Below are 288,358 nucleotides of genomic sequence, written 5' to 3'. Positions count from 1 at the left end.
AGACAGACACAGAAAACAGGAGGAAAAATGCCAGGAATGATCCTCATACTCAGCACGGCAGGTCTGTGCACGGCATGCTGAACTTCTGTTTGCGAGCAGAACTGGCCTCAGGCTCTAGCCATTTTTCTTAACAAAGGACTGGAAGTATAACTGATTAGTGTGTATCGAATCTACACTGACTGAGGGCCAAAGCCTCCACATCCAACAGGCTGACAAAATATTAATCCTAGTTGCACAAGACTGGAATTATTTTTTATTTGCATGCTCTGCTAATGCAATAATCTGATGCACTTCCTAGAACTAGTAAAAAAATGAAAGGAAGTAAATCTAATTTGATTTTGCTTTGTTCAATTGTGTTCGTCGGTTTGGTTTTTTTGTTTCGGAGGGTTTGATGTTTTAGTCATTTCAGTATCATGTCATAATTTCTAAATCAAACATACCTTTGGGAAACCACGTAGAGATGAATGGCCTATTCACTAGATCCCTATAATACCAACCTCTTGTTTGATGTTGCGTCAGGTGGCCACAAAAAGAGGAACATTCATTTGTATGCAAATACGGCATTTGACTGAAGGAACAAACATTTTCTCTCAAAGACAGCATTGCAGAGGAGTTTTGCATTTCGCCTCAGTGTTTGGTTGTCTTTCAAGTATTTTTGCTGCTGCAATGTGTGCATTTAAGATTAAAAGGCGATTTAACTGAGGCTGTATTGAGGTTATGCCAGTTCAGTCAAATGTTTGATAGATACAGGATTTGATTGAGCTTAAAGGGACAGTTTATAAAACTTTTTTAATGAAAATTCTGTCCTTAATTACTCACCCTCATGTCATCCCAAATGTGTAAAGACCTTTGTTTCACCCCAAAATTAAAATTCTGTCTTTTAATACTCACCTGTAAAACCTTCACTCATCTTCGGAACACAAATTAAGATATTTTTGATTAATGGTATAACCATATACGTCAGTATATTGCTTCATAACATTACGGTTGGCCACTGATGTCACATGGACTATTTTAACAATGTCCTTACTACCTTTCCGGGCCTTGAACGTGGCAGTTGCGTTGCTGTCTATGCAGGGTCAAAAAGGTTTTGGATTTCATTGAAAATATCTTAATTTGTGTTCCGAAGATGAGTGAAGGTCTTACAGGTGAGTAATTAATGACAGAATTTAATTTTTTGGGTGAACTAACCTTTTACATTTGATGGTTTTGTTCTTTCTTGTCTCCTTTCCTTGTTGTATCTCAGCCTTTGCCCTCCTAACTATCAATAAAATGACTCTCATCTATAATATAAGCATGGCTTGTGGCTTGTTTGGGTCAGTCACTGAAAAATGGACAGGGAGAGAATACAAGGAGAAGGAGGAGGAGAAAAAAAGAGAAACGTTTGTGGAGCTTAAGATTAAAGGGTAAGGTTGCGTCTACTTTTTATGTTATTAATGTTGGAATTGCTAATTATACTCTTTAGAAGTTTTGAAGGCTCGTTGATGAAGCAGCAATTTAACTCATTTAGTGCAGATAACTTTGATCAAAGCTGTAGAGCCCAGGGTCACTGCGAGAGGGTCGGAGCTTAGAGGTAAATCAAGGGCCATAGACAAGAGCACTTGATTTCCAGGATGACCATGCGTAAACATTTTAAAGACTGTATTTAAATATGTCAGAATGTGGTGAGATGGTGGGAGGCCCCCGTTATTTCAGCCGTCTGCATGCTAACCTCCAGATAGATGCATGGAAATATGTGATAAAGGCCTGTTTTCTGATATTAGGCCCTTTTGGCACATTAGTAGGTATTTGAGGTATTTTAGGCATTTTAGAGCAATCAAGAGTGAAATTGTTCAAAAATCTTTGAAAGGCTCTCCTGAAAAGAAACAAAGATAACCCTCCTTACCTTACACACTGGCATTACCTGTGTTTTTCTTTTTGCTTAGCTTGAAAATGAAAGAAAATAGATGCCTTTTTAGAACATTTTAAGCCACAACAGTAACAAGTACCTGATGTAACTCTTCATAAGGTCATTCACCTGTAAAAATGGAAGCAGATGATCTAAAACGAGTGTAGTAGTAAACTGGCAACCACATCTGCTGCATTATATAAAACAGAGCTGGGTAGGCTGTTAAAAGTATTTCTCCAGTCGAGGGACCCCAAAAATGTTCTTTTCTGCAAGAACATGGACCGCTTTTGATCTGGTCCTTTTAAGATGAGCATGTTCCATGTCATATGCTCATTGATATCCTGCTGTGTGGGCGTGATAAATATTTGGTCAATGAAAATAAAGCCTTTTGTTATAGTTCTTTCAGAAGAGGAAGTAAACACTTGCAAAAAAAACTTAATTGAACAAATGTGGTTTTGCCTCCGCTAAGTGAGATGTTATTGCGCTGTTACCAGTCGCCATTAAAACCCGCAGCTACCATTTTAACATCTCGGCACACTAGGCGACGTATTCAAAGTTCTGAGAAAGACACGAAATCTCTGGACCTGGAGGGAAAAAAACAGTTGTGTCTCTGTCAGATCGCAGCTCTCCCGCTGTGCGCCTGAAGAACGTGATGTTCTTTAAGACATGCAACAAGTGACTTAAGGAGCCCATGAGAAACAGAGCTCATGCAGTATTCACTGCAGCTCAATACAGAGGGCGCACTTAAATAAAGTCCAGATTTGCTGTAAGGACAGGCGGGGGAACCGAGGAACAGGAGTGGGTAGACTGTGAGCTAACGGTTTTCCGCATGGGGCCGGAAGCAGAGCGTCGCTCGCTGGCTCCGCTCCATTTATAGCACGAGCGACGGGGAAATATTTAACCCTGTTGATCAATATTTCAAAGAATGGCTTCCAGTGTCGTTCCCCATCTCCGCACTTGTGAGGCAGCTGTCACAGAGCCTAATCTGAGAGTAAAGTGGAGCAGTCGCTGGGGAAAGCGCCACTTCACATCTTCTCTTTCTGAAAATGGAAGTGAATTCGCTGGCAGTGCTGCCTAAGGTCACCCCAAACATGTTGCAAATGGTGTTAAAAGCATGTACTTGCTGGCCCAGTCTCAATATTTCATAAAAACTCTGCGCAAATTATCCCTCTCGCTGCCTCAAAAACCCTGCCACGCTGATGCGGCCTATTAAAATAATCATAAGGATCAAACTGTGATGTTAGCACAGATCAAGTATTTGTAAAGAAGCTGACAGAATGAGGTATGAAGCCTCTGGGGAAGAGGTGCATGCAGCACAGATGTATGTATTAAATTATAGTGTTAAGTTTCCTTCATAAGAATTTAACTTAAATCTGGAGTGACTAGTGTGGCCTTGAATGTCTTACACAATGAGTTGTTGTTGTGTTATTGTCCTGCAGTCAGAAGTAAAAGAGGCACCAAGAGAAGGAAAATCAGAAGTTGGGGCTTTTTGACTCCTTTTTTTTACGCTATTTTCTTTAAATGTGTAAGACATATTTATTAGCTGCTATACAGGAATAACAAAATGCTGTAAACTATATCCAGACCAGAGCTGGGTAGTAACTGATTACATGTAATCTGGATTACATAATCGGATTCCAAAAACTAAGTACTTGTAGTTAGATTAAATTGCGTTTTAAAATAATCAGACTACAGTTACTTTTTATGGAGTACGTGATTACATATTATTTGCACAATAGCAATAAATTGTTCATAATTTATTGATTCTCCCAATTTTTTTATCTTTTAAAATTTCCTTACTAAAATAGCGTACTACTTAAATACTTTCAGAACGTCTTCAAGTTTTTGGACATTCACACAAAGATCAGTCATTTGTCAGGTGGCTACACAGCATTTGACCATGTATTTTTTATGTCTTTGGAAGGTTTTTGTCTTTCAAACACATTAAAATGCACAAATTCACAAACTTTTTTTTGTCATATGATCCTCTTTAATATAATATATCTACTTGAAGTACCCCTGAGATTTTAAAATAAATATTTTAATAATTAAGTATCACATTTGCATGTTCACGGTTCTCTGATGTTGGTTATGGTCACATGCAGGTAAACAAATAAAATATTTAATTTTTTAGTATGTTTTTTGTTTTGATTGATTTCAAAATGATTTATTCATTTAAATGATTTAACATTTTTATGATTTAATTAATTATTCACACACTCATAAACCCCTTCACAAACACTAGTTTAGAAAACCTTGATGTAATATCATCTTTAATGCACTTCATGTTGTTAATAACATCAAATCGAATTTATTTTCTTACTCTTTGTATTTTTATGTCAATATGGTACAAGATTAAAAGTTAGGTCAAAAGTAATCTAAAAATAGTCTGATTATATTACCTAAAATGTGTAATGTAATGGATTATGTTACTAACTACAATTTTTGTCATGTAATTTGGAAGCAGTAACTGATTGCAATTAGTAAGTACCAAGACAAACACCACAATTTACAAATGTCTGCACCCAGTTTTACGTTAAAATTAAGGTGGATGAGCCAGACTTGTGGAGTGAGCGATATGAAAAACCTGGAAAGGAGCTGGATTGGACTAATTACAGAGCGGAGAAGAGAGAGATTTCGTGAAATAGGCAGGTGTCTTAGATTTGGAGAAGAAATGCGGATTACGTAGATGCTCCAGCAGAACTGGATAATCATACAGACTAGGATACTTAGAAAAAAGCACAATTCATGTCTTCAGGGTGCACTGAAGTGAGATATTACAATTTAATCTTGACGTATAAGTCAGGGCTTAAGATGATTAAGTCTGCTGGTGTGTGTGAGTTCTCTTCTGATCTTGCCATGCAGGCTCGATCGGTGCTGACTGTGGCTTATCTTAGAGCTCATCCACCAAACCTGAACTCTTCTAATCACCTTTAACTGGATCAGGTGCTTGTATTTGCTATAGTCTGTGACCCCCTAGACTCTGCCAGCTCTGCTTCTACTTTGAGTATCATTTCAGGGATCATTATTGCTGCATAGTATTTTATTGACTTATTTATTTCTTACCTAGAGTCCACGTAAATCGTTAGTCTTATACGTTTTTCTGCACCAAAACCATAATTATATGTTTAAATCATTTTTTACTTTGTCCACCACTTTAATAAAGTGAGGTGTTTGAACAGTCTATAATGGTAAAAATCCACCCACTAATTTTTTATAATCCAAATAAATCATAACAGTCTCTCTGAACGCGCGATTCCAGATTTCTCCCTACGTTGACGTCATCCTAGGGAGAACTCCCGCCCATTTGTGATGATCTCTGCCCTATTAGAAAACAGTTTTGAGTGAGAAGCAGCAGTCCGCCATTACTGTTTTCTTGCTGTAACTGCTTGAGATATACAATGTCAGTGCCAAAGAGCCATTACAAGTGTTGTGTTTTGGGATGCACCAACGAACATCGGAGTCTCCATAGACTCCATCCATCTGAGCCTCTGAGGACACTGCTTAAATTTAATTTTCGAAGGAAATGTCCTGGAAAAATTGGTAAAATCTGTAAGAGTGCCTCAAAAACGATGGTCAGTTTAACTGGATTTTCGTAAAGGTTGATTCTGAAAGACGGATCAATACCAACATGTTTTGTTTTCCAAATTGCCTATCTGAAAGAGCGTCTTGGCACTCTGTAAGACTAATATTGCTAAAGCTGGGATTGTCTGCCACTGTTTTCGCTGATGCTGCCTTTACGTGCTGGCAGAATGATCGTAAATAGGGATTTGGTAGTTAAAAATTGCATTTGAAAGAAGTGTGAAGTCGACCGCTTGAAATTCTCGAGCTCATTATCACAAATAGGACTTATAAAGTGTGTGATAGCACGCGATGGCACCATGACACCAGCTATGTTGTTATTTTCATTATCACATTGTGCTCCCCATTTGCGTAATTCATGAATGCACATTTATTATGCACAGTACAATCAGATGACTAACTTTGAAACCAAGTTCCAAGTTTGGACAATTTCAGTGCGTAAGATTGTCCTGTTTTGTTTTTGCCGGCTCTTGAAGCTCTGCTCTATTCTGAAAAGGGGACCAGAAGCAGCTAATTTGCATTTAAGGGACAAACACAATTTTTTTAACAAGCTATAAACATATCTGTGGGTTATTTTGAGCTAAAACTTCACAGACACACTCTGAGGACATCAGAGACTTATTTTACATCTTGTAAAAAGGGGCATAATACAGTAGGTCACCTTTAACCCTAATTTAAATAGGTAGTTTTCCCCCTACTGGATCTTTAAGACATATTACAATAAAAAAACAACTGGTGTAAAAACAAATTTCACTTATAACTGCATTTCAGGTACATGTGAAATTTTGAAGCTGAATGACTGTATTTGACTATACTTTTGCATTTATTTCCTTGCCGTTAATATGCAGTTACCTTTTGCCAGTTCAAGTAATATTTGAATCATTTTCAGGAAAACATTTTGTTCCTAAAACAAGAAATTATGTCATAGAAAGATCCTCTTTAGATCCTCATGACCGTGTGTCAGGGTCAGCATGTTTTTGACTAAACTATTTGAGAATGTCAAATGGTATTCATGATCCAAAAAATAATGTTAAAAATACCTGTATATTCAAAGTGTAAGACAAGTATTTATTTATGGTTACACTGATTACTGTTTTACTTTTTGCTTACAATTCTAGCAACTTTTTTAATGCATGAAACCAACATACATTTAAATGCAACATGAATACAAAATAAGCTTTTTTCTTCCTCATGCGCATATTATTTTCCATTTGACCCGGCTGTATAAATGTGGGTGGCCATTTGTAGGCAATTTGTGTTTATGCTTCTGACATCATAACTGTGACAATTTCTAAACTCCCCATTTTCAGCTTTTGTTTTTGTAAAGGGTTTGTTGGATGGGTGGCTTTGTGTTGTGAATGTAAGAACATAGATTCCACTCGAAGTTCATAAGAGCGAGGAAAATCCTGTTTTCCATGAAATGTCCTGTCTACGTAATAAGCAAAGTAAACATGGAATACATTGGAATAAATCTATGCAAATAAAACACATTAAATTTACTAAATTACTTGCAGTTCAGCGGTGGAAAAAATGGAAAGTCTTATTGAAATTTAAATGATCCGTATAGTTCTTCTTGCTGTTGCTTCATGTTTGCATCATGACCTTTCTGGTGCCTGACTGTGGAGAATTCCCTGCTTTTTGTCTTCCTGCTGTCTCGCTGTGCGTCATGCTCTAATCCTTGTGAGGCCTACTGCAAATCAAAGGACCTTCTCTCTGACTGAGTAATTTTTTTGCCTTTGTTTGTGGTTTTACTGTTTTACAGATTTCCAAAAATCTTTATGGGTGCAATCAGAGAGCTGAGGAATCTTTACTGGCATTAGGATGTGCTTTACGACTCTGAGATCGGTTGAAAAATGAAAGAACAAACTGATGACAAAAAGCAAATATTGTTGAGAACTGAATGAGTGTATAATAGACCAAAACTGGATAGTGGTGGGGTGGGCGTGCTATACAATAAGGAAAAATCTTAAACAAGCTCAATCCTGCCTGTTCATTTTGAACGTTCACAAAATCACACGCATCACAGAACCACAGAATTTCAGGGGGCAGCTGTTGCATGCAGAGTCTGACATTCAAACAAAGGGTGTTACCAAACATTATTACAATGCACGATCACAAAAAACTTTGATTGATAGCATCGATAAAAAAGGAATGTGGCTGATTTCCTCTGCATTATGACATCAGTATTTATTGTAGATAAAGCTATAATTATGTTGACAGCAACATAAAAGGACAATGACATATAAGAGTATCGGTGATGAAAAATCTTTAAAAAATCTAGATGGTAAACATACCAACTTTTTAGACATTCAGTTGTTTTCATTAATATAGTTTTGAATGTCATGTGGTGCAACTTTATTGTTCACATAATCACTCTTATTTATTTTGAAATATTTGAAAATATAGTTTTTAAACAAATGCTACTATGCAAAAGTATGGGGTCTGTAAGTTTGTTTTCAAAGTTATTGAAATAAGACTCGTCACATATGTGGTCATCCTGTCTTCATGAACTCTGGTACACACATTCTGGACTGCAATCCCCATAAGCCACTGCACCAATCACTGCACACACCTGCTCCTCATTTTCCACTGCACTGATTGCTGCACACACCTGTTTCACATTTACCCACATGCATTTAAGCCACTCACACACACAGCTCCTCGCGAAGTCTTGTATTGCCCCGGCTGCATTTCTAAGCGTTTTCCCAGTTTCCTAGTCTCCGTGTTTTCAGAGTTTCCTAGTTTATTCCTGGTTTTGTTTCCTGTTTTGCCTTGTTTTCTCTGTTTGTTTCTGTTGTTACTTTGGACTGCCCATTTGGTTTTTGACTCACGCTTGGTTACTGGTTTACTCTCTGGATTATCTTCGCTGTTGTTGTTTGCTGGTGTTGACCCTGTTTGCCCCGACTACGATCTTGACAATAAAATGCTGCAAATGGATCCGCACGTCTCAGTCTGACTCCGTGTGACAACTCTTATGCTCGTCAAAGCTGCATCTATTTAAAAAATAAATACAGTAAAAAAATTACAATAAAACAAATATATTGTGAAATATTATTGCAATTTAAAATAACGTTTTTCTATTTTAATGTCTTAAAATGTATTTTATTCATGTGATGGCAAAGCTATTACTTCAGTCTTCAGTGACACATGATCCTTCAGAAATCATTCTTTCTTATTTTTATTGATGTTGAAAATAGTTTTCAAATATTGCTTAATAATAATACTGCTTAACTGTGATGCATTTTTTTTTCTTTGATGAACAGAAAGAAAACAGTCTTCATTTGAAGTCTTTGGTAACAATGATTTTCGATCAATTTAATGTGTTCAACTTGCTTTTATCTCATAATTCATACTTTTTTCTCACAATTGCGAGTTTATATCTCATAATTCTGAGAAAAGAAGTCAGAATTGTGAGAAATAGTCCAATTCTGAGGGAAAAAAGAGACAATTTTCTTACAATTGCATGTTTATAACTCACAATTCTGACTATTGATAACATGCAGAATTAGACTTTCTAACTCAGAATTGTAAGTTTGTTTCTCACAATTTTAAGAAAAGAAGTCAAACTCACAATTGTGAGTTATAAAGTCCAATTCTGAGGAAAAAAGACAATTTTCTTACAATTGCGAGTTTATAACTCACAATTCTGACTATAAATAACATGCAATTGAGAGAATAAAGTCAGAATTTGATTTTCTAACTCTTGAATTGTAAGTTTGTTTATCACAATTTTGAGAAGTCAGAATTGTGAGAAATAAACTCCCAATTGTGTTATAAAGTCCAATTCTCAGAATCGTGTGTGATTGGTTATAATGTGCAATGCTGTAAAAACGCATAAAAAGCAATTTGATGCATAATTAACAGATCTGAATTTAATGCCACAGTCAACACTTGTCATTTAATTTTTACTTTATTTGCTACAACCTTTGATAGATTTAGTTGATGTACAGTGATATTTATCCAATTTGGTGGCATTTTTGCCCCAAGCCCTTGTTAATTTTAGACCTGTGCCTTGCCCAGCCTTACACACACTCTATATGACAGTAGAAAATTAACTTAACCTTCATTCGTAATTATTGTTAAACTTCTGAGGAGTTGCACCACATGAAATTTAAACTAATCTTGTCTTGTCATGAAAAGGTCACAATGTCTGACATTTTAAGAGACTTACTGACCTTGACACACAGCCATGGGGGTCTTCAGGATTACTATATGAGATATAGTAATAATAGATGATCCCAAACTACCTGTTTTAAAGAATCAATTTCCTTTTTTTTACCTTCATGACATCAGGACAGTTGTATCAGCCTGGCATCTTATTTTTAAGGACTGGATATTTGAGTTGAGTTTTCATTTACTGACATATATTTTAAAAGCACCAGTCGTTTTCTCTCTGGTGAAGCGCAGGTACACCACCATCCAGGGCCTGTTAGTGTGTTCATTTGCGTGCACAGGATCTTTTCAAGCTGAATTCCTCATGTATCTGCAAACCAATGCGTGCTCAAACATTCATGTGTGGTCTCTGAGCATGTAGGGAGGTCAAAGTTCACTTGTGTTTGCAAACAGATAATTAAATGAGCCTTTGACTCTCAAAATCATAATTCCTTTAGCATGGTGAAACAACCATGGCCAAATAGTGTACAGGTCTCAATACACACGGCATGGTCTCTGACTCTTGAATGTCATGCTTTTGATTCAGCTAACAAAATAATAATGACTTATCTCTGGCTGCAATAAAAACTGTGTCATTCTGAGCTTTGCGTGGTGTGTACAGTCTCTCTGTCTGTTCTGTCCTGTGCTTGTAGAGACTGGCCCATCACATCAGCTTGACGTGATCCACCCTTGGGGAAAAACGCAGAACATTTATTTCACATCAGGCATTGGCACTGAGGTGCTTGTTTTCCATCGGCTGCTTTCCCCAGCTGGCCTCTTTTTTTTCCTAAATGTCTTCTCAAACTTCTCTACGCGTCCCTAAATGTCAACTTCCTGCACAGAGTGCACGCATCAACTGCATAAAAACCAAAATGACACAATATATGCAAATGAGCCCTTCTTAGAAGTCACATGGGTATGAAAGTGTCAGCCAAGAATCTGACCGTCAGTGCAAAATATACAGTAAATACAGTACCACAAATCACTTTTTTTCCCCCCTTCAGCTTAGTTCAAAGTAAAGCGCAAAAATAAAACATCAATGTGTAGAAATTTGTTTTGCCTGTAACAAATCAGGGCATCAACTCTGATTGCATTCATCACTTGAGAATAATTTTTGTAAGCAAATTAATTTGCACACAGTAATATAATCAGAATTAAGGCACAATCTTTTTTTTTAGTGTTTGGGTTTTCAAAATACAAAACACACAGTTAATCTTAACAAAATTTAAGGATTTTGTTCTGTATTTTGTTTAATACAATCAGTTGAGCTGTATTATTTGACCAGATATTGTGTGGTTATCTGCCCTTTAGTTTATTCATACAGCATAGATTATTTTGTACTTTTTGTTTTCTCTATTATGGAGCTGGGCTTTAAGATGTTCTTTGGCTACGTTCACACTGTCAATTTTTGGGATTGACAGCCGCATTTACTTACATGTGTGAGTCTCGAAATATCCCGTTCACACAGGGTCTCGAATACTGTCTGTATGAACGTGCAAGGGAAGTCCAGTCGGCATTCCTTCTCATAACCAGCGCTATAGACCTTTTTCCTGAGTAAACGATGAGCGCCGCCATTACGAATTCTAACGTCAGATTGAATGCTTTTCTGTTCCAGTTTCCATAGGAACCCATTCAAATAGCGTCCATCTGTTTTTAATGTAGCTAACGTCCGCTGCTTCGTGTCATCTACACACTCATTAAAGTGAGGCACTGACAAATGACGGTCATTGCGACATTGCCAAGTGATGGCGCTATGGAGCCATGTGCTTTTTAAAAACATTTTAATAGGTTTAAAATTAGTTTATTAGCTCGGAATATACCCTAATTTGACTAGGAACAATGCAGACCGGAAATGCAAAGCATTCTTTCAGTTAAGAGTCGGACTTACTTCCGTGTTCAGGAAAAACGTCTATAGTAATATCAAAGATGGCGACATCCATAAAACTGAAGAGCCGCGCCACTTTTTGACATGACGAAAGTTCAGTCAAGCCGTGATTTCTGCCGCGCCCGCGAACTCAGCAGCTTTTATATTTGGGTTGAGAGCGGAGAAACTGAGTCGCAGGTAGAACGCAAAACTGACGGAAGAAATGACTGGATCTAAACCTGATGACATACAGCACATATCTGCGTCTCTGTAAGTTACCGAAACCACACATGACAACGGCAAAACACACGGTAGGCACGCGTTTGTGCAGCCATTAAAAACCAGGAAGCAACAGACAACTAGTTTTCCCGAGAATGTTGTGAGACATGAAAATTTGCTGGTGTGAGTTCGGTTATAGAATGCAGTTGGTTTTTTACTTCCATAAATAATTGTACTGTCTGTAAAGTAACCATAATAGGGACTGAAATAGTGTTTTCACACTCATTAATCGGCCATTTGGCAGCATGGAACGTAAACAATGCCACTGAACCTAATGAAACTGGCATGTTTCGCTGATTATTGCTGCTAAAAATGGTTACTGTCATGTTTTGGGCTGTACTAATTGGTCAGATCGGGAAAAACATTTGGAGTAGGGTAGAGCGGGGCACAAACTAACGGGGTTAAATGTAACACACATGGTTTAAATATTTCCACACATGCTAGCATAACAAAATTTACGGTATTTACTAGTTGCCATAGCAACACTATGCAAAGAAAAAAGAGCGCCAAAATTCAAAAGCCTTTTGAAGATATCGCTGAATATTTATGTTACCATAGTAAAAGTACATTTCTGGCTGAAGTAAACTTTTCATTTCAGTTTTTAGTATTCATTTAAAATTAGACAAATCAGCTATTGTTTTAATCTCCAATTTGTTATTTATCAGTTTAGATATCTTATTAATGCTTCGCAAACCAGCAGAAGACACTAACCTGTTTTAAACTCCAGTCGCGCAGATGGGGAACGCTGTAACACTGTGGTACAATATGCCCCGCTGTTATTAAACTATGCTATTCTATGACATTAGCGGTGCAATTTACACTATTTACTTCTAAGGATTTTGATAAGAAACCACAAGAAACAGGTGAATAAAGGCTGACAATCAATGTTTAATGTTCAGAAGTTATCATTTCAAGAAATGTAAAGCATTTTGGCTGGTTTATGTGTGTCGTGTTCTATGAGAGCTGTGTGTGGAGGGAGTGGAGTGTTTCGCTGAATGTCTAAATGTGTTTCATTTATTTGTCCACATTGTTTTGAACTACTGTACAGCTGTGTGTTGCGATCAGGGCTGTTCAAAGCATTGTTGCGATGTTCCAAAGTTAGATTATTTTTATTTAAAAAAAAAACGTCATTACTTTATTTGAAAAAGTTAACACATGTATTTTATTGACAAAATATTTTAGTTTGTGTATATTTTTTTTCATTCAATCAGATAACATTTTAAGCTGTCATATGGTCGTGTTACAAAGTGCCCCTCAGATGTTACAATGTACCCCACCTACGGGGCATGTTGTCACGTTTCACTTCCTTTCTTTTGAGGTAAATTTATGAAAAATGTATACACTGTAAATATGAAACAAAGTGACATATTTGTACTAGACAAGTGTGAAAATAATGTGGATAGAAATTGTACTCTGAACCCCACATGGATTTACATAAACCACAAAATTCAAAAAGTGTTAGGTTGTGCCCCGCTCTCTCCTACTATAGACTGGCAAAAGTTATAACAAATTAAGGAAAAGAGTGCAAAAAACTTAGGAACAAAAAGTTTTTGTGGTTGGCCAAACTGAAGATTTCCAGGGCAAGAATCTTGACAACATTCGTGTTTGTTCTTATCATCTCTGGTCAGGTATGTTAAATATTAGGCTAATATTTTAATTAATACTGCTTGTATGTATCGTTACCACCTGTTAACTTTAGTTTGTCAAAATATTGCACCCTTTCCTGCTTATTAAGTACTTGTCTATATGATTTATCAGTTTCCACATGTTTTTTCTGTGGGTTAGACAGCATATATATTAGCAGAACAACGTATTCAGTAGTACATTAACCATGCAATCCATGCTGTTGTTTAAGTCTGAGTATCTTCAATATGGCCGTGCATCCGGGTAACTGACCAAATCGCGATGTAAGTGGAACCCTCTATACAGGATTGTGGCCTTCATGAGTTATGACTTTACTATGTTCTTTATGACAATTAATGATTTTACTTGACTCATTTGTGCTGCAACATGTTTATATAAAGGCAGAGATGATCAGTTTTGCTACTCTATAAATGGTTGTCGACTGACTGAAGGCCTGAGGGCATCTCTCTGCAGGCTGCAACAACATACTTGTCCTCACTGTTCATGCAGTTCACAAATGAAAAATAGTTTACTTCTGCCAGCGAACAGAAAAACTTGATTTCTTTTTTCTTCTGCTCTCTCTTTCTCTTTCTCTCTCTGCTGCTTTCCATAAATAAAAAAAAAACATGCACAATAGGATATACCAACACATCAGTCCTGTATAATGTGTGGTTTTCTTTCTTCCTGCTGCACAAGCAAAACAGGTGAAATGTGAAAGCTAGTAAGAGGGAATGTCAACATCACTCTTCAACCATTTATAATTAAGTTCTTTATTGTTTTACAAATATTAAGTTATCCACAAAATAAAATAACTTATATACTCAAACTTAAAAAAATTATACAATTTAAAATAAAAAATGCATATTATCGCTCTCACCCCGCACAGTATTTCGTGTCAGTCATTTTCTCCAGAATAATTGGTCTAAATGTGCAAACAATCAAACTAAATTAACATTTACCGGAACTCAACTCTGACAACTCAAAATTCAACTGACTCGGTATATTTTTACAAATGCATTCTTGATGTTTTGGCTTATATTTTAACATGAGAAAAATCACACAAATAAATAAATACAACAACAAAGCAAAACAGAAGAACATAAAATTAGCAGATCGAAACAAACAAAAAATATTTTTTCTTCTTTCATTATGGGAAAAAGTTTAAAATTACTAAATGATAAATGATATCATTGTTCCCTTTAAAATGTATTGCGTAATTAGGATTTATTTTCAGAAGATAAAAAGCTTATTGTATGCGTAATTATTATTGATCAAAGAAATGATTTTTGCAGAAACTTTTTGCAGAACAGTTATTTTCATCAAATATCCAGTGATATTTTACTACTTTATATAAGACTACAAGCAATCTGAAAAGATGCTGAAACAACTTGCTGAATGTCTGAACAGTTGTGTCACCTGAAGAATGAGCTGGCAGAAATTGAGCTAATTTATTTTTATATAAAGTTTGGTGAGTCGAGGGGACCTATAGCTACCACATTATGGGTGTGGTGATCAGGATGTGATTATACATCTGTCTAAATATCTACTGACTGACATTAAAAGCTCTGGTGAATATGTTCCTGTTACGGTGAACAGAGGCACAGCCAACAGTTTGCAGGGAAACAACATACAAGCATCTGTAGAGGTTTAGTCCAGCTTCTTCCATAAATTTAGTCTCTTCAGATCCTTTTTACAATCCGTCTTTCATGAGATCAGTCCATATCCATGTAACAGTGTTGTCCTTTCCGCTGGTCACCAGGACTGATCCACAGCTTGCAATCCATTCATTTGACTGTGCTTCAAAAGCCTTTGAAGACCAGTCTACATTTTTACCAGCATTAAAGTGGTTATATGTACAATCACTGGAAATTTAAACAAGACATGCTGGCCTTTTTGGATTGATATTAACTGGTATATGATACCGCATTTTTACTCAGAGTTTATTTGTTAAACTCTTCTGATAAATGGCTCTGTGCAAAGGTATATGAAACATCATGGATGTACTATCTATCTATCTGTCTATCTATCTATCTATCTATCTATCTATCTATCTATCTATCTATCTATCTATCTATATATATATATATATATATATATATATATATATATATATATATATATATTAGTTATATATTTCTATACATATATATATATATATATTTCTCTTCTTTAAGTACCGGAATCCCATGCGTCTGCTTGGTGCTATATTACAGGACTAGGAGCCATTGATGTCTCTGAAAACTGAAATAAAACAAACACCACGTAGTGTCGATGAGTGCTCTGTTGGCAATATACTCAACAATATATTCATATTCTTAATTTATTTAAATTAAAAATACTTTCTGAAATAATATGCAGTGCAAGTCCAAAGTCAGTCTGAAATCTTGTGCTTGGACTCATGCAGTGTGCAAACACGAGCACACTTCTCTAGCACTCAATTCGTCTCAGTCTGCTTTTGTGCTTTCCATTCGAAACGAACGGAAATGGCAGTCCAATGCAAAAGGAAGGGATTTCTCAGTCTTTCCCTACGTTTAATGTCTCTTTTTGTACATAGATGATTGCTTATTTCATTTGCAGACACTGACCCACTCTGTTATCCTGCACTCCTCGCACACCACGTAACAGCACCAGTGGAACTTGCAATTGCAGCGTTCGCTGCGAGTCTGCTGTAAGATGTTGTGGCCCCGGCCACAGCACAAGCTCTCACAGTTGTCCATTCCCTGGCTGGTCTTGTTACAGATCCGGCCCTGCGTCCCGGCAGAGTCCGACCCAGGGTCCCTCTCGCAGAAATCCGGGGACTTCTCAAAGTAGACCAGATCGTTGGCGTTGGCTCTCCGGCGGTGTGTCGGGTGGGCGTGCTCCACCTGACCCGTGTTTCTGTTGTGGGCTTTGATTAGCGTGGCGATGTTGAAGCGTTCCTTCAGCAGCGAGCCCACCGTTCTGAACTCTGGAGTCACCTGCCAGCAGGTCTTGAGCTGACAGCTTCCTGATGTGCCATGGCATTTGCATTTCCTCCTCATGTGGTCCACCACAACCTGCACACAAGCAAAACAGATGAAGAAGATGTTAATATCTGGAAACCGCAGAATCTGGACCATAGTTGGCAATCTAGACCTTGCGATGCGATGACTAAAGCTCCTGCATTAGCGAAAAATCATCAGAGCCACTATTAGATGAATCACTGATTTGTGATGAATGGAAAATTATACAGATATTAATAGATGAGTCAATGACATTTAAGAGCGTACACATTAAGGAAAATTAGATTTAAAAGGTTATTTTAATGTATTTTTTAGAAGTCTTTTGATTTTCATAACATGGAAACATGATGGACCATGTTGCATATATTACATATGTGAAAAATGATTCCTCAATCATCTATTCCTGCCACCTTTAACTACAGAAACTTCAAAATTTTAACTCAGAAGGTATGAGTTGTACATGCCATTTTTAAAAATGACATCTATGAGAATTTAAAGGAACACTCCACTTTTTTTGGAAATAGGCTCATTCTCCAACTCCCCCCGAGTTAATAAATTGAGTTTTACCATTTTGAAATCCATTCAGCCGTTCTGTTCTGGCGATATCACTTTTAGCATAGCTTAGCATAGATCATTGAATCCTATGTGACCAACACAGCATCGCGTTCAAAAATGACCAACGAGTTTCGGTATTTGTCCTATTTAAAACTTGACTCTTCTGTAATTATATTGTGTACTAAGATTGGTGGAAAATGTAAAGCTGCAATTTTCTAGGCCGATAAGATTAGGAACTACACTCCCATTCCGGTGTAATCGTCAAAGAAGCTTGCTGCCATAATATGGACGCAGCAGGCACAGTAACGTCACGCAGCACCTGAAGTTCGGTCACAATTTCAAAAAGCCGGTCACATTGGCAGTTACCTAGCTGGGAACTAATTTCAGGCCTGCTGCGCGGTAAATAAATTTATTAAGCTTATTTAGTTTTCATGAGGTGCTGTAAGAGTCCTTTCTATATATTAGTTCCCGTTTGTTTTGTTTTGTTTACTGCATGTTGGTTGGACCGCATGACTTAACTTGCCAATGAGCTTGTTGCTTTACATTTAAATGGCTGGTTATCATTTCCTAGAGCATTTTGTAGTGCGCTTTTAGAGTTTCTTTGAATTCATCCACCTCCCCAGCTCCACCTGTGTAGATCTGCTACGGGTTATTATATATGCAATTAGTGCAGCAGCAGCATGTCTTAAATACTCAAAGCACCATATCGGCATATGTACGGGCAGTAGCAAGTTCCTGTACTTGCTTTGCAGCAGCAGCAATAATCAATCAACAGCAATCCAGCAGCATAGCAGATTTATTCCGCCAAGACCAAATGCATTAACATTGTCATATCCATTACCATGCTAAACTTTTACATTAGAAAATAATCATTATGCCAAAATATACTTAAAATGGTTTTAAAAAGTTTATTTGTGACCCTGGACCACAAAACCAGTCTTAAGTCACTGGGGTATATTTGTAGTAATAGCCAAAAATACATTGTATGGGTCAAAATTCTAGATTTTTCTTTTATGCCAAAAATCATTAGGATATTAAGTAAAGATCATGTTCCATGAAGATTTTTTGTAAAATTCCTACTATAAATATATCAAAATGTAATTTTTGATTAGTAATATGCATTGTTAAGAACTTAATTTGGAGAACTTTAAAGGTGATTTTCTCAGTATTTTGATTTTTTTTGCACCCTCAGATTCCAGATTTTCAAATAGATGTATCTCGGCCAAATATTGTCCTATCCTAACAACCATATATCAATAGAAAGCTTATTTATTGAGCTTTCATATGTTGTATACATCTCAGTTTTGTAAAATTTAACCTTATGACTGGTTTTGTGGTCCAGGGTCACATTTATAAAATCTGAGCAGTTATACCACGCTGACATTTTTGACTTTATGCACACCAAAAACGAAAAAAATCAAAACATCAAAATAAATTTTAATTCATAAACTAAAAACATGCACATCCTAGAAGAGATATATTCAAGTCAGTATACACAACATGCACTTTTATTGTAGTTTTAAACAAACTAATATATCCAGATGAAAAAATGGTTCTGTTATTGACAGAGATTTATTCAGTCTAGTATTACTCATGCACTTTTTCCATGTTCCACCACATGACATGTCAGAGTTGGAGATGAGGATGCCCTGCTCACAAGTTCAGACCTCCCATTCTCTCAACAATGCACTCATCTGTCATCACCAGCTATAAACTTTTAGATCCAATTACCAAGAGGAAGAGGGGCCACCCTCACTACTGACAGATGCCCCAGCACCCACCCATATCAACAACACAAGCGCAAACATTAAGGTTTAGCAATCCCACATTTCACACTGTCTCAGGCTTCCTAGCACTCACCGCGGGACAAAACACAGTTTGAACATCTTTAGAGATAAGTCGAGTTTTGTCTGTCAAAACTTGACGGATTAGGTTTCACTGTACAAAATGAAGCTGCGCTATTTCACGTCACTCAGCCATGGCTTGTGTTTTTCTTTCTTGAGTTTTGGAGTGGCGTCACCATCCAGTACATAGTTTTTGAGATGACTTAAAACAACTTTTCAATCCTCCAGGGCCACGGCCTGCTAAAACCAAATGTTCTGACATTCAGCGGACAACTGTTGCCATTCACCTTGAGTCGAAGGTCACTTTCAGCAGTTGTCAAAAGCAGACATCTCCCATCCCTGAAGATTGTGAATTCTTCAGGCTATACGGTTTGCATGCCAGAGGGTTCTATTTCAAGCTCTTAGCCACCATAGGTGCGCATGCAAATGGGGCAGGTCTGTTTTATATGAATGGGCTCAAAGAGTAAAGAGACAGATATGAAACAGATATCACACCCTTACTGAAGCCAAAGATAACAACGATCAATCACAACAGTACACCCACAATGGCAAATCAGGCACTACAAAACTGTTTTCACAAAACACCAGAATTTCAGGCTGATCTCGCTCCGTCTGAGGTGAACACCTCAGTGGCACTCAGATTAACCCTCGGTACGGCATAAACAAGGATTAACCCTGTATAGGCACCAGCATTTTCATAATTCCAAGGTCATTGTTTTGAGAGACTTCAGCCTTCCAAAAGGAAACCAAATCAGTTCCCTGAGGGCCGATGCAGTGCGGGTACAGACAAATAAGGATATTCAAATCCTATCGCTTTGAGTGCAGAGAACCTGACGGGAATTTAAATGTCTCACCTCCAGCAGTTAGGAAGTGGATCTGCCTGCTCTTGCCATGTGCAGCCCATGCTGAGGAAGCTACAGGGTTGGGATGGAAGATTGTATGGTCTGATTACTCTTCTTCCTCCTCTGCCTGGACTCGGCACCTAAGGGCAGGAGCGGCGTGGGTTCGCAACAGCGGAGGAAGCGAGGAAGAGACAGGAAGTGCTCTCTTGGAAGCTGCCGCCCTGCTTAAGTGACAACAGGATAATCTATCGGGTGTGTGGAGAGGTGGAGCGTCTGACTGAAGCCTGGCAGATCGTCTAGCCTGAGGAGCTACAGATGAAGTGCAGGAAGCGTAGCTCATTCTTACGTCTGCTATGAACAGATTAACAACCTTAAAGTAAAGCCTGTCAAGCCTCTGTACTGCCCTGCTGGCACAGAATGAAACTTGTGAAACTATAAGCTTTATCGAAACATTTGTTTTATTCAACGTATCTTACAGTTTCTATAGGGGTACAGGGCTTCCTATGCAAAGGAACCACAAGCAATCGCAGGATGTTTTGGAAATGTGAAGAGAGTGTCAGCCCAGAACAAACCTAAAGGCATATTTCAACCTTAAAGGGAGCAACAGCTGAACTGTCCTTGGCAGATTTGCAGAGGAAGAAGAGTTGCAGATATTCATCAGCATTTGATGTGTGCGGCAACATGTGCTTCTCCAAAAGCTACAGTAACACAGCAGAAGCCACTATAAATGAATCTTCAAGCAAAACACATTAGGGCCTATAAATTTGCACATTTTCTTTTCCGACATGCAGTGGATGTGAATGTTTTGAAGAGTGTGCTGTAATTTCATTGGTGCAGAGCAAATTGAGAGCCACATCTGGGCCACTTTAATTGAAGAAAAAGTGAGACAGGCTCGCCCATAAACTGGCACCAGACTGAGATCAAGTAAAACACATTGGTTGCACATTTGGACCACAGGCAGAATACAGCAAAACAGTTGCACAACCCCTTAAGTCGGATGCTTTTTTCTTCACAATAAATCAAAAAAGGAAGTAAGGACATTGTTGAAGGAGACTGCCACAGATATTGAGAAATTGTTGAATGCAGTTGTTATTTTTGTTTTCTTTGTGCACAAAAAGTGTTCTCATAGCTTCATAAAATTACGGTTGAACCACTAATGTTACATGGACTATTTTATCTATTTTATTTCTGGGTCTTGAATGTGGTAGCTTTGTTGCTGTCTGTGTAGGGTCAGAAAGCTCTCGAATTTCATCAAAAATGCCTTAATTTGTGTTCTCAAGATGAACAAAGGTCTTACGGTTTGGAACTTGGAAATGAGAGTGAGTTCTTAATGACAGAATTTCCATTTTTGAGTAAACTATCCCTTTAATACAATCCAGTATTTTCACGCACACTATTAAACTGAAACAGCATTTGCAACACATTTAACGTTCTTAATATGCTGCATTTCTGAGTGGGACTTTGTTTTTCACTCAGATTTCATTAGAGGGAAAAATGTTAGCAAAAATGTAAATTTTACAAGTGAGAAAGTTATTACATTTTGATAAAAAAAAAGGTCTCTTACTATTTTCCATTACAGAGTTACATATGGTAAAATTTCTCCAGATTTTCCTTATATAAATGAATATATAAAATCAAATGGGTATAATATTTAATTCTTACCACATACTTAACACAAGAACAAACTTCCCTCTTCTTTTACAATTAACCAGTGCATGTTATTTAAAAGAAACATTACTTTCAAATAGCTAATTAAATTAATGTTTCTTTAATCATTTAAAATGTTTATAAAGTACATTTCAAACACCAGTTGAATTTAGTGAATCATTCCTGTTTATTCCTCTTAAAAACATGCTCTGGGTTAGTCTCTTGTGCACTCTTCTTCTTTGTCTTTTCTGCAAAATATAAGTGCGCTTTTTCTCAACACATGAAACAAATCATGAAACAATGATTTGTTTCATGTGTTCAGAAAATGAACACTTATATTTTATTATTTCAAACAATAATGATTTGTTTCATGTGTTCAGAAAAGAGCACACACATTTTATTTGTGCATTTAATTAATTCAGTTCTAAATAAAATACACATTTAAATAAATAAATGCAGTAATATACTTGATGCCACTATCTATAGAAACTCCCAATGAGGAAATGCATTACAGCCTTCCAATGTAGTACAGAATTGCCATATGGCAATATGGCTGTTTTCCTTTCCGTTGAAGAGTTTCCACATGGCAGTGTTCATATTCCTTCAATTTTATGTAAAACTATTCCAGATAAAGTTGATCTGAGAACAAAAGCATCTATGTATGAAATCTAGATGTCCAGAGAACAGCACAGCCTGAGAAGCACTACAGCAAGCACCACTTTTTGGGTGATACAGGTACCGCTGTAGAGAAAATGGCTTAAAAACAATATTACTAGTTTCTGCAACATAGGCTCATTGGAAATGCATGCCTTTACATACATTTCTGCAAACCTAAAAAAAACGCAGGTATATTTAGGAATCACTGCAGTTTCCAGTTGAAATTAACACTAGAAGCAGTAAAACTTTTATTCCTTTTCACACAAAATATAATTTACACAGAGTTTTGATTAATAAATCCTAATTTTCACGATAGAGCATTAAAGGAGAAGTCCGGTGTGATATTGACCTAAAGTGTGTTGAATCATGATACCGAGTGTGAACTTACCCTTCATAGCTCATCTCGGCTTGTCCACTGCAGTCCGAAATCTGGCGCTAGTTAGCCGATGCTCACAACAGGTTGTCAATGAGGGTGAATAGGGCATCGGACTAGTCATGTAAATAAATCACTGTTTTACACCATTTACGAGGCACAAAGTAGCTCCACACTTCATTGGTAGACTTCCAAGGGCCCTGACATTTAAAACGAGACACTGAGAACTTTGAAAAAGCACTGGTAGTTTATTTACAAGAAGATTTATACAGACATTCCCCTTAGTAAAATTACCGGTCGCCGCCATCTTGAATTTAATCACGATAAGTCGAGTGACGAGCAGGAAGGAAACTACAACCTGATAAGTTGATAACCTGATAAGTTCCTTCCTGCTCGTCACTCGACTTATCGTGACTAAATTCAAGATGGCGGCAGCCGGTAATTTTACTAAGGGGAATGTCTGTATAAATCTTCTTGTAAATAAACTACCGGTGCTTTTTATGAGTTCTCAATGTCTCTTTTTAAATGTCAGGGCCCTTGGAAGTCTACCAATGAAGTGTGGAGCTACTTTGTGCCTCGTAAATGGTGTAAAACAGTGATTTATTTACATGACTAGTCCGATGCCCTATTCACCCTCATTGACAACCTGTTGTTAGCATCGGCTAACTGACCCCAGATTTCGGACTGCAGTGGACAAGCCGAGATGAGCTATGAAGGGTAAGTTCACACTCGGTATCATGATTCAATACACTTTAGGTCAATATCACACCGGACTTCTCCTTTAACCTTTAGCGACACACCCCAGATATTTGAAATCTGAACAGCTGCAATACGTATCTCAAGCAGTGTAATAAAAACGCAGCCTGTACCAACGTAATAAAAACGTGCCAAGGTCACGTATTGAACGTGTGTTTTAGCGCCACTCTCTGGACATTTCACTTTGAAACTGACCTGAAACGCGCAGTTAGGTACGTAATTACGGTGTTGCAGAAATCTATGTAGAGGCAGGTAATTCCAATGAGCCTGGGTTGCATTTCTTTAAAGTCTGTCCTTTAATTCTAACAATGCAATTTCTTCTCATTTTTGTGAATGAATAATGTAAAGGAAAAACTGAAAGGTCAATTTTATTGTAGTCTGTATGCCAGTCCAAAAATCAGGAACATATTAGTGTCACCACAGACAGAGACGATCGTGTGTGGAGCACTTTTTTGTTGAGGGCTTTGCAGTCGCAGTAAGACACCGTTAGGTACAAGATGTAGGACAAAATGATGACAGGGTGCCTGACAACATGATCCTCCATCTAATGGCTCGTGATGAATTGCTGAATGAGTATTGCTCGGTTCCTTTGATGTTTTAGAGGAGGCGTTCCACCAAAACCTCAATGTCCCAACACACGTCTTCATTAAAGTCTCGGATAGATGCGTGACCAGACTGTGATGCATTTGGTCAATTAAACAAGTTTACATTTAAATCATGTAAATCATGCATATTGTATACAGGAAAGAAATGTAGAGGAAATGTCACTAATACTTTAAGGTCAAAACATTGTTCTTACAAACTGTGTTTCTGTACCGTCTCCTGGCCTTTGCTTGCTTTGCTCTAAAAGTAGAAACACCGCCTGGCTTTCCAACCGGTCTTCATTGAGTGGAAGGAGCTCCAATGAAAACATGCAAAAAATAATTTACAACCCCACTAGACGTTGCCATGTAATCGGCAACTACTGCAAACATAAAAACATGCCCTGTTCTTTTTGCCCTGCCGGTCCACACGGTATTGCCAGAAGCAGTGAATGGCAAATACTAAAACAATACAATTAAATCGATTCTCTTCATGCAGTTTCCTTTTTTTTCTTCCCTCTGCGTTGCCCTGGCCAGTGACAGACTGTTTAAAAGTTGTATTTGGGGAAGGAAGGGCGAATGTCTTTCTACTTCCCGCTGTGTTTGATGTCTAAAATCTTTTGCTGGCTTTAAACATCTGTTTCCAAATAGCCAGCAGCCACTAATTAGAGCTTTTAACAAGACTGAACGTCGTGAGAACCAGAGGGTGGGCATGAGGCGACATGTACATCCCAGTAAAGTCACTACATTCCTCGACAAGCGACTACCTTTCCCGGGGAGGGAGGTGGGGAGGTGAGGGAATACTGGGTCGCAAACCTTGCAAATAAAAAAGCTCTGTAATACAGACCCTGTCCCGGACAGGACCCCTACGTCACATCCCCCATCTGCCAAAATGAAGGGACCCAACTGCCAAAGACAATGGGCTCAGCAGAGAAAAACATAAATATATCATGAAAAAATGAGTTGAATTAAAGATGGAAGGTTTTGTAATTGTTCTTTCTCATCTCGCTGACACTGCCTCGAGAAAACCTGCCAACAGTAACATATTTCGGTAGCAGCAAAGTTTCTGTCTATCTTCTTTCTGACAATCGGGTTCGATGCCAAATAGGCTTACTGGCAGAAGCAGAAGAAATATTCCTGAACAATGGCGTCTCTCTGTACATCACACCCTCGCTGGCAGCTTGATCAAACGCCACACCTCCTAATTGAGCTTCTCAGACAGAAATCCAGAACTTCCAGCATCCTTTATAGATCATCCAATATAAATAACAATTAATCAGTTTAGAAACTGATAACAATGAGGATCCTTTGAAGTGTCATCTCTGAGTCCAAGAATGGGTGACTTTTGCCAATGATCATGATAATTACAATAATTAATCATGGAAACTCTGACATAATACATCAGTAACAACAATTCTAGAAATACCAATTTTACAGTCTCTAGAACAATGTATTTGAGCTTACAGAGCAAGACAGAATTGGTCATGAGAATTAGTAGAAGTACTCTAGATGGCAAACACGGCTACTATCTGTTACTTTATTTGGGACTGACCAAGTATGTTTTGTCTGAATAATCAAGGGAGCCAGCAAACTGATGGGACGATACAGAGACAAATTATAGAAGAGGAAGCAGCAAACAATGAACAATCTGCAACTCTGTCTGTGTGAACCTGCCACTGAAGCCCATCTGAGCTTATCATGGTCATTTACACTTCAGCTCTGTACCGTCCTGATAAAGAGTGACAACAGATTAATCCATGATGATATCTTACCTCCCACGTCTAGAATGCACAGATGATGAGCTGTCATTGTGTGAGGAGCTGCCACACCAAAAGCACTTCTAATACTGAAGTTACAAGCAATAGTGCAACTCTTAAGATCAGTAGAGCATGTACCCAGGGCCATTGCTTTGATTCCCAGGGAATGCATAAACTTGTTAAAATGTATCTCTTGAATGCAATGAAAGCTTCTATGGATAAAAGTGCCTGCCAAATTTAAAATGTTTCCTCAGGATTACAAGACGTGGTGGTTTATAAGAGTAAAAATAGTACAAACACTTCTAATCCAAGTTGAAAATAAGTTTCAGCAAACACTGTCTAATTCCTACACTAAGTACTGACTGAAATGACATTTAAGTGTTGTGAAGTAATGCCAACAACCAAACTGAGTGCCCTCAACCACCGAATCAGCCAATAGTGGGCCTGCAAGAGTAATATGACAGGAATGACATTACACTATGCATGCAAGACTTGTTTCAACTAAGTTTATTCACTTAACTTTCATGATCTTATGGACTTTTGGACGTAAACTTATGCACACTCACATGCGCACTCTCTTATTTGAAGTTAAAGGATTATTTCACTTCCAAAATAAAAAAAATCCTGATAATTTACTCACCCCCATGTCATCCAAGATCTTCATGTCTTTCTTCAATCGTAAAGAATTTTTTTTTTTTTTAGAGAAACCATTCCAGAATTTTTCTCCATATTGTGGACTTCAATGGTGCTCAACAGATTGAAGGTTAAAAATGCAGCTTCAAAGGGCTCTACATGATCCCACAGAGGAATAAGGGTCTTATAAAGCGAAACAATTGGTTTTTTTCAAAAAAAATATTACAGTTTAAATACTTTTTACCCTGAAATGCTCATCTTGTGTAGCTTTGCGATGCACATGAGTACTCATGCACTGCGGTTAGGGCAAGTCAAAAAATTCCCATCTCATTTTCTCCGATTTTGAAGTTGGAGGAGAATATGAGATGGAAGTTTTTTGACATTTTAAGAAAATGACAGATTGTTTCGCTAGATAAGACCCTTAGTCCTCGTGTGGCATTATTTAGAGCTCTTTAAAGCTGCACTGAAACTGTATTTTTAACTTTAAATTTTTTTTTTTTAAACGGTCCAGGATTTTTCTCCATATAGTGGGCTTCAATGATGCTCAACGGATTGAAAGTTAAAAATGCGGTTTCAGTGGAGCTTCAAAGAACTCTAAACGATCCCAGCTGAGGAATATGTGTCATAGCAAACGATCATTCATTTTCTCAAAATGTCAAAAAACTTCCATTTCGTTTATTCCTACAACTTCAAAATCTGAGAAAATTATATTTTTCAACTGTATTGATGCACTCATGCGCATCGCAAAGCTACACAAAATGAGCATTTGAGGTTAAAAAGTATATAAATTGTAATTCTTTTTAATTAATTTTTTTTTAGAAAATGGCAGACCGTTTCTTTAGATAAGACCCTTATTCATCGGCTGGGATCATGTAGAGCTCTTTGAAGCTGCACTGAAATTGCATTTTTAACTTTCAATAAGTTGAGCACCATTGAAGTCCACTATGTGGAGAAAAATATTGGACAGTTTTTCTCAAAAAATAAATAAATAAATAATTTGCAACTGAAGAAAGAAAGACATGCATATCTTGGCATGGGGGTGAGTAAATTATCAGGAAATTTTTATTCTGGAAGTGGAGTAATCCTTTAACAATAACTACCGTTGCTGTTAGACTGTGCTATTTTGCAAAATAGTAACTCACATGAGTTAAATTTATAATATGTATATATATTTACAAAAGAACATTTCAGTAAAATGTAAGTTATGCATAATGGACGTTCAGGGGAAAAACATTTGCAGTAAAGCAACATTAAATAGCACAAGCGAACTATCTCTCCACATGAGATTCTTTGAGAAAATTATCTACCAGTGCAACAATGAAATAACTAACAGAGGCAGTGGAAAAAGTGCTAAACCCAAGCTGTCCACATGTGTACTTTTTCACCTCATCTGTTAGTTGTTGCACTGTTGTAGTGATAGCTCTGTAAACATTTTTTTCCCCAAATGCTTAGTAGTTGCTGTCACTCCAGTGAAAAAAAATAGTCTAATTCTGTCTGTGTCTGTGTTTGTCTACACAATGCAGTCATCTTACAACACCTAACTAGGTTAGGATACCCTTTCCAGCTCTCTTACATAATTTAAGAAAATAATTTAAGAAGTCTATGAACAATTGTGCAACATCTGCTGAGTGATCCTAAACGCGGATATACATAAAGAACCAGTGAAAAGTTTGGACATGTTTCTCACGAGCTTAATGCAACTGTGATCAATATGCTTATGTCTGAAACTAGTTTTGTAGAAAAAAATAGTAGTGCCTATATATAAGAAGTAAACATACAGAAGTAAACATATTTCTCGGATGGGGGACACTTAAATATAAAGGTTCTTTAAAGGGTTCTTTACAGCGAAGCCATAGAAGAAACATTTTTAGTTCCACAAAGAACCATTCAGTCAAAGGTTCTTTAAAGAACCATCTCTTTCTTACCTTTTTAAAATCTAAAGAACCTTCTTTTGCCACAAAGAACCTTTTGTGAAACAGAAAGGTTCTTCAGATGTTAAAGGTTCTTTATGGAACTATTTAGACAAAAAAGGTTCTTCTATGGCAACGTGAAGCCCCTGTATTTTTAAGAGTGGACTTGGACTGCAAAGTGAAGAAAAAGCAGCAAACAAGTGGCCAGATAACAGCTCTGGATGCTTCTCATGAAGTTGGAAAAATATCTAGAGTTTTTAAAGATGTTATCAAAGCAAAGAGTAATGAATCTAAAAGAAATAAATCTGTTCTGATGACTTTTGTTCTGTAACAACCTGCATGAATAAAAATAAATGCCATTTTTACTATAGCAGTGCCTATTTGTTTTCTTTATGAAACACAAATAACAAGTAATGACTCAGAGAGGCCATTAGGATCCATCAGTTTTTACCTTATCCACGTCTTGTTATTCATCTCAGTGCATTTAGCTTAACTGCTCTACAGTGCCACTAATCTTGCTCTTATTATCTAATTAGTACAACACAGGCAAAGAGACAACACCACGATCCCTTACATCACACATTGCCACCAGGAGGGACTCACTGATCAAAGGCAACACCAGGGAAGGCATATTTTGATAAAGCTTAAATGCCTTTTAAACATTCCCAAATCCAAAGATAACACGTTTCAGAGAAGCACATGTTTGCTTTTGCTCGAGTGGAGTTATTGCTCATTTAAGTGTTTTGCTGTTGGTAGGTGGTTCAGGGGGGTGCGTGGAGATTCATGAGAGCACCTAATTGAGCATAGACGGGGCACCGGCTCGTGCGTTTACACGAAGGCAGGAGCCCAGGCAAAAAGTTCAACAAGCCTCTCGCAATGCCAGGGCCTCGCTTTAGAAAAACCAACGATCGCACGACTCGGGGAACACACAAACACAAATGTTTCGCTTGGCAAAACGGACAGGGGTGAAGCTTTCAAGAGCACAGCTGCAACATGAGCGTCCCTTCATGTTTAACCGCCGCTCGGAGGAAATCTGTAGCTTCTAGGTACATCAAAAGGAGGAACTCAACCACTATTGTCTCCTATAGAACATGTGACACGGTTATAGTATCTCAGTAGAAAAGAAGCGCTCATCTTTGAACACCGCGTTTTAACGCACCTTAAAAGGGAGCGTAAGTTGATCCCTATGCACTCTTTGGAAATGCAATCCAACACTGCTGATTCATTCAGGCTTAGTGTCACACATCACACACACACACACACAGCCAACATAACGCCGTCTCTCACCTGCCTGCCAACTTTGTTGTTATGAAGTCTCATCCTGGAGTGAATGTCTCTGTATGTCTCACGGGAGTCTAGGAACTCCTTGGAAAAGCGTTCCCCAAACTCTACGTTGGGACTGCAGCCGCCCCATTCCCAGGAGTCCTGGGGGCCGAGAGCGTCGGCAGGAAAGTGTTCCATCACGCCGTGCACCATGCCTTTACCCCGGTTGATGGCCTCCAGCTGGAGACGGTTGAGTTTGATCCTAAACGCCTCCTCGTCTCCTCTGCGTTTCTCGTCACAGCCGCAGGCCTTCAGCTTGCCCATGGCGCAGGCATTGGACACAGCGTGGACCACACCGGCCGCTGCGATGGCATACGCAAACGCGCTTTCTCTGAAACCTGCCAAAGAGACAATACAAGGGATTATTCAAGCAAGCCTCGCTCAAACATTGTCTGTCCACTTCGCCCCTGGAATTGTTCTCTCTGTCCTTTGTGGAGAAGATCGCTATCGCATCCGAGGAGAAACCGCACGAGCCCTGATGTTTGACAGCAGTACCAGTATAGTCCTTCGCACAACAAGCAACAGAAAGACCTCACAGGGCAAAGCCAGTGAATGCAGAGCTGCGCTTAAGCATCCAAAGCATGCACATGCAGGAACAATGGAGAAGGTGTGGAGGGCTCTGGTTTGCGTGGCTAAGCACAGACATGCTCATCTGTGCACAGGCTCTACGTTGAGCTCAAAAACGTGGCTGCAATTAACCTGGCTACCGTTAGTGGCTGTTTGATCTGTGCTAATCACATGCCGCTCATCTGGATTTCAGCTCTCATCCGCTGCGCTCTTTATTGGACCTGAAGTGTGGCAGGCTTTAAGGCTTTCCAACAAGAGTTAAGAAATGCATTCGAGCACATGAGAGCCACATGTAGCAGTAGCAAGTTATGTTGTTGTTCTTGTATAAGAATATTTAATTACAGTGTTTTTTTGCTCTCCAGGGTTTCGGGAGTGAAGTAGGTGCTTGCACGTGCTAAAGGCTTGTTGAAAACTAATGGTCTCAAACAATAATAAACGGAGGTCTCATAAAAGCAGACTCTCCTGAATCACTTTCAGGGACAGATGGGGAATTAAAGAAGGCCATGCTCAGGAACATGAAAGAGCTCATAAAGACTAACTAGTTTATAGTTCCTCCTGCCTGCTAAAATCAAAGGGCACTCCTTCAGCATGAAAAATACCCACTTAAGTATACATATAAAATTCCTGTTTTATATATATAAAAATATAAGTCTGGGAAACGTCAAAGATCTGAAAAAAATATGAATATATGAAAACATTTAAAAATGAAAGTCTATTAAATTACTTGTGTGCCATTTAAATGAACAAAAATCTAAAAGCATATTAATCTCTCTCTAATTAGACAGATGTACAAAATTAGTATTTTTAATTATTAAATCTTTAAAAGAAAAAAGATTTATGTGCCTGGTTAATATCAAAGATCAGAAAGAAAGCTGAAATTTCTATATTATCATTTAAATATTACAAAAATGAAAGCTCAGCATGGTTAATGTGAAATATTTTGACATAATATGTATGTATAAAAAGAGTTCATTACTTTTGCGTCTTTCATATAAAATTGTAGCTGTTTAAATCGTTTTTTGTTCTAGTTAAATCATCAAAAGGAAAAAAAAAAAAAAACTCAGTCTGGTTAATGTCAAAGATCTGAAAGAAACTCTAAAAATATGAAAGCTTATTACTTCGGCATGACTGAATGTCTACATTCATATGCATTTGTGTGACCACTAAAGTTGGTTTATTGTAAATGATCATTCAAGAGCAACTGAAAATTCCAAGTTTGAACAAGTTTTAAACTGGTCATGACCCCATGTCTACCACTTAAAAAGCGTGTTTAATGCAGATTGGGGCTTGTCTTATTAGGCCTCTAAATGCAGCCCCGCCTCACCTCCGTGTCCCGTTTTGTCCATCTCTGGCGATTACAAATGACTAATGAGCCTTAAGACTTAAATCAGGTGTGAAGCAGTCAGTGTCTGGAATTCACAGTGTTTTCCAAAAACGCTTGCTGATGGCAGAGCTGCCCTTGGGGCTCACAGCAAAGATCTGAGATAGCTGAATGATGTTCAATTGATCATTTCAAAACACTCAGGAACTCACACCTATTAACCCACCCACCCACAGTGACATACACACTCACGCAGAGGAGACCTGCATGCTGAGATACACACTTGCGCGCACAAACACGACACCAGCCGGTGCTGCTTTTTTTTCCGTGCAATCCTCTCATGATTCTATGGGGGGCAAACGGCACTTAGGCGCAGCCAGAAGACACGGACATGGAAATGCTGTTTTAGATTTCCTTCCAAGCCAATGAAAGACCTGGAACAAATCAATCTAACAAATAATTTAAAGTGAGAGGCACGCCCGGCTGCGCTGATGGTGGAGGAAGTGGGAAAATGAATTAAAGATTGAAGGAAACTGTCACTTTGGGTTACAGAAACTAACTAAACAGGTTTATGCTTTTGCCACTGAGGGTTGGGAAAATGCTGAAAGCAAATTCACAGCACTTGCACTGGCACAGAGTAAAATGCATTAGCTGGCCAGGGAAGCCCTTTTGCAGGATATTTACATCCACTCTTTAAGTGATATAGGCCTATGACTGATAAAGCTTTCCTACTATCAGACTTCTATGTGTGTCTGCAATATACAAACTTCAAAGATTGATTTACCCAATATGGATCAGTTTCTAGCTCGCCAAATTTAGATGTTGTTTAGCATGTTACTAAAGTACAGATATCAAAGTTACTTGAAATTCAGTTTTTGTACGTCCACACATTGGTCCAATGAAAAGCACAGATTAAAAAACAAAAACAAATCAAAGTGTTCACAAACTAAAAAAGTCACTATGTTCATTTTGTTGCTTACCCCTGCTGAAAACAACACTCTCATAGGGGATCTTGTTTCTGGTCTCCAGACTTGAGCAGTTCCAGCGGTGTCCTCTGAACTGATGCTGGCACTCATGAATGGCGATCTGGATGCCCTGTATGGCTGAGGCTGTCACATCTGGATTTCTCATACATACGTCCAGCTGTTTCTTTGTCAGGCCGGGCAGGGTCAAACACACCGTGTTGGCATTGAGAATGGGGTCAAAGGGGATCTTTAGTCCTAGGATCTCATTTGAGTCTGCCCTAGAAGAGAGAATGAAACCTTATCATGTATCTAAATACATCTGCACAGAAAAAAAGTTTTTCATAAAGAGGTAATAAATAATAAATAACGTGTTCTTTTGCATTGTTTAAGTGTTTATTATATACAAAGATCCTTTATTACCAGGTCATACAAAACTGCGGTGGCACATATTAAAGTGACAAAAGTACCCCTGAGGAGCCTAATGCTCATGGCTAATACAAAATACACCATGTGCTTGAAATAGATACCCTATACAACAAATGAAGCTGGTTTGAGACAATTACAAATGAGTTTATATTACAAATAGCAGTACATGTAAGAAAAGTTATGTGAAAGTATATATAAGCAACTACAAACGTACTACTACACTGCAAACTACCTGTACAGTGTAATAACATTTAAGGGAAATGCAAATCAAGTAATAAACTGCAAACAAACTATAAGTGGTTCACTAATAGGTAAATGAAGCTCTGGTAAAGCCAAATATTTATTAGCAAAAATGTTCAAATCTATCAATAAACAAACAGTACAAATAGTTTAGTTACATTACAAAAGTGAAAACAAAACTACCCTAAAACACTTTTCTCAAAGATGCAAAACCAAAAACGGATGTACAAAACTTTAAAAACAAGTCTTAGGATGCGCGCAAGTATAGAATATCATGGCAGTTCATTTACTGTATGTTCCTGAGCAATAATAAATATTCACGTGCAGAAACGAATGCAGAAGTTTCAATTTGACACGAAACAACTGAGCAAGTTCTTACCTTTGAACTAGAAGCGACGCCAAAGCCAGAGAACAGAAGAGTCGAAATAAAAAGTAATCCATGCTGCTGCTGGTGCTCTTCTGCAAAACTCTTTCACAACAACTCTTCAGCCTGAGGAGAAGATCCGTCCAATACGCGCACAGCTTTCCAGCGATCAGCTTGAGATCGTCCAAATCTGACGAAAAATCAAATGATGCTGAAGAGTGCCAAGCGCTGTCGTGATACCTCATTCATGAAATCACTTCACAACTTTTCTGCCGGAGCTATCAGTTTGAGCTTTCAGAATGAATGAAAACGCGAGCCGACGCTGTGAGGATCCGCTGAGATATCATCTGACACAAGACACTCATGTACACATCAGTACTCAGACTGAGCTATCTACTGTCTTCAGGACTTCTGATGTTTGCCTTATCTTGATGGCACTCAGACTACACTTAACTCTCTGCCAGCCCACCTCTACGTCAGCGCACACACACACACACACACACACACACACACACACACACACACACACACACACACACACACACACACACACACGGAGCAGACTGCTGTACAGGACAAGTGCCTCATTAGACAAATCCCGATTGAACCGATAAACAGGGAAGTTACGACTCATTGAGATGTGAGGGATTGTTCGGGGACAGATAGAGAATGATATAATCGAATGAGCTATTTTCATGCTATGAAACATGGATAAAAATGAATGTTGAAGGATTTGATTGAGACAGAAAGAGAGAGGCAGAGATAAACATAACAGATATATGTCTATATTTTTAGTACTTAAAGGATCTTGAGTCAAAAGTTCCACTTACGTAGATGTTTTTCTTTAGCAGTGGTTTTGTATGTTTTGGTTTTAAAAAGTAGTTGTGAACCACTCATACTGAAATAAATACATGAAATATACAGTTGCAAACAAGTGAAAACGGCTTTTTAATAAATATCCAATTGTGCAAGTTGTCACAAAATGTATTCATCACAATATTCACCTTTTATTCAAACATTTTCTGAAGTTTTGCTGAAAAGCCAAGCTGTTTAAACTTTCCCATATGACACCTATTGGGGCATGCTGTCGCAGAAAGTCAACATGTTTAGTGAACTGTATCTTTTTCTATTAGGCTACATAATGAAAAGAATTCAATTCAGAAGTTTGGGGTCAGTAAGACTTGTAATAGTCTTTAAAGAAGTCTCTTATGCTCATCAAGGCTGCATTTATTTGATTAAAAATACAGAAAAAAACAGTAATATTGCAAAATGTTTTTTACAATATAAAATAATGTTTTTTATTTTAACATACTTTAAAATAGAATTTATTCCTGTGATGAAAAGCTGAATTTTTATCAGCAGTTACTCCAGTCTTAAGTGTCACATGATCCTTCAGAAATCATTCTAATATGCTGATTTATTATTAGAATGATCAATGTTGGATAATATCAACAGTTGTGCTGCCAAATATTTTTTGGAACCTGTGATTTTTTTTTTTTTCAGGATTCTTTCATGAATAACAAGTTTAAAAAGTACAGTGTTTATTCAAAATCAAAAAATGTTATAACAATGTAAATTATTTATTATTAACTTTTAATAGACTTTTAATTATTAACTTAATAGATCCTTGGTGAATAAAAGTATTAATTTCTTAAAAAAAAAAAAATAGTACTGACCCCAGACTTTTGAACGGTAGTGTATATCATCCTCTAGTCATTTGATAGAGAATAGTTTCCTGATAACTGAAAATACAATCTCTAATTTCTCTAAACATCCTGTCTATTTTTAATTTCTATCTTTTTTGTTTATGTTACCTGGAAACGCAATAGCGGACACTGAATTTATAGTAAACCCATGACAAATGCAAAATGCAACCACATCTTACATGCTGAGAAAGGAGCCAAAAGCCCATTAAAGCTGAAACCTTCCCGCAGCTTTTGTAATGTTTAAATTCCATATGCTCCTTTGTAATTCTTCATTTCAAGACTTAAATGAAGAGTGTGTGCATAGTGGTATCAATAAAGCGAACCGCAAAAAGTTACTTCAATGTGGCAGGGAGGTTTTAGTCACAGTGAAGTCACAAGGAGGGAGTCGGTACGGTTTAAAGCTTCAGTCTCGAACGAGAGTGAATGGCCCCCGCTGACTCCGAATGAATTGATAATGATCTCTGTCTTCAATTAGGCACCATCACAGCTTAGTTTTTTATTGCTAGTTCATGACAAGTTAAAAACATTACAACGGACACATTCCCACTCCAATGGTTACCAGTAAGATGTCGCAACGTTCAGAAAAACAAAATCCTGCTTCCATCTGCTGTGGATCCTTGCCAAGAGATCTGCGGTCAAGAATTTAACACATGCTGATTTTAATTGTGTCCTAGTGTCAACTGGGGAACCCCTTTCTCTATGATCTATTTAATTGTAAAGCATTAAGATAATTTAGTAACGACATTTATCCACGGCTGAACAACACTCACGCTCTTCTGATCATGAGTTAAATGGCTGAGAAAGACATAATTTAGTAAAAGGCAAAATCATTACGGTAATTTTACATTGATTAATCACATAATGATTTCTGTCTTGTGATGTAATGACTCATATGAGCAAAAAACTGTTTTGTTCAGTGATTGTAGCGATTACCAGCAGAGCCCCAAGGCAAAAGATAATGCTGAATTGGAATTTCCCACGATAAAGAGGTGTGCTGTGAGTTGCGTGCACTTTTCCTTGCCGAAATGCCATTGTGGATGGTAATAGCTCTTGTCCTTGTCCAAACGCTCCCACCAGGGACATTTCAAATATTTACAGTCTGTTAGGTTTCAGAAGTTCTCAAAGAAAGTCTTCACGGCCAATTCAGTATAGACTGAGAACACAGAGACATGAAAATGTCACAAAAGTGAAGAAAGAAAAGAAAAATGTGACCCTGGACAACAAAACCAGTCAATTTTTGGACATTTTTGGCCGAGACACAACTATTTGAAAATCCGGAATCTGAGGGTGCAAAAAAAAAAAAAAAAAAATCTAAAATGTTGAGAAAACTGCCACACAGAGACATAAAAATGTCACAAAAATGAAGGAAGAAAAGGAAAATGTGACCCTGGACAACAAAACCAGTCAACTTTTGGACATTTTTGGCCGAGACACAACTATTTGAAAATCCGGAATCTGAGGGTGCAAAAAAAAAAATCTAAAATGTTGAGAAAACTGCCACACAGAGACATAAAAATGTCACAAAAATGAAGGAAGAAAAGGAAAATGTGACCCTGGACAACAAAACCAGTCAATTTTTGGACATTTTTGGCCGAGACACAACTATTTGAAAATCCGGAATCTGAGGGTGCAAAAAAAAAAATCTAAAATGTTGAGAAAACTGCCACACAGAGACATAAAAATGTCACAAAAATGAAGGAAGAAAAGGAAAATGTGACCCTGGACAACAAAACCAGTCAATTTTTGGACATTTTTGGCCGAGACACAACTATTTGAAAATCCGGAATCTGAGGGTGCAAAAAAAAAAATCTAAAATGTTGAGAAAACTGCCACACAGAGACATAAAAATGTCACAAAAATGAAGGAAGAAAAGGAAAATGTGACCCTGGACAACAAAACCAGTCAATTTTTGGACATTTTTGGCCAAGACACAACTATTTGAAAATCCGGAATCTGAGGGTGCAAAAAAAAAAAAAATCTAAAATGTTGAGAAAACTGCCACACAGAGACATAAAAATGTCACAAAAATGAAGGAAGAAAAGGAAAATGTGACCCTGGACAACAAAACCAGTCAATTTTTGGACATTTTTGGCCGAGACACAACTATTTGAAAATCCAGAATCTGAGGGTGCAAAAAAAAAAAAAAAAAAAATTTCTAAAATATTGAGAAAACTGCCACACAGAGACATAAAATGTCACAAAAATGAAGGAAGAAAAGGAAAATGTGACCCTGGACAACAAACCAGTCAATTTTTGGACATGTTTGGCCGAGACACAACTATTTGAAAATCCAGAATCTGAGGGTGCAAAAAAAAAAAAATCTAAAATATTGAGAAAACTGCCACACAGAGACATAAAATTGTCACAAAAATGAAGGAAGAAAAGGAAAATGTGTCCCTGGACAACAAAACCAGTCAATTTTTGGACATTTTTGGCTGAGACACAACTATTTGAAAATCCGGAATCTGAGGGTGCAAAAAAAAAAAAATCTAAAATATTGAGAAAACTGCCACACAAAGACATAAAAATGTCACAAAAATGAAGGAAGAAAAGGAAAATGTGACCCTGGACAACAAAACCAGTCAATTTTTGGACATTTTTGGCTGAGACAACTATTTGAAAATCCGGAATCTGAGGGTGCAAAAAAAAAAAAAAAATCTAAAATATTGAGAAAACTGCCACACAAAGACATAAAAATGTCACAAAAATGAAGGAAGAAAAGGAAAATGTGTCCCTGGACAACAAAACCAGTCAATTTTTGGACATTTTTGGCTGAGACACAACTATTTGAAAATCCGGAATCTGAGGGTGCAAAAAAAAAAAAAAATCTAAAATATTGAGAAAACTGCCACACAGAGACATAAAATGTCACAAAAATGAAGGAAGAAAAGGAAAATGTGACCCTGGACAACAAAACCAGTCAATTTTTGGACATTTTTGGCTGAGACACAACTATTTGAAAATCCGGAATCTGAGGGTGCAAAAAAAAAAAAAAAATCTAAAATATTGAGAAAACTGCCACACAAAGACATAAAAATGTCACAAAAATGAAGGAAGAAAAGGAAAATGTGTCCCTGGACAACAAAACCAGTCAATTTTTGGACATTTTTGGCTGAGACACAACTATTTGAAAATCCGGAATCTGAGGGTGCAAAAAAAAAAAAAAAATCTAAAATATTGAGAAAACTGCCACACAGAGACATAAAATGTCACAAAAATGAAGGAAGAAAAGGAAAATGTGACCCTGGACAACAAAACCAGTCAATTTTTGGACATTTTTGGCCGAGACACAACTATTTGAAAATCCGGAATCTGAGGGTGCAAAAAAAAAAAAAAATCTAAAATATTGAGAAAACTGCCACACAGAGACATAAAATGTCACAAAAATGAAGGAAGAAAAGGAAAATGTGACCCTGGACAACAAACCAGTCAATTTTTGGACATTTTTGGCCGAGACACAACTATTTGAAAATCCGGAATCTGAGGGTGCAAAAAAAAAAAAAAATCTAAAATATTGAGAAAACTGCCACACAGAGACATAAAATGTCACAAAAATGAAGGAAGAAAAGGAAAATGTGACCCTGGACAACAAAACCAGTCAATTTTTGGACATTTTTGGCTGAGACACAACTATTTGAAAATCCGGAATCTGAGGGTGCAAAAAAAAAAAAAAAATCTAAAATATTGAGAAAACTGCCACACAAAGACATAAAAATGTCACAAAAATGAAGGAAGAAAAGGAAAATGTGTCCCTGGACAACAAAACCAGTCAATTTTTGGACATTTTTGGCTGAGACACAACTATTTGAAAATCCGGAATCTGAGGGTGCAAAAAAAAAAAAAAAATCTAAAATATTGAGAAAACTGCCACACAGAGACATAAAATGTCACAAAAATGAAGGAAGAAAAGGAAAATGTGACCCTGGACAACAAAACCAGTCAATTTTTGGACATTTTTGGCCGAGACACAACTATTTGAAAATCCGGAATCTGAGGGTGCAAAAAAAAAAAAAAATCTAAAATATTGAGAAAACTGCCACACAGAGACATAAAAATGTCACAAAAATGAAGGAAGAAAAGGAAAATGTGACCCTGGACAACAAACCAGTCAATTTTTGGACATTTTTGGCCGAGACACAACTATTTGAAAATCCGGAATCTGAGGGTGCAAAAAAAAAAAAAAAATCTAAAATATTGAGAAAACTGCCACACAAAGACATAAAAATGTCACAAAAATGAAGGAAGAAAAGGAAAATGTGACCCTGGACAACAAAACCAGTCAATTTTTGGACATTTTTGGCCGAGACACAACTATTTGAAAATCCGGAATCTGAGGGTGCAAAAAAAATAAATCTAAAATGTTGAGAAAACTGCCACACAGAGACATAAAATGTCACAAAAATGAAGGAAGAAAAGGAAAACGTGACCCTGGACAACAAAACCAGTCAATTTTTGGACAGTTTTGGCCGAGACACAACTATTTGAAAATCCAGAATCTGAGGGTGCAAAAAAATATATATATATATTGAGAAAACACCATTAAAGTTGTCCAAGTTCTTAGCAATGCATATTGCTAATCAAAAAATAAATTTTGATATATCTACGTACAGTAGGAAATTTATCAAATATTTTCATGGAACATGATCATTACTTAATAAAAATCCTGATGATTTTTGGCATAAAAGAAAATTTGATACTTTTGACACATACAATGCATTTTTGGCTATTGCTACAAATATTCCCGAGCTACTTAAGACTCACAAATATGCATCTAATAGATATCTAACTTTTTGGAGAGTCCCCCAATGTCTTCAGGCTTTATTTACCCAATTATGCTTATTTTAAGGAGGCTAAACAATTCCCAGTCGTCCTTTAAAGAGCATTTCCTCCTTTCATGAGTGGGCAAAAGATGTGACGCTACAGGAGAAACAGAACAGAGGGTAAAAAGATCAACACTGCAATTACTGCGGCTCCCGCAGGACGTCTCACTAAGAAGGTTTTTAAAAGAATTAGAAAGTTCAACCCCCCGCTGTGGAGCAATGACACATCTGTGGAGAAATGAGTTCTTGCAGCGAAACCTTCCCTTTTTTCAGGGGAGAATAAAGATGAGTACTAAGCTTCGGTTTTTCCCACAGGAATATTTGTCTCTTTTCTGTCGTTAAGCCATTAGCGCATGATGGGGAAAAGACTTTTTGATTGGCCTAATGGTGTAGGTATTGGCTCCTAAGACACAGAAAGTGAGGACGCTCAAAGAATAGAGGAAAATAAGCATTGTACGGTACGCTACAGCGCAGCGTGTGCAGCTCCCAGGAACCGTTGCCCTCTGATCTGCTTGTTGATATGTGGAATGGTTGCAATCAATTAAATGTTCATTGTGTTGGAGCAAAACAGTTGGGGGATTAGAGAAGTTTTGTTATTGACTGTCTTAGCAACCCAAACAAAGAGTGTCTTGTGCTGTTTAAGGGATGTCTTAAATTGGCCGCAAACGATCTTTATAGGCCATGGAATGATGCGGTCTGTTTTGATCATACTCACATCGTTTGTAAAACTGTTCACTGCAGTGTGGTATTAGCGGTTATTTATAACTTACACTAGTTGTTGGACTTAATAACATGCAAAGTCACTTGGAAAACAGCACAACAGGAAGTTTTCTCTTTGATGGAAACCTGCACTTAATTAAGACACTTAAATATTAATTTCAACAGCGGAACATAATTCCTTAAAAAATAAACATTTCCATCAAGAACTGCAGATTATTATGTAGATAAAATTGTATAGTTGCTGACGAATTAAATATTTATTTTAATGGATAAATACATTTTGCGTTCTATGTTTAATCATAATGAACTCCATACCACAATGTACAACTGCACTTGTCAAACTTGCAGTTAGGACACGGTATCTAAAGCTCCCCCTACTGGTCCAACATCTCCTATTAAATCATAAGAAAAGTTCAGTTTGTGCATCACAAACAATTTTCACCAGTACTGATATTCAGAGATTCCTCCTGTTGTGTACTTGCCCAGCTGCTGAGTTGGCTAAGCCATGGCTATTGTTTTCTTTACCGCTTGGGTTACTGCTCGCTATCACTAATTGAGCAGAATTACACCCGCTTGCTTGCTTTTCTTGGTACTGTGAAAATGTTTGGGTTACTGCAGCAGATGATATGACTATAAAGGTATGTGACGCAAGAAAATGTATTAGAGATAAGAAAGTCGTTCCCCGTTTGACAGAAATATGCTCGGGTTGATGGCAGAGTGCCACAATTTAGTACAGCGTTAACAAAGTACAGTACAGTAGGGTAAAAAGTCTGAGACCACCAGTGAAAATGCTTCTAGTTAGCATTTTTTTTTCAATGAATATGTATAGTATGCAGTAAAAGGAAATAATTCTTCTTATTATTAATACTGAAACAGTTATACTGATTAATATTTGTGACCCTGGACCACAAACCCAGTCTTAAGTAGCATGGGTATATTTGTAGCAATAGCCAAAAATACATGGTATGGGTCAAAATGATCGATTTTTCTTTTATGCCAAAAATCATTAGGATATTAAGTAAAGAGCATGTTCCATTAAGATATTTTGTATATTTCCTATCGTAAATATATGAAAACTTAATTTCTGATTAGTAATATGCATTGCTAAGAACTTCATTTGGACTTTAAAGGTGATTTTTTTCCAGATTTTCAAATAGTTGTGTCTCGGCCAAATGTTGTCCCATCCTAACAAACCATACATCAATGGAAAGCTTTTTTATTCAAATCTCAAATTCATAAAATTGAACCTTATGACTGATTTTGGGGTCCAGGGTCACATTTTTGTGGTAAACAGGAAGCTCAAAATAACAGAAATGATTTGAAAAAAGAAATATTTTTTAACATTATAAATGTCTTTACTGTCACTTTTGATCAATTTAATGCAACCTTGCTAAATAATTCCTTTTAAATTAAAACATGAATTTGAGAAATACTTAAAAATTAAATTGTTTGGTCTTAAAGTCCTAAAACATTATGTTTATATCCAGAATATAAATACATTTTAAATATTTTATGTGACCCTAGATCGCAAAACCAGTCTTAAGTAGCATTGGTATATTTGTATAGCAATAGTCAAAAATCCATTGTATGGCTCAAAATGATAGAATTTTCTTTTATGCCAAAAATCATTAGGATATTAAGTAAAGATCATGTTCTATGAAGATGTTTTGTAAACTTCCTACTGTAAATATGTTAAAACTTAATTTTTGATTAGTAATATGCATTGCTAAGAACTTCATTTTGACAACTTTAAAAGCGATTTTCTCAATATTTTGATTTTTTTGCACCCTCAGATTTCATATTTTCAAATAATTGTATCTCGGCCAAATATTGTCCTATCCTAACAAGCCATACATAAATGGAAAGCATTTTAAATTCAAATTCTCAGTTTCAGAAAATTTTGTGGCCCAGGGTCCATTTTTGTGGTAAACAGAAAGCTTAAAATAACAGCAGTTATTTGAAATAGAAATATTTTGTAACATTATAAATGCCTTTACTGTCACTTTTGATCAATTTAATGCAACCTTGATGAATAATTCCTTTTAAATTTAAATGTGAAATAAGAAATAATAAAATAAGAAATACTTAAAAAAGACTTTTTTTTAGTCCCAAAGTCCTAAAACATTTTGTTTATATCCAGAATATAATTACATTTCAATTCCTATATGTGACCCTGGGCCCTGGGTTTTAAGTAGCATGGATATGTAGCAATAGTCAAAAATCCATTGTATGGGTCAAAATGATCGAATTTTCTTTTATGCCAAAATCATTAGGACATTAATTAAAGATTTTGTTCTATGAAGATATTTTGTAAATTTTCTACTGTAAATATTTCAAAACGTAATTGTTGATTAGTAGTATGCATTGCTAAGAACTTAATTTTGACAACCTTAAAGCCTCAACCTAAAAACCTCAAATAGTCTCGGCCAAATATTGTCCTATCCTAACAAACCATACATCAATGGAAAGCTTATTTATTTGAAGAAAAAAAAATAATTACCCTTATGACTGGGTTTGTGGTCCAGGGTCACATTTTGTGGTCTCTGTCTTTTGAACCCCACATTATATACTTACCATATGCAGAAACAACTGTGTACAAAGTTTGTGGTGTGGGGTCATCACAGGGGATTTCCTCTTACGTTGAGGCACATATCCTTGATTCTGCACAGATCTGTGCTTCTGTTATTCATTCGTGAGCAAACCGTTTACCCAGAGAAGAATGAAAGCCCCATTCCAAAATGAATTCTGCATGCTGGTGGTTTCTGATCTGGAGAGAGGGAGAAAAAAAAAAGCAGAAAGAAATGGGACAATGGCAGACAGAGAATATAAAACTGAGGGAGACGTTTCACCTGTGAATTGTGGTCATTAAGATGATGGTGAAGATAACAGAAGCACAAGTTATTCAGAGGTCATTCTCTACGAACAGCTGGACACGCTGAACATTTCTGACCTTGCAGGATGTCTACATCAAGATTCTATGAGTAAACCTCCCACGATGCACTGCACTCACATACTAAATCTGTTTGAACAGATTTACAACAGAAAAGTCCAGCAAATGATGTGCCTATTTGATGAATTAAACAGCAGCTTCTGGTCAACTTTTTTTTTTATTTTTTAGAAATCACTCAAAGCACCCTTACATCACCTATAACTGAAGAGCAGATGCAGGCATTCCCTCTACTAACGAAAAACTGCACTCTGGGACACCAAAATAGTCTATGATCCCTTTTATCCCTCTGCGCATCAGTTCTTCCAGCTTTTCTCTTGGAATGTACAACAAATCCCTATCCGCAAAGACCGCCGGCTTTCAGAAAAGTATCTTCCCATTTCAGCCAAGCTCTTAACCCTCATAATAATCCCATACCACTGTCTGACAGGTGCTGCTGCTCTGCTACCAACTAACAACTGCATCCTCTTTGCACTTTATGCTCTCATTCATTGTATGATCTGTATTGATTGGAAAACATATTCTTTATAGATCATGTTTATTGTTCTGCTTGCTATACTAAAGGGCTCTGTGTGCTCACTCTGTAAAAACTGTACTTTGTGTTTTGCATTATGCATAACATTACAGTATTTTTATTTTTAAACCAAAATCAAATTTACTGAATCAACCTACAGTAACAGCAAAACAATAAACTAAAATAAATAAAACAATATATCACTTTTTAAGGTAATATTTGAAAGTTACCACTTAATTTATGTGAAAATTACTAGTACTATGTATATGCACAATATTTATTACAGAATTATCAAAATATTGTATAAAACAGTTTTTGATGGGCTATAATATATCACACCACTGAACATATCAACTTTTCCCAAAGTCCCTTGTGAAAATTCAGTGTGCTTAATTGTAAATGTGCCTAAATATGACCCTGGACCACAAAACCAGTGTTAAGTAGCACAGGTATATTTGTGGCAGTAGCCAAAAATACATTGTATGTGTCAAAATGATCGATTTGTCTTTTATGCCAAAAGATATTAAGATGTTCAATGAAGATACAGTATTTACCTAATTTCCTACTGTTAATATGATTAGTAATATGCATTGCTAACAACTTAATTTGGACAACTTTTAAGGCAATTTTCTCAATATTTTGATTATTTATTTATTTTTATTTTTTTGCACCCTCAGATTCCATATTTTCAAATAGTTGTATCTCAGCCAAATGTTGTCCTATCCTAATAAATCATACATCAATGGAAAGTGTATTTGACCTTTATGACTGGTTTTGTGGTTCAGGGTCACAATGTACTTAAAGGTCCCATATTGTACACATTTCTGGAAGTTTATTTTAGTTGTTGATGTCCTTAAGAATATATATTTGCGGTATAAGTGCCAAAATCCATCTCAGTATATTTTTACAGCTCCTTTTTTAGGAGCTCTGTCAAAAACAGGTCGATTTTGGCCCATCTAATTAATATTCATGAGCCTCTCTTCTGATTGGCCTGTTGTTTTCTGAGTGACGCACAGCCAGGCCAATCACAGGTAACTACGGTCATGTATCATTGTAGCCGAACCCAGAGCCATAGAGAGAGCCTTGCCTGCTGATACTCAACAGGATATTTCAGAATGATCATTAATGTTTTTTTCTTTTTCAAACACCGAATGCAGTAAGCTACATAACTGTTGCTTTAGTAAAGCCCCTTTCACAATGCGCGCTGATTCTGGAAAATTACGGGAACGAGTGCTGTGTGAACAAAAGCCAGAACCATAAAGGCAGTGTTGTAGTGATGATGCACGTTATCATGTGACTCTTCACGACGAAAAAATACGTGCAAAGTGGAATGAAGCGGCGATCAGGCAGAGCCAGCTCCTCACTCTCAGCGCTGAAGCACAGTTTGTTCAGGTTAGTTTCAGTTTAGTGAAACGTACACGTCGCATTACATCTCACATCCAAGCGTCACATGTCTTTATGGTTATGTGTAAAGCACGCACAGATTCTGGAAAACAACTGTGAATGAACCAAATCAAACAACTCCGGAACAAATCATGGGACACATTATCCGTGTATTTACCGGAATCGCTGTGTGAAAAAGGCTGACGTTGACGTGCCTCTGGTCTCTTATATTCACGTTGTTCTGAAGCCTGTGCAATGATGTAGTTTTGACATCTATCGACTGAACAGGGTTTTCTCGACTTGTTTTCGTGTTGTTGTTGCTTAGCAATGTTATGGACACGATATTGTCTGGGTTTGACAAAAGGAGGGTGGGACGTGATTGGTGCTCGGGGTGGTGACTGAAGGCGGTGACTGAGTAGATCGGACGTCACATCGTTACGGAAGTCACAGTGTCTCGTGAAAATGAACAGCTACTTTAAGCAGGCTGTGTGCAGTTTACTGTGGATTGACTGTTTTGAAACTCATATGGTAGTTACATAGCCCCTAGACCTCAGTTATCATGAAAAAAGCCAGGAAATTTCGATTTTGACAATATGGGACCTTTAAAATATTAAAAGTATATATACTCTCCCTGCAGATAATACAATATTAATGAAATAAAAGGTCAATTAAGTGTACTCGAAGAGAGTACATTTTCATCACTGTTGTCCCTTTTAAAAAAGTGCATTTTGTAAATGTCAAAAGTATGTTTTATGTTAAATGTTAAAAGTACATTTTAAATAATTATGTTTCATTAATCTTGTCATGCTTTAAACTATGCTTTTGATGTATTGGCTAATTACAGCACACAACCTACTTGATTATTTTAACTGTAGCATGTTACTTGATATTATATTTAGAGTTCATATATTTTAAATGTTAAATGGCAACTTAATCATTACAAATGTGTAACTGTAAATATATTTAATTACAAGGCATACACGTTTCAATAGCAGAACAGTTTCAAAGACACTATTAGTAATTATCAAATTGCATTAAGTGTGTAAAAAAAAAAAAAAACTCTAAAGTTCAACTAACTGCAAGTAATATACATTAATAATGTACATTAAATTAAGTACCAGAAAATATTACATTCAGTTCAAACTTAAGTATATTATTTCGGTAGGCCTACTCGTTTTAACCCAATGCTAAAGTGTACCTCTTTTCCATAAGTGGCATTTCATGCATCTTCTTATTATCGTTGTTTGCCCTGTTCTTAGGCTATACGCTATACTCACAGTTGTCTTTAATTTGGTTGTACTTATCTTTCTGCTACTAATGATCTAAATTACGCCGTGTTGTCTTTCATCGGTGTATTTCAAAGGCACACAATTATCTGTAGTTTCCTGTGAAGCATGCAGCCATGAAATGAGACAAATAGCTCCATCTTGTGTTAAGTGGCAGGAAGTGTGTTACGGAGAGAGCGTGTGTGTGTGCAGAGGTTGGCATCATCCTTTGAGACCGTATGCCTGCAAACCACAAATCCATAAACACTTCATTGCAGGTCCATTTTGGAAACAGCAAGCCTGATCTAACTGAGGACAGGGACTCAATTTCCATCTGGCGATTCCAGTGCGGAGAGCACGCAAACAACATTGTTTATTGACACTGACTTGCACGCTGGGGCTCTTTACGTTTTAGTCCGTCCAAAAAGAGACAAAAATGGTAAGTATGAGTAAGCTTTCTTCTGGAGATATTATCAGCACTTAAAATCCTGACATTGAAAGGTTAACAACCCAGTGAGAGCACTAAACTCCGTTTATCCACAAAAAGAAATGGTGCAGGTAATTGTGTTATTTACCGAGCGGAGTCGTTGCCATCAGGGGAGATGAGGCTGTTTCGGCCCTCCTCGAAACCGCTGAACTTCCATGCCCTGTAGCAGGACGTATAAATATCACTCTGTAGAAAACTCCAAGGTTTTACAAACTTTACAAGGTTTAGTAGTAGCCTAATTTATGCAATTCCTGTGAAAATAATCCAGGTTAGGTCACTTTTTGCGGTAACACAAATCATTACTGCATTATGTTGCATTGTGGGATAATAACAGCTGTATTAAATTTGAATTAAACTAACATTAAACTAGCGCAACAGTGGTAACACAGTTTGTGCTGTTATGCAGAAGGAAGTAGTGTAGTGACTGACTTCAAGACTGTAATTTAGTAAATTTACAACATCCACTTTTTTCTTTAAGTAAGAGTGGGTGCAGCCATTTGTACATTTTATGGGTCTGGCTTCCGGTATCATCGGCATCCAGCTGTTTTTAGATGTATGTTTAGCTCGTTTTGCTGCTTGATATTGCAAATTGGTGTGTCTTGTGTATTATTTTACCGTATTATCTTAATTATGAGCACTGGTTTGTAGTGCAAACAGTTTAACTGTTTACTCCACGTTATTCTCCTTATTTCTCATCCATACTTCCATGTGAAAGAAAAGGGTAGATGTGACTCTGGACCACAAAACCAGTTTTAAGGGTCAAGTTTTTCAAATCAAAAAATTTATACACAATCTGAAAGCTGAATAAATAAGCTTTTTGTTGATGTATGGTTTGTGTTATGGCTAAGATACTACTATTTGAAAATCTGGAATCTGAGGGTCCAACCAAAATCTAAATATTGAGAAAACCGCCTTTAAAGTTGTCCAAATGAAGTTGTTAGCAAAGGATATTACTAATAAAAAATTAAGTTTTGATATAGTAGGAAATTTACAAAGTATCTAATCACTACACTGTAAACAAAATCTGTAGAAATTACAGTATTACTGGCAGCTGGTTGCCAGTAACTTACTGTAGATTTAAATTTATGCTATTTACTGGCAACAGTTTGTTCAAAGTTAATTGAACATTAAACATTAACAAGTCTTTATCTTTACAGAATAAAACTAAAATAACAGCCTCATGCAAAGCATTCTGGGAACCAAAATCTGAAGGAAAAAAACAGAAAAAGGTTGATGAAGGTTTCTGGTTCCCAGAATGCTTTGCAGTAGGTTGTTATTTTATAGTTTTATTCTGTAAAGACAAAGACTTGTTAATGTTTAATGTTCATTTAACTTTGAACAAACTGTTGCCAGTAAATAACATAAATTAAAAATCTACAGTAAGTTACTGGCAACCAGCTGCAGAACTACAGCAAATTTTTTACAGTGTACTTAATATCCTAATGGTTTTTGGCATTAAAGAAAAATCAATAATTTTGACCCATACTATGTATTTTTGGCTATTGCTACAAATATACCTGTGGTACTTATGACTGGTTTTTGTCCAGGGTCACATATGTGGCCATGTTCTAGTAAAAAAAATCATATCTATTATTAAAAACAATCTTTGCAGAGCTGCCATCAGGGGGAACATTCTGGGGAAAAAACATAATTTTTAATGTAGGAATGTCCTTAAACAACTTAGGGTAGAAAAAACAGCAACTATAAACTACAACTACAATGTATTATTGCTGTGCATTCTGGTAATAAGTGTCAGTTATGGAAATCGCACTATTACTGTAATAAGTAAAGATTACTGTAATGCACTAAACCTGAACTGTTAAGTCAGTAATACATTTTACAGTACGCAGCTAGTAGCCATGGACATACCATAAGTACAGGTTAAATTTTGTACAGTGCACTCTTCCATCCCATCATGCACCTCACAGACTCACAGAATAGCGTCTGACAGGGCCTAAGTTGTAATTAGACTGATTACCTCCCGATAAAATCTCCCACAAGGTTTTAGTGCCTTTATTCACAGCTCGACTTTTATGAGTATGTCTTCCTAAAGCAAGCATCTCTATTTAGATAAAAGACTGGTTGTCAGAACAAGAGGGACGCATGGTGGTTTTACATTACAGTTTTATTCACTCAGGCTATCTGCCACACACATGCACCTGTGTACACATGCACATAAACCATTTCCTGTCTGCGCATTCCAAAACAAGACACTTTTTGCTCTGTGCTGATATAAATCCTAGAGCAAAATCTCCATTACTGCAAAAATGTTGAATCATAAATTCATTATTCAACAGCTTAAATGATGATTACCACCTTTACAATTGCAGCTGGAGTTCACGGCCTTTCGTCTGAACGTCTTTGCACCTCGTTGTCTGGGTGATCAGAGGAAATGAGTGTATCCCATCATGCCGTGTATCCACCCACAGTGGCAGGCTTTCATTAGTGCCTTGTGTGTTTTACTATCAGCAGGCAAAGACAGAACGATTGTCTCATGCTGAACATTCCTCAGCCATTGTGTGTGTGTGTGTGTGTGTTAAAGTACATTGAAACACAGCTTTATTAATACCAACACTTCTATAAATCTATTGGCTGTCTGCGGTATGACTCTACTGTCGTCCTGCTCTGGGCTGTCTAGCGTTGTGTGTGTCTCTCTCTGTCTCTCATTCCCTCACCAATGCTCCTGGCACATTCCCGGTCTCCATCTTCCCCTCTATCTTCAACACTGTTGGCTAAGCAGCCCAAATTCCTGGAAAATATGAACTTGTACCGTCTTGCAGGACTCATACTAATACAAAGAGAGTCTTTTCCAACTGCGTAAATAACTCAAAACAACACCTTTCTTCTGCTGAGTGGCAAAGCGATACACTTCAGGCTGAAATCTCTGAATTGCCGTAGCAAGAGATCGGGGTGGGAAGCATTGAGCCTTGACCCTGTGTGAAGTGAGCCAGTTAGAACAACATTTGTGCAATTTGCTTAACGTCAATGAAAGGAAAGTGTGACATAAGCTTCATTATGCTGTCTATATAAATATGAGAGACAAAGACAGATCATTGACGCAGACTTTTGGAAATGGATTGTCGCCAGGTTTTGTCTGTTAATTTGATTTGTGTTAGAGAATTGTAAACTCTATATAGATAGATAGATAACTAATAAATGCGACAGAATAACTAGGAAACAAGTTTTTGTGTATTTTATTCAGTGATGAGCAGCTATAAGTAGGATTCTCACTTCCAGTCTTCTGTTTTTTCAAATCTGAAATCTTCCTTTCAAATGCATTATGATTAAATATTAAAAATGTACAGTTCTGGTTTGAATTATTGCAAGATCACTTTATAAACAGTTGTTTCAAGGAGCAGTAGATAATCTTTTACATCTTTCCGCCACATTTTTTTTTTTTAGATATGAGGTTGCGCATGAGAGGAACTACAAATTCAAAAGAGTCTAGAGCCGAATGCAGTCATTCAAGCAACAGATTTCATCTTAATTTACATTTAGTGGATATGCCGCCACAACGAATGCATGTGAAAATTGTTGTGTGGGTCAAGCGCAAACTCCACATGATACCTTGCGAAGGTATTTTCCAAAAATGCAATACATTCCAAACAAAGGACGGGGTGCTTGAGATTACCACTTGATGAAAGTCTCATGGCTGACCCCTTAAGTAGCTTGCGAAGCTCTGGATTCTTTATGTCTGTTTCTATATTTCAAAACATAATGCATTTGGTTGACACTGAATTTAATGAAATGAAATTGTTGAAATGATGACCTGTTAACCCTCCAGTAAGTGATCAATTGAAAAAAAAAAAAAAAAAACAATAAGGAGATAAAACAATGACAATTTCTCATACATTCCAGTAATTATTGTCATTAATGATCGGTTTTGAGAACTGCTGAGCAGTGTTAGCATACTGAAAGGCTTTTCAGAGCATATATATGAGGTCAACAATACAAGAACTCTTAAAAACCAACACAAACTGAAAGGAACCATTGAAAATGCATTTCACTAAGGAGCAAACGGATGAAAAAAAATAGTGATCAGTATCAGTAAAAGTGCATTAAAAGCCCCATAGATTAAATATCTTACAAAGATAAAGTTTTTACATGTTGCTTCTGTTGCATTTGCTTTTTACCTTTGAGTTAAAGAGTAAAATGAGCTTTTACTCTTTCTGTTAAAAGTTCTCAAAGTGCTTTTGAAAGAAAATGACAGGGCATTAATCACAAGAAGTAGTCATGATGATTTTAAATGCTTATAAATAACAGTCTTTGTTCCATATCCAGCCCGCTTTACAGAGCAATATGCCAAATGTCCTTGTCTTGATGTTCTGTCGCTTCAGAGCATGAACACCCATTGCACCATGGGCTGCGGTGCTGATGTGGATGTGCGTCTACACTTATAATGTACTATACATAGGGCTGATCTAACAGAAAAAGCCTTCTGATGAGAAGATTTCTGAATGTCTTGACTTCACAGCTGAAGAACCCCTCCTAAATCTTGAGTCCTTGAGGGGTGAATCACAAGTCAGACACTCCTCTAGGCTTTCCCAAAGCCTCAGGGTTTGAAATGTGTATGCATGAATCTGGAACGTTCTAGATTCTTTTGTTCTGAGGCTGGCACCGCTTCCTTGTTCAGAATGGCTCTTCCCATTATCAAGGGTTCTCGGTTAGTGACACAAACTCAGTTCCTTCCTGACCGAGCACTTTTTACACTGGACCACGCAGCACCAGTGGAAACGGCAGAGACAGTTTTCCTCCAGGACCACCGTTTCGTCCCGGTGACCACGCTCGCAACACAGCAGGTCACATCCGCTCACGTCCAGCGCCGTGCTGTTGCACATTCGCCCGCGCGTGCCCAAAGAACCCGTCTTCCGATTGGGCAGACAGAAGTCCGGCGACTCAGCCGAGTAGATGAGATCTTGCTTGTCCGGAGGTTTGATGTTCTGGCCCACTGGAATGAGAGTCTTACCGTCATTTCCACCCATCACTTTGGATGCCCCGTTGAAGCGCTCAAGCAGGCGGTCGCCCACCTCGCGGAAGTGAGGCATTTTCTTCCAACAGGTCCTCAGAGTGCAAGAGCCAGACAGCCCGTGACATTTACATTCAGTTCTCATATAATTCTTCACCGCCTGCAGTTCAAGACACAAAGATAGTTCAGTGAGATAAAAGGAGAAGCTATTTAGAAGGAATTTACCCTCGTCTCTCCCCTCCCTCTTTAGCCTCCAGCCACTCGAAAGCCAATCCGAAAGCTTGAAAACAGATTCATACAGTTCTATACCTGTTGAAATTAACATCTGATAAATGCCGCATTACCATTTTTCCTCACTTTAATTCCAAACAAGTCCCTCCGGGGCATTTGAGTCCTCTTTGACATAGAAGAAAATCGCTATCTGACAAATATGTCTGTATGCCCCCTTAATGCCTATTTACCTGTGACTGACCCCATGCTAACGGAACCCGAGGCAGTGACCCCTGGAAGATGAAGCACTACTGACACTAGTGAATAACTAATTTGAGCATTTGGCCAGTGGCCGACTGATGATGGCTCGGAGAAAACCGTAAATCTGACTTCTTTAGCGTTCTGAATAATAATGAGCTATAGTAAACTGAGGTAAGAGTAGTTGTATACTTCAAAATAATCAAGCACACACATGCACAAGATGTTTCTATACTACAGTATTACACAATTAGCTACCATGCTGGCATCAAATGATTTTTTTTTTTTTGTTTAAATGCTTAAAGACACACTCACACTTAAATTAGTTTCTGCATACTATACTAACATATGAAAAAAGTTTGGGGTCAGTAGACTTTTTAATGTGTTTTTAAGACTCTTATGCTCACCAAGGGTCCATTTTTGTAATGAAAAAATTGTGAAATATTAACATTTTTATATTTTCAGCAGCCATTACTCCAGTCTTAAAGGATAATTCACTTTACAAAAATTCGACGTTCATGTCTTTTTTTTCTTCAGTTGTAAAGAAATAATGTTTCTTGAGGAAAACATCTCAGGAATTATCTCCATATAGTGGACTTCAATGGTGCCCCCAAGTTTGAACTTCCAAAATGCAGTTTAAATGCCGCTTCAAAGAGCTCTAAATCCCAGCTAAGTAAGAAGGGTCTTATTTAGCAAAACGATTGGTTATTTTTGAAACAAATTGACTATTTATATACTTTGTGACCTTAAATGCTCACCTTGTCTCATTTCTGCGATGTGCATGCGTGTAATCCAGGTCAATACAGTTAGGGTATTTTGAAAAACTCCCTTCTCGTTTTCCTCTGCAACTTCAAAATCGTCCAACATCGCTGTTTTACCTTTTTTTTTTTTTTTGTAAAGGGTGTTTGATCTTCTTTTCATGTTTACTTTGTAAACACTGGGTCAGGACTTCTGCAGCTATGTAGGGCGATTTCGAAGTTGGGGAAGAAAACGAGATGGGAGTTTTTCGACATACCCTAACTGTCTTAAACCGGAAAAAACAGAGTTCACGCAGACATAGACAAGACAAGTGTTCGAGGTTAGAAAGTACATAAATAGTCATTTTGTTTCAAAAATGACCAATCGTTTCGCTAGATAAGACCCTTCTTCCTCGGCTGGGATTATTTAGAGCCCTTTGAAGCTGCATTTAAACTGCATTTTGATGTTCAAACTTGGGAGCACCATTGAAGTCCATTATATGGAGAGAAATCCTGAAATGTTTTCCTCAAGAAACAATTTCTTATCGACTGAAGAAAGAAAGACATTAACATCTTGAATGACAAGGGGGTGAATAAATTGTCTGTAAATTTTTGTTCTGAAAGTGATCAATTTAATGCATTCTTGCTTACTAAACATATTAGTTCCCTACAAAAATCACACTGACCCCAAACATATTAAAGAAGTTCATTTCCAGAATGAATTTTTTTTCTGATAATTTATTCACCCTCGTATCATCCAGAATGTTCAAGCCTTTCTTTCTTCAGTTGCAAAGAAATTATGTTTTTTGAGGAAAACATTCCATGAATTTTCTCCATGTAATGGACGTCAATGGTAGCTATCAGGTTTAAAGTCCAAACTGCAGTTTCAATGCAGCTTCAAAGGGCTTTACCCGATCCCAGCCGAGGAATAAGTTTCTCTAGTGAAACAATCGGCAATATACTTTTGAACTGGAAATGCTCTTTGTGCACTAGCTTTGCGATGCGCATTGGAAAAGTAACGTGCGGTTAGTTCTTCGTTTGTGTACTCTGATTGAAAAAGTTAGGTTTTTTTTTTGTAAAGGGCATTTGACTTTCTTTGCACGTTTGCTTTGTAAAAACTAGGTTGGTACTTCTGTCTACATTACGAAATGCGTGAGGTCGAGCTTGTGCAAGATAAGCATTTGTGGTTAAAAAGTATATAAATTTGTATTTTTACTAGAAATGTTTTTACGACCGTTTCGCTAGATAAGACCCTTATTCCTCAGCTGGGATTGTATAGTGCCCTTTCAAGCTGCACTGAAACTGCAGTTTGGACCTTCAACCCGCTGATCCCCATTGAAGTCCTCTATATGGAGAAAAATCCTGGAATGTCTTCCTCAAAAACCTTAATTTCTTTAAGACTGAAGAATAAAAGACATGAACTTAGATGACGTTGGGGTGAGTAAATTATCAGGAAATTTTACTTCTGGAAGTCAACTTCTCTGTTAATGGCAGTGTAGGTATGTCATTAATTAAATTAATAAATTCATATTATGTTAAACAGTTAAATATTATTATGAGTTAATGCATCAAGTTTCTTTCAAAGTAGAAAAAAGTGAATATTTTTAATTTAATATAAGTTTTGTAATTATTATTATTGACACTTGCAAAATATATGTGTTGGTGTATATGATTTATTGGGATTCATTATAAAACAGCCTGCTCCGTTAGGGACTTTAGTGTGTGTATGTGCAGTAGTGGTGTACAAAATGGATACTTGCACTGGAGCTCTGATCACTTCCAGTCAGCTCTGAATGTTGTTTTAGTAATCACGCAGAACAGAACAAAACAGTTTCCATGTTAAATCAAATGCATTAATATATTAAATGCATGTTAATGTAACATTTAAAATGCATTCAAAATATTAATGCAAAATGTAGTTCGAAAGTAAAGTTTTAAAAAATGGCACTCCTTTAACTATTAAATGGTTCTAGACAGTTAATACGGGAACAGGGAGAGTGGTGATGTTATGAAACTAGTCTCAACTCAGTTCATAGTGTGTTCTCCAGCCTCTGCCAAGTATATTTCCATAACATTTCCGAGCTTTTCCATGCTTAGGCTTTTGAAGTGCACCATCTGCTCATTTAAGCTTGACTATCTCTGAAGGTTGTACAGGCAAAACAGCACACGACTGTGCTTGTATCATCTATGCATCGATGCAAAAAATCTATCCACATTGATATCGTACCAGGAACAAAAACAAAAAAACATCTACACCAAACCTGCATGAGGGCGACAGATCCTATATGAGGCTGCCTTTAACAACAAAAATTAAGTAAATACAAAATGCCTGGCTAGTCATCCGAATTTCTAATTTTGTTTATTGTCGATGTATAATAAGAGTTGCGTGAACTAAATACCAGGACAAAATTACATGGGTTGCATGTATCCTAGTACTTGCACTTGCATCCTAGTATGGAATATCATACGGAATACACCACTCTGATATAGTTTTATGCAATACCAATCTAACTTTTTCCAATTTTAGTATAACTTAAAATGTAGTTTGTGACCCTGGACCACAAAACCAGTCAAAAGGGTAATTTTTTTTTTTTTAAAATTGATGTAAGGTTTGTTAGGATGCGACCATATTTGGCCAATACAACTATTTGAAAATCTGGAATCTGAGGGTGCAAAAAATCTAAATATTGAGAAAATCGCCTTTAAATTTGTCCAGATGAAGTTCTTAGCAATGCATATTACTAATAAAAATGTAAGTTTTGATTTATTTACAATAGGAAATATACAAAATATCTTCATGGAAAACGATCTTTATACCCATACAATGTATTTTTGGCTTTTGCTACAAATAAACCCGAGTACTTAAGACAGGTTTTGTAGACGAGGGTCACATTTATGCCTTTAAAGTTTTCAGAATCATTACTCCAGTCTTTAGTGTCACAAGATCCTTCCGAAATCATTCCAATATGCTGATTTGGTGCTCAATAAACATTTATTATTATTATTATTATTATATAATTATGTTAAGAAATTGTGCAATTGTGCTGCTTAATGGAAATCATGATGGTTCTTTGATAAACAGAAAGGTCAAAATTGCACCATTTAGAAATCTTTACTGCCACTTTTGGTTAATTTAATGTGGCCTTACTAAATAAAAGTATTAAAAAACTTACTGACCCCAAACTTGTTATTAAACAAACTAAATATTATTTAATATGTATGTTTGATTAAGTTTATACTGCCACTTAAAGGCTGTAAAAAGCCTGAGTAAACAATGATTTATATATTTATTTATTCATTTTTAATTCATAGCTATATGTGTCAAGATAAAGATGAAATAACGTACCAGTCTTCCGGCCTCATTATTATGAAGGTCTATCAGTGTGCGGATGTCACTCTTGCCCTTCCTCCGCCTGGCATCCATAAACTGCTTGGACTTCTCATAGCCGAACTCCACGTCGTCTCCGCAGCCCCCCCACTCCCACTTGACCCCCTCGGTCGGGCCAATACTGGCTAAACGCGGAGGCGGCCCTCTGCTCCGTGTGGCCTCGCAGCCACATTGCAGCAGCTCCCCCATGCTGCAGGCCTGAGTCACTGCATGCGTCACACCCGCTGCCGTGATAGCATACACAAACGCCGTCTCTCGGATGTCTGTAGAGACACACACACACAAAGAGACATCAAAGAGAGCTTCTGATTGTTGGCCAGGCTGGGTTACATCGAACTCTGATAATTATGGCACTTTAGATATCCTAAAGCTACATGGGCTATTTCTGTGACAAGCTAGTCTCATCTACAGTGACTGCACTACTGTGGCACAATGAGCCATACAAGGTCATATCACACTAGAATAAGCTGCATTGTGAATCAGAGTGAGCTGAAGATTTTTGTTTCATAATGTTGCAATACGCAAGATCTCTTTTTTAAACAAACAACCCAAAATTAAACAAACCGCTGAAAATCAGGGTTCCCACGGTCAGAAAAAAAAAACTAGAAATACTACTTATCAAATGGAAAGATGGAAACTCTCAAAAGTATTAATAAACAAGGGCATTAAATGCCTTGTAGATTAAATAATAAAAAAAAAAAACTGGAAACATTTTTGTCACATACACTACAGCTAAAAAGTTTGGGGTCAGTATGATTTTTTTTTTTAGTTAGAAAACACCCATTAAATTGATCAAAAGTGACAGTGAAGACTTTTAGAATGCCACAAAATGTTTCGACACTGTAAGGAAAAAAGGGAAAATGTACTGTTTGTTTTCTGCCAGCACTGTAAAAAATGACTGTAAAAAGTGCTACAGTAAAAACCTATTAATTGGTTAATGGTAAGTTCCCTTACTATATATGGTATAAAAAAAACTGTAATGGACATTTCATGTTTACAGTAAAATACAGTTTTTGTAAGTAAAAAAGAATGTATAATTTACAGTGAAAATCTGTCAACTGACATTCCTAGATGTCCTTGTTATCCACATTTGATGTTTTTTCACTGAAATAATTCTTCGTAGTTTTATCTTACCAGTTATGTTTATTAGAGTTGTATGTTACATCTAATGTTGTTGATTTAACAATATTAGTGTATTAGAAAGTTGCTAAACAGATTTCAGTGCATCAATGGGTTGGTATATTAACATTATATGACTTAAGGAAATTGGTTTTTTAAATGTAAATGTGAGCTAAAACCATAAAAGCTAAAATTTTGCTACCGTATTTTTACGGTAAAATTTTGGCGACCACAGTTTCCAGTTTTTTACTGCAAATTTAACAATATATGTTTTATTTATTTATTTTTATAGTGAGGACATTATCTGAACATTTGTTTTGACCCAAAAACACAGCATATTGCAATGAGTGATTTAAAATACGGGTAAAGAAACTTTGGGAAAAAAAAAAGAAAACATAAATTCCTTCATATTAACAGTGGGGGCCATATGTTACAGACTTTTTAAACAGTGTATTTCATATTATGTTTTTAGAGCTTTATATTTATCAAAGAATGCTTTCAAACTCTCACAGTTTTCTTAAAATATATTAAGAAGCACAACTGTTTTTAGCGACAAGAGATGTTTCTTCAGCAGCAAATGATTTCTGAAGGATCATGTGACACTGAAGATGCTGCTAAAATCTCAGCTTTGCCATGACAGGAATAAATTACATTTTAAAATATATTCAAATAATAATAAAAAAGTTATTTTAAATGGTAATAATATTTAAAAAATTATGTCCTGTGTTTTTAGTAAACATTAGCGACTTAAAAAAAAAATTGTATAGTGTAGGTTGTCTTTCATTTGTTTCAAATTTCTTTTAATTACAAACAAGAAAATGACCTGCAACTCTTCCTGTCAAGTTATTTTGAAAGAAAATGACAGAGCCTAAGCCAGTTCACTAAATATTTATTAAAAGCTAACATTTAATAATGCTAATTGAAAACAAATTCTCTGCAATAACAGAAAAGAGACAAGAAAACAAGAAAAGATTGGAGAAGTTGGAAAGGACAGATGTGTTTAGCAACTCGTAGTAAGGGAGTTGAAAGGAATGACTTTTATCCTGTGTAAACGCTGGATGCAGTGAGCGTGCAGTCACTCTTCAGCCCTGTGCCAATTCTGCATCGCATGATTCAGTGAATGGGATTCATTAAAGCCAGTGAAATGGAATCAGAGCTCAGAGTGAACACACACACACACACACACACACACACACACACACACACACACACACACACACACACACACACACATACAGATATTAATCCCAGCTGTCCATTCACACGCCCACTGTCGTCTTCATACTGTGAAGCAATGTGTGTGTGTTCCTGTTTTGATACATGTATCATGGGCATTCTGACAGCACCCCACCTGAAAACACCTGTAGCTTTCTGGCGCACAAAACACCATCCAAGTCTGTATAAACTGAACACTGTTCACTACATTACTATCCAAACATGCAGTGTCCTAAAGAGAAGCAGCCCCTCAGTGACATACATAGCATATGCTCTGATTATGTGAATACTGGTATAGGCCTATATATGAGTCCCTCCAGGATTTCACAATGGCAGAATTTAATGCAAAATCAGGCAAGCAATATTTGAGCCAGCTTGCATTTATGTCTATGTAAAAAAAGGTTAACCTAAAAGGCGGAAAAGCATATTTGCTCTGATATGAGGCAAGACCATTTGTGACCCTGGACCACAAAACCAGTCTTAAGTAGCACAGGTATATTTATAGCAATAGGCAAAAAAAACATTGTATGGGTCAAAATTATTGATTTTTCTTTTATGTCAAAAATCATTAGGATATTAAGTACAGATCATGTTCCATGAAGATATTTTGTACATTTCCTACCATAAATATTTCAAAACTTAATTTTTCATTTGTAATATGCATTGCTAAGAACTTAGTTTGGACAACTTTAAAAGCGATTTTCTCTATTTAGTATTTTGATTTTTTTTTTTTTTTTTGCACCCTTAGATTCCAGATTTTGTAATAGTTGTATTTCACCCAAATATTGTCATATCCTAACAAACCACACATCAATGGAAAGCTTTTTTTATTCAGCTTTATTTAAAAAAATTAACCCTTATGACTGGTTTTATGGTCCATGGTCACATTTGAGCAATGGAAAGCATATTTAATACTAAACATTTAATATTTACAAATTATTTTTACAAACTCTTTTCTGTCTTTCCAACCATTTTGTTTTCAAGTGCGTGGGAAATTCCTAAAGGTTTAATGATACAATGAAACTACCAAGTATAATATTGAATATAATATGTATTAGTTATCATAATGACTTATTTCACTAGTAGATTTAAAGTGGACATAACACACACAGTTTCTGCCAATCTCATGTTAAATCTTAAATCTAAAAACTTATAGAGTAGTATTGTGTCCTTCATAGTCTTTAGTTTTGTTATATTTATAAAGGATTCAGCTGTACCAACCTGATGTCATGGCAATTCGTACGTATTTTACGGAATGGCTTATTCATAAAATACTCATATAATACATACAGTTCAGCAAAAATCGTACCAATTTGTACGAGTAAGGTATCATGACGAAAACGTACTTCTGGGAACTTTTTCGCAAGATGTGAAATACGTACCGCCATGTATGTTTCATGACATATTCAATGTTAAATGTCCAATGCGTGTTAGTTTTTTTCCCAGAAAAGATGAACGTATATATGGTATGTTTTATGTGAAATGTCCGTTGAGTGACACTATAAATCTAATGCTCCGTGGCGTTTTACAATAACGTACCATCTGCACATACCATGAACAAAAGCGAATGTGGCATAAAAACGCAATCGCAAGCATGCCGTTTGAGCTTGTTTTTTGATCTCTCATCTTTCAGCTCTTTCATTGTGAGTCATGTTTTTCACGGGATTCTTCCGTAAGGATTCTGCATTCTAAGTCCAGTTTCATGCCAGCTGAGCTACTGATCAAGCTTGGTATGTCTGGAAAGCAAAACATATGGTGTTTTGGCTATAAGATCCTATTAGATTGTTTTATAAATGTCTACACCTACCCCAAACCTAAACATACCCCTTACAGTAATGCAAAAGCAGTTATTATTGAGCTGTAATCATAACTGTGTATAAAAACGATTACAAGTGCTCACTGTTTTACCGCCTCCAGTAGCATTTCTCTTGGAAACTGCAATGATGTACTTACTGGTATGTATTTCACATCTTGCGAAAAAAGTTCCTACAGGTGCGTTTTCGTCATGAGACCAGGTAGGATTTTTGCTTAATCGTGTTCCCCAATTTGTATGAATTGTTACGAATGACCTAACCCCGCCCCTAAACCTACCCATCACTGGGGTCTAGACAAATTGTACAAAATCGTATGAGCAAGGTTGTACAAATTTGTAAGAATTAGCCACCTCATAAAATATGTACAAATTGGTCGTGAGATAGCGTTGGCTATATCGCTTCTCTTTGAAAACAGTCGAGCAGCTGTTTTATTGCACTGGAATTTAAGATGACAAAGCTTGAATTTTTTTTTCTATGTTTTCCAGACAAAGTCTGCAGACTGTGAAATCAATATAAATGAAACAAGAACAAAAACTTGACTGAATTAACTACTACCGCTCTGGTTGATGTGTGCTCGCGCTCTTCCGGGATAAAGGTCATTGCACAAAATTTTCGTATGCGTTTTTTTTTCCAGCATCCTTTCCTATCAAAATGCTTGCTACAAGTGCAGAAATGCAGAAAATTGAACATGATCTGAACTTTTTATGATGGATTGACACAACGTAAGGTAGTATTTTTTTTTTAACATGCAAAAATTTCGGACGAGAAATTCGGACTCAGTGTGCATTGACCTTAAGTGCCCATACAAGGAATTATTTGTCTCTTTATGATGTCTCGAAAAGAAAAATTCTGAAACTTACACGAACCATAAAGGAGTGTCTTTGGCACATAAATACCCTGTCATAAATCCAACTTGTTTTTTGAAACTTTGGCCATGTTTAGCATATGGATTTTTTTTTAACAGTGTAAATAAGTCAGAATGCATGAAATAGCATTAGACGTCCCTTTTAAACAAGTCGATTATTTTCCTGGATATGGATTTTTTGTAATAAGTGAATCCAATGACTGGAAATACTGTTATAAACTGTAAATAAAAAACAGATATATAAACCCCACATGACCCTGTTGGCATGGGTTGCAGGTCTGTTGTGCATTACTAGACAGTGCGGTATCTGGTTTCAGTTCAAGATGTCATGAACCACCTGCATGTGTGTGGCAGGAATCACTAATTCAGTTATAAATTGATCATTTTTGACGCATGCTGATAGTTCTGAATACATTAATTTAGATTACATAATGCCTACAAATGAACAGTCATCATAAACCACATAAGCGATTCATCTGTTGACAATATAGTGACGGTACTTTGCCATGCGCAAGCTCACGCTCATCTGTTGCACACTTTTGAATGCAACAGCTACATGTCAAAACATAATCAACAACTGACTGAAAGAACCAAGTTCCTGCCCTATTTTTTTTAACAATTCACTCTGTGTACATCACAATAGAGAAGAAGGATCTGCGCTACAGTGCTTATGTTGTATCGCAACATACAGATCAAGGTGTTAGCATGGTCCCCTTAACCCTAGTAAGCTAGTACATGTCCTCACCATTATGGAGCTTCACTGAAGTAGTTTAGACCAGCAGTTTTCAAAATCTGGGTCGTGACTCGTGAGTCACTCGTGGGTAATGTAAGAATGGTTATCCACCTTATTCTTTAACACAGAAGTAAGCCTATGGGTGAGACTTCTGGTACATTTGCCGCTATAGGGAAATGACGAGAAGAATAACAACATGCAACGTGGTCTGCAATACGTAAAATAATATGGTAAGACACACCAATTTGCAATATCAAGCCGCAAAATGAGCTGTGTTGTACAACTAAAAATAGCTGGAGGCAGAAGAGGCCAAAAGCCAGACCTATAAAACTTACAAATGGCTGCACCCACTCTTACGGGAAGAAAAAGGTGGATACTATGTTCATACAATGTCAGAATTATGAAAAAATACATTTTCTAATTCACTTAACCAGTTTGATGATGGCCTAACTGGCACAAATGTGATCCAGCATGTGTCACAGATTACAGCAGTGTTTCCTGCAGTGTATTTCAGTGTCGGTTCTGCTCATGTGCTATAGGCTCAAGCAACAACAAACATGCGGGCGACCTGTATTGCTCACTTTACGAACAAATGATTCTTATCAACTGGTTCTGTTATGAATGAGTCTGATGAATCCACCTGATGAACTCAACCTGAACTGAATCCATCAGAATGGCCACTGAATCATTATGTGACTCACTTACCGAACTGCCAGTTCAATGGATCATTACTAAGCCATTAGTCTGCTGTTACTTTCATGTTTATCCTTATTTTTATATTAGCACTGACATGATGGTGAAACTGCAGTGAAATTGCTAAGTAGGCCTAACAAACAGAAAACGACTTGTTACTCACCCTGTCAAAAGTTATTTTGAAAGAAAATGACAAGGTTTTTAGTCATTCACGAATATCGGATTCTTAGAAATGATTTAATTTAAAAGAAATATTGCTTTTTTGTCTATATATATTTGACTTATTACTGTGCAAATGTCTCTCAAGACCCCCAAAGCACAGACTGATGTCGTCATGCTGGCTTGTGGGCAAGTTTTACTCTAAAATAAGTATTGGCGGTGAAAATCCAGATTGCTTATAATCATTATTAAAATTACCAAATTTTCCATCCCCACGGGAAGCCTTATATTACCTCAGCCTTTTTGAAAGTCAGACATATCATGATCAAACTATATTTTGTAAACAGTGTAACATCCAGCATTTGAACTACTACAAAGGCAAAATTCGCCCATCTGGATCCACATTAATCTAATCCAATACATTCATAAGACAGAGGTTGTCATGACAGACAGAGGGTAAAAAGTCTCTTGATTTCACCTCCCTCTCTTATTTTTTCCTCCAAGACACAAATTCCAAACAAATTTTGTGCAGCTGTCTATGCCCAGGCCTGCCTAGAAAAGAGAGCGAGAACTTAATGCCAGAAGGGGCTTCTGTGAGAATTAGCAAATATTTTTTTAATACTCAATCTTTGAGTCAATGAAGCATGGGGCTGCAGGATGAAAAGAGATGAGAAGGCAGGGCCCCTCCAGCGGCTCCACCAGTGCTGACGGGCGGGAATCATTTTGATTGATTTATTTTGCCACCATGTGCTGCCTGTATGCAGCGAGGGTTGAGACAATCTCTAACACTGCGCAGATCTTGTTGCATACCTGGGATCCACTTTTATCAACTGCAGGCAACCGCAGCAACACACACAGACACACACACATATCCTCATGGATAATATGAGTAATTCTCAGGCTATTTGACCTCAATTTCTTGGTCTAAACCAGAATTTGGAGCATGACAAAGAAGTAAATTATGCCTTAATACCAACTGCAAACTATACCAGGGTCCACATGAAGCGTAACCTATAATAAGTGGATTTAGAAAATCAGATTCAGAGTTTGAAAATTTGCTTTCACACTAACAAACTGAAGTGAGGTCTGACGTCAAGTAGACTGTCTCAACTCTCAAAAATGTCCAATACAGTTACTCTTCTGTGCACAAGGGATCCATTACAACATATATATGTCACATATTCATGCAGTCCTTCATGCTGAGTACGCTGGCCTCTGACCTGTTCCAACAGTGGGGTTGAAATAAAGCGTTCTTGAACAGGACTGAAGAATGCCACGTGTGTTATGCGCTTTGCTTTGTAGCATACGTTAGGGGTTTGAAATAGGATTATATAGAAAAAAGGAGTCTTTCTAGTCTTAATGCTTGCAAAAATGGTCTGCCTCCGGGGGTTGGCGATGTACAGTAGAATTGTTTTCTGATATAAGCTTACCTTTTTATCTTTTTCCCTGCCTCTTCCTCTCTCTATCCCCTGCTCTTTTTTCAAGTGCACGCATGCTTTCGAGTTCAAATGCGAGTTCACGATCACCACTATCAGAATACTGAAGATACCGAACACATCTGCTGAACAAATGGCCGATGTGTGGAAACGAGGATGTCGTTTCAGATAGTAAAATTCGAGAGGGGGGATCATGCACCTACTATATGGCACTTCTGGCACACTTGGTATGCAAGATGTGACCAAATAAAGAAACACTTTTTGACTTATTATACTTTATATAAGTGTGAGACAAAGGAATCTATAAGACAAACTTTAGCCTATTTTCATATACACTACCATTCAAATGAAAATAATACTTTTATTTAGCAAGGATGGATGAAATTTATTAACATTTAAGACTTACAAAAAAATCTTTCAAATAAATGCTGTTCTTTTGAACTTTCTATTCATCATTTCATCAAGTATTCTGAAAAAAAGTATCATGATTTTCACAATAATATTAAGCAGCACAGCTGTTTTCAACATAATACATTTTCTTGAGCATCAAAATCAGCATTTAAAAATTCCATTATATGAAAAATTGTATTATTGAATCTTAAAATATATATAAAATAGGCAAGTTATTTTGAATGAATTTTAAATAATGCTGTATTACTTTTAAATTAATATATTACTGGTTTTACTTTATCAGATAGATGCAGTTTTGGTTTGCATAAGAGGCTTTCAAATGCATTAAAAAATCTTGCCAGCCTCGCATTTTTGAAAGTTAGTGTTTACTGAATATATTGAGTGCTAAAATGCCTAATTTGTATATATGTTTAATAAATGAACACATGTAAAACACCTGCCTCTCTCTCTCTCACTATTAATGGCATAGACTCAAATATAATTTAATATAATGTAAATTAAAAAATGTGAGTATAGGAGCATGCTCGTTGTCATTCCAAGACCTGAACCTGAGGTAAAATGTCAGTAACCTTTGTACATCAGACAATGCGTGATACCAAACACATTTATTGACACAGACAGAAACAAGAAGTCTTGACAGGAAAAATAATGAGGCACATTCCTGAGGTGACAGGGCAAATTACGCACACACGGCGTCCTTATCATTTCTTGGGTTTCTAATTGGAACCGCATATTGTCTGTGAGCGATTTTAACGACTTCATTACAACCTCAGAGACAACATGTAAGAGCAGCCGGCAGCATTTCCAGCAAATTCTGGCATTAGGAGGCCGCTCCCTTGGGCCAAGAAAACAAGCTCTGGTTTACATGTTTGAATAGGGGAAGAAAATAGCCCCCAGTTATTTAGCAATGGAAGAAATATGTGACACACTTTGTACAACCCTATCACTCGGTGCAGGAAGTGAACCTGCCTTAGCAGAGATCTCAGCTCTGACACGTGGTCATTAGAGCCAAGTCTCACGGTAATTGTGGTAAATGCATGAAAACAGAAGAGCACTTAAGCCTCACCTATAGACACAGAGGAATTTATGATTAATTTCCATTTTGTGAGGCAGTCTCCAGTGCTCAGTCTAAGATGGGCTGATGCAGACAGAGGAATCATGTTGCAATCCGTGTGTGAACACGTCCACACTGGAGGCCAAATCGTGAACTCTCAGCACCAGACCTGGATATGACAAGCCTGCATCTCTCTACATCACTGCGATATGGGCATGTCTAGAGAGAAATCTCACGTGAAATTAGGCAAAAAATTGTACTGACCATCTTAATCTCATACCCTGCTGGCTCAGGGCAGAGTATGCTGAGCCAAAATAGCACCCTCTACTGGCGACAACCAATTAGACTGTTTACAAACAGAAAAGGTGAGCAACATGCATATTGTAAAATGCACTACAGACATTATATCCTTTGATGATTTGCTCATGGATGCGCAGTAAGTAGAATGTCTGTTGGAGACCATAAAAATAAAGTGTTAGCGGACATTAAGCAGACAGTCTACTAATATTCTAATGATTGGCAGTGTTAGGGAGTAACTAGTTACATGTAATGGCAATATGTAATTACAAAGTAAATGTAACTGTAATCCATTCCAGTTACTGAAAAAAAAGTGCAATTAAATTACAGTTACTTATGAAAATGTTAGCATTACAAAGAGGGTTACATCTGAATATTTTCACACACACATACATAATTAATTGATTTTATTCCCAAATTGCATTGACTGTTCTAAAATATGAGACACCAATGTTTAAGGAGTGTAGAACACATGCTTTTTTAATAACTTAAGTTCATTGCACACAGAGTTTGAATAAATACCACCTCATGTTGTGTCAATCACATTTACACACTCTCTCCGAAACTTTTGTCCATCATAAAAAAAATTGGGTAACACTTTCTATGAAGCCCCTATTTATAATACATTATGAGGGTATTTCTAAGGCATTATAATGAATGCATAATGCATTATAATAAACCTTATAATATGTTGTATTATCTCATAAATACTCATAACAACAATTATAATACATTATAATACTTGGGTATTTGAGGTTATAACTTTTAAGATTATGATTATTTATAACACACATATTTATTCTACCTAATTTACAATGGACTATATCATATTACATTTATTTTTTTCATTTATATTATATTTTATTTTGATGGTCCCCTTAGTCTATTGACTATACGCAACTTTTCAACTACATGTCAACTAACACTCCTTAGAGTATTAGTAAACTTAGGTTAAGGTTAGGCTATAGGTAGTAGAAGGTTTACATGCTTGCAAGGTTACTTATAATCAGTTGTTATAGTATATACAGTGTTAGCATATATTTTGCATACTAATTTAAAAATTATTACATAAAAATTACTGTTAGCTGACATGCAGTTGCAGATTTACTTATAAAAAGCTGTCTAAAGGGTACCATCAAAATAATCAAACTGATAATACTAATGTGTCATATTACACATTTATCTCATCTAATACCTGATCTTATGGTTCTTTGAGAAATATTATTATAATTACTTATAAGTGGTCTTTGTATGCTTTAAGTAAAGTGACATGAGAAACATGGCAAGATATGAGACTTATAATATGTTATAACTATGGAGGAGGTAATCATACTGTTAAAAGCTATAACCACAAATAAGTAAAACATTATAATACATTAAGACTGTTCTTATGAATACTCATAAGATGATACAACATATTATAAGTTTTTTTATAATGTATTATTAATGTATTATAATGCCTTAAGAATACCCTTATAATGTATTATAAATACAGGCTTCATAGAAAGTGTTACCAAAAATTGGATCAGGTTTGATTTTCTGCGTTTTCAGCATTTGTAGCAAGCATTTGGATAGGAAAGGATGATGAATACGAAAAAAGGCATACGAAACTTAGTGTGCAATGACCTTAACTGTTAGATGTGTTCCCTATCATAGCTATGCAAAGATTTGAATATCATTAAACTATTTATTGTTAAGATTTTAAATCTGTATTTATTCTTAGAATAGCCTTAAAATCTCAAAAGGTGCTCAAATCTGTTTTTGTTCAAATAAAGATATTATTAATAAAGCAGCTCAGATGTCAGGAGTAAATGACAACTGCTATGTTCATTATGACATCCAACAACAGATATAAAAGGGAATATTACTTATAAAGATTAAAAGATGACCCCTTTAACAGATGAAAACATTTGTTAGAAATGTAGAAAAGTAATCAAATGTAATCTGTTACATCAATTTAATAAAGTAGTTGATATAGTTACACTACTTATTACAATTTAAATATGGTAACTTGTAATCTGTAACCTATTACATACAGTAATCTTACCAACACTGACGATTGTTAGCAGAGTGTGGACTATCAAAATAAAGTGTTACCAAAGTTCTCAAAGCCTAAACTACCAGATGCTTTTACACTATTATGTCTTAAACCTTCTCTTAAAAGGATCACTATCCATCAAGAATGCATCTTGGAGACCATTTATTCTTAGGGTTTTGTTGTTTGTCAGATCTTTAAAGGAAAACGTTTTCAAAATATTAGATAATGACAGACATTTTAGCATTGATGCCACTGTTGTAAGGAAGAATAATTGCCTCTACTGGGTTAATCCAACGTGAGAAGGGAGGGGTTGAACCCTGCGGATGGTCTAATAATTGTAGAGGCTACGTGCGTTTATTACTCTTCAAAGGGCTGAAAAATGTGGTGGATCAATGATTGTGCAATTTAGGGATGGTTTTTAGAGAGCAATTTAACACAGAAGAAAGGCACTGAGGTAAACTGGACACAACAGCTGTCCTTGTTTTCTGTTGAACTTGGATCAAACATGCTGAAATGAGGGCACAGGTCTCTAGGTCTCAGGGCCAGAGTTCACGGCCTCAGAAAGACGTCGCTGACCCATAATCGAGACAAAGATTGATTTGAGAACCTCGTTGAGACAAACGCTCACCTTGCTGGAGAATTTTGCCAAAGTACTTGTTCTGGCTGGTACAGTTCCAGCGGCGAAAGCGGAACTGGTATTGGCATTCGCGCACGCCCAGCTTGGCACCCTTGGCGACTTCGTTGACGATCTCCGGCTGGGTCTGGCAGAGCTCGGCCTGCTTGCCCGCCAGGCGTTTGGTCTTCCTGCAGATGCTGTTCGGGTCCATGACCAAGGGACTCCCCACTGCCCTGAAACGAACAAAGCTTCATCAGATGACTCATCTGAACTACACAAGGTTTCACAAGATAAAGTGCGGTTATCTTCTTAAACCGCACGGCACACAAACCACTTTAAATGATGTAAAGCATTATAAATTTAATGTTCTGTTGCTTTACCGCAAGGTTCACATTAAGGTCTGAGCCGATCCTCATTCGTTTAGGGCTTTTCAGGGTTTTTAGGCGTACTCATTGTTCCTTGCAGATGACAAAGAAAATATACAGAAAAAAGACAACTACTAGAGTCAGACACACTATAATGTCAGCGGTAATCGAATTACCCCTTTGAACATAAACAGATAACATTTAAAGCAAAAAAGCTGCATCTTAATTGCTGGGTTTTATCAAAAGTGACGACAGACGTGTGTTTACACTTGAATCAATTGTTTATTTCAACTGCTAATGGGAGAAGAGGCCTCAGGTCCACAGCGTTGAGCGGCCTGCCAGAGCTTCCCGTGACAGTCGCTATGACGTAATGTGAGAACGGCACAATCCTCCGTTTTTTCCTTTTTAATAACTCTCGCCGTATTGGAGTGGAGTTCAGCGTCTGTGATCCGTGCAGCTCAAGTCGGTTTTTATCATTACGTTGCCGTATGGGGGAGCAGAGCTCTGTGAGAATACCTCATTGCTTTTCATTCACCCCTGTCAAGGCTAATCTTTCAGACTAATAACATTCATCTGCCGTGCGAGTTTGTTTTAAAAAGTCAAACCCACGCTCTTGCCAGTCGCCTTCCATGGCGGTCCGATAAGAAATATGAGAGGGGAGATAACAGGCTTTACAAGTGATGCATCCCATCTTGATAGGCCTAATATTTCATTTACATACGACCATTCAACAGTCTTTGGACATGGAGCAGCGCAAGGGTGTTTCGCTGTGATATATGCTTAAAGGGCAATACGGATTCATTACATATAAAATTACATTTTATATAGACAAATTAAGTACATTTATTTAGTTGTATTAAAATGTATTTTTCTCCAAATGATTGTCTTTTTTTGTCTCTTAACATTCCATGACACTGCGTCATAAGAGATTCCCTGTTTCTCAAATTTCAAATGCTCAGATTTGTTTTATGGTCTAATGTGAGGAAAATTCCACATATGTCTGGCCATATGGAGTACAATAAACTTATAAACATTACATTTTTGATGGTCAGTGCTCCACTGAGGTAAAATGAGTAGACGGTTTGTAGTCTTTTTTTGAATCACACATGTCTCTCAAATCATTGAAGGTCAGACTATTGTTTTTACAGTTTGACTTTAACCATATTATGTTGCAGTTTCTAATAAAATCACAGGCCAATTGGCACATACTCGTCAATGTCAAATTTTACTCGGATTCGGCGCCTGAAGAGTGTTCATTTTGGACCCTGCCTTCAGAAAAAAAAAAAAAAATTCCAAGTGATGTTAACACTAAACATCATTGTGTATTATGACTAACACTATAAAGCCGAATTTATTTAGCACAAATATGACAATAATTTACAGGGTTTCTGCAGGATTTTCAAATCTTATTTAATGCCTTTTAATGCCCTTTTTAATGCCATTCTAACATTTTTAATGCCATACGCAACCAATAACTTAACACGGCTGTGTATGAATGCGTGTATATTATAATGCATTTTTTTCATGCGGTCTTACAATGAGGCAACAATGAACATACATTACTCTGCTGAACATAATTAGAAATGGATAAGGAGACAGCTTAAAATGTCAGCGTTTATTTGCAGATTTCAAAATTTCAAATATCAATTCTGAACAGAAAAATTTCAGAAACTTTGAACTCTTAGAGGCTAAAACTGTCCGCTCTTAAAAAGTCTGTGTCACACAATTTTGGACCGGCCAGAAGCAATTACTAAACTGCTTCCGTGTTTATCATACTTTGCGACAGTGAATCAAATTTATTAATTATACAGGCTACATTCAAGATAAATTGGTAATATTTGTTTCTTCAACACTATCTAAAGTTTTAATGCCTGTATAAAACAATTTAATGACTTTTAATGCTTTTTAATGCCCCGCGGAAAGCCTGATTTATGATGAGCGCATTGTATTGTAAAGTGAACAATAAACAGTAAATTTCTAACTGCGTCCCAAATGGTGCACTATACACTTATAGTACTATGTACTTATGCACTATGTACTCAAGCATTTTAAAAGGCTATTTTGTCATTAATAATTGGTTTCTGATAGCCCTTCCCTCTATGTGACATAATTAAAGCTGCAACAGTTGAGTGCATAAAGTGTTCAACATTCCTCACTTTTTAGGTTACTTAAGTGCATCATATTTGCAACACAACTTATGACATTTTTGATGAAATCTGAGAGCTTTCTGACCCTTCACAAACAGCAGAAAGGCAAGCCCAAAAAGGTAGTAAGGACATCATTAAAATAATCCATGTGACACCAGTGGTTCATCTGTAATTTTATGAAGCTATGAGAATACTTTTGTGCGCAAAGAAAACAAAAAACAAATTTATTCAACAATTTCTTCTCTTCCTTGTCAGTCTTCGATGCGTGTTCACAAGAGTACACAATGCATGAGTGTGATGCTGCTGTCGCACAAGTCTGCATTCTGATGTAGAACCTGATTGTGTTGCACCTTGTTTACGAGGAGAGGAAGGTATATGGATGGGTTGTGAAATTGTTAAATAAAATTGTTATTTTTGTTTTCTTTGCGCACAAAAAATATTCTTGTAGCTTTATAAAATTAAGGTTGAACCTCTGATGTCACATGGACTATTTTTATGGTGTCTTTACTTACTTTCTGGGTCTTAAACGTGTCAGATTTCATCAAAAATATATTCTTTTGTGTTCAGAAGATGAACGACAGTCTTACAGGTTTGGAATGACATGAGGATGAGTAATTAATGACAGAATTTTCATTTTTGAGAGAACTATCACTTTAAGAGGAATATGCGATGCATTGTTTTGATTATAATGACCCATGTGTAAACCCTCAATGACTCCAGATCTCATTTTCATCTTTCGTTATTATTTATTGGCAACACATATGATCACATTTATTTTAATGACATTCAGACAATGTTTCTCTTTAAAATTTTTGTATCTAAGTTTGATTTCAATTTGCTTTTGACAGTCTAGTGCCCCACCAGGAAAAGTCTTGGTGTTCCCAATGGCCAATCCATCCCTGAGCGTCAAGGTTTCCGAACAGGCCTGTAATAAAGCCTCTATTAGTATCTCTCACAGATCTTGATCTATGACGCACACACCCCTGCATGATAATAATGTGCAGATACAACGTTCTCCTCTACTGCCTCTGATTATCCACAAACCTGTGAGCTTCTCAGCGCCAGGATCACTGCTCAAATAATGGAACCACATTTTACAGCAGGAGGTGTAGACTCGTAAAAGAGCAGACAGTTTTGGAGCGACTCTCTCTTTCCAAGTCCTGTTTCACTGTCAAAAGGGGCGAGGCAAAGCGCTGGCTTTTAAAGGAAAGCTTGAATATCACAAAAGCGGCCCTGGGTTGCATATGTGGTCACATTATGGCTTGGGTGATATAGAGATGAAGATATTCATCTGCGTCTGATGAACCATCCCTTCCCTGGCTCTAATCGAAACCAGCCACAACCAAGACATAACAAAAGACAAAAGAACATGCCTGCAGAAAGAGTCAATCTGGACATGACGATGACTATTCCATAATCACTTCTGCCGTTTCTCATACAGCAATCCACATTAATAGGGGAATAAGAATCATATCTAAGCAGAGGACCATTATCCTCACAGCTTAATTCAAAGCCACTCTTTCCTGCTTCGCCTTTATCTGGTGAGACTCCTGGATGTGATAAGCGCGAGATGGGGCCTAATCATAACATGGAAAAAGATGTACCCAACTTGTGCAATCAGGAATATCCAAAAACAGCCACACCGTGATGTATGAGCGAGATAATGCAGAGGGGGAAAAGGAGGGGGGAACTGTGATTAAGAGAAGTTATCCAAATAATCAGTGCGAACATACACATGCACATTTATCTTTTCGTAGACCTGTCGTCCTCTGCGCCTGCTGAGACCTCAGGTTACATTATGAATTGCATGGTTACAGATAAGTCTCTTCTTTTTTCACTTTGTGAAAGAGCGAAATTCATCCCTACTTAATCCCTCAAGTATGCTGGATATGAAGTCAGTCACGACAGGGCTGGAACTGCACAGAGTGGCTTGGGTTCACTTCTGTGGCGCGTGGCGCAGAGCCATGGCACAATCTCCTCTTGGAGCACGCCACTAAATCATGCGAGTGGAACCACGGCGCTGCGCAACTCCATCACTACGACGCTGTCTGTCACGCGCAGACGGGACAAACCCGAAGTACGAGAGAACAGCAGACCATGCTCAGAGGTGAAACACTGTAAGTGTGCCAAACGGGCCAAGCTGCTGTCATCTAATCGTTATCTGATCCATCTCTCAAGGCCGCTTGATTGGATATCTCTCCATTCTCCAAATGAGATTCACTTCTCCCAGATTGAACATCGGAGAGGAGACTCTGCAGTCTGGGACAAGCTAATATACATTGGTTAGGCCTGATAGGAGACCTGTGAGTGGATAAAAAAAAATGACTCTGTCATCATTTATTAACCCTAATGTCATTCCAAACCTGTATGACTTTCTTTCGACAAAGATATTTTGAAAAATGTTTTTTTGTCCATACAATGAAAGCCAATGTGGGCCAGACTTGTTGCTGTTTTGTTTTTGGACCCCATTGACAAAACTGTTATTCTTTTTTGTTTCTGCAGAAGAAATAAAGTTATACAGGCTTAAAACTACATGAGGGTAAGTAAATAATATTTTTGGACATACTGTCCCTTTTAACACAGTGGTCCTCAGCCAGGGGGACAGGACAATTATTTAAACTAAATTAATATTAATAAAATTGACTCAATTAAAATATTGTAAATTAATTTAAAAAAATGACATTTATTATGTCAATATAAACCCTGTTTAAAACTTGGTATTTCATTGCAACATTTAATTATTATTATTATTGTTGTTGTTATTACAGCCTATTGTTTTATTAAGGAACATAGTTCTTCAAAAATTCTGAAGTAAAATGTATTAATTTAACACCCCCGACAATCCCAATTCCTGTTAATAAAAGTTTGTAAACACGTAGCTTTTTTATTTTACAGCAGAACATACTGGAGAAAATATTATAGTTTATATGAGAGGCCTCTGAATATTGTTTTGGCTAATGGAGGACTTTAAAGTCAAAACAGTTGAGAACCACTTATTCTTAATAGAATAAAGTGAGTGTGAACACAGATTGGGTCACACATTGGCATTTAAATGCAGAAATGTTGACTGTGAGTGTATCCACACACACACAGAGAGACATAAAAGCGAGAGGGTATGGCGCGTGCACAGGCACACCTGTCCGACAGACTCCTGGCGGGCCGCCAGCACATGACCCCGAAGACTCCAGAAGAGGTGAGGCTTCCCATCGCTTCCTCAAGCACTCAGCTCTCAGCCCCACAGATCAGAGCACAATCAGAGTCCTGAGAGCCAGTTTATCTGCCTCCGTTTCATCTCCTCTCAGCCTCAGCATGTGAATGGCACGCTGTCTGTCAGAGACCCTCGGCACAGCCCAGCCCCAGACGAGAGGTCTGTGATGGCATGTGTCATGGCCCAAAGAAAGCATCATTGTCTTTGCAAACTTTTTTAGACCTCCAGGTGTATGAGAGAGATAGAGAGAGAGAGAGAGAGAGAGAGAGAGAGAGAGTGTGTGTGTGTGTGTGTGTGTGTGTGTGTGTGTGTGTGTGTGTGTGTGTGTGTGTGTGTGTGTGTGTACAAAAAGTGTGAGGAGAGCTTTAGGTGCAGATGACCTTTTACAATGTGTAAATTTGAAAATTTGATTAGCTAAACAACACCCTTGTTAAAGGTAATGCGTCATTTTGGATTGTCTCTGTTTAGCAAACAATCTCCCTCTTGTCAAACTCGTGCATTTCAGAGTGTTAAGGGAAGGAGTAGTTTATGATGACACCCACAGCCCGGAGGTCCACCTAAAATTCCAACTCTGACCCCCAATGTGTCTACCTCTGAAACACAGTACAGCTTAACCCTTAGTAAACCCACGATAATGGAAGCTATGATCAACAACTTTTTATGTAAATTTCTCTGTACACATTCCAAGTTATTTAAAGTGACCTCCTGATCCACCTGTTTTTTTAGAAACTTATTTTAAAGTTTAAATAAATATTTAAAAAAATGCAGTCCTTCAAACATTTTAGATCATGTATGCAGTTATTTACTGTGAATAATTCAATCTTGAATTTTTGAATTTTGATTTTGTAAGAAGTGCTCAATTGAATGTTTATATTAAAAGTGAATATTTTTAGTGTCCAGTAAATAAGGCACATTTAAGGTATATAAAATTTGAAATTAATTTTCACAATTTGAGTTTTACCAAAACTGCACCACAACAACAAACGTGAAACAGAAACAAAACGCTTCACAGCCTGATGCCGCAAAATAACCTTCAAAAGTTTCACAATTAGATTTTATTCTTTAGTTCTTTACTAAACAACCAATCCCGCAACCAATTTACCGATCTGAAGAACCTATACCTATGTAACATGAAGAACGTTTTTAACCTCTAGAGAAGCATAAAGCCCACTCTGGAATAGAGCGAAAAGTTACATGATAAGAAGAGGGGGTTTTGCCGAACCTGAGAACTATTTATTCTTCAGAGAGCCTAGGGATGTTTCTTCTCTGAATAATTATGTGATAGCCCGGAACGGTGTTGTCATATTTTCACATTCGATCATCTCTAAACTATCACTCTGGAGTTCCCCACTAATCACACTGATCGAGCGTTATATATGGAGCTTGCTGGAATTTCTAAAAGCGATTGAGAGCGCGCCTGAGATATTACTTACCACCAGAGCCCGATAATGTTGACTGGACAAAGCAGGATAAAGAAGAGGGCAAGCTGCGTTCTGGAAAGTGGAATCGTCATTGTCAGATGCCTTGCGAAGGACAAAAGTGTGAGGTCTGATGCTGAAGAACTAGTCCATAGATAAAAGAGGCTTGTCCTGTGAGAAAGTTTGATGATTTCTGAGGAGATTCAGCACCCCTGAAAAACACGCTTCCAAGAAGCACATCATCTGCTGAGGACGATCGCAAAATCCGCTTGGAAAGTGGTCAGCATCTTCATTCTTACTTCTTGGAGATCTTCATCCAGCAAAACCAGATCAAATGAGGGAAAAATCCACTCAGAATCGCACTTAGATCTTGAGCTTGATGGAATGCAGTCAAACCTCCTGAACTACTAAAATGCCAGAAGTTTTAACAAGACTTTCTGTTTGGAATGTAAAATATTCAGTTGTTCTTTTGAAGCGCAAAACTGTAGATCTGAGTGCCATGTGCTGAACCTGTGTGCGCGCGCCCTTCTGCGAGTGCTCCAGATCTCATCCTGATCCAAACAGGTAGACGTCTAGAAGGCATTTCGTGCTCCTCTCGTCACGCTTTTTTCCTGCCTTCAGCTGGGGACCTTTTTCTCGTGGTGTTAGAAACTGAGAGCTCATCACCCACTCAGTGACGTCGCCCGGGGCTTGAGTCAGGAACCTTGTCATACAGGAAAAAACGGTTCTGATCTACAGTTTCTGGAGGATCAGGTAGTACGCAACACATAAATGTCCAGCGCTGTTAAGCGGTCTTTTTTTTTTTTGACAACCTTATAGAACAGATAGATAAATATCTATTGCAGAGCTATTATTTATTATAAACAACAACAACAAAAAGAAAGCAATTCGATAGCCTATACATGCTTTATTTATGACTGATTTATGACAGTATGACCGTTTCTGAGAAAAAGTCTACAAACATGCTCATTTAGTTATGCAGTCCAGACAGGGTGAGCAATGGTGACACACTTTATTCCAGTATTACGTTAATTATGCTCAGGTATCTTTCCCAGCTTTGCCTTGCTGTCTTGCTTCTTCAGAATCATTATCAAATATTTTAGGATTTGTTTAGTTGCATAAAGACAATCCAGAAATTCTTAAATTCCATTCAGCTTGTGCGTTTGCATTCCAGCCCCCCATTGTTTAAATAATGATTTATGAGGATATCAAATCATGAAAACACCTTAGTATTTAGCCTGTAGTGCATTTAAAACAAAGCCATGAATCTCACACATTTGGCCTGTAATAGCTGTCCCCTCATCTATCATCGGCAAAGATCTGCATTATCACCCTCATTAACTGTCCTCCCAATGTAATTTGTGGCTCTCAAGACAGTTCTTCATTGTGATGTTGTCTTCATTCGCCGTACACGCTCTACCTCATCTATCCGATGGCCAGGGGGTCCCGAATTGAAATCCAAGACCTCCCTGCTCTTTTGAAGTCTCACTTTACTATTGGATTCAGATACAGTGATGTACTGCATCACATACAGGTACAATCAAAGATGGAAGCTCTGGATCTGTTTTCATATCTCGTTTGAGATATGCCGAGAGCAGAAAGGGGATGTGATAGGCTGTTTATCTGTTATCTCAGGGTCAGGTCTTTTTGATTTTCACTCTTTGTTTTCCCTCCAGCTTCAAAGCAGCAAATATGGAACAGTTTTGTCTGAGCCGCAGGTGTGTTGCAGTTCAATTTATCATTACATAAAAGAGGTAAGATAACCTGCCTGTCTTGTGAGATAGTTTAATTGCAAAGAAATGGTGATCAATTCTGGTCTGAAGGCGAATAAATTTATTGAACGTTAGCGTGTATGGCATTTTGTACAAAATTGATCAGTTTAGCAAAGATGTGCTTTTAAAAATCAAATCAGTTTGGCATCTAATTGCACCAAGACAAGTTCTTGTTATTCCTGTAGTTCTATGAGATGAAGAGCCTTCTTTATATTAAAGAAAGTTATGAAAAGTGCTTTATCATATCCCATCTATATATATCTGCTGCATAATTGGAAACATGGCTTTGACAAAACAGACTGTGCACTGTGCACTTTCTCCTTTTCTCTCTTCATACATGTGTGTGTGTGTGTGTGTGTGTGTGTGTGTGTTTTGTTTGGGAGGAGCGATTCTTCATACTTGGCTTAAACTTTATGGACAATAAAGATCCCATTTCAAAGTACAGCAGGGTGTTGAGCCTGGGGTCTTGGCTGAGCGTTCCTGGGAACAGCCCTCTGAAGACCAGGAGAATATCTTCAGCTGACACACGGCGCGGAAAAATCCCCATGCAGAAGTTGTCCACCACACGGACCGTGTGGCCAAACCAAAAGTCTCTCATTTATTCTGGGCTAATTTACACTTGATCAGGTAAAACCAAGCCCCCGCTTTTGCTACTAAACTCAAGATCCATTATTCAGAAAAAAAGCTGTTAATTATGATCTCCCCCCTTTTTCCTATTGTTTAACATTCTGATGTCAAACAGGGAGTGAGACAACTCCCTGTTACGTTAGCATCCAATGCGATTAGAAATCCCATTGCACACAATATTTTTTAAGCATAGTTAAAAATTACGTCCAAATCAAAACCACATGACGCTTATGTGCCATAACCTTTATAAACAAGCCACAGTCATTTCTGGAATCCCCATGAGAAGTCAAGTTCATGAAATTCCTCCACCACTGGCAGTAGAGTTTGTGTTATAAAACGTCAATATTGCCACACGCTTCTGTGTGTCTGCGAACAGGCTGCTCAGTATGGAGAAAGGACAGTGTCAAGTCATGCGATGACCTAAACAACAGAGGATGGGAGGGGATTCGGCAGACATGCTGTTTCCTGGAACTCGCATCAGATGAGTAAGATTTTGTCTCTTCAGAACATGAGGGCAGAGTAAAACATGTATAATCACAGCGCACTGTATAATAATCTGTTTTGTGCATTATAATTTATTCCAATAAAAAAAGCTGTTGCTCACCACAAGATTTGAGCCATCGTTGAATCAGAGCTTGCTCTGGAGGACTTTTTGCAGACTCAGTTCCTGCATAAAACCGTTCCCGTTTTACAGATCATGAGCTCACCCTATCAGCGGCGAGAGTTTTCATTTGGAGTACAGTAATTAATTCCAGAAGAAGTCGCATCCTCCAAATGGGTCACTTTTAATGCTCTGTAATAGCACCACTTGTGAACTTTGGCCCAACGGAGGGTGTTAGTTTTAGGGACGATGTCTTCAACTCATTTAGCATATGAGTACAGTGTGGACGCTCGTATTGGCCAGGTTCATTTAACACCATCTTGTGGAATTTCTCAAGTATGCTGATGATTCATTTAATACGCTTCACTGCACAAATGTGCTGAGATGGAAAAATTTTGTGGAATTTTGGAAATTACAGTCAAAATGACTCATTCGTAATTTGGGATATTTATGGATTTTTTATATTTGGGTTAGGATTTATATTTAATTAGCATTTTTTAAAAATATTCTTATTTGGATTACTTTGGGATTTTTATGTAACAGAGAGATAGATAGAATACCTTCAAAATGAGACACTGGGGTAATGCAATGAAAAGATGGAGCCGTTGTGCGGTCAAAAAGCCACGTTTTCTGGTGAGATACACATTTGCAAGGAGATGAGCCAGGGAGATAATGGGCCACACACTGATTGCTGGTGTGATAAACGCTCTGCAAATTAGAATCAGCAGCTTTTTTGTCATGCTGCATAAGTAGCTTTTCATCCAGTTCTTTTTCCTTATGTTTACTCAGCTTATAAACGGGAAAAGGAAAAGGAAAATCAGCAATGTTTAAAAAAAGGGAAACTATTTGAAAACTATTTTAACAATTCTGGATTTCTCCGTAATGATAGATAGTATGATGATGAAACAGATGTTTCCCTGAAACATCCCATTTATTTTATAGGCACATGGTGGTATGAAGCAAAAATCGTACAGCTGGATATGATTTTCCTTAAGCCATGAATTTTAGGAGGAGAATTTTGAACTGAGATGTGTGGGCATATAGCGCCACCATGTGTTGAGGTTTTGTTGCTATAGGCAGATTTTGTTACAGTTTTGCCTACAGTTGCAGAGACTAGATGGGTGTGCGGAAAAATGTGCATCGTGTTAATTTAGCAAAGTTCAATTCAAGATGATTTTGACAAGATACTATCATGGATTTGTTTTAATCACAGTCGTTCACATGCCAGCTGCTAAATACTTCCAGGAGTAATAACAATCAAATATAGCCAAGGAACACCTGTTGAAAGAAAACGTCAGCTCTCATACACATGCCTTTATCCTTGCAGCTCGACATGAATATGTCTGATGACAGATCATGACTGTCAGATGGCTTCTGCAACAAAATCATTCACCTCTCCTGTCTTCAATACAAAATCCGAAGCAGAAATTACAGCCTCTGTAATGATAAAATCTCTCCTTCTGTAGAAAATGACAAACGCAATACTTCTATCAAGCAAATTCGGTTTAACATGCCCTGTCGGAGTTCCACAGTAAAGCCAACATGTCCTGACAGAGACTTGATAGGTTTAATCTGGGACTAGGCTGATCATGTTTCCCACTCAGATCAGCAGAACTAGGTGAGGTGCTGTGATTTCCAAAGGAAAGGGCTTCCACTGTGATGTGTCGTCCTTAGGTAAACATGCAAATATGCTTGATAACATCTAACACACCCTTGATCTATTAGAACAAAGAGCTCAGTGAGGGAAACGTTCCCTCTGGGGTTTTGGAGGCCCATAAAGAAATTGTTTCCACTCAGTCTGTTTGTTTCTGATGTGTCAGAGAGATTTGGGTGGGTCTTGTACAATTTCACTCATGTTAAGTTACTGAGTTCAAGCCTCGAATCATGGATATTTGAAAGAGAATTATTTATTGGAATGACTGCTTTGATATATAAATTTACACTAAACACACTGATTTACAGACAATAAAAGAACTAGTGAGATCTTCAGAGTGATTGTTTAAAAATTTGAAAAGCATAAGCAAAGATTAAACAAATAAACAAACAAACAAATAGGAATAGGAAAGACAAATCTATAACTCTGTCTTTATCCTCTCCAAGTCAAAAGTACATTATACAATTTTTCCTATGGCTGATGGCTTATGACTCAGAATGGTTTAGTCATAAGTTGAATTTTGTTCCTTCTTTCTTGACCTGATTTATGTACTGCAGGGGTTGTTAAGTATATTTATATGTAAAGTATTTATATTCACACATTATACAGTTGAGGTCAAAAGTTTACATACATCTTGCAGAATCAGAAAAAATGTAATGTTTTATTTATTTCTGAAAACTTTAAATTTGAAGATCAGGGTAAATTGAATCTATTTTGTCTCCTGGGAAATATGTAAGTATCTTCTGTAGCTTCTGAAGGGCAGTACTAAATTGGAAAAAAATAAGATATTTATGAAAAAATGAGAAAATGTACACATCTTCATTCTGTTCAAAAGTTTACACCCCTGGATTTTAATGCATCATGCTTCCTTCTGGAGCTTCAGTGACCATTTAAAAATTTTGTAATAGCTGAGTATGAGTCCCTTAACTGTCCTCAGTATAAAAAGATGGATCTCAAAATCATACAGTCATTGTTGGAAAGGGTTCAATTACAATTTAATTTTAAAATAAAATGCTGAAAAACCAAAGAATATATATCATATATATTATTTGTTCAATTGTTCATTTATTAAAAGCTGCAGAAATTATTGCATAACAGAGAGGAACTGATAAAACTGCCTACAGTTGAACTCATGCAACCATGACACAATATTGACACTGTTGAGGATGCATGGTGGTCTGAGGAAGTTTTCTTTTTTTCCCCTGACAGACAAAACGAATTAACCTCTTAAAAAGTTCAAATGTCAAGGTATTTAAGAAAATAAAAATAAAATGTTCCACTGCAAATATATTCGTCATTACTTGAAACAGGTCTAATAATTGCTTTTAAATATCATCAGGAAATCATAGCACTTAGATGAGTGCCCTAATGCCAAAAGAAATCAGAAGCATGCATTTTTATTATTACCATCATTATTTTTGACATTGCAAAGCAAAGTGGCATTATTTTAACCTACTTACAGCAGCGTGTGGTCAAATATGAGCCCGCATCGCCCTCTTGTGGAAAAATATTATTCATGTAATAAGATGCAGAATACAAGGAGTAAACATGATCGATTCGAGTTTATAAGAGGAAATAGAAAAAGGTTATGTTTGTAAAGTGACACTGCAATGGAAATTCTATTAAATTACCATTTTGAATTTTCTTTTTTTTTTTTTTTTTAAAAAGGGACCGCTTACCTTCAAGGATCAAACGTCATAACAAAGAGACATCAGCTTTAAATGTCATTGGATTTCAAACAGGACCGCTCCGCCCATTGGGCACATGAGCCACGCCCACTAAGGGATGCCCCGGCTCTTTGTAATGACGTTTGATCGTTGTGGGCGGGGCGGTCGATTTCCTCTGGGAGGAGCGACAGAGCCACTGACACGTACGAACGCCTCAATAATTTGGAGGAAGGTGATACAGTTACAGGAAAGGAATACGTTCAATGCATTTCCGTTAGCAATTGAACCGCTTTCTTGATGTGCACTACTCTGTTGAGAAGGTCGCGCTTAAAGGAGGTGTGTACAGCACCGGTAGTCGGAGTACAATGAGGTTTTCTATGTTGATCAGCCTGTTAAGGCCGATCGGCCCGGTTATTATCGGGATCTCTCTGGGATTTACTCTGAGTTTGCTGAGTGTGAGCTGGGTAGAGGAGAGCTGTGATATTAACACCATAGGAAATGAAGGAATCGTTTTATCCCAGGATGGAAGTCTGAAAGGAGCTCGGAGACCCAACTCCATTTCCACTGGGAATGATGGTGAGGAGGAGGAGGAGGATTTCCAGCCGAGAATAATCCCATATAAACCAGTCAAACAGTCTCAGCCCAAGAAACTTTTCAGGTAGACAAACCGTTTAGACTACTTCATTTGTTTTTCATACTGTGGTTCGTGCCATAAAACAAAACCCCAGAATTAAAACCTGAGTAATTATGTAGGCGAGTCGATTCCATCACTGCGTGTATTTGCATGTAACAGTTTTGGCCTTCATGATGGGCATTTTTTAATTTTAAAACACCGTTGTCTACGTGTATACTAACAAAGACAGGAGTTCTCCAAGAAGTGTCTTCAAAAGACAATCAAACCTTCGTTAGGAAGAGGAATAGGTGAAGTAATTATGTCTTAATTCAAATCTAAAATAGCCCATATTTTGGGGATGGAATAGGGTTGAGGTCAAAGTATAATTACAGTAATTATTGTTATGAACGACAGCTGTGAATAGGAAGTCATGTAAGTTATACAAGCTTCTCTGTCTGTGAGAGGACATTTCTATAATGATTAACTAAACTATAAAAGAAGCACACAAATACATAATCGGTGTTGTTGTTTACTTTGGCTGGAATTTGATAGGTGTTTTCATGAATTTCAAGGTTAGTTTTAGTAATCCTGTAGCAAGTCAGTCAGCCATGCTTAAGTTTATTTCCTCAAAATAAAACTGATTTGTATTTTGCAACATACATTACCAGTCAAAAGTTTTTGAACAGTAAGATTTGTAATGTTTTTTTTTTTTTTAAGAAATGTCTTCTGCCCACCTAGCCTGCATTTATTTGATCCAAAGTACAGCAAAAACAGTCAAATTTTGAAATATTTTTACTATTTAAAACAACAGTTTTCTACTTGAATATATTTTAAAATGTAATTTATGACTGTGATTGTTAAGCTGAAATTCAGCATCATTACTCCAGTCACATGATCCTTCAGAAATCATTCTAAAATTCCGATTTGCTGCTCAAAAAACATTTATTATTATTATTATTGTTGAAAACAGCTGAGTAGAATTTTTTCCAGGTTTCTTTGATGAATAGAAAGTTCAGAAGAATAGCATTTATCTGAAATAGAAATCTTTTGTAACGTTAGAAATGTCTTTTATCATCACTTTTGATCAATTTAAAGCATCCTCGCTGAATAAAATTATTGATTTTATTTCTATAATTTTTAGCTTTAAACAAAGGAATAAATGACATTTTAAAATATATTCAAATAGAACGCAGTTATTTTAAATAGTAAACTATTTCACAATATTACTGGATTTTAGATTAAAAAAAAAAGAATTCTTTAAAAAACATACAAAATCGTACTGTTCAAAAACTTTTGACAGTGTAACTTTAAAATGTTTACATTATTCATATTAGTAACTAATAGCTACTGTTACAATCTAAGTGACTTAAGTAGTTAAAGATCAGTATTATTCAGCCAGTGTAAATATAAACCTTTCTTCTCATAAGACAGAACAAGCTTTGACTTTGGTTTTAACTAGTGGTAATGTGAGTCAAACCTCTACACTTCACTCCTGGTGGTTTAGGGTTTGACAGTTACAGATAAATCTAATATTTGCTTTTGCTATTCAAAGAATTGTGCAACAAGATTGTCAATGACTCAGTGTCATTTGACAAATGAATGGTATTTCAATATTGTTTCATGGGAATGAGATGAAACATGCCTGTTGCAGGGTTGTACTGTAAATGTATGTTTTTTTTTCTTTCCCACAATCTGCTTCTTTTAATACATCCCATTGGGAACTCTGTAATCCTTAAGGGTGGCTCCCATGGTGCTCATTTCTCTATTTCCGTCAATGCTTACAATGCCCAAAGGCAAATTAGGAAGGTTAGAGACTACAGTTAACTAATCCTGTAATGTGAAAGGGTCAGTTGTCTTTGTTATCAGTTAGGTTCTCGTTGACCTCATACTAACCTCTTCCTCCAGGCACTGGTTTACAAAGCTGCATCCTGATAGTTGACTGCTAAATTTATCCAAAACTCACACATCAAATAATTATATATTATAGTAGTTGTTATTTCTCACTCTTATGACATTGTTTCTTATAATTGCAATTGTATACTGTATTTGACAGTTGTGTCTTTATATCTCACATACTTAACTTGTAATTGTAATTTAGTGTAATTTCATTCTGTTTTCGTTATTATTTATTTATATACTTATAGTGTTTGATTATTATTTTGAATGAGCTTTTATTTCTATATTTTAATTTTAGTAATTTTACATGCTTTTGTCATTTTTATTAGTTTTATTTTTACATATTTCTGTATAGATTCATTTTTAGTTTTAGCAAAATTTATAATTTTCATTTAGGTTTTTCATCTAATATTTATGTTTCATTTTATTTTAGTCTTGTTTGATTTATTGAAAACATTTCTTTTAGTTTCGTCCCTGTTTTATTTAGAATTTTGAGGCAACTATTTCTCCTAATTGTGATATGTTTTGTAATTTTTTAAAATTATTTTTATATATTAAAGTATTTATTATTATTTTGCATCACCTTTATTTTTATATTTTTATTTCTATATTTATATTTAAATTTTAGTCATTTTGTGCTTTGTCACTTTTTATTAGTTTTATTTTGCTATATTTCTTTATAATTTATTTTAGTTTTAGTTATAACAACATTTCTAATTTTCATTTAAGTTTTTCCATCTAATATTTATACTTCATTTTATTTCAGTCTTATTTCATTTATTGAAAACGTATTTATTTCTATTGAATTTTTTCCCATTTTATTTAAAATTTTAAATGCAACTATTTCTCTTTATAGTGATATATTTTGTAATTAAAAAAATACTATTATAGCATTTATTGTCATTTTGCATTAGCTTATTTATTTATTTATTTTCATTTTTGTTAGTTTCATTTTTCAATATTTCTTTATAGCTTTAATTTATTTCAGTTGTAGTTTTAGCAGCCTTTCTGATTTTCATTTATATTTAATTTTATTTCAGTCATTTAATTTTTTTTAATTGTGTTGTTTTGTAATTTTGTAAAAATATTTTTTATATACTATTAAATTATTTATTATTTTGCATTAGCTTTTGTTTTTCATATATATTTTACTTTTTGTAATTTTATGTCCTTTTGTCCATTTTTTCAGTATTTCTATATAACTTTAGTTCCTATATTTAGGGCCCGAGCCCAGAATGGGCGAAGGCCCTATTGTTTTTCTAAGGATTATTAGGGCCCGAGCCCAAAAGGGCGAAGGCCCTATTGTTCTTCTAAGGATTCTTATTTGTTTTTTTTTTTTTTTTTTTTTTTTTTTTTTTTTTTTCAACCGTTGGGGCACTTTTGGGGGCCTTAACATACTCAAAAACTCTTGAAAATTTGCACACACGTCGGAATCTGCCGTCGTCCGGACGCCACAGAGGCTGGGACCCGGGCGTGGTTCAGGGCCTCTACAGCGCCCCCTGGAACACAGTTTGAAAACTTGATGTACTGCGCACACATACTTGCGCGTATTGATATGAAACTCGGTACACATATAGAACTCATCGAGCTGAACAACTTTTGTACTCTATGTCATGGGCTCCACGCAACAGGAAGTGAGATATTTAGGGCTGTTTAAAAAGCGCATGCTCTGGAATTTAACGTACTCCTCCCAGGAATTCCATGGGATTGTCACCAAACTCGGTCAGCATGATCTCAAGACATTGGGGACGCTAAATTGCGAGGAGATTTTTGATATCTCGAACGGTTTGGCCGTGGCAAGGCGACAAAGTTATGGCGAGAAATGAGAAACAGGAAGTGTCTAATAACTGTTGCACACATTGCCTGATTCTGATGGAACTTCACCAGTTTGTTCCTTGTATGATGCCGATTCCATAAATGTGACTATTATGAGTCAAAGTTATAGCGCCACCAACTGGCAGCAGGAAACGTGTCATTTTCAAAATGCTTTGAAATCAGCCTCTTAATTTTACTCGATTTTCTTTAAACTTCATCAAAATCATGTCAAAACACGGCCGATAAAGAATATGTAAAGGGGTCGATGATAAATCAAATGCTGTTGCCATGGCAACGTGTCAAACTTTAAAATTACATTCCTGTCTTTTCGAGGCAGATAACATGCTTAGAATTTCATGAAACTCAACACACACATCAATATTAATTATAGTTAGACACTGGCAAAAGGTCATAAATGGGCGTGGAGCAGGCACTCTATAGTGCCATCTTTTGACAAAAGTTGGGGGGTTAGTTTTTCCTACAGTCACCAAACTCTGTACTTATATTGCTCTCATCAATCTGGACAACTTTCTAAATCAAACTCATTAGCTAAGACCAACAGAAAGCCGGCTATTTTGATTTGAAGGTGGATTTTTTGAAAAATCAGGCTGTAAACAAATTCACACTACTCCTAAGAACAACCAGCTGTTCACACCAAACTTTTTTAACATGAAGAGAAGATTCTGAAGATGTTAAATTGCGAGCGGATTTTGGATATCTCGAACGGTGTTGACGTGGTGATTTTTTAAAGATGTAGTAAAAAACATAACCCTAATTTTTTATATCTTTAAAGTGCAGCATCCAAACTCTTTAAAACTTTTTTCACACAGAGATCTAATCATTCTGAGCAAGTGCTGGAAATATAAATTTTATACAAGCTTCAATGAATTAAATAAAATTAAAAAAATAACTCAGAAACCTGCTGTCACTCTGGTGAATGTCTCTACAGTATGTGTGTGCGTTCAGTCAGGCACAGAGAAGCTCATTATTGCAGGGGGGAGGGGTGAGAGGCAGAGAGGGTGACAGAGTAGAGAGCCATCCTACAGACCATCTTTGAACAAAAAATGCACATACTGTATGTATTGTAATTACATAAATATGTCTGATCTTTGAGAGTCTGATATTTTGAGAAAATATAAAGGGTCACTAAGTCTTTCATTGTTCGTATTTTGCAGTTGTTGTTTTTTATTTATTTTTTACTTAACTGTACCATGAACTTGTCCTATTCAGTCACATAGCAAAAGATTTAAAAATACAACTTTTTAGCATGATCAATTTATCTTCATTGATAGACAATATTTACATAGTGTTATTTATTGAATATAAAATAATAATAATAAAAAATTAAGACAGACTTTGACAACAAAACAAACGTTACTGTTATCTCTTCAAAACATCTGAAAACCATAATTTTAAGATCAGTTATATATATATATATATATATCACCCCGTTAAAATACTCAACTTGATTTTTAAAGATATTTTGAAAGAATGAAGCGTTTATAGAGCACTTTATTGTGTATTGCTGTACACCCACATGAACTGTGTTCATGTTCATGTTAATTCACAGTACATAAACTTTATATGAATACTTTTTTTAGCTTAATATTAATTAACATTAATAAATGCTATTTATTTATTGGTCATGTTAACTAATATAGTTAATTTTAACAAATGAAACTGGATGGCAACATTTTATATTTTGTGTGTATGTGTCTGTGTGTTGATTTTAAAGTGTAACCCTTTCAATTCTGTAAACTTAAAATCAAAACTAGCAGATGGTTACTGTGAATGCATGTGCCAACTGGGCACCGTCTTCCTTATTGATTCTTAGTTATGTAGCACTTAAGAGTGATGTCTTATAACAGGAGGAGTCACCAGCAAAGCAATATCCACACAAAAATTGTTCAGATAGGTAACAATGACATTTAAGCAGAAGTGGTGGACGTAAAGCAAGCAATAATAACATTTTGCTATCATCATGAATCATGTTCTTATCATCATCATCAGAAAATAGGCAATTTGTAGCATACTGGTTCACAGTTGGCATTTATCTGAAGTCCTTGCATTGATTGCATTTAGTTAAATCAACATTATATTTGGTCAGTCTGATCTTGAGGCCTTAGAGATGTTAAATTGTGAAGATCTTGAGTTTTCATTAAAGGGCATGTCCGTGGTGGCCTGACAAAGTTTGATGTTTCTGCATAGACATAGAAGTGGTTATAACTTAGCCTGAAAATGTCTGATCTGCCACAAAATTCACAGGTTTGGTAAGAGTCCTGGCCTGAAGACACCTAAAGACCAATATTCAGATATTATCATAGCGCCACCTGTTGGCAGCAGGATATCTCATATATTTCACTAACTCAAACATACCAAGGTCAATCTGCACCAAACTTCATATGTTTGATAATAGTGCTGGCCTGAACACATCTACATGCCAATAATCAGTTATAGGCATAGCGCCACCAGCTGGCAGCGGCAAGTTTGGCACATTTAAGTGACTTTGACATATTTCTCCTACATTTACTGTATTAAAAGCATACTGCCCCCCGTTTGCTGTTTTCCTGAAGCCACTGGTCGGCGGTGAGCCCGGGTGCGAGGGCCCGTTCATCGCTGCTCGCAGCTTTAATTATTATTATTATTTCATCAATGTTTTGGGTAATTTCGGGGCCCTTAACATACACGAAAACTCTTGAAACTTTGCACACACATTGGAACCTGCGGCCATCAGGGCCGGACCAACTTTGACATGGGGGGGGTCACCTGGGGGGGGCGTGGCACAGCATGAAAAAAAAATACATTTGAGGGACTCTGGAGCGCACACCGGTTGACCTACAGTTATCAAAATTCATACACATATAGACCTCATCGGGCTGAAAAACTTTCATGCTCAAAGTCAGTGCTTCACCCTACAGGAAGTCAGCTATTCAGGGATGTCTAAAAAGCGCAATTTGAAATACTCCTCCTAGACCTTTCCACCGATGGCCACCAAACTCGGTCAGCATGATCTCAAGACATTGGGGACGCAAAATTGCCAGGGGATTTTTGATATCTCGAACGGTTTGGCCGTGGCGGGGCGACAAAGTTATGGCGAGAAATGAGAAACAGGAAGTGTCTAATAACTTTAACACACTTTGTCTGATTTTGACCAAACTTCAGCAGTTTGTTCATCTTATGATGCCGATCACAGAGATGTGACTATTAGGAGTCAAAGTTATAGCGCCACCAACTGGCAGCACAAAGCGCAACATTTTCTAAATGCTTTTAAATCAACCTCTTAATTTTACTCAATTTGCTTCAAACTTCATCTCAATAATGTTGAAACATGGCCAATGAGAATCTGTGAATTGCATTATCGATAACTTTTATCATGTTGCCATGGCAACGTATCAAACTTTAACTTTAGCTTTTTGTGTTTTGGAGCCACTTAAAATACTCAGAATTTCATGAAACTTCACACACACATCTGTATTAATGATATTTAGACACTGATAAAAGCCCATAAATGGGTGTGGAGCAGGCGCTCCATAGCGCCACCTTTTGACAAAAGTTGGGGGTTTAGTTTGTCCTACAGTCACCAAACTCGGTACATATATTGATCTCATCAAGCCAGAAACATTTCCAATTTACACCCATTAGCTACGATCGACAGGAAGTCAGCTATTTTGATTTGAATGTGGATATTTGGAAAAATCAGGCTGTGGAATTTTATATACTTCTCTCGGGAAAACCAACCAATTCACACCAAACTTTTTTGACATGATGCCAACATTCTGAAGATGCTAAATTGCGAGCAGATTTAGGATATCTTGAACGGTGTTGATGTGGTGATTGATTGAAATCGGAGTAAAAAAAGATAGCCGTAATTTTATTATATCTTTAAAGTGCAGCATCCAAAGTCTTTGAAACTTTTTTCATACAGACTACTAGTCATTCTGATCAGACACCGTTCATTTCATAATTATACAAAGATCTATGAATTAATGAAAATTAAAAAACAAATCTGATCCCTCTCTGCTCTGCACTTATGTGTGTGCGTGGTAAGTGGGTGTGTGTTTGTTGAGTGTTAGGGTGAGAGTGGGGAGGGGGGATGGGTGGAAAGAGAGAGTCAGAGAGGAGGAGATAGAAGGGAATATTTAAACTCTTGGTTGTTTATTCATTAGGATGTGAATTAGGGCTGGGTATTGTGACCAATTTAGCAATTCGATTCGATTCTTATTTTTATGGTTTCGATTCAATTCGATTCGATATCGATTAGCTATCAATATTTCATTTAAAATGTTAGTTTTGCAGACATGGGATCCATATTTTGATATAAATGCTGGTAACTTAAAACTCCCCTACTTAAGTGTATTACTGAAATACACATCTACATTAATAATAGGGTGCACACAGTTGTTTATTTTAAACAACTTTTATTTTAAATGAATACTGTAACAAGAAGTCATAAATATGTGCATCCAATGTACACCATGTAAACAAACTGCAAAATGTACATTACTGTAAAAAAATAAAAAGACTAAATGTGCAACAGTGAAATCTATTAAGAACTTCAAACATGTTTAAGAAATAAAACATTTTTCTAAATTCAAATCAGGCCCATCATAAAGCCCTTGTCTGCATATACAAAACATTCTAACTGTCCATAAAACTAACAGTTCTTAACTACAGCCTAATCATTTTTGATCACCAGATTTTTTTTGCAAAAAATTTATACCCATTAGCTACGACCAACAGGAAGTCAGCTATTTTGATTTGAATGTGGATTTTTGGAAAAATATAGCTGTGAATAAATTCATATCACTCATAGCAGAATCAGACAGTTCACACCAAACTTTGTCAACATGATGCCAAGATACTGAAGATGTTAAAATGTGAACGGCTTTGGGATATCTTGAACGGTGTTGATGTGGTGATTTATGAAAGTAACAGTAAAAAAGATGAAGAGTTATTTCCATATATCTTTAAATTGCATTATTCTAACTCATCAAAACTTTTTACATATAAAGAACAAGAAATTCTTAGGAAATACGTGTAGTTTCAAAAGGTTATCATGCTCAGAGGCCCCAAAAACATTAAAAGTGTCATATAAATTTGTCAGATTAAAGCTCTAGTACCAGGGATGAACACTAGAGGTCCTCATAAGATAAGGAATCGTTTGAACAATAATGCTATTTAGCTCATTCTCAGTGTATAAGAATGAAAATAATCCATAGAATCAGTTTATATATACTGTACTGTCAGTGTACTTTTACATAATTATTTTGTATAGGTGCTTAAAGAGCATTAAAATCTTTTATTAATCTTTTAAGGAAAACTTATATGATTTATATACATATATACAATCTCACTGATAGAATAAAAAATCTTATAAGTATGACACTATACTGCTCAGTTCACTTAATTAGAATGAGAAACAAATACATCAACTAAGTTAATATGTATTTATTTTTAATAAATTTGTTTATAATTATTTCACAGATGCTTATAGATCATTAAAATAATATTTAAAAATGGTTGTAGATCATAAAACATGGTAACTATTTAAAATAGGGTCTCTTTTGTTAACAATGGTTAATGAACTAACACACGAACGAACAACGAACAATATATTTGTATTCGATTTTCTTCAAACTTCATCAGAATGATGTAAAAACACGGCCGATGAGAGTCTGTAAAGGCGTCCCTGATGCATCAAATGCTGCTGCCATGGCAAATAAATAAAAATACAAAATACATTCAAATATTTGTTTCCTGTGTTTGTGAGGCAGATATCGTGCCTAGAATTTCATTTTCCATTTTCAATTTTCAATGATTTATTATATATTTAAAGTGCAGCATCCTAACTCTTTGAAACTTTTTTCATACAAATAACTATTCATTCTGATTAAACACAGTTCATTTCATAATTATACAAAACTCCACGAATGAAAGAAAATTAAAAAACATATCTGATCTCACTCTGCTCTGCACTCTATGTGTGTGTTTGTGTGGTAAGTGGCTGAGTGTAAGGAGGGGGGATGGGTGGCAAGAGAAAGAGTCAGACAGGAGGGGAGACAGTTAGTGTTAGTCCAAAGGGTTACTGTGAATGCATGTGCCAACTGGGCACCGTTTTCCTGATGCTATCGGGATGGCGACTGCCAGACGGCGAGGGCCCGGTCAACGCTGCTTGCAGCTTTAATTTTTTTTTTTTTTTTTTTTTGTTAACCTTCCGGGCACTTAAGGGGGTCTTAACATGCTCAAAAACTCTTGAAAATTTGCACACATGTCGGAATCTGCGGCCATCAGGACGTCACAGAGGCTGGTACCGGGGCGTGGCAAGGGGACTCTACAGCGCCCCCTGGAATTTTTAGGGCCATATAGCACACATACTTGAACGTACACATATGAAACTCGGTACACATATAGAACTCATTGAGCTGAACAACTTTTGTACTCTATGTCATTTTCTTAACGCAACAGGAAGTGAGATATTTAGGGCTGTTTAAAAAGCGCATGCTCTGGAATTTAACGTACTCCTCCCAGGATTTCCATACGATTGTCACCAAACTCGGTCAGCATGATCTCAAGACATTGGGGACGCTAAATTGCGAGGGGATTTTTGATATCTCGAACGGTTTGGCCGTGGCAAGGCGACAAAGTTATGGCGAGAAATGAGAAACAGGAAGTGTCTAATAACTGTTGCACACATTGCCTGATTCTGATGAAACTTCACCAGATTGTTCGTTGTATGATGCCGATTCCATAAATGTGACTATTATGAGTCAAAGTTATAGCGCCACCAACTGGTAGCAGGAAGCGTGTCATTTTCAAAATGCGTTGAAATCAGCCTCTTAATTTTACTTGATTTTCTTCAAACTTCATCAAAATAATGTCAAAACACGGCCGATAAGAATATGTAAAGGGTACGATGATAAATCAAATGCTGTTGCCATGGCAACGTGTTAAACTTTAAAATTAGATTCCTGTCTTTTCGAAGCAGATAACATGTTTAGAATTTCATGAAACTCAACACACACATCAATATTAATGATAGTTAGACAATGGCAAAAGGTCATAAATGGGCGTGGAGCAGGCACTCTATAGCGCCATCTTTTGACAAAAGTTGGGGGGTTAGTTTTTCCTACAGTCACCAAACTCTGTACATATATTGTTCTCATCAATCTGGACAACTTTCTAAATCAAACTCATTAGCTAAGACCAACAGGAAGCCGGCTATTTTGATTTGAATGTGGATTTTTGGAAAAATCAGGCTGTAAACAAATTCACACTCCTTCTAAGAATAACAAGGTATTCACACCAAACTTTTTTAACATGAAGAGAAGATTCTGAAGATGTTAAATTGCAAGCGGATTTGGGATATCTTGAACGGTGTTGACGTGGTGATTTTTTAAAAAACATAACCCTAATTTTTTATATCTTTAAAGTGCAGCATCCAAACTCTTTAAAACTTTTTTCACACAGAGATCTAATCATTATGAGCAAGTGCTGGTAATATCATAGTTATTCAAGCTTCTATGAATTAAAGAAAATTAAAAAAAGAAATCAGTAAACTGTTGTCACTGGGCTGACAGTCTGTGTTGACACTAAGAGTGACTGAAGGGGGGAGGGGTGAAAGGGACCGAGACCAGTGGAACATGCTGTTTTGCTTAAGACCATCTTTGAGGAAGATGCAATTTGCACATTGCACATTGCTGTAGTTTAATCTGCATAAATAAGTCTGAACTTTGAGAGTCTGATCTTTGAGAAAATATAAAGGGTCACGAACTCTTTCATTCTTTGTATATTGCAGTTGTTGTTTTTTATTTATTTTTTACTGAACTGTACCATGAACTTGTCCTATTCAGTCACATAGCAAAAGATTAAGAAAAATACAGCTTTTTAGCATGAGCGATTTATCTTCATTGATAGACATTTATTTTCATAATTAAAATTTTTTATTCAATAAAAAAAAAAACACTAACAATTTCAAGACAAACTTTGACAACAAAACAAACTTTGCTGTTATCTGTTCAAAACATCTGAAAATTGTACCATTTTAAGATGAGTTATATTTATATATCGCCCCATTACAATACCCAGCTTGATTTTTAAAGATATTTTGAAAGAATGAAGCGTTTATTGAGCACTTTATTGTTTATTGTTGTATACCCACATGAACTGTGTTCATGTTCATGTTAATTCACAGTACATACACTATGTTAAAAGATACTAATTTACCTTTAAACAATATATGAGTACTTTTTTAGGTTAATATTAATTAACATTAATAAATGCTTTTTATTATTGTTCATGTTAACAATGTTAACAAATGAAACTGGATGGTAAAGTTGTATATTTAGTGTGTATTTGTCTGTGTGTTGATTTAAAAATGTAACCCTTTCATTTCTGTAAACTTTAAATCCAAACTGGCAGAGGGTTACTGTGAATGCATGTGCCAACTGGGCACCGTTTTCCTAATTGATTCTTAGTTATGTAGCGCTTAAGAGTGATGTCTTATAACAGGAGTCACCTGCAAAGCAATGTCCACACACAAATGGAACAGATAGGTAACGATGACATTTAAACAGAAGTGGTGGACGTAAAGCAAGCAATAATAACATTTTGTTATCATCATGAATTACATGTTCTTATCATCATCCTCAGAATATAGGGAAAATGTTCCCTATATTGTGAACAGCTTTGGGATATCTTGAACGGTGTTGATGTGGTGATTTATGAAAGTAACAATAAAAAAGATGAAGAGTTATTTTCATATATCTTTAAATTGCATTATTCTAACTCATCAAAACTTTTTACATATAAAGAACAAGAAATTCTTAGGAAATACGTGTAGTTTCAAAATGTTATCATGCTCAGAGGCCCCAAAAACATTAAAAGTGTCAAATAAATTCGTCAGATTAAAGCTCTAATACCAGGGATGAACACTAGAGGTCCACATAAGATAAGGAATCGTTTGACCTCTAATGCTATTTAGCTCATTCTCAGTGTATAAGAATGACAATAATCCATAGAATCAGTTGATATGTACTGTACTGTCAGTGTAATTTTACATAATTATTTTGTATAGGTGCTTAAAGAGCATTAAAATATTTTTTTTTATCTTTTAAGGAAAAATTATGTGATTTAAATACATATATACACACTCACTGATAGAACAAAGTATCTTATAAGTATGACACTATACTGCTCAGTTCACTTAATTAGAATGAGAAACAAATACAAAAAGGCCAAAAAATCAACTAAGTTAATATGTATTTATTTTTTAATATATTTGTTTATAATTATTTCACAGATGCTTATAGACTATTAAAACAATATTTAAAAATGCTTGTAGACCATAAAACATGGTAACTATTTAAAATAGGGTCCAATACCTACAAAAAAGCCTCTTGGAGCAAAATTTGACACCCAACAGGAAGTCGGTTATTTTTAATTTTCTCAAATTTTGTCATTTTTGCCATTTTTAGGCCTCCTACTTGAACGAACTCCTCCTAGAGATTTATCCGGATTAACGCCAAATTTGCTGAGTGTAATCTAAAGCCCTTTGTGACGTTAAATTGCAAAGATCTAGAGTTTTCATTGGAGGGCGTGTCCAAATCGGTCTCGCAAATTTCGATGTTTCGCCATGAAAAAGGAAGTTTCTATAACTCAGGCATACAATGTCCGATCTGTCCCAAACTTCACATGTGTGATAACACTCCTGACCTGAAGACATCTACATTCCCATATTCAGTTCTAGTCATAGCGCCACCTGCTGGCAACAGGAAGTGTCATGCTGTACTCTACAACAAACTCCTCCAAGAGATTTATACAGATCAACACCAAAATCGGTCAGTCTAATAAAAAGGCTTTAGTGATGTTAAATTGCGAAGATCTTGAGTTTTTGTTGAAGGGCATGTCCGTGGTGGCCTGACAAAGTTTGATGTTTGGTCATGGACATAGAAGTTGTTATAACTCAGCCATAAAATGTCCAATCTGCCTCAAACTTCACATGTTTGATAAGAGTCCTGGCCTGAAGACATCTTAAGGCCAATATTCAGATATTATCATAGCGCCACCTATTGACAGCAGGATATATCATATCTTGCACTAACTTAAACATACCAAGGTCAATCTGCATCAGACTTCATATGTTTGATGAAAGTGCTGGCCTGAACACATCTACATGCCAATAATCAGTTATAGGCATAGCGCCACCAGCTGGCAGCAGGAAGTTTGGCACATTTAAGTGACTTTGATCTATTTTTCCTACATTTACTGTATTAAAAGCATACTGCCCACCGTTTGCTGTTTTCCTAAAGCCACCGGTCGGCGGTGAGCCCTGGTGCGAGGGCCCGTTCATCGCTGCTTGCAGCTTTAATTCTATATTGCTTTTCAATATAGCTTCAAGTTTTACCAAGTTTTTATGTTTTTCATCTAATATTTACATTTCATTTTATTTTAGTCTTTCAGTTTAATTGAATGTATGTATACATTTCTATTAGTATGTATACATTTGTATTTTAAATGCAACTATTTCTCTTAATAGTGATATGTTTTGTAATTAAAAAAAATACTATTATAGCATTTATTGTCATTTTGCATTAGCTTATTTATTTATTTATTTATTTTCATTTTTGTTAGTTTCATTTTTCAATATTTTTTTATAGCTTTAATTTATTTCAGTTGTAGTTTTATTAGTATAAAACTAATAGAAATGTATACATTTCTATTAGTTTTATTTTCAGTTTTAGTTAGAATTTTCAATGCAGCTGTTTCTCTTATTTGTGATAATAACTGCATCTTTGTAACTTGCAACAGAAATTTAAATTTCACAATGTGGCCTTTTTTTCATTTTTTTTCAACTTTATCTCAGAAGTAACCGGTTTATTTAGTTTACTCTGATGTGGAAAGAGGCTTCCATGTAGCTGTTTGGTTAAACATTGCAGTGACAAAGTTGCAGTGCTGAGTTGCACAATGATGAGTTGTAAATTGTAGTCATCTATTTGTGTTCACAGGGCGAAATACATCAGCACAGAGCTGGGAATCCGAGAGCGTCTTTTTGTGGGAATACTGACCTCCAAAAACACCATCAACACTCTAGGTGTGGCCGTCAACCGCACCATCAGCCATCATCTGGACAATGTTGTGTTCTTCACCGGTACGCGAAGCCGCAAGATACCCCACGGGATGGTCGTGGTCACCCACGGTGATGAACGGCTCATCTGGAACATGTTCCAGACCATCAAGTACATCCTAGAACACTACATCACAGAGTACGACTGGTTCTACCTCGCCCAGGACGACACGTACACTCAGGCGGACCGTATCAAAGCTCTGGTGGAGCACTTGAGCATGGACCGGGTGCTGTATATGGGCAGCCCAGAAGAGTTCATCGGAGGTGAGATGCATGGGCGGTATTGCTATGGGGGGTTTGGATACCTGCTGTCCCGCAGCCTTCTGCTACGGCTCCAGCCCTTCCTGGAAAACTGCAGGAACGACATTCTCAGTGCCAGACATGACGAGTGGCTTGGGCGATGCATCATTGACTATGCTGATACCAACTGCGTCGAAGAATTTGAGGTGAGATAAGTTCTGCATTCAGTGGAAGTTTACAAATATGTACATAGTTTCACTTTGCATTGGGAAAACTTTTATAGTTTATAAAATCTATATCTGGTCAAAATTTAGTATTGTGATCTACACAGTACACAACAACTTTTTTTTTTCCTACACAAAAGTTTGGAATCAGTAAGTTTTTTTTTAAATGTTTTTGAAGGAAGGTTCTTTAGATAAAAAAAAAAAAATTAAATGCAGTAATATATTTTAAATTAAGCATTTTTATTTATGTAAAGTCAAAACTAAATGTTTAGCAGCCAATACTCCAGTCTTCAGTGAGTGTCACATAATTCTTCAGAAATCATAATAATATGCTCTTGGTGCTCAAGAAGCATTTTTTTTTTATTATTATTGTTAATGTTGAAAACATGCTGCTTAAAGGATTACTCTAGGGCTGTTCAATTAATCGAAATTTGGTTTCGATTTCGATTTCTCCTTCAAACGATCATGAAAATGCAGTAATCGAAATGAGACGATTATTGCGCCCCATTCCGCCCCCTTTCCACTGGTGCGCTTTCGCTCCTCCATAAAAGCCTGATTTCACATGCAAATCAGCTAAATCATGTAACGTGACTTTCATAAAACGGGACGTGCTTGATTTATTAATGTTTCTTCGATGTTGTGTTTTTAATAGCGCATAAGAAAACTTGCGCTGTTCTGTGAATGCGCTCAGAGACGAAGCGGAACACGGACATTTAAAGGTATCTTTTAGCTCAGGGTGCGCCTAAACGCTCAAATACACGCAACAACATTTCAAAATGAGGGGCTTGGTGAATATTCATGTAAACTGACAAGAGTTCTGTCTTAAATGACCATAAACAGTTGAGAATGAAAATATGTGTGCAACAGTATATTGGACCCGTGTGGTACAGCGGCAACACATAATATTCCTTCTGCCGTCTCTGTGCCTAATATGAATAAAACGTAAAAATACAAAGAGAAAAATCACTCACTGCTCTTGAATGAAGGACGTTTGTAGTTTTAATTAGAAACAAAGCATGTTTAACTATTACAGTGAAGACCCTGTTTTATTTACATTCAAATAATTACATAACATTTCTGTAGTATTTTTAGACTACTTTAGATTTGCATACAAATATTCAGTATTTTTTTAAAGCAATTTTTTCTCCCTGTATTGCTACCTTTAAATTAATCACTATATAGAGTTTTGGACCCTGTCATAATCGTTTAAATAATCGTGATTACAATATTGACCAAAATAATCGTGATTGTGATTTTTGCCAAAATCGAGCAGCCCTAGATTACTCCACTTCCAAAATAAAAATTTCATAATCATTTACTCACCCCCATGTCATCCAAGATTTTCATGTCTTTCTTTCTTCATTTGCAAAGAAATTAAGTTTTTTGAGGAAAACATTCCAGGATTTTTCTCCATATAGTGGACTTCAATGGTGCTCAATAGATTGAAGGTTAAAAATGCACTTTCACTGCAGCTTCAAAGGTTTCTACATGATCCCAGTCTAGGAATAAGGGTCTTATGTAGCGAAACGATTGGTTATTTAAAAATAAAAATTCAATTTATATACTTTTTAGCCTCAAATGCTTGTCTTGTCTAGCTCTGCACTCCTGTTCAATACAGTTAGGGTATGTCAAAAAAACTCCCATCTCATTTTCTCCTCCAACTTCAAAATCGCCCCACATCGCTGCAGAAGTACCAACCTAGTGTTTACAAAGTGAACATGCAAAGAAGGTCAGACGCCTTTAATAATAATAAAAAAAAAGCTAAAGTAGCAGTGTAGGATGATTTTTAAGTTGGAGGAGAAAATGAGCTGGGAGTTTTTCGACATAACTGTTTTGAACCGGAGTGCACAGAGTATGCATGCGCATGTGCATCACAGAGCTAGACAAGATGACCATTTGTGGTTAAAAAGTTTATAAATATTATTTTTTAAAGAAAAAAGTATGATCGTTTCACCAGATAAGACGCTTATTCCTCAGCTGGGATCGTTTAGAGCCCTTTGAAGCTGCATTGAAACTACGTTTTTAACCTATAACTCCGTTGAGCACCATTGAAGTCCACTATATGGAGAAAAATCCTTAAATCCGTAATTTCTTTGTGACTGAAGAAAGAAAGGCATGAACATCTTGGATGACATGGGGGTGATGTTACATGGTTATCCTTTAATATTTTTGCGAAAACAATGATGCATTTTTTAGTATTATTTGTTGAATAGAAAGTAGGAACATCGTTTATTTGAAAGATAAATATTTTGTAAAGTTATAAAATGTCTTTACTGTCAGTTTTGATCAATTAGAAATAAAACAATCAATTTCTTTTAAAAGCTTCAGTGAAAACAGGCTTAAAAAATGCATCTAACTACAAATCTAGTGAAATGCTGTAATCCTCTGCCGTGAAAATAAAGCATAACTGGTGGCCGTTGAGTTCCCAAACTCTCACAGCACATGCAATAAATGAGTTCATTGCATTCACTGTGAACTGAGCCATGCTGAGGCGCGGAAAACACCGGATCACGAACTGATCACCTGAACGAAGTATGTGATTTTGCTTTGAAACGGGCAGCAAAAACAGACTTGATGAAGGGATTAAGCCATATTGTGCTTTCGGTTTTAGTTCGAATGACAGATACTGTGCCAAAGCATAATGACCCAGAACACAACTTTATAGACCTTTTATGTTAGAATAAGAAGTTCAAATGTATTTTAAAAACTGCGCTTTTTGCCCCGTAAGACCTTTTGTTTCATATCGTCATGTGACCACAATGAAGTTTTGATATCGCGATACCATGATATTGTAGCCTAGAATCTAGACGCGCACCTAGCGGCAGCAAATTACATTTGCTTCCAAGGGCAGTCTAGTTACTCTCCGTTCACTTGAGATTTCTAAAAATCCAAAATCGACCGGGCCAATCACGAGTCGGTGGGCGGGTTTAACATGATGACGACTGACGTGCGACCATAAATTCCGTCAGACATTCTCTGGTTCCGTGAATTACGTGTGAGAAATAGAGCGATGGCTCTATTGAGGATGAATGGATGAATAATACGTTGTTTATATTTATTGAGTTTAAACGTGAATATGTCTAGTATTATTGTATTAGTGTACTGTGATAAAAGAGGCTCACAATGCTGAAAAAGCACGTTTGGGTTTTAAATCAAAATAACGGATAAATGTTGTGTTTGTGGTAGAGCCGCGGACCAGGAACGGACGCTGTGTGAAAGCAAAACGCTGCTGTACGGAGTATACGGTGTATACGATACACTGTATACGGAGTATGTGTGAAACAGGCGTCAGACATTCATCGGCTTTGACCGCCACTCTGAAAGACTTGAAGTTAAGCTTTTCCACAACACGCATGCAAGGAACTCTCTTTTCCATCGCTCTGACTACGTCACCTTCTTCGTTGCTCTGATTGGTTGTAGCGCTATCCTGTTGCGCGGAGAGGGAGTTTGAAAGTAAAAGTGCTAGTAAAAGTGCCAAAAAGGCTTAAAACAATGAGCATGTTTACATGTTATGCAATTATAATAAAGGTACAGCTGTTGATCTGCAGTCTTTCTCTTCAAATATATTTGATGTAATGTGTAGTCAAAATTTATTTAAAAGATTAAACACACACTGCACATCAGCTCTGTTTTTCAGAGCAAATGCACATCACTGAGGCCAATTGTAGTCCAATTAACGTGTTTACATCCTGGAAGCCGAGCTACAATCGCATTATCCAGCTCTACTAGTCGGACTTCACCAAAACCTGTCTGGTTCAGTTTCACTCCAAAGGATTAACATGACATTTAAAAAACTTTTTTTTTTGTTTCACTATAATCAATGTTTTAAGTGCATTTAAACACAATGACGTATTTCTTGGCACAGCATACTCTAATCGTAAAAGAAAATGTAATGATAGTGTTTAGGACATTTTATAAAGAATCTAATTCTATAATCAGTATTATCATTGTTTTAATTCCACACATAATCATAATATGTTTGGTAGATAAATGTCTGTGAATGTGAGATACAAAAATTTTTTGTGTGTGTGTGTGTGGAAAAAAAAAATACTTGGCATATTTTCAACTCCATGTTATTTGAATGAGCTATCAGTGTCTGTAATTTCCATCTCTGTGGCCTTGATTGAAAGAGAGTCAGACTCCCTGTGGTAAACCTGCGGTGTTTGATGACAGACAGCTTTATACTAGTAGCGTGTCTCACTCTTACTGCGTAGGACCCAACGGGGCCTTATTCTTGATGAAACTAAATCTCACTGCCTTTCAACTCACTAGCATACGTATACAACCAAAGACAAGATTCAGATGTCTCCTTTGAAATATGCTGCTGCTCTCAGCAATTAAAGGGAAGGTCTCCAGTCTGCTGCTTTAGTCTGTCAGTCAGTGCAACGTCTGAAGTTTCACCTCTATTCAGGTCTTTACGCTCACTGCCAGAAAATGCTGGAATTACATTCAAGACACGTTGTAGTTGCTCTTCCCACCATCTTCAAGTGCAGAAACAGTACAAAACAGTACTCGTTCGGGATGTTTTTTTCAATGGTAATATGGCATCATGGCCTTTCTCACCTGAAATAACTTTTACATTTTGCAATCTGTCTCCACTGACTGCCGTAGACAGAGGTTGGATCTCAAAGCTTTCAGTTCTCCTGTCTTTCTCTCTGGGTTAGAGGTGATGTAAGTCAGAGGCTTTGTTTCGGCATCCACAGATCCCTGTTTGCCCAGAGCCTGTCTGGGAATTCGGCAGTGCGTAAGCAAGAAAGACTCTAAAATATACACAGGCTTTTAAGAAACAAGAACTCAGCCCATCAATTTTCTAGTAGAAAATTCTAGACATCCCTAAATAGAGTTGGGCGATGTCGACCAATTTGGCATCGTACGATGTCTAATGTGAAACATCGCAATGGACGATGGCATCGTCGGAAGGGGGCAGGGTGAGGGATGGTTGTTGTTAAATAATTAATTCATAACGAATTACTTAATTGTAGCCTACCATTTGAGCCGGATCCTGTTCCGGAAAATGTCAGATTTTGGATTTTTGCGTTCCGGTAGTATTTGTTTTTAAAGATCCTGCATTAACAAGTGCATTAGATCGTGACAGTGCGTGCATGCATACGAGACAGAGCAAGCGCTTGTTTATGTAGATGTATTTGGAGGATGTGTGTTGGTCCTTAACATATTTCGATCAGTCAGCTTTTTTAAGTTCGAAATCACTCTCACTGATTGCTTACTGCTTAACCCACTCTCTCCAAATGCATTTAATGAGCAGCGGAATGTTTAGAGAGAAAGTGTAATATCAGAAATAATACCAAATCAAGCGAAATATTATTATGTATTAACATTATAAACACTATAAACACAGCTATAAGTTAGTTACCCTGACTCCAAAACGAATCATTTAAATGTAACGGTATTCTGAACAGAACAGGAATGAAACAAAATATATAAAGTTAAGAAACCAAAACAAAGCGAAACTAAAAATAGCAGGCGTTGGGCTCACGTGCCTCTGTAATTCGGCACAAATCCAAGTGTTTCCATATTCCCAATGCATTTGAATGATAAACTGTTATTTATAATGTATACTAGGCTTTGTATTGTACGTTTGTATTTCGATGGAAAAAAATATATTCTCTTGTTTTTTGTTCCTAGCTCTGTTCGTTATGGTAAAACCATGAAAAAGGCATATTTGGTGTAGTTTATTTAATCTAATTTAAATTAAATTATTTAGATTTTTTTTTTTCTGCTGTCTTTGTATGCCTCATTTATTAATGTAAACAAACTAGTTCGTGTAATTTGTCTGGAGTTCACTGTAATTTATATTGTGATCGCTAACAACTTCCTTGTTATTATTTCCTCATAATAATAATAATAATAATAAAATAAGTAAAGATGCGGAAATTGAAAGCATGCATTTCATTTGGCTATATAGTGTGATTAAGTGTGTGTTTTTCGCAAACGGGTTGCTGCTGCAGCGGGGGCGGGGCGGGGCGGAGGATCACGTTGCCGGCTCAGCATCGTGGTGTCTATCAGCCATCGGCGATGGACGATGGCATCGTCTATCGACCCAACCCTATCCCTAAACATCTCTCACTTTAGCTTTGTCCTTTCCACTTGACAACTTTTTTTTAGGCTTAGGTTGTTTTTGTGACTGTGATTTCATTTAGAATGGTGCAAATTGTGGCTTAGTGTTTTTCTCTTGTTCTTTTAATAGCTTGATCAGATTAGACTCACTTTTCTCTGACTGTGGTCTAATCGGCTCAGGTGCTTAGTGTCTGCACCCCACTGGCCATTGCACACCTAGATAGTGTTCAGCTCTGTCTTGTTTGTGTTTTTTGTACTAAAGTTGTAAAGTACTACAGGAAATGTGAAGCATGATAATAATGATTTAGAAATCATCTTTGTAATACATTTTCACTACTTGCTGCTTGAAAGTTTGTTTATTTCTGCATAAATATGACCCAGTATCTAGTCTGACTCTGACCCAATTTTGCTGCAATAACTGTAGGTAGCTTTACTTGTAACTGCTGACGAGTCCCACGCAACCACTTGTAGGAATTTTAGCCTGTTCCTCAGTAGAGAATTGCTTCAACTTTGTGATGTCGATGAGTTTCCTCCTGTGAACTGCTTGCTTCAGGTCCTTCCACAACATTTCAATTGGATTAAGGTCTAGACTTTGACTTGGCCATTCCAAAACATTAAAGGAAAAGTTTACTTCCACAACAAAAATATACAGGTAATGTACTCACCCCCTTGCCATCCAAGATGTTCATGTCATAAAGAAATTATGTTTTTTGAGAAACACATTTCAGGATTTTTCTCCATATAGTGGACTTCTATGGTGCCCTGAATTTAAACTTACAGAAAGCAGTTTAAATGCAGCTTCAAACAATCCCAAATGTGTCTGTAAACGATCCCAGCCAAATAAGAAGGGTCTTATCTAGCGAAACGATCAGTTATTTAAAAAAAAAGAGAAATAAATACAATACACTTTTTAACCTCAAACGTTCGTCTTTTCTTGCTCTACCTGAACTCTGCTTTTTCCGGTTCAGTTAGGGTATGTGAACAGTTAGTTCAAACTCGGGGCACCACTGAATGTTTTCCTCAAAAAACATAGTTTCTTTACGACTAAAGAAAGAAAGACATGAACATCTTGGATGACAAGGGGGTGAGTACATTATCTGTAAATTTTTGTTCCGGAAGTAAACTTCCCCTTGAACTTTGTCCATCTTCAACCAATCTTTGGTAAAATTTTTCTTTCTGTTTTTCTTGAGACTCAGTTCTTAAAGGACTGACATTTTTCTTTAGAATTTGCTGGTATAATTCTGAATTCATCTCAGCGCAGATGCAGCAAAACAGGCCCATGATACTACCACCACCATGTTTCACAGATGAGACAAGGTTCTTATGCTGGAATGCAGTGTGTTCTTTTCTCCAAACATAGCGCTTCTAATTTAAACTAAAAAGTTCTATTTTGGTCTCATCTATTCACAAAACATTTCTCCAATGGTCCTCTGGCTTGTCCACATGATCTTTTTAAACTGTAGACGGGCAGCAATGCTCTTTATAGAGAGCTGTAGCTTTTTTCTAGCACCTCTACCATGCATACCATGGATGTTCAGTGTTACCCTGATGGTGGACTCATGAACATTAACTTTAGCCAATGTGAGAAAGGTTTTTAGTTGCTTAGAACTTACCCTTGGTGCAACCTCACAGACTATTACACGTCTTGCTTTGGAGTGATCACTGTTGGGGAGGGTAACAGTGGTCTTGAATTTCCTCCTTTTGTACATAATCTGACTGAGGATTTGTGGAGTCCAAACTTTAAAGATGGCTTTCTAGCCTGATGAGCAACAGCAACTTATTTTCAACACTATGATTTACTTCTACAAACATGATCAAACTTTGATGTTCTCTAAATAAAACGGGGCAGGCAATGACAAATTTCACCTTCAAATTAACTGCACATCCTAGAGATTCACATACTTTTCCACTCAAAGATATATAATATTGGATCGTTTTCTTTGTCATTTTTTTATTCAGATTTTTTTTTAAATCTCATTTGTTTAATGGGTTCTCTTTGTCTGCTTTCAGGACTTTTTTTGTATATGTTTTGGGTTATATTTATATGCATGTTTTTTTTTTTTTTTTTTTTTTTTTAGAATCCCCCACAAACGTATTTTATTCAAATCTTGTCTGTTTAAACTGTATAAATTATAGATCCAGATATAAAATGAGGGCTGTGACATTTGCCCAGAAATGGACTAAATGGCTTTAATGCAGTCTTTACATAGACCTCACACTTTCTCTTTTTTGTGGTTTAAGTAGTTCTAAAAACCTCTTATGCTATAATTTCTTATGCTATAATTTCCTACAGTGGCCTTTCTGTGGTCTTTCATTTAGCTTGTATAAACACCTGCTAAAATTTGTACTGGACTCTGGACTAGAATGTTTCAAAGAAATCTTGACCAAAGTTACTGCCATGTGCTTTTCAGACTCATACCAACTCAAGCAAACTCTTTCAGACTCATGCATCTTTTTGAAGGATTACTCCTTATCCAGAATAAAAATGTCCTGATAATTTACTCACCCCCATGTCATCCAAGGAAAGAAATTAAATGACAACCAATCATTTCGCTAGATAAGACCCTTATTCTTCAGCTGGGATTGTGTAGAGCCTTTTGAAGCTGCAATGAAACTGCATTTTTTTTAACCTTCAATCTGTTAAGCATCCATTGAAGTTTACTATATAGAAAAAAAAAATCCTGTAATGTTTTCCTCAATTTTTTTTATTCTGGGAGTAGAATAATTCTTTAAATTAATCAATCACAAGTAACCATACAGTTTTAACAATAAATTCAACTTTAATGTTTGTCTGCATTGTCACCATGCTATTGATCTTTGGCACCTCTAGCCCAGACAGAATCACAGCTCAAAATTGAATCTCACCTTTACAGACTGAACCATATGTCACCCTTTTGTTTGGAGGGGTCTGGGGTCCTCCGGTTAATCTGTTCTTGAAACAGGTACTGAGACCTCTATTAATCCATCAGAGGTGCATTAGATGTCTGGATGTCAGTATGGAGCTACTGGGGAGAGAGACAGTGGATCAGACACACTAAACATGATGTACTGTCTCCATTTTGGCATTTCATCCAGTTATAAATCCACCTCTGCCTTTGCCGTCAAAGCACCTCCTGTCTCTCAACACATCATTGTAGTGCCTCCTACATCCTTTTATGGAGCAGTACTCCTGCAGAGCCAAAAGTGGAAGCATTTACTTTGCTTAAACATCAGTTGTTGCAACCTGGAGATTGCATTCAGAAGAGATCCAGAACTTCTGCTGAACAAGGAATGCACTATTATTTAAATTCTGGCTGATACCGATAAACCGTCCCCTTGATTCTGGATACTGTGTTGTTACCTGAATGATCCACAGCTGTGTTTTTTTTTTTTTTGTTTAGTGATAGTTGTTCATGAGTTCCTTGCTTGTCCTAACAGTTAAACTTTTAAACAGAATTCAGATTTGTACATGTTTCTCATTTTTCCTAAATATCTTTTTTTTTTCCATTTAGTGCTGCCCTTCAGAAATTACAGAACATACTTACATATTTCTCAAAAGACAAAATAAGTTAAATTTACCCTGATCTTCAAATACAGAAAAGGTTTAATTCCTTAATGCATGTTTTCAGTGAGTGTTTGAACCGTCTGTAATAGTTGCATATGAGTCTCTCAGTTCTCCTCGGTGTGAAAAGATGGATTTCAAAATCATACAGTCATTGTTGGAAAGAGTTCAAATACCAAAGAATTTGTGGGACCTGTGTGGTTTTTCTGAAGAACAGCAGGCAGTTTAACTGTTCAGGACAAACAAGTGACTCATGAACAACTATTACTAAAGAAAAAAAAAAAAAACAGCTGCGGATCATTCAGGTAACAACATTAGTATTAAGAATCAAGTGTATGTAAACTTTTGAACAGGGTCATTTTTATAAATTCAACTGTTTTCTCATATGGACTATATGTACACAAATTGTATGTGAAATATCTTATTCAGGTCAGTACTAAATAAACAATATGATGCGTTTTGTATGATCCCATTTATTTTGGTAAAATAACATTTTGCAGATTCTGAAGGGGGATGTAAACATTTGTCCTTAACTGTATATTGATATTTAATATTAATATATTTTCTATCCAGTTTTTTTTTTGTTACTTTCAGTAAGAGTGTTTATTAAGAGTTAAATAATAAAAAAAAAAAAACTTTATTTAATAAAATAATAATTATTACAAAGCTTTTTCGGTTTTGGCCCAGATTTTTAATTTCGGTGCATCCCTAATTATTAGTGTTTTTAAAGATTAACTTTAAAGGAATAGTCCATCCAAAAATGAAAATTCTGTCATTTACTCACCCTTAAGTTGTTCCAAACCTGTATGGATAAAAAAATACTAGGAATGTCAATGGCTACCGTCAACTGTTTGGTTGCCAACATTTTTTCAAAATATCTGCTTTTGTGTTCAACAGAAGACAAAAAAGCAAGTTTGGAACAACTTCTGAGAGAATAAATGATGACAGAATTTTCATTTTTAGGTAAACTATCCCTAAGTGAGCATTAGATGACGACAAATGTTATCTAAATCTACAAATAGTACCACTGAGCATGCTTAAGCAAATGAAATGTTTCACCAACCATACTTCCCCCCCCCCCCCTTTCTTTCTTTTTTCTTTTTCAGGGACAGAAGTATTATTATTATGAAATGGGAAAAAATTCTGACCCCAGCAAGGAAGATAATGTGCAGTTTAAGAATGCAGTGACCGTGCACCCAGTGTCTGACCCTGAGCAGATGTACAGACTTCACAAACACTTCACTGAGATCGAGCTGCAGAAGACATATGAGGAGATCGAAAAACTGCAGGTACCCTTATACTAAACCTGTGCTGACTAATACAGATGCCAAACTGAAAAGAAATGATTCTTTCCTTTGACCTTTTGAGTACTGTGATTCATTATAGGCTTTTTGTAAGGGTGTGTAAAATTGCTAGCACTTTTCTTTCTTCATTTTCAAAGTGCCCTGGTAATGTGCAACCATTACGGATTTTCAAATGGAGGTAATAACCTGCTTAATTGTATCCCACACCTTGTTCTCTACTTCTTTTAACAGGCAGAAATAAAAAATGTGAGCGTGGTGGCTTTCGAGGGCAACCGCAGTGCCTTGTGGCCAGTTGGAATCAATCCACCCTTTGAGCCAAAGACACGTTTCGAGGTCCTGCGGTGGGATTACTTCACAGAGGATCAGGTGTACTCCTGCATCGATGGCTCACCGAAATGCGAGCTCCGTGGAATCGATAAGCTGGACGTCGCTGACGTCATTGAGACGGCTATGGGTGAGCTGAACAAAAAGTACAAGCCTGTTCTGCACCTGAAGAAGCAGCAGCTTATTAATGGATACAGACGCTTCGACCCCACCAGAGGCATGGAATACACTTTGGACCTCCAGCTGGAGGTGGTTAACCAAAAAGGACACAGTCGCTCTATAACCAAGAGGGTCCACCTGGTAAGGCCTCTCAGTCGTATTGAGATCATCCCAATGCCTTACGTTACAGAAGCAACTAGAGTCCACATCATCTTACCCGTCACTCTCCAAGACCGAGAACATGTTCAGCACTTTTTAGAAGTGTATGCCACAAACGCGTTTGAAATCAGTGAGAATGCCGTCTTGACCTTTCTCTTTATCTACGATCCAATTGAGGCTCAACAAGTCAACCAGAATGACATCTTCGCCAGCGTCAAAGCGCAGATCAGTTCTTACGAGCACCGGTATCCTACGGTCAAAATCCCCTGGATCAGCGTTAAAAGCGAAAGCCCCTCTCAAATCAAATTTATGGACATCATCTCCAAAAAGCACCCGGTTGATACGTTGTTTTTCATCGCCACTGTAAAAACCAGCATCAACTCGGAGTTCCTCAACCGCTGTCGGATGAACTCCATCAACAACTGGCAGGTGTTTTTTCCCATCCATTTCCAATACTACAATCCCGACATTGCTTATCATAACCAGCCTCTTCCCAATACGATGGATTTGGTCAAAGAGGCTGGGCAATTTGATCGCAGTTCCTTCACCGAAGCATGTTTCTACAACTCGGACTACATGACGACCCGAACTCGCATGTCTTCAGATGTCCAGGAGAACGAGGAGATCTTGGAGAACCTGGATATATACGACATGTTCGTCAAATACTCTGGCCTCCACGTTTTCCGAGCAGTGGAGCCGGCCCTGCATCAGAAATACAGCTACCAGCCATGTAATCCTCGACTTAGTGAAGATATCTACCAGAGGTGTGTGCAAAGCACCTTGGACAGCCTTGGATCACGCTCTCAGCTTGCCATGCTGCTGTTTGAACAAGAACAGGGCAACAGTACTTAAAACCAAACCCTGAAGATTGAAAGATGAGGCTTGAGGCGTTTTTATTTCTAATCCACTGGGCTGATGCTTTACTAGTAACCAGTCTGTGGAGTCACAGTGCTGAAAAATCAAAAATGCTGTCGGTACCAAAAGAAAGACTAAAAACATTTTGAATCTATTTAAAAATAGCAGATTTTTGTGACAACAGGGGATTTATAATTTGCTACCCTTCTCTTTGGAGCAGATTGGTTTATGTTGGCTCTTAAACCAAGCAGCTGTTAGCTGTTGAAATGATCACTACCGTAACGTATCTAAAATCGCTGTGCCTTCAGAAATATGCTGTCCTTTCATAACACTTTTGTCCTGTCATCACAGACACTTTTGCTCAAGCAGATTTGTTTAAAAGGGTTTTTATGTAAAATGTTTGTTTAATCTAACAGGGTTTTTGTAATATGAAGGAACTGTATTCAGATTCTAACAATAATAGCCGTGGGTTTATTATTGTTGAAATGTTTGTAATGCTTCAGTCAGTTCACACTCACATTTATTAACCCTGTAATGCTAGCTTAAGCTGATTTTAAAGCGATAGTTCACACAAAAATGAAAATTGTCATGTTGTTTCAAACCCATAAGAGCTTCGATCATCCACAGAACGCAAATTAAGATATTTTTGATTCAAATCCAAGCTTTCTGATCCTGCATCGACAGCAGTGCAACTACCATGTTCAAAGCCCAGAAAGGTAATAAGGACATATTTAAAATAGTGACATCAGTGGTTCAATCTTAAAGGAGTAGTTCACTTTCAGAACAAAAATTTACAGATAATGTACTCACCCCCTTGTCATCCAAAATGTCTCTCAAAACATTTCTGGTTTTCTCTCCATATAATGGACTTCTATGGTGCCCCCGAGTTTGAACTTCCAAAATGCAGCTTCAAAGGGCTCTAAACGATCACAGCCGAGGAAAGAAGGGTCTTATCTAAGTTATATCTAAAAAGTAGAAGAAAATGAGATGGGAGTTTTTCAACATACCCTAACTGTCATGAACTGGAATACACAGTGTTCACGCAGAGCTAGGCAAGACGAGCATTTGAAATTAAAAAGTATTTAAATTGTAAATGTTTTTAGAAAATAACTGATCGTTTCACTAGATAAGACCCTTCTTCCTCGGCTGGGATCATTTAGAGCCCTTTGAATCTGCATTTAAACTGCATTTTGGAAGTTCAAACTCAGGGGCACCATAGAAGTCCATTATATGGAGAGAAATCCTGAAATGTTTTCCTCAAAAAACATTATTTCTTTATGACTAAAGAAAGAAAGACATGAACCTCTTGGATGACAAGGGGGTGAGTACATTATCTGTAAATTTTTGTTCTGAAAGTGAACTACTCTTTTAATTTTATGAAGCTACGAGAATACTTTTTTGTGCGCAAAGAAAACAAAAATATTGACTTAATTTGTTGTGGTACTCTCGTGAACGTGTAAAGTTGTTAATTTTTGTTTCCTTCATTTTGTTCCCTTTGTTTCCTTGAACGCGGTAGTTGCATTGCTGTCTATGCAGGGTCAGAAAGCTCTTGGATTTAATCAAATATCTTAATTTTTGTTCCTAAAATGAACGAAGGTCTTACGGGATTGAAACGACACGAGGGTGAGTAATTAATAACAGAATTTTTGGGTGAACTATCCCTTTAAGAAGGTAAATTCATTGTTTTATTGATCATTAGTGCCAAAAAACAAACAAGACAGTTTAAAAGTTTCATAAACTATATTGTCCAGAGCATTTCAACTGTATACAATACTGTATGTAATTTATGCTTGAATTCTGAACATCAGAACACAGATGCAAAAACCTGCATTTAAATGCAAATTAATATTTGTACTATTAAAACCGCCTCAAAGAGATTTTTTTCTGATGAAACAAGGAAACTTTTGCACTAATACGTTCATTGCAAGTCTGTCTTGTATATCAGTAATGCTGCATAATACGCCTGTCCAAACATTTCATTTTGTTCAAGAAAGATTATAGAGGGTTATAGTTAGTTCCTGTGCTGTCTACCAGAGTGGAGTGCAATACTAGTGCAATACTGTTTAGATGGTGTAGTGTATTGAGTCTGCTTGGAGCCTGCTGATGGAAACACTCCAGATGAGTTAAATACATCTATTGAAGATGCACTACAGAGAGCCTCTATTACGTACCATTCCAAACACTTCACAAAACATAATGTGTTTCCGTGACAATATATTGGGTTATATAAGATCATTCAGATTTGTTTGTTTTGCGTGAGTGTATAAAACCTGTATCTATTTTTGTGGGTCCCAATTTCTTGGAACATGTGTTTAATGTATTTACTTAGTGTTGTGTTGAATTGTTTTTATATTTTTATTTAAGCAATCATAATCTTAATGCAGTACACTGACAACATCTTACAAAAGTGACTTGTGTTACACAATATCATGATGCTGGATGTCAAATGATTTTGCGTACAAGAGCTGTGAAATAGGTTTTACAACGTGATATGTTTTGTACGTTTTTAAATGACACATGCACAACACGAATGGACGCATCACAAAATAAGCACAGATTGAAGCCGCTATTGGCCTTTAGGGGTCAGCAAAGGAGCGTGGGATTACCTGCTCTCGGATATGTACACTTTCACAAGACTGTTTCTTAACCTCACTTTTGTTGATTTTATTTTTCACTATAAATATTCTTTATAAATATGTTGTATTTTGTTTTTAATATTATTGTACAAAATGTTTAATAAAGACTTTATTTTAGGGCTCAGATAAACCTCTTGTCTCTTTCTCCATTACTTTCATCAGGCTACTTTTTAATACTGTTTTTATTGCATTCTATATTTAATGTTAGGTCAGATTTTTTTTTTTTTTTTTAACCGAAGACAGTAAGCGCATATATCTTTCTGTGACCATTATTACAGCATACATCAAAGGTTACAAATCAAGACCAAGAGGTTCCAGATTTCCACATCAGCCTTAATGAGATGCTGTAAATTTTCACCTCTATTTATATGTCCTCTCTTTTAGAGCCCTGAACCACACACACTGCCTTTGGGCACACAGTGAACCCATATAAGCACTAGGCAGCTGAAGTCAGCAGTATCTAATTATATATGACTCATTTTAGTTTTATTCCTTCTTAACTTTTCTCCAGCAGCTTACTTATATAACAATTTACATCCAACAATCACTTGCATTTTTGTCACACCAGACATTGTGATACATCATTATCAGTGGGATGCTGGTCTTGAACACAAAATTAGTCTGAAATAGTATGAAAAACATCTTAACGAGAACATTTACTTCTCTCTCTTTATGTAGGTGGCAGACTGTTAGAGATTCAGAAAAACACTCTAATTTACTAACATGGTATAGACCTTTTTCCTGAGTAAACGATGAGCGCCGCCATTACGAATTCTAACGTCAGATTGAATGTTTTTCTGTTCCGGTTTCCATAGGAACCCATTCAAATAGCGTCCATCTGTTTTTAATGTAGCTAACGTCCGCTGCTTCCTGTCATCCACACACTCATTAAAGTGAGGCACTGACAACTGATTTCACATCTGAAAAAAAGACGTGTACGTGCATTTTCTGTACGTACATTCATTCTATGAATTACACGTACGCATATTTGAGGATTTTAGGAACTATTTAGGATGGTTTCTGTGCAACATCTTATAAATGAGACCCATATGTCAGGTTTTTTTAGTTGTTGTCCAGAAGTTAATGGTCACACCAAAACGTTCTTTAAAACATCTTTTTGTGTTTCACAGATGAAATTACATCATATTCATTAGCCATTATATGTGAAATAATGAGAAGGATAACAACATGCATTAAACCGTAAAACTGTTTGCTCTACACACCGTGTGTCCATCATTTAGATAATAGCCTACATTAAAATAATACGATAAGATGCTTGTAATAAAACATTGTTTTTAGCTGTTTTGTACAGCTAAAAATAGCTTGACTTGAGTGCTAAAATTTACAAATGGCCGCAGTTGGTTGGTTTAGAACGACAGGAAGTAAATGTAAATGATGACAGATTTAGAATTTTTGGTGAACAATCGCTTCAAAAAGTATTTGAAGATGCTTCATTTTAGACTGTGTGTGTAGTTGAAATCTAAATGATATTGCCTCCATTGTGGGAGCTTTCAATCAATATGTAAAAGTTTGTATTATGCTCTGTCATTTATTCAACATTTGTTTCTTCATATTTTTCTGCTTGTCTTATAGGTCTATTGACAGCTTCTGTGATAACCAACACACTTGCACAAATATTTTACGTTTTGGTGAGTTGGTAGCTAATTCATTAAAATTTGTGCAATCTTATTTGTATGGTTTTGTATGATCTGCTAACACTTCACTAATGGTTAGGTTTAAGGTGACAATCATGTTTGTTTGTTTTTCAAAAAAAAAAATCATGTTTCCATATGAATCACATTGTATGAAATACAATTATGTTATTGCCACTTTATAAAAAAGTTGCATTTTCATGAGATCAGGTTCTAAAGCCTGGAATACACTACGTGATTTTTGCCCCGACTTTCCACCGATTTACAGTCTGGATTTTTTAGCTTCAGACTTTGATTCCATCCAGTTCCATCCGATTTTAGAATTCATATTGTTTTCATTTGTTAAGCGTACTAGCAACAAGGCACACGTTTCTGCATGAGTTTGTTGTGAAGTCGTGTAGTGCATGATGGCTATTGTTTAAAAAATCTGTTCAGATTTTAAAAGTCGTGTAGTGTATTCCAGCCTTTAGGAACACAGAAATAAGTTGTAAAGTTGCCTTAAGTATCATTTTAGCCTTCGGGTTAAGCGTTACAGAAGTAATTTTAACAATGTTTCACATTTTGGCTTGTTTTTATAAACTAAAAGGACAAGTCAACAATTTTATATGATAACTGACAGCCCATGATGGATGTTGTCAAGAGATTAAAGGGGTAGTCATTAAGGGCTGTCATTAATTACTCACCCTCATGTCGTTCCACAACTGTAAGACGTTTGTTTATCTTGGGAACACAAATTAAAATATTTTTGATGAAATCTAAAAGCTTTCTGACCCTGCATAGACAGCATTGCAACTGACATGTTCAAGACCCAGAAAGGTAGTAAGAACATCGATAAGCTATGAAAATACTTTTTGTGTGCAAAGAAAATTAAAATAATGATTTTATTCAACAATTTCTTCACTGTCCTTATTACCTTTCAAGGCCTTGAACGCAGTAGTTATATCGCTGTCTATCAGGCTCTATACATCTATCAGATTTCATCAAAAATATCTAATTTGTGTTCTGAAGATGAACAAAGGTCTTACAAATTTAGAAAGACGTGAGAGTGAGTAATCAATGACAGAATTTTCATTTTTGGGTGAACTATCCCTTTAACTTGTATTGAACCAAGAACATTGCTTTGAGAGGTCCAGCACCCTCAGTGAAATCATAAACCATTGAAAAGCACACTTTGTGAAGTGCTTATGTCTCAGTGACCAGAACCGAAGTGATTCATTTATCAAGATTTTATTATTGGACTCCAGTACGTACCATTGTTACATTTATAAAATGTGTTCTAACAGAAACCAAAGTCATAACAGCAGACCTTTGTACAAACTGTATTATGTGTTCTCTGTAGTCTGGTATACAGTCCATTAGGTTCTGGAGCGTAATGGGTAATTAGCCTGATTAGTCTTGATGCCTTTAATCGTGTGGAAATCTCAACAGTCTGTTTGCGCTATATGCTGCTTCAGTGCCTCGTTTTATGGCCCCCTCTCGCAGCTAAATGGTGGTCTGGCTAGCAAAAGCGAGTGGAAAGAAACAGCATGTCAAAGTTAAAGCAGCGTAGCACAGTTTTAAAAATACACACATGGAGCTCAACACTACCCCAATCAGACCAGAACGGAACTGAAATAATATCAGTTGAAGGAATATTACAGTTTTCTGGATCAATTTTACATCCCCCCCCCCCCTCAAACTAAGCTCAATATTTAAAACAACTAAGACAGCCATCCAAAAGGCAGGATTGTACAAAATTCCGAACTGAAGAATCGGCTTGAATTTGAATTTACTGATTGTTAATTTAACACAGGTAATGCATTCCAAGTTACGGTTCCAAGAAAAGAAAGGTAGAAATATTAAATCTATTTAAATCCAGTTACTTTGAAGTTGTGGTTGAAAACTTTTTCCATCTCCAGATGAATTACGCCAAACTAAATTTAAAAATGGAGAATTTGCTGAAGAAACATTCTAACAAAAATTGGGTGATTTTTAATCCACTCACGGACCAGCGCTATGTTGGAATTGGGCATTGTCCCAAACCACAAGATGCTCCAATTGTTCCTGTTGTGCCTCTGCTATTGCTCTCTTTTCCCTTTCCACTTCCTACATTTCTCTCCCATAATCTTTCACCTGTAGTATTATAAGAACATTATGTAATTTGTATGAAATCATGAATAGATCTATTTAGCAAAAGACAATCGTGTATCACTGACCTCAGTTTGGAGAAATGTCTAATTGATGTGGAAGCATCTACATCCTCCTTTCTGATGCAGAGCTGCCTGCTGGTTTGCACAAAATCACTGCCATTTGCTTCATAGAAAATATTTTCCCCCCTAATGGCAAGGACTATAAAAGATAGTCCTTTTTCAAAAAGACCTGTGAGTCGTGCACACGCAATTGCATTTCAACATTTGGAGCAATTCCTTCTGCACAGGTAAGATAGGCCACAAATTCAGAAATATACAACTGTATGAGTGCATGAGGTTGACAGATAATGCCAAATCAAATCTGAGTGATTTGTTCCAGTGCAATTCTTGGACATGCACTGGTATGTCAGCTCTTCTGCCTTCACTGCTGACAGCACAGTTATTTATGACAGTAAACTGTATTATTATGCTCAGTGTGCCGTCAAGATTCTGACTTGGAACCTTTAAAAATGCCACTGTGATACAGATTTATGAATATTAAAAGCCCATATTAACCATGATTACTTTTATATGGATGGAATATATGATGCATGTTTTTGATATGACATACAAATCTGAGATGCATTTCCAGAAAATATGAAAATAACAATGTAAAATCTCTCCTGTATATGGGATCCACCCAGTAGAGGAACAAATCTATAGAGGATACACAGCTCTGTCACATACAAAGAATCCTGTAGTTTTGTGAATGTACACTCAAAGTGAAAAACGCTGGGTTGAGCCTGTTGGGTTATATGCTGGGTTGTTTTTTTCCAGTGTTGGGTAGTTTTTATGTTAGCCTGCTGTTGGGTTAGTGGCTGGGTCAATCTCACCCAGCACTGGGTGAGATGAAACAACCCGGCACTGGCCTACTTTAACCGCTTTAACCCAGCTGTTGTTGAGTTATCACAGTCAGAATGTTAACTTTTTGCGTCTGCTTCGGTTCTCAGCGCCACTGAACTTGTGCACTTCTTCAGTGAAATAAAGGACTGTATAATGTAATTGTAATAATGTAATTGCTACTCAAAACTAGCCCAATCGCATTTCGAGGGGGGGGTACCCAGTTAAAAATCGCATTCTGGGGTGTAAATTATACGTTTTTGTCGGGGTTCCTCCAGTAAAATCTAAATATGACATTATTGGGCTTGCTTCTATACATATTTATGGTTGCATCAACCTGTGGACATCAAAAAGAACCAGCGGCCACAGTGATAAAGTAGCCCAATTCCGCGGGAAAACCGTGGACTTCGCAACACCGGTCACGACATCTTTCAGGAGTGAAATGCAAGGTGGTCGTCTATGGTTCGGAGTTTCTCTGCTGAACAGCAGCCCATCACCGGGCTCGGATTTCGGCGACACACCGCACAAGAATCAGCAGTAATTTGGTTAAAAGGGATACAGAGAACGGTTAAATACACTTGAATTAAAATATTTTATTATTTCTAAAATAGGGTGGCCATACGACTTAAAACAAGCGTCCGGCCGGGATTCCTAAATCGCTCAAAATGTCCGGGATTCGGCTTCTCTGCCCTCCAAAGGCAAAGCGCAGTAACTACACATTTGGTCAAAATTGAGTTAAGGCTTAAAATGGGCTTTGTGACAACTGTTTTGTCTTGTGGTAAAGTCTCCTGGTTCAATTTTGCCCGTTTCAGAGAAACGAGAGTGTCAAAATTGCAGTAACTACAAAATCCAAACTAATACCAAGGCAAACCACAGTAAGTGATGTTACTCCGTTCTAGCTTTGTCTTCTTATCTTGTTTTGTTATCTGTGGTCTGTTGTTACACAATATCCAATAACGGGTAAGGAAGATAGCAAAATATTAAATAACAGCTTTATAATCATTTTACATGAACTAGCCAGCCGCTAGCAAATTAAACAAGCATTTTTGCCTACCTGTCTAAAATTATCCACTCTGACAACGTAATGATAATCTGATTTATAATCGCGTTAATGTTTTTTGATTTGGACATCTCTCCACATTTCAAAAGTAAGTTGGCTCCGGTAAAATAATATTGTTAGGCAAAGTTAGCAATGCCTCCTCAGCAAAGTGACAACCGGACTAGCACCCCTGGCATTAATGGTATTGAAATAGCTGTCAATCCGCCTGTGTTTGCAATCTGCAATTTGCAAACCATGTTAGGTCACATGATTAAACCAGAATTTAGATAGAATAAGTCAACCTTAAAATGGCAACCTAATTAAAAAACTGATACACCTAATAAAAGCTTATGATGGTGGATTTTTTTTTTTTTTTTTTTTTTTTTGCGTAATTTACTAGAACTGGGCAGTTTAATTTGTGTCCTGTCATATTCAAGAATAACAATCTGCATTTCAGTTTTCAGAGTCCATCTTGCCAATCAGTGTTTTAGATTTCCCAGATAGCTAAGACTACATACAAATCCTCTATTTTAATTAACTTTAGCTCTAAATTAGCTTTAAGAGTATAGATAGCATAAATAGGAAATATGCATGTTTGAGAATAGCCTACACACACTAGGATATTTGTTTGTTGTTCTTCTTTTGATTTATATTGGGTTTTTTTCAGCTATTGTTTTAAAGCAAGTCTGTAATGAATTACTTTTTAAATAAAATGAACAAAACACTCTCTGTTGTGAAAGGAGCAGATGACTTAATATTGAGGCTTACTACTGAGCAATTGTAACATTCACAGCATGCAAACATCAATAAAACTATTAATGTTATTAAAAACAATCAACATGTAGTAAGAAACACAACAAAAATGTTCAATGAACACATTTAGTTTGTAGATACTGCACTTTGCTTTTGCAATAGTGTTTTAGTTTTTTCAGGTCATCCAAAGGCAGACTGCAGTATCTGCATTTTGGTAGTCAAAGGTCACATCAGTTGTCATGGTTTTTATCTATAAAAAATGTATTCCTAAGAAGGCATTACATGAATGCATTACCACTAATCTACCCAAAACTGGTGTAAAAACTTTAAAAGTATTTTTCTCAGGGCAGTTTTGCTTTCTACAGTCTCCATTCATTGTGTGCGTTTTTTATTAAAGCCTTGTGCTGGTCTGTTGTCTTAATCCCGCTCAGGGTTGCCAGGTTTTCACAACAAATCCCACCCAGTTGCTACTCAAAACTAGCCCAATGGCATTTTGAGGGTCCCCCAGAATAAATCACATCCCGGGGGTGGGGATCACGGAGTCGCTATCAATATGCAGGGTATTTGAATCGCTTTGGATGCAGCTCGTGTTGGATGGAGGGTTGCCAAATCTAAATTTTTACACTGAATTGGGCTGATTTTAAACTGCTGCGGCAGGTTGATTTTCTCATAAATTCCATTTGACTGAAATGCTTGTATTGAAACATATTGCATTCTTCCTGTGATAAAACTGTGGTAGATATTAGTTTTGTGAAGGATGGCCACTGTGGTAGGAAGCTTTTTAGCTGGGTTTTAGATCAATCTGCATAACAGTGACTGTAAAATATGTAGTTTTGTTATGGAAATGACATATTTTGATATCCTCCCTCCCCTCTTTTGATTATTGCTGTTGCCTCGAGTAATTCTATGTGTGATTTATTTTTTTATTTTTTTTATTTTCAGATCATTTTAAACCAGCAATATAGTAATTTTTAAACAAAGGTTGAGTTGAATAATACAACCCAGCATGTTGGGTAAAAACATTTAACCCAACCAGCCGAGTCAAAATAACCCAACATGTGTTCTGTTTTATACCCAGCGCTGGGTTGCCAAATAACCCAGTAATGGTTGTTTTTAACCAAAGCATTTTCTAGAGTGTAGGTAAACAAAAGAAAATAGGTCAAGAAAATGAGTACTAAATGTGCAGGAGAAAATTATATAGTACATTTAGCACAATATATATGAATAAACATATGTGTGCAATGTTATATAAGATATAGTACTATATAAATAATTTATTATATATGATTTCTGCTCATTTTAATAGCACAACCTTTAAACAATGAAGTCTTACACACATCATAATAAAATCATAACACCCTTTAAGCTAATAAAAACATCAGACATTAATTATACAAGAACTGCACCTGAAATGTCTGATTACAAAGTAATGCATTTCCAAAAAGCCAAAAAAAAGTTAGGGGGTGCTACACGGTCAACAGTAATATTAGCCATATTTGTAACCACAAATTTAATACCAGCATGAACTAAAATAGAAAAGTTTTTAGTCTGTGAATTGTCATTTATGTCAGTGCTTGCTGAATTTTGTACACAGAAAAGACAGTGGTTTCTGATTGAAATGCATTGCACATCTGGCCTTTTGTCAAAGAGACAGTTAGACATTTCACAGCTAAGAACCCTGAGAAAAACTCATCGACCGACCGTTAAACATGTAGCCATACGCTGCGGCACATCAGATTTCTCATACTTTGCGAGTGTGCTGAGCAAACCCGGTTTATCATTCTCTGTGGGGCGGTTGCACTCTGTCTCATTCAAAAGTGAAGCTAGGAACATAAGGTCTGTTTTATTAAACACTTTTGGGAGGTCTGGGAGAGTGGATCCATCAGCTGATGGATGGATGAAACGAACCTTTTCCATATGGTTACCGCAATGGCTTCTTGTGGCTCTGGTGGGCTGGTGGGCTTTACTGTACACATCATTTGGCTCTCCGTTGGGAAGTAACCTCACGAGAAGATTATGTTGTTACTGCTAATGACACCCATTACCACTCACACGTTACAGCTCTATAAATAACATTACAAAATTTGTGGATTATTCAATATACTTTAAGTTAAATGAATCATAAAAACATTTGAGATAAAGGAAACATTTACCAGACATGTCCAGTAGAGATGGATACATACTACTTTTCTGAAACACTTAAACTATTCTACACCGTCCCCATGATTTCAGTATACCAGAGTAAAGTTATTTCTCTTACGCTCTGGGTCCTAAGGGTTGATAGCCATGATTCAAATACATCATTTACATTTGTAGATTAATCTGAATTATAATATTTCACAAGATGAGAACTCACCGAATAAAACTCTAACAGCTGACAAAATATAACGTAAGAATGTAATGCTTCAAACAGGTTCTGGAGTATAAAGTGGCTCTAGATGTCATGCAGTCTATGCCTTGATATAGAGGCCCAGTACCAAGGTATTCAGTGTAGAAATCATAGAGTTGCCACGGATGTCACTTCCTGCAATAGGAGGGAAGGGTGGGGAGGACTGGATTTCAGAGTCTCCTGCTGGACCGCAATGTCCGATCCGAGCCTGTGTACGGTTAGAAGCGAGGGTTTAGAGTTCGACTTTGGCTGTAGCTTTAACTGGTGACAGCGAGAGAGCTTAGCGCTGAGATTTGAGGGTCTTTCATTGAGCCCACCTTCAGCACAGAGAGAACTCTTTCTGTAGATGTCAACAGCACTAGACCCGCCAGACGGGTCTTCCTAGCAGGCAAAGTCCTCGAACACTCGGTGGTGGGTACGGTGGTGGTGATGGTGATTTGGGAGGATAGTGTTAGCATAAGCTCCCTCCGAGTGGCTCCGGCTCATCTCGCCAGAATCCTGACAGGAACAGAGAATGTCAAACGGGATTCTGTAAGGATACTTCAACTCCTACATCTTACATGCTGTTAGGTTGTGAATAAAACGCCTCTTATGTCTAAGGCTGTGACTCATTGTTTAATCTGTGTTGTGATAAAGCGAAAATCCACTCCAGGCTGAGTGTTAGAGTGGTTTATCATGGTTAAACCCCTTTAACCATGGTAAACTCACTGTTATGCACTGCATTAGAGTAGCTTATTACATTTATAAAATGGTACCATGATTAAAGACACAGATTTTTTAACTAATAGTACCATAATATAAAGTCTTCTATCATAGTCTTTTAGTCTGTAGTTTTTCAAACTGGGGTCTGTGAATTCTTGGGGTATGCAAGGACATTTTCAGAAGGAAATATATGAAACTATTTTCAACATTGACAACAATAAGAAAGGCTTTTTAAGCACCAAATCTGCATATTTCTGAAAGATCATGTGACACTGAGGACTGGAGTAATGATGCTGAAAATTCAGTTTTGCCATCACAGAAATAAAATACATTTTAAAATGTATTCAAAGAGAAAACAGTTACAGCTAAATCTTAGTAGCTCCAAACTTTGAACAATAGTATGTGTATATATACACTGCTGTTCAAAAGTTTGGGAAAGTTTCATTTATTTGATCAAAAATACAGAAAAAAGTGATATAATAAAAGATTATTTGATATTTTAATATACTTAAAATAGGCCTAAAATTTATTTCTGTAATGAAAAGCTGATTTTTTTTATTTATTTTTTTATCAGCCATTACTCCAGTCTTCAGTGTCACACAATTTTTCAGAAATCATGCTAATATGCTGATTTATTATCAATGTTGTAAACAGTTGTGCTGCTTAATTATATTTTTGGATCCTGTGATTCTTTTTTTCAGGATTCTTTGATGAATAAAAAGTTCAAAAGAACAGCATTTGTTCAAAATAGAAATCTTTTCTAACAATATAGGTCTCTACTATTGCTTTTTTTTAGCAATTTAACACATCCTTGCTGAATAAAAGTGTTAATTTCTTTTAAAGAAAGAAAGAAAAAAAATTACTGACCCCAAACTTTGAACAGTAGTGTATATTGTTACAAATGATTTGTATTTTAAATAAATTCGGCTGTTTTTAATGTTTTATTAATGAAAGAGTCCTGAAAAAAAGAATCACAGGTTCCAGAAATAAATAAATAAATGAAAAAAAAAAAATTACAATGAAGAGTAATGATGGTGAAAATTCGGCTTTGAATCACATGAATAAATGTAATGTATATTAAAATAGAAAACGTTTATTGTTATAAAAGTATTGTTTTTTTCTGTATTTGTAATTAAATAAATACAGACCTGATGAGCAAAAAAGTCTTACAGATCCCAAATGCATTCTGTATACATATATTTATTTAAATATTTCTAAAGTTTATGTTTTCTAAAGAATAATCATGAAATTGTTAGTTTAATCACACCTATAATAAGTCTGTTATGATAATATTTCACTTCTTTCATACTAGTACTGTCACAATATGCTGAAAAATGCAATTATGTTGTCTTCATAATATCACACATAATATTTATCAAACAAAGTATAATTTGGTCGATATACATAAAAAATAAAGTATTTATTAAATTAAAATATCACATTTTGAAAGAGACAAAGGGCTTTAGGAAAAGACTGTCTCACAGGTATTATCAGATATTTGGTGATCAGTATCATTGCTAAATTATACAAAGTAAAGTTCAGCAAACCAGAATGTGCAAAATAATTCACATTCAGACATGGCCAATAGGTTGCTCCCCTGACTATTTTTATGATTTTGACAAAGCCTAAGGTGGTATCTCAGTGATAACTCACAGATAGCAAGAAGATTTTACGTGTGGCACTCTAAAAACATCTTACAGCATCTTAATTACTAAAAAGAAAGTTAATAATATGGAACTGAAGGTCACAGGTCAGTATAGCCTATACAGTATACTGACTATTTTACACTGGCTTCAGCATGATTCAGATTTTAGAGCTGTTAATGTTATAATAACTGATCAATCTTGGGTCAGGACCAACTGACCATGCGCCGAATCAAATTAGTTAAGCATACTCCGTTTCTCATGAACACAGTGTGCTCTGCCAACATCTGTGTTCTTCTTCCATGAACAGAAGATTGGATTGCAATAAGAACAAGGGAGATTTGATTCAATCCTGGTCTAAGCAGACAGCCTGGCATCCCAATCATGGCTCAATATCCTGCTGCTGATGTTATATTTCCCTCCAGGCTTTGTTCCTATTCACAGAGTTGATCTGCGCTGCATCTTAACACTAACGCTCCAGAGATTAGCATGTGGCTCACCTTAGCTTTCATTTCCTCCAGCTTTACTGTGGCGACTGTGCTGGCCTGTTGCTGCTGCTGGGTTTGCTTTTTGTCATCTCTTTGTGACCTGAGCAAACGCTCCAACCTGTGTTTGATCATCTAGGAAAGTGAGGGGGAGTCAGGGTGAAGAGGACAGCAGGGAAAGTAGGACAAATGAGGGGATATAAACAGAGTTTAGCAGCATCAGCATTTCAGCTGCTCAGCTCAGAGGTCCAGTCTTATCTGCTCTTATGGGAAATACAATGTTAAAAAAACACTGGTTAAAATGAATGGATGTGGAATGGCAAAAGGGGGGCAAAACAATGCATGCTTACCTCATATACATAATCCAGAATCTCCAAGATGGTAAGAACACTGGCTCCTATAAAAAGACCCATCTGACCGCCAATGTCCCCTGAAAAAAAATAAAAAATAAGAACAAATAAGAATGATTTACATCTTTTCTTCATCATAAATTGTCATTTGAAACATAGTATGCCATATATCTGACTGAAACAGTCTTTTAGTAACTATTTTGTGAATGCCCATTTTGCTAGATAAAATGCTTATTCCTCAACTGGAATTGTGTAGAGCCCTTTAATTTGCATTGAAATTGCAATTTGGAACTTCAACCTTGGACCTTCAAAAAATCCTGGAATGTTTTCCTCAAAAACCTTAATTTCTTTTCAACTCCCTGGTGAAAAAAAAGCATATGCTGGTTAGGTAGTTAATGCTGGGATGCTGGTTAGGTAGGTTTTGATGCTGGTTTAAGATGATTCTTTGCTGGTTTATGCTGGTCCTTTGGTCCTTTGCTGGTTTATGCTGGTCCTTAGCTGGTCATGTGCAAACCAGCATAAACCAGCAAAGGACCATCTTAAACCAGCATCAAAACCTACCTAACCAGCATATGCTGGTTTTTTCAAAAGGGCTGAAAAAAAAAAAAAAGACATGAACATCTTGGATGACGGGGGTGAGTAAATTAAGATCAAAAATGCTCAAGTTTAGTTGCATTGAAAATTACCTGAAGATGAAATTAAGTGTTAAAATGAAGCATAAGAGACCCACCTAATAATCCTGCAACGTCATATGCTTTTTTCTGTTCTATTGTTTCATAATTTAGAGCTTCAAAGAAGATGTCCAAAACCAGGAAGTTGTCTCTAAAACAAAAGAACAATAACATTTATGTGTAAATCATATACTGTATATTCAGAATCAGTACAGTATATCCGTTCCAAACTATATTGAAGGTGGAAAGGTTGCCACACCTGATGTATTCTTCAGACTTGTCGTATTTTCTAGATAGGTAGCGAGCTGAGCCTTTGCTGGGTATTTTAACCATGGACAGCTCTTTACCATAACGTGTCAGGTTGCAGGGAGTTTCACAGGAGCAGGTGTCACCTGAACTTGACTGTAGCAGTGCTGCGAAGAGGACACACACGTCAGTATAGAGCAGCAGACAGGTATGTGTGTGTCTGAGAGAGAGAGAGCAGGTGCTCCAGCCCACACCTGCACAGCCATTCTTCATTCATCAAACTAATGTGGAGAGATAACACCAGCGCTAAATAATCATCCATAAGATGCTTGAAACACACTCAGCATGTTGTTCAGATTTAATTTGGTTTCTGAAGGGCATCCAGAAGAGAGCACACACACACACACACACTCACACACACTCGACCTCCCTGAGAGCAAGTATCATGAATGTCATGCTCATAAATTTGGCCGAGTGTATACAGAATACACCACATTTTTAACATTAAATTCCTCCTTTTAGAACAAAATTTAGTAGACATGCCACGACACTGCCTATTTGATTTACATTATTACATGCAGATGTTGCAGTTCTGGGGAAGCTACTTTGAAATTTTTCAAGCATATCATAATTTAAAGTTCAACTACCCTTTATAAATCGGCTCTAGGCACACTACAAGCTACTAGTAGCTACATTTAAGTTATTTAGGTGGGCAGCGTCTTGTTAAATTGCCTATATATTTATATAGCCACCTTTTTCCTGAGTTACCGATGACCGTCATTATGATGGATTCTAAATTTCGTGTTCCGGTCTCCATAGAAATCCAAGGTAAAATGGGGTAAAAAGATTGACTAAATGAATTAAACTGAAACTTTTTCAATATATCTAAATATAAAAATGTGCACAGGGTTAAGCTGTGCTGTTGTTGGCTGCCACAATAAGAGCAAAAACCTTCAGGAATTCATGTAAAGGACTCATTTAGCGTACCATCAAATCTGTGTCCAGAACACCAGCAGTATATGCTTTGCATAAACAATGATAAAAAAAAAAAAAAAAAAGCATGGCTTGCACCACTTAAGTGAAAATACTGTGTGTGAAATAATAAAATCAATGTGTGCTCTTGTTATTTTGTAAATAAAATCCCATGATTGCAAGCTGTATCCATCTTATTTTTCCTGTAAGAGTGGGCACGGCCATTTGTAAATTTTATGGGTCCGGCTTCTGGTCTCATCCGTATCCAGCTATTTTTAGCTGTACAAAACAGCTCGTTTTGCTGCTTAATATTGCAAATTGGTGTGTCCTAATGATCTTAATTATGAACACACAGGTTTGCAGTTTAAACTATAGTTTACTTGTTATTCTTCTCATTACTTCTCACACTATGTGCTTTTTAAAAACCATTTTCATAACGTCATATTATTGACTCCGAAAAGATGTTACTTTGACTAGAAAAACTAAGGGCCGGAACGTAAAGCACCATTCTAGTCAGGCGAAACTTCTGCGTTCAGGAAAAAGGTGAATAGAAATTAAGCTGTATGTCTTAATTATCATATTCACAGTATATAAAAAAGTATGTATAAATACCATTCAAATGCTTGTGGTCTGAAATACGTTTTAATGTTTCTGAAAGAATCTCTTATGCTCACCAAAGCAGCATTTATTTGATCAAAATAAACAAACAATTAAAATAAATAACAGTAATATTGTGATTTATTATAATTGTATTATACATTTAATTAATTATTATATTACAATATTTTAATATATTTAAAAAATCAATTTATTCCTGTGAATAAAGCTATTAATATTACTCCAGTCTTCAATGCTACATCTAATTAGGTAATTTTGTGCTCAATAAACATTTCTTATTATTATCAGTGTTGAAAACAGTTATGCTGCTTAATATTTTTTAAGAAACCATGATACATTTATTCCAGTATTTTTTGATAAATATATTTTGATTAATTTAATGCATAATACATGAATACAATTTTCATTTAAAAAACTAAAATTTTTTACTTAATATGAATCTGTGAATATTTGGAAGTTGAAGTTTTTTGGAATCTCAATGCTTTTGAGCAAGCCTTTTTTTAAATTCACCCAAAAATGAAAATTAGACCATTATTTTGTATATGACTTCCTTCTTTCAGAGGAATCCAATCTGAGTTCTAAATTAAAAATGCCCTGGCTCTTTCAAGCTTTATCATGGCAATAGGTGTGTTTCTTACGGTGGCCGAGAGAGGCCAACGCGCTGCAAACCAGAAAACACATGCAAACAGAAAAAACGACAACAAATTAAGAAAACATCTTCATCAGTTTGACAACACAGGCGCTGCAAATCATCGCAACGCAAACACAAATACGGAAATGCGCTGCAAATTCTCACAACACAACCAAACTCAGAAACGCGCTGCGAACACACGAACGCGCTGCAAACTAACAAACGCACTGCATATAGCACGGTCCACAACGGAAATGTTTCAGGGGGACCTCAAAAAGTGACGAACTCATCTGGGACCTGATTATTTATATTACTATATTACCTGATTATTTATATCACTATCACCTTTAAGTGATACTATACTATCACTAAAAGGTGATAGTTCACCGATAACACCTCTGCTCTGACCAACAGCCACTGAACAAATAATCAGGTCCCAGATGGGTTCGTCACTTTTTGAGGTCCCCCTGAAACATTTCCGTTGTGGTTCGTGCTATTTGCAGCGCGTTCGTGTGTTCGCAGTGCGTTTCTGAGTTTGGTTGTGTTGTGAGAATTTGCAGCGCGTTTCCGTATTTGTGTTTGCGTTGCGAGGATTTGCAGTGCATGTGTTGTCAAACTGATGAAGATGTTTTCTTAATTTGTTGTCGTTTTTTTCTGTTTGCACGTGTTTTCTTGTTTGCAGCCTGTTGGCCTCTCTCGGCCACCGTAGTTTCTCTTTAACAGGTCAAAAGAGGTCCAATAAAGCGCATCCATCCATAATAAAAAAGTGCCTCACACAGCCTCCTGTAGCGAATCAATGTGTTTTTGTAAGAAAAACACGTAATAATCACTTGCGCTCACTGTTGTACACGGAAGCAGCTCCGGGCGGATGACGTAGGACAACGTTGTTGGTCAGAAGTGACGAACTCAGACGCGCAAGTGGAGAGATCAAAACAAAACAACAGCCTGCAATAATGGAGGAGAAACTTTTGGTATCTGTCGCTGGTAACCCGAAGCTGTATTTTTTAAGGTTTCTGCTAATATGACAGCTTACTGAAAAAACAGCAAAAACCAAAGATTTTAGAGTGCTTGATTAGACTGACAGGACAGCTGTTTTGGTCGTTGCCTAGCAACATAAAAAAAATAGCACACTGCTCTTTTTTAAAAGTCACCAAAAAAAAAAAAAGAAAAAAAGTGCAGTGCACCTTGCATTTTCAGACCCAAAAAACGTGTTCGCGTGACCGGGGCCTAAGTCATCTGCCTGGTGAGCGCAAGCTAGATTAAAGTGATTATTACGTTTTAAATGTGGATAATTTTCTCACAAAAACAAATTGATTTGCTACAAGGGGCCTTTATTCACTCCCCGGAACCGTGTGAGGCACTTTTTTATTATGGATGGATGCATTTTATTTGACTTGTTTTGACCTTTTGAAGAGTAACACCTGCCTGTTGCCATGATAAAGCTTGAAAGAGGCAGCACATTTTAATATAACTCTGACAGGATTCATTTGAAAGAAGAAAGTAGGATGTTAGATGAAACTAGGATGGTTTCCCTGGTGAAAAAAAAAGCTAAAACCAGCCTAGGCTGGTTGGCTGGTTTTAGCTGGTCAACCAGCCTGGTTTTAGCTGGTCATAAGGGTTTTGTCCACTTTTCCAGCCTGGCCAGGCTGGTCAGGCTGGTCTTAGCTGGTCAGGCTGGGAAACCACCAGCTAAAACCAGCCTGACCAGCCTGGGAGACCAGCTAAAACCAGCCACTTCCAGCTTAAACCAGCTAAGACCAGCCAACCAGCCTAGGCTGGTATTAGCTGTTTTTTTCAGCAGGGTTGAGGGTGTTTATTTTTTATTTTTGGACGAACTAACCCTTTGATAGACTATGTTGGGTTATTGTATGTGTGATATATTTATATCTACAGACATTTGTGTGTTTGGGTGAGAAAATAAATAATTAAAGTTACCTATCATAGTAGAGATTTCAGTGCGCATATATTTGAATAGGTCAATCCAGTGGACGGTACTACAGTCCATTCTTTCAAGATATATCTGGATTTAGTTCAACCACCCATTAAATGGGGTCGGGTTTCCTTTTGACTGCGGAGATAATTAAATTTCTGGCTTATTAGATAAGGACTATCATAATTGTAGCGATACATCTCTCATCATCAACTTTTCATGAGCCGCTCCATTTACGAGTGTCATAAAATCAGTGGAACAAGACACCTACAGAAGGCGATAACGGCGTGAGGGTATCAGAGGGTAATGCACTGCAGGGATCTCCAGTTTAATGCTGCCCTGTAAAGGATGTCAAAGCGATGGAGAACAATCTCCTTCATGGACTGACTGAGCAATCCTGTGTCTCCCACCCCAGACCATGCACAGCAACATCTGTTTATCTGGGATTTAATTATTTGTGCCCACTACCTCCAGAGATATTACACTCCAGGGCGTTAGCAAAAATGAAAAATGCTTGCTTACCAAGTGCTTTGTCCACACATTTGATATTGCTGGGAGTACAGATATCGGCATCTCCTGAGAAACAAAATACATAATGACTCTGATCAATCACAAGCAAAATGATCGCTGTTATTTCACCGCCAGCCAAGGAAGAAAAAGCATGAGCGGCAGAGAAAGAGACAGCGCGCCTCTGCTTTGTTATTCATCCTAAAATGATGGAAGGCAGCGTGTGACTGAGGGAGATGGGTTTGCTTTCACCACGCCTCCCTCATGACCATCAGTCTAGGCCTAATTGCACCCAAAATGGACTGATCCAAACCCTCCCCAAAGGCACATTTATAAAGTCTTTAAAACCCAATCCCCATCGACACACAATACCGCAGGAGGTCCAACTCGCCACCCGAATCCATCAAAAGAGCAAGCGGTTCGAGGAAATACATATGGCACCTAAGAGAAAATGGCCTTTGAGTTAATGCTTTTGGAACAGTCTCTCTTTTCAATTTGCATTATGGGAGATTGATTTAGCAACATTAAAGGAGAAAAGCAGAGAAGCAGAGCTTCCATTAGAGCCCGGCCACCAACAGTCACACGCTCTCTGAAAAGCCACACTGATAACAACTCAGGTGTGGTGGAGTTAATTAGAAAAGAGGTTTCTAGGGACAGAGAAAGTCCCCCGGTCTATACGTCGTTGGTTTTCAAAAGAGAAAATAAAGCTATTTGCTTTTTTTCCGGTTTGTCGGCTGCTTCGAGTAACGAACCAGCGAACCGGGTTCGTCGTTGCCGTCGGATTGCGATCATCTACATTTTCCCTCCAATCGCCAAAATGAACTACCCGAGCTCCTCGTATTGTGTGACTAGACAGTAAGTTAATTTAGAGACTTGCATTAAGCTTTCGGCTCCACTGCCTGGAGCAAATTAGATGAGAAGAGTTTATTCATTTAGTATTTTAGCAATTAGCAGAATACATTAGCGCACTGATTAGGTTGAGTGGGAAATGAATGCAGCGGTGTAGCGTTACCCGGCATGTGCACCATCCTGCATTTGCACACACGCTGAACCTCTAGAGTCTCGCAGCGCAGGCGGCAGGCGCTGATACTGTAGGTATCGTAACCCGGGATCATCTGCTCACTGGTGGAGCGGCAGTTCCCCCAAGGCTGGGGCAGGTAGGTCAACTACACACAGAGAGGGAAAGCAGTGAAGAGGACAAGGGAGATAAAGTGAAAGGGAGACAGATTGTTAGAGCAGGAGAGACAGAAATAAAGAGAGAATTAGTACATGCAAATTAAGTATGCAAATAAGCAGCGTTCTTCAATTTGAAAGAGCTGAAAAACTGAAGTGACTGAAAAAAGAGCAAGACTTTAGTTGTATGTGGCCTGATTTTTAGAAGGAAAGCTTAACGAGAGGCCTGCCTTTGAAACAAAAATATTGTATTTTAGTTTCTAAGAATACATTGCCCTACATTTCAATACACAGTCAAAATTTATTCAGACACCTTCGACATTTCTCACATTATCACAGTTTATTCGCTACAGTTTAGAAAATGGTAATACAATATGACAAGAACTTAAGAGTTCAACTGTGTCAGAACAAATTCATCTTCATAATCACAAATGAATTACAGTCAAACCAAAACTTATTCAGACACCTTTAAAATTTCTCACATTATCACAGTTTATTTGATATAGTTAAGAAAATGGTAATAAAAGATGACAAGAACTTAAGAGTTCAACTGTGTCAGAACAAATTCATCTTGATAATGTCAGATAACTTTGATAGAAAAGTATGTAACCAAACATGTTTAGGTCAACGTGTCAAAGAAAATTTTTGGTCCCATATTTTTTATCAATTTTACTGGTAGTCCACTATGGGCCGGTTTCACAGACAAGGCTTAGACTAAGCCAGGATTAGCAGATAGTTCAATTAGGATATTTAAGTAATTTTTGTAAACATGCTTAGAAAAAAACATTACTGGTGTGCATCTTGAGACAAAACAAAGACACCGATATATTTTAAGATCAGTCAGTGCAAGTTTCTTTCAGTTCAAACAGCTCAGACTTACATTTTAGTCTAGGACTAGGCTTAAGCCTTGTCTGTGAAACCGGGCCTATATGTTTACTATATTTTGCTCACTTACATAAACTAACTATAGTGTCCTGAACCCAAAATTTAAAAATAATGGTGTCTGAATAATTTTTGGTTTTAATGTATACAAGAAAACAAAATCTATTTTTTGAATGCATGTTATGTTCCAGTTTTTTTTCTCGGATTTTTTTAATCAAAATGGTCATAGGTGAAATTACAGACTTCTTTGTGGTGATTTATGCAAGACTTCCCTAATCATTTAGTCCTCTAAAACCCAGCCCTTTTATATACTTAACTACAAGCTTGCTTTTAGATCGGCCTCCATCCAGTCATCAACTACATTTGTTCTTTTACCATAATCTATGTCAGTCATTCCCAAAGGCGGGGACCACAAGTGGGTCGCGGGAAATATTGTATGGGTCGCCAAGTCGAGCACTATTTTTCAGTGCTCTATATAGGCTACTCTTGATTAAAATTTATATGTGTAGTTCACCTATTAGCCGCACGAGGGAGCTCGTTGTTTTCTTCTTCTGCTTTCTTTTTGTTGTTGTTGTTCTTTAGCTGCGCTCTGCATCGCCTGTTTCATACTCCGTCTGCAGTGCGAATGCGTTGCGTATTTTTTTCCGCACCCATGTTAACGGATTGGAGCGTTCACACTGCACGCGGTTGCAGTCCAGCAGTGCGTTTGCAGCAGAGCAGCGATCATTTCGGCAGAGTCTATTTTTTGCTGTGCTGCAAGCGCTGCATGTGCTGAATTAAAGTGACAGCGCATCGTTCGCTGTAAAAATGAACATGGATTGACACGAAAATGTCCCATAAATGCATATAAATGAAGTCCACTTTTTCACAGTCAACACGTGGCTTTTTGGCTAGGTTTAAAATAAGGAAAAGTGCAGTTTTAAAGAAAAAGGCAACATAATACGTGCACTTGTCCAGGCAGAAAAGTTCTTTAAAGCATTGTTTTTAATAAAGATTTAATGCGAAAGAAAAGCATGAGAGCCGACTGTTTCTGTCTGTGGTAAGTTTTAATTAAAATATTTTTTGATAGCCCAATTTCAATTAGAAAAGGAAGCTATAGCCTCCCTATGTTGTGTTTAAATGTGTTGCAACTTGCTTGAGCAACTTAATATACAAATCTAGAAGTCAAGTGCATTGAATAATATGTTGTTTTTTTATTGAGTTTAAACGTGAAAATGTCTGTTACTGTATTAGTATACTGTGATAAAAGAGGATCACAATGCTGAAAAAGCACTTGTGGATTTGAAATCAAAATAACGGATAAATATTGTGTTTGTGGTAAACAGCATTTTCTGCAAATCTGCATTTTACTTAAATAAAAAAAAATGTGCTTTGTCAAATATCTGTATCTCTTTTAAATAGTTAAGTGGAAGCATGACCTTAAAAATGGTCACACATATTTTGTTAATGCATAAATTCTCTTCGTGATATATGAACTATATGGGCTTAATGTTTATTGGGTCACAAGGATTTATCGACTTTAAAATGTGGGTCCCCAGAAAAAAAGTTTGGGAAACACTGATCTATGTCACTTGAGTGTTACAAGTGTATACATGTATGCATAAAAGGTTGCTATTTCTCTTTCATCACAGCTAAGTAGAATCTTTTTGTCATCTTTCAGGACTATAGTTTATTCATTTTAGCAACTCAGTATGCTCCATTTTCCTGCTTAAAAAAAATATCAAAACTTGATATCATATTGCACACAGATAGTTTACTAGATGTCAGTTAGGGCCATTTGAATGGGTGTAGAAATACTGTAATATACACATTTATAGTTCAACTTCACAAGCTTGGTGACCCTTCAACTGCCAGTCACTTTCTCAACTCTGAGTGTGTTTCACACTTTCAAAGAAATCCTCCTCTGCTAATTGCTTGCTTACTGGACGCTATTTTTATTTATCTCTTCACTTCAATATAACAAGTAATAGCATGTTTTCTCTGATATGCTGTAAGTTAAGAGCTGTGTAACATTTTAAAAATCTACTTTTCTGTAGAAAAACATTAGTTTGGAACAAAATGAAGGTGAGTGAATGACAAAATACAAGACCATTAAATGGACAGTTCATCCCAAAATGAAAATGTTGTCATTAATTACTTCATTCATCTTCAGAACACAATTTAAGATGTTTTTGATGAAATCTGAGAGCTTTCTGACCCTGCACATACAGCAACGGAGCTGCCACGTTCAAGGTTATGAGCATTGTTAAAATAGTCCATGTGACATTAGTGGTTCAACCTTAATTTTATGAAGCTAAGAGGATACTTTTTGTGTGCAAAGAAAATGTTGTGTGACCAGATGGTTCTGTACTTGGATGGCGTGATTTCATTCTAGGTGGTACTTAGACTGAAAAGTTTGAGATTAATTCAAGAGAAGGGTTATACCCTTTGCTCCTGACAGGATACAAAGGTCTGGAATCCCGGAGAGACTCCAAAGCCCAGCTGATGGATGTAGGGCGGCTCATCCTGACTGTGGATCTGAACACGGATTCCTGCCTCTAAAGATGTTTCATCTGCAAAAAAAAACAAAACAAAACAAAAAAACATGAGGATGAGCGAGAGAGAGGGTAAGAAAGCAGAACAAGCAATATGTACGAGAACACAAAGATAAGCCTCACATATCCCTCTATCAATATAAATGGGAAAAACAACATCACAAATAAACCTAGAATTTAAACATGCTTATCTTAACAGATTGTGCAGACACATCTGAGAACCATAAAATATGGAATGACTTTGCAACTTTCGGACCAGAAATCATCTCTATGTGCCGTTACAACTCACTTGTCTCTTTCCAGATAGGTAGATATTCATCCTGCTGGATATCCAACATGATCTCCAGCCCGTTTCCCATCCCTCCTTGCTTCGTCTTCCTGGAGGTTGTTTTGTTCCCGTTGAAAGTATAGCATTTCCCATACCTTGTGTAGACCTATGGAAAAACAGTGATTGCAAATTAAAAATGTAATATTCTCGTATTGAGGAGACCATAACAAGCTACAGTCTTTGGAAACCATAACCTTTGTTTCTCTAAGATTTAATAGTTTAAAAATAAACCTTTTGATCCCTCAAAGAGATGCCTTTTAAGACGCTTATGATTAATCAGGGAAAAGGTCACTTTAAACTTCAAAAGTTCTGACGCATTTAAATCTTCATAGAAGATAGTTTTCCAACTCACATGAAAAACTAAAAGAGACGCTGATTAAAAATGTTACAATTTATCATTCTGTCAGTGGGCATTTGTATTCGGTGGCATAACAAACAATGTTTTCTCTGTCTCATTCCTGTCATATTCGTTTTGACGAGAGAGAGAGACAGTTCTACAATCCATACTGCATTATCATGCAATGCGTTTGTTCCTCAAACAAGAGGAAAATGAATAGCCCACATCCTCAGAAACATATCCGCCTCCACAATGAAATCATCACATCAAAATAATTGCTCCACATGGGTAATATTGATAAGAGAAGACAAAAAGTAATAACTTCTGAAATTGGACTTAATATACTTACATAAACCACAGACACTCTAAATAAATAAATAAATAAATACATACATGCATTTAAAAAACTTGTTATTTGTTATTTATAGACCCTGGCCTCTTCAAGCAAAAGTGACCAAAAAAAAAAAAAACTATTATTCAGGTACTTTGCAGCTTGAGGCATAGGACTGTGTAATAAAATACTCAAGAATAAAAGACAAAACCACTGAAAAATAAATGTCAGGAGAAAATGGATCAACAAAAAGCACAGGTGGATGAAGAGGATCTCTAAATTGGTGCCCAGTGACTCAAAATACAGAAAAAAGGAAAAGAGAGACACAATACAAAAAACAAACATATTTATGAAAGATCTAGAAATGTAGATTTTCGCTTCAGTCCTGGATGTCCAATTCTTTCTGACCTTTTGTTCAGAACGTTTTTGGTTCCAATCTTTAGCTAACAAGCCAAATCAAATCACTACCACAAATAAAAAAACAAAGCTTGATTTGTTGGATTGACTGAAACACACACAAAGAAAGAAACAAATGTGAGAAAAACTTTTGGCACTGTTGAAAAGCCCAGTATAGCTGGGCTCCAGCATACAGTATGTTGGGTTTTGGACATCAGCGGGATGCTGTCTGATGTCTTCATCATTTTGGTTAAAGAGATAGTTTCTTGCAAAAATGAAAATTCTGTCACTAATCTAGACAATAAAGGTAAATGGTGATCAGTGACCACTGCTGTCGAGCTCCAAACAATGTTGTTATTGTTGACTAAAACTATATCTTTCTTAATCTTTCACACAGAAGACAACTGAGGGACTCATATGCAACTATTGCAGAAGGTTTAAATGCTCACTGATGCTCCAGAAGAAAAAAACATGCATTAAGAGCCGAGGGTGAAAACTTTCTGAATTAAAAGATCAGGGTATATTTAACTTATGTTGTCTTCTGGGAAACATGTAACTATCTTCTGTAGCCTCTGAAGGACAGTACTAAATTAGTCAAATGTACATTGTCCATTTTGTTCAAAAGTTTTCATCCCTAGCTCTTAATGCACCGTTTTTCCTTCTGGAGCATCAGTGAGCGTTTGAGCCTTTTGTAATAATTGCATATGAGTCCTTCAGTTGTCCTTATTATGAAAACATGGATCTCAAAAGCATACAGTCATTGTTGGAAAGGGTTCAAATACAAAAATGCTGAAAAACCAAATAATTTGTGAGATCTGAAGGATTTTACAAAAGAACAGCAGGCAAGTTCTATATATCTATTTTTTTCTCTTGTGGACTATATGCAAACATATTTTATGTGAAATATCCTGTTGAGGTCAGTACTAAATAAACAATAACATGCATTTTGTATGATCCCTCTTATTTTGGTAAAATAATTAACATTTAGCAGATTCTGAAATGGGGATGTGAACTTTTGACCTCAACTGTAACCTAAAATAAGTTTAAGCTTTATGACTAAATTACAGGAATAAAAATAAAGCTAAATAACGCTAAAAATAGAAAAGCATAACAAAATTACTAATTAAAAAAAAAAAGCTAATTCAAAATATTAATACTGTAATAGTATATAAACAACACTTAATAATAAATGTAATCTACAACTTATGCACTACATTTCAAGTCTTCAGAAGTCATACAATTACACAAAGTAGTAGTAGTTTAAATTAAAGTTATTATTCACTAAAAATCTTGCTTGCTTCATTGTATGGAAAAGAGCAGTTTAGACGTGCTGATATAAGATGAGCTTTTCATCAGGCAAACCGACATTAAAATTTATTGTTATAAATCAACCAAATTTCTCCAGCAGCGAGGCTTGTTCTGATGAGAGGACCTTTAGGGGCCACACTTGTATGTAACACATGGCTGTTCATTTAGCAGCCCGCGTATGGAGTCTGATCTCAGCTGGCTCCGTGCTGAATCAAAGCAGGGCTCTCCGAGCAATATGGGCGTGCAGTAATTGCCAGCTGCAGCTGTGGACGCCGCACACCATACAGCTGTAATTAAGGCTGGAGACAGCCAGTGTTTTCACAAGCAGTCGTTGGTCAAACGGGATAAAAGAACTCAGATATAAACATCATTTTATATAATCAGACTGCCAACAGACAACACATAAACATCACCATTACTACTGTAGTGTATAAATACCTAAATGCAACATCGTATAATCAATTCCAATATCTAACCTATGACAGAACATTTCAAAAGGTCAAGTGTTAAATATGATATTTAATGTAGTTATAATAGTCCGCATAAAAAGCCAGGTTTTCAGCATGATGGTGTGCAAACGGCCTTTTTGACCAACATGAGCTATTAATGCGAGACGGGGCAGCGGAGCAGCAGTGGAGGTCCAGCAACAATTGATTCAGTCCTGTTTATTGACATCTTTAAGTTTCCATTGCTGCTCTAATCCAGTCCAATAGGAAACCAGGGGGACTGTGCAGAAAGAAATGATAGACCTTTCATTCTAGTTCTGCTCTGAAACGTCAACTTCCAGGGGACGGTTCACTTTGTGTTCACAAATGATTTTTGGGAGGGCAATGGAAGCTTGGAAGTCATGCAGCAGTGGAAATGGCTGCTGGCACAGTCTCCTCTGCCTCATTTCTCTGCTTTAGAGCCCAGCGCCCAGAGCACCTTTGATTGATGGACCATTTTCTCTTGTAACATCTCGCCCAAAGTCAGCAAAGGTAAACAGTCCAAGTTTTGTCTGTTCCCAGAAACAGCCATCCAGTCTAGCCTGTTACTGAATTTTCCCAGGTGCTCACCTGCCACTGTCTGAAGAGTTATGAACATTCAGTTACTTGATTTTTAAAAATGTAAATCAAAATATTTTCATAAAAAAAATGTGTTTGTAATAGATCTGGAAAAACTCAAACTGAACCCCTTTGCTTCAAATTTGTATGCTTAATACATGCTGCAAGTGTCATAAGTCATCAGTAAAAAGTATTTATGTAATAACCCTCAGAAAACAGCTTGTTTGGATCTGAGGTACAATTTGACGTCACCAGGGTGTAGTAGTTTCACCGGCTTCCAGAGCAAGACATCGACGGATAGTCTTCTTTTCACCATAGTTGATGATTACGCTGAATGTGAGTGTAACGTTGTATCAAAGCTAATAGAAATTACAATCACTGCCGCTATTTTGTCTACACTGGATACAGTATACAGATTAACTGGACAAATGGAGTAAAAGAACTGTAGCTTTGACGCGTTTGGTTGAAACAGCTCGTTTGTGTCTTTGTACAGATATTAGAAGGATGAGGAAGCGTGAGGAACAATGGGATAGTTTATTTTTAATGGCATCCCGGATTGTGTCTGAGGATTGTTCCAAGTATTTTGTTTTGTAAACAAGGCACAGTGTCATGGAGAGTTCACAAAAAAAAAAAAAAAAAAAAACATTTGTTGAAAGATGAAGTGATACTACTGACTGCAGCTGCATCACAAACTGTAAGTAAATTATTTCAGAATGCTTTGTCTGAAAAATTACCATTTTATTTTGATCATGTTGTCAAAACACTTACATGCAATAGTGAGGGGGACAGGGCATTGATACCGTTTCCTATGCAATGACAGTCATGACAAGGTTAAGGGTACCCTTAGTGAAACTTGGGTTGCAAGATAAAACCTAAGGGTCAACTTAAGGAACTTAAATCATTAAATATTTACCTTAATTATCTAAGTGTTCACTTAAGTGTTGCTACAAAGTCCTTAGTAAACATTTCACCTTAATAAATTTAAGGGAGCAAAACAGTATCTGCAGGATTTTTAAGCTCAAATGTACATTTTTTTAAGCTCAAAGGCTTTTTTAAGACCTGCAAAAATAAAATGAATACCATATGAGCACAGTAGGGCAATGTCTATAGTAACACATTAAACTGTAAAATGACTATAAAAAGTTTGACTTTGGATGAGTTGTATCAATTATTATATTAATTTAAATAACTATTATAAATCATTATATAAACAAATAACAATATAAATATATTTTACTGTCTTAATTGTTTAGATTTTTATAATGCATTATCTTCTTGTCAGTCCACCAGTTTACAACTTCACAAGTGCGTGTTTGCAGCGTGAAAACATGGGTTGATTTTCAGTCATTGGTCAGCAGGTGGCGCTTTCATAAAGACCTAAGAATAGCGTTTTTTTCCGGTAATGACTGTACACAAAGCAGTACAGAAATGTGTAGCGCTCTCATTTAATTAATAAATGGTTTCTATTAAGTTATGTTTCTATTTCATTATGTTCTGTTTATTGTGAGAAGTATTAACTATAGCAACCGCGGCGCACATTGCCGTATGTTGTCAGAAACAGGATTTTGTTCCCCCTCAGGGATACTGTTAAGTCCAATTACTTAAGGACTTTCATGCAACCGGGCCCTGCCCCTTAAAACAGCTTGTTTACAGAGGGTCAGAATTAGGGTGAAAAATAATAAATTCCACATATTTATTTGTTTTTCTGCAACATAAAATGACTGTGAATAACGGAAAAAAACTGTAAAAATGCTACGGTAAAATGGATACCTGTGAAATGGTTAACGGTAAGTTCCCCTTCTATATACGGTGAAATACTGTGTTGGACATTGCATATGATTTTACGGTAGTATACCATTTTTGGAAGTGAAAAAGAACGTAAAATTTACAGTGAATAACCGTAAATTGATATTCCTAGAATTCCCTGTGTTTAATTTTTTTTTGTTTTTTGTTGTTGAAATAACTTTTTCTTCTAAGACTTTGTCTTGGCAGTTTTGTACATTAGGGTTATATGTTACATCTAATGTTGTTAAATTAATGTTTTTTGCATTATTTCAGTTTTATGTGTGTTACCATGATGGTGTTTAGTGTTTGTGTGAATGACACTGTGCACCTTCTTTATATGTTATTATTTAAAACCTCCTTGTGTTGGGCTTTAATTCATCATGTGATGTTGTCATCACCACCTGCTTTTGGTGGTTATCAGTGTATTACAAAGGTACAAAACAGATTTCAGTACTTCTAAAGGTTGGTACATTACCATTATATCAGTTAATAAAATTACGGTATTTACCTGTAAATTTAAGTGAAAACCGTAAAACATTGCTACCATATTTTTTACGGTAAAATTCTGGCAACCACAGCTGCCAGTTCTTTACAGCTTTTTTTTTTTTTTACAGTGATAAGTAAACCCCAAGGAACATATTAAAAGAATAATAAAAAAAACTTGACCCCTTTAAGAGCCAAGATAATCTTAAATTCAACAACAATGTATTTGGATTTGGGCACATTTCTAGTCACTACAGAATATTCATTTTTGAATACACAAATCACACTTGCAAAAGCTAACCTGAATTTAATGAATTATCTGAAATTACAGTACTATTGCTTCTTAGAGAAGAAGAGGATCATTTTTGACAAATACAATATTTGCTTACCTTTGAAACCCTTTTAGAGTCGACCACTTCCACATGGGCTTTCAGTTGCAACCTTTGTTGGCAAACCCCTGACTGCAAAGCATTTGCATAAATCTTCCCTTTCTACTAACACCCAACTTAATTGGGCTTAATGTCTGGCCATTAACTGTCCTCAGCTACTATTTCCCCTCTAAATTGCTTTGTTTCTTTCCCCTTCCACTCAGTTTGATGTGTCTTTACTGTCTTTCTCATTTCAGCTCAAAGATGAAGTAAAACCCAAAGCCTCTCATTTATGGCAGGCATCTGACAGATTCCACTGCTCGCTGTTCTTCAATTATCCAGGGAAGCTACATGAGAACTTCAGTTTTTAACATGCGGGATGTGAGTTGGTGGTATGTCTCTGAGTATAAAAACGAGTTTAAATTCAGAACTGGTATTTGAAGGATTTGAGCTAACTGCCTCATAAGAAATTTGTAAGGATCAGAGTGCTCAGAGTGTAAAATTTTATCAGTCGTTCCCTGGCCCCAGTAAATTGTGGTGCGGTCAAACGTGGTGCTTTGACTGACAGGATGGTGATTCAAGTATTAACCCAAAAGATATATCTGAACGGTAGCTATTGCGGAGTGAATCTCACTGCTAAATTAGCTAAATTCGAGGGTGTGTTTTTCAAAAGCATCGTTAGCCAACTATGGTCACAATTTCTGTCATTTTCAACATAATAGTTGAAGATTTGGTGTTCCCCGAATTCCTAGTTTCAACAAACCACAAACAGCAAAGTTGTGAGGTTAGAAACATAGTTTCTTAATAGTATGACCTGGAGTTTTAAATATGGATATTTTTTTCTACAAAAATGCATTGATTCGCTTCGGGAGACATTTAATAATCCCCAGAGCCACATGGGATAATAATAATAATAATGTTTATGATATATGGATGCATTTTATTGTACTTAAAAATCTTAAACCTCATTAACTGCTATTATAAATTGCATTTATCCAATTGTATTCATCTGAAAGAATAAAGTCACACACACCTAGAATGGCTTATGGGTGGGTAAATCATGGGGTAATTTTCATTTTTGGGTGAATTATCCCTTTAATTACAGATTATTACTCCACCCCTGTGTGACTATATTTTGCATTGTTGCATTGCACTATGGTAGCTAAGCAGAGAGCTACATAGTTGTACAGAAAGCTGTACAGCAGCTGTTAATTTATTCAGTAGTTTTACACAGAACAGATATGTTATGTCTCTCATATTTACTAGAATATGACAAAACAACACCAGAAACTTCCTAAAGGCAATGTTTTTATTTAAATACAAGCTTTCTGTATGTATCTTGAAAAATAGAAGTCTTAAGAGGGCAGCCACAACAATAGTGCAGAAACTTTGACTCACAATTTTTAACAAATTTTAACATTAACACGTAGATAAGCTAATGCTAAATTAAAAATAGCATACACAAATATTGTGTGCAATAGTCTTATTACTAAAAATGATGTCTTAAAATACTGCATCTGTAGGCAGCTCACTGGGTTTTTAGAACAGAGCGCTAGTTTTTACCTAACACATCAAAATCTTTAGAGTAAATGGTGGAGACTTTTAAACAGTCAGACTAAACAGTTGAGCCAGAAAGTGTTACGCTCCATTAGTTCAGCTCTCGTGGGCAGCCGCTCAACTCCGCATCTATGGTGTCTCTTTGGCAGGCTTTCAAACACATTACATTTATTGTATCAATTCTTAACTTCATTAAACAACTGACTGGCAGTATCTTTTCCTAAGCAGCTTATCCCTCATGCACACCATGCAGAAAAATGGGCCACGTCTCGAGGACTCATCGACACCGTTTTACATTTGTTCCGAGAGGATTATCACAGTTCTTTATCTTTAGGCATCAATCTGAGATAGAAATGCTCAGAGATCCGACACAGTCTGACACTCAGATGGGACGTATCGGCACAAAATCATGTCTCTCTCCAGTGAGAGGAGCCCCTCTTTTGTGATTCTTCATAAACTGAAAAATACATCAAGTAATCATAGTAAAGAGGACTATCATTCGAATGTTTCCAGGTCTAAGGGAGCATAGGAGTGTGATAAGAATATAATGGGGAAATCCCTTCAAGATAACATCAAGACAATTTCCGTTACAGTGCTACGAACTAAGAATATTGGCAGAAACATTGTAGCCTACATCTTTACAAGAATATTTCAGTGTCCATTACCCCAGGCATTCATTCTCACTTTTCGCTCAGTTTGTGAAAACAAAAATCAGTATACAGTAATGCAATTACTATGCATTCATGTGCTGCCAATGCCAAGCAAATGCCAGTTTTTATGGTTCACAGCTAGATATGCCTATAGTAGATTTAGATGTCTTTGACTCCTGCACTCTTCTTCAAGGTGGGATGTCACCATGGCTCATTCTCAAACTGTTGCTGTCCTCCTCAACACTTTCACTCAGACCTCAAGAGAGACTGAAAAATGGGAAGGATGAAACGCTGAAGCTTCCCTCTGTGCTGCCACACCATTAAAAGGCACATGCTGATAATCTCAAGGGACAACCCAGGTAAGCTTCACTCTTTCCTTTCTTCCTCTCCCCACATGTTGGAGCATGCCTGTTTTTAATAGAACTGTGGATGTCCACAACGCTGACCCAAAACTACAAATATGAACTGAAGTACGCCTCTCTCAAAATCCACAGAGCTCTAGAGAAAAACATACACTACTGTTTTTTGTGAAAAAAATCATACTTTTATTCTGAAATATGATAATAAATTGATCAAAGTGCATTAAACTGATAGTTCACCCATGAACTTACAAATCTGTAAGACCTTTGTTCATCTTCAGAGCACAAATTAAGATATTTTTGATGAAATCCGAGAGCTTTCAGACCCTGCTTAGACAGAAACGCAAAACACGTTCAAGGCCCAGAAAGGTAGTAAGGACATCATTAAAATATCCATGTGACATCAGTGGTTCAACTTTAAAGTTAAAAATTAAACTTAAAAATTAAAAATATAAAAATATAAAAATAAAGGAGAGAACCACACCTGCATCGTGGTACTCTTGTAAACGCATATCGAAGAAGAAAGCCCTCATTTTTGTTTTCTTTGCAGGGACAGAAAGCTCTTGGATTTAATCAAAAATATCTTAATTTGTGTTCCGAAGATGAATGAAGGTCTTACGGGTTTGGAACGACCTGAGGGTGAGTTAATGACTATTTCTTTAAATAAGAAATGTTACTTGAGCAGAAAATCAGCATATTAGAATAATTTCTGAAGGGCCATGTGCCATGCGTTACTGGAGTAATGGTAAAAATCAGTCATTTTAAATTGTATTAATATCTCACAGTGTTACTATTTTCACTATGTATTAATCAAACAAATACAACCTTAGTAAGCATAAAAGACTTATTTCAAAAACATTGTAAATCTTACAGACACCAAACTTTGAAATGGTAGTATATACACAGTATATTACGTTTGGAAAAAATAAAGGGTTATTTAATTCTTACAGGCCTGTTTTTTATTTCCCAACCCTTTCCAAAAGTTATAGGCTGAGAGTATTGAATATTATATCACATATGTCATCTGTTTACTGTACACACAGTGCTGCTGCAGTAAGTATTTTGAGACCTGATGATACACTCTCTGCCTGAGGGTGGTCAGATAAACCTTCTGACAATTTTACTTGAACTTTGATAACCTGGTCCGGAGCTCAGCTGAGTGGGAAATTTTGCAGCTGTGCTGCTTGTGTGGCTCTGCAGACCTGAAGAATTATTTTTCATTAACCATCTGCCACACGGGCCACTTTTGGATTCATCCATCCCCTTTTCTTCACATTTTTACTTTGGCGCTCAGTGATTGTTGACCGTATCTGCAAACAAGCGAAGACCCTGCCAGCAGCATTAGTCTAACTGTCTAGCCTGTGTTTTTGAGACGCACTTTGTTTCCTTCAGCTTTAATTAAGGTGCCTTTCTTATTAACATAAGCCTCCATTTCCTCTGCTTTCAGTCTCTTTCTGCAGAGAAGCAGCATCTCACCAGAGCTCAAATATCACCCCTGACTGACACTACAGAACAGCTCTTTCACTACGATCAGCTGAAATAGAAAGCAAAACAACTTCCTTACATTCTATCAGCATGACACTATGTCCTCATTAAAATGGTAGAAAAATATAAGTGAATTAAGTATCCTGGATTTTGTGTTTTTACAGCCTCTGGAAACTGCATGGCAAACACTAAACAAACTGGTTTTAAAAGTGCTCAAAGTACAAAGTGTGTGTGTGACAGGAATGAATGTCACTCTGCTCATGTAAATAAGACATGCAACACTTGATTTATTCACAAGGTGGTGCAATAGCCACAAAATAACATACCGTATAAGCCAAAAAATAAAACGTATTCAGGATCTGAAAAGTCCAGGTCAATAGGGGCTGAACGCAACACCGTGAAATCAAATGAAATGGAAAACTTGAAACTCTGACTTGATGTGACAAACCTTACAAAATATGAATATCAGTCTGTCTGTTCAGAGCTTTCACAAGTCCACTATGGGAAGTAGCCTGAATTTCTCTCTCTCCCTCTTCTAAATGAAGAGCTGTATCTAGAACTGCTGGTCTGCTATTAGTGATGTGGAGCAGGGCCATCCTCACAGATGTTCGGCATGTGGACTCCACACTAGCCAAATTGGGATCGCGAGACGGCAAGGTTCTCCAGCGAGGCCAGTCCGACTCCCCAGCATCAAGGCCAAGTAGATGGTCAATATTCTCCCTCCATTTAGAGCAACTAATAAGCTTAGCTCTCTCAAATACACGACTGCAAAAGTTTCACACTGCTGACTTGCAGCTGCTTGATTTGCAAGTTTATCTGGCAAACATGTCTTAAATAGTTTTTTTTTCTTCCTCATCTCCTGCTGAATGAGTGACAGATGTTGTTCAGATGCATTGTATGGCAAAAGTACAAGATTCTACTTCAGAGCTGCTTAGAAGCTTACAACAGACATCTGAAATATGTTTGCTATATTCTCTGGCTTACATTTTCTTTTTTACCGAAATAATGTCTAGATGGAGTGGTGGAATTTCTTAACTCCATTTCTGGAGTAAGTAAGTTTTTTTCTTTAAACTAAATGAATTATTTTATTATGCAAGGACGCATTAAATTGATCAAAAGTGACAGTCAAGACATAATGTTAATTGTATTTCAAATAAATACTGTTCTTTTGAACTTTCTTTTATACAGAGACAAATATATAAGCTGCACAACTGTTCCTGACATAAATGAAAACAAATGTTACTTGTGCAGCAAATCAGCATATTAGAATCATTTCTGAAGGACCTTGTGACACTGAAGACTGCAGTAATGATGCTGAAAATTCAGCTTTACAATCACAGGAATAAATTGCATTTTAAAATATATATTAAAACAGAAATTACATTTTAGTGATATTTGTTTTTACTGTATTTTTGATCAAATAAATGCAGCCTTGGTGAGAATGTGTATGTTAGCTTTAAAAGTTACAGCCTTTCTTTACTGGGCAATAGGCTGGAAATATGACGGCTTATCCATGGCTTACACACTTTTTGTCCAATCAAATGCTTTCATGATTGTTAAAGGGGACATCAGTTGCCCATTTTCCACAAGTTAAAATCTTTAGGGTCTTCATGAAATGTCTACAATAAATTTTGGTTAAAATTCCTCAATGGTCGTATAAAACAACACCATTTTTACCTTGTCAAAAACAGCTCTGTTCACAGCGACCTATTTCGGTGCATGTCTTTTTAAATAATAATGAGCTACTGCTCATACTAACCCCTCTCCTTTTTGGGTATTCGATGGCGCGTTATCATCAAAAACAAAACTAATCCAATACGTCCTCAAACCTCTGATGTCAGGAGAAAATAAAGACTCTTATGTTCACATTTACATCCAACTACAACACACCTGCATTGCTTACGAGACATTGTTGTCGCTACAGCTGCTCGAGTGTGGAGAAAATGGCAGAAATATGCAAATAAGGGACAGTCCATCAGAGGCCGTAGGTGGGGCCTGAGCAGTATGACATCACACTGCTCAGAAAATCAAAATGGCTTGATAATTGAGACTGTTTAGGTTTTTGGGGGATTGAAAATAGAAGTGAATGATTTTTTATCATTGTAGGGTGGTTGTGTCCACACACTGCTAAGACACATTTATATGCAAACCATGTAAAAGTGAATTTTGCATCCGATTTCCCCTTTAAGGAAGTCTATTTAGTAAAAAAGTAAATAGTGAGATGAATTTGAAATGAGATGACAATTTTGTAAAATATAAAAAGTCAGTTTTTATCAGCGTTTACATTTTTTTGTTTTTACTCTTAGCCAGAAACAGTCTTCCATACAATGTCCTTCCTCAACTAAGTAGCAAATCATGGTTTATGTAACATGTCCTATTGACAATTTTAAAATGGAATCAACCTATCCTTCCTGTTTCAATAGGAAATACAACGAGGACAGAAAACTGCTCTTGTTAAGTGATTCGAGACAAAGTTTCAAGACTTTGTTTTGTTGTCAACAAAAATGAAGGTAAATACCAATCTCCTCCCATTTACCAATGTAAAGACTGTCTCTCTTCCAGCCAAATTCATGTGTTATTAACATGCGTCAATAGCGCTGAACTATTTCTAGCCGAGAGGGTGTCAAATAATGTGCATCTGAAAAAATTGCCTGTTGCTTGGCATTTGCATTCGGCGCAAACATCATTTGAATTTTTCATTTTCTAAAGGTTCTTTATGATTTTGCATATGCAGTCGCAATGACACATTAATTTCCTGCTGGTTAGCCTCGATTCTACCTGTGTCCTGTGCAATCCGGAGAGGTAAAAGCGACATGGATGCCCTCGCTGATGACATAAACCCCATCTTTGGAATGATTTTTTTTATTCAAAGACCGACATGAGAGGGAAGTTAATTGATTGATTCACCTTATGAGACCCAGACGGCCCTGAGCAGAGCGAGCCCAGCAACATGCTTCAATATCTGCCCTTTCATCTGGACTGAATTAAATTAAGATTTTTTTAAATTAATCTGATGCGCCACTCAAATTCATAATGGAGACGTGAACTCCAAGCAGAGTGAGAGCCAGAGTCAGGTGCCATGTTAAATTCCAAAGAGTTTGATCTTGTTTTGATTATTTTTTCAATCAAATCTCAAGGTCGTGAAACAGGGGACCAGAGAAATGGAAATGTATCCGTTGCTATCCACCACAGCAGCTGACAGATTTTTCACTCTACCTAGTCGCACAGCTGAACCTAATCACAGCAGAATACAAAATATTGCGTTTCATCACTGAATGCATTAACAATTCCCAATAGCATGCATTATATATGTAAACAGCAAAGCGTGTTGGCAGTGAGATAAGAAAATACTGCGAGTTAATGCTCTGAGATTGCAATCTTGATACACGGGTCCATTACATGTAAATAGCGAGGGCATGGATTTGTAAATCAGTGGGATTTTGTCATTTTAAATGGTTTAACTGTATCAATTAGTCTCTGCTGAATTTATTTTCCATAATAACCTGAATCTATTTTGGCTGGTGAATAAACAAAGGACAGAGGTCCGGATATCCATAAAAATTTGATTTAGAATGCAAGACAAAATAAATTACCAAGCTGTCAGACAGATGCGAGCTCGTCTCTCTCTCAATGTCTATCTCTGTCTCTTGATGTGGACATACTGTCCTGTAAAGGGGAGCTGGCAGAGTTTTATGTGACTGCTTGCTGCCTGAGATGAAAGAACAAAATTAATCATGGTCTAGAGGTCTAGTATAGCATTAAATTCAGGGTATGTCCTTCAGATCACCTTGCATGTATTTTAACATCTGCTATAAACTCTTAGTGATCAGAGTCAGACAAAATGGTAATCAGTGTTTTAATTTAATTTAATTTGTTGATATCTTGAATTTCTTTTAATTTTATATTTCCAGTTTCCTTTTTTATTTTAGTTTATTTTTTTAGTTATGAATTACTAATTTGTTATGGGCTTTTCAGTTTAATTGGTTTTTAAAAAATAATTATGTATCTTTAATTTAGTACTTTTAGGTACTGCTTATTTTATTTTAGTTATTTGATTTATTTTAGTTATTGGAATATGTTGTAAGATTATACATTACATGTCGCACTTTTTGAATTAAATATGACAACTTTGACAACACAACTAACAACATTAAAAAATAAATAAATAAGAAAATAAAAAAGCCAAAACAAAAAATTGACTTTGGCAGCACAAAAATATAAGACTAAAATAAAAGAAAATAAACACTAAAACTGAAACTAAATTGAAAACACAAATTAAAAACTGTAAAATTAATAGTAAAAATAAAATCTAAAATCGCTTGTAAAATAGTAAAAAAAATAATTAAAACTAATTTCCTGTTATGAGTTTGGCCAACCAATTGCAGATTGGAAAGGTATTTGTGAAACCTGTTTGAAAACAGCTATTTCCATTCATTTGGTGATGCCGGTGGTGCAGAAACAGCACACTTCACCTTTAAAACTGACAATCATCTAGATTGTCATGGCATCCCTGAGGTGAAACGCACAGCAATCAATCTACCTCAATGAATCTTCAAGGTCTAGGCTACACCTTGAGGTTTACACACACACACAGTGCACATTTTAGAGGGTATGCACCTCTATTGATGCATTTGTGTGTGTGTGTGTTTTGTGGTTGGTTGTGGGGCATGGTGAATATATAGATCAATGAGGTTAGATTCCCAGAGTTGCTCTTTGTCTGGTGGTAATGCTTTGTGCAGAGGTGGCAACTCCAGGCTTGCTCCCACCCAGGGGGGTAAAGTTAGACATCTGATACTGATGTCCAGGAGTTTGTGCTCAAGCCAGGGATGCCTGTGTAAGAACTAAAAGATTTCATAAGCAGCCATGTCCACCTCCTCCAGTCCACCACCAGCAGCCACCCTCCGGTTTGCTTGATGGGTCATTTTTAAACACAGCAGGGCCCAAAAAACACCAGCGAGACTGCTGTTATTTCATTCATCATTCCCACACTTCTCGGTTTTAGCTATAAATCTTAAACCGCTTAACTGACACTTTAAAGTTTATCTTAATTAGCATACTGTATATCTTTTATCATCTTGAATATTTGTATTTTTTTCTGGTTTTAAATTATATAAATAATAGATAGATAGACAAAATGCTACATTTTATAGACTGCATAATTCAAATTCACAATATATGAGTAATGCCATTTCTTTTTTATGTTTTTTTTTTTTTTGGACAGTTAATCTCATCAAACAAAATGTGTTTTTGATTCTAACAAAAATGATATGATACAAAAGCTATTTGTGTACTCATAATGTGATTTTCTTGTTTTTCACAACAGGGACAATTTTCAAATGTTGTTCTTGTTAATAGGATAGTTCACCCAAAAACTAAAATTACCCCATGATTTACTCACCCTCAAGCCTAGGTGACATTTCAGATGAATACAATCAGAGTTATACTGATGAACGTCCTGGCTCTTCCAAGCTTTATAATGGCAGTGAATGGGGTTTAAGATTTTGAAGTCCAATAAAAGTGCATCCACCCATTATAAAAGTGCTCCACCGGATTAATAAAGACCTTCTAAAGTGAATCAATGCATTTGTGTAAGAAAAATATCTATATTTAAAACTTTATAAATCACAAAATGAGGATTTGTAAAGAATGTCAGAGGATTTTGATTTAAGCCAAAAGGAGACTGGTTTTCCTTTGCTGTAAACAAAACTCGTGGTTCTCGTGAGACTAGCATATTCTCACCGGTTACACTACGTCCTACATCCTACATAATCATCCGCTGGAACATCACTCTCCCGTGAACACGCATATTTAGCGGAAGCTAGTAATTACGGTTTTTAGAGTTTTAAATATTGATATTTTTCTTACAAAAACGCATTGGTTCACTTCAGAAGGCATTTATTAACCCCTGGAGCCATGTGGAGTACTTTTAATCATGGATGGATGCACTTTATTGGACCTCAAAATCTCAACAGCCATTGCACTGCCATTATTGGAAAAGTCAGGACATCCACGTGCACACACACAGTAGTAACCACACACCGTTCACTACTGTGTGTGTGCACTTGGATGGGTTAAATGCAGAGCACAAATTCCTAGTATGGGTCACCATACTTGGCCTCACGTCACCTCCTTTCCTTAAAGTCATATACTATGATGGCTTGAGGGTGAGTGAACAATCACCTTAAATAAACTTAAACTGTTAAATTACTAAAAATGTTTTTTAATATATTTTTCTTGATTAAAATTAGACGCCATTTCATACTAAGAATTGGTCCCAGAGACAAATGAAGGAATATGAGAAACACTGACTAAATGGTCAAAAGACAAAAACTATGACTAAAACAAAACAAACAAACAAAAATTAACACTTTAGTGACAATACTGGCTAAAAATCTACCTCATCTCATGAAGAAAACATACCTGTGGGAACATTTTCATGAAATGGAATCCTTGGGTACAAATCCCATGAAAAACATGACTCACAATAAAAGAGTTTTTACAAGACATTCATTTTTGTTCATACTAGGTGTAGTGCAGATTGTATGCTATTTTAAAACGTCACAGAGCATTAACGTTACAGTGCCACTCAACATACATTTTAAGACAGAACTGCAGTTATGTGTGCAAAACCAGCATAACACTCCATATATTCGTTTTGGTTGATCGGATCACAAGTGGACAATGCTAAATACAGGTGTAAACAGTGTGTGAAACACTTTGAGCTTGTCCACTTTTGAACTCTTTTCAAAGGTAGTCGAAAACGCATTAGCTGGGATTGCTTTCACGGTGTAGACCAGAGATGCCCAAACTCGGTCTGAAGGGCCGGTGCCTGCAGAGTTTAGCTCCAACTTGCCTCAACACACCTGCCAGGAAGTTTGTAGTATGGTTAGATTGATTAGCTGGTTTAGGTGTGTTTAATTAGGGTTGGAGCTAAACTCCCTCCAGGACAGAGTTTGGGCACCCCTGGTGTAGACACTGATGTGGTTGAATACCTTTGAGCAGCCACACAAGACCGTCCACTCTCTGCCTACTGACCTATGTATTCACTGCGAGACATACAAGGACGCATACTTATCGGACAGGATTTAAACTTTTGTTTTGTCCAAATACCCACATTTGCAGTCTTGACCACTTAAGAGCGTGTGCACAAGATTGTCCCAGGTCTTAAACACACCAAAGTGCATGCCCTTAATGCACACTAAATCCACATTATCTTGAATACCACTCTGGTCATACTTATCTGGTCAGAAGTGGTCGAAAGTGGACAGAAGAGACGTATTAAAATGCCAGGTGTAAATGGGTATGTCTCCATTGTCCACTTGTGCAGGGTTGCTGCACTTACTGTTACTGTTACATATTCCGCATCTTGCAAAAAAGTTCCCACAGATACCTTTTCGTCATGAGATCAGGTTGCTAAAAATTTTTAAAATAGGTCAACTTTATGCTCACAGTAGAATCAGATCAAATGTTTCCTTTCTTTTTAAAGCATATTGTCATAAATCAATTATGGTCTGCACAATAACCTAATCCTTACACCTTTCATTGTACAAACTACAGAAAGAGTTGCATCAGTCTTGCTCAAAATTTAAATGAAGTTTGACCCTTCAAGGGAATTCTCCAGACAGAAAATTAATTTACAAAAGAGGTGGGACAAGCGTGTGCCAGTTTCGGTCCTCTTTTGTACGTCTTGAAGTTTTCTTTAGGATATCAAAGAATGCGAGTAGCAAATTGGATCAAAGATATTGGACAGTCTGAACCTTCATAGCTCCTTTGTCCGCTGTAGACACCGTGAAGGCTAACGTGAACTGAATTTCAGCCATGAATCTCATTATCACTCTAGAACATATAGAAAACTATCACATGCAGCACCCATTGATAAAGTTTAATCATTAAAGCGGTTTGCATTTTGGCAATTCACACTGAATGTAACAGATTGTGACCTGCCGTTAGTGAGGGAGATTTCCATCCCAGCCCACACAGATCGTACACCGTATCTGTTTTAGTGTGCTGCTCATTTCTCAATGACCTATAACCCCACGCATTAGCACTGAGTGCACCATACTCCATAAACAGATCAACAAACTCAACCTTGACCTGTTCAAAATCCCAGTTTAATTAAAACCCAGTCTGTCATACAGTAATTCAAGGTCTCCTTTATTAAAAAAAATATAATAATGAAAAAAAATTAAAAAGTGTCCTCTCCAGAGAGTCCTCCAGTCAGAGGGAAACAGTTCGCAACAATACAGCTTAATTTCCCACGAGACCTTGGGCATAGCAAGTATTTAACAATGGGAGGGACAAGCCCTCAGTGTGTAAGCAAAAGGTAAGGTCTTTTTCAGCCCAACGTCACTTGAGAGCCATCTCAGTATTTTACTGCCGGATTGCACTTTTCATGACACCTGACTATAAAAACTCTTTGGTACAATACAAACCATGTCCCAACTCTGATCTAAAAGGGCCCTTTTGTGTAAGGGCACAGAGTACAAAATCAATCTGTTCTGCCTTCTAAAATATGCACGGTGTGCAAATATGCTAATGTATGTGTGGAATCACCTCCACTGTATACCGGACCAACCCCTACGTGGTCAGAGTAAATATAGACTTTATGTGGGAAAATGCAACACGGGTTTGCTGAAACGGGTTCCTTGCGAATGCATAAACTATGCAGCAAGGCTTTGCACCTCAAGCACAATGGATCCTTTGAAGAGCTTTGCAGTCAGAGCCTGACTGAGATTTGGTGCTGAGGGAATAGACTCCATCGGAGCAAGCCTGGGTGCTTTTGTACGCAATGGCAACACGCAGAACAAACTGTTAGAGAGATATATATATAAACATAAATATATGGGTATAATTTATATTGTGGGTGGTATTGTTCCTTCAATCTCCTACCAGAGGCTTAAGGGCTTTGAGACTTGGCACTGTGCTTTTCCTAGGATTGTGGATTTCTTTGGGATCAAGATTTTCTTGTTTTTCCATGGAATCTGCAATAGACATTCCTTCATCTGTGCTTTCGAAGTCACTATTGGATCTACCTTGACATACTCTTTCTAACTCTTCCTTCAGTATCTGGTATCTCTAGTTTCTCATACATCTTCTACTCAATGTTACTGTCAGTTGGGACTGCCACATCTATCATTCATGTCCTGTTTCCCATTTATGATCGCTATGTTGGTTCGGTTTGCCCATTCTTGCTTGTGACTGAATGTTGAAGTCCCACCGGATCTCAGGCTTGTCATTTTGGACTTGGTAGTTTTTGGGACTGACATATGCCAGTGACTTGTTTGTGCCATTCACTGTATATGTTGTTCCCACCTGCATCTAACTTCCTGCTGTAAGGTGTCGGATGGTCTCAGGGGCTTTCTTGCACAGTCTGGGATCTTTTGTGGTGCTGTAGACCCCTGTCACTATTGATCTGGCGCTGAGTGCTTGTGATTAGTGCTTCTGCGCTTTCCTAGTTCTGCCATTTCCAGTGTCAGTTAGCTTTGCTATTTGCTGTCATGCCATGGCACGTCCTGTGCTTCCTTTACCTGTGATTTTTTTAATAAACACAATCATTGGAACTACCACTTTATTAAATAGATACAGATGAGAATTTTATTTTTCAGATATTTTGAGTGGCTCTTTCTGCAAGTTACATCATTTAGCCAATACACTCTTAAATATAAAGGTTCTTCATAATGCCACAGAAGAACCTTTTTTGTCTAAATGGTTCCATAAGGAACCTTAAACATCTGAAGAACCTTTCTGTTTCACAAAAGGTTCTTTGTGGCAAAAGAAGGTTCTTCAGATTATAAAAAAAGTAAGAAGAGTTGGTTATTTGAAGAACCTTTGACTGAATGGTTCTTTGTGGAACCAAAAACGGTTCATCGCTTGAAGAACCTTAAAGAACCTTTATTTTTAAGTGTAGGTGGCGATTAATGACTGTCGTTTTGAGTAAGTCGTTTGATTCATTCACATTTACAGATTCATCCAAAAACTCTGATTTATTCATACAAAACAAGCGACTGACTATGAGTAAGTCATTTGATTGTTCACTCAAATGATAAGTTTAACAATACTGATTAATTGAAAAACTGAACTGATTTGATTAATTCAGAAACACATCTACTGTCTGTTGCTCATCAACTCACTGTGACTGATTCTGAGTTGACGTTGTTTGAAACTATTTTCATTAGCAGAGCCAAAAAGTATTTTTTAATATTGTGTCTAAATTGTACGTTATGCAATATTAATGGTTTGTTTTGAAGTGTTGTATAAAAGCCATATCAAATTGATGAATACAACAGCACTCTTGCTTTTAATATACAGCTCACATTTTTAATTATTTGGTAAAATTTTATCTCGTCTTTATCTTTTTCTGTTTCTGTCCATATACACTCTTAAAAATAAAGGTGCTTCACAATGCCATTGAAGAACCTTTTTATCTAAATGGTTCCATAAAGAACCTTTAACGCCTGGAGAACCTTTCTGTTTCAAAAAAGGTTCTTTGTGGCAAAAGAAGGTTCTTCAGATTCTAAAAAGGTAAGAAAGAGATAGTTCTTTAAAGAACCTTTGATTGAATGGTTCTTTGTGGAACCAAAAATGGTTCTTCTATGGCATTGCTGTGAAGAACCTTTTAAAACACCTTTTTTTAAGAGTGTAGTGGACTTCAATAGGGACCAAGATACAACAACAATGCAAGACGATTCTGAAGTTGGAGGAGAAAATGAGATTTCAAGTTTTTCCTCCTACTGTACCTTTTTGAACTGAAGTACACAGATGAAGAACTAACTGCATGCGACCTTTCCAATGTGATTACGCAATGCATGAATTTATAGATGCACATTGCAGAGCTAGTGCAAGATAAGCATTTGTGGTCAAAAAGTATATAAAATATTTTTTTTTTTACAAAATGACAGAAGTTTTTGCAAGATAATCCCTTTGAAGCTGCATTGAAACTGCAGTTTGGACCTTCAACCCACTGATCCCCATTGAAGCACACTATATGGAGAAAAATCCTGAAATGTTTTCCTCAAAAACCTCAAAAAAGAAAGAAAAAAAGGATCCTGGATGACATGGAGGTGAGTAAATTCATAGGATATTTTAAGTCAGTAGTGAACTAATCCTTTAATAAAGAAAGACAAAAAAAATCTAACTTTTAGTTTGGCTTTCATGATTAAATCAGACTGATTTGGTTCAAGTAACAGATGAAGTGATGTGATCTCAATGTAAATGTAGTGTAATGAAAGCTAAAAGTCCCGTGACTAATCTTGTTCAACCTGTACAGTGACTTAATCTTAAATGTGATCTACTGTGTGGAGTAAATGAACTAATTCTCAGGGGAAGAAGGTCATTTAGGGTGTTACGCTCAGATTTGAAATCCATCTTCACTAGAAGAACATCTGGTTAGATAGAACACCAAGCCGAATACAATATTGGCCCTTCAGGAGAAATATTGTTTTACTCAGAGAGGCTAGAGCTCTTTGTTTGATGCATGTATTTCATGAAGAGCATTTGACTCCTCTGGGCCTTGCGTTGCTGCTGTAGAACAGAACGGTCAATTACAAAGGCCCCGGCCTGGTGCATTTTTTATTAATGTGTGGAAGCAAATATCATACTAAATCGATCACGAGACTTGTGTCAAATGCAAACAGTGTTCCATACATAGAGCTGATTGAAGAATTCATGTGGGGATTGAGGTCTGAGGTGTGTGAATGATATGTATACAAGCTGAAATTCATGCAATTCACAGAGGAAAGCTTAGCCGCTCCAAAGCTTTGCTTTTCATGCAGCTTGTGTTCTGACGGAGGATTTCTATTCTATTGACAAACAGCATATAAAGAAGAAGATTTCATGCAATTCACCCACTCATATGGATCTTTTTGAGGAGATCAGGGGATTAAAGCAATTTCTTGCAGAAAAAAGCGGATGATCTTACATTACAAAATATGTCTTACCAAAAAAAAAAAAAAAAACTCTTCTATGTATGAAGAACTTGGGATAAACTTTTACTTGAGCAATGGAATGTTCCTCTATAACTGTGGAAAAATACACAAACCGACATTAAATGAAAAGATGGGAAATATCAAATAATTAGAATGTGCATTGAATGTATATTTAAATTATTTCGCCATTGTGCCTCGCATTCTGCTGTTTCTTTCAGCTATTTTTGAACACAAGAACATATTATATAATGCCTTAGAAATGCTTCTGACATTGGTTCGGTGAACCTGATTAGGGCTTCCTAAATACAGATTAGTCAACTAGTTGTTCACACAACCCACAGACAGGTTGATTTTGACATTATGTAGATTTTATACATCCCAAGCCTTGGATAAAATACAAAGCTTAAACAAATAATAAACTCTGAAGTACCTGCTTGTATGTTTAGTCATTGGCAGATAATGTCTTAATCTATGTGTAATACACTGCATGCTGTTAGCAATGACACTAATCAATATGTTCTTATAGGACATTCTAATCCTTAAATATCCAGTGGGGCATTCTTTTATCCTCCAGTTTGCTCCTTACCGCCATGTGCTGAGTGGCAATAGAGTGGACGTCTCACTCCCATCAGCTGTAAAGAGGGATTAAGTGATAGATTTAGAGCCCTAGCCTCTACAAGACCAGCCAGAGGATCTGGAGCGAAACAAGACAAGGCCAGTTTTGTACCGAAAGTACACTGACATTTATGAAAACAACATAAAACCAAATAAAAATAGGTAAAGAGGGGGAAAAAAACAAAAGATAAAAAAGGTCAGGTAACCGCTTTGTGTGATTCAAAAAATATTGAAGTCTAAAATCAACCTGACTAAAATAAGTTACACAGACAAAAATAATTGTATGGGTTAAGTCATGTGGAAATTGATTCTTAAGGTAACAATTGCACCAGTCTTACAGTATATCAAACTGGCAGATGAAAGCCATCTGTTATACTTAATGCTGACATTTTTCCAATTGTGAATATGTAAAATGATTCACTGGAAACTACTCCACTGTACCTGAATACATGACAGCCTGGTGGAGGATGGAAATAAGCAAAACATCTGTCTTTAATTCCTACCTCAGTAGAACTAACATCTGCTTCTACTGTACAACAGTTAAAGGATTAATTCACTTCCAGAATAAAAATTTCCTGATCCCCATGTTCATATCTTTCTTCAATCGAAAAGAAATTAAGGTTTTTGAAAAAAACTGATTTTTTTCTCCATATAGTGGACTTAAATGGGAGCCAACTGTTTGAAGGTCCAAATTGCAGTTTCAGTACAGCTTCAAAGGGCTCTACACAATCCCAGCCAAGGAATAAGAGTCTTATCTAGTGAAACAATCAGTCATTTTCCAAAAAAAAAAAAAAAAATGAAAATGCATGTACTTTTTTAACCACAAATGGTTGTCTTGCACTAGCTCAACTTCATGCATTACGTTATCACGTTGGAAAGGTCACATGTGATGCAGTGTTTACAAAGCAAGCGTGCAAAGAAAGTTCAACACCCTTTACAAAAAAAAAAAAGGCTAAAACAACAATGTCGGATGATTTTGAAGTTGGATAAGAAAATGAGAGTTTTTTGCCCAAGCCTACCTTTTTGAAGTACACAGATGAAGAATTAACCGTGTGACCATTCCAATGTGATTATGTAATCTATAAAGTTGTGGATGCGCATCACAGAGCATTTGTGGTTAAAAAGTATATAATTATTTATATATATATATATATATTAGAAAATATATATAACTGTGTAAAAACTATGTAGAGCCCAATTAAGGCTGCACTGAAACTGCAGTTTGGACCTTCAACTTGTTGGCTCCCATTGACGTCCACTGTAAGGAGAAAAACACGACAATGTTAATTTCTTTTTGACTATAGAAAGAAAGACATAATCATCTGAAATGACATTGGGGGTGAGTAAATTATCAGGAAATATTTAATTCTGGAAGTGAACTGATCCTTTAATGTATGCAAACTATATGCCATTTTAAAAATCTTATAATATAATATAATGTAATTAAAATCTTATAACATAATGTAATATAATATATAAACAGCTATTGTTAAGAATATGTGTACCATGGACACTGTAACATAGCTTACACTGTTGGCTGAAAAATAGCATTAATGCATCATGTTGCAACCAATAGAGTTATATAACTGATAGAAATCTTGAACAAGGACAATTACTCTAAATAGTAAGCTTGTAATGGTCGAGGTACAAAAGGGTTATTGTACATCCATGGTTCAACTTCTCAACAGCTGAGATTTTACAGTCTCCTTGAAACTGTAATGTGGAGCATTCCTCAAGGAAAACATGAGGCGAGTGGGTCGGGATATTGTTGGGGAGAAAAAAGGCAAAATGTGTCTAAAAATTTCATTTCTGTGAGTGCGCTCGGTAATGGACATGGGATGATGAAAAGGTAGGTTTTTCCTAGATGGATGTGGCTTGAGTTGGGCATTACACCCCACTCAGTTTGCATCAGTAATCCTCTTAGGAGCACTTATGCCACATTAGCCCTGTTTTCAGCCCAGGAAACCCAGCTCACCAGCACCTCCATTTCCCTTCTATTTTAGGAGACCAAAAATGGGCGGAAAAATAAAAGAGCATAAGTGACGTTGAATTATTTCTCCAGCTGAACACCGCGAGTGCACCGGGGCCGGCGTGTGACTCAACACAGAACTAACAGCAGATCTGAGGAGAGAGATGGCATATAATTGAATGGAAAAGCACGAAGCCTCTGCAGATCGCATTCAAAACTACTCGGAGCCTGCGAATTTGCAAGCAAGTCACGACCCCGGCGAGCCCTAAGTGCAATTCTACGTCAAATCTTGCTTGCCTGCTTGTGTGTCTCTCTGTCACAGGCAATCCAAATTCCCCCATCAGCTGGGTGGCAGAAAACACGATCCCTGACAACTTTTCACATCAGCCAGGGATTAAGGAAGAGGGGTTTACGCTGGCCTTGCCAAAATCAGGGATAACATTTTTTGATTCAGCAATTTAAACTAATTTCAAGGCTGGCTCCGCAGCAATTTTCTGGATCAATGGAATGTCATAGTTGGCTTGGTCACTAGCCCTCTTATCGCAGGTGGCTGCAAGAGAGCGTGCCTATGCTAATAGCTGACGTTTGGATGGTGAAGTGCCGTGTATTTAGCGCAGCACAAATTGTCCTGATTCGAAGCAGCACCAGTTTTTATAAATGACTCTGGGAAAAATAAGACTTGAGAGTTTGTCCCAGTTGTTTTCACAAAAACACGTTAAAAAGGGATCCTATACGCAGCTGTGATCTGATTTTCTGTTTCTTTGATTGCCGTTTTCAAACTAATTACATATTAACATTACAGCATCATTTTGTAGAATTAAGCTGTCTGATAAATTGCTTACATAGCCCACGAGCTGCTCTAAAAATGTCCAAGTAATATCCTCATTAGCAGCGTTTAGAAACTGTAAGTATTGTGAAGCTATGCGAGTCACGGAGGCTCAACTGATGAAAGTAAAAGGAACCTGCAGAAGAAAAAAAAGGCAGCACCATTACCAAATATGTACAAATGTAATTAAATTACAGTTACTTAGGACTTAATATGTTAAAGGGGTCATCGGATGCAAAACTAACTTTTACATTTTGTTTGAACATTAATGTGTGTTATTAGTTTGTGTACACAACCACCCTACAATGATAAAAAAAAAAAATCCACCCAGTAGTATTTTTTTATTCTTTAAAAGTAATATCCCCTTTTTAAAATCAGGTCATTCTCAGTGCACTCAAAAAAAAAATGGTTTTGTGCCATTGTTGGTTTTATTTAAATATTTTATTTTAAAACAACATATATATATTTTGTTGTCCGCCAAAACACTATTGTATTGTGCTTAAATAACTTAAGCTGTTTAATTATCCATTTTACTTAATTATGAATTGTTAAAGTAACGCAAAGGGTTTAATTTCACCATTCAAAAACGGGATGTGACAATTTCTAAAGTATTTGATGAAGACACGTCATGATTGATCATTATTACAGACACCTGATGTTAATAAGCAGAATTACCAAAAAAGGAAAAAAAAATTTAAGCAACCATTATAGTGGTCAATGTTTGCATTAGTTGGGCTCTTGACCCTTAAATCTTCAATGTTAGATTTTGTTTGGCTGCTTTTACTGAGTTATAACAGCCAGACAAGCCAAGAACAAAAGTCATCAAGTAGCATTGACTGTACTTAAAATAGCATCATCATATAGTGACTTAAGTACTTGACTTAGGTTTTCCTTACAGATTTCAATAGAACTGTGCAGATAAGATCTGTCAGTTTTGGCTTTATAAGACAGATGAAGAAAGAAAAAAAAAAGCTTTTTTGCTTTTAGACACACAGACATGAAGAATCAGTGTGAGAATCACAACAACGGTGACCACCAAAAAACCATGTTGTAGCCAATCAGAACTCATCCATGACTCCCATCATGCATTGCGACATGAATAAATTATGAGCTGTTTGGCCTATTTTTTAGTAAACCAAAACAAGCTGACTAAGCTTAATGGTTTTAAGTTAAAGGACATTGATTACATTGGTTTGGTTGGACATTACTATTTCACATTGATTTTCCTAATTCAATTGTGTTGTCTTAACAGAATAATTTTGAATAGATTGAAAAAAATCCTTATATGTTAAAAAAAAAACAATTTGGTTGTTTGGAACCACTGTCCATAATTGAATTGAGTTAGTTTAAAGAATCATTTTTTTGAGTGATGGCCGCTCCCACGATAGTTGATTGACATGAGCTCCTTACTTTAGACTCGCCCTCACCAAGCTGAAACAGTCCAACCTCGATCTCCATTTTGTTCACTCAGGTGCAGACGAGAATGTCTCCGATTGAGCTATTGAGGTATTCTGTTGTTGGATGTAATAATGAACACAGCAGTCGTCATTTACTGAAGACGCAAAAGAAAACATTACTTTCATTTTTAAAAAGAAAGCACCGATCCCGATCAATATATGCCTCTATGTTTGTGTGAATCGTTCCTGATACAGCTTCACCCACAGCAGAAGTGAGTATAAAGGTTTTTTTATGCATCTTTGTGAATGGCCTTTCTTAATAATGTGCTTGTTGGCAAGTTTCGCCGCTAAACGCTGCTAAATGCGGCTAAAGTAAACATTACGTCTCATAATCCCAGAGAGGGGTGGGGCGAGCAGAGCTCGTTTGCATTTAAAGAACCAAGTCTTAAAATTAGTTCAAATTATCTATTGAGAATTTTTAACAAAAATATATTATAGACTTTTCATTAAGACCCTAAAGAATCATATGAACTTGTGGAATATGGGCATCCGATGACCCCTTTAACAATTACAAAGTACATCCAAACACTTCTTGTATTAATATTTACTATATTTTGTTATGGTTTTAAATCTGTATTTAACCTCAGAATAACATCAAAGTTAAAAAAAGTGCTAAAGTCTGATTTTGCTGTGACTGTGCTTTAAAATTACATTTTATAATATATCGCAATTCAAGAGATGTCTGACAGTAATCAGTGTTAAGTACGACTGGTTTAAATGTTTGAAAAGTATTAACAGTTGAAAACATTTGTTAGAAAAGTAATCAAATGTAATTAGTTACATTATTGAAGCAATTGAAACAGTTACACTACTTTAATTTGTAACCTATTACATTTTCAAAGTAACCTTCCCAACACTGCCAAAGATGTATTTGTTGTACTTATTGAGGTTTTTGGGCTTACTTGGTAAGTTTTTATAAAGTAGCTTTTCTATTTAAATACTTATTTTTATTAAGTCAAAGCAATATACTTTTTTCACGTATGTTTTCAGCAGAAAACTTTTTTTTTTTCTTAAAGTAACCAAATTATACTTGATTATTGTTCAGTCTTCCTAGCATGCATAATAAAAACAATTGCATCGTTAGACCATCTGTCAGTTTTATGTATACTGCTGTTGTTTAGTTATAACCCCTAGTAAATCATTGTCTTGTGAATTCAGAATGAACTTGTTCCTAATTAAAATGTTCCATTAGTGCATTGTGACCCTTGTTTAGTTTCATGTACCAACTTTTGAGGTCAGTTGGGGGCATTCTTGTGAAACATAAATATTTTTTTAATGTTGTTCTGGTCATTTTGACCCAGAGTGTATTTTTCTTTTCCTGAAAATGCAAGGGGGCGGGGGCTAAAAACAGTTCTCATGAATTTCTCATTATGCTATATTATTGGATTGGATTCATATTGGATTCAGTTTATTTATCAACTTGTTTTCTTTCTGTTAGCACAGGTTTGCATTTCTTTGGAACTGACTGAGCATATACACTTCAGTTTTTTAGGGAACATTGCCCAAACTGTCCACAAATAATGCTTTTTCACTCAAGTTGACAAAAAGATTAATTCCAAGATGATGATGATATTGCATAATGAGAAATTTACTAGAAGGATTTTCAGCACAAGATAATAGTTAAAGAATATTGGACCTTACTGACTTTCATTGTACTGAAAATACAAATGTAATTCAGATATCTTTTATATAAGAAAATTATGTGTAAATAAATACATACAAATTACACTAAAATTCCATGTTTGTGTGAATATTAAGGGGAAAGTTCACTCAAAATCATTTGCTCACACTCATGTCATTCCAAACCTGTATGACTTTCTAAGTTTAAATATCTCAAAATATTCATTTAGATTAATTAAATAAGATTTTTAATATTAACATTTTTTAAACATCTACAAAAACCAGCTTTTATTTGCGTGTCGTCAGTGTAAACACAGTATGTCGCTGTAGTCTGGCACACGCTGCTGCCGCTCTTTATGATGCAGCACAAACCACCTCAGGCTGCATCATAAACCGAACTATGTAAATAACAATAACTTCATTTCAGTGAATTCACTTCAGATAACATTTTGCATAGCAGACATGAGAGTGACTGTTTTTTTTTTTTAAAAAGGGCAGTTCAGAGTCTTTGGTTAAGGGTATGGCGGAGAGCCTTGAGGCTGTAAAATAAATAAATATCTACAAATCATTTCAGTCGAGTGGCTTCAGGGTGGTACAGCTGAGGACAGTGTTATAACATTCTCAATTTACTGGAGCTGCTGGCACCTTCATTACTTTGAACATGAATAACTCAAATGTGCATTGGAATCCGCAAAGTTATTGCATACTGTGAATATGTAAAAAATAGATATCACTATTGTAATTCAGTAAATGTGTCATTTTAGATACATCCAATGTCCAGTGCTTATGCTTGAACTAAGTTATCCTTTCTAGAAGTTAAAGACAAGATCAAATATGACCCTGGACCACAAAACCAGTCATAAGGTTAAATTTTACAAAACTGAGATGTATACATCATATGAAAGCGCAATAAATAAGCTTTCTATTGATGTATAGTTTGTTAGGATAGGACCATATTTGGCCGAGATTTGAAAATCTGGAATATAAGGGTGCAAAAAAAATCAAAATACTGAGAAAATCACCTTTAAAGTTGTCCAAATTAAGTTCTTAACAATGCATATTACTAATCAAAAATGACATTTTGATAGGTTTACAGTAGGAATTTTACAAAAAATCTTCATGGAACATGATCTTTACTTAATTTCCTAATGATTTTTGACATAAAAGAAAAATCAATAATTTTGACCCATACAATGTATTTTTGGCTATTGCTACAAATATACCCCAGCGACTTAAGACTGGTTTTGTGGTCCAGGGTCACAAATCCTTTTCAAGTTCTTAGAATGGAGACACTATTTGTTGAGCTGCATTTAATTACAGTTTGCACTTAAACAATACATTTTCACAGTGTTTATTATCCTTTGTTAATGTTAGTTAAAATAATATTCATATTTTAGTTAGTTCATAGTGCATTATCTAATATTGCTAATATTGCTAATTAAAAAAAATCTACGTAGGCATACCACAGCTCCAAAGGTAGAAAAATATCGATTTATATTCTCACCGCAGGTGATGTTTCGAGCATCAGAAAATGAACACATCCATGACTCTGCCCTTGTATACAACACAAACATTAATCAAGATTGCCCACCTGCCAAAATAAATAAATAATATTGCTAATAGAACATTTACAGATATAACTTTTGATCTTAAAAATGACCACTGAAAAAAAAAAAATAGGTGTAGAAACAATTTTCACTCAGAAATTGCTAGTAAATTTCACATCACATTTTGAAAATTCTAAATTTAAAGCTGCAGTCTGTAACTTTTTTGGTTAAAAATTATACAAAATCTATTTTTGAGCAAGTACATAACAGCCAGTGTTCAAAACTATGTACGGGTAGGTTTTCGCTGGAAATTCGAGCATGCCGGCACGTCATGACGTCACGTCTGTAAACATAAAGAAGGCGTCCCGGCTAGTAGGCTCTATTGCTAAATTGCATGTGATGCTGCAGGTGGCGGATCATTTATAGCCTTTTTTTCACAATGGCTGGAATAATTAAACATCATTTTGATGGCGGATTGTAATCCAAAAAGGTTTATGTGTTTATGAAACACAAGTGACTGAAATTAAAAAAAAAAATATCTGTGATTCCAAGTACAGTCTCCACACCGGTGCGGTGACTGACAGCCACACACACTCCTCAAAACATTAGATTCATCCGCCTCTGCTGCCGAAGCACAACCCATGCATGGAAGATAATTCCGCATTAATTGCAATTGCAGGTTTTCAAACAGAGATGGCGGCAAAGAGGCAAAACTTACAGACTGCAGCTATAAAGTAACACATTGAATTAAATGTTTAAATATGAAAAATTTTAAATTTAAAGTAACATTAAATTAAATGTACAAATTTGGAAAATTCTAAATTTAAAGTAACATTGAATTTAAAACATTTAGAAAATTCTACATTTAAATGTTGTATCAGCGATTTCTAGCCTGAAACATAAAGTGTCAAATTCAGCTGACCTTTCATCACGATCCGCTCGCTGCCTGCCCCATAAATTGTCTGTGAAAAAAACGCGTTGTTTTTTTTGCATATCTTGGACCCTAGGCTGACCAGAGAGACGCGTTTTTTTCACAGACAATTTATGGGGCAGGCAGCTAGCGGATCGTGAAGAAAGGTCAGCTGAAATTGACACTTTATGTTTTAGGCTAGAAATCGCTGATACAACCTTTAAAGTAACACATTGAATTAAATGCAAAAGTTTGAAAAATTCTACATTTAAAGTAACACACTGAAATAAATGTAAAAAAGGAAATTTCTAAATTTAAAGTAACATTGATGTAAAGAAAATTTTAAAATTTAAAAAATTCAAAATTTAACGTAAAAGTTTGAAAAATTCTAAATTTAAAGTAGCACATTGAATTAAACATAAAATTTGGAAAATTTCACATTTAAAGTAACACATTAAATTAAACATAAACATCTGGAAAATTCTAAACAAAAAATAAACATGTTAAATTAAAATTCTACTAAATTTCATTAACAATTACAACTGAACTAAACATAAAAAAAATTTGAAGGAGAAAAACTAAAACATTTTCTGTAAAATATACTCCAGTAATATTGAAAAAAATAACTTCAAAATATATATTTTTAATTTTAAATTAATTAATTTTATTTATTTTTTTTACAGTTAATTAGTAATTGTTGAGATCAATATGATTAAAGATTAAAAAAATGTCTGAAAATAACTCTCTTTGGTTAAATTGAGATTTTTTTAAAGCTAGTTGTAAATAAAAAGATGATTGGATTATCTTTTACGGAAAAACTATTTTAGTCTTTCTAAAAAAAATTCACATAATTCAGTGTTACTTGTGTTACATTTACCAGAAATTTCTAACTGATTGAAATGATTCTAAATTGTTTCTATGCCAATTGTTTTAGAGTGTAATGTAGTTAACTAATATTAACAAAAAAGTGTTACTTTTATACTGTATGTAATACATGTACACTAATGGCAGGTTGTGTTTTTTCCCCCTTGTCCAAATCCAAGTTATCCCGTGTTAAAAATCATTATGCCCATCGTGACATCTTTTTAAATGTACGGTGGCAAATGTTGGTTTAGACGGAGAGGTGGGGGGCAGATAAGGACTGGTGGAGGAAGGGGAGGTTAATCCCCCTGTTTAATCTGTAAGGGTATGGGAAGCTCTTATCTCCCTCTTTCTGGTGCCGACACACACTTTCTGCTCAGCGAGGCTGACTGGCTGAGATCACTCAGCGAAGGGGCAGGGGAGGGCTGACTGCCAACCCTCATGATAGTCCCTCCACCTCAGCCAGGCCCCAGACCCCGGCACGAACAACCGCACCGCTGATGCTATCGGCTGCCCTGCGGGCTAAAAGCATGGTGTTTCTCCCTCGGGCTGTTTGTTTTTCAGTAGGAATGATGAGGGAGTATCTCTGGAGGCCCGAGACTCGCCATCATCTCGCACATGAGCTCCAACAGAAATAAGCAGCTGCCACTGGATAATAAGCCGAGACTGAAAATGTACATTTTGTCAATTCAAAGCGTCCAGAATGTCACTTCCAGCGCATCCATTTAAAAGTGCTTTGTGGCCTCTAATGAACCTTCCTGCTCAAAGTGTTAATGGTAATGCCAACAAAAGGTGTTTGAACAATTTTTCTTCGGCTTTTATTCTGGGAGAGGTGGGGGAGGATATATCCATCTCCCCTGCGAGATAAAAACAAAGTTTGTGTTGGAAAAGAAAAATTCAGTGGGTGGAAAAATGAGGCTCGATTCGCTGTGTACCTGTTCATTTGTTTTCATATAAAGCGAGCGTTCCATGCTGACATTAACCTTACAACTCTGATTAGCGGATGAGCATGAAATATGAGTGTAGAGATGAGAGAGAGAGGGTTTGGAAGAAAAAAAGAGGAAGAAATGAGAAGGAGAAAGGAAAAGTGCACACTCTCGGTTCGCTCATAAGGTTAATGTTGTGGATTGCCCAAGGAAGAAATGTCACATCAGCTTTCTTTGAAAAGGCCTACACCATCCACTCATTACCAAGGACAATGAACGAATGATTTTCAAAGCATTCTTTGGTGGTGTCTCAGTTTTTATTGCCTTCAAAAACTATGGCCCGGTTTCACAGACAGGGCTTAGACTAAGCCAGGACTGGGCCATAGTTCAATTAGGACATTTAAGTCATTTTTATAAATGTGCTTAGAAAAAAAAAACATTACTGGTGTGCATCTTGAGACAAAACAAAGGCACTGATATATTTTAAGATCAATCAGTGCAAGTTTCTTTCAGTTGAAACAGCTCAGACTTACATTTTAGTCTAAGACTAGGCATAAGCCCTGTCTGTGAAACCGGAGGTATAAGTACTATTTATATTAAGAAATGTATGCATCTTAATTTGGCGATTTTCTTTCAACCATGAAATGCATTTCTGAAAAATCAGCTACAGAAAATGCAAAACATTGCATGTTTCCATCAACTGTGCTATACTCATCACGTTCAGAGAGCCTCCAGGTGCAAAAAGTTTTATGTGAATTTTGAGTGTTTATCCACATAGAAACCATTTCCATTCAGGGTTTCTTTAGCACAAAATCAAGAATCGCATATGGGAACCCAGCATATGAAACGAAGAAATATTGTGGAAAATATTGAGGCGTTCCAAGCAAGCCACCTGCTTTGTGAAAATGCAAACAGCGGGCAAATCACGTTTGGATTTGGTTGGATGCTAATGAATTTTGATAATGAATTACTGGCTATGCTCAGTAGCTCAATTTAAATGGGTTGAGAAGATTGTTCCCAGTTAAGCTGAAATGGCACAGTGTTAAATCCAAATGGGAAATGTTCCCTGAATCAATTTTTTGCTGCGACATAAAAAATAAAACGGTCACCTAAGCCATATGGGAACTCTGACCTCCAGCTAAAAACCATATAGCATTTCTTTCCATGTATTCAATAGGGACACTATTATCCTGCAAAATAATGAAACATTTATGCAACTATTATGGTGATTTATGGTGATTTGTTAAACCTAACAGACAACTCAGATCACTAGGATCGAGTCAGTTAGTAATATCAAGAGTTCACACAAAACAAGGGGAATCCGCTTTTAGCTATTATGCCGCCCGCAGTTGGAATCAGCTTCCAGAAGAGATCAGATGTGCTAATACATTAGACACATTTAAATGCAGACTCAAAACTCATCTGTTCAGTTGTGCATTTATTGAATGAGCACTGTGCTACGTCCGAACAGATTGCATTATTTTATGTATAATCATTTTACTGTATTAATTAATTTGAAATCATTTTCTTTTTTTTAAATCATCTTAAATGTTCTTAATTTTGTTTTTATTGTTGTGATTATTATTTAAAATTTTTATGATTTTTATGCTATTGTGATTTTAATTCCTTTTTATGTACAGCACTTTGAATTACCATTGTGTATGAAATGTGCTATATAAATAAACTTGCCTTGCCTTGCCTTGCCTTGATTGACAATCCACACCACATGTGTTATTTACATGCTGAGTTTCCCCAGTTGGTGTTTCAAACTTCATGCCAGTAAGTAAAATTCTTCTGTATTCTTCAGGAGTCCTAGGCAATTTATAGCGGTTAACACACCCACAAAGGCTAATGGCTGACATATTAAGTGATCATAAGCTTTTAATGGCCATTAAGTCTCAAACACTTGGAGAGATCATCTATTTAAAATGAGCAGCTGAAAATAGCCCGAGCAGCTGTCATCTTGCCAATCTGAGAGACGGCTATGAACCTCCAAGACCAACTCTTTGCAGCTTCGAACACTTTTCTAAATGAATACCAATCTGAAATAGCACCATTTCTTGTCTGAAGTGAAAGGCACTAGTGAAAAGAGCCATTAGCTTAACATTGGGTAACAACGCTTACGTCTACATTTAAAATAGTTTTTGACAGGAGTTGCTGAAGTTTTGGAGAACGTGACAAACAATAGATGCTCTCGAACTAAAACAGACGCTAAAATGAGAATCATTAGTGCTAAACGGCGAGTCGAGATTTATGTTGGCGGCGAACATATACTGCCAGCCGAGCACTTGTTCCTGTCTCCTCCTGTGACAGGGAACACTTCCTGCATCTCAAAGGCCTTCAGATGAAGAGACTCAAACTGATCACACGCCCCCATTGTGTAAGTTCAGCACCCCCTGCTGAGAGCTCTGTGGATTACTGTCTCTTACTGATCACTACCCATTGTGCAATGCAACAGTCGTTGAGACCTCTGCTAAGTATATCTGTGATGGAGTATGTTTCATTCAGCACTGGTAAGAGTTGCCCTTATACATCATGTAGAACTACAGCAAGTTGAGCTGTTTTCCTTACGATAGCAAGCACAGTCTAAAAAATGCTGGGTTATTTTATTTCTTTAACCCAAATGCTGGGTTCTGCCTGTTGGGTCATTTTATTGGGTTATTTGTAATATTTTTAAAACCCTTTGCTGTGTCAGTGTAACCCAGTGTTGGGTAGTCTGTGCCAAACTGGCTAAATCTGGATACATTTGTCAACAGTAATTCTATGTCTGCCCTAAGAGAAAAGTTTCTGAGGGGAAACTTCCTAAGGTTTGTATATTATATTGTATTTCAAATTATTACTGTACAAATAGGAAAACATCTATCGTCTCACATTTTTTCTTAATTTGTTTAAATGTACATAAAACAAATGTCCTTTATGTATTTAATGCCATTTTATTAACCAATGTCTTTACTGCTGAATTTCAGTCCAATTCAACCATACTAATAAAAAAAAAATATTTAGATAAATAAATATTTGTGCTTAAAAAAACTTTGTTCTGTTTTCTTCTCCACATACAGATAAGCCTGAGGCTTATTTATTTCACTTTCGGTGTGAAAGGGCTTTACATTTAGCAAAAAAAAAAAAAAAAAAAGTATATTAAAAACAAAAAAGCAAGCCCTGCCCAGATTTAAAAAGTAACACAAAAGTAATGCAGAATTAATGTAGCGCATTACTTTACAGAAAAAGTAACAAAGCAATGTATTTTTTTTAATCATGAATATGTAAGATTGTCATTCATTGAATTGGAACTAGTACCAGTTTTCTTCTCACAGATTCCCATTGGCTGCTCCTATCACCTCCTAAAACCTTTACTGAATGTTTTTGAAGATTTTATGATTGTAAAAGACTTGACATTGAATAAAAAAAATATTGTATATGAACCATTCTTCTCCTATATATACAGTACAGACCAAAAGTTTGGACACACCTTTGAACCAAAGTTTTCTTTATTTTCATGACTATGAAAATTGTAGATTCACACTGAAGGCATCAAAACTATGAATTAACATGTGGAATTATATACATAACAAAAAAGTGTGAAACCACTGAAAATATGTCATATTCTAGGTTCTTCAAAGTAGCCACCTTTTGCATTGATTACTGCTTTGCACACTTTTTGGCATTCTCTTGATGAGCTTCAAGAGGTAGTCACCTGAAATGGTTTTCACTTCACAGGTGTGCCCTGTCAGGTTTAATAAGTGGGATTTCTTGCCTTATAAATGGGGTTGGGACCATCAGTTGTGTTGTGCAGAAGTATATATAGTATACTGTATATAGAATTAAATATTTTATAGAATTAAATATAATTCCACATGTGTTAATTCATAGTTTTGATGCCTTCAGTGTGAATCTACAATTTTCATAGTCATGAAAATAAAGAAAACTCTTTGAATGAGAAGGTGTGTCCAAACTTTTGGTCTGTACTGTATATATATATATATATTTTTATAACAGATTTTAGAGTGCATTTTTATTATTTAAAATGAAAAACCTTCAATTGGTTGACTGACAAAAACCAGTCCAGCAAATGGGTTAATGCATAAAACCCAACAAGCTGGGTTAAAATAACCTAGCATGTGTTCTGTCCAATATTTACCCAGCGCTGGGTTGCCAAATAACCTAGAAAGGGTTGTTTTTAACCCAGCATTTTTTTAGAGTGTATATTTTAAGAAGTAATTTATTCCAGTGATGGTAAAAGCTGAATTTTCAGCATCATTACTTCAGTCTTCAGTGTCACATCATCCTGCTAATAAAACAAAACACATATATTACTGCAGTCAAGGTTAAAGCACATATTCTTCAAATATTCTGGAATATGCATAATAAAATGCAATATCTGTAATAAAATGCACGAGGAACAATTAACTTACTTTGCTCAAATGGTTGCATGCAATGCTAATTAGTTTTCTTTATTTGAAGTGCAGTTATTTCTACAGTCTGCTGTGTCCAACGCTTGTGTAATATGAAATGATTCCTGTAACACCTTGGGTATTATTATAGTCTTCATTACCGATTATTTAATTCTATAATCAATGCTACACCCCTAATAGTCGGTGTGGTTGTGTAACAGGGCAAAGAAGCATTTTTCTGACTCATTTGCCATTAGTATCTGTTAGGGAGACCTGCTCAGGACCAGCAGGGCTTCTGAGTCAGACAGTCAGAAGTCTCTGGGTTGTTGAAGCTGTGCAGACAGCCATACAAGAAGCACATCTTGTGACTTTCAGCTGTCAATATGCTTACTTTCCTGGATCAATTCATTTCCTTTTTCTTGGCCACTTCACACATTTCATCAAGCCTCATTTTAAATGCCAGTGGTTTCATTGATTTCCAATAGGGTGACTCATGTCTCTTGGCCAGAGTAGGGCCAGGGAAATTTTAACATTCACTCCTAACACACTCCGTTGCACTCAGATATGCCGCAACTGTACACAGCCCTAGCGTGAGAGTGTAAAATGTCTTTAATTCGACCGTTACACGCCATCAGATATCAAAAATATCCCACAGACCACCTCAAGAAAATCAGACGCTCTGGTGTGAAGGAGGTTCAACCTTCTTGGTGTTCTAATATCTTTTCCTGTCAATGAAACGTTGCCCTTCAACCTCCCGAAGCTGTCGGGATGGAGTGGGCACCATAAAACATGTGGCGTGCAGGGTCAATCTCTTGACGAGTGCTCGACATCGAAGCGCACCCAGCAGCACTCAGAGCGGAGGCTCTGTCCAGGGGACATACTTGGATGTCACATTGTATCACATCACGGCAAGTAGGAGAAGGTCAGTCAGTGCGCGAGCGCCTCAATGTAAGTCTCCGAGCTAATGGGGGGAGGGGGCTCTGCGACTCGACTAAGCCAAAACAATCAGTCCCTTGATGATTAGAGAGTGTGAAAATAGCCCTCAGATCACACCCCGAATCCATCAGACCCTTAGCGGGGAGACTCTGTGCCGCTGCCGTTAGCAGACAGACAAAGCTGCCCACACCATTAGTGTAATTGTCAGATTGAAAGCTTTACCGTAATTGGCCGGCTGGCTACTAATCTCCAAGAGAGTCATCAGAGCTGCTGATTAATGTGTCATGGTCAAATGTCGCCATGGACGATGAACGTAGGAAACATGGTCTTGATGCGGTCTCCATGGTAACTCACGAAATGTTAATATGGTTCATCTCATTGTCTGGTCCTTCTGTACTGAAGTTGCTCATTTTCATTGCTTATTTGAGTAATGCTCATTGCTGATACTGTACATGGCTTCTTAGAGTTAGTCACTCGCTTTTTTCAAGTGGTACATTTTCTAAAAGCTTCAAATTGAATCAGGGCTGTGCTGATACAATTATAATCATGTATTGATAAAAAATTGAATAATTGTATTCAGCAAAGGTGCATTCATTCAAGCAAAAGTGACAGTAAAGACATTTATAATTTCTTCTTCTTTTCACAAAAAAGCTGTTCTTTTGAACTTTCTTTTCATCAAAGATTAAATGTATCAATGAATCATGGTTTCCATTAAAAAACATGTCAAGCAGCATAGCTGTTTTCTATGGAGCATGTTTCCTGAAAAATATATTAATAATAAATAAAAAAGGGTAGTTTCTACTTTTTATCTCACAATTCTGACATTTTTTCTTGCAATTGCAAGTTTATATCTTGCAGTTCTGACTTTTTTTTTTAGAATTGTGAAATACAAACTTACAATTGCGAGAAATAAAGTCACAATTGTGAGATATAAACTCACAATTCTGAGAAAAAAGTCAGAATTGTGAGTTTATATTTCAAAAGTCTGACTTTATTTCTCAGAATTACGACTTTATTTCTCAGACTTTATTTCTTGTTTCTCGAAGTTGTGACTTCATAACATGCAATTGTGAGTTTATATCTAACAATTGTGAGAAAAGAAATCAGAATTGCGAGATATATACTCACAATTATAAGAAAAAAGTCAGAATTGCGAGATATAAACTCGCAATTGTGAGAAAAAAGTCACAATTACCCTTAATGTTGGAAAAAGGCTTAAATAGTTTTCAAAATCTATAAAAATAAAAAATGTTTCTTGAGCACCAAATACGCATATTAAATAAACCAAACAGAATCAAATATAATCATGTGACAATGAAAAGATAATGATGCAGAACATTCTGCTTTGCCATCACAGGAATTGGATACATTTTAAAATAAAAAAGAAAACAGTTATTTTTTAAATTGTAGTAATATACCACTTTTTTAATTGACTGATTCATTCATTCATTCATTAAATAAATAAATACAACCTTGCTGAACATAAGAGAGTCCTTTAAAAAAAATGTTACCATCTCCAAACATCGAACCGGTAGTGTATCATGATTTTTGTTTTCATAATATCGCAAAAATACTTTAGATCCTTAATATTTTTTATCTATGCTCATACAAATAATTGCCCACAGTTAATTCATGAAGAAGGTTGTCTCTGTAAGTGCAAACTCTGAAACCTCCATTTCTTAGTGCGATTCAAAGGTGCTTCTACAAGGTACAGTACTGGACAAAAATAAACCATTCAAAACCTGCTTTTGTGCTTGTTTTATGGTTGCAAATGTTTCCTTTCATTCAGCCAGTGTTTCAGATCATGTAATGAGACCATTTGGTTTAAAGGGTTAGTTCACTCAAAAATGAAAATTCTGTCATTAATTACTCACCCTCATGTTGTTCCAAACCTGTAAGACCTTCGTCATGGTGCTCTTGATAATAGAGCAGGACAGTGATGCAAAAGAGAAGAATTGTTGAATAAAGTTGTTGTTTTATTTGTGCACAAAAAGTACTCTTGTAGCTTCGTAAAATTACAGTTGATCCACTGATGTCCAATGGATTTCATCAAAAGTATCTTAATTTGTGTTCCGAAGATGAACGAAGGCCTTACGGGTCTGGAACAACATGAAGGTGAGTAATTAATGACAGACTTTGCCTTTTTGTGTAAACTATCCCTTTAAGCTTTGAAACACAAACAATTTTAATTCATTTAAAACAGTTATCTCAAAAGCAAACAATGCAAGACAAACAAAGGGCACAAATGCAAGATGTCACCCAATTGCAACCACATATGCTATCATTATCAAACCAAATTCACATAAGACTAATAAAACCTATAACATCTATCCACGTCATCAAAGGTCTTCTGTTACTTCTGTTATCAGTAGAAGAAAATGTACCATCAAAATTGGTTCTCAAGCACTTGAACTAATGTACTCTGTAAACCATGGTTCACTGTACTGAACTGAACAGGAACTTTCAGAAAATGTTATTACAGTACGACAGGCTTGATACTGCAGTTGACCTTTGCAGACAGGGCTGAGTTACAGTAATTTGGCGGCCTCTGCCATGATAAGACCTCTGTTTATCACATGGTGGACAGTTACGGCCCGAACATCATTTGACACAATGGTTCTCTGCCCTCTGCCTTGCTCTCTCTCTCATGTCTGCCTCTTTCATAACACCCGTACCCACCTCTCTGACCTCTCTGATGGGCCTCTTGTACAAAATAGTCATTGATTGGCTCCTCTCCTTAGAAGTGTATCACACTCTTGATGAATAGGGTGAACAGCTATAGTACCATTTGAGATAAATTGGCAACACTTATACTTTCATACAAATGTTCAAACTTAATTTAAATGCTGATACCACACACAAAAATGAACATGGATTAAATTAACTTAATATAGATTTAATCATTATGCAGTTTGCTAATTACATTGAAATTGAAAACACTGAAAACCATTTACATTAAATGTAAACAGTTGTAAATTTCCGTCTAAATGAAAGTGTGGTGAAAAGATTTTGTGTGATATACAATTGAAAATTTGCTTAAATTGATAGTTCAATCAAAAATGAAAATTCTGTCATCATTTAACTCAACGTCATGTTTATTTCCAAACCAATAAGACAAGTGTTCATGGAACACAAATTAAGATATTTTTAATATTCTCTCATCCTTTTTGTCCATCCATGGAAAGTAGGCTACATTCAACCAAAGCATTCACATATTAAAAAGCAATTCTATGATGCAATTTCTGAGTTTGTTTTACTATGTTTTACTTTAGAAATTTGGCAACACAACAGCTCTCCAAGATAAATCAAACTGACAATTTTATCTTCTACTTTTAGTTGACCTTTGGAAGTCTCTCTTGTGGCTTGAAAATCAAAAGTGTGCCGCCTCAAAATCAGCCTCGGTAATCTCTGTGTGTCTGTGTGTGTGTGTATGTGCGCGATACCCTCGTCTCCATTAAGATAAGATCGTCCCAGCTGCATTAGAGTCACAACAAAATTAGATCCATACAAAACAGGTGTTCAAAATCAGCACAGCGCTGAACAGATTGAGCAGAAAGCGTGCGCCTAAAGTATTTATTGGTTTTGCGAAGCAGTCAGGGTCTTAACGCTTCCGAGTCGCCACATTAACAAGATTTCATAGCTGTCAAATGAGTTTCATGTGAGTCTCACGTTACCAAATCTTTTCATTTCGAATTCATAACATCATTTTATCATTTTAAATCCTCTGCCATGTTTGGTGATAACAGAAATGAACAGTTGCCGCTGCCAGAGCTGCATCCCTAAGCGTGATCGCGTTCGCCGTGGAAAAAATCCTCATCCAGGTGAGAGTCTTTACTCCGGAGCGGGTCATTAATCAGGTATCACTCTCGTTCAATACCAGGCGAATGGGAGGGCAGAGATTATGCGGCATTATCGTCTCCACCTTCATCATCATGACATTTGTTACGCCTCGCCAAAGAGGGGCAAATATTCCTCTGATGTGATGCAATGTTTCAAAATCATCTTGGGTAAAGAGACAAAGGCTCAGGCACCATCGAGGGCCGGCGGACGCGGAGTCACGCTGGTGCTTTTTAAAGATGCCCGTCCGCTGACAGAGGTGGGGGTGGTGGTTTATTACCATGTCAATGGCAGCCAAAACAGCCATGCTTTATATTCAGCACGTCCACTCAGCCCTGGCGCAGATCTCCTCCACTCTCCCTGTAACCGGTCCGCACACTGGCCCAATCACAAGCCATATATTCACAAACACAGTTAGACTTTTGAAAATGACATTTCTAATCTGCAGCCTCAAGCCAGGTGGGATGATCTACAGCAGTCTACATCACGGCATATAAAACATAAATCTGACTGGCTCGTAACTTATGAACATTATAATACAGAGGCTCATGTTACTCATCCAGTGGAGCGTCTCTGCCTGGCAGAGAACTGTCTTATCATTTGCTTCACAAAGTTTACAGAAAAACATTTTTTTCTGGAGTTGCGAAGAACACACTACATAGGATAAACTGGGAGTAGTTGCCATACAAGGTATTTGTCACTATATCTCAGCAACTGAAGTTTTAAAGGGATAGTTCACCCAGAAATGAAAATTCTGTCATTAATTACTCACCCTCATGTTGTTCCAAACCTGAAAGACCTTTAGGCTCAATCCCAATTCTACCCCTTACCCCTACACTTAGCCCTACCCCTCCGTTTGGCGCGTTCACGTGAAGGAGTAGGGGTGTCTCATTTCTCTTTTGGTTGGAGGGGTAGGGGTAAGGGGAAGGGCCAGATAGCCCTCCAAACGAAGATTTTTCAGGACCTCACTTCAAACGAAGGGCTAAGAGAAATCAGTGTCTTGCATTCGCCAAAATCATGGCAGTGATGCTTTGAAATGTATTTGATGATTGCGCCTAATGCACCTGTGCCCGCTCACCGCACCAGTAATTTAAATCAGTACATAATAATAAAAACGATACCTTACAAATAAAAAAAGAAGCTGATTTTTACGATCAGAAATTTCTTAAACCAGTGAACCCCTGTAAACATTTTAGTCCAAGGATCCAGAAAACGAATGCGTTCGAATAGAAAGTTCAAAACGATATTCACAAATGAAGCATATATACTTCTCCAGGCACCACTACGCTGATTAGCAATTTGCTGCGCATGTGATAATGCGTTGTTTGTTTTGCTTACGGCCACATGTGAATGAACGGTGCGTACACCGTACATTTGTACTTTTTGCAACATGACAACATTTTGACATCTTGGAATGAGTGATAAACATCTGCGCATGTCCTCTGACGTAACATTAGGAACTAGCGACAACCTATGATGACGCATAACAGTGTTGTAGTGGTGTCCCATTTCTTAGGGGAAATATTTTAGCCCTTCCCCTTTACACTTTGTTTCAAGGGACAAGGGGAAGGGGCGAGGGGTAGGCGAAGGGGTAGAAAATAGAATTGGGATTGGGCCTTATTCATCTTCGGAACACAAATGAAGATAATTTAAATAAAATCCAAGAGCTTTCTGACCCTGCTTAGACAGCAACTCAACTGACAAGCATCACGCACATACCTTGTGTTACTCTCGTGAACGTGCATCGAAGACTGACACTGAAGAGAAGAAATTGTTGAATAAAGACACCTTTTTTGTTTTCTTTGTGCACAAAAAGTATTCTTGTAGCTTTACAACATTACAATTCAACCACTGATGTCACATGGACTATTTTAATGATGTTTTTACTACCTTTCTGGGTCGCAGTTGCAGTCTTTGCAGGGTCAGAAAACAGTTAAATTACATTACAAATATCTTAATTTGTGTTCCAAAGATGAATAAAGGTCTTACGGATTTGGAATGACATGAGGGTGAGTAATTAATGACGGGAATTTTCATCTTTGGGAGAAATTATGACTTTAGGTCACAATCCAATTACACAAATGTGTGTTTTGGTAGCAGTTATTTATTTATTTTTGTAAAAACATCTTGTTTAAACTCCTTATTTTAATAACAATTAACATCATTTTTAATCATTTCTCAATAGGTTTGTGTAGCCAATATACAGTGGTGGCCAAAAGTATTAGAACACTAGTATTTTCACCAGATAAAAATGGTTTGAACGAAGTCAGTTATTTTTTATCATATGCTGTAGTGTGTCAGTAGGAAATATCAGTTTACATTTCCAAACATTAATTGTGCCATTAATTGTAATAATCCAGTGAGGTTTTTGTTTGCACAAGGAGTCTGACAACAGCCAGTGCTCCATCTCATTATCATCAAGTCAGTCTGAAAAGACATGAAGAAACAGAAAAAACTGAGACAGACTAAATCCAGAAGAACTGTGGCAACTTCTCCGAGATGCTTCAAGAAACCTACCTGCAAATCTACTGTACTGTTATAAGTTTTAGGCTTTTTTTTTATCAATTATCTTCATTAGCTAATTTAATCAACTTTTAGTGTGACCATCCTTTGCATTTAAAGTTGCTTTTGCCCTAGGTGCACTTGCACATAGTTCCCTTTCGGGAACTCTACACTGCGTCATCAACGCTCTGGGGAATGCCATTGGCGAACCCGGCTCTGAATCAGTCTGCAACCAATAGGATGACGGGAGTGACGTCACCAACGTGATGACGTCATACGACCAGGAAGTATATAAGCACGTGCGTTTCAAACCGGCTTCAGCTTTTGTCATTCAGCGAAGCGCTCTATGTTGGTCTGTTTGTCTGGTTATTTGCATTGCTGTTTTTCTGTGCCAGTTTGCACAACTTTATTTTGAGCAATGTCAAAAAGGGGAAAGAAATTTGTTATGGCGGTGCAGCAGTCACACAGACGGTGTGTTCCTCCTTGCCAGCGATTCATCGTTGGTGGGGATACACACAGTCTGTGTGTTCTCTGCATGGGAGCGGAGCATGCTCAGTCAGCCCTCGAGGGGGCTGGCTGTCCGCAGTGTGAGCGCCTTCCACTGCGGGTGCTTCGTTCCCGGAAGGCTCTCTTCGAGGAGGGAGCCTTCACCAGCGTTCCTCGCGGGTCTGGCCCCGCTTCCGCTGAGGCGGAGCGGCAGCTGCACTCGTGGGGTTCGCAGCTCGATCTGCTGGAGGGTATGGAGACGGGTGATCCCCTATCTCCTTCCTCACCCGGCGGATCGGTTGATCTCCTCTTGGATGCGGAAGCCCGCACTGCGGTTTCTTCCCCCCGAGAGGAGGTCTCAACACTACTCTTGTCTTCCTCCGAGGAGGTTGACGTAGAGAGTGTTGACCTCATCCAACCGCCAGTAAAATCCCCGCAGTTTGAGGAGCTCTTGGAGGTGGTGACTCGTGCGGTAGCCAGGCTCAACATCAGCTGGCCCGCCGAGCACAGTCAAAATGAGCCGCATGAAAGCAAGCTAGATGAGCGCTTTCTGCGGACACACAAGCCACCTCCAGGAAGGAGCCTTCCGTTTTTCCCTGATCTCCACAGTGAGCTGTCGAGATCATGGGAAAAACCCTTCTCAGCCCGCGTCTTCACCCCTTCCTCCGGTTACTACGGTAACGTTGGGGGGGTGGAGGAGTGCGGCTATAAGATGATGCCCAGGGTTGAGCAGACGCTTGCGAGCTATCTGTCGCCCGCAGCGGCATCATCTTTGAAGGCTCCAACCTTGCCCACCAAGCCTTTAAAACTAACTTCCAGCTTGCTGGGCAAGGGGTACGCGGCAGCAGGTCAGGCCGGTTCATGCTTGCACACAATGTCTGTATTGCAGGCGTACCAGGCTGACCTGCTTAAAGACCTAGATGAAGGCAGGGAGGTCAATGTTTCTGAGTTGAGGCGAACAGCAGATCTAGCTCTCCGTGCCACCAAGGAGACCGCCCGCGCTGTTGGGCGGTCTATGGCAGCCCTGGTGGTCGCGGAGAGACACCTATGGTTGTCCCTGTCCGACATGAAGGAGAAGGACAGGGCCCTTCTGCTGGACGCCCCACTCAAGTCTCCTGGTCTGTTTGGCGACTCGGTCGAGGCCGTCGTCAGCAGATACCAGGAGGCCCGCAAACAAAGTGCGGCCTTCCAACAGTACCTCCCTCGCCGTGTCTATTCTGGGGCTGCCGGACGGGAGCAGCCCCAGCCGCGTACCAGCTCCTCACACCGCCAGACCCAAAAAGCTAGCGTGGCCGCTCGTGCCCCGCCAGATAGATCTAGGGGGCAGGGCAAGTCACGCTCGAAGTCGAGGGCCTCTAAGGCCAGGCCGGACCTGAGGGTCGTCCTGCAGTCAAAGAGGTCCTCGGCTAAGCGGCCCTGACTTTTGTGTCTCAGGGCCATTGAGGGCAGCCCCTCTCGGGGGAGAAGCGGGTCTTCCACATTTTATGGTACCCACTCTCCCTCGGGGCCCTCAGGAGACCAGTCAGCTAACCCTGCCAGTGTTTCAGGGCGCGGCTGTCTCCCGCAAACCCCTGCTGGGGTTTCCGCCCGATTTCGTAGCGGACTCAGCAAGTTTGTCACCCCTACGGGGGTCCTCAGAGCAATTAGTTCAGGTGTCGCTTGCCAGTCAGCTGTTACAGGCCACCGAATTAGTTCCTCAAACTCTACCAGAGGCCAGTCTCGAGAGGCTGGTTCCCTTAGTACATTTTCTAGCAGCGTGGAAACTACTGCCAAATGTATCTTCATGGGTTCTTCGTACGGTAGAGAAAGGTTATCAAATCCAGTTCGGCGCTCCTCCGCCTCAGTTCAGCGGAGTATTTCCTACCCTGGTAGGCCCAGAGCAGGTTCTGGTCATGGAACAAGAAGTAAATTCTCTTCTAAGGAAGGGAGCCATCGAGGTGGTCCCTCCTCAGCACAGAGAATCCGGGTTCTACAGCCGGTACTTCATTGTTCCCAAGAAGGATGGAGGGCTGAGGCCCATCTTAGATCTCAGGCTACTGAACCGCTCAGTTATGAAGCTGAAGTTCAGAATGCTTACTGTCAAGCAGGTCGTGTCTCAAATCAGGTCCGAGGACTGGTTTGTCACGATAGATCTCAAAGATGCATATTTCCATATCTCCATCCTTCCTCAACACAGGAAGTTTCTCAGGTTCGCTTTCAGGGGCGAAGCTTACCAATATCGAGTTCTTCCTTTCGGCCTAGCACTCTCACCCCGCACTTTCACGAAGTGTGTGGATGCTGCGCTGGCTCCGTTGCGACTCCAGGGCATCCGCATACTCAACTACATAGACGACTGGCTTATCCTAGCCAGCTCGGAACAGTTAGCGGCTCAGCATCGAGATGTTGTTCTCGCTCATATGAAAAAGCTGGGGTTGAGGCTCAACGCCAAGAAAAGTGTGCTGTCTCCTTTACAGAGAACCACTTATCTAGGTGTGGCATGGGATTCGACCACGATGCAGGCACGAATGTCTCCTGCTCGGATCGAGTCGATCCTTACTGCAGTCAATGCGGTCAAGCTAGGCCTGTCACTCACTGTCAAACAGTTTCAAGTACTGTTAGGTCTCATGGCAGCTGCAGCCAACGTAATACCTTTTGGCCTGCTGCATATGAGGCCACTGCAGTGGTGGCTCAAGACCAAGGGATTCTCCCCGAGGGGAAATCCGTTCCGCAAGATCAAGGTCACGCGGCGTTGCCTTCGTGCCTTAGACATGTGGAAGAAACCTTGGTTCCTATCTCAGGGCCCGGTCTTGGGAGCTCCTTGTCGCCGCGTCACGCTAGAGACAGATGCATCCCTCACCGGGTGGGGAGCGGTCATGAGTGGCCGCTCGGCCTCCGGCCTATGGACCGGTCACCATCTCTTGTGGCACATCAATTGCCTAGAGATGTTAGCAGTGTTCAAGGCCTTGAGGCATTTCCTCCCAGACCTGAGAAACCGTCATGTGTTAGTTCGCACCGACAACACAGCGGTAGTATATTACATCAACCACCAAGGAGGTGTGCGTTCACGCCCCTTATTCAAGCTGGCGTACCATATCCTCCTGTGGTCCCAAGGGAAACTCCTCTCACTGAGTGCAGTTCATATCCCTGGGCATTTGAACATTGGAGCAGACATCCTGTCGAGGCAGGGGCCGAGGCCCGGGGAGTGGAAACTTCACCCCGAGGTGGTGAAGCAGATATGGAGAGTGTTTGGCCAAGCTCAAGTGGACCTCTTTGCGACTCAAGAGACTTCGCAATGTCCCCTTTGGTACTCTCTAACGCCTCCAGCTCCACTGGGGCTGGACGCTATGGTACAGACCTGGCCGAGGCTGCGTCTGTACGCTTTCCCCCCGATCGCTCTGCTCCCAGGAGTTCTAGAAAGAGTGCGCCGGTACGGAGTCAGTCTACTACTAGTAGCCCCGTACTGGCCGGCCCGAGTATGGTTCTCGGACATCATTTCCCTCCTCGACGGCTCTCCGTGGGAGATTCCGGTCAGGAAGGACCTTCTTCTCAGGCTGGGGGCGCAATTTGCCACCCCCACCCAGAGAAGTGGAAACTATGGGTGTGGCCTCTGAGGGGGCACACCTCATAGACAGTGGTCTCCCAGCCGAGGTTGTGGAGACCATCCTTCACTCTAGAGCTCCCTCTACAAGGAAACTTTATGGCCTTAAGTGGAAGCTTTTCACTTCATGGTGTGAAGAGCGACACGCAGACCCAGTCCACTGCCCGGTTGGTACAGTGCTGGAGTTCTTGCAGTCTCGCCTCTCCATAGGGCTAGCCCACTCCACCCTGAAGGTTTACGTGGCGGCATTATCGGCCTTCCACACCCCTCTCGGTGGCATGTCAGTGGGCAAGAACCCCTTGGTCATACGTTTCCTTCGTGGTGCACTCAGGATAAGGCCTCGGGTGGTACCCAGAACTCCTTCTTGGGATCTCGCTGTGGTCCTTGAAGCCCTCTCTCGGCCTCCATTCGAGCCCATTGAGGAGATTTCAGATCGCTTCCTTACAATTAAGACGGCGCTGCTGTTGGCTCTTACTTCTCTGAGGAGAGTAGGAGACCTTCAGGCCCTCTCTGTGGCCCCTTCATATATCGACTTTGCGCCCGGTTTGGCCAAAGCGTTCCTCTACCCTAGACCAGGGTACATACCGAAGGTTCCAACAGCAGTACCACAGCCAGTCACCCTACAGGCCTTTTATCCTCCTCCATTCGTGGAGAACGACCATCGGAAGTATAACTGCATGTGTCCAGTGCGAGCACTGGACACATACGTCCACAGAGCTGCCCTGTGGCGAAAGTCAGAGCAATTGCTAGTTTGTTACGGTCCCCCTAAGAGGGGGCTCCCGGCAACTAAGCATACTATCAGTAGATGGATTGTAGATGCAATAACTACTGCTTATGAGTCCTCTGGCCTCCCATCACCGATGGGCGTCAAGGCTCACTCAACTCGAGGCATGGCTGCCTCCAAAGCTCTGCTAGCAGGTGTCCCCATCCAGGACATCTGCAGTGCGGCGGGTTGGTCCACCCCTTTGACCTTTGTAAAGTTCTATGAACTAGACCTAAGAGCTACAAGCTCGGCTGTCCTGAGCTGACAGCGAAGGCGCTATCCCTCGTGAGCCCGAGGGCCGAGGTAGATGTTCCCTCTTGCGCTGGGTGCTCCCCAGGCAGAGATGTAATCCCACTCGCGTCCTGGCAGTTTTCCAGGCGGAGTCAATTTAGTGTTCTGGCCAGAGTTTCCAGACACTTCTCGGGTCCCTGTTGTCCGGGTGCGCCCCGACAAAGGGATTACCCTTCCTCGTGTGCCTGAGGGCCGAGGATGCTTCTTAGTCTGGCTGGTCACCAGACGGAGGCCTATCACCTCGGGGCCTGAGGGCCGAGGTGGATAACTCTCCCTCTTCGCTGGGTGCTCCCCAGGCAGAGATGTTATTCCGCTTGCGTCCTGGCAAATTTCCCAGGCGAAGCAACCAAGCGTCCTGGCATACTCCCCAGACGCTACCTGTCCCTCTACGTCTGGCTGGTCCCCAGACTGAGGTAGACACTCTCCTCGTGAGCCCGAGGGCCGAGGCAGATCATATCCCTCTTCGCTGGTACTCCCAGGCAGAGATGTAATCCCACTCGCGTCCTGGCAGTTTTCCAGGCGGAGCTAATTCAGTCCCTCTCGTGCTGGCTGTTCCCCAGACAGAGTTTGGACTACTTTCCTCGAGCGCCTGAGGGCCGAGGTTCTTGCTATGATTCCTCTTGCGCTGGGCACTCCCCAGGCAGAGATGTAATTCTACTCGCGTCCTGGCTATTTCCAGGCGGAGCTATTTCCCGTGCTCTGGCCAGAGTTTCCAGGCACTAATTGCATCCCTCTTGATCCGGGTGCGCCCCGACAAAGGATTGCCCTCTCCTTGTGTGCCCGAGGGCCAAGGAGGACCCCTCTCTGGCTGGTGACCAGACTAGGGTGTATGACCTAACCTCGTGGGCTCAAGAGCCGAGGTTTACTCAATCCCTCTTCGCTGGGTACGTCCCAGGCAGAGATGTAATCCCGCTTGCGTCCTGGCACTCTTCCCAGGCGAAGCAACCTAGCGTTCTGGCATACTCCCCAGACGCTACCTGTCCCTCTACGTCTGGCTGGTCCCCAGACTGAGGTAGACACCTTTCTCGTGAGCCCGAGGGCCGAGGCGGATCATATCCCTCTTCGCTGGGTACTCCCAGGCAGAGATGTAATCCCGCTCGCGTCCTGGCAGTTTTCCAGGCGGAGCTAATTTAGTCCCTCTCGTGCTGGCCTTTCCCCAGACAGAGTTTGGACTACTTTCCTCGAGTGCCTGAGGGCCGAGGTACTTGTTATGTTCCCTCTTGCGCTGGGTGCTCCCCAGGCAGAGATGTCATCCCACTCACGTCCTGGCAGTTTTCCAGGCGGAGTTCTTCTGGTCCCTCTTTTGCTGGTGTCCCCAGACAGAGCGACCACTTTCCTCGCGAGCCCGAGGGCCGAGGTATATGCCACTTCCCTCTCGCTCCGGCACTATTCCCGGACGGAGGTGTAATACTTCTCCTGTCCTGGCAGTTTCCCAGGCGGAGAACCATCAGTGCTCCTGCAGGTAAGTATCAACGAGCACTGCCCTCTGATTCCGGGCTGGTCCCCCGGACAGAGGTGTACTGCCTCTCTTGCCCTGGTAACCCCAGGCAGAGAGCTTTTTCCTGGCTTGATCCACCAGAAGCAGCGCTTCCCCTTTTTTCTTCCCAGACAAACACCACTGGGTAGGAATTTGGAATTCTGGAGACGTGGGCATATCGTTCCCCAGAGCGTTGATGACGCAGTGTAGAGTTCCCGAAAGGGAACGTCTCAGGTTACGTATGTAACCCTGGTTCCCTGAGGGAACGAGACACTGCGTCATGGGCCATAATTCCCGCATTCCTACCGCGCATCGCTTCATTCCTGGAAGCTGAAGCCGGTTTGAAACGCACGTGCTTATATACTTCCTGGTCGTATGACGTCATCACGTTGGTGACGTCACTCCCGTCATCCTATTGGTTGCAGACTGATTCAGAGCCGGGTTCGCCAATGGCATTCCCCAGAGCGTTGATGACGCAGTGTCTCGTTCCCTCAGGGAACCAGGGTTACATACGTAACCTGAGACGTTTTTCAGGTAGGTCTTCTGAAGAATCTTGGAGAAGTTGCCACAGTTCCTCTGGATTTAGTCTCTCAGTTTGTTGGCAAAACAAATGTTTGGAAATGTAAACTGATATTTCCTACTGACACACTACAGCATATGATAAAAAATAACTGACTTAAAAACATTTTTAGCTGCTGAAAATACTAGTGTTCTAATAATTTTGGCCACCACTGTATATATAAAAATTGATTAATTCAAATTATGACATAACTATAAAACAACCCTGGTCTCCTGTATCAGTGTTATTTTAGTATCATTAAAATACTACTATAGTTTTTGTAAAATATTTTGAATTAATTTTGATTTTCATTTTTTGTTGTTATTTATATTTTAATTTTAGTTCAAGTTTTAGTCATTTTTAGCATTTTTTAATGTCTACACAGTTTGTATTTAATTTTAACTATAATAACCAAGTCCTGATTTTCACATTCAACGTGAATATATATGGCATAAAATTATTTTAAAAAATGTCACAAATCTTATCAAATGCACATTTATCGACTGGTTGATTGAAAACAAAAACAAAAACATAAAGACCATGAAAATGAATCTTGAAAAAATATGTCTAGGCATTTAATTACATGTTTCTTGAAAATACATATGTACTTGAGGAGGAGTGAAATGGCCTATAATAATAGCTTACACACTTTGGGTCAATTAATTTCACTTTCATTTCATTTTCTTGACAGGGTTCAAGCATATGAATTTATTTTAGTCTGAAATGTTTAATCAACCCTGTAAGCTTTAATTTAATAATTACATACAGTACGTGCATGAATGAACAACAAGGCGTAGAAATTAGATGCTTTCATGGACCAAACCAGCTCATTAGCTTTAAAGTGCATGAGAGTTTGTCTTGACTAGAAAGCTTTATCTTAATCTTAGTTTAGTTTTAGATTTTGCATAACTGAAATAAATTGTTCAAAGCTGCATCATATCGTTAGCTCATCTGGCTCACATCATTTCCTGATCCTGTTCCTGCTCTTTCGTTCCTCATCATTTCCTGTCATCTCTACACAAGGCAAAAGAGACTAACTCACTATTAAAGCTCCACACCTTTAAACACGCTGGCTTCCTTTTCGGCCAGTTAGTCATCAGAGGGAGCAGATGGCTAATTTGAGGCACTTGCTGTGTGTGTTGTAGAGGATGTCATGGCTCACGTGTACATGCTAAGATCAAGAGGGCGACTGTGGTGTTTTAGGTTCATGCTGTTACATCAAGCCCAGGCATATTTGAGTTCCCTCAGGGCTCAAGACGAAAGTCATTTACACTTCCACCGTGCTCAGTGTCACAGTGAGTACTGCCACTATACACACATCCTGCATTAGGGTGTAAAGATACAGCTGTTGTAGACCTCTCCTCACCCCGAAGGGAGCAGCACTGCTCCGCCACTCACCCGACTGAACACACCCGGCTGCTCATCACAGAGGCTTCTAGGTTCAGTCAACGGTCGGGGCTTTTGAAAGTTTTGTAAATGTGGACATCCTTTGATGAGATATAAGAATGTGTTTCATTTTATGAAGTAAATCTCTCAATAGAACTAAAAAGGTCACACTAATCATAGCTTCAGGCATGTCGTTTTGAGGAAACTGAAGAATTTTTGACTATTTTTTACTTTCTACAAACCAATGTGCACTGACAGCAGTGATCACTGAGGTTTAGTTGTTAACAGACAGCAAAATTAGTATTTCTACAGGAAAATACTGTAACACGTTAAAATAAAGCTTCATTAGTTAATTTTTCCAGTTTAACGGCGTTAAAAATATTTAACGCAATTAACGCAGGGGATGGGGCTAGGGTTGGCCACCACACTCACAACTGCTGCTTGTGTCTTTTCTTGACAAGCAGTGCATTTATTTAGACTCAGAATGTCTTTATGACCAAAACAAACTGGAGAAATTTTAGGCGTCGACTCCAACTAATTTCAAAAAAGTGCCGGAAAGGTACAGGCGATGAGGGAGCTTCAGTAGAACAACAGAGTGAACTGTGGTCAGATGAGATTGCACTTACACGATGGCGCGTGCTTCAGCCTGTATTATTTAATAGTAAAGCGCGAACGAAACTACAAGCATGGGTGTCCGATCCGCGTCACATTCTCTTAAAGTAATAGCAGTTAAAAAACCCAATAACCCAACTGCTATGATGTCTGTTAATCAAAAACAAAAGAAAAGTGGAAATCAATAACTTTTGTAGCTTTAAGGATTCATCTATATTTATGAATGCTCGATAATTTTACTTTCACTTTTGTGATCGCACATTAGGGCTGCACGATTAATCGCACGATGTTGTGAGGCGCGTTTAGTGGTAATCAAAGTACCGGCTTCACTGACTAAACGCGCCTCACAACATCGTGCGATTAATCGTGCAGCCCTATCGCACATGCTCTGTATAACATTATACTGCAGCGGCAGAACTTACCACAATATTTTACAAGTTTAGATGCTTGTTAGTGATGCTCAGGATCAGTAAATCATTCGCCATCATCAGCACAGCCATCTCTCCTTACATTGTTTATGAGGTAAGTGAAATCTTATGTACTGCAATGTAATGGTATTGCTAGCAGTAAGCTAAGTTAACCATGTCCCTTTAGTGGCTTGCCTTATTTTATTAGAACGCCTTATTTTTTTTTCCTTGCCTTTCTGAGTACAGACACGAACCCATCATGTACTTAACATCTCTTGCACAACCTGAAACATAAAATTTATTCCTGCGATCTGCCATTTTCTCTATTGTCCTTGCTTTGTTTTTTTTTTTTTTTTTTTTTTTTTCACAATAGCCTAGTTGCAGAAAGTCTGATGATTGGGCGATGCAAATGTTAGGGGCGTAATTATTAACGATCGCGACTATTGCTTAATAGCTTGTGTTATGTTGGAATTGACCTATTTTTCAGTGGTCTTTTGCAAACACCAGATTTATATAAGGAGGAGGAAACGAAGGTGTTTGAGACTCATGGTATGTCATGTCCATGTACAGAACTGTTATTATTCAACTATGCCAAGGTAAATATAGTTTTCCATTCTATGGCACCTTTAAATGTAGTATTTAATGTTTGATAACCTTATTTAATTTCTGTATATTTCCTTCTTGCTGAAGGGCACAGGTAAATGATGGGTTTATGTGAAGATTGTTTTAAGTTCACTTAAATTAGAAGTGGTTATTTTTTAAGTCTATTAAATGTTAAAATTAATAGCTCTCAATTATACTGTAACGTTGACTATGGCTATAGTCAACGGTTTATGGTTTCCTAGAGACATCAGTAATATTGGTATCAGTGATACTCACTTTCAGTCAGTTTTTTTTAAATATTAAAACATACTGTCGTTGTGTTGTTTCTACATTAATTTGAATGTAATTAATGTAATGTAAATTGAATGTAATATTATTACAATATAAAAGTATATTTAAAAACTTTAATGTTAGGTGGGATTATTTGCGATTAATCATGATTTCAGAAAAAAAGTGTGATTAATTAGTTACATTTTTTTAATCAATTGACAACGCTAGTTATAACTAATGAAACCTTATTGTAAAGTGTTACCGAAAATATACATAGTTAATGAATAATTCTCGTTTAATATAATAATATTAATTAACCAATATGCATAACAAATAAAATGTAGAATTTAAATGATACCATTAATCAAAACTAGTTATGTACTAGTTATGAATGTGTATGAATGTATGCATTTATTTTTTTGTATTTAATTTCCACTAAATAGTTTTAATAATATACAAAAGGTTTTTTTTTTTTAAAGAAATACAGTAAATGATCACTTTTATTCAGCAAAGATGCATTAAATTTATCAAAGGTGATACACTCACAGAAATGATTCATGGCAGAGTTAGTTTTTATGCATTTACATCTATTTGATTTTATTTAAAAACTCATATTTTTAAAATCTATACATTAAAAGTAAATATACTATAAAAGATTTAATCAATTATACAACTTATTTAATGCAATTAGTTAATATTTATTAACACTGTTTAAATAATAAGAGTTATAAGACAAACAAGATTCTGTTATTTAAAGTTTATGTGATTGGTTTTCATCAAAGTTATGAAAATCAATCAATTCGGAAACAGGAAACGATGTCACTTTCGCTGGACACGAGCCCTCGGGATATTGTGGGAATCAGTTAAACACATGTTGGTAAGTAATCCGAAACATCCTTTGTTGTATTGCTCCTGTTGTAATAATGCATTTTATTTAGCATCGAATGTATATCATATTAATCCATTTATGATAAGTTTTATGTAGTTTGTGATTTTTAAACGGTTTTATCGTACGTCGTTTTACCGGAGAATGTTGATGCCCGTTAGCATCATAACTTCAGCTAGCTTGGCCAAACAACTTTAAAATGCATCAAATTAACCCATTGCTGTCGGTTTTTATGTTTGTGAAAATAAAAAGTAATGAATTCGAAGTCAAGAATTGTCACTGTAATATGTTAGCTAATGTTTGCTGTTTTAACGTTAGTTAGATTACAGAGTTGAATGAAGCTACTTATTTTTATGTTCTTTTTCCCCCCAGAAACTTAACGTTAACTCCTGTGGCAATTTCTTAGTTTTCCTCTCGCCGTGTTCTTACCTCCACGTGGCAACATCGATTTTTGTAAGTATAACTTAAAAGATGTACACGTTAAAATGTAGAACATATTAAATTAATGTTTTAATTAATTGTTCAGTAAATGTAATGTAAAATAGATTTTCAATATAATACTGAAATGTTTGGAGTAAAACGTGAAGCATTTAATTTACAATATAAAATGATAATTATGCGTACAATGTTTGATATAAGAATAGGTTGAAAATGTGTTTTTTTTTTCCAGATATTTTTTTACATTATACAATTGAACAAGAGCTACCTTGTACGTTTGGAGCATCATTAATGTTGTTAAACTCTAACAAAATACTAAAGTGAAAATGCAGCTAAGTTCACAAATAACCTAATAGTTGTTTTTGTGTTTGTCTTCATTCACAGGTGCTGTGTGAATGTGGTGTTGCAAATTGTGTGAAAGTTCGTTATCTTCCAGGTATGAATTATTAAAACATATTAGGCTGAGACATTCACACCATAGCCGGACTTACAGATATCCATGTGTATATGTAGACTGCCCTTGCACATTCACAACCTGGAAGACACTTTTAAGTCACACATATCGAACACATGGAAGAATTAAAGGGATAGTTCACCCAAAAATGAAAAGTTTGTCATCAATTACTCACCTTTGTGTTGTTCCAAAACCATATCACCTCCATTCATCTTCAGAACACAAGTTAAGATATATTGGATTTAATCTTGAGAGCTTTCCGATCCTCCCATAGACATCACTGAAAATGCACATTCAAAGTCCACAAACATGTTGTTATATTCATTTTTTTCAGCCAAAAAGTGTTCTTGTTGCTTTATCGTGTTCAAATTGAGTGATCTATGTCACATGGACTACATTAACTACGTTTTTATTAGGTTTGTGTAATTTGAATGGGCACTTTTAGTGGTGTCTATGGGAGGATCAGATCCAAAATATCTTAATTTGTTTTCTGAAGATAAACGGAGGTGATATGGATTCGGAACAACATGAGGGTGATTAAAAATTTTATTTTTGGGTGAACTATCCTGTTAAGGTTCAGGCTTGATGGACATATTATACTCCTGACTTGATTGTCAGATTATAAATTGTTACATTGGCAGAAAGGTGCACAGCATTCATGAGAAGCGTCTCCATTTTTAGTTACCTTTTTTTAACTGCATTTTTTGTGGCAGGTCAACAGCTTCATTGGCAGAAAAATCTCTGCAGTCTACCCGGAAATCCCTCCGTTCTAAAGCACAAAACCTTACCCCAAGTGAAAGGTTGATCCATAATAAAGTAAGAACAAGACTAATACTGGGATAATTTTCAGATATAATATTGTTGTTGTTACATTAATAGGAAATTGCACAACTGGAGATAAAAATGCATTTTGTTGTTAACATTATCCACAGCCTTGTGACTTTTTTTTTCAGGCTTTTAGGGGGTGATCAGGTCTTAAGGTCATTGTCCTTAACTTGCATCCATTCCATTCTCATGAAAGCATATATTCTGTCTGCTTTAATGAAAAGATGTATATGTATATGTGAGTGTGTGTGCGTGCGTGCGTGCGTGCGTGCGTGCGTGCGTGTGTGTGTGATATTATATTTTAAGTGTGTGTTTGTACATTCCAGGACATTGAATCCAGAGAGGCAGAGGAAAACATGGCAGGAAAGACCATGGGCATCTACACCGTAAAATCAGTGGATCAAGGTCAGGGTGACGGACGCTTTACTGATGTCTGTGTTGTGCTGGAAGGTGTGGAGGTTCTTCACAACCTGCAGAGTGTCACTCATGCATGTATTATGTTGTATGGCCTGATCTACGCGCTCAATTTGAGCTACCCAAAAAGCCTGAAATGTACATTTGAGGTGTACCAGAAAATCCTGATGGACCTGGACTCAACCAAACTTACCCCGAAAGTACAGACACTGAAACTAAAATTGCTCCAGTGATTCAGCTTTGCAATAATAAACTTATACAGCCCCTACCTATTTTTTTTTTTTTTTTTTGTGTAGCAACTGAAAAAGGATCTCATACAGTTTTATTTTTTTATTTTTTTATTTCTTGGGTGTCCAAGCAGTGTGATGTTCGAGTGGTGCTGTGTAAGTGGATTCATGGTTTCCCAAATGTTTGTTTCAAACACAAATATAAATAAATCTGGAAATCTGGAAATTGGTCTAACTCTATTTTTTTTATTAGATGGGGAAACAATTGCATAAATGTGGTGCATTGTTTAAGTTGGTTTAGTACAGAAGGAAGAATTAAACATGATTCAAATAAATGATTCAAATAAAAATCTTTTAGTTACCCTGATTTAGTTATTATGCAATTTATACAATAAACTTTATGTATTTTAAATAAATAAACTTTTTATTATTAATTTAGAATAATTACACTTTACATAAACTAATTACATAAATCTGAGGATTATGCGTTTAAAATAAATAGATTTTATTATACTAATGAAAATAAATAGTATAAAGTTTATTTGGTAGATTTGTGTTAAAATTATGAAAAAAATATAAATGGGAATTTGTCATTTAATAAAATTACATAAATCTTAAATTTTGGGTGAAATATTTCTGTGAGTGTAGTGAAAACATTTATAAGATTAAAAAAGATTTATATTACCAACAAATGTTGTTCTTTTGAACTTTCTATTCATCAAAGAATACTGTAAGAACTTGTATCAGTCTTTTAATCAGCACAACTGTTTTCAGCATTGATAATAAAAAGAAATGTTTCTTAAGGATCAAACCAGCATATTAAAATTTAAAAGGATCATGTGATACTGAGGACTGAAGGAATGGCTGCTCAAAATGTAGCTTTGCCATCACAGGAATTGATTACACTTTAAAATATACTGAAATAAAAAACTGTTATTTTAAATCAACCCTAAACTTTTAGACAGCACTTTATTTAATAAACTGAACATTTACATGTAAATTCAACACACAAGTTCATTTAGATTATTAGCAGTACATAAAAATCAATAGTTTAAATTCTATTTATGCCAGTTTATGCCATGCCAAAAAATAAAAAGACTTTATTATAAAGAACATTATTATAGTTGTAGGTTATTTAAGACTGACTGACTGACTGACTGACTGACTGAATAAATAAATAAATAAATAAATAAATAAATAAATAAATAAATAAATAAATCACAAAGCCCACCACTAGCGCACCATCCTTACTTATCAAACAAGCCGCACACCTGCCATGACTGCATGCTCTGTCAGCTGCTTACAAACCTGCTTCAGCCACCCCAGGAATATCCGCCTTGACCAGAATCCACATCATCCAATATAAAGCAGGGAGCACATCTACTCAGAAAGCAGCTGTGGTAAAATGGCTATCAGGTTGCTGAGGCACACGGAGCGGCTCCAGGTTGGAAGTGTGTGAAAGCTGTGCTGCGTACAGTGATCTGCTCTACCCTACCAGTAAAGGTCAGGCATGTTTGTGATGTGCTCTTTATCTGTCTCACAGGCCGGCTTTTCTTAAATTACCTCATTATGTTCATGACAATATCAAGTGTGCCCAGGAGGCCCATGTCCTGTACTACAGATGATGTCGGCACCTTGCTTATGCATAGTCACACGCTCCCGCCTGCTGTGCATTACAGCCGATAAGCCAGACGGGTCACGGGGCCTGCAACCGGCAGCACGCAACACCATGAGTGTCTTACAATCACCGACATTTACATGATCCCTGTTTTAATTCACAAACGTGTGTTCATAAAACAGGACATCCCAAGGGTATAACGATTATATGGCTTTATTAAACTTCACACCTTTTTGGGGAAAGCATTATGTGAAATATGCACATATATTCACAGTATTCTTCAGGGCCCCATGTGAACCTCGAGACAGGGCCTGTGCCAAACATCATACAGTGTATTATAAAACAAAATTATTAAAAGCCTAGCAGGAAAACAGCTACTGTATTGTTGTGAAAGTAATTTCCCCAACTGTTATCTTGTCTATGAGAAACGGATTCAAAGTTTTGCTTATGGTCTTTGAGTCAATTCCAAAGCTCAAAATGTAACAGCACCCTCTGAGAGTTAAAGCAAGATTTAAAAAAAAAAATATCAATACATTTTTTCCGGTGAAAAATTGGCTCCATTATTTCTGCTGCAGTTCAGGCTTATTGTGTTTGCAGCCAAGTTCTTTTATGTCTTAAGAGGTGAACAACATTAATGCTGTTGACCTATGCAAACACAAAGAGATCGTCTGACAAACAGAGAGGACGGGTAATAATTACAGGGCGCAACGGTTCAGACAACAGCTCACCAAAACCAGATCAGCGAGCGATGATAACTACCTCAACCACTTATGCAATGATTAGCCTCTCCATGACCCCCATCCAGCACCACAATCCAGGGGATTCTGGCGGATTAACAACATATTTGCATAATTAGGGTCGGAAACTGATGAAAATTCCTGCAAAAACAGTTGCATAAAATGCATATAAACGTTAGAGAGAGCATGCAATATTCATATATTCTGCTTAAGTATTGATCCACATAAAAAAATTATATCTGACATTGATCAAACTCATTGAAATTATTCTAATAATGAACTTCTTTGTAACAAAGTTAAACTTTGCTCAACTCTGCAGCGCATTGGACCTCCACGGTAAGATTTGGGGAACCCTGATCTTTAAGGTAATTTCATGGAGGCTTCGTTACTGAATCAGTCAGCTGTTTGAACATATCAGTTGAATGAATGACTCAGTGACTCACTCATGCAGTGATTTGCGGCCACCTACTGGTGATTTTAGGTTTATTTAAAGGAGTAGTTGATGGTGGGCCGTTAAATTCTTAGAAAATAATGCACACCCGAGGTGGTGATGCGGCCACGACGCGAAGCGGAGAATTCAACGGACCAAAGTCAATTATTCCGCTTATACTATGGTTACCACACCTGAAGACATTGATCAGATAATATACTTTAAGACATCTGTCCAGTTTTTGTATTGTGAGTAGGATTAATTTCTTACGCAGCTCATCCAATGCCATCGTTACATTTTAGACCTAGCAGCGACATTTGAGCATTTGATAGCAAACTAATGCAGTTAATAATGAAGTTTAGACAGACCGACAGACAAGCAGCCAGACAGCAAGAGAAAGGGAAAGAGATATTAAGCTGTTGAATTACGTCTCTGAGTCTGTGCATCTCTCAAAAGTGATCAACAGCAGTGTCTCTACTAATAGTGAAACTTTTAATTAATTTTCTTCAAGACCACACCGTTGTTACCTCGCGTGTGAGAACTGTCATGCAGTTTTTAAGTTGTTAATCATCAGAGCAGCGCTAATAACATTAGCGTGTATGCTAACGTGTGTGCTAACTGTATGTGTGTGCATCTGTAAGGAAGAGAGAGTGGGAGAAATAGACTGCGCTTTCCGTACATAATAAAATGTAATTTTGTGGCAAAAACATGGGAATAATCTGTCGTTTTTATCCTATTGTTTACTGTGTTTATTAGTTTGGCCAGTGTCATTGTGGGTTTTGGTTATTTTGCTGATTTAGGCTGTAAGGAGCTTTAAAATAACTGAAATCGTGTGGGAAGTGATATAGACATGTGCTGCGGTCAAGAGCTGCCTAGAACTACGTTCGCCGTGCGTTTCCCTGAAAATAATGCACACCATTAAAACGTTCATCAGCCAATCAGATTCAAGCATTCAATGGCCCTGTAGTATAAAGATAATTTACTCAACCCCTTGTCATCCAAGATGTTCATGTCTTTCTTCAGTTGATAAGAAATTGTTTTTCATGAGGAAAACATTTCAGGATTTCTCTCCATATAATGGACTTCAATGGTGCCCCCAAGTTTGAACTTCTAAAATGCCAAGGTAAGACAAGACAAGCATTTGAGGTTAAAAAGTATATAAATTGTCAATTTTAAACTTGGGGGCACCATTGAAGTCCCTTATATGGAGATAATTCCTGAAATGTTTTCCTCAAGAAACATCATTCCTTTACAACTGAAGAAAGAAAGACATGAACATCTTGGATGACAAAGGGGTGAGTAAATTTTCCTTTAAAGTATATTTTCCATTTCCCCCCCCCCCCAAAATGTAAAATATCACTACTGAATAAAATAACAGCACAATAACATGCCTAGCAATATATCCAATTATAGTTATCGACAAATTTCTAGAAAATATTGAGATATCATTTTCTGTCATTATCGCACACCCCTATGAAGGGCTACGCTATTTTTAATTTTGACATTTCTTCTTGTAATCTTCTCGTTAACTGATCTAACTTTGTGTGTCTGGAAAATAGTGATTTATGGTATTGTATTATGTTGTTTGTTAATGAAGGATTTGTGGACATGTCGAAATACTACAGTCGTGGCCAAAAGTTTAGAGAATTACATAAATATTGGAAATTGGAAAAGTTGCTGCTTAAGTTTTTATAATAGCAATTTGCATATACTCCAGAATGTTATGAAGAGTGATCAGATGAATTGCATAGTCCTTCTTTGCCATGAAAATTAACTTAATCCCGAAAAAAACTTTCCACTGCATTGTTAAGAAGGCTTCAGGGTGTCCAAGAAAGTCCAGCAAGCGCCAGGATGGTCTCCTAAAGAGGATTCAGCTGCGGGATCGGAGTGCCACCAGTGCAGAGCTTGCTCAGGAATGGCAGCAGGCAGGTGTGAGCGCATCTGAACACACAGTGAGGCCAAGACTTTTGGAAGATGGCCTGGTGTCAAGAAGGGCAGCAAAGAAGCCACTTCTCTCCAAAAAAACATCAGGGACAGATTGATCTTCTGCAAAAAGTACGGCGAATGGACTGCTGAGGACTGGGGCAAAGTCATATTCTCCGATGAAGCCTCTTTCCGATTGTTTGGGGCATCTGGAAAAAGGCTTGTCCTGTGTCATGCCAACAGTATAGCATCCTGAGACCATTCATGTGTGGGGTTGCTTCTCATCCAAGGGAGTGGGCTCACTCACAATTTTGCCCAAAAACACAGCCATGAATAAAGAATGGTACCAAAACACCCTCCAACAGCAACTTCTTCCAGCAATCCAACAACAGTTTGGTGAAGAACAATGCATTTTCCAGCACGATGGAGCACCGTGCCATAAGGCAAAAGTGATAACTAAGTGGCTCGGGGACCAAAACGTTGAAATTTTGGGTCCATGGCCTGGAAACTCCCCAGATCTTAATCCCATTGAGAACTTGTGGTCAATCCTCAAGAGGCGGGTGGACAAATAAAAACCCACTAATTCTGACAAACTCCAAGAAGTGATTATGAAAGAATGGGTTGCTATCAGTCAGGATTTGGCCCAGAAGTTGATTGAGAGCATGCCCAGTCGAATTGCAGAGGCCCTGAAAAAGAAGGGCCAACACTGCAAATACTGACTCTTTGCATAAATGTCATGTAATTTTCGATAAAAGCCTTTGAAACGTATGAAGTGCTTGTAATTATACTTCTGTACATCACAGAAACAACTGAAACAAAGATCTAAAAGCAGTTGAGCAGCAAACTTTGTGAAAACTAATATTTGTGTCATTCTCAAAACTTTTGGCCACGACTGTAGATTCAACCAGTAGGGGCCATCTTACCTCTTTTTTTTTCATTTTACATTTTGTACAATAAAAACTAAATTATCAATGTCTCTATTTTTTTCCTTACAATTATAACACATTGCCTGATGCATATTCATCTGTGCATGAGCTTAACTTATATCCAAATATGTTACCCATCTTAGCCTATCATTGCTGTCAACTTTTTATTACATAAATGTTAGTTAAGCATAGTTAAATGACGATTAATTAAAGAAGCCTGTTTCTGCCACTGAATAAAAGAGATACAAACTTGTAATTCTGAGAAATAAAGTCCTGACTTTTTCATCTCAGAATTGCGAGCTGTAAACTCAAAATTCTGTGACAAAAAGTATTGACTTTATTTCTTTATAGCACAAATACATTTGCAAAAACAGATGTTTTTTCAATGTGCATTCCAAGTAATCTCAATCAAATTGCAGTTGGGTTGTTTTGATTAGGTAAAATAACTAAAAAAATACAGCTAACTAACATAATAATAACATAATACAAAAGATGATTTTTGAAAAATGTAAAAAATGTTAGTTATCTGTTTTTGCAAACACACTCTTCATATATTCTATATTACTTTATAACACAAAATTGTGAGTTATTAAGTTTATTATTAACACTTTATATGTTACCCTTGGGAGATATCATCAGGAAACATGGTGTTAGCTTTCATTGTTACGCTGATGATACGCAGCTCTATATTTCTTCGCGGCCCGGCGAAACATACCAATTTGAAAAACTAACAGAATGCATAGTTGAAATAAAAAATTGGATGGTGAGAAATTTCTTACTGCTAAATTCTGAAAAAACAGAGGTGTTAATTATTGGACCTAAAACCTCTACAAGTAATAACCTAAAACACAGTCTAATACTAGATGACTGCTCTGTAAATTCTTCATCATCAGTCAGGAACCTAGGTGTCCTATTCGATAGCAATCTTTCCTTCGAAAGCCACATTTCTAGCATTTGCAAAACCGCATTTTTTCATCTAAAAAATATATCTAAATTACGACCTATGCTCTCGATGTCAAATGCAGAAACGTTAATTCATGCGTTCATGACCTCAAGATTAGATTATTGTAATGCTTTATTGGGTGGTTGTTCTGCACGCTTAATAAACAAACTCCAGCTGGTCCAAAATGCAGCAGCTAGAGTACTTACTAGAACCAGAAAGTATGACCATATTAGCCCGGTTCTGTCAACACTGCACTGGCTCCCTATTAAACATCGTATAGACTTTAAAATCTTGCTAATTACTTATAAAGCCCTGAATGGTTTAGCTCCTAAGTACTTGAGCGAGCTCTTATCATATTATAGTCCCTCACGTCCGCTGCGTTCTCAAAACTCCGGCAATTTGATAGTACCTAGAATATCAAAATCAACTGCGGGCGGCAGGTCCTTTTCACATTTAGCGCCCAAACTCTGGAACAATTTACCTAACACTGTTCGGGAGGCAGACACACTCTGTCAGTTTAAATCTAGATTAAAGACCCATCTCTTTAACCTGGCCTACACTTAATACATTTCACAATCCAAATCCGTTAAAGGATTGTTAGGCTGCATTAATTAGGTAAATCCGGAACCAGGGACACTTCCTAAAACACCTGATGTACTCGTTGCATCAGAAGAAGAATGCCATCTACGCTAATATTAGTATCTTTCCTTCTTATTCCGAGGTCACCGTAGCCACCGATCATGTATCCAGATCAGACGGTCACTGCAGTCCCCCGGATCCAGTCTGTACCCATCAGCACCCAGAGATATCCTCTACAGCCCTGAATGTCAGCAGAGACCACATCAACTAGATGAGCCCCAGAGACAGATCATCAGTGAAGACCCCATCACCTAGACGGCCATCGACGCAAGACTGCGAAAACCAGATGAGTCCTCTCCAATCTGATTTTGTGGCAACATGGAACTCTTGCATCTACATTAATATTAGTCTGTTTGTTTCTTATTCCCAGGTCACCATAGCCACCAGATCCAGTCCGTATCCAGATCAGATGGTCACTGCAGTCCCCCGGATCCAGTCCAAACCAAGAGGTGGATAAACACCTACAGCCGAATGTCAGCGGATACCGTGTCAACTAGATGAGCCCCAGAGACAGATCATCAGAAAGAACGTCTCGGTTACGTATTGTAACCCTCGTTCCCTGAAGGAGGGAACGGAGACGTCTCGTCGAGACCGACGAATTGGGATATCGCCTGGATAGATCAATCTACTCTGTGTGTATACAAACGAGCCAATGAATATTGGCATGCATGATTGCAGCCAGCTGCGGCTGATCACAGCGTGAGCATATAATACGCAGCAGGTGCATGCATCATCAAGGTTTCGCTGAGGAGCTGGGACAGGCCCGGCCGTACAGCGGTGGTACAGGAGCCTCGGCGACGGGACGAGACGTCTCCGTTCCCTCCTTCAGGGAACGAGGGTTACAATACGTAACCGAGACGTTCCCTATCAGTCGGTCCGTTCGACGTCTCGTCGAGACCGACGAATTGGGATCCCTAACAAAGCGCCGTGGCTGCTGTCCCTTCCAGTGTCCTGAGCGGGCCCCCTGGGACCCGTTACTGGCTTTGGCCAGGGGCTCGCATCAAGGAGAGTCAGTCACTGCTTTATAACTCAGCACCATCTATTTCAGTGAAACTGAAGCACTGGGAATATGCGGAGCTCACGTCCTTCCGATAGGAGGTTCGGAGCAATACACATATAACTCAATTCCGGTTTATATGGAAGATTGGAGGTGATTGAACCCTCGTATACTGGTAGAAGTACTACCGGGGAAACACACAGCCTCTAGGGCGCAATGTGGAATTGTAAGAGATGCAACTGAGTCTCTACGTAGAGCCTAGCCCTCTATCGGTTCTGAAGGATTCATCGAGTGAGGGCCTGACGCCTGACGTTCCGCTACGTCGGCTGTCAAGCTCAGCGGAGGAGCTCGACAGAGCTACTCTTAGGTTACTCTGGAGCAGTATAGCAAGCCGACCCGAGGCCTCTCTGTGCCTACCCGTTTGAGGTGAGAACACAGGAGGAAACTGTGTCTACACGAAGGCTATAGAACCTTGTGAACGTGTTAGGGGTCGCCCAGCCCGCCGCTCTACAAATGTCATTTAGCGAGGCGCCACGAGCCAATGCCCAGGAGGATGCGACACTCCTAGTCGAGTGCGCTCTCAGCCTGAGGGGGCAGGGCACACCCTGAACCTGATAGGCCAGGGTAATGGCATCCACTATCCAGTGGGCCATCCTCTGCTTGGAGACGGCATTCCCCTTCTGCCTGCCTCCATGACACACAAAGAGCTGGTCTGAGGTCCTGAAGCTTTGTGTCCGGTCAACGTAGCATCTAAGTGCTCGGACGGGGCAAAGCAAAGCTAGGGCTGGGTCTGCCTCCTCCGAGGGCAGCGCTTGCAGGCTCACCACTTGGTCCCTGAAGGGAGTCGTGGGAACCTTGGGCACATAACCTGGCCGGGGCCTCAGTGTTACCTGGGAATCCGCCGGGCCAAACTCTAGGCACGAATCGTTGACCGAAAATGCATGCAGGTCTCCTACCCTCTTGATGGAAGCCAATGCAAGCAGGAGCAGAGTTTTCATTGAGAGAAACTTCAGCTCAACTGACTGCAAAGGCTCAAAGGGAGCCTGCTGCAGTGCTGAGAGCACTAGCGACAGGTCCCAAGAGGGCACGGAAGGGGGCCTAGTGGGATTCAATCTCCTGGCTCCCCTAAGAAACCTGGTGACCAGGTCGTGCTTCCCTACCGACCTTCCTTCTATGAGGTCGTGGTTGGCAGCTATAGCAGCCACATAGACTTTAAGGGTTGAGGGGGACAGCCTACGCTCCAACCCTTGCTGCAAAAAGGAGAGCACGGTTCTGATCGGGCATCTTCGGGGGTCCTCTCCCCGGGAGGAACACCAATCAACGAACAGGTTCCATTTAAGGGCGTAGGCATGTCTAGTAGACTGCGCTCGCGCCGAAGTAATAGTGTCAACTACCCCTTGGGGTAGGTCACTTAGAACCTCCGCGTCCCGTCCAGGGACCAGACATGTAATTTCCAGAGGTCTGGACGCGGGTGCCATAAGGTGCCCCGTCTCTGAGTCAGAAGATCCTTCCTCAGAGGAATTTGCCAGGGAGGGGCTGTCGCGAGGAGCATGAGTTCGGGGAACCAGGTCCGAGTGGGCCAATAAGGGGCTACCAGAAGGACCTGCTCCTCGTCCTCCCTGATCTTGCACAATGTCTGTGCGAGAAGGCTCACTGGGGGAAACGCATATTTGCGGAGGCCCCGCGGCCAGCTGCATGCCAGTGCATCCGTGCCGAGTGTGCCCTCGGTCAGGGAGAAAAAGAGCTGGCAGTGGGCTGTCTCCGGGGAGGCGAACAGATCTACTTGAGCCTCGCCGAAGCGTCTCCAAATCAGCTGAACCGACTGGGGGTGGAGTCTCCACTCTCCGGGAAGCGCAGCTCGTGAGAGCTCGTCGGCCACACGGTTGAGCAACCCGGGAATGTGAATGGCACGAAGCGACCTCAGATGCTTCTGACTCCACAAGAGGAGATGACGGGCGAGTTGCGACATGCGACGGGAGCGTAGACCGCCTTGCCGGTTGATGTACGCAACGGTCGCAATATTGTCTGTACGGACCAGCACGTGTTTGCCACGTAGGTGCCCCTTGAGGCGGAGCAGGGCGAGACGTACTGCAAGCAACTCGAGGCAGTTGATGTGCCAAGTCAGCTGGGGGCCCGTCCAAACCCCTGAAACTGCCTGTCCGTCGTACGTGGCTCCCCACCCGGTGGCGGAGGCATCCGTGTGAACCACAGCATGCCTGGAGACCTGTTCCATGGGTACTCCAGCCCGTAGGAATGAGAGGTCTGACCACGGGGTGAAAGTCTGGCGGCAAGCCGGAGTTATCTGAACCCGGTGAGAGCCGCGAAGCCACGCTCTCCTCGGGACTCGGCCATGGAGCCAGTGTTGAAGCGGTCTCATATGGAGCAGCCCGAGCGGTGTCACCGCCGAAGCTGCTGCCATATGCCCCAGGAGCCTCTGAAATTGTTTCAGTGGGACCGCTGTCCTGCTCTTGAACGTGTCTAGGCAGTTCAACACCGACTGAGCACGTTCCTGCGTGAGGCGTGCTGTCTGGCTGACCGAGTCCAGTTCCATACCGAGAAAAGAGATTCTCTGTGTTGGAGAGAGTTTGCTCTTTTCCCAGTTGACCCGAAGACCCAACTGGCTGAGGTGTGCGAGCACCAGGTCCCTGTGTTCGCATAACTGAGCCCGAGACTGTGCTAGGATGAGCCAGTCGTCGAGGTAGTTGAGAATGCGAATGCCCTGTTCTCTGAGGGGAACAAGGGCCGCCTCCGCGACCTTCGTGAAGACACGGGGGGAGAGGGACAGCCCGAAGGGCAGGACCTTGTACTGATATGCCCTGCCTTCGAACGCGAACCGCAGAAAGGGTCTGTGGCGCGGAAGGATTGAGACATGAAAGTACGCGTCCTTCAGGTCGATCGCTGCAAACCAATCTTGGGGACGGACACATTTGAAAATGTGTTTCTGAGTGAGCATTTTGAACGGTAGCCTGTGAAGGGCCCTGTTCAAGACGCGCAGATCCAAGATCGGTCGAAGCCCGCCGCTTTTCTTGGGTACTATGAAGTACGGGCTGTAAAAGCCTGTCCTCATATCGGCTGGAGGGACCGGCTGTATCGCTTCCTTCGCCAGCAAGGAAGCGATCTCTGCACGCAAGATGGGAGCATCTGCGGCCCTGACAGAGGTGAAGTGAATCCCTCTGAACTTGGGAGGGCGCCGGGCGAACTGAATCGCATAGCCGGAAGTGATGGTCCGAAGGAGCCAGCAAGATGGGCTGGGAAGCTCTTTCCAGGCCCCCAGAAAATGAACAAGCGGCACAAGGGGGACCATCGGCGTACCCGCGGGGGAGCAGCGATGAGGGGGGCAGGGCCCCTGCCTCACAGTCTCGTTGCCGGACCGGGGCGGGGTCAGAGCGTCTGTATGTTGAGTGTGTGAGACGCTTACCTGCGTATGAGCCGATGGTGCGTGAGTAGTCCGTCTCGCCGTACTCTCGAACCGCCCATCGTCGCTCGCTGGCGAGGGGGGAGGACGGGTGAGGCGCAGGGATGACCTGCGCACTCCCCGTAGTCCCACATGGGGACCCAGAGATAGAGAAATTTGCTCTTTTGTCGACCTGACGGTCGGTGGCGGGGAAAAAACAAACAAAAGATTCTCCGCCCGGCCCTCCTCCGGGGGAGGGAGTGGTGCGGTCACCATCTCCCGAAGAGCAGCATCCTCCATCTCTGGGTCGCCCGTCTCAGGGTCTCTTGCTCTTACGCTTCCCACTGGTCTTTGTGGGGGCCTGGACGGGCTGGGCGGCTGCCCGGCGACCGGCTCCACGGCGCCGTTGTGAAGGCTGCTGCGGTGGCTGCTGTGGAGCGGAGGTGGAAGCCGGGGGCCGCCCTCGGCGACGAGCAGACTGGGGTGCCGCCGGCGGACGGGTGGAGGCAGCAGCTGTACGCCGGGGCAGGATGTGACTGATGGCCTCAGTCTGCTTCTTGGCCGCGGAAAACTGCTGGGCGAAGTTCTCCACAGCGTCGCCGAAGAGGCCGGTCTGGGACACCGGAGCGTCGAGGAACCTGGTCTTATCGCAGTCCCTCATATCAGCCAGACACAGCCAGAGATGGCGTTCCTGGACCACCATGGTGGACATGGCACGACCCAGAGACCGCGCGGTCACCTTCGTCGCACGTAGCGCGAGGTCCGTGGCGATACGAAGTTCACGGAGAACTTCTGGGTCGTGACCACCCTCGTACAGGTCTTTCAGTGCCTGGGCCTGATGCACCTGTAGCAACGCCATAGCGTGAAGGGCGGAACCAGCGGAGCCGCAGGCCGCATAGGCACTGCCGATCAGAGCCGACGAGTGCCTACAGGCCCGGGACGGGAGCGACGGATTGTTGCCCCGCCAGGTGGAAGCGGCGCCCGGACACAGTTGCATCGCAACCGCACGCTCCACCGGCGGGACGGCCGTGTATCCCCGCGCTGGTCCGCCATCAAGGGTGGTTAGGGAGGAAGTCCCACTCGAGCGGTTTCGGGCAGTGAAAGGTGCCGTCCACGTTCGGGTGAGTTCTTCATGCACCTCCGGGAAGAATGGCACCGGGGTGGGGCGCTGAGAACCAGCGCGGGCCACCCCGAGATACCAGTCATCCAGCCGGGAGGGGTCGGGACGTGATGGAGGGTTCCATTCAAGCCCTACCCTCTCGGCGGCCCGGGCAAGCATAGCCATCATCTCCGGGTCAGTATCGGGCACCGCTGACCGCCCAGTGGACGACAGTGTGCCCTCCTCCTCCTCAGAGAGGTCTGGCTCTCCCCCCGATGCTGCAACCGACATCTGTTCGTCGGGGGGGGCCCCAAAAGTAACGGGCGGTACCCCTAAGGGAGGTCCAACCCGCTCCCCTGAGAGCCCCGGTGGCGACGGAGTGTCGGTGGAAGGAGGAGCCCCCGCCGATGGAATGGGCGGGGAGTTCCTCACCGTCACCGTCAGACCGGGCAGCCCTCTGCTTCCAGCGACAACGCCCCCCCGGCGTTTGCCTGGAGGAACGTTCGTTCTGGGCAGAGGGACTGGAACCCCGCCCCTTTGCAGGAAACGGAGTCTGGTCCGCAGCTCCGTGATGGTCATCCCCCCACAATGAGGACATGACTCATCCACGAACGCTGCCTCAGCGTGTTGTAAGCCCAGACACGTGAGGCAGTGTGCGTGGCCATCACCCGGCGCCAGGAAACGGCCGCACCCAGAAACGCACGGGGAGAAAGGCATGACGCCTCGTCTTTAAAAAGACGCTCAACCCGTGGAGCTCTTTTTTAGAAATTCACTCTTTTCAAAAATTGCTCTTTTAGGAATTTGCTCTTTTAATGCTGAGGCGCACAGGGGAGATGGCCGCAGCAACACAGAAGGTGGATGGTGAAGACCAGCTGTGTGCTTCCACTCGACACAGAAGACCACGCCGCTGAAGCGCCGTGCCGCCAACACAAAAGAGACAAAGGAAGGTGAGTGTTGCTTCTTGGCTCGTTCCACAATAATGGTCCAGCTCCGAAGCGAAAGCTTGATGATGCATGCACCTGCTGCGTATTATATGCTCACGCTGTGATCAGCCGCAGCTGGCTGCAATCATGCATGCCAATATTCATTGGCTCGTTTGTATACACACGAAGTAGATTGGTCTATCCAGGCGATATCCCAATTCGTCGGTCTCGACGAGACGTCGAACGGACCGACTGATAGGGAACTCCTACCCTAAACGGCCACCGGCACAAGGCCACGGGAACCAGATGAGTCCTCTCCAATTTGACTTTGCTGCAATATGGAACTTTTGCACTTTTATTGACATTTTATTTTATTATTTTAATACTGTAAGGTTGCTTTGACACAACTTGTATTGTAAAAAGCGCTGTATAAATAAATAAAAAATAAATAAGTGGGAATTGTGAGATATAACTCGCAATACTGAGAAAATATCAAATATCTTTTTATGAGATGAAAAGTCGCAATACCTTTTTAAAAAAAATTTAATTCAGTGGTGGAAATGGGCTTCCTTAGTGAATTGCATTAACTATAAAAAGCTGCATTTTTTTATTTATTATTTATTACTAGTTATTTGGTTATTGGTTCTAAAAAAAAAAAACAATAGCCTGTGTAGCCTAAAGAAATAAAGTCAGAAAAAAACAGATGTTTTGAAACAGGACCACTGTTTCAATAACATATTACTACTGGAACAAAATTATAGTCTTTAATTTAAGCTAGTATGGATTTATGTTGGCTAGATGGCTTTGTATGCTAAAACACAATAGTGAGGAAAGTAGATTGGTTAAACCACAAACCTTTGCTCACCATTGTGTCAATACTATTAAATTCAAAAGGTCAGACGCTCCTTGAGGATCTGAGGTCTTTAATCAAATGTATTCAAGATTAGAGTACTCAAAATATTAGCACCAGTGAAAACAAAGGCAAACTTTGACCACAGTATGGTCAAATCATATTTCCCTGTTTTATGACAAAACACATCCAACAGCTAATAATTAGCAGCTTCACGTGTACTATGATTATGAAACCGGACCACCCACCAACACCTATAAGAGGTATCATTCTCACACTGGCAATCTATCAGCCTATTTCTCACTACATATCATTAGAAAACACCCACTGTCAGGTCTTATACATAATTATGAACAAATATATCAAAACAAGAACTGAACCAATGTAGCATAAAGACTGTTTGCACTCCAGACTTTTCCCCAGCTCCTTTATTTCTCACCCATTTGAGAGAGAGATTTCACATATTTCATCTGTTTTAGGTGGGGAGCTACTTTTATGAATGCTGATGTTTGAAGAATAGCTTTGAGAATTCTTGCTTTTATTAAGAGCTTGTGAAGGCTCCTGTATCATGTTGGGTTTACATGTTTTATGGGGACATTCCATAGGCGTAATGGTTTTTATACTGTACAAACCGTACTTTCTATGGCCCTACACCTACCCTACACCTAAACCTAGCCCTCACAGGAGATTGTGCACACTTTTACTTCCTCAAAAAAACTCATTGTGCATGATTTATAAGCCTGTTTCCTCATGGGGACCTAAGAAATGTCCCCACAAGGTCAAAATCTACTGGTATTCCTATCCTTGTGGGGACATTTGGTCCCCGCAACGTGATGAATACCAGGTACACACACACACACACACACACACACACACACACACACACACACACACACACACACACACACACACACACACACACACACACACACACACACACACACACACACACAAAGCAAGGTCAACATGAGCCAAAATGTCAACTGGCTTTCCAAACTACATAATAAAGCTATGAATAGAATAATCTCACTCATACAAATACTGGTAGATATTAATACGAAAAATATACACATTTGTACTTCTAAAATGCACAATATCAATACATTTACAGCATCTAACACTTTGAGAGATGTGCAAATGCTTATGAATCCTCTGAGAATTAGTCAGAAGTGAAAAAGTGGGAACATTTGCCAGAGCACAACCACCGGTGACCCAATTTACAAAGCCCATATTTATTTATAAATGAAATCCAGGTGGGAATAATAAAAGTGAAGTGATTTGTATGGCTGAAATCAATTATTATGTTCTAAACGAATGAAATACAATTAACATGTTACTATATTTGTGTACTGTATATCAAAACCTCAATTGTAGTAACTGCATCCACTTTTGATATATTATATAATACGGTAGGGGTCAAAAGTTTACACCCCCTTTCAAAATCTGCAAAATGGTAACTATTTTACCAAAATAAGAGGGATCATTCAAAATGCATGCTATTGTTTATTTAGTACTGACCTGAATAAGATATTTCACATAAAAGATGTTTACATATAGTCCACAAGAGAAAATAATAGTTGATTTGCCCTCTTTGTATGGCTGAAATCAATTGAATGAACAATTTGACGTTTCTAACATTAAATATGTGTAAAGTGCCTAAATTGTAAATGCTGTCTATCCATATATTGTAGGTTTTGTTATCTGCTTGAACATATGAAAATGCATAGAACCACACCACATACGAATACTTATGAATACCAATTAGGTCACAATACAATAAGAGTGATTATATAAAAAGAAACTCTTTGTTTTTGCGAAAACCAAGAGTCACAAAGGACAGTTTTCACTGCTAACCACTTTTACAGTTACCAATAACAACCATCTTACTGGAAAGCAGCACATTCAGTGTTTCAGAGAACTCTTTTGTTGCCATCTTTCTACTGTTGAGAGGCTATATTAGTTTTTGTCACCAGTCTTTGGAGACCTCTATGATTTTATACATGGCAGTAGCAGCAAAGCTGTTTTACTGTGTAAACTGCCTTTTGTTTTTCTTTTGAAGGTCTTCATTTCTGCTCTTGATTCCATGGACCATAAAAAAGATACAAATAAAAAAAGCACTGCAGTGTGGTCTCTTTACTGCTACGAAATGCCAATACTGCTGCTTTCAGCTGCAGAGCACTGTCATAAAACAGAGGCATCAGAACAAACCCCTCTATCCTCTTTGACACAGACGTCTTCATGTGCATCCTGATTCCACAACTCTAACACAATCAAATCAAGTCCAAGAAATAGCCATTTTGTCCAATACACCAAACTTTCCACTTTTGATATATAATGTAATACAGTTGAGGTCAAAAGTTTACACCCCCTTTCAGAATCTGCAAAATGTTAATTGTTTTACCAAAATAAGAAGGATCATACAAAATGCATGTTATTGGTTATTTAATACTGACCTGAATAAGACATTTCACATAAAATATGTTTACATATAGTCCACAAGAGAAAATAATGGTTGAATTAATAAAAATGACCCCGTTCAAAAAATGTACATGCCCTTGATTCTTAATGCTGTGTTGTTGCCTGCTTTTTGTTTTTTAGTAATAGTTGTTCACGAGTCCCTTGTTTGTCCTAAACAGTTAAACTGACTGTTGTTCTTCAGAAAAATGCTTCAGGTCCCACAAGATTTTTGATTTTCCAGCATTTTTGTGTTCTTGAACCCTTTCCAACAATGACTGTATGATTTTAAGATCCATCTTTTCACTCTGAGGACAACTGAAGGACTCATTTGCAACTATTACAGAAGGTTCAAATGCTCACTGGTGCTTCCGAAGGAAAAAACATGCATTAAGAGCCGGGGGTTAAAACTTTTTGAATTTGAAGATCAGGGTAAATTGAACTTTTGTCTTCTGGGAAACATGTAACTACTGTAGCAGCACTACAGAAAGGCAGTACTAAATGAAAAAAAAAAAAAAAGATATTTAGGCAAAATAAAAAAAATGTACACATCTCTATTCTGTTCAAAAGTTTTCACCCCCTGCTCTTAATGCATTGTTTCTCCTTCTGGAGCATCAGTAAGCATTTTAACCTTCTCTAAAGGTTTCATATGAGTCCTTGAGTAGTCCTTAGTGTGAAAAGATGGATCTCAAAATCATACAGTCATTGTACAGTCATTGTTGGAAAGGGTTCAAAAACACAAAAGTGCTGGAAAACCAAAGACTTTGTGGGAAGGAACAGCAGGCAGTTTAACTGTTCAGGACAAACAAGGGACTCCTGAACAACTATCACTAAACAAACAAACAAACAAACAAAAAAACACAGCTGTGGATCATTCAGGTAACAACACAGTATTAAAAAATCTTTTGAACAAGGTCATTTTTATTAATTAAACTATTATTTTCTCTTGTGGACTATATGTAAACATCTTTTATGTGAAATATCTTATCATGCATTTTATATGATCCCACTTATTTTGGTAAAATAATTAACATTTAGCAGATTCTGAAAGGGGGATGTAAACTTTTGACCTGTAAGTCATAAACTACTTATTTTATTCTGATTCATTAAAAGATTTTATTATTGTTCAGTTAAATGACTATAAACATACACCAGCATTCAAAAGTTTCGGTCACTCTTCAGTGTCATCATTTTAATATGTTGATTTGGTCCACATGAATCATTTCTTATTGTTATCAATGTTAAATACAGTTTTTTTCAGGCTTCTTTGACGAATAGAAAGGTCAAAAGAAAAATATTTATTTCTTAAGATTCTACCATCATCTCAGACAAACAGTTTTCTGAGGAAGTTTACCTAAAATAGACAAATGACAGTAGAAGTTGTCACTTGATATAGCATTCCTTGTGGTAATAGTGAGAATGCAACTTGTGAATCAAACAACTGGATACGTTTCAGGCTTTACTTTCCAGTAGGGCTGAGAAGTTTGTGAACATTTTCCCCTCATTGAAACAAACTAATTCACTAAATTTAATCAAACTTCCCAGTGTGACTCTACCAACATCAGAGCCTGAGCCCATGATCCATTTTAGACAGAGATAATGTGACCCAGCTAAGTTATCCCAATTAAATTATGCACTGAACTGAACATGTTTTCATTTGCACAATAGATTGTTATATTTGACAAAAGACCAAGCTTATTCTTAAAACTTTGCGATGAAGTTTGAAAATCATTCTCCAATTATTCACAACACAAGTCCAAAATGAAATTTATTGTGCTTTAATGACTATTGAAGAAAACAATAGTAAAGAATTTCAATGTAGAAAGTGGGAAAATGAACTGAAAACCATTTGTTTAAGACACAGCTTTAGCAGTTCTCCTCCTGTCCTTGTGTATCCAGAAGTACTGAATATACCATCCTGATATAGATGAATGTGACTCTTTGTTGTTTTTGGTCATTATTTCCTTATATTACCAAAGTTAAATATGTTGTGAATGCTGTCACATGTTGTTTTTAAGACTGAAATTGTTATAAAGGAAAAGAAGATGGGGAAGAGAGTTAAAATTTAGTTCCTAGCAGGGGCATGGTTTGCATTTCCACATTTTTTATTGACTGGAGAGTGTCCACATTAAGGTGAAAACAAAAGCACTTCTTCTCTTGTAAATAATTTCTCTCATCATCAAACTCCCCTGGTTTTCCTCAAGCAGTGCTGTAAACCATCAATGTTCAGCCCAAACACAGTTTATCCCTGGTGGAAAGTCAATCAAAGTCTCTCTGCAGTGCACCGAGCTTCAGCATCTCTAACTGATCATTTCCCCTCTCACATCCCCGACTGTGCCACACCGAGGCTTATCAAAGCCACTGCAAATGGAAGACTGTCCAGTCCATCCGCCAGCAGCAGGACAGCAAAAAACAACCCGAACTGATGACATCGTAGGAAGTCTGGAGATGGGAGGCGTGTAAAGTGGTGGCGCTCCCTCTCCGAACGCGTTTCATCCTTTTTTTTTTTTTTTTTTTTTGTGGCAAATGAATTAGCAATTCAAAGTGCAGCCCGGGGGTGGCGAGTGTTTATGTGTGTGCCCAGAGTGATGAAGGCTCACATTTGTATCTTGTCACCAGGCTGTCAGTCACTGCACACGGGCAGCAGGCGACTTTAACTACAGCTTCTGATGTATTTACTCAGACGCCACTCTCAACAATGCTGTGTCAAACAATGACAAGAGTCTGGAGCCTGTTCACCTGCACCATTCACCATATGCAACTTCAGCCTTAGCCTTTGACTAGAGGTTATAGTGGGGAAAAAAACAAAACATTTCCGCTCTTTCTTTGTCAGCTCATTCCCTTTAAAGTATGCTCAAGTCAAGTTTTTGTTTAATCCAGTATACATACTCTAAATTAAGCAAAAAAAAAAAAAAAAAAAAAAAAAACTGAGATACATTACCAGACAAAAGTTTTTTGGCAGTAAGATTTTTTATGTTTTTTTTTTTTGTTTTTTTTTTTTTAAAGAAGTCTCTTTTGCTCAACCAAGTCTGCATTTATTAGATTCAAAGTACAGTAAAAACGGTAACATTTTGAAATATTTTTACTATTTAAAATAACTGTTTACTATTTTAATATATTTTAAAATGTAATTTATTCCTGTGATTTCAAAGCTGATTTTTAGCTTTATTACTCTAGTAACATGATCCTTCAGAAATTGTTCTAATATTCTGATTTGCTGCAAAAAAAAAAAAAAAAAAATATATATATATATATATATATATATATATATATATATATATATATATATATTATTATGTTGTTATTAACAGCTGAGTAGAATTTTTTTCAGGTTTCTTTGATGAACAGAATTTTTTAGAAGAACACCATTTATCTGAAATAGAAATATTTTGTAACATTATAAATATCTTTATCACCACTTTTAATCAATTTAAAGCACCCTTGCTAAATAAAAGTATTAATTTTTATAATAAAAATAAATAAATAAAACCGGACTCCAAGTTTTCGCATGGTATAGTATAAATTGTTATAAAAGTGAGTACCATTCACAGTACTTGTCAGTGCAAGCTGATTTAAACTACAACCAGGGGATTGTAGGTTTAATAGAAATTCACTGCATGCCGGTAGAGCAATCTGCACTTCTGTACTTGATTGTTTTCTGCTTATGCCGTACACGTTAACATATGCCAAAACAAGATTTTATAATTGATGTGATACCTATGTGGGTGCGTTCTGCAACAGATGGGTTCCACCAGGTCTGAAATAGATGGGATTAGCCAGAGAGCAGCCTCGTCCTTTATGGAAAGATCTCTGTGTTCTGGCCAGCGCTCTGTCTAGGGACTTGTGCCTTGGCTAGTGGGGGTAACAGATGGGTTTCCCCATCTGATGCACGTACATGCGGCACTGGCTCATATAATCCCATTCATCTTTTAAACAAGTTTGGTGAAAAATCAATTTCAGGCAATTCAATAACAAAATGCTTGGGTCAGGAAATGAAGATATGAAGTGGTTGTTAATTTGCTGAAAGGCCTTTTGTACAGCACATCAATAGCATGCGGCATGAACTTCAGCAACTTGATGTTACGAGGCTTTGGCTTTTTTGCATTTATGGACTTTGTGGTGCAACAAACCAGCTTCTCCATATGGAACACTTCAAGCTTGTTTCTGAGAGCCTCTCAGGAAGAGATTTTCATCTGCTTACCAGGTGGGCAACACATCTCCTACACTTGTCATCTATTGTGAGTCTCTCTCATGCTCCAGAGCACGGAACGTTAATGCATAATGACCAAAAAAAGATTTCCATCAAGACCTGAAAATAAAGAACTATAAAGCACTGGGTGCAACACATCAATCTCTAGCACTAATTCGTATGGTACTGAAATGTTCAGACAATCGTACGATGGCCAAGTTACCTTTTTCATCCTACTGATTACAGCTCTCCAGTGCATTTGGCCATTTTCTTTGGAAACAGCCACAGTACAGCCTGGGAAATGTGTCACATAGAAAACATTATCTTGCACCTTTGAGATCACATACAACCCTGTAGAGCGCACATATAAACTCTGGATAGACATAAGGGTAAAAGCCACCGAGGTACCCAGTGATTAAGCAGAACTCGACATTAAAGCATCTCTGACAGGCTTTAAAGCATTTTAAGCAACTCCAGGCATGGTTTGAGAACCTACAGAGAATGCGAAATGATCAGGCCTCCACACACTCCATAATCTCCATGACTCTCCACGCTAAAGCTGATAAATTGTATTAGATTTCCCTTTAATACACAAGACTAGGACCGAGCCAGCCTCTGTAGTTTGGGCACATCTCTTCTCCCCAGACGCAGTGTCTGGGGTGACATGAGAAATTTAACTCAAACTCCGATGGGAACACACCAATCAGGTAGATATATTACAGGCCTGACTTGATCAACGGATCCTGCACTCGGCTCTCAGAGCACCCACTCCACATCCAATTTTTATTTATCTGTTTTTTTTTTACCCAACGTGGTTCTCTCCCTTACAATCTAAGAACGCTTTCGCTATTCTATTTTTTCCGAGTCGCTACAAATAGGCAGGTTGGCTCGCGTGGCTCTATAACGATTCAACAAGCATACTCCCTTTAGCGTGGATTCGCGGGAAGCCACAACATTCGTGTAGCCTCTCTCAAGTCTACTAACAGGTGAGTTGATAGAATTCAAAGCAGGTTCCAGTCGAGCTCGGAGTCAGTCGGGACGCTGCTTAACATTCAAATCATGAGGCTTCTGGCTAGTTTTAAAAAAGAAATGTCAGGTCATTATAGATTGCAATTTTTGCCTGAGTAAAATGAATACATGAAATCTTTATTACCCACCAGACACCGAGCAGGGGTGGAGCGACAGCTTCAGAATAACTCGGATTCTATTCTCTCCCGCCTTCCCTGGGCACATCAGAGAAAGTTTTCCCTTTTTTTCTCCTCATGCTTCTTTTACAAGTTCTCGGGCCTGTCATGTCAGGGTCAGTCTCTAATCACGCAAGGGCTTGATCAAAGCACCAGGAGTGAGGAAAGGAACACAGAGCCTAATTTCTCAGAGGGCAGGAATTAATACCGCTCCCCTGTCAGCGCAGAACCCCCAGCCCACCCTCTCCCACCCCTTCCAGCCTCTCACCTGGCCTGACGGCTTCCGCACCTGTTGTAATCAGGATGATTAAGTATATAAGGAGAATCCCAAATATACTTTCGGCAGATAGATGATAGAGCCGATAACGGATAGAGGCTGGCCAGAGTCTCTGAGCAAACTGATTAAAAAGCTTCTAAGGTTTGGGACTCTCTGGAATGCGTTCCTTCGAATCCTGACATCAATATGTTACAGAGCGTACTCTTTATCTTGTCCTGTGAGCATGGGAGATTATCATTGTTGAGATGGATTCAGGGAAACCAGCCAGGCATGACTCAACAGAGGGACAAACAGAGATGTTAATTGGTCAATTGAAGTAATTCTCTGTAAAATACTGAACAAAACCGAAAGCAATTCCTGGACATGGAAAACCATGTAAACAGCAAAAAATGGAAGAGTCACATATTTACATTCAGAATTTTTCCTGTTTTCCTTTTCCAGCACAAGTGTATTATATTCACATTCAGTGGCGGCTGGTGGCAAATTTTCTAGGTGGGGCGCCACATCCAACATACATTATTTAGCATACATCCCGAAATGATTTTTCCCAGTATAACAAAAGGAAAAGTATTAAGACTTGAAACATTTTAAATAAAGAATATAGCTGCAAGCAGCAATTAAAGGGCCAAGCACAGTCAGAGGCAAAATAGGGAGCTAAGCATGGCATGGAGTGGCAGACCAACTACAGCAATGAGAAATTAAAGCCATTTTAGGATTATTAAAGTCAAAATGGCTGAAAAATCATAAATACAACCTCAGGTAATATGATTTAATGGGATTTCACTTTTGACTGTTATGAAATCGTGTTGGGGTCACACATACACATACAAAGTTTGATTTCGACATGTCAAAGCTTTGCAGAGATACAGCCTCAGACGTTGCATCGCTATACAAAAACAGTTTTGTCTATCAACACGAAATCCATAACATTTTGTCAGCACAGTCTGTAGATGATCTGATTTAATTTAGGAGAAAATTGAGCTGATGATGATGATTGGACTATATTTCCAGAGGAACAACAAACAGTCTAGAAGAGTGAAAGCTAGCGTACTCTGTGACTGAATGTGAAAGAAAAAAAAAATGCGTCGCCCTATCGCCCTAATGAAAAACCAGCATCCGTTCACATTGCTTTGCATTACATAAGCTGATAGAAGAAAAAGTTTGTTTTATGTAGAATTTTGCCTACATTTCTAAGTGGCAATGCTTCATTAATGACATACATACATATGAATGTATACAAAGTTCTGCATCTACTGTGTAAAATACAGAATGCTTATGACTTTAAGTTGACTGCACACAAACAGTGAATATAGGGTCAAATGCACAATTTAAATTTCAAATTTATAATGTGTGCAGTTATTTATCAATACAAAATGTCTAATTCAAAACTGTGCTGTCTAATATTTAAGCGATACAAATATAAAAAAAAAAAATCAGCACACTACGGCTCCAAAAATTAAATATTGTAATAAAACAAGTCTAAAGAAGACAAAGACAATCATATTTAATGTCACATGTCAAATATTATTATAATATATTATATACAACAGTTCTTTCTGGTTGTCGAATCTGATTGGCTGAGAGCCTTTTCCAGGTGGGCAATATTCTAGTGATAACAGCACTCCAAATGTTTTACCATTTGTATCGCTCTGCCTGTGGTATTTCTACAGTGAGTGTCATGGGGCACGCCCAAATCCACTATAATTTTATAAATGATACTGTTTTTTGTGTCATGGAATGTAGTTTTTATGAGTTTTTTTGGCTAAAATTTACTTGCTTAGATTTTAAATATGCAGTTTGTTAATCATGTTTTTAGAGATGTGAGCTCCAGGGCGTCAGCGGCCTTTTAGCGCTCTTGAAACCACTGAGAGCAGCCTCACCTCGGCCAGATCTTCTGAAATTTGCTACTGACTCTGATGTCTCTACAGTGGTTAAACATGAGTTAAAATTTGTTTGGGTAAATCTAATGGGCAGTCTTTGGCCTCATTAATCTATTATTTGTTCCAGAGCAAACAGTTTTGGCTGAGGGCAAAATCTCATGTTATATTTTATGTAAAATTAATGCTGTATAACAGAGCGCTGCCTTTGTACTTCGTCTATCAACTTTTATGATAGCTGTTATTGTTGTTTATTTATTATTATTATTCAATAATTCATTTTTTAAATAAATAATAGTTGTATTTAGTATTGGAAAATGGCCATATGCCACTGCTACTTGTACGATATTGCTCATTTATAATTATATTATATTATATTATATCATATTATTATTTTTCAATAATATTACAATTATTATTATTAGAACAATAATTCAGTTGTTTGCTTAATTATATAAAAGTTGTCTCTCATGGTCTTCTTTGGTCTGATGAAAAGATGTGGGCTTCAAACGACACCCAATTATAAGTAGATCATTTATTTTTTGAAGCTATAATATGCAGACTTTTTATCATATATTTATATTTTTATTTCTATTTTTGGATGAGCACCTACATTTAAATTTGTTGGAATGTGCATGCTTTTGTTATTTTTAATAGCAAAGCATTTCCATTACAACAGCTTCCTAGGTTTAGCCTGAAAAGGCTAAAACCTGCATTCACAACACGTTCTGCTTTCGCAGCTTGGTTTGTGGAGCCCCCCCCCCCACCACCAAAAAAAAAAAAAAAAACACTATGGGTGCAGTTGCTGTACAACCAAATAGAAAGTTTGCATACTGTCTTTGGAGTGTATTTTTGGCCCATGAAACTCGCACAGCATAAGTGAGTGAGACATCTCACCTCAATTATGGGATTTCAGCTAATGAGAAAGGTGAGAAATATGTCTTGCCTGGTCAAATCAAACTACTTCAAAGCTTATTTGCAAAAGCATCAATGTCTGGAGTATCCTTTCGCAGCGCAATCTATGTTGTCGAGTTGAGTTATCGAGGTCAAAGTTGAGGTCACAGAGTTGATACCGATGAGCCAATCTTTCTACATTCCCCATGGTTAGTCTTCTCAATACAGCCTCTTTCATGACATGAAAACCACTAGCGACTGGGGTGGACTAACATTCACTTCATCTAGTGAAACGGCACTAATTTGACCAGATGTTGAGAGCATGAAAGAAGCATCGCGTTGACAGTATCCGCTCATCTGAGTGTCGCCTGCTTTATGAGGCTCTGTGCCCTAATGATGGGCAGGTTATTTGATTTTTGCGATTGTACATGCCCTGCTGTCAACAAGCCCCTTGACTCCTTTCGTTTGCTGCTCCGGTGAGCAGGGACACTTATCTGCGAGAAATGAAATCAAGGGTAATTGCATGTTCATGCCACAGAAAACGCCGACTACCAGACAGCGGGAGACTCCTTCCTTTCGCCAAATTATTCTGCTAACAGTCTGCTTCCAACTTGCTCTGTTAAACATCCTGTAGAAAAAGATTTTCCTGGCTCCGTATGTACAATTTAATACAAATCTTCCCCTCAGTCAGTCTCTCCCATCTTTCTCTATTTCTGTCTTATGTATCTGCCAGGGGCATTTTCTTTGAGAAGAGATGCAGTGCCTCCTCCAAAAATATTTGGATAAGAAAATAATCAACAGTGCAGAAATAAATCAAAACAAATATTTTGAAATTATGAGTGTGTATCACTCATTTTTCTAAAGTGACACAGTCCACTGTCTTTTTTGACCGGCTTGGGGGGGGGGGGGGGGGGGGGGGTACATTGTACTGTGTAGGTCAGTATGATAATAATGCTAGCATATCATTTTTTAAAAACAGTCCAGAAATAAAATGGGTCAAAATGGTAAACATGGACAGTTTAATTGCAAAGTAAACAACTCACCTATTTATTTATCACCACTTTCGTAAATGGAAATGCCCTTGAAATGATGATCTGTGAACCACTTAGTTTGGTAAATTAAATCACCTCTCTGTCTGTGACCTTCTTTGCAAAATGCGGCATTTACCAATCATTTAATGACTAATGGTCTGCAAAAAAGTCGATCAACAGTTAGTAATATCAAATTAAAGATGAATATATTTTTATTACTGTTGTATAATTTTTTTTTTTGATAAATGGATAAACTTTCATGTTTTGATGCGACTTGATTTTTTATAAAGTGTGTCACACATACAAAATAAAACATAAAAAACAGAAGTCCACACGAGAAGGCAGACATTCAAAATAAATCTACTGAAATATGGTACATTCTCACTAATTTGTTTCCAGTTCACAGGACCTTTTGAGTCGCAAATTCTAATAAATGTGAATCATTCGAAACTACGTAAAAACATTTTGGTAACACTTTACAATAAGGTTCTTTAGTTAACATTAGTTAACTACATTAGTTAACATGAACTAATAATGAACTGCATTTATACAGCATTTATTAGTCTTTGTTAATGTTAATTTCAACATTTACTAATACATTACTAAAATCTTGTTAACATTAGTTAATGCAGTGAGAACTAACATGAACAAACAATGAACAACTGTATTTTCGTTAACTAACGTTACTAAAGATTAGTAAATACAGTAACAAATGTATTGCTCATGGTTAGTTCATGTTAGTTAATACATTAAATAATGTTTAACTAATGAACCTTATTGTAAAGTGTTACCAACATTTTTAAGTAACACAAAAGAATGAAATGTTGCCCTAACTTATCAAACACAGTTGACTGAACAAAGAATTTAAAACTGAACAATACTGCTTTAATGGTAAAGGATTAGTTCACTTCCAGAATAAAAATATCCTGATAATTGATTCACCCTGCATCATCCAAGATGTTCATGACTTTTTTTCTTCAGTCAAAAACAAATTAAGGTTTTTGAGGAAAACATTCCAGGATTTTTCTTCATATAGTGGACTTAAATGGGGGTCAGGGTTGAAAGTGAAGGTGAAAGTCAAAAGTTGTGACATATTGTCAAGTATGGTGACCCATACTCGAAATTGGTCCTCTGCATTTAACCCATCCAAGTGCACACACACAGCACTGAGAAGTGAACAACCACACACACTGTGAACACACACCGGAGCAGTGGGCAGCCATTGCTCCAGCACCTGGGGGTTTAGCGCCTTGCTCAAGGGCACATCAGTCATGGTGTTGAAGGTGAAAAGAGCGCTGTTCATTCACAATCCTCACCTTCAATTCCTGCCGGTGTGGGAATCGAACCGGCAACCTTTGGGTTACAAGCCCAACTATCTCAACATTAGGCCATGGATGCCCACTGAAGGCAGAAGGTCCAAATCGCAGTTTCAATGCAGCTTCAAAGGTTTCTACACAATCTCAGCCGAGTAAAAAGGTCTTATCTAGCAAAATGATTGGCCATTTTCTAAAATAAATGAATAAATAAAAGTTTATATACTTTTTGACCACAAATGCTCATGTTGCACTAGCTCTGCGATGAGTTTTTACGCATTACGTAATCATTTGGGAAAAGTCATGCATGTTTAGTTCTTTGTCTGTGTACTTTTCCCTTCTCCTCCAACTTCAAAATCGTTCAACATCGTTTTATCTTTCGTTACCTTAATTTCTTTTCGAATGACGAAAGAAAAACATCTTGGGTGACACGTTGTGTTGTGTTGTGTTTGTTTTCAATTATTATTATATGTATTTATTTTTTTACATTTAGAAGACGCTAATAACAACACATGCAAAATGTCTAATAAATAATTCAAAACCACAGAACAAGCTTGTGATGTAAAGTTAATTTCTGAGTCGACAACCTTGTGGACATCCCTAAACGTACAAGACGTTGTTCCTATTCAGTGTTAAGGTAAAGACACTGCATGTTTAATTCATCGTGAGCTTTTCAAACCAGAGTTCACGGGCTCTTACATATTCCAAGCAGGCAGGCCGACGTGGTCCCACTCTTTCTCCCCGGTTCACACCTTTTGTCTGCAAACCCTCACACTTCTATTTTAATGAAATGCTAATCCCAGGCAAGTTATTCCACTGTTTGGGTTAGAAATGCTTTTATTTATGCAACATCCAAGTACATGTTCTGTCTACAGAGATCAAGCCACACTCCAAGAGCTGCATTCATAAAAAAAGAGAAAGAGAAAGCGAGAAACAGAAAGAGAGGGAGAGTGAAAGAGAGAAAGGTGACCTCGTCGTGAGCTTCATTACACCTGCTATGTTGCTGCCTTTTCATGTATAATCTAAAGCTTTCCACTCAGTTTCACTGACTCATTTCTGTGTGGATTCATTATTTGTTCAAAAGTTGTCAAAGAGCGACTTTGTGAATGCTGTGGTTCCATTACATGTAAAGGCAGCCTGAAATATGCAGTACTTTCTGCCTTAGAAATTCGCAGAGGCCTTGAGGTAAATAAATGCCTGGGATGAGCCTCAGGTTCACCTCAATTACAGATTAAATGAGGACAGGATTTTGTGAACTGCACTGACTGTTGATCTAAAATGGGATGTTTTCAAAGAACAAAATCGCACAGAAATTAAAGGATTCCTCTACGTCACTGTTGGGAAGAACAAACATCTAGTGTTATTCTATCTGTTCCAAGTCTGTCACTAATTGAGATCAATTATATTAGTGTAATTCAGTCAAAAACCTTAATTTCAATAATAATAACTATTAAATAATTAATTTTGGGAAAAAAAGTCCTTTAGACTTTTTCAACATTAAAAATCATGCAATTCTGAGAAAAAGTCAGAATTGTGAGTTTCTATAAAGTAGTTCTGAGAAGAAAAGTCAGAACTGTGAGTTTATACCACGCAATTCTGAGAAGAAAAGTCAGAACTGTGAGTTTATACCACGCAATTCTGAGAAGAAAAGTCAGAACTGTGAGTTTATACCAGGTAATCCTGAGAAGAAAAGTCAGAATTGTGAGTTTATACCACGCAATTCTGAGAAGAAAAGTCAGAATTCTGAGTTTATACCAGGTAATCCTGAGAAGAAAAGTCAGAATTCTGAGTTTATACCAGGTAATCCTGAGAAGAAAAGTCAGAATTCTGAGTTTATACCAGGTAATCCTGAGAAGAAAAGTCAGAATTGTGAGTTCCCTTCCGGGAACTCAACACTGCGTCATCAACGCTTTGGGGAATGCCATTGGCGAACCCGCCTCTGAATCAGTCTGTAGCCAATAGAACGACGGGAGTGACGTCACCGGCGCGGTGACGTCAGCGACCAGGAAGTATATAAGCACGTGCGTTTCAAACCGGCTTCAGCTTTTGTCATTCAGCGAAGCGCTCTATGTTGGTCTGTCTGTCTCGGTATTTCATTGCTGTTTTTTGTGCCAGTTTGCACAGCTTTTGTTTGAGCAATGTCTGCCAAAAAGGGGAAAAAGTTTGAGATTTCTAAGGCGGTTCAGCAGCCACACAGAATGTGTGTTCCTCCCTGCCAGCGATTCATCGTTGGTGGGGACACACACAGGATGTGTGTGTTCTGCTTGGGAGCGGAGCATGCTCAGTCAGCCCTTGAGGGGGTTGGCTGTCCGCAGTGTGAGCGTCTTCCACTGCGGGTGCTTCGTTCCCGGAGGGCTCTCTTCGAGGAGGGAGCCTTCACCAGCGTTCCTCGCGGGTCTGGCCCCGCTTCCACCGAGGCGGAGCGGCAGCTGCACTCGTGGGGTTCGCAGCTCGATCTGTTGGAGGGTATAGAGACGGGTGATCCCCTATCTCCTTCCTCACCCAGCAGATCGGTTGATCTCCTCCTGGATGCGGAAGCCCGCACTGCGGTTTCTTCCCCCCGGGAGGAGGTCTCAACACTTCTCTTATCTTCCTCCGAGGAGGTTGATGTAGAGAGTGTTGATCTCCCTCAACCGCCTGTGAAATCCCCCCAATTTGAGGAGCTCCTGGAGGTGGTAACTCGTGCGGTAGCCAGACTCAACATCAGCTGGCCCGCCGAGCAATCTCATGAGCCGCCAGAAAGCAAATTAGATGAACGCTTTCTGCGGACACGCAAGCCACCTCCAGGGCGGAGCCTTCCGTTTTTCCCTGATCTCCACAGTGAGCTGTCGAGATCATGGGAAAAACCATTCTCGGCCCGTGTTTTCACCCCCTCCTCCGGTTACTACGGTAACGTGGGAGGGGTCGAGGAGCACGGGTACAAGATGATGCCAGCTGTTGAACAGACGCTCGCGAGCTATCTGTCTCCTGCAGCGGCATCATCTTTGAAGGCTCCGAATTTGCCCACCAAGCCTCTTAAGTTAACATCTAGCTTGTTGGGCAAGGGGTACGCGGCAGCGGGTCAGGCTGGGTCATGTCTGCACACTATGTCTGTGTTGCAGGCATACCAAGCCGACCTGCTTAAGGATTTAGACGACGGCAGGGAGGTTAATGTTTCAGAATTGCGGCGTACAGCAGATCTTGCTCTCCGCGCCACTAAGGAGACCGCCCGTGCTATTGGGCGGTCTATGGCAGCCCTTGTGGTCGCGGAGAGGCACCTCTGGTTGTCCCTGTCCGACATGAAGGAGAAGGACAGGGCCCTCCTGCTGGACGCCCCAATTCAGTCTCCTGGCCTGTTTGGCGACTCGGTCGATGCGGTCGTCAGCAGGTACCAGGAGGCCCGCAGACAAACTGCAGCTTTCCAGCAATACCTCCCTCGCCGTGTCTTTTCCTCTGGGGCTGCTGGACGGGAGCAGCCCCAGCTGCGTACCAGCTCCTCACGCCGCGAGGCGCAGAAAGCGAGCGTTGCTACCCGCACCCCTCCTGACAGATCAAGGGGGCGGGGTAAGCAGCGCTCCAAGTCGGGGGCCTCCAAGACTAGGCCCGACCTGAGGGTCGTGCTTCAGTCGAAGAGGTCCTCGGCTAAACGGCCCTGACTGCTGTGGCTCAGGGCCGTTGAGGGCAGCCCCTCTCGGGGGGAAATGGGGTTCACCACATTATATGGTGCCCATTTCTTCTCGGGGCCCTCAGGAGACCAGTCAGCTAACCCTGCCAGTGTTTCAGGGCGCGACAGTCTCTCACAAACCTCTGCTGGTGGTCCCGCCCGGCAACGTAGCGGACCCAGTAAGTTTGTCACCCCCATGGGGGTCCTCAGAGCAGTTAGTTCAGGTGTCGCCTGCCAGTCAGCTGTTACAGGCCACCAAATTAATTCTTCAAAGTTTACCAGAAACAAGCCTCGCTGGTTCCCTTAGTACACTTTCTGGCAGTGTGGAAACTACTGCCGAATGTGTCTCCATGGGTCCTGCGTACTGTAGAAAGAGGGTATCAAATTCAGTTCGGCGCCCCGGCGCCGCCCTTCAACGGGGTATTTCCTACTACGGTAGGCCCCGAGCAGGTTCTGGTAATGGAACAAGAAGTAGATTCTCTTCTGAGGAAGGAGGCCATCGAGGTGGTCCCTCCTCAGCTCAAAGAATCCGGGTTCTACAGCCGGTACTTCATTGTTCCCAAGAAGGATGGAGGGCTGCGGCCCATCTTAGATCTCAGACAACTGAACCGCTCAGTCAGAAAACTGAAGTTCAGTATGTTAACTGTCAAACAGGTCGTGTCTCAAATCAGGTCCGAGGACTGGTTTGTCACGATAGATCTCAAAGATGCGTACTTTCACGTCTCCATCCTTCCTCAGCACAGGAAGTAAATCAGGTTCGCTTTCAGGGGCAAAGCTTACCAATACAGAGTTCTTCCTTTCGGCCTAGCACTCTCACCCCGAACTTTTACAAAGTGTATGGATGCTGCTCTGGCTCCCCTGCGACTCCAGGGCATCCGTATGCTCAACTACATAGACGACTGGCTGATTTTAGCCAGTTCAGAACAGTTAGCGGTTCAGCATCGAGATGCTGTTCTCGCTCACATGGAAGCTTTGGGGTTGAGACTCAACACCAAGAAAAGTGTGCTGTCTCCATTACAGAGAACCACTTATCTAGGTGTCGTATGGGATTCGACCACGATGCAGGCACGTTTGTCTCCTGCTCGGATCGAGTCGATCCTTACTGCAGTAAATGCGGTCAAGCTAGGCCTGTCACTCACTGTCAAACAGTTTCAAGTACTGTTAGGTCTTATGGCAGCAGCAGCCAACGTAATACCTTTTGGCCTGCTGCACATGAGGCCGCTACAGTGGTGGCTCAAGACCAAGGGTTTTTCCCCGAGGGGAAATCCCTTCCGCAAGATCAAGGTCACGCGGCGATGCCTTCGTGCCTTGAACATGTGGAAGAAACCTTGGTTTCTGTCTCAGGGCCCGGTTCTGGGAGCTCCGTGTCGCCGCGTCATACTAGCGATGGATGCATCCCTCTCCGGGTGGGGAGCGGTCATGAGTGGCCGCTCGGCCTCCGGCCTGTGGACCAGTCAGCACCTCTCATGGCACATAAATTGCCTGGAGATGCTGGCGGTTTTCAAGGCTTTGAGGCACTTCCTCCCAGACCTGAGAAACCGCCATGTGTTGGTCCGCACCGACAACACAGCGGTGGTTTATTATATCAACCACCAGGGAGGTGTGCGGTCACGCCCCTTATGCAAGCTGGTGTCCCATATCCTCCTGTGGTCCCAGGGGAAACTCCTCTCACTGAGTGCAGTTCACATTCCTGGGCATCTCAACGTGGGGGCAGACGTCCTGTCGAGGCAGGGGCAAGTAAAGCCCATGGAATGGATGCTTCACCCACAGGTGGTGAAGCAGATATGGAGAGTGTTTGGCCAGGCTCAGGTGGACCTCTTTGCGACTCAAGAGACATCGCAGTGTCCCCTCTGGTACTCTCTAGTGCCTCCAGCTCCACTTGGGCTGGACGCCATGGTACAGACGTGGCCGAGGCTTCGTCTGTACGCCTTTCCCCCGATCGCTCTGCTCCCGGGAGTTCTAGAAAGAGTACGCCGGTACGGAGGCAGTCTACTGTTAGTAGCCCCATACTGGCCGACCCGAGTATGGTTCTCGGACATCATAGCCCTCCTAGATGGCTCTCCGTGGGAGATTCCGATCAGGAGGGACCTTCTTTCTCAGGCTGGGGGCGCAATCTGCCACCCCCACCCAGAGAAGTGGAAACTATGGGTGTGGCCCCTGAGGGGGCGCATCTCATAAGTGAGGGTCTCTCAACTGAGGTTGCTGAGACCATCCTTCACTCTAGAGCTCCCTCTACAAGGAAACTTTATGACCTGAAGTGGAAACTCTTCACTTCATGGTGTAGAGAGCGACACGCTGACCCAGTTCACTGCCCGGTTGGTACAGTGCTGGAGTTCCTGCAGTCTCGCTTCTCCACCGGGATAGCCCACTCCACCTTGAAGGTTTACGTGGCGGCTTTATCGGCCTTCCACGCCCCTCTCGGTGGCCTGTCATTGGGTAAGAACCCCCTGGTCATACGGTTCCTTCGCGGTGCACTCAGGTTGAGGCCTCGGGTGAACCCTAGAATCCCCACGTGGGATCTCGCTGTGGTACTTGAAGCCCTCTGTAGGCCTCCATTCGAGCCCTTAGAGGAGATTTCAGATCGCTTCCTTACTATTAAGACGGCGCTGCTGTTGGCTCTTACTTCTCTGAGGAGAGTAGGAGACCTTCAGGCCCTTTCAGTGGCCCCTTCATACATTGACTTTGCGCCTGGTTTGGCCAAAGCATTCCTCTACCCTAGACCCGGGTACGTACCGAAGGTACCGACAGCAGTACCACAGCCAGTCACCCTGCAGGCCTTTTATCCTCCTCCATTCGTGGAGAGCGACCATCGGAAGTATAATTGTATGTGTCCAGTGCGAGCACTGGACACATACGTCCACAGAGCTGCCCTGTGGCGGAAATCAGAACAACTGTTGGTCTGCTACGGTCCCCCTAAGAGGGGGCTCCCTGCAACGAAACCGACTATCAGTAGATGGATCGTAGATGCCATAACTACTGCTTATGAGTCCTCTGGCCTCCCATCACCGATGGGCGTCAAGGCTCACTCTACTCGAGGCATGGCGGCCTCGAAAGCTTTGATGGCAGGTGTCCATATCCAGGACATCTGCAGTGCGGCGGGTTGGTCTACACCTTTGACCTTCGTTAGGTTCTACGAGCTAGACCTACGAGCCACTCCAGGCTCCTCTGTCCTGAGCTGACAGGAGTTATACCTCGTGAGCCTGAGGGCCGAGGTAGAAGTTCCCTCTTCGCTGGGTACCCCCCAGGCAGAGATGTAATTTCGCTCACGTCCTGGCAGTTTTCCAGGCGGAGCCCATGCCAATGCCCTGGCCACAAGTTTCCAGGCACTACTTGTGTCCCTCTTGTCTGGGTACGCCCCGACAAAGGACTATTGTCTCCTCGTGTGCCCAAGGGTCGAGGACGTCTCCTTCCTCTCGGTCTGGTTGGTCACCAGACAGAGGCCTCCACCTCGTGAGCCCGAGGGCCGAGGTGCTTTACATTCCCTCTTCGCTGGGCGCGTCCCAGGCAGAGATGTAATTCTACTCGCATCCTGGCAGTTTCCAGGCGGAGCCGTTTCAGTGCCCTGGCCAGAAGTTTCCAGGCACCACTTGGGTCCCTCTTGATCCGGGTAAGCCCCGACAAAGGACCATCCTTTCTCCTCGTGTGCTCGAGGGCCGAGGAGAACCCCCTCTCTGGCTGGTGACCAGACTGGGGTGTATGACCAAAATCTCGTGATCCCGAGGGCCGAGGTTTATCCCTCTTCGCTGGGTACGTCCCAGGCAGAGATGTAATACCGCTTGCGTCCTGGCAGTCTCCCAGGCGAAGCAACTTGGTGCTCTGGTACCCCCAGACACCTCTTGTCCCTCTACGTCTGGCTGGTCCCCAGACAGAGGTGGACTCTTTTCCTTGTGTGCCCGAGGGCCGAGGCGGATCAGATCCCTCTTCGCTGGGAGTTCCCCAGGCAGAGATGTAATCCCACTCGCGTCCTGTCAGTTTTCCAGGCGGAGCCAATTCAGTCCCTCCCGTGCTGGCTGTTCCCCAGACGGAGTTTTGGACTATTTCCTCGTGTGCCTGAGGGCCGAGGTTCACATCATTCTTCCTCTTCGCTGGGTGCGTCCCAGGCAGAGATGTCATCACACTCACGTCCTGGCAGTTTTCCAGGCGGAGTTTTTCTGGTCCCTCTTTGCTGGTGTCCCCAGACAGAGCGACCACTTTCCTCGTGAGCCCGAGGGCCGAGGTATATACCATCTCCCTCTTGCTCTGGCATTATTCCGGACAGAGGCGTAATATTTCTCACGTCCTGGCAGTTTCCCAGGCGGAGAACCATCAGTGCCCCTCAGGTAAGTATCTTCTGGCACTGCCCTCTTGCTCTGGGCTGGTCCCCCAGACAGAGGGATATCGTCTCTCTTGTCCTGGTAACCCCAGGCAGAGAGCTCTTCCTGGCCTGATCCACCAGAAGCAACGCTTTCCTTTTTCCTTTCCCAGACAAACACCACTGGGCAGGAACTTGGAATTATGGATAGTTGGTATATCGTTCCCCAAAGCGTTGATGACGCAGTGTTGGGTTACATACGTAACCCGAGACGTTTATACCAGGTAATCCTGAGAAGAAAAGTCAGAATTCTGAGTTTATACCAGGTAATCCTGAGAAGAAAAGTCAGAATTCTGAGTTTATACCAGGTAATCCTGAGAAGAAAAGTCAGAATTCTGAGTTTATACCAGGTAATCCTGAGAAGAAAAGTCAGAATTGTGAGTTTATACCACGCAATTCTGAGAAGAAAAGTCAGAATTCTGAGTTTATACCAGGTAATCCTGAGAAGAAAAGTCAGAATTGTGAGTTTATACCAGGTAATCCTGAGAAGAAAAGTCAGAATTGTGAGTTTATACCAGGTAATCCTGAGAAGAAAAGTCAGAATTCTGAGTTTATACCAGGTAATCCTTAGAAGAAAAGTCAGAATTGTGAGTTTATACCACGCAATTCTGAGAAGAAAAGTCAGAATTCTGAGTTTATACCAGGTAATTCTGAGAAGAAAAGTCAGAAGTGTGAGTTTATACCACGTAATCCTGAGAAGAAAAGTCAGAACTGTGAGTTTATACCACGCAATTCTGAGAAGAAAAGTCAGAATTGTGAATCATATAATTCTGAGAAAAAGTCAGAATTGTGAGTTTCTATAAAGTAGTTCTGAGAAGAAAAGTCAGAACTGTGAGTTTATACCACGTAATCCTGAGAAGAAAAGTCAGAATTGTGAGTTTATACCACGCAATTCTGAGAAGAAAAGTCAGAACTGTGAGTTTATACCACGCAATTCTGAGAAGAAAAGTCAGAATTCTGAGTTTATACCAGGTAATTCTGAGAAGAAAAGTCAGAAGTGTGAGTTTATACCACGCAATTCTGAGAAGAAAAGTCAGAACTGTGAGTTTATGCCACGCAATTCTGAGAAGAAAAGTCAGAACTGTGAGTTTATACCACGCAATTCTGAGAAAAAAAGTCAGAATTCTGAGTTTATACCAGGTAATTCTGAGAAGAAAAGTCAGAACTGTAAGTTTATACCACGCAATTCTGAGAAGAAAAGTCAGAACTGTGAGTTTATACCACGCAATTCTGAGAAAAAAAGTCAGAATTCTGAGTTTATACCACGCAATTCTGAGAAGAAAAGTCAGAACTGTAAGTTTATACCACGTAATTCTGAGAAGCAAAGTCAGAACTGTGAGTTTACACCACGCAATTCTGAGAAAAAAAGTCAGAATTGTGTTTAAACCACGCAATTCTGAGAAAAAAAGTTAGAATTCTGAATTTATACCAGGTAATTCTGAGAAAAAAAGTCAGAACTGTGAGTTTATACCACATAATTCTGAGAAAAAAAGTCAGAATTCTGAGTTTATACCACGCAATTCTGAGAAAAAAAGTCAGAACTGTGAGTTTATACCACGCAATTCTGAGAAAAAAAGTCAGAACTGTGAGTTTATACCAGGTAATTCTGAGAAAAAAAGTCAGAATTGTGAGTTTCTATAAAGTAGTTTTGAGAAGAAAAGTCAGAACTGTGAGTTTATACCACGTAATCCTGAGAAGAAAAGTCAGAACTGTGAGTTTATACCACGCAATTCTGAGAAGAAAAGTCAGAACGGTGAGTTTATACCACGTAATTCTGAGAAAAAAAAGTCAGAACAGTGAGTTTATACCACGCAATTCTGAGAAGAAAAGTCAGAACTGTGAGTTTATACCACGCAATTCTGAGAAGAAAAGTCAGAACGGTGAGTTTATACCACGTAATTCTGAGAAAAAAAAAGTCAGAACAGTGAGTTTATACCACGCAATTCTGAGAAAAAAAAGTCAGAACTGTGAGTTTATACCACGCAATTCTGAGAAGAAAAGTCAAAACTGTGAGTTTATACCACGCAATTCTGAGAAGAAAAGTCAGAACGGTGAGTTTATACCACGTAATTCTGAGAAAAAAAAGTCAGAACTGTGAGTTTATACCACGCAATTCTGAGAAGAAAAGTCAAAACTGTGAGTTTATACCACGCAATTCTGAGAAGAAAAGTCAGAACGGTGAGTTTATACCACGTAATTCTGAGAAAAAAAAGTCAGAACAGTGAGTTTATGCCATGTAATTCTAAAAAAAGTCAAAACTGTGAGTTTATACCACGCAATTCTGAGAAGAAAAGTCAGAACGGTGAGTTTATGCCACGCAATTCTGAGAAGCAAAGTCAGAACTGTGAGTTTACACCACGCAATTCTGAGAAAAAAAGTCAGAATTGTGTTTATACCACGAAATTCTGAGAAAAAAAGTTAGAATTCTGAGTTTATACCAGGTAATTCTGAGAAAAAAAGTCAGAACTGTGAGTTTATACCACTTAATTCTGAGAAGCAAAGTCAGAACTGTGAGTTTACACCACGCAATTCTGAGAAAAAAAGTCAGAATTGTGTTTATACCACGCAATTCTGAGAAAAAAAGTTAGAATTCTGAGTTTATACCAGGTAATTCTGAGAAAAAAAGTCAGAACTGTGAGTTTATACCACATAATTCTGAGAAAAAAAGTCAGAATTCTGAGTTTATACCACGTAATTCTGAGAAGAAAAGTCAGAACTGTGAGTTTATACCACATAATTCTGAGAAAAAAAGTCAGAATTCTGAGTTTATACCACGCAATTCTGAGAAAAAAAGTCAGAACTGTGAGTTTATACCACGCAATTCTGAGAAGAAAAGTCAGAACTGTGAGTTTATACCACGCAATTCTGAGAAGAAAAGTCAGAACTGTGAGTTTATACCACGTAATTCTGAGAAAAAAAGTCAGAATTCTAAGTTTATACCACGCAATTCTGAGAAAAAAAGTCAGAACTGTGAGTTTATACCACGCAATTCTGAGAAGAAAAGTCAGAACTGTGAGTTTATACCACGCAATTCTGAGAAGAAAAGTCAGAACTGTGAGTTTATACCACGCAATTCTGAGAAGAAAAGTCAGAACTGTGAGTTTATACCACGCAATTCTGAGAAGAAAAGTCAGAACTGTGAGTTTATACCACGCAATTCTGAGAAGAAAAGTCAGAACTGTGAGTTTATACCACGTAATTCTAAAAAAAAGTCAGAACTGTGAGTTTATACCACGCAATTCTGAGAAGAAAAGTCAGAACTGTGAGTTTATACCACGTAATTCTGAGAAAAAAAGTCAGAATTCTAAGTTTATACCAGGTAATTCTGAGAAGAAAAGTCAGAACTGTGAGTTTATACCACGTAATTCTGAGAAAAAAAGTCAGAATTCTAAGTTTACACCACGCAATTCTGAGAAAAAAAGTCAGAATTGTGTTTATACCACGAAATTCTGAGAAAAAAAGTTAGAATTCTGAGTTTATACCAGGTAATTCTGAGAAAAAAAGTCAGAACTGTGAGTTTATACCACTTAATTCTGAGAAGCAAAGTCAGAACTGTGAGTTTACACCACGCAATTCTGAGAAAAAAAGTCAGAATTGTGTTTATACCACGCAATTCTGAGAAAAAAAGTTAGAATTCTGAGTTTATACCAGGTAATTCTGAGAAAAAAAGTCAGAACTGTGAGTTTATACCACATAATTCTGAGAAAAAAAGTCAGAATTCTGAGTTTATACCACGTAATTCTGAGAAGAAAAGTCAGAACTGTGAGTTTATACCACATAATTCTGAGAAAAAAAGTCAGAATTCTGAGTTTATACCACGCAATTCTGAGAAAAAAAGTCAGAACTGTGAGTTTATACCACGCAATTCTGAGAAGAAAAGTCAGAACTGTGAGTTTATACCACGCAATTCTGAGAAGAAAAGTCAGAACTGTGAGTTTATACCACGTAATTCTGAGAAAAAAAGTCAGAATTCTAAGTTTATACCACGCAATTCTGAGAAAAAAAGTCAGAACTGTGAGTTTATACCACGCAATTCTGAGAAGAAAAGTCAGAACTGTGAGTTTATACCACGCAATTCTGAGAAGAAAAGTCAGAACTGTGAGTTTATACCACGCAATTCTGAGAAGAAAAGTCAGAACTGTGAGTTTATACCACGCAATTCTGAGAAGAAAAGTCAGAACTGTGAGTTTATACCACGCAATTCTGAGAAGAAAAGTCAGAACTGTGAGTTTATACCACGTAATTCTAAAAAAAAGTCAGAACTGTGAGTTTATACCACGCAATTCTGAGAAGAAAAGTCAGAACTGTGAGTTTATACCACGTAATTCTGAGAAAAAAAGTCAGAATTCTAAGTTTATACCAGGTAATTCTGAGAAGAAAAGTCAGAACTGTGAGTTTATACCACGTAATTCTGAGAAAAAAAGTCAGAATTCTAAGTTTATACCAGGTAATTCTGAGAAGAAAAGTCAGAACTGTGAGTTTATACCAGGTAATTCTGAGAAAAAAAGTCAGAACTGTGAGTTTATACCAGGTAATTCTGAGAAAAAAAGTCAGAATTCTGAGTTTATACCAGGTAATTCTGAGAAAAAAAGTCAGAACTGTGAGTTTATACCACGTAATTCTGAGAAGAAAAGTCAGAACTGTGAGTTTATACCAGGTAATTCTGAGAAGAAAAGTCAAAACTGTGAGTTTATACCAGGTAATTCTGAGAAAAAAAGTCAGAATTGTGAGTTTATACCACGTAATTCTGAGAAGAAAAGTCAGAACTGTGAGTTTATACCAGGTAATTCTGAGAAAAAAAGTCAGAATTGTGAGTTTATACCAGGTAATTCTGAGAAAAAAAGTCAGAACTGTGAGTTTATACCAAGCAATTCTGAGAAGAAAAGTCAGAACTGTGAGTTTATACCAGGTAATTCTGAGAAAAAAAGTCAGAACTGTGAGTTTATACCAGGTAATTCTGAGAAAAAAAGTCAGAACTGTGAGTTTATACCACGCAATTCTGAGAAGAAAAGTCAGAACTGTGAGTTTATACCACGTAATTCTAAAAAAAAGTCAGAACTGTGAGTTTATACCATGCAATTCTGAGAAGAAAAGTCAAAACTGTGAGTTTATACCAGGTAATTCTGAGAAGAAAAGTCAGAACTGTGAGTTTATACCATGCAATTCTGAGAAGAAAAGTCAAAACTGTGAGTTTATACCACGTAATTCTGAGAAGAAAAGTCAGAACTGTGAGTTTATACCATGCAATTCTGAGAAAAAAAGTCAGAACTGTGAGTTTATACCATGCAATTCTGAGAAAAAAAGTCAGAACTGTGAGTTTATACCATGCAATTCTGAGAAGAAAAGTCAAAACTGTGAGTTTATACCAGGTAATTCTGAGAAGAAAAGTCAGAACTGTGAGTTTATACCATGCAATTCTGAGAAGAAAAGTCAAAACTGTGAGTTTATACCAGGTAATTCTGAGAAGAAAAGTCAGAACTGTGAGTTTATACCATGCAATTCTGAGAAGAAAAGTCAGAACTGTGAGTTTATACCAGGTAATTCTGAGAAAAAAAGTCAGAACTGTGAGTTTATACCAGGTAATTCTGAGAAAAAAAGTCAGAACTGTGAGTTTATACCAGGTAATTCTGAGAAAAAAAGTCAGAACTGTGAGTTTATACCACGTAATTCTGAGAAGAAAAGTCAGAACTGTGAGTTTATACCAGGTAATTCTGAGAAAAAAAGTCAGAATTGTGAGTTTATACCACGTAATTCTGAGAAGAAAAGTCAGAACTGTGAGTTTATACCAGGTAATTCTGAGAAAAAAAGTCAGAATTGTGAGTTTATACCAGGTAATTCTGAGAAAAAAAGTCAGAACTGTGAGTTTATACCAAGCAATTCTGAGAAGAAAAGTCAGAACTGTGAGTTTATACCAGGTAATTCTGAGAAAAAAAGTCAGAACTGTGAGTTTATACCAGGTAATTCTGAGAAAAAAAGTCAGAACTGTGAGTTTATACCACGCAATTCTGAGAAGAAAAGTCAGAACTGTGAGTTTATACCACGTAATTCTGAGAAAAAAAGTCAGAATTCTGAGTTTATACCACGTAATTCTAAAAAAAAGTCAGAACTGTGAGTTTATACCATGCAATTCTGAGAAGAAAAGTCAAAACTGTGAGTTTATACCTTGCAATTCTGAGAAAAAAAGTCAGAAGTGTGAGTTTATATCACGTAATTCTGAGAAAAAAAGTCAGAATTGTGAGATAAAAAGTTGCAATTGCTTTTTTTTTGTTCCGTGGCTGAAACAGGCTTCTATACTTTTTTAACTGATGGACACAACAAAAAATACAGATTAAGAAAAGTGTTACATATTTGTCAAAATTGCAGGCTATATAGTGTAGCTTGCTACTTTACAACAGTCTTTCAACTACAGCTCATAAATTATAAGCAGCATTTAGTTTCAAAGGTCCTTCCTCAGCATTACTCTTTGTTAGCTGCCGAGGCTAGACGGGAAGAACCTACTCCCCACCGTTCGCTTCACACTGGAATATGACGTTTGTACTATAATATCACCTTCAGAAAACACACATTCACTTTCTACCTGGCAAATGGGATTCTGGGCTTCATTCAAGGGGCTTATGCATATAAACGAAATGTTAACATGTTCTTCATTTTCCCAAGAACTGGGCATGAAGGTCAAGAAGGATGAAAAGAGAGGGGAAAAATTGCACCGTGATTTGTGACTGAACAGCTGTGACATTTATTCCTGGTCTTAACGGATCCTTCCTGAGGTGCTCCATTAGCTGTTCTTTAATCCCAACGAGAATGTCAAGGGCAATTGTAAACACGAGCCAGAGTTCCATCCCTCATTAAAAGATGTATTTACTCTAAATGATGGCCTTATCATTTGCCACGGATGAAAATAGAAAGGAGGGATGAGGCATCGTTTTAGTTTTGCAATTCTCATTGACATTTTGCTATTTTGGAAATGCGTTTTGGGAAATATGCTACATGGATGAAGGCAAAGCCTGTTCTGGCAAATTCATGTGGCCACAAATACAAAATCCTCTAAAATAAAAGCAGCATTAACTCCAATAGGGGCACCAAGCGAAAATCTCAGAATTCTCAGGAGTGGCGTTATGAAGCTAATTTGAAATTAATTAACGAGGACTAGACTTCTTTTGTTTGGAATGATTTTCCATTTTAAAATGAACAGGTGTAGTCTGCATGAAACACTTACCAAACAGAAATCAATCCATTTGTTCTGCTTCCTGCTACAGAAAGCGAGAACAAATTCCTCCTACAATTCTCAACGAGTCACGCAATTGTTTGCTTTTACATTTTATATCGAGCTCATAAACTGAGCTCATTCTGCCGGGGAAAGCCAGGGACATGACACGATATTAACAGCCCAGCATCTCTCTCTCCCTGCCTCTCCTGGGACACAAGTGTTAATCGGAGCCATCAGGTCCTTTCCTGCTGGATCAATGTCAGCACAAATTTCAGATTGCTTTCCTGATGCACGCCAACTTATCTGTGATTCAACTTTAATAGGTTATTGAACGGCACAAGCATTTAGGGAGCAGGGCCGTATTTCAAGTTATTGACAATCAAATCCACACAACTTTCTCATTACCATACATTAGGACAAACAGAATTAATCTTTAGGGGCACTGTCAGGTGAAAGGACAACACTATGATTGAAAGAGGTCACAACCTGGGTTGTAGGAAAATAAATTACTAATATCCAGTTGAGTTTGGAATGATTTTCTGTATTTTTACCAACTTTTTTATAAAAAATTACCATACTTTTAGTAGTTTTAGTGTAAGCATAATACCAATGTATCCGCTTGTTAAAGCTGATGTAACACGTCACCTTTTCCATGAGTTCTGGGTCCAAACACTCTATCAGATGACACGAAGAAACAACAAACGGTGCTAATATACACTTATAACATTACGTAATACTACCAAACATTTGGGATGCTGTGAGCATGAAGACTGTAGTGTTTGAAAACATTTAGCTTAAATGTATAATATGAATAAACAGTGCTCAGTAATGGCTGTTGAGATAGTATTCTCAAGTGAAATGAGCTGAGGCTTGGAACCGGAAACAGCATTCGTTGGTGCATTCGTTGGACGCATTAAGTCACCACTTAACAAGTGGTTAAGAATAGTGGGATCCAAAAGTCTGAGACCACATTAAAAATCAGAATTTTTTAAACATTTAAAACAATTTTCCACACTATAGGTCACTAACCAAATAAGTACAGCACTATAGCGTTCATGTCAGCTTGACATACCAAAAATTATATAAAATATATTTTTTTACTCAAATTATTAAGTGTCCCGTTATTTATAATTGGTATACACTAAAATACATGGTTCAAATTTTGGGTCAGTCATTTCTTTTTAAGACACAGTATGTCGTTTTTACCGCTAGAGGGCACATATTCAGAACAAACAACGAAACAAAGGCGTAGTTTGATGATGCTTTGATTGAGTGTGGAATCACAGGAGTTGTCGTCTTCATCCCCACAGCCGATGCAATCCGACGGGACTTGGGCAGAAATCATGTTCATTGATAAGCTGATGTATTAAAGATTCATTAACGTCACTGTAGTATGAAGGAGGGTTGGGTTGAAAGCCATGGAAGCCGAATGATAAAAAAAAAAAACAATACATGGCTCGAAAGCAGCAGAGCTTTATAATGCCACAGTCAACCGCTTTCGCTATTTCCTGTCATGCGTATGTGGGGTAAAGCAGTGCTGTTTTATCATACTAAATACATTTGAGTGTGTTAAAAGTTCTGTTATAATGCGTTTGTCACCTGTCTAATAAAACGCATAACATATTAAAGGGCCTTTGGTGTTTCCATGTTTTCTACAAAATAAATCAAGGGTGTATGACGTCATTGGCAGGAGATGCAATGACAAGCAATGGGACACTAATTTCTTATTCCTCTGAAATTAACATTCTTGGAAACATTTGGGAAACATTTGTAAGTACAGAAGTCAGCAAAACATATAACACTGTTCTAGTGTTTTTTGGATATTTTAAATAAAAAAATCTTACATATTGTGCCTTTAAGAAATTAATACTTGCATTCAGCATGGACACATTATTTTTATTTGCTACAAAAGATAATAATAAATGCTGTTCTTATAAACTTTCTGTTTACCATAGATTCCTCAAAAAAATTCCCCCAAAATATTAAGCATCATATTAAAAAAGTTCTCAGCACTGACAATAGAGGGTTTGCACTTACGTCATGGTTTGGTCAGTTACCGGATGTGGGGCCATATTGAAGATACTCAAATGTAAACAACAGCATTGATTGCATGGTTAATGTACTACTGAATACGTTGTTTTGTTCATTTATGCTCTCTAAACCACAGAAAAAAAAAACATGTGGAAGCTGTTAAATCATATAGAGAAGAAAAGGGAGAAATAATTTGATAAACTAAAGTTATTCCACGGTAAAGATACGTATAAGAGGTATTAATTAAAATATTAGTCTAATATTTCACCTACCTGACCAGAAATGATAAGAACAAACATGAATGTTGTCAAGATTCTTGCTCTGGAAATCCTGGTTCAGTTTGGCCAACCGCAAATGCCTTTTGTTCCTCAGACAGTTTTTGTACTCTTCTACAAAGTTTTGTTATAACTTTTGACAGTCTATAGTACTCCAAATGTTTTTTCCGGTCCGACCAGTTAGTAAAGCCCAAAACATGACAATAATTGACCATTACAGCAGCTATAATCAGCTAAATATGCAAGTTTTGAAGTTTTGTTCGGTTTAACATTTTTAACATTCAGTGTTGCCAATATGGCTTTGTGACACTCTGGCTGCTGTAAATTCAGCTTTGCCATCACAGAATTACATTGTAAAATATATTTAGCAACAAAACAGCTATTTTAAATTGCAATAATCTATCACAATATTACTGTATGAAATACATACTGCCTTGGTGAGCATAAGAGACTGCTTTCAAAAACTGATTTTCAAAAAACAAAACAATCTTACTGACCCCAAACTTTATAAAGGTACATTAAAAATTTAAATAGTAGAATTAAACTAGACATTTGCTCTAGTGGTCTCAGACTTTGGCACCCCAGTGTATATAGAAATTGGTGTCTTAAAAAAGTCTAGCAGTGTCTAGCTGAATATCGAACAGTGAAATGTGTTCCCTCTGTTGGTTATGAACGTGTCAAAAACACTGGGTGGCCGTTTAGTGGGTCCCAGCTGCTGCCAGCAGTTCTTATGCTGCAAATGTCCGCCATGGCCTTGAATCACACAGAGCAAATTTCACATCAAAAGCAACAGACTTCACACAGGCGCCGAACTGACGTACTCTCTCGGAGCTGAGGGAGAATGTGGAAAACCTTTTTTAAAAGAAGACTGAGCTACATGCATCTACTGTCTGGGAGTAAAAATGTGTTATTCGGTAACAAAAAAGGCCCAATTTTCTTCCTGTCCTTCAAACTTGGCTGAATGCTAAAAGAAGAAAATGGGACAGGGTAGGTACCCACAATTACAATTTACATATTCACATCAGGGCTGTGTTTTGGCTGGTTCTGTGACCACAAACAGCTTTAGCCTACAGCATGTGTGTGACTACAGCTTACTGTAGTAAACAGCCTCAGCCATTAGTGCTCCAAAGGTGTCAGAAAAATTTCACTCAGTATGTCAGCGCCCTGATTATCAACACTGAAATCCTGCCGGCTGCTGCAAACTCGCCTGAATTTCTCCTGGAGGTGCTTTACACGACCATTCATTTTAATAACTGACTTCATAACTTGCCTCATTGCAAACATGAACTTTAGCTGCAGGACAGTTTAAAAGTTAGCATCCCTACCCGCCTTTGTTTATCCGGCTAAATTACAAAACAATTGTGCTCCACAAGGTCATTTCCAATGCAGAGTCATGCAATTTTCATACTACGGGCCTTTAAAGAACACTGCTGAATAAACAGGCACTGCTGCATCACTTCATTTCACCGTGCGGCATGATGCAAAGTAATTTTGTCCTTTCTAGTGGCTTCATTACAGTCTAATGTGTTCTTCAGGACACTTCATAACCGAAATGTACTTGGATGGGAAAATGAGGGGTGGCGAATCAAGCAGAGCTTGATGAATTAGATGACATTTCCATGCATCTGAAGGTCGAGTGGTTTGTCAACATCGGTGAAACCTTGAGATGAATGACTGGCTGCGAACCTCGCTGTGAACGTCATTGTCCAACCAGAGCAAAACACATAGGGAGGTTTGTGTACGTATATTCCATACAATTCGTTGTATTCAAATGGCTGAGTCTCTTAAACGTGTGAAGGAATCTTTTAGTGTGTGTTTACGTGTGCCTAGGGCTTTTATAGATAGTTAGTTGTCCAAAGTGGCCCATTCTAAGCTCCTCGTTAACATGCGCTTGTTGCCAGATAATTAAAGTCACGCAGGACCATTTTCAGTATCATTTACCACACGCGATGCCGCTTATTAGTTGTAACAAATAAACATACTGAATAAAATTACCAGAGAGTTATTGGAGATTATTTTCAGCGAGCTGGATCCAGTTAAGTTTACAATACCCACACCAAACATGTTTGCATTTACAAGCTAAAAGAGCCCAGAAAAATGTTCATAAGCCCCATCAAATATCAAATAAAAACAGCTCCACCAATGGACCAATAAAAGTCCACAAAGAATGAAATTAATGCAAATTAACTAAAAGTGTTAATCCACAAAGTATATCTATTTCACTGCTGCTCGAAGAAGAAAAACAAAATGACACTCCCCTCTGGAAGCTTGTGTTGAAGAGCCTTCAGCTCTGCTATCTGTGTTGAGAGAGTGAGAGAGAGAGAGAGAGGGTGAAGAGGTGCAGTATTCTGCATTCATCTCCTAAGGGAAGGATTAAAGCAAAGGGGTTTGTTGCTCAAAACAGAGATGAACATATTCGCTCTTTGTTTGACTATGAAGGTTTAGATTCATTGTGCAAGCAGACGAAAATACTCACTGTTTGTTTGACTGCAAGATTTGGATTGATTGTATACAGGCTATGTGGTGATTTTTGATAAACAGTTGATTGTGTGCTCACAGTTTTATAGCAGTCTGACAGTTTTATTTACTTCCATTATAATGAAGAAGGCTTAACAGCAGCAGTTATCCATCAGTATTAATTCCAGAAACCTGACAGTTGACTGACACAAAGCTAAAAAGAATAAATGTGTCATTTTTTTCAGGAACAACTTACCTGTCAATACATAAAAATAGATAAATCTAAAGAGAATTGGAGATGCACAGACGTACATGTCTGAACAAGGAGTTCCGGGTATCAACACAAATTTTACGAAACAGTACACTTTGCTTCGTAATGCGTCCAAGTGTACAAACAAACCCCAAAGATCAGCAAAAGGCAGTGCCAAGTGTGTGACATTCGACATAATTCAGAGCACAGGGTAATCTTCCAACCAAGCAAACATGCCAGCCCTTCATGCTCTGCTAGACCGCAGACCAGAATACACTGAGTGACATTTATGTTCTTTTATTTTCCGCTTTAATGTTGCCTTACCCTCTCCGCAATGACATTTCCATGCACTAACCAGAACAAAGATTTTCACTTGTGCGATTCATTTGATATTTAAGCATATGCTGCTTTTTCACACGGTAATTAAACTGTGGAAGCGAAGACAGAGGAGAAATGCACATCCATTACTCGGCCCAGCCCGTGCACAGGGCTTGATGAATTTTTAATATGTATTTGTAGCTGGTTAGATTTTAGGATTTTAGTCTAGAGAGATTCAAGCCCCTTCCTGAGCATGAGGGTACAACAATATTAACAAATTAAAACATCTCAGTTTCTTCAGTTGATACAAATCAATAATGGGGGAAGTAAAATTTTGATTTGCATAACCAGTATATGTGACCCTGGACCACAAAACCAGTCTTAAATAGCACGGGTATATTTGTAGCAATAGCTAAAAATACATTGTATGGGTCAAAATTATACATTTTTCTTTTATGCCAAAAATCATTAGGATATTAAGTAAGCATCATGTTCCATGAAGATATTTTGTAAATTTCCTACCATAAATATTGCATAACTTCATTGATTAGTAATATGCATTTGCTAAGAACTTTAAAGGCGATTTTCTCAATATTTCGATTTTTTGCACCACCAGATTCCAGATTTTCAAAAAGCTGTATCTCTTCCAAATATTGTACTAACAAACAATTAATCAATGAAAAGCTTATTTATTCAGCTTCCACGTGATGTATTAATATCAATTGACCCCTATGACTGGTTTTGTGGTCCAGGGTCACATATGTGACCTGTGCTGGCCAAATGAGTCGGAATGAGCAAAAAAATATTTTCACATTCTCCATTAAAATACAAAATGATATATGACTTGTAGGAATTGGGCAAAAAACAACTGAGCTACAACCGTTTAAAGGTGGAACTGATTTTGAGAAAAATCAAGCTAAAGCAAAATCACCAAGCAACATAAATTTTTTCCTCCAATTCTTTTCTTAATAATAATTACTATATTATTAATCACAATATAGCTATTTTTGTTTTATCTTTGCTATTAAAAATAAGAACAAAGATCAACAAAGAAATAAACCGTAGTTTAATAAAGATCAGTGAGTGATTTGATTAACATTGAGACTGATTTATTTTAAAACCGACTGAAATGCATGGATCTAATATTATATTACGCATCAGATTTTTCCCCAACCATTAACGAACGTTCATGTAAGACATAACAGATTATGTTTGTGTGAATCTCGCCAAGACATATTTTGCGATAATGTACTTTGTAGGGAGATCGCACACTCTCAAAGAGGCGCGTCTTATACGTGCTTTGCAAATGTCAGCATGTGTTTGAAAATCATATTTCATTAGTTTGGACTCACGTCATTGAGAATTCAATATGAATATTCACAAAGCTGGAATGCTGTGCTTTGCAACAATAGACCTACAACTTGTGGTGAGAAGCAGCAGCAGCCATCGAGACGTGAGCAGAGAAAAAGGTACTTCTCTCAGAAAACGTACAAATAAAGCTCATTTTAGATGTTAAATTACTATTTGGAGCATTGGGATCACTAGAAGAGGGTTTAATTAACTCATTTTTGTGAAAACCTCAAATTGACTTCTCTTGCCTGTCTGTAGCTTAAAATTAGAACGTGTGCATTCCGACTCATTTTAAGGTTAAATTTTCAATAAATAAGCTTTCTATTGATGTATAGTTTGTTAGGATAGGACAATATTTGGCCGAGATACATCTATTTGACAATCTGGAATCGGAGGGTGCAAATAAATCAAAATACTGAGAAAATCACCTTTAAAGTTGTCCAAATTAAGTTCTGAACAATGCATATTACTAATCAAAAATTACATTTTGATAGGTTTACATTAGGAATTTTACAAAAAATCTTAATGTAACATGATCTTTACTTAATATCCTAATGATTTTTGACATAAAAGAAAAATCAATAATTTTGACCCATACAATGTATTTTTGGCTATTGCTACAAATATACCCCAGCGACTTAAGACTGGTTTTGTGGTCCAGGGTCACATTTGTGATATTTGTAATGGCAACATATTTGAAAGTAAAATGTGTTAAACTTTTTGAAGTAGGACGTGTTGAAAGTTTTGATAACACTTCACACCAGTGTTAATTTTGACAGCAAATATTGATTTAGTTTTAGCCAGTCTTTTGACTAAAGTGCCAGTTTTAGTCATATTTTAGTCATCTGAATTGTTTTGAGTTTTAGTCTAGTTTTATCATATTTAGTCGACTAAATCTACAGTAGATTTAGTTGGCTAAACTCTAATGGGTTTATTTATAGTGTAATGCATTTATTAAACATTTCTCTAAAATTACCAAACTCATTATGTAGGTTTCATATTAAGGTTTTATCATGACCGACAGATTTATCTGCTGTAATACGCAACATGCTTTTATATTAAAATTAAATTAAACCCCTTCTCATAAAGAAACAACATATAGGCTAATTATGCATTCTTTAGAACAACTTGTTTACCACATTCTTCATTCTCACAAGCAGACATTTATGTATATAAATAAATTTAGATTAATCTTTATTAGGGTTACTAAAGTGACTCAGTCAAAAGGAGTGAGTGATTTTCTGTCCTTCTTTTGTTGCTTGATTAACGTCAATGCTACAGACAAAAGCAACTAAACGCTGTTGTCCCTTTAAAACCAAACGCACGGATACAATGTAATGAAACATGTCTGATAGTCTTTCGATTGTTTATGTTCACCTAAGATGTAACCAATTATGTTAACGTAAATACTCATCAAAACGGACAATTCAACATTATTTTTTATGTATTTCTCCGTTCATGGGACGCAAAAGAGTAGCCTACTCGTGTGCTGTGTGAGAGGCGCTCAGAAAACTGGACCTTTTGCGTCGTCAAATTTATCTATATGTCTACTCTTCTCTTACTCCCAGATATTGACATTTTTGAAAGTTTTTTAGACGTGCAGCAAATGTATGCCAGCTTATGTTTACAATCTCTCCCACAGGATAGATCAATAAGCTATGATACAGTTCATATGTACGCATCTAACCTCCTTACCACGCAGCTCCTTACCATTAGTTATTTAAAGGGATAGTTCACCTGTCATTAATTACTCACCCTAATGTCGGTCCAAACCAGTAAGACCTTTGTTCATCTTTGAAACACAAATTAAAATATTTTTATGAAATTTGAGAGTTTTCTGACCCTGCATTGACAGCAACACAACTACCATGTTCAACGCCCAGAAAGGTAGTAAGAAAATCCTTAAAATAGTCCATGTGACATCAGTGGTTCAACTGTAATGTCATGAAGTTACAAGTATATTTTTGTGTGCAAAGAAAACAAAGATAATGACTTTATTCAACAATTTCTTCTCATCCGTGTCAGTCTTTGTCACGCGTTCATGAGAGTTCCACGACGCATGCTAAGAATAAAAACTATGTGTGTTAAAATGTGATGGTAAAGGAGAATTTTCAGCAGCCATCACATCAGTTTTCAGTTTCACATCAATCAACTGAATAGAAGAACATATATATATTAAATAGCATTTTTTGAAAAATAAATAAATAAATAAATAAATTAAATTCAAATAATTACAAAATAAATTGATTTAAAGCATGCTGACATTTAGAATTTTTGAGAGGCTGAGAAAATGAAAGACAGGGATCTGAACCTCTCCTAGACGGGCCTAGCAACAGCTATGATTTGTGGCGACATATTTGATGTGTGGCTTGGAAACTGGCCGCAGAATATCGTTGTGCACCCCGATTAAAATCCAGTCAGATACCAAAGACAGACGAGCGCTGTGCTCCTCTTCAGGGCTTATCACTTTCTTATTGCCTCTAAGCCACGGGGAAGAGGAAGTTCTGAATGAAAAATAAGCTAGAGCAGAATTTCTTGCGGCACATGTAAACAGCGTGCCAAAGAGTATATCCATCTTTCTGCATTAGCTTATTTTATTGGTAAGCATGAATTTAGCTTGATGCAAAAGTGCAAATGTATCCATACGGATAGGTTTTTACTCATTATCAAACACAGCAGACTTCCCGCCAAAACCAGAGGAACAAGATAATTAGTCATGCCGGGCTAGGGCCTGGGAAGCAATCTGACAGAGGAATATATTGATTTAGGGGGGAGGGTGAAGCAAACAGCCGAAGTTAGGGGTTACTATCAATCTTCTCCTCCAAGTCTATCAGTATATGATGAAGCACGTATACACGCTCGCTCACATACACTCGTTCCAACAGCTCGCCGGACAGCTTGTCAGAAAGAGACAAATGTAAGTGGGAACTAATGTCTCTGTGGACTCGGAAGGGAGTTTACAGCCTGCAAACATTAGGGCCCTGCTTCTTTTCGGCAAGTTTAAAGCCATCCCTTGAGCTGGAGACTTTTCGGATGTAGTCGGATAGCTAAATCGGAGGATGATGAGAGGAATGGTAACGGGGAAAAAATCCCTGCGAGTGAAACGCCGCCTCTGCATTCATAATACAGCGATCAGTCTCAGGTGTGGGTTGTCTTATGGAACACTGCTGCTGATGTGTTTAGCGTAAAGAGCGCTGATCTATTTGCCGGGGATTCGAATAGCCCCACTGCGATTGGTTGTGTGTGTACGTGTGCTCGCTCCGTCTGTCCTTGTCTCCTTCACACAAACATAAATGCACACAATGGCCCCTACGTCCCCTAAAAGTAGGAATGGCTTGAGGATAAGTATGTTTACAGCTATGCCTCTCACATGAAATTGCGTCTCCGTGCATCAGCAGGCATGCTGAAGAAGAGATAAACTGTTATGCGGGCAGCTGAAGGCTGAGGCTTTGAGCGGAGGATTTTAATGTATCGGTAGTTCAGCGGTTCAATAATCTGTGGAGACCTGCGACAGCGGAACTGGGCGGCTAATTGACGGGCTGTTTGGACAGAGCCGCGGGAACGCGGTCACTTTCACGCTCCCTCAGTCCTGTGTTTCTGTCAGGAAGACGGAAGAAAGAGCGGGGGGAACGCGGAGAAGAGCCAGACGTTGAGCCCGCAGGGGGACCTGATGTCACTCACACAGCACAGAGCTCTCGGGCAGCTCTCGGAGAGAAAGACATCCTACCTCAGGAGCGGAGAGTGCCAGCTCCTCGCTAACACAATGTGAAACACCTGTTACTGCCAAAAGCCCTCACATGTCTCGTACCTCAAGCAGACTCGACACCGCTCCATCTCCAGAACTTTTGGCTGCTTCTGCAGCTACTGTACTCGTGCTTCACTTTTGCACGGCGCCTGAACAAAATCGTCGTTTGATGTTTTAGTAAAGCAGACAGATAAAGAGAAAACTGTGGGATCGGAACATGATGCAAGCTGGATTCAAACCCATGTTTCTCACATGAGCACCATGGCTCAATGTGTCTGAAGCAAGGAGGTCTTAAATATTAGGCAAAGCTATGTGTTAATTTGCAGCAATGACACTGGCTCAGTTTGCATCCAAAAGCACAGAACTATGCTATTTCAAATTTCTAAAACATTTCATTAGCAACTGTCCTGAACTGTAATATGAAAGGTAGCAGGAGAAAAATCAATGTCACACTTTTAAAAGCTCTCCAAAAATAACTACTGTAATATAATCAAATATGTGTGAATTAATGTAAAATTGTTTTACTGACTTGAGGTCAGTTTTTTTCTAATAAGGACCATTAAATTGAGCAAAAGTGACAAGTAGAGATATTTTAACACTTTACAAAAGCATTTGTTAACATTGGTTAATTAACTACGAATGAATAATGAATAATATATTTATTACATTATTCATTAATCTTTGTTAAAGGGATAGTTCACCCAAAAATGAAAATGTGATGTTTATCTGCTTACCCCCAGGGCATCCAAGATGTAGGTGACTTTGTTTCTTCAGCAGAACACAAACAAAGATTTTAACTCAAACCGTTGCAGTCTGTCAGTCATATAATGTGAGTGGATGGTAAAAAAAAGTAAAAAGTAAAAAAAACAAAACATGCACAGACAAATCCAAATTACACCCTGCGGCTCGTGACGATACATTGATGTCCTAAGACACGAAACGATCGTTTTTTTGCGAGAAACTGAACAGTATTTATATTAGTGGTGGGCCGTTATCGGCGTTAACGTGCTGCGTTAACATGAGACTCTTATCGGGCAATAAAAAAAATATCGCCGGTAATCTATTCTCAAATTTGGGTTGGGAGCTGGGTCTAAACTACGCAAGCTATGATGACTTTCACCTTGATAGTTTAACGCGGATGTATACCAAAGACTATAGAATATGGTCGCGCGTTTACGTCTCCTCCGCCAAAACACAGACGGGATCGCGTCGTCCTCCATTCATAAAAACCGAATCTACTATAGCGCGAAATGCCACGTAAATTTGTCGTTTTTTGGATTCATAAATCAAATATGGTCTGTCACTTAATTCAAATCGCGATATGGACTAGTGTCTGTGAAAACTGAAATGCAAAAAGACCGTTTTAATATGAATCCGGTATGTTCCGTTTGCCTAGCTGTATGTATGAATGGTGGAGATGGGCTTTTACTACACGCATACTGAAACACATGTGACGCTCCCGGTAATTTTTGGCATTTGCATCTCACATGAACAGATAAACTCAATCTCCAAAACTGCTGTGAGTGTCACTTATACCGTTTCATTTGAGAAAACTCGCATCATATCATACTGTATACACATAAACTTCACGGCAACCTGTCAAAATAAAAGTACGGTGTAACATGTAACCCCCCCCCCCCCAAAAAAAAGCTGGAAACGCAGGGGAAACACTGGCTACCATAGATATATATACGTAGATGTATATTTTTTATCACACTGTACAACATTAATACTGTTTTTTAATTACAGTAAGGGCTAAGTTTAGGGTCGGGTAGGTGTAGACGTTAAAAAAACACAATCTAATAGGTAGAAAAAATAATTTCATTGTTAGTTAGTTAGTAAACACAAGTACATCTTACTGAACATAATTTATTTTCATCAACAAATTATCATAGAACAGCTTTATCGAGCAGTTTGTGATGCAGTTTGGAAACAGGAGATGAGCCCCTGGTCTAATGCGCCACCTGGCTTGAGAAAACCATTCTCAAAGACTTACTTTTAGTCATTATTTGGGTAGCACACATAATCTGAATGCCTTCGGCAGAATTCAAATTAGCCATTTTAATCTAGATTAATCTAGATTAAAAAAATTAATCTATGCCCACCCCTAATTTATATCATTTTTTTTTTACCTTTGATACACAGCCACATCCATCTGTCCTGAGCACGAGCTTTTCATCCGGCTCGTTACACGTGTATGCGCTCTGGCGTATGAAAAGTCAGTGAAAAGTCCCGGATGAGTTTGCGCAAGCAAACGTAATCTTTTATCTTTAAATCGGTTTGAACAATCAGAATAAGCGCAAGTAATTACCATTTTGAATAGCCGCTATACCCACAATCTCTGTGCACTGTGTAAACAATGAGTGTAATGTACACGCGACAGATTGCTTCCGGCGTTTGCGTATACTACGCCAGAGCGCGTATACATGTAACGTGCCTGCTGCTAAACTCGTGCTCAAGACAGATGGACGTGGCTGTTTATCAAAGGTAAAAAATTATATAAATACTGTTCAGTTTTTCACAAAAACCGATCGTTTCGTGTCTTAGGACATCAATGTCTCGTCACGAGCCGCAGGGTGTAATTTGCATTTGTCTCTGCATGTTTTTTTTTTTTTTTTACTTTTAAAGGTTTGGTGCCCATCCACTCACATTATATGACTGACAGACTGCACCGGTTTTCGTTAAAAATCTTCGTTTGTGTTCTGCTGAAGAAACAAAGTCACCTACATCTTGGATGCCCTGGGGGTAAGCAGATAAACATTCAAATTTTCATTTTTGGGTGAACTATCCCTTTAATGTTAGTTAATATAAAAAGTCTGTTGTTCTTTGTTTGTTCATGTTAGTTCACAGTGCATATTGTTAATAAACACAACTTATGATTTTAATAATCAATTAAGATTGACCAAGAATAATAAATGCTGGAGTATTGTTCATTCTTAGTTCATGTTAACTAATGTAGTTAACAAATTTTAACTAATGAACCTTATTGTAAATTGTTACCGATATGTTTAATGTTTCAAAATAATTATATTTTAAATAATATCCGCTCTTTTCCACAAAAATATTAACCCATGTGCTGCGCTGAAAATCCTTTTTTGATTTGGTTTTCCATGCTTAAAAATGACCAGCCTTTTCAAAATTGTGCATTAATCTCCCAATATGCTATATCATGTCCAAATCTTGGATTCATTCTCATTTTTGACTGGGAACACCATAAACGTCACAAGGTGGGAAGAAAATCTCAAAAAAGTAGAAAAAAATATTACAATTTTAAAGAAGCTGTTATATTCTGTGTGAGCAATGTCAGTAAGTTTGAGTCCTACACTCTTAAAAATAAAGGTGCTTCACGATGCCATAGAAGAACCTTTTTGTCTAAATGGTTCCATGAAGAACCTTTAACATCTGAAGAACCTTTCTGTTTCACAAAAGATTCTTTGTGGCAAAAAAAGGTTCTTCAGATTATAAAAAGGTAAGAAAGAGATGGCTCTTTAAAGAACCTTTGACTGAATGGTTCTTTGTGGAACCAAAAATGGTTCTTCTATATGGCATCGCTGTGAAGAAGCTTTAAAAGCACCTTTATTTTTAATAATTATTTTTAATAGTGTATGCGATAACAGAAAAATAATGACAAGATGAGGGTTAAGCAGCACAAATACGTGTTTGATATTAATAATAAGAAATGTTTCTTGAGCAAAAAATCTGCATATTAGAATGATTTCTGAAGGATAATGCGACACTCAAGACTGGAGTAATGACTGCTGAAAATAATATATACATATAATATATTTTCAAATACAAAAGAGTTTGCAGATGGTGGAGGCTAGTCGTGGCATCTACCGACACATGCTAACCGGCTAAACCTTGACCCCTTGATCTGGAGCACATGTGCTAACAACTTGATCACAGCATTAACCAAAGGACAGAAAGATAATATTTAAAGAAATTTACTCCATAATGAAGCAGCAATGCTGCAAAATGCACAAGACAGACACCTGAAATTTTGAAAACTCTGAAGTGGCTTGTTGTATTAAAGGCATGTCACCATACCCCAGGAGCCATTTGCTTACATATTCAGTTCTTTTAAATCTATTACAGCATGTACCTCTGAACACTTCTGTTCCAGACTGACATGACAAACGCTAACAGTGGCCCTATAATAATGCCGGTCCTCACCCTGGGCTTTAGATCATTCTAGGTCAGTGTCACTCAGTTATCCATAGGATATGCACAAGGGATGTGTCCTTGCTCAAAACTAAATCGGAAAATGCATCTGCAAACACAGCAAACAGGAGAGCAAACACACACAGTGGAGCAGGCTAAAAGAACCAAAGACCTCCGTGTACGTGCCGGACTGAGCTAAACCACTCGCAATCCCCTTCACCGCCAGGAGACAGTTAGGTGGAAAGGAAAATTGAAGCACAGCTATTTATATTCAATTATGTCTAAACATCTTATTATGATATCTAGTGTGAGCAATTATCATGAGTCAATAACAGCTGAGTGTTTTAATTATACCCCATGTCGAGGGGAACAGAAAGCAAATAATGCAGCAAATCACACACATGCACAAACATGCAGACACAAAATGTTTTTCTATCATGATGAGGACTTTCCAAAGACATCTTTTGTTTTTATACTAAACTAATAATGCTTACTATCCCCCACCTAATCCTAAACCTAAATCTCACAGAAACTGTTTTGCATGTTTATAATTTTATTATTAGTTTTACTTTGCTTGCTGGGACATTTGGTTCCCAAAAAGCACAAATCAAGATCATGTTGGCCAATACACAAGGTTTATTTTACTCAACTAGTTTTCTGATTTATTGCATTCCTCATATACATTAATGAGCACACTCTCTACATTATGAAAACTGGTAAAAATAAAAATAATAATAAAAAAACTATTAATCTCAGCAATTCCAAATTGTTAATGTTTTTCTATTATTAAAGCAAAAAAAAAAAAAAAAAAAAGAGGCTGCATAAGCACATTTATTCAGCAACCATCATTGCAAACAGTACCATCAATATTCACATTTGGATTTATGACAGTTTGTCACTCAGGTTTGCTCGCAGATTTAGACATGGCAAACAACGGTTGTGTAAATGAACACACACTTGCTATATTACACTTTCGCAATATCGCCACTGAGATTGCTAAACTTCAACTGAGTTTTCAGATCATCAGCACTTTTTTGTAGTGCTATGCAGAAAATGTGTCTATTTAACTTTATTTTGGGGTTTTAAACTCTGGCATCTGGCAACCCCAAGCATGAAAGCTGGTGGAAGCTTGTTACCAATGCAGAAATGTCAACAGAAAAAATACCAGTACACTCTTAAAAATAAAGGTGCTTTAAAAGGTTCTTCAGAGCGATGCCATAGAAAGAACCATTCAGTCAGAGGGTTCTTTAAAGAACCATCTCTTTCTTACCATTTTATAATCAGACATTAAAAGTTCTTCATGGAACAATTTAGACGAAAAAGGTTCTATGGCAACGTGAGGCACCTTTATTTTTAAGAGTGTAGGCCAATATCAACGACTATGCTTAATTGAGTGAAAGAAGCAGAAATCATAATCACGGTGAAAATACATGGAATCGTCCAGCCCTACCTTGAAATATGATTAGTGCCCCTTTTAACCTCTGACAATGTCAGAAATTCAAAAACCTATTCAAAGACTTATTTTAAATAAATGCAAATTCCATGAACACTCTAGACTGCTGCTCATACAATTTTAAATACATGTCACGCATGTCTTTTGCAATAAGCTTTCTAGAAAGAGGAAATTCTTGTATTCACAAGTGACAAAATGCTATATTAAATTGAATGTGGTTACATAAGTCATTTACATCTATGAGGCAGAATGGAAATGCTATTTTTATTAACATCAGCATAAATCAAAGACCATAAATTAAACATTTGTGCTTAGCAACGAAGGAATATGAAATGAATATGCACAACCAATTTCCTCTTTGATTTTTTTTGCCCTTTTGTTTGATGATAAAACTGTGTGATGATCTGTCTGTTTGCAAGTACCTCTGTTCTTTTGATATAATGATTATTGTTGCAGCGTTTCTGACCGGGAAGAGCTCTAGGACACTGGGCGTGGGAATGACAAATGAACAGCTCATATTATGAGTGCAATTGCTGAAACCAAGTAGTGGGGCTAAATGCCAGGGATGTGATTGATCGAAAATATACCGCTTTCCCTGCTGATGCAGTCATTAAATAAACGCAGCATCTGGAATAGGCTAGACACGAACATGCCGTGTGCTCTTTTCCTCAGGCTAGTGATCCACACGCACCCAGAGGCCAGCAAACTCAGCTAAGGTCAGCTCTTATACTTTATGCTAAAAATATCAGTCGGTCTGCTGTTAATACGAAGCTTCTGGGATAGTCGCAGTGATCCAGTTTACATCTGCAATCTAGTTACACTAGAAAGGCTAAAGAGACGCTTCTCAAAAATCGCTCCTTGTTTTTCTGCCCGGGTTGCGCAGCCCGTGGGATGGAGGAAGTGTCTCGTCATGCGTGGAGACAGCAAGATGCCTGTAACTAATCTAACTGACAGTCTCTCAGACACAGATCACAGGGCTGAAGGGAGAGAACGGTAGAGTAGGGAACTTTCCAAGCAGATTAATTTATAAAGAAGTCCTTCTGTGGCTCGTAAGACGCCCGTGCTGACACGGGATAGCCCGTCCTATCTTCTAAAACAAATACTTATTAAAGGTTCGCTTAAAATTGGTACAAATCTGTCCTCATTTACTCTCCCTCGTGTTGTTTTAAACCTGTATGACTTTCTTTCTGCAGTAATGCACAAATAGAGAAATTTTGAAGAATGTACTGCTGTTTTTTATGAAGTTACGATGAATGGGAATTGAGGCACTGATGGAAATGATGTAAAAGCACCATAAAAGTGTCATATAAAAAGTCCATTATGTAACCGTTGCTTGATGAATTTTCTTGGACGAAAATCAACAGAAATCCACACAACATGAATTTCACCAAGCAGATTTCGCAACACATACAAGTTGGACATCGCAACACTACTGACAACAGACAATGTACCTTTTTTGCCCATGAAATTTTGCTTGTGATTGCAACTTAACCTTTTGAAATCATACAGTGTTACAGTTTTCTATAAGGAATATAAAGGGACAGTTCACACAAGAATAATAATTTGCTGTTAATTCACTTACCCTCAGGCCTTATCCAAGATGTAGTTTTTTTTTGTTTTTTTTCCTCAACAGAACAGTAAAGAAGACTTTTAGCTGAAAATGTCGTCTGAAGCTTTGCCTGAAAAGTCCGCTGAAGTGATTTAAACACGTCACCTCCTTTCCTTTCCTTTATTTTATGTGTTGACGTAATTTCAGCTGAAACAGGAAGACAGGATGGGACATTTCAAGCAGGCCCACCCCTGTTTTTAAACAGCCAATAGCGTCACAGCTTGGGCCGGAGTGACAGGTGACCGATTTCAGCCACAGCTTCAGCGTCTATTTATAGTGTAGGGGGCGGGACGCTTCAGATTCTAGAGAGCATTTGATTGGACAGAAAGGTTGATGAGGAGCTGAAATGAAGGGCGATGTCACCAAAACCGATCCATATTGGCGGAAGTTAGAGACTGTAAGTTTTGAATGATTCTATCTTGTAAATGCAAATTATGTCATTGCTTTGGAGCACACTAGCTTATAGATAACCTTTAGGCTAACATACATTTAGGCATTCATACTAAAAGCCAAAAAAGTTTTGTTTCAATTTTTATTTCATGTGGACTTGGATTAACGCTATGGATTAGAGGTAATAATATTGTATATAATATTCAGTTTCTTGCACATACTGATTGTTTCAGGCTTCTACATACTGTCAGGAGCCACGGATATTAATTATGTTTTGCCTATGCTTTTTTTTTTACTCTTAAGTGCTGGTAGCCGCTGACTTGCATTTTATGAATCACCAAGGACCAAGATTTCAGCTAAAAAAATCGTCTTTACTCTGCTACTGAAGAAAAAAGCCACCTACATCTTAAATGGCCTGACTAAATTAAGAGCCAATTTTCATTTGTGGGTGAACTATCTCTTTTAAGTTGATATTCAGTGATAAGGCGTCTCTCCAAAAGCTGTTAGCCACTGCTAATAAAAGTGCGTCACAAGAACCAACTCTTACCTGGTTAGTGAATGAATCACTCTGACCATATCAACTAACAGTAATATCACTCAAAAGAATTATTTGTTCATTAATCAGACATTTTTAATTCTCGTATTATCTCATAAGAACATATAAAAGAGATTTTGACTGAATTTAATTCAAAAACAACTTGAAGTTTGGTCTGTTCATTTGTCACAAACACCTATTCTGTGGTTCCAGAGGACTCACAAGTCAAACAGACTACTTTTATGACACTTTTATGGTGCTATTTTATTCTTTTTGAAGCTCGAAAGCTCCATTCCCAATTCAATGTTGTTACACTGAAATATTTTTTTTTGATTTTTTCCAACTGGGTTTCACAGAAGAAAGTAAGTCACACAGGTTTGGAACGGCATGGGGGTGAGTAAATTGTCTTTTAAGGTCTGATGCAGATAACTGGTGCCTCTTGAATTCATCTTTGAATTCTTCAACAAACAGCAAGCACAAACAACTGTGAGGACAACACTTCACATTTACCTGTCACAACTTTTACCGCTTTTCTCTTTCCAGCTTAGCTTTTATCTTTCTGCAGAAGCTTGGCATTTTCCCTGCCGTGGCCAAGGGGGAGAGAGACTGTACAGAAGGGGTGAAAGAAAGTAGCAGTGGAAGAGAGAAGCTGAGAGAGTCTAATTTCTTGTATCACATGAATGGTACTTAGAATCAAACATATGTATTTACAGAGGAACCTTGAGTAGAACAGAAGACTAAAACCCTACAACACATCAAAGGGTCACTCCATGTTTTCATCGGGATAGATCCATCTCGGGAAGGTATGTCCGACACATCCTATTAAGACTTGACAAATGTTCTTCGCCATTACCAAAGCAATATCCATTCATCCATCAGTACACATAGCCTAGCTTCAATAAATATGGCATGATGGACACATATAAGACCTTCAGGAGTAGACTTGGGCGGCTTACGGAATTTGTTTTATTCGTTTTAACCAATTTAGCTAATGCAAAAATCATGTATGATTTCAGACTCTAAATATTTAATTCCTACACTGACAGGATTGAAATACAACACTGAGAAAACTTCACTCAACGTATAGGTGGTATAAAAAGTGAGTGAGAGAGTTTTTTTACAAAGCAGTATTGTTGCCATGCACTGTTTTAGCAGCTGACACTGGTGGCAGTATCAAACAACAGAAAAGTACATAGAAAAATGCACCCTGCTCTTCTCCCTTGAGGAGAACAGCTGAATCCCCTGCTGTTGTCGGTACATTATAAGAAATCATGAGTACAGAGAAACAGGACCACTCCTGTGAACACAATGAGGGTACAAACCAGGTCTGTGCCCTATTTACAAAGACTATGTCCAAATGAATAGTCACTACAGGGGAAAACAGAAAAGAAAGCATATCTATCCACCTCACCACTGACAGAAACTGTTTCTCTTGTAATGATAAATTGAATTTGTTTGCAACACCTGCAGACTCCTCAGTTTCAACCGAGAACAGAACATTTGCTTCTAAAGTGCAAATAAACGGACTATTCCAGCAAAAGCGATACAGGATTTTGGATATTTATTGCATTTACACCTCCACCATGTTCTTGATTCTAATAATAAATGTCCCAAAGTAGTTTTTGCCATTTGCTTTTTTTCTAAAGTTAACTTTCTGTTAAGTTTGCAAGCTGATATCAGAAACTTTCCACAAGCTTACCACTGTAAAGTCTTCAGCCGAGCAGTTTTGCCCACTGAAGTTGCAGCTCTTCAGCATCTCTTCTAGCTGGTGACCCGTCCGGTTGAAGATGTCCTGCATGTCCGGTGCGGGATACTCCAAATCGGTGGGTTTGTGGCCGTCTTTGTTTTTGGGGGGCAAGCCGGTCAGGTTGGCCAGGTGGTAGATGTCGGCGTCGGTAAGAGCGGAAAAGCGGAAACGGTTGATGTTGCAGATGGTCACGGCGGGGAACACCATCTCCGGGGTGGCCTCCTCATTCAGCGCCGTGACGTGAGGATGCTCCAGGTAGGAGATGGCACACTTTGCCGCCTGGTATAGAAAGAGAGCCAGGGACACCAGGAACGCGAGAGCCCAGAGGGTCTGTCTGACGCCCAGCCGGCCCGACACAAAGATGTGGTTAATCCCATGGAGCGAGCAGGCATTGGCGAAGCCGGCCAGGTCCTTGGCTGGGGGGCTGCAGCTCTCCTCGATCAGGCTCTCCTTGTCCCCATCCTGGTTGCCTTTCTGCTTCTCATCCTCCTCTGCAAATTTGATTTTGCAAACAAATTCGATCGGCATGTGGGCAGCCAGGTCTGCGTTTGGGATGCTTGGATAACAGCTTGGAGCCCCAGTATCCACAAAGTCCCGTTGCTCTGCCGAACAAGATCTCAACTCCAGAAAGAAAGGAAGAGAAAAAAAGGCATGCAGAGGGAGAGCGAGAGCAAGAGCGGCCGCTGTTGTCGCGTGCAGTGGAGGGAACTGCTTCTGTCTCTCAGTTCCAGTTCTCCAGTGCTGATGCTCCTGCGCTCGGACTGCTCATCTGAGCACTTGTTCGGCACGCTTACGAGTCCTGCTTACCAGCTGTGATACACCTAGGAAAACAAAACACAACAACAACAAAAAAACATACAACACAGCTTCTATTTGCTTTAGAGCCACAGATGAAAATGCAGCATTTTGACTCAAGCTAAAAAAGAGGCTGGGGGGGGGGCTTCTTAATAATTCATGAGGAAGCAACACTGTGATTATTTCCTCTTCACCGGCACAAGCAGCGGCAACTCAAACACCCCCCACGCTCTCCGTCCTCTCGCTTTCTCTCTCTGTCTCCTGCTCTCTCTCTCTCTCACACACACACACACACACAGATGCGTACGTATACACTCGCTTCCCCTCTCGCTCTCTCTCTCTCACTTAATCCACTTGTTTGAGACGCTTTCTTACCCCTTGACCACAATAAGTTTCCATCAAAGGCTGCTTCGCTGAACATCCCGGACTAGATGAGAACGTCAGGGGGTCAGTGGATTTTAATGTCGTCCCCCCCACTCATCCACCCCCACCTAAGTCCCAGAAGACGTCCTAATTGCGACAATAATGAGCCGTGAGGACGGAGCGTAAACAGCTCACAACTCTGAACGATCAATCTTCAAGCGAAAAAAAAAGCAAAGAAAAAAGGAAACAGAGAAAGAAAGGATATTGATCGCACAGAAGCATCAGTCAAAGATTAAGGAAAGCAGTACAACGGTCCTTTCTTATCAGGAATTAATGGTAGCATCACCGGGCTCCGGCACGAATTTAAATTAGTGCCTGTTTCCCAATCTAGGATCGGATGACACCGAAGACGCAGAAATAATGTATTGATCTTGACCCTACTTTCACACTTTTTAGCTTCTTTTATAGGCGAGCACTCTTGGGCTGTTAATAGCCTTTTGCTATTGCCAAACAAAATTATGTAAAATACGTCTTCCTAATGCATAGTCCTACAAACATAATTAGCTTTACAGGTCACATCTCTGTGGAATGAAACGTTTGGAAAAAAAACAGCATTTTAAGCCTAATCGAAAGGCTTTAAACATTTAACACCCAAACAAACTTTGGGTCTTGAACAAACTCTCTTAATTTAGGGGATTGCTATTAAGCATATCCACCTTATTCTTTAACGCGGAAGTAAGGCTATATGTGAGACTTACGGTTCATTACCTGCTGTAGGGAAATAACGAAAAGAATAACAACGTGCAGTAGGGATATAACAATATCAAAATCTTACAATACGATAATATCTCAATATTAAGTCCACAATACGATATTTATTGTGATATTTTTGTTTATTTTAAAGTTAAATTGTTCTAATGCACTTTAAGAGTTTAAATTAAGAGCTCCAACCCATGTTCTTAACTAAGAAAACTTAAGTCAGAAAACAGTCAGTGAATTGACTTGTACCTGAACTTTAAAGGGGACTCAATCCTCTTTTTATTTGTGGTATACTGTCTTAGTCTAAATTACATTTACACTAGTGTTTTAGGAAGCCAAACAAATTAGAATATAATAATAGAAATAACTGTTATTCCTATGACAGCAATAGCCATATTGTAAAACAATTACACTGTAAACTAAATGAAAATGAACATTTCATAGATATATTATTTTTGCTTTAGACTACAGTAGGGAAATTACAATACTTCTTTCCTAATTTCTACACTTGAAAGAGAGATTTTGAATTTGGAATAAAGTAACATTACCAATTTGAACCGCTAGCTGTCTGCAATTCATACTGCACTTTTAAACTTTTATTTTGACGAAAACAGCAGTAGAGCTTTTATTTTGATGGAAAACTCCAGCTTCAGTGAAAACAGGCTTATAAAAACATGTCTGCTGTAATCATCTGCTTTGAAAACAAAGCATAAATGGTGGCTATTGCATTCCCAAACACACGCTCAATAAACTCAGAAAACATGCAATAAATGAGTTCACTGCATTCACTGAACTGAGCTGTTCTAAGACACGGAAAACACCAGATCACAAGCTGATCGCCTGAACAATGTGCGTGCCTCGCTTTGAAAGACTTGATGAAGCCATATTGTGTTTTTTGTTTAAGTTCGTTTGAGAGATACTGTGTTAAAGCATAATGGCCCAAAACATAACTTTAAAGACCTTTTATGTTAGAATAAGAAGTTTAAATATATATTAAAAATTACACTTTTTGTTTTCACACGAAGAGTGACGTTTTTTTTTTTTTAATCAGAATGATTACAAATGTAATATTGATTTTATACAACAGTTCAATAAACAATAAGTTAATATCAAAAGACTTACGTTTTAGACACTATATCTGCTGTTTTTACTCCAACAACAACACCATTACACCAACAAAAATCATTCCAAACACAGCCACAGCATTGTTTAGCATATTTGAGCAACATGGCGGTGTTTTGCTCCTGAATGAATCAACCGTTTTGAGTCATTGTGATTTGGTTCATTCACAATGACTCACTTATTAACAGTGACTTCCTGCCACCTACTGGCAGTTTTAATTTCACATTTGAAGTATCTTTTCATTTGGTTTAAACAATTTCAAATATCAGTATTTATTGTTTGTTTTATGTTTAGAATATCAAAACATTATTTATGCATTTAACTGCAGGTTAAAGCATTCCATGTCCCTCTGAGCTGCATTAACCTGTGTATATATCTAAATGCCACTTTGTATGCAGCTTCTGCAAAGATGAATTTTGTTGATACTGATTTCATGTGTTTAGTAACAGCCTAAATGTATTATTGTTATAAATGAATAATTAAATGTAAGAATTGGACTCAAAAGATGATGCACGCTTGTAGAAAAATGGCTTTATAAAGGTAAACAACAAAGGTAAAAATCAATTTAAACTTGATTCATTTCTATCACTGCTGTGAACTGACCACACAGAATATGAGGAATAACAAAAACATTAGGAGTCAGCTGTCCACAGTAGTCCTTAAGATACCAGCACAATAACACACTCAGCAATATTTTGTCTAATTAGCGTTATTGATTAAAAAAAAAAACAGAAAATATTGAGATAATATATATATATATATATATATTTTTGTTAGTATCACACACACCCCTAGTACTGACACAAAATGATTTGCAATGGTTGCTTTGTCATGTCCAGTGTAGACAGCCACAACCAGTTGGTTATTTATTTTCTTTTTTCTATTTTTTTGGCTAGTAGAAGCTATGAATGGCCGGTAACTTAAAAATGTAGTAGCCAAATTGGCTGGTGAGTGAATTTCAATCCCTGCTGTTACGTCCCTAACATGCAGTAAACTGTAACATTATTTGCACTACAAACCAATGTGTTCCTAATTAAGATAATACATATGGTATTACACACTAATTTGCAATATCAAGCAGCAAAATGAGTTATTTTGTACAGCTAAAAATAGCTGGACGTGAATGAGACCGGAAGCCAGCCCCAAAAAACGTACAGATTGCTGCACCTGCTTTTACAGGAAGAATAAGGTGGATACAACAAGTTACAGTTTTATAAATATGATTTTTTAATTATTTAAAATACTCAGTCTGTGTGAATGAGACTTGCTTCTTGTGTCTAGAACTCCATCTGACCAATCATAGATAATGGAATCAATCATTAAATATTGTTAATTTTAAACACAAACTGGAGCCCAATAATATCATATTGACATTTAAAGGGATAGTTTACCCAATTATAAACATTCTGTCATTATTTGCATCATTTACTCACATTTCATTTCAAAACTGTATGACTGACGTTCTTCTGTGGAACATACAGTAAAAAAAGATATTTTGTGGTTTTTTTTTTTTGGGTCTATACAATAGATATATTATTATTAGATATATTGCTGGGGCAGCCGTGGCCTAATGGTTAGAGAGTCGGACTTGTAATCCTAAGGTTGCAGGTTCGAGTCTCAGGTCCGGCAGGGATTGTAGGTGGGGGAAGTGAATGTACAGCACCCTCTCCACCCTCAATACCACAACTGAGGTGAGTCCCTTGAGCAAGGCACCGATCCCCCAACTGCTCCCCGGGCGCCGCAGCAATGGCTGCCCACTGCTCCGGGTGTGTGTTCACGGTGTGTGTGTGTTCACTACTGTGTGTGTGCACTTGGATGGGTTAAATGCAGAGCACAAATTCCTAGTATGGGTCACCATACTTCACCTCCTTTCCTTCCTCTTTTTTTTATATGTTGGTAACTAAAACTACCAAAACTAACTAGACAAGCATGATATCTGTGTATAGTTCTTTTCCCTATTATATTCTCAGTATTGTTCTCTGTAAATGGAGATCTATATTTAGACATATCTGAATATGTGTACAAGGGCACCCTTACCGTGAAAACTCCTCTATAAATAAACAAGCTTACCTCACCTCAAATTTACTCCCGGGTGTGATTGTGAAGGAACTTTAATATCTGTTACTTTGACAAATGCAAATGTGTTATTCTGATTGTAATGAAATTGCTCAGAGTCATCAGTTAATTATAGAAGACTTTATTGGAACAATAAAGACAATAAATATATGGGACAATAAAGCGTTTCCCTCTAGCGTGTCATGGCCCTACAGACCAAATTCATATAATGCATGTTAAGCATGTGCATGTGCATTAATTAAATTTGTCATTTCCTCAACAACAACTATGTCTATGCAATCCAGGATTGCTGTAAAGCAGTAGAAAGCTGTTTTAATGTTGCATTTCTTTGCAGTCTTCTGTTTTTCAGTTTTCATGCCAGGTCAAATTTTCTCAGAAGTGTTAGTGGGACCTTTTATTTTTAGCACTAATAATACTGACAGATTTTTTTTTTTTTTTAAATCGACTGATCACTGAAAATATTTTTTAAAAGATTTGATCATATTCTAACATTCCACTGATCTGGTTAAGGCCTGAATATCAAACTGGCGCTAGAATCACCCCTGCCTCTGACTTATGACACAATATGGCATTTTTTTTTTTTTTTTTTTTTTTTTTTTTAATGTGTACTTATCTATGCAGCACTTCACACAACAGTCTCTTGATGGTGAGCCTCTAGAGCTTGCTGGAGCCTCTGGGATTCCCTTTACCCCTAAGCAGCAATGTTCTCCCAAGCCGTTCAAACATTATTTATGCATCTATCAGTCTCCTAATGCTGCAGTCAGTCAAACATGGGGCATTCAAAGCATCCAAACTCATTGCATACTGTTCATAACCTAACAAGGTTTTATTTTAAACATTTTGTTTGACTTAAACTTTAGAATTTGTTGTCTTTAAAAAGTCTTTCCCAGAGGAGACTGTTTTCAGTGACATGTTGGAACAGAAATGAGGCTTCGTCATGTTGTTCTGATGGATGCACTGAGGGGGGAGGGAGGACAGGGTGAGGAATTTATTCTAACCTTGTTCCAGTGATATGAGACAGCAACATGCTCAGAGGACACATCTGTCATATGGCATACGAAAGCTCCTAAACCGAGTTATACTGCCTTTGGTACAAAACATGGACATGTGCCTGATGTGCCACTGAACAGTGTTTGCTTTACAGAAAGGTTTGCTGTTATTAAGTTACAAGTCTGGAAAACATACAGTACAATTATTAGGATTTAATTAGAGGGTTTAAACTAAATATACTACTGACTAATAAAACATAATCAATGCATATTAATTCATCTGTGCATGTCACAGATATCTGAGAATGTTTTCATAGTAAAAGTTGCATGAGCATTTCTATTCTGCACCATGATCCAAAGATGAGATTTTTTTAGATTCCATCAGGTGCAGTAAATTTGGAACAGAGTGAGGGGAGAATATAATTCTCCTGTGAGGGATATTCATTCAGGAAGTGTCAGGAATACATCCTGAATACCCCTTCTGTCACTGCTTCCACAGACATCATCTTGGCTAGCACATTTCTGCTATAGATCTGTCCTCAATGATGTTACAGAAAAGAGGATGTTAGACTCTTTCTCCCATTTACAGAAAAACAGCTAAATGGGCATCACGTAAATCATGGTAAATATAGACGTTTTTTCCTGAACACGGAAGTAAGTCCGACTCTTAACTGAAAGAATGCTTTGCATTTCCGGTCTGCATTGTTTCTAGTCAAATTAGGGTATATTCCGAGCTAATAAACTAATGTTAAACCTATTAAAATGTTTTTAAAAAGCACATGGCTCCATAGCGCCATCACTTGGCAATGTCGCAATGACCGTCAGTTGTCAGTGCCTCACTTTAATGAGTGTGTAGATGACACGAAGCAGCGGACGTTAACTACATTAAAAACAGATGGACGCTATTTGAATGGGTTCCTATGGAAACCGGAACAGAAAAGCATTCAATCTGACGTTAGAATTCGTAATGGCGGCGCTCATCCTTTACTTAGGAAAAAGGTCTATAGAGAAACAGTGTTGTTGGTAAAATCTGTGTAAAGGCAATTCAGAGAATTGTTTCTGAACACTCTACAAATGTTAGAAATGCATTGCTGAAAACATGTTAACTCCGTAGTGCTGAATTGTGGAGTTTTTGCGTTCAGGATTTTTTTGGTGGCGCTGAAATCATGTCTCGATGATGCATTGGAGCCTCTGAGCAAACAGCTGTCATTATTGCGAACGATTTCTTTCGATTTTCATTGTCTGCGATAATAAACGTGATATAGCGTAGCTTTTCAGTGAACTACAGCTCTGTGTACTAAATGCTGCTCCATCTGAAAGGAGCAGATTCGATTAATCGTAAAGCCCTAGTCCAGACCCAAAAAAAAGAGAAAATTATACATTCAGTCCTAAGTTGTTAAGCATTCACATTGTCATTTTTGACACCAAACCTAACAATACAGTCACAACCTAATTGGACATCTTTTATGATGTACAGTCAGGTCCATATATATTTGGACACTGACAATTTTTATTTTAGCTGTTGACCAAAACATATTCAAGTTCGAGTTATATAATGAAAATGGGCTTAAAGTGCACAATCTGAGCTTTAATTTAAGGGTATTCCCTATCAAGACTTGAGGTTAAGGAATTACAACTCTTTAATATTGGCCAGTTGTGGTCTATTCCTTCATATTTTCTACATTGGTCAAGCAGTTAAATGGTCTGGAGTTGATTCTAAGTGTGCCATCTGTATTTGGAATCTAAGCCCACATCATGCGGTCAAAGGAGCTCTCTATGCAAGTAATGTCACGGTAGATAAAGGGAGGTCTGGGTCCAAAAGCAGGTTAGGATGATTTATTAACAAAACACAAATAAACATAAACCAAAAAGGCCAACACGGCACAATCAAACATAAACTCAAACATAAACAGAACAAAACAAGAACAAGGTCTAGAGCCGGGATCAGAAACACACAACATAACACACGACAGAAGACAATGCAGCCAGAATGAGTAGTGGGAAATGAGAGTTCTTATAGACCAGATAATTGTGAGCAGGTGTGAGTGTAATCAGTGCTAATGACAAGACAGGAGTGTACAATTAGGTTAAGTGCAGTGGAGGGAAGGGAAAACAGCGACCTCAGGTGGCTGAGGGAAACCCCACAGCCCAGATCATGACACTACCCCCTCCCCACGGAACGGCTCCCAGACGTTCCACAAGTCCGGAGGGTGGAGGAACGGGGGAAGGCAAATCAGGGGGAGGGACGGCGGGCCAGGCCCGTGCAGCGCAGCCACCGCCGCGCCAGGAACAGAGAGCGCGGTTGCCTCCGCGTCCAGAACAGAGATAGCGGTCACGGCCGCATCTGGAACAGAGAGCGCATTCACAGCCGCGTCAGGAACAGCGAGAGCGGTCACCGCCCTATCAGGAACAGCGAGAGCGGTCACCGCCGCATCCGGAACAGAGGGCGCGGTCACCGCCGCGTCCGAAACAGAGAGAGCGGTCACCGCTGCGCCCGGAACAGAGGGCGCGGCCACCGCCGCGTCCGGAGCAGAGAGAGCGGTCACCGCCGCGTCCGGAACAGAGAGAGCGGTCACCGCCGCGTCCGGAACAGAGAGAGCGGTCACCGCCGCGTCCGGAACAGAGAGAGCGGTCACCGCCACCTCCGGAACAGAGAGAGCGGCCACCGCCGCGTCCGGAACAGAGAGAGCGGTCACCGCCGCATCCGGAACAGAGAGAGCGGTCACCGCCGCATCCGGAACAGAGGGCGCGGTCACCGCCGCGTCCGGAACAGAGAGAGCGGTCACCGCCGCATCCGGAACAGAGGGCGCGGTCACCGCCGCATCAGGAACAGCGAGAGCGGTCACCGCTGCATCCGGAACAGAGGGCGCGGTCACCGCCGCGTCAGGAACAGCAAGAGCGGTCATCGCCGCATCAGGAACAGCGAGAGCGGTCACCGCCGCGTCCGGAACAGCGAGAGCGGTCGCCGCCGCATCAGGAACAGAGACAGCAGACACCGCCGCATCAGGCACAGCGAGAGCGGTCACCGCCGCATCAGGAACAGCAAGAGCGGTCACCGCCGCATCAGGAACAGCAAGAGCGGTCACCGCCGCATCAGGAACAGCGAGAGCGGTCACCGCCGCGTCCGGAACAGAGGGCGCGGTCACCGCCGCATCAGGCACAGCGAGAGCGGTCACCGCCGCATCAGGAACAGCAAGAGCGGTCACCGCCGCATCAGGAACAGCGAGAGCGGTCACCGCCGCGTCCGGAACAGAGGGCGCGGTCACCGCCGCATCAGGCACAGCAAGAGCGGTCACCGCCGCATCAGGAACAGCGAGAGCGGTCACCGCCGCGTCCGGAACAGAGGGCGCGGTCACCGCCGCATCAGGAACAGAGAGAGCGGTCACCGCCGCGTCCGGAACAGAGGGCGCGGTCACCGCCGCATCAGGCACAGCGAGAGCGGTCACCGCCGCATCAGGAACAGCAAGAGCGGTCACCGCCGCATCAGGAACAGCGAGAGCGGTCACCGCCGCGTCCGGAACAGCGAGAGCGGTCGCCGCCGCATCAGGAACAGCGAGAGCGGTCGCCGCCTCGTCAGGAACAGCGAGAGCGGTCACCGCCGCATCAGGAACAGAGAGAGCGGTCACCGCCGCATCAGGCACAGAGACAGCAGACACCGCCGTGTCAGGAACAGAGGGCGTGATCACCTGCGCGTCAGGAACGGAGTTAACGGACACCGCCGTCTCCCCACGGAAGAGCCTCTCCGCCCCCAACGCAAAGCAGGGACGCATCCACGCAGTCTCGGCCCTACAAGCGTCCATCTCAGCCAGGCAGGCGTAGATAAATTCAAATCGAGCGGCCGACGCCTCCTCAAAAGACATCCCCCCCGTCTCGGGAACAGAACGGGGGGACGCCGCCTCCTTGAAAAAAAAATTCCTCCCTGCTGGACCCATCTGTGCTGGCTGCATTCTGTCACGTTGAGATAGGGAGGTCTGGGTCCAAAAGCAGGTTAGGATGATTTATTAACAAAACACAAATAAACATAAACCAAAAAGGCCAACACGGCACAATCAAACATAAACTCAAACATAAACAGAACAAAACAAGAACAAGGTCTAGAGCCGGGATCAGAAACACACAACATAACACACGACAGAAGACAATGCAGCCAGAATGAGTAGTGGGAAATGAGAGTTCTTATAGACCAGATAATTGTGAGCAGGTGTGAGTGTAATCAGTGCTAATGACAAGACAGGAGTGTACAATTAGGTTAAGTGCAGTGGAGGGAAGGGAAAACAGCGACCTCAGGTGGCTGAGGGAAACCCCACAGCCCAGATCATGACAAGTAAAACAGACAATTGTTAGGCTTTAAAAACAAAAGAAATCCATCAGAGAGATGACAGGAACATTAGGGGCGGCCAAATCAACAGTTTGGTACATTCTGAGAAAAATAAAGAACACATTGGTGAACTCAGCAACACAAAAAGGTCTACAATCAAGAGAAGACTTTAAGAGAGCAAATACAGAGGGTTCACCACAAGGTGCAAACAAGGCCAGATTAGATTCTGCCACAAAACATCTAAAAAAAAAAAGCCAGAGCACTTCTGAAATAGCATTATTTGGATGGCTGAAATTAAGATCATGGAGAAGGCTTGGAACAGCTCATGATCTAAAGCATACAACATCATCTGTGAAACATGGTGGAGAAATGTGATGGCATGAGCATGCATAGCTTCCAGGTACTGGGCTACTGGTGCTTATTGATGACGTGACAGAAGACAGATGCAGCCAGATGAATTCTGAAGTGTATAGGGATATACTAATTCAATCAAATGGAGCAAAGTTGATTGGACAGCACTTCATAGTACAAATGGACGATGACCCAAAACATACAGCAAATATTATGCAATGGCCAAGTCAATCTCCTGATTTCAATTGTTTGAAATGTTCGATTGAGCATGCATTCCACTTGCTAAAGAAAAAACTAAAGGCAAAAAGACCCACAAACAATCAACAACTGAAGTCAGCTGCAGTAAAGGCCTGGCAAAGCACCACAAAGAAGAAACTCAGTCTTTGGTGATGTCCATGAGTTCCAGACTTAAGGCAGTCATTGCCTGCAAAGAATTCTCAACAAAATATTAAAGATTTACATATTATTTATGATTATATTTATTTGTCCAATTACATTTGAGCCTCTGAAAATGGGGGGACTGTGTATAAAAATGTTTGTTATTCCTAAGCATTTTATATTATATTTTAGTTCAACCCCTTGAATTGAAGCTTAAAGTCTGCGCTTCATTTTCATCCTCATTGTTTTATTTTAAATCAGAGCCAAAATTTTGAAAATTGAGTCCAAATATATATGAACCTGACTGTATATTTTGTGAATTTACTGAACATCCAAATCATGCTGTGTGCTGGGCTCCAAACAGATCTTATGACAAAAACGTACCTGTGGGAACTTTTTCGCAAGATGCGAAAAACGTACCAATAAGTACATATCACTGCAGTTTCCAACAGAAAAGAACACTAGAGGTGGTAAAACAGCAAGCACTTCTATTAGTTTTCATACACAATCATGATTACAGCTCCATATGTTTCACTTTCCGGATGTAACGTGCGTAACGTGGCATGGAATTGGACTTAGGATGCGGAATCCTTGAGTACAAATCCTGTGAAAAACATGACTCACGATGAAAGAGCGGAAAAATGAGAGATAAAAAAACAAGCTAAAATGGCATGCTCGTGATTGTTTTTAGCGCCACTCAACGGACATTTCAAGTCAGAACTGTGGTGATGCACAAAACGTATGTACATTCATCTGTTTATCGAAAAAAAGAACACTCATTTAGCCCCACTCAGTGGACATTTCACATCGAATATGTCATGAAACATAGATGGCGGTGCATATTTTGCTTCTTGCACAAATGATCCCACAGGTACGTTTTCATCATGGGATCAGGCTCGCTGGGCAAAATGTGCTTGTTGTATGGTGTACATATGGTGTTTTTACCAGCTTATAACCCACGAAAAGCGTATACAGTACAATATGTGTCCTATGTGAACCAGGTATGCCTGATTATTTTATCCTTTTAAGGATCACATCTTGTGACATCACTTCCTGTTTTTGGATTGTTTAGATGTCTTTGGTTCATGCTGCATACATACACAAGTCAAACCGCACCAGAGTTCATTCTGGTCTGCTTGTTTGGTGGCCACCAAGGTTCAAATGGCAGCATTTACACCCATTAGCATTTAAATAAAATAAAAAATAAAGCTAAACAGAAATACTTTTTTAAAATTTAAAAAACTTTTTGTAATTTTAAAAAGACAAAGGGACATAAATAAGTATTTAAAAAAAATGAATAAATAAATAAGTTTTAAAAATACTAAAAATAACACAGCAGATGAATCTCTGATGATATTAATACAATACTTACCATATTCTTTGAGAGACTGACCTTTTGTCTGCAGCCCTGGTGAAATGCTGAATGAATTAATGAATGAACAAATGCATAAATCAAGCAATGAACAAACCAGACGGAATCCTACTTCAGAATGACAAATTATGCCACACAGTCACTCAAAAATAATGTTCCAGAATGTCAAGAAAGGGCATTTCGGTGAAAGACAGACAACAGCCAAATAATTTTATATCCTGCATACACCAAAAATAAAAATAAATAAACAAAATAAATAACCAGCTCTGGTACTCTCCAGTCATTAAGCTGAAGACATGGAGAAGTTTATTTTTGGATATGTTAGACTGGCAGTTCCATGAGGTTTCATCACAGAAAAACAGAGCTGGATATTTCTCATCTAATTCACCTTTTCCACAAAAGTGGTGATGGTTCTTGTGCTAGAGCTGGTGCTTGGTTGGTGTCAAGCATGAATGATTCAGGGGGCAATGTGGAGCTGATTATTTAACACACAAATCGCTGGATCAGTGAAAAAGGACCTAAAGATCACTGCAGTCTTCACGTAGCAGTAACTAAATCTAATGATCATTTCATGTGCAAGCAGACAGACCTTACTGTAAAAACTTCAAAACTGCATTTTTATTTTATGTTCAGATGCAATTGCTTCTTCCGGCTACTTTTGATGTACTGAAACGGATGTAGGAGATTTGAGAGCTACATCAGTTCACTTCAGGCATACTCAGATTCTGCTCTGGTGCTGTAACCTTGCATGATCTTCTGAGGTTTCAATGCATACTAAGAGCTTTCATTGACAGGCTGAGTCCGTTTTCACATCAAGTATGTGGAAACTTACTTTGCACCATGTGTAAATGCATTGCCCTGAAGAGCAGAGAGAGCTTCAGTAGACTGACAAACGGACTCGCTCTGCGAACTTCAGAGGATGGGTCAAGGTTCATTTTTTTCCCCCTGGGACCTCTCTGACCCTAAGAACAATGCTTTATTGAAGTGTACAGAAACCACTCAATATATCAAAATGTGATTAGTGTTTCATGTCCAGCAGATGGTCCAGAACAACTCGATTTAGTTCTTTCACGCTTTCCGGCTCGTTTGATTTGTGATGGCAGGGAGGTGAAAGGTCATCAAGTGGAAAAGCTTGGGGTGGCCCTTGAAATAAAGCCAAGAATTGTATCATTATCTCACAAGCAGTCATGTAAAGAGGAGAGTAGAGGTGATGGCAGTCCTGTTAAGGAAACAGCCTTAAGTGTGTCTAGGGGTTGTCTTATCAGCAAAAGCTATTCAAAATTCTTGAATAGACACTCTATGTTGTTGCAAGATTATTTCTATTACTCTAACTCAAAGAATGTCCATGATAACAAACAACACTGCTGTAAAACTGCTGATATGCAGTGATTATTTATTTCATTTATTACACAGCTCTTGATTCTGGAATACTTGATTCTGATTGGTCAATTGCAGCATCAAATCATCACATACTGTTCACTACCATTCAAAAGTTTGGGGTCAGTACGATTTTTTTTGGTTTTGAGGTCTTTTATGCTTACCAAGGCTGCATTTCATTAATCAAAAATACAGTAAAAACAGTAATATTGCGAAATATTATTATAATATTTTTATCTTAAAATGTAATATAGAGTGTAAGCATAATTTAAAATTTTTCAGCAGCCATTACAACAATCTTCACTGAAAACACTAATAAGTTGACTCAACTCAACCTGATTGAGTAAACTCGTTCCCTGAATTCAATTGAGTAATGGGTGATTGATGTTCACATACTGTATTTAAATAATTGAGTTCACTTGTTCATTTCATGCGTACTTACATACACTGTAGTTAATGTGGGTTAGCCTGGTAATGAGATTTGGGGAAAAGACTATTACATGATGACTATATAATCAACAATATGCAACAAATATTGTCTAATCAGATTTTCTCTTGCATTTGTCAAGTCAAGAGCCCAACTAAAGCAAACACTGTTCACGGTGACATTGAACATTGCTAAGATTTTTACTTTTCACTAAAACATTAACATCTAAACCTCTGTTAATTCTCAACAAGAACTTTAGTATGAAATAAAGTCAAACTGGTGAGTAAAGATGCTGAGATATTGAGATGTTTGTTTGTTTGTTTGTTTGTTCTTTTAGATGAAATGAAGAGAGGGTTTTGTAATTATCTACCAATCAGTGCATTAGTTCTCTTGTTGCCAGGCAGAACTGCTTGAATGGCCAATCACATTAAATAAAGACCACAGTGAGCTGTTTTAATAAATTAGGAATTTGAATTGACAACACATGAAATCTTAAGTTTATATATTTTGTAGGTAAACAAGTTACACAAACTTAGGTTTTTGATTCATGGGCCCAATACCTAAATGATTAGGCAAGATTACCTAATTATTTACACTACGAGTCCAAAGTTTTTGAACAGTAAGATTTTTAATGTTTTGTTTTTAAGAAGTCTGTTCGGCTCACCAAGATTGCATTTATTTGATCCAAAGTACAACAATAAAAATTTTAAATATTTTTACTTTTTAAAATAACTGTTTTCTATTTGAATATATTTAAAAATGTAATTTATTCCTGTGATCAAAACTGAATTTTCAGAATCATTACTCCAGTCTTCAGTGTCGCATGATCCTTCAGAAATCATTCTAATTGTTGCTCAAGAAACATTTATTATTATTATCAATATTTAAAACAGTTGAGTTTTATAGATCCAAAGATCAGCATTTATCTGAAATAAAAAGCTTTTGTAACATTATAAACTATACCATTCAAAAGCTTGGAGTCAGTATAAATTGTATTTATTTATTTTTGATTTTTTTTTTTTTGCAAAAGAAATGATAGAAATGAATACTTTTATTTAGCAATGATGCATTAAACTGATCAAAAGTAATAATGAAGACATTTATAATGTTACCAAAGATTTCTATTTCAGATAAATGCTGTTCTTCTGAACTTTCTATTCATCACAGAAACCTGAATAAAATTCTACTCAGCTGTTTTCAACATAATAATGATTTCTGAAGGATCATGTGACTGTAATTATGCTAAAATTCAGCTTTGAGATCACAGGAATAAATTACATTTTAAAATATATTCAAATATATTCAAAATTTTACTGTTGTACTTTGGATCAAATAAATGCAGGCTTGGTGAGCAGAAGAGACTTCTTAAAAAACATTAAAAATCTTACTGTTCAAAAACTTTTGTCTGGCAAGTAAAGACAACGGGTTTACAGTTTTCAGTGTCACATTATTCTTTAGAAATCATTCTAATATGCTTATCTGGTTGTCGAAAAAACATTTCTTATTATTATCAGTGTTGAAAATGGTTATATGCTTAATATTTTTGTGGAAACATTGGTCTTTTTTTTCATAATACAAAGTTCAAAAGAACAGCATTTATTTGAAATCATTGTAACATACTCATTTGCACTTTTAATCAATTTAATTTCCCAATTCCCCATCATTTATATCTCTCATATAACAGGAACTATGAACTATTGTAGTGTATTAAAAAACAAACTCAAACTACTAAAAGATAATGTACAAGTCTTTGTCAGCGCCAATAGCTTTGTGGGCAGCGCACCGACATATATCGCCGTTGCACTTTCCCGATCCTTTTGCCCTCTCTCTTCCACCTTGCTTCCTGTCTTATATACTGTCCTATCCCAATAAAAAGGCAAAAAATGTACAAGTCTTCAAAATAGTTATAATTCAGAACAGTATTCCATGGCTGCATATTTATTTATTTATTTGATGAGTAGCTGTGTAAGCAGGATAATGTATTCAGCCATACATCCTTATCTCAAAATAAACCTTATTTTAATAAGAATAACAAAACTAAAATAGTATCTTTCCCCAATTGTTCAGTGTCAACCACTATCAAGTTTTGTTATATTACTGACTGAGCAAAACCAAAAGTATCCTGTCCGGAAACAATTAATAACAGACTTCTCTGCTTTGACCTACAATACAGTGTGATCAAATCTGAGTTCTATTTTCCACAAGGATATGGCAAGAGCAAAGCAAATTTGAGAGTAACCTTTCTTACTCGGCCTTCCAATAGTAGGAATTATGTCCCCCCTCCTTTGTTTCATTTCATTTCACTTTGTCCTTCCAAGACCTCAAATGGAAAAGAAAGGCACTCTCAACTGGAACAAAACCTAAATGTCACAAGCTGATTTTTTCTTTTCTAAACAATCAAAAAAAAAAAAAAAGAGAAAACTCATTCATGCACAGTTTTTACAACACTGAGCTGCCTGTAAATAATAAATGCACTTCTCTTTTGCAGCACTTAATAAAAAGTATTTTCCATCCTAGGTTCACTGGAAGCCATTGTGGCCCAGTGTGAACTGAAGTGGTTGTGCCCTGCATCCCTCTGGGAGCAAGGCCAGGGCCCTTTGTTTGTGTCCCTTCACTTCACCTCCTGCGGCAATAATATCAATCCTTCTCCAACCGGGCAGGACAGCACAAAGACAACACACAAACAAACAGGTCATGCACCACCAAGAGATTTTTTTTAAAGCAGACGCATTTTATTCCGTCAATAATATATTGACGAAACGACTAAAACAAGCATGTATGCATACATCTGTATGAAGCCCACAAAGATGTGAAGATTTTATTTACCCAAGACATCAAGAGACACAGTGACTAAGAGAAGTACCTTAAAAGGCCAATTTCACATCTCTTCCCCTGGTTCAATTATCTATCTGTTTGTGTTTGATGTCTTGATGCGGAGTGGGGGGGCTCATTATCGGACAGCTGCTGTGTTGCTCCAGTGCTCTCTGGCTGTCAATGTCTGGACAGATGGGTTTGCAGACCGCAGCCTGGGAGGAACCGCTGACCATCAACGGCACAAACAGCCTCCACCCTCAAATCTCAGAGTGTTAGATTCATTTTCACAAGAAAAAAACCCTTGATAAATGTTGGTGCCACTGTCATTGAAAGACACAAGCTCTGTTCCAGAACCTAGAGAGCTTCCATGCTGCACACTTCCACCAACATAAAGTAGGCAGGTTTCATTGTTGTGAAACCTAATAGCCACATACACACATTCATCAGTTGATTCACCTTTTAGTGCTTTGTACACACACACTTCAATGATTTACGAGAGTGACAACTGCATTCTACAACTGAATTAACTCTCAAAAAATAAAGGTAGTAACAATCAAATGAGGTATGTCTAGACTTAGTGTTGCCAGATTTTGCTATAAAATACAGCAAATAAGAACAAGCCTATAATAGACTTAAATCCAAGCTAATTGTCTTGGAAATAAACCATAAACAAAAATATTGTGACCTGTACCTGCCTACTTTATTAACTCTATAAAATGGATCGCTTTATGAATAGAGCCCAAACAACAAGCCTAACAAGTGTCGCTTATAATAAGTGGAAATGGCAACACTTAAAGAGTTGCAAACAGTGCAAAACAACCTTTCAAACAAACAAAACACAACATCTATCTATCTATTCCTGCGAGGAGGCAAGGGAGGCAGTGTCTCCTCAAAATATTGGATAAGAAAAAAAAAGTGTTGTACAAAAATAAAACAAAACCAATATTACAAAACTTAACATTAAAAGTGTATAAAGCACACATTTTTCTCGAAACATTGTCCAACAGTGACACCAATAGGTAAAGTTACAGCAGGAATCTGTGTCTTTCTTGCCTCCCCTGAGCCCATTGAGTTTTAACAGACCCCCAAAGCATGCGATGAGTTTGAGAATGAATGGGGGAAAGCCAAATGTCCTCACTAGTTGGTTGTCAAAAGTACTTCACTCCATATGTGACTCTGGACCACAAAACCAGTCATAAGGTAAAATTTTACAAAACTGAGATTTATACATCATATGAAAGCTCAATAAATAAGCTTTCTATTGATGCATAGTTTGTTAGGATAGAACAATATTTGACCGAGATACATCTATTTGAAAATCAGGAATCTGAGGGTGCAAAAAAATCTAAATGCTGAGAAAATCACCTTTAAAGTTGTCCAAATTAGGTTCTTAACAATGCATTTTACAAATCAAAAATTACATTTTGATATATTTATAGTAGGAATTTTACAAAAAATCTTCATGGAACATGATCTTTACTTAATTTCCTAATGATTTTTGGCATAAAATAAAAATAAAAAATTTTGACCCATGCAATGTATTTTTGGCTATTGCTACAAATATACCCCAGCGACTTAAGACTGGTTTTGTGGTCCAGGGTCACATATGGTCAATAATAGCCCTAAAGTGATATTTTAGCCCCAAAATGATTAACTTTACCTCATGAACATTTGAAGAACATTCCAGTCTCTCTTTTCAGTGTAATTGTAAATGAAGACACCATAAAGTGAATGAAAACATAACTGTATCACAAAATCTCCATACAATAGTTATCTATATTGCAAGTCTCCTAAAGAAAAACAACAGCTACTATTCACTGGCTCTCCTTTGCATATTTAGTGACATTTTTTTGGGTCAGACTTTTGATTTGGTTCACAAAACCACTCATAATAATTTGAGAACTGAGACTCAAGTCAATCTGGTTGTAACAGTTAACAGCTCACTAGAGTGCAACATGTTAACAACTTAAATTGTGTGGCTTCAGAAGACTGAAAATACAGTGCTTGTAAGTGGAGTAGAATTTATTACTATTGTGATATTTTTATAGTGCCTTTGTAGCCGTTTCAATACCTTAAAAGCACCAGTTTCCATTCACTGTAATTGCATGGAAAAGAATGTTTTTTTTTTTTTTCAATTTATCCTTGAAAAAAATCATACAGGTTTGAAACAACATGTGTCAGAGCACATCCGCATCTTTTACTGTAAGTGGTTATGATCGACTGTGTTCATGCGATAAATCCCGCCTCTTGTGTCCGTGCGCAGTCCGCATTTGTGAATCAGTCTGAATGAACAATATAATGCCGTTATTGGGAAGACTATTTTTAAAAAGTAAGTAAACAACTCACACACTTGAATATAACCACCTTGTTACGACTTAAATTGGCATGAAAACATGATCTGTAGAAGTTTTTAGTGAGTAATCGGTTTGGTGAAATTTAAAGTAAATTTCCGCATCTGTGACCAACATTTATCAAGCTTTGATGACTGATGATCCAAAAAAATTCAAAACTAGTTAAAAGTTAATTATTCAAAAGAATAGCTGAACACAAGTTCACAAATAAAATATATTGTTTAAATTGTTACTGCCTTGGCTTATTATTTTAGAATTAAAGGTGCCATAGAATGCATTGAGAGAATATTTTAAATTGTTCTCTGATATCTACATAGAAGGTATATGGCATAGGAAAGGGCAAAAAAATCTCCAGAAATGGTTTTACAGGTCCATTTACAACCTAGGATTTGCCCCTAGAATGAAATGCTCTGTTATTTGGAAGCTTCATGAATATTAATGAGCTCCGCTCTGATTGGCTGTTTCACAGAGCTCAATAGCTCGCACATGGATAAAAATATATTTTTAATTAGGAGCTCTAGCCGCTTTTAATATGCGGTTTGTTGAATCTGCCGTTTTGAATCGCGGATATTTTAGTGTGATTACTGTGATCGCATGTGCTCTGTGTAAAGTTATAATGCAGAGGGAGTGCTTCCTACCACACAAGTTGAGCTGCTCCTCAGTGATTCTCAAGATCTTTTAATCATTCGCCATCATCAACACAGTCATCTCTCTGTTTATGTGGTAAGTGAAATCCTATGTATTGCAATGTAACAGGCTAGCGCTAGCATTGAGCTAACCGTGTCCCTTCAGTGGCTTACCTTGTTTAACTGATGTGCTGACGTTAGTGATGATTGGACGATGCAAATGTTGGAGGCGTAACTATTAACGATCTCTGGGATGTTGCGTAACAGTCTGTTATGTTGGAATTGACCTATTTTTCGGTGGTCTTTTGCAAATACTAGATTTATATAAGAAGGAGGAAACAATGGTGTTTGAGACTCATGGTATGTCATGTCCATGGACTGAACTGTTATTATTTAACTATGCCAAGGTAAATTCAGTTTTCCATTCTATGGCACCTTTAATGTAAAATGCTTTTCTATTAGGGATTTTTATTTTTGTATTATTAATAATATATAGTAATAATAGTAGAAGAACCAAAGCATGAAGAAATGAAGTAGTAAAATAAAAAAAAAATAAAAAGCCCCCCCAAAAATGTCCTGTAAATAGAATACAATTAGATTAGAAAAAAATAGGTATCTTAGGTGTCAGCATAATTAAGTTGGCTCCATTTTGGATCATATTGCACTGTGACAACTTAAAATGCTGCCTCTGTAGGCAGCTCAGTAGGTTTTGGAACAGAGCAATGGAAACAGCTCAGTTTGAGCAATCTCTCAATCACTGCACAGAGAGCAGCTGCTGAATGTCGTGTTGGAAGAACAGGCTTGATCAGATGGTACTGCTCTGTCCAAAATGCCAGATGCTATAAAGAGCTGTTTTTTGAGAAGTATATCTATGAGATGTGCAATTTGGTTGTAGAACTTTAAGGCAAGAACAAATCCACAAACTAAGATCCTGATGTAAGACTCCATACCGGGTTAAATACAAGTAGGTGCTACCTTTAAATTGCATGCGCATAATTTAAGACATTGTGAATAGATCAGTGAATTTCAAACGAGGGTTGACATCACATGCACACATTAGTCTAAGTGAAATGTACAGCGGCTACCTTTTGACAACTAAACAAGAAGAGTTTGCACTTTTTAACGATCTTCTGATATCGTCAATGATTAAAGAACCACATGCCTACAGAACAGTGTCTGGTGGGACTGACCTGCCTCCAGATATTAGGACTTGAATAAATCATGTAATGTTGCTGTATCATCTATGTCCAGATCAATCTTGCCAGATCAATAAGTCTGTCTAATATCATGATATCCTAGAGACAGGAGAACAGGCACCTGGAGCACATTAACATGAGAGAATGAGTGGTTGACAATAAGGCCAAAGGCACTACACCACCTTAACTAGATCAAATGAGTTTTCAGAGCTTTATGAAAAGAATGATCTGCACACTCCATAGTCTTCATGTTAAAACATGCTATATGTAAGCCTCTTACATTCTTAAAAGTTACTTAACAATGTGTGACTGACGTGTGGATTTGTGTGTATACAGATATGCTATGCATTTGTGTCTGTTCAACTAAAACAGAGAAGAAAAGAAAAAGTGTGGCAGTTCCTTAGTCTCAGCTGTGAATTCAGCATATATTAGTTGGCTAAGAGAGGGTGGTGTTATATGTGGCACATAATTGGTTGTTTCTCCAACGACAAGGAGACAATGACTGCTATTGTTCTAAAAACACACTTGGTAAAGAAGTTGTCTTTCATTATCGGAAATTAAACAGACGAACGGTTCATGCCGTTCCAAGTCAGCTACAGCTCGTGTCAATAAACTTTTTAAACACTTGGGTGGATTGTTAAGAAAAGCCAGACAATAAATGGGATGGTAGGTAAAGATATAGAATGAACTGAATGATTTACATGTTGTTTTAAGAAATAAGAAGCATAAGAAAAACATCAGCCATCAAGTCAAATGTAAAAATGCTTTACTTATTTTAGCAAAATGTTTTAAACACACACCTAACCCAACCTCTACCCCTTAACTTACCCATCACTGAAATGTGCAGAATACTACATTTAAATAAAAACATATTTTGGCTGATTTATAAGCCTTCTTAACTAGTGATGACCAGTCAAATGTCCTCACTAGTTGGTTGTCAAAAGCACTTCACAATATAAGTGCGGACATTTGGTCCTCACAAGTATAGTCAAAACAAGCACATACAGGCGCATCTCAATAAATTAGAATGTTGTGGAAAAGTTCATTTATTTCAGTAATTCAACTCAAATTGTGAAACCTGTGTATTAAATAAATTCAATGCACACAGACTGAAGTAGTTTAAGTCTTTTTTGATTGTGATGATTTGGCTCACATTTAACAAAAACCCATCAATTCACTGTCTCAACAAATTAGAATACTTTATAAGACCAATAAAAAAAAAGTGAATTGTTGGCCTCCTGGAAAGTATGTTCATTTACTGTTTATATACTCAAATACTTGGTAGGGGCTCCTTTGGCTTTAATTACTGCCTCAATTCGCCGTGGTATGGAGGTGATCAGTCTGTGGCACTGCTGAGGTGGTATGGAAGCCCAGGTTTCTTTGACAGTGGCCTTCAGCTCATCTGCATTTTTTTGTCTCTTTTTTCTCATTTTGCCTTTTGACTTCAGGTCTGGTGAGTTTGCTGGCCAGTCAAGCACACCAACACCATGGTCATTTAACCAACTTTTGGTGCTTTTGGCAGTGTGGGCAGGTGCCAAATCCTGCTGGAAAATGAAATCAGCATCTTTAAAAAAGCTGGTCGGCAGAAGGAAGCATGAAGTGCTCTAAAATTTCTTGGTAAACGGGTGCAGTGACTTTGGTTTTCAAAAAACACAGTGGAGCAACACCAGCAGATGACATTGCACCCCAAATCATCACAGACTCAGGAAACTTAACACTGGACTTCAAGCAACTTGGGCGATGAGCTTTTCCACCCTTCCTCCAGACTCTAGGACCTTGGTTTCCAAATGAAATACAAAACTTGCTCTCATCTGAAAAGAGGGCTTTGGACCACTGGGAAACAGTCCATTTCTTCTTCTCCTTAGCCCAGGTAAGACACCTCTGATGCTGTCTGTGGTTCAGAAGTGCCCTAACAAGAGGAATACGACAAATGTAGCCAAATTCCTTGACACGTGTGTGATGGCTTTTGATGCCTTGACCCCAGACTCAGTCCATTCCTAGTGAAGTTCACCCAAATTCTTGAATCGATTTTGCTTGACAAGCCTCTCAAGGCTGCGGTTCTCTCGGTTGGTCGTGCATATTTTCCTTCCACTCAACTTTGTGTTAACACGCTTGGATACAGCACTCTGTGAACAGCCAGCTTCTTTGCCAATGAATGTTTGTGGCTTACCCTCCTTGTGAAGGGTGTCAATGCTTGTCTTCTGGACAACTGTCAGATCAGCAGTCTTCCCCATGATTGTGTAGCCTAGTGCAGTGGTTCTCAATCCTGGTTCTGGGGGACCCCTGCTCTGCACATTTTGCATGTCTCTCTTATTTAACACACCTGATTGAGATCATCAGCTCTTTAGTTCAGTTCATGGATCTCTCTCTTAATGAGGTGATAATCTCAATCAGATGTGTTAAATAAGGGATACATGCAAAATGTGCAGAGCAGGGGTCCCCCAGGACCAGGATTGAGAACCACTGGCCTAGTGAACCAAACTGAGAGACCATTTTGAAGGCTCAGGAATCCTTTGCAGGTGTTTTGTGTTGATTAGCTGATTGGCATGTCCCCATATTCTAATTTGCTGAGATAGTGAATTGGTGGGTTTTTGTTAAATGTGAGCCAAATCATCACAATTAAAAGAACCAAAGGCTTAAACTACTTCAGTCTGTGTGCATTACATTTATTTAATACACGAGTTTCACAATTTGAGTTGAATTACTAAAATAAATGAACACACATACATTCATATATGAAGGACATCTAATATGTGACCCTGGACCACAAAACCAGTCTTAAGTCGCTGGGGTATATTTGTAGCAATAGCCAAAAATACATTGTATGGGTCAAAATTATTGATTTTTCTTTTATGCCAAAAATCATCAGGAAATTAAGTAAAGATCATGTTCCATGAATATTTTTTGTAAAATTCCTACTATAAATATATCAATATGTAATTTTTGATTAGTAATATGCATTGTTAAGAACTTAATTTTGAGAACTTTAAAGGTGATTTTCTCAGGATTTTGATTTTTTTGCACCCTCAGATTCCAGATTTTCAAATAGATGTATCTCGGAAAAATATTGTCCTATCCTAACAAACTATACATCAATAGAAACCTTATTTATTGAACTTTCATATAATGTATACATTTTAGTTTTGTAAAATTTAACCTTATGACTGGTTTTGTGGTCCAGGGTCACATATAAATTCTGTTCCATCTCAGAAGAAACTGTCTACTAGAAAATAAAGCTGCAAAAAATAGACATATTTATATTTTATTTAAAGACTCCATATGGTCGATACTGCTTTGGTTTTCTAAATAATAGCCCTATAGTGATAGTTTAGCCTGAAAAATATTTACTTTACCTCACAATGAACATTTGAAGAATATCCTTTTCACTCTTTTCAGTGTAACTGTGGTGAATGAAGACACCATCAATGAATGAAAACAACATAACTGTATCACAAAAGCTTCATACAATTGTTCTCTATATTGCAAATCTCCTAAAGAAACACAGTAGGTACTATTCACTGGCTCTCCTTTGTATATTTAGTGATATTCTTTTGGGTCTGACTTTACTTAATTCTTAATTCTTTACTTAATTAATTCGGTTCACAAAACCACTCTGAATAATTTGAGAATTGAGACTCACTAAGTCAATCTGGTTGTAACAGTTAACAGCTCACTAGAGTGCAACATGTTCAGTGAACAACTTAAAATTGTATGGCTTCAGAAGACTGAAAATACTGTGCTTGAAAGTAGAGTAGAATTGACTACTTTTATGATATTTTTAGGGTGCCTTTGTGGCCATTTTTGAACCTTAAAAGCTCCAGTTTCCATTCATTGTAATTGCATGGAAAAGAATTATTCTATCCAAAATGTGTCCTTAAAAAAGTCATACATAGTCATAGTTTGAAACAATGAGGGTGATTCAATTGTGACAGAATGATCATTTCTGGATGACTTTACCTTTATATAGTTAAAATTCTGTCATTAATTACTCTTCCTCATGTCGTTTCAAACCCATAAAACCTTTGTTCATCTTCAGAACACAATTTTTTAGCTGAAATCCAAGAGCTTTCTGACCCCGCATAGACAGCAATGCAACTGACACATTCAAATCCCAGAAAGGTAGTGAGGACATCATTTAAATAGTTAATGTGTCATCAGTAGTTCAACTGCAATTTTCTGAAGCTATGAGATCACTTTTTGTGCGCAAAGAAAACAAAAATAACTTTATTCAACAATTTCTTCTCTTCTGCATCAGTATATTCTGTATATTGTGGTTCAAATAAGTAAATTGCAAGTCATCCTCTCTGTCAAAATCTTTAGACATGTTTACGAAGACTATTTTATGTACAGCGTATATGTGTTATGGTACTCTCATGAACGTGCAGCGCAGACTGACACGGAAGACAAGAAATTGTTGAATAAATTAGTTATTTTAGTTTTCTTTATGTGCATAAAATGACGGTTGAACCACTGATGTCACATGGACTATTTTAACAATGTCTTTACTATCTTTTTGGACTTTGAACGTGTCAGTTACATTGCTGTCTATGCAGGGTCAGAAAGCTTTCAAATTTAATTAAAAAATATCTTAAAGCGCCCATATTATGGATTTTTGGAAATTACCTTTCATGCAGTTTGTAACACATCTCTAAGTGAATGACAAACATCCTGCAAAGTTTTAAATCTGAAAGAGCACCGTGTATAAAGTTGTTGTCTCTCAAAAGAAAGAGTCGACTCTGAGTCATTTAAATGAGTCGTTTTTAAAACTAATCCAAGTCAACACAAAACATTAGCATTTTGTCCGCCCACTTGTTGCATGTGCAGACCTGGAAAAACTTTAATCCCTTTAAAAAGTGTATAAAATATATATAGATTTTTTTTAAATGACCAATTGTTTCACTAAATGAGACCCTAATTACTTGGCTTGGATCATTTAGAGTCCTTTGAAGCTGCATTGAAACTGCATTTTTAACCTTCAATCTGTTAAGCACCATTGAATATGGAGAAAAACCCTGGAATGTTTTCCCTCAAAAAACTTAATTTCTTTGTGACTGAAGAAAGAAAGACATGGGGTTGAGTAAATTGTCAGGAATTTTTTATTCTGAAAGTTGAGTAATCCTTTAAAAATTGTTGCTCTCATGTACTCTGTAGCATGCTCTGGCTAACCAGCTAACAGTAATATCTGTTCACTCGCAATTGTCTAGAAATGTGTCTGTGATTAGTGAATGTCTGTTGTTGTTATTACTTGGAGTTATGATAAGGAATAGAGCAATACGTTGGTGTACAAACTGCAGTGCTTTATCAATATCAAGTATCTGCGTTGGCGCATATACCATGGCTGTTTGGGTGTTTAATGTAATGGTGATGGGCTTTCCGTTTCCGACATGCACTGCACACAGTAGACCAATCACAACAGACTAGGTCATTGGACCAATCACTGTAGATTAGCGTCAAGCAAAAGAGGAGTTTGGAAAAATTTATTGTTGGGCAAATCATTTGGGAGTCGTTGAGCAAATAAGATAAAAATAAATTCATATTATAAGACAATGAAATTGAGAATGCATATCAAGCTGTTGTTGGGGACTCCAAAACCAAAACCAAAACCAAAATATGAACCGTTCATAATCCATAATAGGGGCACTTTAATTTGTGTTCCAAAGATGAACAAAGGTCTTACGGGTTTGGAACGACATGAGGCTGAGTAATTAAGGACAGGATTTTCATTTTGGGTGAACTAACCTTTGGCAAAACAGATTCAAAGTCAAAAACATGTTAGAAAAAAAGTGTCAGTAATGCAAAAACCAGAAATTAACAACCAAAAGCCTGATTCTGAATTAACACATGCCTTCCGGCGGCTGCTTGCTTTAATTAGATGAGCGGACTATATACTGTAATACCAGGTGACCTTTACCACCATCAGCGCTTTAGCCTCCAGATTGGGACATTTAGTTGTCGCTGTGGACAATTATCTTTCAGGTACTACCTGCTGTGTCGCATAATAGTCCTTAATTAGCACAGGAGCGAGGAATGCAGAAAGAGGCCTCTCCTTGTCTTTCGGACTGCAGCAGGGGACGCGAGAGTGGAGGAGAGTCAATCATGTCCACTCTATTGCCTACTCACTCACCCACCCAGCAGGGAGCTTTCTGCTCAGATCCAGCGTTTTCAGCAGGGTGGGAATGATGATGCATTCAGAGGTGAGTGAGTTACCGGGGGGAGATGATGGTCCTGAACTTGTAGGGCTGCCCCTGTCTCTCCGTCTTTCAGAAACGTACAAAGAAACATTGAATGCGCCGCTGGAGTGCGGAAGATTTTTCTGCAACTTCACAGTGGCTTACAAATGCTTGGAGCTGAATAGAATTCGAGTACAAGAAACGACAGGGGTGAACCATCCAAAAAACAGCAGGGACTGTAACCTCACATATACAGCGATCTAGCATTAAGATTGGGTTTTGTTCTCTCTTTTCAAACAAACATTAAAGCGCGTTTTGCGTAATTGCATATCGCTTTATTTCCAGCCCGCGTGTTTATATCCGCGCTGCGTTTTTAAAAGAGCTTTCATGGCTCCTTCAGGCGTGCTGTGAATGCACCAGGCGGTGAACCCCTGATGAACAGATCAGTGGGTCTGGCTCTCGGATGGAGCAACAAACATGATCATTCATCTATCAAATACACTTGGGATGACATCTGTCACCAGGCCGTTTTTTTCTTCCCCCTTCCTTTCCATTTACAGCACCAGCCGTATTGATCTAAAAGCACAAAGCAAAAGAAAGTGTAGAGCATGACAGTCCAAAATACATGCTAATACTGATGTCACATACCAATGGCTATTTTTCCACAATCCCCAAGCACAGTGGATGACACAGCCGTCACAAAGAGACGGTCTACAGTATTGACTATCCGAAGCACTGTAAGGCTCAGACGCGCTCAGACCCGAATGTCACACGCACAAAAAAACACTGAATAATTCCTGCCACTCATCAATTATCCGGAAGCTGTCCTCATTGTACAAAAGCCCTTTAATTACGTTTAATCTTCGGTCTGCATGCGAAACAGGAGGTTAACATAATATCACTGAGCCATCTTCATGGTTCAATAGTGCTAAATGACTCAACTAATGAAAGTCAGTCTGCTTCACTAACACCTTCTGACTGGTCATTTTTTCCTTTTTTGTGAAACAAGGCATTCTTGAAAATCCAATTTTCTCTTGGCCCGTTTCTTTTTTTTTCATGGCTGTTCACTTGTCATGTCTCATGCTTGGGAGATTATTATTTTTGTGCCGTTTTGCTAGTTCTCTCCAAATCTATCACTTACAGCAGGTACAATAGCCGAATTTAATAAATCCCTTCTGCATGGACTCCCTTCTGTGCTGTGGGCTTGAAAAACGGAAGGAAACGCTCGGGCTGAATGAGTGTGTTCTTGGATTTAAATGTGATGTGGGCGTTCAGCAGTCTTAAGTGGTTCGGAGGGGGGCTGCAGTAGTGGGGAGCAGTGGCGTTTATGCTGCTGAGCAAAGTAAACTATCTGCAAACTATCCTTTCGGTGAATATTCCTAGCGTGATGCTATTCCCAAGGTTTTACACTGGTGCATGTCCAACAAGTTAAAGTTTTGAGTGCAACAATTCAACTCTGGAATCCGTTGAGAATCAGAAGGCAGGATAGAAAATATCAAGAACAGAATTCCAAGAAATTATCTGATAGATGATAACTGCAACATAGGGAACAGTTCAGAATGTACCTTGAAATTGTACATTACTGTTCTAAATCACTGTGTCATTGCTGTATAAAGCAGGTGCTGATATTTTATTTCAACAGTTTTTTCTTCTTCTTCTTCATAATATGTGAAATGTAAAGCATCTGTGTTGGAGCTGGTTGGAACAGGACAAGTGCTATGGACTTAATTGGAAATGAAATTTCTTTTACACCCTTAAAATGAATCATCCGTTTACAGCCTGATTTCACAGAAAAACCTTTTAAAGTGATAGTTCACCCAAAAATGAAAATTTTGTCATTAATTACATTAATTACCCTCATGTTGTTCCAAACCCGTAAGAACTTCGTTCATCTTTGGAACACAAATTAAAATATTTTTGATGAAATCCGAGAGCTTTCTGACCCTGCATAGACATGAATGCAACAACTTCTCTTCAGCATGGAGGCTCGTTTCCGCCACTAAATAAAAAATAAAAAAGGTAATTGCGACTTTTAATCTCACAATTCTGACTTTTTTTCTCAGAACTGTGAGACATAAATGCACAATTGCGAGTTATAAAGTCAGAATTGCTAGTTATAAAGTTAGAATTGTGGGATATAAACTAACAATTGTGAGAAATAAAGTCAGAGTTTTTCTTACAATTGTGATTTTTTATCTTGCAATTCTGACTTCTTTTCTCGCAATTGCGAGTTTGTATAGCAATTCTGACTTTTTTCTCAGAAATTTGAGATATAAATCACAAGATATAAAGTCAGAATTGCATGATATAATCTTCAAATTTTGAGATATAAAGTCAGAATTACGATATAAACTTTCAATTCTGACGATTGATTTTTTTTCTCATTGTGAGATATAAACTCACAATTGCAATCTATAAAGTCCAGTTCTGAGGAGAAAAAAGACTATGTTCACAGAATTGCAAGTTTATATCTCAGAATTCTGACTTAATAACTTGCAATTGCGAGTTTATATCATGAAATTCTGACTTTATAACTTGCAATTGTGAGTTTATATCTCATTATTCTGAGAAAAAAGTCAGAATTGTGAGATAACAAGTTGCAATAACCTTTTTTTTATTATTTATTCAGTGGCGGAAATGGGCTTCCATACTTCCTGTCACACGCCACAAAAACCTTTCTACTGTTCTCTAGTCTAGTTCTTTACAAAAGGGCTTTAAAGATCCAGAAACTACCAAAATATAAAAAAATGTAACAAAAAAATCATATGGCTAACTATTCACTCCCCCAAAATAAAAACGATGTAATTTTACTTACTGTCGTGTCGTATGACTTTCTTTCTTCTGTACTCAAAAGAAAATATGGTAAATATAGATAAATGGTACTTTACAATAAGGTTCATTAGTTAACATTAGTTAACCACATTAGTTAACATGAACTAATAATGAACTGCACGTATACAGCATTTATTAATCTTTGTTAATGTTAATTTCAACAGTTACTAATACATTATTAAAATCTTGTTAATGCAGTGTGAACTAACATGAACAAACAATGAACAACTGTATTTCCGTTAACTAATGTTAACAAAGATTAGTAAATACAGCAACAAATATATTGCTCATGGTTAGTTCATGTTAGTTAATACATTAACTAATGTTTAACTAATGAACCTTATTGTAAAGTGTCACCGAAGATATTTTAAAGAACAACACTGAACGCCACTGACTGATCAAATAAATAAGGAAATCTTTAATAAAGTAGTCTTCATACATGTTTGGAACAACAAGAGGGTAAATGATGACCACATGTTAATTTTTATGTGCTCTCCCTTAAAAAACAACAACTGACAAATCAAAGGTATTTAAAGAAAAATGTATTGGTAAACCTTTATTTTTATTGATTCAAGTGTAAAAATATTGTCTTTTATAAACCGGCACAAAATACCTAACATGTAGCTCAAAACGTAGAATCGCATCTCCTGCATGTGTCTCTGTTCCACAATATCAAGATTTTCTCCCTGACTTTCATCTTGTCAAGACAATGAACAAGAAAATGTGTCCCTCTACTAACCAGACACCCTAGCTCCTGAGGTCACAGAAGAGAATGGCGCACTGAGTTGGTAACAAAACACACCAAAAA

The 288,358-nt window shown here is 38.2% G+C and overlaps 4 protein-coding genes across 4 annotated transcripts; 1 reads left to right on the top strand and 3 right to left on the bottom strand.

The window, feature by feature from the left end:
* Positions 1-14,264: 14,264 nt before the first annotated feature.
* On the bottom strand, positions 14,265-33,520 carry wnt10a (wingless-type MMTV integration site family, member 10a). Its single transcript, XM_073845353.1, has 4 exons — positions 33,146-33,520; positions 32,116-32,378; positions 29,212-29,585; positions 14,265-16,423 (listed from the first exon to the last, which is right to left on the bottom strand). Exons 1-4 carry the CDS (start codon positions 33,373-33,375, stop codon positions 15,956-15,958), a joined length of 1,335 nt encoding a protein of 444 aa, XP_073701454.1. The 5' UTR covers positions 33,376-33,520; the 3' UTR covers positions 14,265-15,955.
* A 16,681-nt stretch (positions 33,521-50,201) lies between these two features.
* wnt6b (wingless-type MMTV integration site family, member 6b) lies at positions 50,202-76,830 on the bottom strand. Its single transcript, XM_073845477.1, has 4 exons — positions 76,135-76,830; positions 68,994-69,214; positions 56,490-56,794; positions 50,202-52,098 (listed from the first exon to the last, which is right to left on the bottom strand). The coding sequence occupies exons 1-4, from the start codon at positions 76,212-76,214 to the stop codon at positions 51,637-51,639; spliced, it is 1,068 nt and encodes a 355-aa protein (XP_073701578.1). The 5' UTR covers positions 76,215-76,830; the 3' UTR covers positions 50,202-51,636.
* Positions 76,831-82,652: 5,822 nt separating this feature from the next.
* On the top strand, positions 82,653-113,522 carry chpfa (chondroitin polymerizing factor a). The gene is made up of 4 exons (XM_073846083.1): positions 82,653-83,098; positions 97,768-98,332; positions 109,073-109,255; positions 109,502-113,522. Exons 1-4 carry the CDS (start codon positions 82,806-82,808, stop codon positions 110,762-110,764), a joined length of 2,304 nt encoding a protein of 767 aa, XP_073702184.1. The 5' UTR covers positions 82,653-82,805; the 3' UTR covers positions 110,765-113,522.
* A 7,623-nt stretch (positions 113,523-121,145) lies between these two features.
* On the bottom strand, positions 121,146-258,209 carry asic4a (acid-sensing (proton-gated) ion channel family member 4a). The gene is made up of 10 exons (XM_073845571.1): positions 257,187-258,209; positions 135,878-136,022; positions 135,479-135,606; positions 132,012-132,165; positions 131,015-131,068; positions 126,355-126,508; positions 126,155-126,246; positions 125,425-125,504; positions 125,090-125,209; positions 121,146-122,742 (listed from the first exon to the last, which is right to left on the bottom strand). Exons 1-10 carry the CDS (start codon positions 257,760-257,762, stop codon positions 122,626-122,628), a joined length of 1,620 nt encoding a protein of 539 aa, XP_073701672.1. The 5' UTR covers positions 257,763-258,209; the 3' UTR covers positions 121,146-122,625.
* Positions 258,210-288,358: the final 30,149 nt, after the last annotated feature.

Source organism: Garra rufa, chromosome 8, assembly GCF_049309525.1.
Source record: "Garra rufa chromosome 8, GarRuf1.0, whole genome shotgun sequence".
Lineage (NCBI taxonomy): Eukaryota > Metazoa > Chordata > Actinopteri > Cypriniformes > Cyprinidae > Garra > Garra rufa.
The sequence above is the reverse complement of the archived record's forward strand: the minus strand, read 5'-3'. Positions and strand labels throughout refer to the sequence as shown.

What these genes read in the sequence shown, in the direction of transcription:
- wnt10a (XM_073845353.1), bottom strand. Translation starts at nt 33,375, where the DNA reads ATGAGGTATCACGACAGCGCTTGGCACTCTTCAGCATCATTTGATTTT. An exon ending in GCGTCGCTTCTAGTTCAAAG is followed by an intron (nt 32,379 to 33,145) that starts GTAAGAACTTGC and finishes TCTCTCTTCTAG; the next exon opens with GGCAGACTCAAATGAGATCC. An exon ending in GAGTGTTGTTTTCAGCAGGG is followed by an intron (nt 29,586 to 32,115) that starts GTAAGCAACAAA and finishes TCTCTTTGGCAG; the next exon opens with GTTTCAGAGAAAGCGCGTTT.
- wnt6b (XM_073845477.1), bottom strand. Translation starts at nt 76,214, where the DNA reads ATGACGATTCCACTTTCCAGAACGCAGCTTGCCCTCTTCTTTATCCTG. An exon ending in TGGCAAAATTCTCCAGCAAG is followed by an intron (nt 56,795 to 68,993) that starts GTGAGCGTTTGT and finishes GTGTCTCTACAG; the next exon opens with ACATCCGAGAGACGGCGTTT. An exon ending in ATAATGAGGCCGGAAGACTG is followed by an intron (nt 52,099 to 56,489) that starts GTACGTTATTTC and finishes CTTGAACTGCAG; the next exon opens with GCGGTGAAGAATTATATGAG.
- chpfa (XM_073846083.1), top strand. Translation starts at nt 82,806, where the DNA reads ATGAGGTTTTCTATGTTGATCAGCCTGTTAAGGCCGATCGGCCCGGTT. An exon ending in CAGCCCAAGAAACTTTTCAG is followed by an intron (nt 83,099 to 97,767) that starts GTAGACAAACCG and finishes TTGTGTTCACAG; the next exon opens with GGCGAAATACATCAGCACAG. An exon ending in AGGAGATCGAAAAACTGCAG is followed by an intron (nt 109,256 to 109,501) that starts GTACCCTTATAC and finishes TTCTTTTAACAG; the next exon opens with GCAGAAATAAAAAATGTGAG.
- asic4a (XM_073845571.1), bottom strand. Translation starts at nt 257,762, where the DNA reads ATGCCGATCGAATTTGTTTGCAAAATCAAATTTGCAGAGGAGGATGAG. An exon ending in ACCTATCTGGAAAGAGACAA is followed by an intron (nt 135,607 to 135,877) that starts GTGAGTTGTAAC and finishes TTTTTTTTGCAG; the next exon opens with ATGAAACATCTTTAGAGGCA. An exon ending in TGACGTTGCAGGATTATTAG is followed by an intron (nt 125,505 to 126,154) that starts GTGGGTCTCTTA and finishes ATTTTTTTTCAG; the next exon opens with GGGACATTGGCGGTCAGATG.